The 288,358-nt window shown below is 37.0% G+C and overlaps 1 protein-coding gene across 13 annotated transcripts; it reads left to right on the top strand.

The window, feature by feature from the left end:
• The first annotated feature begins 52,854 nt into the window (after positions 1–52,854).
• On the top strand, positions 52,855–277,938 carry CCDC91 (coiled-coil domain containing 91). Of its 13 annotated transcripts, none has more exons than XM_072954296.1 (13): positions 52,855–53,061; positions 86,808–86,850; positions 89,024–89,102; positions 103,911–104,068; positions 105,759–105,894; positions 106,851–106,955; positions 146,358–146,435; positions 164,670–164,777; positions 201,138–201,230; positions 201,319–201,387; positions 204,225–204,401; positions 224,233–224,346; positions 276,842–277,938. In XM_072954296.1, the coding sequence occupies exons 2-13, from the start codon at positions 86,825–86,827 to the stop codon at positions 276,950–276,952; spliced, it is 1,254 nt and encodes a 417-aa protein (XP_072810397.1). In that variant the 5' UTR covers positions 52,855–53,061; positions 86,808–86,824; the 3' UTR covers positions 276,953–277,938. The 13 variants fall into 13 exon arrangements, with proteins under 13 accessions (XP_072810397.1, XP_072810396.1, XP_072810395.1 ...); XM_072954295.1 differs by having other exon boundaries at positions 105,691–105,894; XM_072954294.1 differs by having other exon boundaries at positions 103,908–104,068; positions 105,691–105,894.
• The last annotated feature ends 10,420 nt before the right edge of the window (positions 277,939–288,358 follow it).

Below are 288,358 nucleotides of genomic sequence, written 5' to 3'. Positions count from 1 at the left end.
TACACATACCCCATACTGCCCTGGGAAGGTTTCAAGAAATTGAGAACTGAATTGGGTGGTTTTTAAAGCGTACAACATATTGATCCCACTTTTTCCGCAAATGTCATAAACAGCCCATATCTTCTGGCCTCTCACCTGGCCTTTTGGAGACCAGGACCATTTCATATTTGTCTTTTTATCCTCAGCATGTGAATAAATGTTTGAGAAATAAATGAATAAAGATGCACTTCTCAACGTATTCTTTATATTTAGAATATGATTACCCACCATGGACCATACCTTTCTAGGGTGAACGTAACACTTCTGAGAAAATACTTCTGAACTATCTTCATGGAAGCTGATTTGTTAGAGAATCAGATACTGTAATTTTCAAATAAAATACATTTCAACTAGGCCGATTTAAACCAGAAGTACCAAAGACACAAAACAATTGCCTGTAATGGTTAGTTCCCTCTCAGATGGGAACGAACTTGGAAGGTAAAGCTTATACTTAAATGAAGGACTATGGAGAAGTTTCAGGGTCTGAAAATAAGTGAGCTGAACAGATTTCCCGTTCCTTCAACTTCTTAAGGCAGGCTACAGCTTTCAGAAAGTGCAAACTCAATACTGGAATTCACTGAGCTGGGTTTTTTTTTTTTTTTTATATCATCCCTATTTACTGTGTGGCATCAACTTCAGAAGCTTTATTAAAACATTTGTGTCAGATGCCTTGATGAGTTAATGCCCAACTGGGTTTTAAAGTCTTAATTCTTCATTCAAATAGTAATTAAATTCCAAAGCTTAACTCAGTTAAAACTTTTTTTTCCTTCCATTGAACAGGTCTCATGCTTGTCAAGGCAGGGGGTTCCTAAACTCTCTAAGCCCTGATTAAAATATTTTTTACAAACACAATACACAGTCACCTGATCTTATGTGGCTTTTTTTTTAATCTTACAGGAAGAATGTAAACTGGTGACAAGAAAACAACTTTTATTTCCTTTTCCACTAATTTATTTAATTCTGCCAGTTAATTTTACTGAAGATTTATTTCATCAAAAAAGCAATTCATACTTACTAGAAAATTTGCAAAATACAGAAAAGTAGAATGTGAAAAATAAGTAAAAAGAATCTATGATCCCTTCACTTAAAGATAACTCCTACTTAAAAGTTGATGTTTTTTGTTTCCATTTAGTCTTTCCTTCATGCATAGTTATTTTTGGTTTGGTTTTTCCATCATTATAACACACCACAGGAAGCACCAGCTTTTGTTTTGTCTTTTGTTTTGTTTTTAAGAAAGGGATACAAGCTAAACAAAATGTTTTAGGCCAGTAGGGCCAACCTAATTTTTTTTTTTAAAAGCAAGATCAACTAAATCAACTTTGGTTGTATTTTCTTTGGCATGATTCTTAATTAGTTTCTTTAGTTTGTTCTGATGTAGGGCTTCAAAGCTGTGTGTTGGAGCAGAAAGAACAGGGAGTTTGCCATCTCACCAACCTAGGTTTGAATTCTAGTTTCACCTCTTAGTAACTATATGTATTAAGTATGTTCAGTTTAACAGATATGTACATGGCCCATTTTTTGGTGTGACAGTTGTTAATCAATCTGAAGCAATGTGTTTGACCTCTGGGAATCCCCGTTCCTTACCTTGTGAAATGATAGTAATGCACCTTTCCTCCCTGGGCTAACGAGAGTACTGGAGGCAACACGTGAAGGATGTGCACCACCAAGTCCAAATTCAGGAAGGGTGACATTTTCGTCACCTAGAAGGAGCTTCATAGATTTTAAACACACTAGCATCAAATTACACAAGCTATTAATGACAGAAATGAAAGTAGTTCATTCAACAGAGGAGTTAATTCACCCTCAAGAAAATGTTTTAAGTCCAACAACAAAAGGACTTCTGAAAGATTTCACACTAGCTGCTCTGGGCTCAGAAGATACGTAGAAGACCAGCAAGTTGAGACAGAAGAAGAGGAAGGAGGGGGTGGGTAGGATGAGAGGAGAAGGGAAAAAGGAAAGACGGAAGGAAGGGAGATAGGAAGAAAGGAAGAAGGAAGGTAGGAAGAAGGAAGGAAGGGAGGAAGGAAGGAAGGAAGGGAGGGAGGGAGAAAGGAGGGGAGGGATAAAGGAAGGAAGGAAAGAGGAGGGAAAAGGAGATAAAAGTGATTTTGTCTCTGACAGAAAGACTAAAGAAGTATGTGCAGGGTGAACTGATTAGAAAAAATACAGGTATCTGTAAATAGCTGAAGGATTCACTATGACCGTCAGACGAGGAGGAAATATCAGAGTAGCTGCGTGACTGGTGGCAGTAAAGAATGAATTGGTTTCACAGCTGGGTGGGGTGATCGCTGTGACTGTATTAAAAAATACAGACTCTTTGGAGCAAAAAGTAGACCAGTAACTGTCCTCTTCTGACAAATCTGAAAAGAGATTGTGTTACCTCAAGTCCATTGGGTTAATTACCTTCTGGGAATAATCTGATCTAAGTGACCGAGTATTATCAAAAACATCCTGGCATTGGCCAAACTGTCACACATAGCATCCTTCATCTCATTCCCCCCCCCCCCCCCCAGAGCACCTCTAAAAGGAAAAGGAGTTAAGGGCAGGTGAGGGAGAAAAGCAGTGCTAGGCCTTCCTCCCACTGAGGTTAACTAGTGATTGTCGTGAAATAAACAACCTCATTGTTAGGCTTGTCTTTCTGGTCTTTTAAATAAACACCAACAGAAAAGTCATACACATTTTATAACAAAATGTATTTATCTGGCAATACTAAGTTGCATTAACTTGGAGCTGTGCTTTCTTCATTGTTTTTAAAAGAGTACTTTTTTTAAATTGAAGTTTAGTCAGTTATAATGTGTCAATTTGTGGTGTACAGCCATAATGTTTCAGTCATATATATACATGTACATTTATTTGTTTTCATATTCTTTTTCATTACAAGTTACTACAAGATAAGAAATATAGTTCTCTGTGCTATACAGAAGAAATCTGTTTTTTATCTTTTTATATATAGTAATTACATTTAAAAGTGTAAGTAAGTGTTAAAATGCACAGTAGTGTATAAATGCTAATGAAGAGATGAAACTATGAACTTGCACTTGAGTTTGGGGGCAGACAGAGGGCTACCGGGATAGACTTAATGGGATTCAGTAACCAGACAGCCAGCTATGTTTCAGCTCTGCTCGGATCCCTCCTCACTAAAGCAATGCTGCTTTTACTATAAAGAAGTGGAAATTCTTCTGATAAGTTTTTCAACATGATTATTGAAATTCATATGTGGTGCTCTTTTCCTAATTCTCTGGCTTATAAGTTTTTTGGTTTTTGTTCTTTTAAGGTTTTATCTTTTTAAAGAGAATTGCCAGGTTGGCGTATTTTCTACCAAATCAAAAGTATAAGCATTTTGGTGGCACGTTGAAATATATTTTATATTCTCTCTCTCCACTGTTGCCCTCTCAGGTAGGTTTGAGTTTGTCTTTCAGGTAAAGAATGGACCAAAATTAGGACTTTTTCCATTCCTTAACAGCTATAGTTTTTACTGCTTTTCATCAATTTTAATTCTTTTTTTCCCCCTGAAATGTGAAAAGCTCCATCTCAGAGAATTTTAGTCTGAGATATCTCTCCCATATATTGTAGATGATTTCTTTTTATGAAATTTGAAAAGCGCTAATCAAAGGCATTGAAAATAAAAAATGTAAAGGTACAAAATAAAGATACAAAATATGTACCTATCTTTAAGGTAAGATTAGATTAGTAAGAAAGTAACATCAAAACAGAAAAGCAATTTCCGCATGAAGCCAAAAAAAGTTTTAAAAATATTTGAAAGCAAAAAAATTCAAGTAGGAATGGAAACAAAAAAATGAAATTGATGCACAAGATGGACTGTGTTTAGGGAATGATAACTTTTAGAAGAAAAAGGGACAAGAAGAGGCAGATAGCCTAACAGCAGTCCTTTGTGATGCCCTATTTCTAAGTGTTTTCTTTAAGAATGAGGTTTTAATTATCAAAAGAATGTTTAAAAGGAATCACTGCATATACAAGTATTACTTAAAACAATCTATTGTGAACACCATGTATCAATCATTTTATACCTTTTAAGTTTAAACTTTGACATCCTCAAAGCAATGAAGAAAAATCAAATTCAAGCCCCAGGGTATAAACACTGACAGGGAAAGGTCAGGTTGACTTTTTTTTTTTTTCCATGTTGATGATGGTGAGAGTGGGTTTAATTCTTTATTGAACAATGTGGACCTTATTTTGATACAGTTTCTCTCCTTAGAAAATTGGATGAAAACGGCCGACTTACAGCAGACAAGAGAATTTCTTGCTGTAAGGAACAAATGTAATGTTTAATCAAATTTTTCATAGCTTGAGAAGTGCCACAGAAATCCACATAGATACGACAGAATGCCAACTGGCTTGGGCACAAAGCTCCCAGCTTTGTTGAAAACATCTAAATGCAGTGAAAATATGACATTTCTTTAAATATCTTCCTCTCTCTTTTTGGGTGTATTGCAAATATTTTGATTATGGGTTCCACACCCCACACACTCTCCCCAATTTACTAATAACATCAACAAATATTATAGTTCTAATTTCCTTGGCTTGCTGTAACTGGCATAACGTGTTTATTCTTCTTCCAAGAAATATTTTATGTCTAACCTTTCTTAATATTCTGATGCATGCTGATAACAAAAGGGTCTCCAATACTTTCTGTGTTTCAGATTAGAAAAGAGAAAAAAAAAAGATATCACACATCATGTACTGTCCAAAATAAACAAAACTGAACTGCTTTCAAGCATCTGGCTTGCTGTAGCTTTCAAAGTGCTGGGACCTTAAAGGAGATTCTTTTAAAAAAGGCCTTTAGCAACGGAGTATACTAAAGGAATAAAGATTAATATTAAACAGAAAAAACTTGTTTGGGCATTTGTTTCTTCATCAGCTATGCTCTGTAATTTCTTCTCTGTTCTTGTTTAAAAACTTGTGAATAGAAAGTTCTTATTTCAAATAATTGCAATGATGTTTCTCCTGGATTAATTAGAATCACCCTTTAGATTAGAAAATGATGATGATACAATATATTGATCTAATATTAGCTTTCAGTGAAAAATAATATATCATTAGTCTTAACTGTTATTTGGCCTGCAGAAGTAATACAGGCATTTTTTTCTCCTTTTTCCCCCCATTTCCAAAATATGTTACAGTTTCAATTATGAATCACTTATCAAATTGTTTCTTCCTTTCATGTAAGGAAAAAAATTGCAACATCCAATTTCCAGACTTAGAGATTTTTCACTTCTAATAGAAATAATTTTGTAGCAAAAAAACTGAAATAATCCAGATCCTAATGCACAGATGAAATTAAAGATATATAAGTGTGTGTCAAGAGATCCCTCAAATGTTTTATTATATTTTTTGAAACTAATCACTAAATAACATAGGACTATCATAGTAATTATGAGTTCTTCAGATTTTAGTTTCTGATTACTCTGGTTTTTTAAGGTTTGCGTGGCTACAATATTGCATTCAATTAAGAAGAAAATTGAAAAGTTTTTATCTTCTGAACATCTTATAGATGAATTACCATCATTAACTAATTATAGAACAATTCTATACTGAATTTTAATGCTCTGAGAAATGCGTTCTTTGATTATAATTTTGTATTATTACATGTAGAAAAAATTTATCTTACTAACTTACAGACAACTTGTTAAGTTTTATGGAGGAATTATCTTTGTGATCACCATAACACCCAAGTGCAGCCGTATACAGAATTGGTGCTCAATAAATATTAGGTCTTTGACAGAATGTGAAGCCAATATCATTTCACATAAAATGATCTCATGCAAGCTTTCCTGTTCACGTCCCAGAAGAAAAGATTTTATTGAATAACTTTGTCTCTGCCTGGCCTTATTTCAGCCATAAACACTTCCTTTGGCAGCCTTCGATGTAGATTTTTCTCCAGCCTCAGTGTTTGTTTGCTAATTAATTCACTGGTGTTTAATGTTTCATTTACTTGTGCCGCTATGCGTTCATTCTCTATTTCCCCGCAAGGGGCCATTATGTGCGTAAGGATGATTATCTGGATCATTTATACCAGTGATCTAAGAACCAATATCTTTTATTTTCTTCTGCTTCACTAGCTCTGGAAAAAAAATTAAAACAAATATTCTCCAAATGTGATAAAGGCAAAAATTACATATCTATACTTCTTTCCCCATAATGTCTGATTTCTTGCAGAGATGACTAAGTGGTTTCAAGAGTACAAAAGCATAAAATGCCTTGTATCACAACATCCGTTTTTTTTTTAAGTTAACACCTGTCATTCTTAAAAACTCTAGAATTCTAAATTCTAAAATGTACCCACATCTAGAATTAAAATTCTGTGGTTATGGAAGAGAAGCCCTGAGTCCCTGATCAGTTTCATTCTGCAGCCCTGTGTCTGTCTCGATGAAACACTGAGCAATGACTGAGCCCAGCAGTTGGAACAACCGCCCTTCTGCTTTGACCACGAAGAGAGTGAGAGGAGCATTCTCATTTTTAAAGACACATGAAAGAACGTATAAAATAAATAAGCTACAAGGATATATTGTACAACACAGGGAATGCAGCCAATATTTTAAAAGAACTATAAATGGAGACTAACCTTTAAAAATTTTGATTCACTATGTTGTACACCTGAACTTACATGATATTGTATATCAACTGTACCTCAATTTGAAAAAAAATGTTTAATTAAAAAAAAAGTATGAAAGAGCTTTTCCACCAATTTCCATTTTTATTTTTACCTCTAGAGGAACTGTTTCCATGGAGACGGCTGGTCACCTCCTGTCTATCAGAGTGAGGCTCAGGGGATTGGCATGTGCAAATTACGCTTACAAAAGACACAAAGGAGTAAAATCTTGTCATCTCATGCTCAACCCTCCCTACTTTCTCAATAGCTACCCCATAAAAACCAGATTTTTAATAATTACACACCCACAGCATGCTGATCTGGTGAAGACCAACACGATGGAAGAAGGCACTCAGATTACGTTCCCATTTCCACTGCCCTCCTGACTCCCTGACTCACTAGTACCTTGCTTATGTCATTAGCTATTTTGGGTATCCCGCTGTTCAAACGAAACTGCTAACCGAGGTATCTGCTGACCACCTACCTCACAGCAGTATTGTGAGGCTCAGCTAGTAAGCTATTGCAAAGCAATCTAAAAACATAAAGTGCTACACAGGCATTAATAGGACTGACTCAGTGAGGACAGGGAGCATACTGTACATTGAATCATCATTGCTTCCTTCTTTCAGTCTTTTGTGGCCATTTCCTGGGGGCAAAAAGTGCTATTCCAGGACGACAAGGTCTGAGCCTGCCCCTGGAAGGTAGCTAAGAAGACTGATTTTAAAGACCATAAAGCCATGAGCCATATTACATTCTTAATTTGGAAAAATCAATTTCTTTTTAATTAACAAAAAAATTTTCAGAGCAGTTTTAAGTGCACAGAAGAACTGATTCAAAATTAGAGAGTTACTACATCCCCCCCAACAGGCACTCGGGCATGTGCACGCGTGCACACATACATATGCACACACACATACATACAGAGCTTTCCCTGTTATTTACATCTTGTGTTGTTGTGGTTCATTTGTTACAGTTAATGAACTAATATTGATACATTATTATTAACTAAAGTCCATAGTTTATATTAGGTTCACACTTTGTGTTGTATTTTTTAAACCTCTATTTTTTTAAATGAGCAAAAGTAGCTGCATTGAAAGCACACACACAATACACGAAGAAACAATGACAAAAAAGACCACAGTCAGTTCTTAGAATGGAGAGTGCTTTACATTATTTACCTACACCGTACAGAATTGAGCATGTTAGAGACGAGGGGTTAGAGGCTGGAATAAGAATGTGTATCAATCTGATTATACAAATAAGAAACAAAAAACATTGATGGAAACTTACAGAGAAAGAATATTCTTTGGGGGTGCCTGGAGGGATGTGAGTTTATTTCAAGCAAATGAGACAAGAGCAGTGGTCCTTAAAACTCTCACCTGCAAGAGGTGGGTAAAAAAACCTAAAATGAAACTGAGGTTGGGAATTGGAAAAAAAACCAGGATCACAGGAAGAAGAAATTTAAAGCAAAGACTACTGTAGGGGGATTTTGAGAAAATTAGTAGCTTTCAAACATAGAAACTTGAAAATGTTTGAACAGTGACTTCATGAAACCAAAGGAAATCTTAAGAAAAGAAATGTTCAACCAGCACGCTGACTTTCTCATTTGGTTACTATTTTTCTTGTACAGAACCAGCTTAAATCTGTCCAGGGAAAAGCCCTTCATTTATTTCCCTCCATATAGTTAGTATCAGCTCATAATTTATTATAACCACTGATGAAATACGGAGCACCATGAATGAGAAAGTGATTTTGTGGGAGTTCTCATTCCTTATCTAAGCCCAAGTAAAGAGCTTGCTTGCTATTAAATAAAGAACACCCTTGAAGGTTATAATAATGAGATCACACAATGGAGAACGAATACAAAATACTGAGACTCACTGAATCTTAAGAAGTCATCCGTTATATGTAGTACTATTTTCTTGTGTATCACTGAAGAAAAGAAAGCTTTCCCAATTATGATTTTAATAAGAATGTTAGTTTGGATGTTTAAATATGAAAAAAAATGTGCCTTAGAGTTGATGAAATACAGCTTATGGAGTAATCTAGAAGAGGAAACACTTGATTCTTTCAGACTCCATGTAGAAATGTATTTAATTGTAGGTAACCTATTAAAGAGATCCTTAAATTGTTTTACATTTAATCCTCCATTATTTTTGGCTATTACATGTTGGTCCATTAAGTATTAGTTAATGGCCAAAAATATTAACCAGGTAGCTCAATTTCAACCTTCTATTTTGAGAGACTCCTTTTATCAGAAAAAAAATTTGTATTTTGTATAATTTGATTTAATTTTGATTTCATTTTCAGGTCACTCAAGCTCACTAAGCCTTAATTTTGTGAACTGTAAAGGGAGTGTCATAATAGCGTTTATTTTAAGGGGTTATTATGAGGGATCATTGTTTGCCATAGAGGAGTCATACTGATCCAGGTTTACCTTCTTTCTCTACCATTTTCTAGCCATATTAACTTGAACAAATTGATTATTCTCCATGCCTCCATTTCTTCTTCATAAATAGGGGTAATGACTCTGGTCTTTCAGGGCCTCACGTGGATTGAACAAGCTAAGTGAAATGTGTCACCTGCCCCGCGCGCTGCCAGCCATGCTCCGCTGATCAACTAAAAACCCAATACTAGTACACAAACGTGGGTGTGTGTGTGTGTGTGTTCAAACACTCCATATGCACTGACTCATCTAATCCTCACAATGATCCTAGGAGGAAGCTACAGTTATTAGCCTCCTTTTACAAACAAGGAAACAGGCACAGAGCAGCCAAGCGTGGGTCACACAGCTTTGGCAGAGCCGAACGTTGAGCCCGGGGAGCACGTCCCCATGCTTGCAGGCTGCTTAAACTACTTCTCCACTTGCCTTGAGACGCGATGCAAGGCAGCCCCATGGGATGGACGCGGCCTTCCGCTAGGCCAAAACATGGTGGGGGGAATAGCAATAACCCGAGTTGTGCTTTGCAGTGGAAGGCCAGGGGACGTGCCGTCAAAGAGGAGGCTTGCTCATGGCTGCAGTGTTTGGCACGCAGCTGGTGTTGAGTCATTGAGGAGTCTCTCTGCACAGCCACATAAGCTGGGGAATAATGTGGAAGGTATTTTACAATCTGTATGAACACGTAAGCCCAGTGTAATAATGAGCAATCCGTCTCTTAAACTAACAACAACAAAAAAAGAAATCGTTCTAAGCAAATCTGAACATTTATGAAGACAAACCATGTTTAGGGATGAAAGGAATGTCATACTTGTACTGGGAAATATTTAATAAAGTCAAATGAAGTTCAAGGGAAAGCAGGCAGATTGACTAAAATGGGTCAGGAAAAGGGAAAGATTTAATGACACAGGGCTCAGAAAATGACAGTCGAGCTGATAGGGATGAAGGCGGTATGAAAACTGTTTGAAAAATAGCTCCTGAACCATCATCTCTCATTGTCTTTGTAAATCGTAGTGCACAGTTTTAAGATTTAATTTTTCTTTGTTTCTTGTGTGTTTATGTGGGTTCCTAAGCAAAACCGTAAACTCTGGTGACGGCTGCAGTGCAGTGAAAAATACACTAAAATTGGGATCGGAACAGAGGCGTCTAAGATCTGGGCTGCCTCTCCCACTGGGTGTCCACAGACAGACCATTTCTTCTGGGGCCAAGTTTCCTCATCTGTGAAATAAAGATAAGAAAATCTACTTAAGATCAGAATGTATGAGGAAGAATTTGATAAAATGTACAGTACAAAAATGTAAGTTCAGAAGGAGTGGAAAACAACAGGAGATCAAAAGGAGAAAAAAAAACCAAACTTGAGATTCAAAAACCTGAGATCAGGACTTTGCCACTGAGTTTTACAACTGACACAGAATAATTCAGTGATGCCTCTTAAACTCTCTGATCTTCAGTTTCCTTTATCTACAGAGTGAGTTAATGGCTCTTAACCATGTCAGTGGACTTCTGTGCAGGACACAGCAGCCCAGCAGGGTATGCGCATCCCCTCCTCTCCCCCATTTTATAGATGAGAAACCTGTGGAACAATGTTTTTCCTGTCATTGTTACAATGATTCTCATAATATCTGTAACACTTCTGGGCGTGAAATAAAAACAAATACTTGTTCGTTGATGAATCGAAGTGCCTTGTCAACTTAATGGAAGAGAACCACATATCACAGAGAGCATCTCTTATCAATTCATGAAGTACATGCTGTAAAATGCCTTCATCGGATGGTTAGACCAGATGGTCTCTCAGTGTTCCTTTCAGTGATGTGGTTCTGGGAAGTCAAGTAGAAACTGAACAAAGAACTTAACTGGCAGAAGCGAAATTACTGCTTTTCTGGAGACAGTGCTATTTGTCTGAAAATTGTAAAATGTAGATGGGAAGGAGGAAATAATAGGTCTGTGATTCACGACACCAAAAGCAAAGAAAAGGTGGGTTTTCTTTGTGGCTATAAAACAAACAAAAAAGTACATAAACCCAGTGGTTAAATGTTAATTTGCTACAGCCGATCATATGTTTATAGCAAGAACTTGATGGAAGCATCAGATTGAAAAAACCAATCTTTCCCATTGCTTCAGATTGAAAAAACCAAATCTTTCCCATTGCTTTGTGCTTATAAAGATACCCAACTGTCTTCAGCAATGCATATTTACATTTCTGCGGGGAATACCCTGACCTTTTTTGCTGTAGTGACCATGAAATAATACTTCCGTGATGGGGAGTATGAAATATTTCAGAACAAAGGAAAATCTTGTGGTTTCTTAGATAAAGAAAAGGCTACCCTATCTTGCATTTCTTTTACTGGCTGCTATGTTTTTGGTTTATCTATTAGCCAGTGTACCCTGAGTGCTTTGTAACTGGCCTTCAGACTTGGTTAACTCTCCACATTTTAAAGTAGAAATTTGAAAATATAAAAGGGGTTAACATGATATCTAATATGTTACAGATTTTAGAGAAACGTTGGCAAACAAATTAATAAGGAATTGATTATTCATCTGAAATAATATCCAGGCACAGGACATGTTTACCCCAATTTTCTTTGTCCAAACACACTTTTCTCCGCGTTGAGCTCATCTTATACTGCAGTTTAAATCAAAGAGGAAAAAAGAACTCACAGAATTCCATAACATTCCATTTTACAAACTGTAATAACCAGGCTGTTCTGTAAAATGTCTGGTCAGGGAAGAGGCTGAAACTACTGCCTAAAATGAGGTCTGAGTTTCTTCTGAGAATTCGAATTGCTTGTGCTCTTCCAAGTCCTAGATGACATAGATAATGGAAAATTAATTTTAATGCTAATGATATGCTTAAATTGGCAGAGATCAGTAGTCATTATGGACTGGTTTTTGTTCATGTCTTAATTTTGCCATTCTTTAAAACCTTTGAGCAGGTTTTAAAACACTCAATACAGCAATTCCCAGACTCCAGTGTTTACCCTCCTCCAAAAATCCATCTCTCATTATTTTACTTTCCTTCCATGTAGAGAAGTTAAGTTACGAGGGCTTTGGAGCAAGACTGTGACTGAACTAAATCCCAAGGTTTTTGCTAAGCTGTGTGACTGGGAGCAGGTTCTCTGACCCCTCTGTAAATAAAGGAGTGAGTGAGGATTAAATGAGATAGTATGTATAACGTGTTCTGCGTAGTATCTGGATCAATTCAGGTCTTCTAATAAGTGTTAGCTTATTATTATTTCATCTGGTAAATGAATATGAATGTGAATATTTGAGTAGCCTTAGTAAACTGTTGGATTTTTAAATTCTTTTATTCTTTTGTGTCTCTGTAGAGTGTGCTTCCAAAACTCAGAGCTGTGTGTTTGGAATTGAGACTCGGAGCAAGTCACTTAATCCTTTCATCCTTTAGTTTTCTCAACTGCCAAGTGAAGATAGAGTCCCAACTTGGGAGCGCTACTATAAACATAAAATGAGTTAATACATTTGAGAGGTGAACGGTGCCTGACATCTCCAGTGAGTTCTCATTAAATGTTAGCTGCTACTATTATTAATTAATTATTATTCTTTTACAAAGGAGGGAATCAAGGTCAAGAGAGGAAGTGAATTCCCTGATTTTCGTTAATGGTTAAGGGGTGAGGTCTACTATTTCTGAGACAGGAAGGGGGCAGGGCAGAGCCATATAAGGAATAAAACCGCAGTTAACACCAGAATGGCGAAAGATTCAACCCCAAGCGGGCCTTGAGGCTCAAGATGGTGGGAGAGTTGGCTTCCAGTAGACCTTGAGCTTCATTAAATGCCCATTGTAATATATTAACATGGTGAATAACACGTCCACAGGCGCCATGGCAGTCCCAAGGCTAGCCACAAAAGGTTGAAGAGTGGGACAAGGCCAACTTCCTGGGAATCCCAGCCCCTTCCCCAGGCTACTTAGACTGGTCCTTCCACTTATTAGCATATGAAGCCACCAAGCCCCAAAACCTGGCAACACAGGTGCCTCATGGCTTCCTCTCTCTCCCTCTCCTCTTTGGAGATGGACTGCACTCTGTCTATGGAGAGTGTACCTACTTTTACTCTAATCTGAGCACCCAACCCTCACACCTCGTGGTCTTTCCTCTTACCTTTTGAAACAACCTACGCTCTATGCAGTATGTATCTCTCTAAATAAATCTGCCTTTATTCAACTGCGGCTCACTCTTGAATTCTTTCCTGCATGAAGCCAAGGACCCACACTTGGTGGGGCACGTCCCAGGACCTCCTCACACTCCCCATCTGTTTTTCCTGCATCATCTCTGATCTTCTGATACCAATTTACTCTTCACTTTGGCTTGGGTTCTCCCACGCTGGACAAGAACTTTGCCTCGTTCATCTGCAGCTTAGCCAGGGAAGATGTGAGCTCTGGGCATTGCTCTTTATTGCTGGTATTGCAGAAAGATGTGACTTTGGACCATGAAAGGGTTAAGTTCTACACTCGATGGTGCGTGAGGTTTCTGCTCAGTTTCTATCTTGGGACTTTTTCTTGCTTAATCATGAAATACTAAAAACAAACAAACAAAGAAACGAAAAACATAGCAGAGCAAGAGATAAAGATGAAGAAAAATCTTTGAGAAGAAATAAAAACTGTTGCTACCCCTCAAAGAATTCATGAGGTGGTTTAGCAGAAGACTTAAGACCTCTCCCAAACCTGCACACAATAAAAGCATTTTCAGTGCAGATGAGCTGCAGAAGGGGCCTGTTTACAGCGTTTCCCCGAGGAATTTCCCCTGCAGGAAGCAAGCAGCAAAGACAAAGGGAGGCAAGCTTGTTTGGGGAATCAGTTTAAACCTCATTTTATTTTTATCTCTTTGCACATCCCAACTCCACCACCCACTGTAGCCCCTACCTGCTCAATCTCTTGTGTCACAATTCCAGGTGCACTCATCAGCATGCACAAAACACATACGAAGGTGGATCTATTTACATATGAAGATGGATAAATCAAATCTGAATATGGATAATGACATGAGCAAGTCATCAGTGTGTGCTTGTAAACAAGCTTTCAGTTAGACCTTGGGAACAAGGAACTTGATAGTCTTTCTACAAACTAGTGGCTTTCTTATTTGAAGTTAGCTTTTTAGTTTTGTTTGAAGGCAATATTCTGAATCTATTTTAAATGTTAGAAATTGGTTGTCTGCTATTAGGAAGTTGGTAGAGCTTAGCTGTTAATGCTTAGATTCCTTTACGCACAACTTCTCCAACTTTTTCACCAAAGTCGACCTAACCACAGCTAAGAGTAAATCCCAAGGGTTAGGAACAGAACCTGACCAGGTCAGCCAGAAGCAGAATTTTTTTTTCCAACTTTTTCACATGTATGGCACGAGGTTAATCACACAGGTCTGATCTTAATCCTTGTGCCACCACTTACGAGCTGGGTGACCGTGAACAAGCAGCCTGTCCTTTCTCTGTTTCAGTGGCTTCAATCTGTTAAGTGGGGACAATAGTAGTACCCTCTTTGCGGGGCTGTGATGAGGTTAGGATGAGTTAATTCAAGTGAAGTACTCACAAGAGGGTCTGGCATACACTGAGCACTCAATAAATGCTAGCTCTGATTATTTTGAAAATAATCACTTGCATTCGAATTTATGATTTACCTTGGTTTATTTAAAATAAAAGCAATGGATCTCTATCTTACCCCCTCACCCCCAAATCATCCAGCAGTTTATCCATTTTTCAAGAAGAATATATTGAGGGCGCATTGAGGATCTCTGTTGTGGTAGACATTATAAGAGCTCCAAAGATAAGTAAAACACACACACACACACAGTTGGCTCTCAGGGAACTTAAAATCTTCTAGAGGAAGTGCATGAAATAGAGACTGGTCCAATAATAAAAATTAGTATTTATTGGCCAAGTACTATGTACCAAGTTTCTGTAAATTAGGAGGCTCCAAACAATCCTGTAAGGTGGGTATTCTTTTTACCATTTTATAGCTGTGGAAACAGAGGCTCAGAGAGGTCAGGTAATATGCCCCAGTCGCATGATTTGCAGGTAATGGAGCAGGGATTTGAACCCATGTCCGTCTGGGTTCACAGCCCAAGACTTCTCTGCTGTGCTTCTGTAATTCCAGCTTGTTGAATCTGTGGTCTTGGTTTGGAAATTGGAAACCCCAGATAAGAACTGGTAACCAAGGATGGGCAGAAACGTCGGAAATTGTGTCAGGATGTTTAGAAAATGAGAGGAAAGCGAGAGCTCAAAGAAAACACAAATAATTGGTTTCACATTGGAAAGCCTCAGTCTGGCCAAGGACAAAGAAGAAAGGTGGATTTCATGTCATGCGCCAGCTCTGCTCAGCGGTGGCTGCTGGGAGCACCAGGTAGGGAAGCGTTGTCGATCACCTGGACTCAATGGGCGAAGACTCTTGTCCAATCAGCAGAGTCTCCTGTGGAAACTGGGGTGGGGAGCAGCAGCGTGGGATCTGCAAGCCCCAGGCTGGGGTAAACAGTGAGCCAGAAAAGCAATTAAAGCAGAAACAGATGAGGATAATTAGAAGGGATAGCTCCAAAGGGTAGAAGGAGGCAGTGAAACTAAAACAGAGGATTGAGCTATTTCTGTCCATCCCTTGATGTCTGGAAAAACAGTCTTTTCGGTTCAGACTATGGTACCACGCCTGGAGGAAGACTGCAACTGTTCTAAGCACCGTCCCCCTAGTTTGGATTCCAGTGGTATCTCCTGGATTCTGCTACCAAATTGCCCTGAACAGGACAAAGGTCTACTGGACATCTCCATTTGGAGGTTCAGCAGATTTCTAACTCTACTTAATCAAAACTGGACTCCTCATCTTCCTTCAAAAAGCCGATTCCTTTCTCAATATTCAACATTAGAGTTTAGCAGTACCAAATCCATCCACTCAACCAAATTAGAAACTAGTCTTATTTTTTTAAATGATAAAATGCTTCCTTTAAGCTTCCTGTTTCTGTTCCTGCACTACTTTGCCTCTATTCAAATTGTCAGATGAGTCAATTCTTTGAATGAAGATATGTCACCACCATTATGGGTGGAGGGGAGCAATATTGGCCCACAGAGGCCCCAGGAAAGCTCTGTTCAAAGCCAAAGTCACAGGATCCCCAGGGTTAGTGTCCCACAGCTTTATAACAATGGAGAAGGAAACACTGGAGAAGTACATCTTTTTGTGAGAGAAAAGAGGGTCAGAAAAATTGGGGACATCTGAAAACTTCCAAAAGGAGGAAAGGCACTAAGAAAATTTTTATGTGTTATTCTACTCAGAGAGGACAGTCGTAAAGAAATAGGATTAGAGCTTTTCAGCAGTGGCTGGGAAAAGATGAAGACTGAAAAAGCAAATTGGATGGTCCACTTTCTTCTTTCATCTCCTCCCTCCACTACTTCTTTGGCCTCTTAGATGTCTGTCTTCATCAGACATGACCGAGAGGTGGTAATTGCATCATTTGATTTTTCACTAAAGCCCCTAAAACTTTGAACTTTTACTGATGGAGCCCCAGAGCTTCAGTGCCGTATTTATGTTATGAAAGCACTAAGCACTGACATCATTTCACATAATTTAGTGTTCTTGGCATACTCAGTTCAGAAGAGACCAAAACCTTGGGTGCGGAAGGTCAGGCCTGAGGTACACAGGCAGGGTTGTCTGTAGGAAATTTCTTCAATGTCCAAGCAGGCATGGATTAAAGATGCGTCAAGTCTCTGAATTGCGTTTGCCTTAAGTTTACTGGAGTTTTTGAAGAATAAATCACGTTCACAGGTCAGAGGGACACCTGCGATGTTAAGTCAATAAATGAGTTGCCCTTTTGAACTACATTGTTTTACTTAATTGTTCCTAACTCTCCATGCTACCTTGGGCAAGTTACGTAACTGCTGCAAACATTAGATTCCTCATCTGTACAGTAAGGGTCGTAATACTGGACCATTTGAAGGTTAAATTAAGCAATCCTGGCACATAGTGCATGCTCAAATAATGTTGGTTTTTCTAATAATAATGATAATTCTACCGATGCACTATTAATTGTGCGACAAATGAATGAGCTCTTGGAAATCTCAACTTCTGCTATTACAGGCAGGGACAGGGAAAGAACATTTGTAAAGTACCCTGAATAGAAAAGGTTTGGATTTCATTTTGTCTTTCTTAGCCACTCCCTTTTCTATTCCTTGTAAACCAACATACTGTAGGAACATAATCTAAAAAATCAAACAGAACTACAGGAATGATGATGGGAAATAGTAATTACCTGCGCTAGCCCCTCTCCAACCCAGGTCCTGCCCCCAGGGGTACCTTTTTAAACACTTCTAGCTGTTTCTTCTGGGATTTCTAGATAACATGCTTTGGGTGATATCTCTTCTTTCTTTCCTTATATTTCAATATTAGAATGTATTCACTGACTTCCCAACATGGGAGATAAGAATGCTGCTGTTTCATTTTGCATACACACGTTTCACCATTTTCCTCCTCTTCTCCTTAGAGACTTACATTATATTTAGTGTCCAGTTTTCCCACTTTGTTCACCACCGAGCCATGTGATTGGTGTGATTACATTTCCTTTATTGTGTGACTTTTTGGTTTTCCTTACAGGGAACATACACCACGTTTGTTTGGATGGGTTTTTTTGTTTCTTTGTTTTCGAGGTAACTGTTACTAACATATACTCAAATTTTCCATCTGATCTAATTATAAAACTGCTGTGAACACAATCTCAGACGTATCGGGTAATTTATCAATCCCATTTATTTATTTATTTATTTATTTTTTGAATCACATCTTTGAGTCACGTCCCTGTCACTCTCTGCTCCAATCTAAATGGGCTGTTTTTTTGGATTTTCGCTGCTCTCTTGAGATTTCTTTAGCCATTATCCTGGAAATTTCTCTCTTCTACTGGAGCTCCTTGTCCTGGATCCCACTTCTTCCCCTCTTTTTTGGTTTACTTCCCTGGTTTAGTGGCACGTAGACCCCAGTAGCTGTCTAAGAAAGATGCAGGTCAGGTGTACTGAGAGCCTGTCTGGCAGAAGCTGCTGGCTTTACCAGTACTCCCATTTCTCTTATCTTGCAGTTACAGAGTTTTTCACTGAGCCCATGGCTACCAGCCCAGATTGAAGACCACGTTTCCCAGCCACTTGAGCAGCTGTGTGAGGTTACTGTGACTAAATCTGGAGCAAAATCACCGAGTGATAATCTTCTGGGGACCTTCTGTGAGAGAGACCTGCAGTGAACCCTGTTTCATTCTTAGAATGTAGATGCCACCTTGGACTATGAGGACCTGAGTCAAGCCTTGGGATGATGGAGCAAGGAGTTGTAACGGACCTGGGTCCTTGAGGGCATCATGGGGCAAAGCCAGCTCTGGACTGCGTAACCCTGTGGTTTCACATAAGAGAGAAATAACATCACTTCTGAGCAATCACCTGATCCTGACTATTAGAGTTTTCATGTGTGAAAATTTCTTTACCTTCAGACTTGAGTGAAAGTTTGGTTGAGTTTAGAATTCCAAGCAGGAAACCATGTCGCCCTCAGAATTTTGAACTCTCTTCCAGCTGCCCTCCAGCTTCCAGTGTTTTTGAAAAATCTGTTGCTATTTTGATTCCTTATACTTTAGAGATGTCCATCTTATTTTTAATGTCTTTCTCTGGAAGCTTTTATGGTCAGCCTGATATTTCATGATGACTTGCTTTGATGTGGATCCCTTTTCATTCATTGTGGAGGCAATCTGAGGGGCCTATTCAAAACAGGAATGTATATAACTCAGTACTGGGAAGCGTCCTTAATTTATTTCCTGGATAATTTCTCCTCCCTTCTGTATCTTCTTCTGGAACTCCTATTACTTGAACTGTTCAGATTGATATTCTAAGTTTGTTCTGTTTTTTTTTTAATATTTTCCATCTCTATCTATATTCTTACATGCAACTCTTCCACTGAAGTTTGATTTCTTCTCTAGTTTTCATTCACAGTACAATTTTTTCTTCTCCTCTAAATGTATTCTTTTAAAATAGCAATCTTATTTCTTGAAGCATATTCATCATTTTTTAAATACATTTTCTTCTCCTCCCTGAATTACCTAAGCTCTCTGAATTTCTTTTTACCTTTGCTTTGTACTCTGTCTCTCACACTAGAATTTTCTTCAAATATATGTTGTATGTGAGCATATGCTTGTATTTAAGAGCGACGTGCTAAAAAGCAGATTGGAAAGTCCGCACGTGTATAGGGTATGGGGAGAGGGGTTTCTCGCAGCTCGCACTGTAGACTTGCATTTACAGCTCCTGTTTTAGGTGTGATGCCTCACTCCTGACCACCACCTGGCCTCCTCTCATCCCGAGTCTCTGTTCAGTTTCTTCAGAGGCTAGACTTCGAGTCTTTGATCAGTCTTGACGGGAGCTAATTACCTGGTTACAAGAAGTTGGAGAGGGGACTAGGGATCTAATTTCTTCCACAGGAATCTCAGCTGATCCTCACCATCTTATTTTTCAAATCTACTCTCCACTCTCTCCTTCTGGGGTCTCTGGCACCCCCAGTTTCTGAGAATTTCCAAGGCTCTGCTGTGAGACTTGGTTGGTTTCTGCTGCCATTCCACCTGCAGATACTTTGGGTTCAGACTTCTCTTCTCAATGACGTCAGTTGTCTCTCATCTACATGGTCTCCATTTTTGAAAAAAAAATTTTTTTTGACGTTCCTTAAGCCATTGATTGGCAGTTTATTGACATCATTTTGCCCCTGCTCTCCTAGAGCTTATGTTCTAGGGGAGGAGACAGATAATAAACAAATAGATAAAGGATGTCTAATGGCAATAAATGTGGTAAAGAAAAATGAATTTGAGAGAGGTAAGAGTGATGGGACTGTTTGTTGGGAGCACGATTTTACATGGCACGTGCAGCAAAGGACTCTCTGGAAAGATAGCATTTGAACAGAAGCCTGAAGAAAGTTAGGGAAGGACATATTTCCGGGGGAAGTGTGCTCCAAGCACAGAGACGTTCAAATGCAGAGAACCTGAACAAGGAGCACGAGCTTGGTCTGTGTAAGAAACAGCAAGGAGGCCAGTGTAGTGGGAAAGGAGGTGATGCCAGAGAACAGAGGTGGTGACCGTATTTGTGTAGGGTCTTTGTAGACTTGGCAAGGACCATAGACATTAAATGAGGTAGGAAGACACTGATGAGTTCTGAGCAGGTAGTGGTAAGATCAGGCATAACTTTATACTGAATGTCATCTCCTCTCCTACTTGCATGATCCTTGTGAGCTTCTTACCCATTTACTGGGTTTTGTGTGAGGTCTGGTTATGGTGTACAAGAGTTCGATCCACATGTTTGACCAGAAGTCCTAGCTTCTTTATTTTAAGAATTTTTTTTTTTTTTAACAATTGGAGTTGCCTCAAGAAGTTGAATGACCTGCCGTGAAGGCCAGAAGCATGCATGGACAAGCACAAACACTCTTAACCAAATGAAATTTTGCTTTCTTTGACTCCCTGTAGATCTTCACAGCTAAAAGGAGCTAATGAGACAAAGTAAATTCTTGGACTGTCCCACCATCTAGTGGTTCTTCTCTGGGGTGAAACCCACCCAAAAAGGGGCATTTGGAAATGTATCCATTTAGCCCAAAGGGGGAACTGGGAAAGTGGAGACTCTATAATTTTCATGCTAACTGAGGGTTCCCACTACCCTCTGCCACTGCAGTACCACTAAGAATTCTACCCAAAATCCAACAGCATGCTCTTTGAGAAACAGCTTTAAATCTCCCCCAAAGAGGGAATCCAGGAACCCTAAGGGATCCCATCACATGAGGATGGGAGTGAGCCTGGGGTGCCTGAATTTGGCTCCAAGCATCCAGCTCCTCAGGTGCATTGATTTACATGTGAAGGCAGCTACAACCCTTGAGGGCTACTAAATTGTTGAATGACCTCTACTTTTGAATTTCACGGTTTTACCCTCTAAGTCAGACTATGCGCTTCTTAAAGGAGAACAAATGGCTCTTGTATTCATCACAGTTGTGGACACATAGTGGTTTCTAAATAAATCCTTGTGGATAAGCCTGGATTCTGATCCTGATTCTGTCATTTGAGGAAGTACTTGTGGAGCATATGTCTCTAACTTTGTCAAGGCAGTTTTCTGTAAATTAGCTTTTTTGATAAAAAGTTAGGATGGTGCATATTACTGTAACTCCCACCTAGTATGAAACTTACCTTCTTCCTTGAAACTCCGTGAGGAATAATTGCCATGTGACTACAAATCACCATAAGAGTGTGAAATATTATGTAAGAAGGAGGGGAGGTAGGTCACCATTACGTAATGCAGTTCTCTCATGACTTGGCTGTAACATGGAGGGCCTTGGAGGTTAGCCATGGAGGGCAGACCGTGTTACCCACGCACATCAACTCTGAAAAATGAATCCTCACCACTTATAATCATAGATACAGCCGCTCCCACAGGAAATACCTAACCTGCAATCAGTCTCCTCCTCGCTGTGGTCTGGCAGGACAGGTGATACCTGTCCTCATGAATTTGTGTGTGGGGAATTCATTTTTACTTCAGAATCAACATCATAAACCTTTATGGACCAGTTGGAAACATGCTGATGGGCTATTATGCTTTTATTTGTTTTTATAACAGCAAAAGACCATCCATGGCCTCTGCTCCTTGTTTATCTGACAGCATTTTCCACGTAAAAATTATTTTCTCTCAAAACACTTTCAGAATTGTATCTTGTTACTCTTCCAAACATCTTGTGAAGAGGTGAGTAAAAATGACTCCTAGGATAAACGGAGATCAAAAAGCCCAGGGTGTTAATTGGGAGCTAGAGATTTCCAAATAGTAACTACTATCTACAAAACAGATAAACAACAAGTGTCTTCTGTACAGCACAGGGAACTATATTCAATATCTTAGTTACCTATAATGAAAAAGAATATGAAAAAGAATATATGTATGTCTCTGTATGACTGAAACATGATGCTGTACACCAGAAACTGACACATTGTAACTGACTGTATTTAATTTAAAAAAAAAAGCCCAGGGTATTAAACAAGATGCTTATCAATAACATGGGAAAGTGAATAATTGAATGGTTAAAAAGCTGGTACTGAATATCAATAAAAATACCGTATTACTTGTGAGATTACAGTGCCATTTTTCGCTATGATATAAATATTTGGTTTGGTTTGTCAACCTAGTTATTCCAAAAGTCCTTTTCAAGGGCCTGCAATGTGGCAGACACTATGGCAAACCAAGATGTGGCTTATGCCAAATTTTAAATCACTTTTGAAGTAACTATTAATTCCTACATTTCATATGTAGAGTATCTGGAAACAGAACTAATTAATACCTCTGTATTTTAAAAAAAGATCTACATTGTATGTATAATTAATAGACTCTGCTTACAGAGGACAACGAAAAGAAGAGGGAAAAAGTGTGAGAAGGAATGAGTTAAAACAGTATATTTTAATAGCATACTAAATACAAAATGGCTTATTACAGTATCAATGTAACGTCCATTTGAACTTTGTTGAATATTTAGAAATTAAGATCAAAATATTTCAGCATAATATTTGCCTAAAATGGAAACAAGAACACTTAAATATACTCCAGATGGATTAAAGATTTAAATGCATATAAGAAATGATAATATTAATAGAAGTAAATTCTTTTATAAGTTTTGAGTCAAGAAAGCTAATCATAAAGGAAAGGATAAATAAAAGGATAAGCATTATAAATTTCTATAATCAAAAGAAAATCTGTGCAGAATAATGGCAAACTGCACACAAGTTTCACTTTGGCATAATGTATGGCAATCATTAATATACCTAAGATATGAGAAGCATTTACAAATTAATAATAAAAAGGTGTACAGCCCAATAGAAAGATGAGCAAAGACTCTAAACAGTTATCTCACCAAAGAAGAAATGTTTATGATCAATAAATGTATAACTAGACATCCTCCCTTATTTGTAATCAAAGAAATGAAAATTTAAATGGCATTTTTCACATACGTATTAGATTTTCAAAGATGAAAAGAACTGAAAATACACAGTGACAATGAAGTTGTGAGAAAATGGACACGCTCATTGGTGGAAACAAATTGATACAGTGCTGTTTCCAGGCAGTAATCGGACAACAGATTTCATATATTCCACATGCATTCCCTTTACCCATTCCCTTATCAAGAATTCTGTTTAAGAACAAACAAGGGCAGTAAGAGACAGATACATCAACATTCAAATCAGTATTATTTACAGTCAATGCCCCCAAGATTAAACAGCGATTCAAACGGTTTTCTACATCTGTATTCATCTTTCCCCAAAACAAATTTCTTTTTTGTTGGACAAAACTCTCCGTATTCTCAAACAATACAAGAACGAAAATGCCTCTAACAGCCCAGTATGCAATAGCCCCGGGGGTAAATCCTACTAACAGGTAGACAGACGCCCTTCTGAAAGGTTTTATGTGTGTATGTATATCATTAACACAAACGACAGCGTATTGAACATTGCTCTGCAGTTTCTTTATTTTTAACTTAAAATATGTTGTAGATATGTTTCTTTGGCTGAATAGCTGAGACTTGGTCATTGGTACCGAAAAATGTTTACGACATAAATTAAACGAGCAAAAAAAGATTCCAAGATGGCATTAGGACAGTGATTCTTGTACAGAGAGGTGAGAATGGTAGGAGAAGGGAGTATGTCATTCACTCTTTACTCCCCTCCCTCAATTTCATTTGCCTTTGCCGGAATCACGTTTGAGTAAGGTGGGGAACCAAGTGTAATTTGAGAAAGATCCCTTGTTGGTTCTAAATCACCAACCACACCACTCCTTTCCTCCCAGACTCTTCCCAAGTCAAGCATCATGGCTGTATTTTTTTTTTTTTCCTTTTAGGAAAATAATATATATGAATATAAGCACAGACAAAATATCCAGAAGAATGTTGACTGCAGTCATCTTCACATGGAAGATAATTAGATGATCTGTTTTCTTTTTTATTTTGGGGGGATTTTTTTGTTGTTGGATTTTTAATTAATTAAAAAATATTATCTTCATTTAAAAAAATTAAGCAAACATGACCCTTGAAGTCCTTAAAAACCACTGCTGGAGAAGTCAGGTGACACAGCCCAATATGTAGCCACAATTAACACAGGCTAAAAAAGTACGTAAGAATGGATATCTTTTGGACTAAGCCATAATTATGTGTTTTAACCCAAGGAGCTAGATAAAGTCAAGCACAAGGCATAAATGATTTGGAGAGATGGTTAAGAGTTTGCAGCTTCAGTAATGATGACGAAGTGTTAAAAATACTCCTAAGTTTCTAAACTTGTAAAGTGTACTGATAACTCTTTTATACAGGGGAGTATCCCCATAAAGTTTGCTGAACAGGAATGTAGAAGAAACACATATGTTTTATATGATGGATGGAAAACTTGAACTTCATTATCTTCAGAAGAGAATGGAGACTATGTATGTAAATGGGTTGAAGAAAGAATTACTGCATGATAAGATTCATAGTAGATTATTAAAAGAAAATGGAGAGTTAGTGAGTATAATGCTAAACACTTTAGTTTGACATTAGAAAGTTCAACCCACATTTCCCTATAAAACAGCTCTGTAATTAGAGACAGAGATCAGAGTTGCATGAATCTGGGTCTGACCAAAAGGGGTTTTTGTTTTGTTTGTTGTAAATTCCAACTAATGGAATACGAATAATGATAGTTTACCATTTATTACTTGTGTTCAGAAATGGAAATCTAAGGATTTAAGTGGAAATATTAATGGAATAGATTTTTATAGCTTTGCTAAGAAGCGTCAGAATAACACGAAGGTGGTGCTGCTTTGCTGCTGGCTTTCCATGCACTTGTTTGTTGACGTCTGACTTGCCGGAGAACAGATTTCGACTATGCTTGTGCCTGAGACTCCTGGGTTCTGGAAATGGTGAAGTCACCCCTCTCCCCAAACAAAAAGAGAAAAGTTATTAGGAACGATATGAATAATTAGTACAGATAAAAAGGAGAAAAATATGGGTTAAAGATGAGGTGTGCAAGGGAGGAGGAGGAAGAAACAGAAAAAAAAAACTATGTAAGAGGGAAAGAGACTTGCCAGGCCTGTGGCTCATGGAAGTTCGTTTATTACTGCTTCCTATTCAGAGAAATATTCTTCTGGCTTGTCACTGTGTTTTTTTCAATCTGACACCACCTAACATCCAAAGAAAAATCTCTTTTTTTTAAGCGGAAATGTCTTTTGCAAAGATCTTAATCTGCACTTTTGATCTTAATCTGCATTTTTGATTGTTATTCTTCACCCTACTCTCATCCAAGGGTTTGTAGAAATCTTCCTGAAAAGCTCTGTTCATCATTACAATTATCTAGCCGTTGGGTTAAGCTCATAATTCTTTGCTCCAATAGTTCCCAGAATTACCACAAGTCATGCTTTTGTTAACGCGCTTCTTTCCTTGTTTCCTTTTCGCATGAACACACAAATGTCTTTCCTATTTAGAAGTTCACCCCATCTAGGCTCCGTTCCCCACAATCTCCACCCCAACTGAAATTATACATTTCTGAATAGGACCTCATGGTCTAGACGCACGCATGGTGTGTTTATTGTCACGTACAGAATCTTATAAAATCAGAGATGTGCATGTAGGTGCAGGCTTGTTAGAGGATTTTGCAAGGTGGATGGTGACTCACTTGTCCGTGTTCTGTTCACTGGGCAGAACGGACTCCACAGGCTGTTAAGGTTGGTTACTATTTTTCAAATATTTCTAGTGGAAGAATTAACAAATGAGAAAGCCAGACCTAATTTCTCTTATTTCATGAGTTAGTAACAACAGGCAAAAGTTTCTCCTTTAAATTAGTTCTGATACTTGCTTTGAGTTAAGAAACCACTTCTTTTGTTTAAAGGAGCTTTGCTTTCAAACTTTTGCTTGATCATGCAGCTCTCTGCTTGTAAGAATCTCAGCTTTCAAGAGATTCAAAGAAAATTGTTGTGTAGTTTTACATACAGTCCAAATGGCACAGGAAAGGTATACCAAACAGCTTCCACAAGCTACTCTCTCTCTAGTCATTTTCTGTATTGATTCACTTGTCATTCATTCAACCGATGTGCATTGAGCACATACTACGCACCAAGCATAGCTTAAAACTCTGAAGTGAAGATGACTAAGACGCCTCTCAGGGAACTTGAGGATTGATGCCCCCTTCCCCCGTGTTATAAACTGCCATATATGGAGAAAAAAAGTCAATGGAGGCAGGTACCTCTGTGATTTGGGTGAGAATGGCTGTTAAAAAAAAAGCGATTGGAGGGTGATGCTCATGGAATTTTCAAACACTGAACAGGAATTTATTAGGTGCACAAGAAGGAAAGAGCATTCCAGGCAAGTGCAGCAGCCTGTCCAAAGACTTGGAGACGTGAAATAGATGGGGCGTGTTTGGGAAACTGCAAGGAGACAGTGAAGTCTGAAGCAGAAGGAGAGGGTAGGGGAAAGCAGGGAGAGAAAATTAACGAGGGGGAAGGAGTCAGATCATGAAGGGTCTTTTATGTTCATTAAGGAAAGGAGCTGATTTAAAAAAAAAAAAGTAGGTGAAGAAAATCATTGAAAGGTGTTAAGCAGAGAAGTGCCATGACTCAGTTTGTACTGTAGGTACCAATGATGGAGAACACAGAGTCAGGAGAGAGGAAGCGTGGGAGAGCCTGCAGGCTAGGAGAGCTGGACAGAGGCTGTTGCAACGGAACAGGCAAGAAATGATGCAAGTTGGAAGTAAGACAGAAACAGTGGGGATGGAGTGGATTCCAGAGATGTCCATCGACTCAACCAGATGTAACGACTAATCAGGTATGTGAGTAACAAAGAGGAAGTGATCCTGAAGTTCCTGATTTGGATACTAAGAGCTAATGAAATGTGGGGGAGCATGCAACTCAGTGGTAGAGTGCGTGCCTAGCATGCACGGGGGTCATGGGTTCAATCCCTAGTACCTCCATTAAAAATAAATAAGTAAATAAATAAATCTAATTACCCACCCAAAAAAAGAAAAAAAGCAAACATAAATGATTGTTTAACAAAAGATCTAATGAAATGAAATGGAGCAGAATTGGAACGAGGATAAAAAGGAATTTAATTTTTGGATCTGTTAAGTTTATGGTGTTTGTGATCTATGCAGTAGAGACATCTGTTATGAGCCAAGAAATATAAATCTGAAGTTCAAAAGGAGGGTCTGTCCTAAAGATAAAAAAATCAAGAGTCAGAAACACCTGAGAGTCCAGGAGTGACTGAGACTTGAGGACAGAATCTTGGAGGAAAGCCAGAGTGTGAAAGGACCGACTGTAGAAAAAAGAAGCCAAAGAAGAGGAAGCTAGAACAAACAGAGGTAGAAGAAGATCCAGTAATTGCCACATAAAGTAAGAAAGGCGAGCATTTCAGATGGAGTTTGGTAAATATTTTGAGTTCTATTAAAAATCTGTTGGAATGAGCATTGGTAAATGCCCAATCAAATTTTGCAGGTATAGGGTCTTTGGAGACAATCACACAAATAATTTTCTGCGTGCAAAGGAGGGAAAAGCCAAATTATGAGGGGTTCAAGAGAGAAAAGGAGGGGAGGGAGTGAGAAGGTCAGAGTGGATGACTCTCCCCAGAAGTCTGATCGTGACTAGAGGTGGCAGAGCGGCTTTCTCTCTCTTCTTCTCTTTTTCTTTCTTTCTCATCTCATCTCTTCTCTTCTCTTTTCTTCTTCTTTGCTCTCTCCCTCACCTCCTGTTTCTTCTTCCCTTTCTCTTTCTGAGACACAAAAGACCTTTAGGCTAAAATAAAGGAAAGAGGTGCTATTCCAAAGAGACGCTCTGACTTTGGAGGTTACTACAGACATCTGCCCTAGGGGACAAGTCTTTCTTCTAAGGTTTTTCTCATCTATAACTGTGTTTCCAGGAGCACAATCTGATCTGTGGTAGATCAACTTCTGTGTTAATAGCTTTTCATTCTGCAAGAAGATTCTGCTGTACTCACACAGAAGAGGACATGGAGTGAAGCCACCAGCTAGAAATTCCAAGAATACTGAAACTGAAAATCACGCAGTAAAATTAGGTCCTTTCAGCCCACGGTGTGAGGGTGTAATGCCTTTCACAGTGTTTTGAATTATTTTCTCTTTATTAAGTCCATTTGATGGATCAAACAAATTTAAAACCCACTCAGGAAGCACTTATTTGGTACAAAGGTGGAAGTGTTATGGGTAATCTTACGACAACTATGTACTAACATACTTGAGTCTCTCTCCTTGCGTTCCTTACAAACGTAAAAAGAAATAAAATGCATAAAGTTCTTTGAATCCATATGGTTCTTATATTTGGGAAACTTAATACCTCTTTCAGATATTACCTTAGTAATCCTCACAGCTTTTTAGGTTATTATTTTTTTTTTCTGAACTCCGTATCATCATCTTGGGTGGAAAGTATGGTTGTGTCCTCATGACAAACTCTGCCTTCTATCCCCGGAAATACGGCTTGTGCAGACAGCTTTGGCTGGCTACCTGGTTTCCGAGTCCTGCTAAAGTGAATTCTTTTGTTAACTGTTTTTCCACTCACCACCTCTATTTTACGGATGAGAAAACTTAAATGTATAGCATCACAGAATTTAAGGGGAGAGAGGAATCTTGAAGATTAGGGCTGTTTGTTGCTAATAACTAAAAACAGAATGACTGGAACTGGTAACAGGAAGGGACTTGAACCCAGTTAGATTCTGTTAGTTATCTCTGGTCTCTGCTTCCTTCTTCCGCATTTCTGTACTGCTCTCCCTCTGTTTCCTTGTCAGTAAGGGAGAGTATGACCCAGATTTATATGCTACGATATTAAATATGCCCAGCAACTGAATCTTTCTGTCCACTGCAGTTCTGTACTCTTGAGGGAGAGATACTGGTTGATGCCACTCATAGTCCAATCAATCAATCAGCTGTGGTCCAGAAATAAGAATCACATGACTTAAAGGAATAGATCCCTGTGGTTTGGGGTGGTGTGGGGGGATAGTTAACAGGATCCTTGTAGGCTAAGCAGACATTCCAAAATGGGTCCCTTAGAAAGGCTACTCTCATTTCGGCCCCCCCCCCACCACTACCATAAACACATCATTTTATACATAAGGAAACATCCCCCCCAAATATTAAATTATTTAGCCAAGGTTATAACATGAGAATTCTACATCTACTGCTATTTTCATGTGTGATTTAGCTTTGTTGACAGTAGACTAACATTCAATAAATTGGACCCAAACTCTTTATATCACTCTGAATCCCATAATTCCCTTTCCCCTACTTTTCTATTTTCTTCCTTCTAGGAAATTAGAGGAAATGCTAAGTAATTTAAAGAGACAATTTTTCAGAAGATCTTACCCTGGTAGTATATTAATCTGTCAATTCTTGTTTATGCTCAACAAGCATGTTTTTATGTATACAAGTGGAGGAAGCTATCCTTAGAACATGAGGACAAAAGAATCAAAACCCAAGACCTATGCTTTCTGCAAATAAGTCTCTTAAATAATTGAGAAAATAATATCTCCATAAATGAACGAAGTAGGGAACAAAAGTCAATGTATAGCAATGTAAGCTGAATTGCACCTAAATTACTGAAGGAACAGGAAATCAGGGCTGCAGGTGGAACCTTCAGAGAGACTTTCTGAAGGCAAATTTTTAACAGAGCTTCAAGGAGATAATGCTAATTACACCTCAGAGGCGGCTAATTTGTGGCTCTCAGACCAAATCAGCTCTACTTCTGTTTTGTTGGGCCAGCATCGTATTTTGAAAAACAACTCAAATTTGAATATTTTTACATGGGACCTGCTCTTCCCGATTTAACCATACTCTGTACCACTCCTTCGTGTTTTGCTCCATCCCTTACTCCAGCGTGAGTCTGCTACCTGCCCAATTCCAGAAGACATCTCAGTTTGCAGGCCCTGGATGTCAATTGTCATGATGGCAGAAGGGGGCATTCATTCAGTCTTGGTAAATCAGAGGCCAAGAGGTGTGAGCCATGAATACATGTGAATGAAACAGGGTTGGAATAGAAGCCAGCCTGTATGAAGCTGAGGGACTCTACGGGTGGAATTATAATAGATTAAAAGGGATAGTTTCAGAAGGACCTGCTGATAGAGGCCCATAAGTGATGAGGTCAGAAATGCTAGATTTTCTCCATTAAGCAGTTGTCCATCATTCTATGTTCTTGTTTGGGAGTGATCTGAGTTATTTGAGAGACAGTACGTGACTTCTCTAGAGTGGCTAAACCCGAACAAAGAGAAAGATATGAGCTCAAAACCTTTTCAATAATCTTGGTAGGAGACGACAGTTTGGATAAAGGTGGTAGTTCTGATGATGGAAAGGCAAAGAAAGAGAAGGTGCAGGTAAGAGGAAAATGGGATTAAATAAGAACAAGGAAGGAAAAAAAAGGGGGGATGAGACTGCTGTTTCCATAGAGAGGAAGAGACTTGGAGAGAAATGGCAGAAGGTAGCCCTCTGTTAGAAAGGTGATGAAATTGGTCAAAGCTGGTTTTCCTGTTAACACGCAGCAGCGACCCGTCGGCTCGTCGGTGTGTTTCCCGCTGACACAGTTACTCAGGGCCAGTCAAGAACAGAACAGGCAGCTGCATGGGGTCTTCTGTGCTTTATTCATTACAGCTTCTTTTATTTGTTGTTTTAATGTATTTAATTTCCTAAATGAATACAGATGTTTTGGATTACAATGCTAATAAGAAAAATCTGAAGAGATGCCCAGCGTCTTTTAAGTCGGGTAGAAGTGGAAACATTTTTCCTTCTGCCCGTTCAAGTTTCAGTTGATCCTCTTTGAAAATGCTGACTTGAAAATGGATGGGTCCCTACTCATTTTCAGTGCAGAGAAAGGGGAACAAATTTTAAGTGACATTTTGAAGAAATCATTATGTCGTCCGCTTTGAGAAGGTTCGAGACCTTGAGAATTTGGAAGTCTCGTGAAGATCGTCACAAAGTTCACTAGCATTCTTTCCTAGGATCTGCATTACTATTTGAAAGCATTAAATGTATAGAGAATGCTTATAGCATGCCAGTATTATTTGGTGTTAGTATTTTGAGGGTGTGTGTGAAAATCTTAGACCTGGCTTTTGCAGATGACTTTTGTGGCGATGTATACCTCATGTGGAACACAGAGAAATCGTTTCCCCAAGAACCCCAAGAAATATGGGATTCATATTTGTGGATGAGACCACTTAGGAAAAAACTCAACAAAGAAAAGAAACATTCCCGCTGGGCTTCATGGTTTATAGGAGTTAAATTTGTCATTGTTAAGATAGAAACAGAAGGCTCACTTCAGGTTGTCCTCTCCAAACCGTGGGCTGCAGTCAAGCTTAACGACATAGCCACAGGTGATGATGTTTGATTTGCTTTGAACTCGTCCTCTAATTGGATCCTTGTCACTACAGAAAGCAGCTGAAATTTAATTAAGGGGCGGGAAACTCCCAAGTCTAATTTAGCCTGGAGCTGCTCTGTGGGTCGCCTCTCAGGACTTTCACAGCTGTTGAGCGAAGGTTTTGGTGCAGATGCTAAATTAAGCCTCCCCTGGCGAGGCAGTCCGCAGTCCCGATGCAGCACAATGGCTTCTTTCTAGGTAGGCTAACTCGCCAACCTACCTGGACACGTTGTGTCCCACTGTCAGACTCCTGCTCGCTATCATGCTGTTGTTAAGGGCACCTTTAAATAAAATTTAATCATGATAGATTTAAGTCCTCCAACGAGGAAAGAGCTTAATCATGATGAAAGTGTGCACTCCAACAAGGAACTCCATTTTCCTTTCTTCTAGTCCCATTGTAAATTTCCTAGTTGCTTTTGACACTAAACACTCCCTCAGATAATCAGCTCATCTGAACCTAGAGGGGAAAGCTGAGACGCAATTAAATGAGAAAATACACATTAAAACAAAATTCACAAAGAGGAAAATCTAAGATATTATCAAAATACTGTTTCAACAAAAACAAATTTCCCAAAGACATTTTTGTAAATTTCTGTAAGATTCGTGCCAAGAGGCTCATGAACTCCACTTCCTCCACTGGCTCCTTGGAGCTGGCCCGATGTCTAACTTAGGAGTGTGTCTTCCCACTACTGTCGATTTCCCCAACCACTGTCCAATGCACAAAGAGGATCATTAACCACCGGTTGGCTTAGATTACACAGAACATACCGGATTTTTAACAATCCAATATACTCACCTGCACAGCAATGTACTGTATAGATATACCTACTGTGCAATGCCTCTAGTAATAAAAGAAAAAAAAGCTCTCATCTTTTCATGATGTGAACAACTTAATTGGCAATGAATAGTTTTTACTCTATCATATGATCTAATGCGTATATGACTATCTGCAAGTTGAACTGAACTAAATTTTTGGAATGGCAAAAGTCCTGAAGGTTCAGTTTGAGATGATAAAGTGATGCAGTGGGCAAAGCCTACCCATCTCAGACTGAGTAATGTTAGGACAACCCTTTGTTTGTTTTTGGAAGCAGGGAAGGTAGTTAGTTTATTAATTTATTCATTTTTTAACGGAGGCACTGGGGATTGAACCCAGGATTTCATGCTAGACATGCGCTCTACCATTAAGCTCTCCCCTCCCCACCAGGATGACCCTTTAGGGTTAAAGCAGATTCTGAGCACTGCTCTCGTTTGTCTGCCTTCTTTAACACATGGGCTTACGAATAGCAAATGAAGCAGGAGATGAATGTGGTATTGTGAATGAAAAGTATTGCCAGGCCTATTAGCAAACAAAGGATGCTGCGGCCATCAAGTCATCAGTCGCTACTGCCACTCCCGACAGCGAGCAGAGGGAATGCAGGATGCAGACAAGGAGGCAGCCTGGCCTCTGCTGCCACCCCAACAGTGCTCCCTGAGGAAACTCAGGATGTGAAAGAACAGGACACTGGCCCTAGGGAGCTAGGTGCATATCAAAGGAATGATTTCAATGAGCCCAGACCTCTACACCTTCCCATACATATAAAAGTACTAAATTCCTTAACTTGAGATGCCTGGTTTTCTTTAATTAACAGCAATCTTTCGACGTTCTGACTACCTGGTCTTTGTTTCCCTCCCTTGCTTTGGCAGAACAGTCTCTTAGCGCGCTCTGAGAGGCTGCCTCCTGGGTTCGAATCCTCAGAAAGTCCACCCCTAACATGCAATGAGCAGTCAGGCTACTGAAAGGCACTTTGGATACCAGTGCTAAGTTCCTTTAACCATTTCATTCGTTGGGAAATATGAGGATGGGGGAGTTGGACTAGGAATCATTTTGACCAGATTGCCTGTGGTGGCTGGAGCTTCACGGCGGGTTGACACGGGTGACTTGTCCTACCCGGTGACGTTCAGCTTTTTTCCCTGGAAATTATATTTGCATATGGAGGAGATACAAGCGGTAAACATCCCCCAAATCATCTCTTCTGACCTTTCCAACACTACTGATATTTCTAATACACTGGAAATTTATTCACTTCAAGTGAATAAACATTGGGATAATTCAGTGACTCTCTCATTCTCCTTCCAAATATGTTGCTTTGAGTAAATACAGCTTACGAATCCCCAAGACATATTGTCACCGTGTTACCGTGTGCTGTAAATGGAACAGACAGTTAAAGGTCAAGTCTTCACCTCAGCCCTGGGTTTCCTTTGCTTTATACATTTAGATCAGATGCTAAACTTGGCTTTAACATATTTTCTTTGTGGTTTAATTTTCCTTTGTGATTATTTCTTTTATTCAATGGGAGTGTAAAAATGGCCCAAAGACTAAAAACAAATTGCAGCTTATTTTTAACATAGGCACTAAGAGGTACTCTGTTAAATTTGCCTACGGGTCAAGATTAAACGTTCAGGATCATTTCGGGTTAAAAATGCAACAGTGAGACATTTACATTTTCTTAACAAAGCATAGGGGACTATATTCACGTGGCATTCTTTCACACCCCCTTGGGCCCAAGTCTTACAACAAACAAGGAATGAGAAAATGTGGGCTCCACAGTGACTCTCAGTGTATCTCTGGTCTGAGCCTCCCTAGAGATGCCCTGAGGCGCCTGCATGCAACACCACCCTGCAGCTCGTAATGACTCCCGGGAGACTGGGAGGGATTTCTGGACATAGAAGACGGAAAGGCAAGCTGAGTCATCAGGGCAGCACCCCAGGACCACCGTGAACTTCATAGCAGTGCTAAGAGTGATGTGTATCCATCTCCTAAGTGTTAAAAGCTGCAAAGAGGTTTTTCATTTCAAACTTACTATCCAGCCTATTAATCTGTGTTTGCTTCTGGCACTTCATTCAGTTTATACCCTGATAGTGAACAGGTCTGTTTTAATGGTATGTGTAATTCTCATTTCTTAAGAAACGTGTTAAAATGTTTGCTTCTTAAACAGGACAAGAGGTTTTTTTGTTTTTGTTTTTGCTTTTGTTTAGACATTCACTTGCCTGTTTGCTTAGTGAGTAGCAGAAATATATTTTTGTATACTTTGGCCTTCATGTGCATAATGCGTTCAGCAAATCCTGAAATGCATCTCTGGCAGAATATCCTTTGATTTTATCCAGGACTTATATATATTTCACACCTGGATAAATTTAGAGTTCTTTTGAACTAAATGAAATCATTGAGAATCTAACAGTTACCGGACAGCTGTTAATAGTTTTAACAACTTCTTACAGTTGCCCAGAGGGAGAAAAATGTGGTCCATTTCAGGTCCTCATGTAAAATAGTGAATTACACTGGGAACAATAGCTTACCTTTAATAAAAGGGAGACCTGTTTATTTTCATAGGACTAGTATTTCAATTAGTTGAAAGATTAAAAATCATCACTTTCTTTGAATTAAAATAAGAATTCCCTAAGAAATAGACACATCGAAAAATGAGAAATGATTTTCTTTCTATTCCTAGTCTCATTATGGATGGAGAACATATTTTGAAATGACACAGAAAAGTGTTTTTCTAATAATGTATATTCTCTGAATAACAAGGTGCTATTTTTCTAAAATGTACTGAAAGTCAATGTTATGTTAAATTAATGGCAAAAATAAACATATACAATTTAAAAGTCTCTATTTTTCTAGGAAGATGTAGGATGCTTAAGAAAAGGAAGATGATAATTAAATGATATTATTCTAAAAATATCAAAATCAGACACTTAAATAGCTGCTTTTTAATTTTAATATTAATGAAACTTCCTAAATTCCTATTTTTCCACCCAAGAAAATAATCCACTAAACCACTTACCTAATTTGTAAAGGTGTGTTTTATTACGTAAACAAATAATTGCAAACAAAACATGGTTGTGCAGAATGTTTGAGACTAAGCATGCTAATTTTAATAAAAATATTTCCCTAGTAAATTCTTAATAGCTAGTTTTTTTTTTTTTTTGTGAAACATGTGTTTCCACTACTTCCAAAGACCTGGTAATCGTTCATGCAAATGAAAAAAAAAAGTGTATGTTTTCCATACATGCCTAAGTTGTTCCACAAACATCTGGTAACGAATCTTTGAAAGCTGCTGGATCCCGAGCCAGCCCAGGTGTTCACTACATCTCCAGAACTCAGCAATTGCCTGCAGTAATTTGTTGCAACTCGTATTGGCATTTTTACGGTTATGATGAGGCAAAGGGTGATGACATCATGTGCTAATGTTACGAAGGTGCTGTGAATTCAGTGTGAAAATTCCATCAATGAGTGATTGTTACCGAAATTGACTACATTGGTGGCCATCACATTTTGCCAACTGAAACATCTGGGCACAAGTTAGTAGTGGCACACCTTGTAAATAACTTAATTGAAATTAATTGCCAGAAGTTTGCAGCTCCCTAGGTAGTTTATAAGTACCATTTCTTATTCTACTGCAATGTTTTGGGCTTAAGAATCTTGTGTTCTCAGATTCTGTTGTAGCAGCTTGTGATGAAAGTGAAAAGTGTAGAAAATATATGAGTAAGACCACATGGAAATAAAAACATTATTTATATATATGGAAGAAAACATTGCTATCTCCTATTTCTACTTTAAAATTAATGTATCTAAAGCAGTTTAACAAAAGAGGATAGTTAAATAATTAGATACGAGTCTCTATTTCTCCCGAAAGAAATATCTAGTATTTTGCCCATGTTGCAAATATCAAATGCTTATTGTATTGATAAAAACATTTGAAATTATTACGGACTATAAAATTGCATATTTGAAGAGACCAAGGGCAGTTCTGTGGAAAAACTAGGAAACTGGATAGGAAATATGGGCCCTATTTTTGCTGGACAGATTTTAAAGCATTTAGAATAAATTTCTAAATTATTCATAGCTTCATGCATCGTAAACAGGGAAAGGTAACCAAAAAATTACAAGGATGCTGTACTCAAGAAAAATTAATTGTTCAATAAATTTTAACGTCAGTTCCTTGCTTCTTCCCTTTTTAACTACCCATACTTTTGAATTTTTGCCTTTTAAGAAAAGTTTTGCAAATGTAAAGATATTTAAAGATATTAAACATTGATAGTTTAAAATTGACATGAAAATCCAATTAATAAATTAAAGTTCCTAATTGCCTTGAAAGTACCACGACTTATTTTTCCATATTGCAGTATAAACCTCCATAATGCCCTCAATATTTCAAAACTTTAATGAAATCTCTATTTTTAAAAATAACGGTGGTTTTGTTCTGTATGTTCAGTGAGAAGTTGCATCCCTGTATCTAGCTTTTTTAAAAGTTTAACACTGGGAAGACGTTTTTCTAACTAGTGTGATTCTTCTTATTATGTTAGGAAATCTGTGCAACTCATATATTCTTTTTTTTTCTTTTTTCTTTTTTTGGTTGACTACTAAGAAGTTTAAAGCTAATTTCTGATTAAATCAATAGTTATCCTGAGTCCCATGCTTTCTGGTTCAACCAAATTGCTTTTTCTACCATTTCTCCTGTTACATTTCTTGGCTTTTGTGCTTTTATACTTGCTTCCATAATCAGTTATATCTATGTTTTCTGTGTCAATTAAAGTAGACAGAATTTAAATTATAAATAGTTTAGAATATCTTAGACTATCAGATGATATTCTTTCATACAAAATGTTTGCGATTCAAAAGTCTGTTTATTCTTCCCAGACCTGTGGGGTATTTCATATCTTATTTTTCTCTCCTTATAGCTCACTATTGCAAAAATAGCACTTTATAACAACAGTGTTCTGCTTTGTTTTTGATAATAGAAGCCCTTATGTTCACAAATACGCTTTTAGTATACCCACACAACCTGGCTAGTACGCTGAAGGATTTGAATTCCTTTCCTGAACAGAAACAAAAGAATGTATCTCTACACTCATTCGTAAAAGTAATCTTGATGCTTTGTCATAAGGGACATATAGGTAGGCAAAATGAATTAAATGCACTATCCAAATGTAAGAGAGAATTCCATTTAAATTTTGCTTTTGTTAGGAACAAGCATGGAAAGTATGGGCAGAGAAGGAACTTTAACTTATGGTTTTAATCTTCAACGTTTGAGTCCCTGTAAATGTCCTTGAGGTTAATATTTTAATAGTATCAGATCAAATTAAATAAAGAATATATGGAAGGAATGGCAGGCAATTAACAGAACCATATGAAATCAATGATAGTTGCTTTTTAATCAGATTTCCACTCAGCTGTTTTTCACTACAAACAAATGTATTTTACAATGAAAATATATTAAATATTTAGAGTTGTAGATAAAGCTATGTGATTTTAGGATATATTTTGTGATTTAAGGAATAAAATAAGCCCTGGTTCTCAAGGATCTTGTTATTAATAACAACAGCTACATTTTTTTAAAGCTATAAAAGAGCCTGAAGTAGAAAAATGAGTCAGGGATTTTGCTAACGAGTTGCAGAATTGAAAGACTATTTGAAAATGTCCTTAGGACACGGTCCTGAGTAATGCGAGAAATAATGAATAGGACACGGTCCTGAGTAATGCGAGAAATAATGAACAAGACGTGATACAAACACTAAAGGAAGGGGCAAGCTAAAACTATCCCTCAAGTGGAAATAAATCGCTAGTTTTTTGGATGAAGAATGTTACCTGCCACATCAGTGAACAAATGGTGTAGCCATCCAGCCATCAGCCTGAGGGGGTTCCGGATGGAGGCGAGCAGGATGCTGGCAGGCACTGCATAGTTGAGGTGCATATCAAAGGAATGATTTCTATGAGCCTAAACTCTTGCATCCTCCCATACACAGAAAAACGCTAAATTCATTAGCTTTAGATGTCTGGTTTTTCTTTAACAGTAATCTTTTGATGTTTCTACTACCTGGTCTTTGTTGCAAAAACTCCTATATGTCCTTACTCCTCCCTTACCTCTTTGGAGCAGTCCCTCAGAGCTATCAGTCAGCAGATAAAAAATCATGTGTGGTACCACTCCGTACTCTTTAGGATGGCTACTATCAAAAACCAGGAAATAAATGTCAGCAAAGGTGTGGAGAAATTGGAACCCTTGTGCATTGGAGAATGTAAAATGGTGCACATTATGAAAAACAATATGGTGCTTCCTCAAAAAATTATAACTAGAATTACCATATGATCCAGCAATTTCACTTCTGGATAAATACCCAAAAGAACAGAAGGAACAACCCAAGTGTCAATGACACATTATATATACAGTGTATATACGCAATAGAGTATTATTTAGCCTTAAAAAAGGAAGGAAATTATGACACATGCTAAAACATACATGAACCTTACGTTATGCTACATGAATAAGCTTGTCACAAAGAAACAAATACTTGATTCCACTTACATGAGTTACCTTAAGTAGTCAAATTCATAGAGATAGAAAGTAAAATGGTGGTTTCTAGGTGCTGGGGGAAGGAAGGAATGGAGATTTACTATTTAACTGGTGCAAGTTTCAGTATTGTAAGACAAAAAGGGTTCCGGAGACAGACGGTGGTGATGGGTGCACAACAGTGTGAATGTACGTTATACCACGGAATATACTTGAAAGTGGTTAAGATGGTGAATTTCATGTGTATTTTACCACAATTAATTAGTTAATTATGTACATAACACAAATAAAGATATACTGAAGGGATTATCTGTGGAAAAGGAGATCAGAGATGTTTAAAATTCTTTCATGCTTTCTGACCCTTGGATAATTATAATCTCATTTCCTGGTGACTTCCTTTTTTTTCCCTTTAGCAGAATACCAGCCAATAGTGTGACCTTTTCCACTGCTGGAAATCTTGGCGCTAAGTGGCTTTTCCACTCCCTTTCTAACAAGTCGGTGAACTCAGAGTGCTTCTAAATTAGGCACCATCCTTCCCCGCAGATGGCTTACATTCCAGGAGGGGCACATAAACAAGAGAGGGGCAGTCACAACACAATGTGGTGGTGCCAGTTTCTGAAAAGTTCACCTGAAGTCCTGATGGTGTTGAATTCCAGAGGGCTTCTTAATAGTACCCTAGCATGTCTAGGTGACTAAGCAGGGTGGTATTAATAGCAGCATAAAACCTTGCTGTTCTAATTTGACAAGACATAATACTGAGAAATATCACGTACAATAGCCCACTGAGATGAAAGGCTTGTTTTTGTTCTAAATAATTATATGGGTATGAGGGCAGGATGGAGAGGACATGATTAGCATGTAGAAAACTTTTTGTGGTTTACTCGGAAAAAAATTTCAAACTATAGGGTCCATAAGTATGGACGAATGCTATACAATAAAGAGGTGTTTCAAAGGTCAAGAGTGAAAGGTGAGATTATAGGATTCAACTAAGTGAGGAAAATTTACAACCAGACTTTCTTTTAGCATCCAAGAAAAGAGTCCACACCACTTAGGTCATTTATTTAACTTGAGCAGGAAGACTCAATGAACTCAAGGCCATTCCAAAACTTCCTATATGATTGATTGAAAAATTAGCCACAAAAGCAGATGCTTTAATTGGAAAATTTTCTTTCATAGCTTGGTCTCTGGGTTTTGTAACTGTTGGCCAAATTTGGGAAAAATATTACAATGTGTTTGGGCCACTGGGATTCCATCATAGTGCTTTCAGTTAATATAAGAAACATGCTTGAAAATATGAACGGAAATTATATTTTTTCTTTTTGATTCTTCAACAAGATTATTATCGATCCTTTTAAATGTTCTTCTATATATTTTTCTATTAGGAAGAAAAAATGAATAGAACGTGGTTCTTGCATGAGTGAAAGGTTGCAATTCTTTAGTTCTCATTAAGCAGAAATTCAACACTTGGTAAAATTAGGGTATCCTTAATTATTTTTAACAACAATAAAGGTTTACGAATCCTCTTCTCCTCAGTGGTGGGAGAACTCCTGCCATTTAACACGATGAGGTAATTCAAGTCTGTTCATCTGAAAACACAATAAACTCCTCCTAGAATTTCACACTTAAAATTTCAAAACATTTCAATAAACAAAAATGTGTTGTTTGAGTGAACTTTTGAGGGTGAGGGTATCAAGAATAATGGGTCGTCCTTATTCATCTGAATTAATTTAGGAAGGAAAAAGGAGAAGTATTTAGCTCCATAGAGGTTTTGACTGTGATTTTTCTACTGAAGAATTTGGGGAGATGTATCAATTTCTTTCCCAAACCTGCTTCTTCTGGGACCTGTATTTCAGTGAATGAGGTCGTCATCCTCCCACATCTGCTCAAAACCTCAAACTCTACTTTGACATCTTTCTCTCTTCACCCTACCCACATCTGCATAGTTTTAACTTTTGCAGAACCTCACGTTTGCCTTCTTTTCAATCTCAAAAGCCATTAAGGTTATTGAAGAAACCTTTTAATTCGGCTCCCTACCTTTGGATTCTTACTTATCCAGTCTACACACATGAAGCTGCCCGATCACCTTCCGTGGTATCTCGCTCTAATGCTGACCTCACGCTCTCACGACTTCCCCATTATCAATTCAGTTTTTGGAGCATGCCTAGTATCAAATACTCTCAAGGACCCATTCACAACGTAGCACTCTAACATTGTTTCCCACTACTACCTTTTACGAGCTCTAAGATCCAAGATCTTCTAACTTTCCATGTACAGGATGTTACTTTTACCTAGGACGTGCTTCCATCACTGTGTCTCAGTGAGTTTTGACTCACCCGTAAGACTCAGCTCAGATTCTGAACCCTTCGCAAAAGCCTTCATTTTTCCATCCTCCAACTTCTCATGGTCCTTTATATGTATCACCTTCCTTGGCATAATTTTGATCATGTGTTTAACTTTTCATTTACACTTTAATTCTTTGATATATTTCAAGCTCCTTTCGAGCAGGATTTACAGGTGCTTTGTCTTGTGATAATCCACACTCCAATTGTTCGATAAATACCCATTTTATCTGACATTTAATCTGTTTGTAAGGTTGAAAACCCTTGAGAATTCAGGGGTGAGATGTACAAAGGAAGGCAATTTACCCATATTTGGATAATGTTATGCCTTTGTAAGTCTAAAGAGGAGAACTGAGCTCAGTAATCCCAAAGCTATTGTCATAAATTTGAAACTGTAACACAGATTTTATGAAAAACTCATAAAAAATTCATTACATGATATCTCATGTGGTGATCAATTGATTTCTCAATATGAAAATTTCCATGTAGAGGGCACAGGTACAACAAATATAAGGAAACAACTTCCATACTCTATTATCTTGTCTGTTGTCTGGTTCTGATGATCTGACCTTGGCTTTCCCTTGGAGACATCCAATGCAGGAAACAGTAGAGCCGACTACTGCACACTGCCCTCTGGTGAGCCACAAAGGTAATCTAGAGGGGAAAATGCATGGTTGAGAATATAACTTACTTTCCATGCCCAGGATGCCCGCTGGTGCCAAAGAATGATGTCACATTTTATGATGTGATCACTTCTTTCAATTGTGTTCTCTTGAGCCTACCAATTCTTTCCATGCAGGTCATCAAACGGCCATCAGCTGGTAAAACTTTCCTCTTCACTTGGCCAAAAATGGATCCAGAATAGTGGTAATAAGTCTTACTAACCCAAGCTTTAAAACAAATATCACTATTACTCCCACCACGTTTCCCTGCATCTTCAAATATCCCCAGAGCGTTGCATGAAAATAGTGGTAAAACATACCCTCTTCAGTTTGCAAAGAAAACAGACTCTTAGTCATGGACATGCTGAATTTCTACTGCATCCACATAAACAAGACGTATTTCATATATAAAAATGTAGAATTTTCTCATCATTAAAGAGAAGGCCAAAGAGCAACTAACCAACCCAATAACATTAGAAGTACTGTTTGACTTGGAAGAACCACAAGTGTATCTGGCTTTTGACCATATTAAAACAGCCATGTTGTAGGGTGATATTATGCACTTATTCATTACCACCTGACCAAATACCGTCCATGACTAAGTCAACAACGAAAAGTTTCAGAATAGAAATGGAACTACTCAAAACTCTTTTTCTAGGAAGGACACGCATAACCCCATGTCCAATGGGGCGTTTCACTGGCTCCTGTCATTGACTTTATTTACTCTTTGTACACAAGGACATTTGTTATTTTCTTATCCTATTCCTACCTTTGGGAAAATACATTTTGTAAGAGCAATACCGATATTGGATGATCTCCAATAAGTGGAAGTTTCCTTCTGAAGAAAAAAAAAAAGATTTGTAGAAACATCGAATAAGTGCCTTCTTGTTTAATGGAGTACTCATCTTGTTTTGAAAAAAAGTCCTCTTTTATCAAACATTTGACTTTATTCAAACTCTGAGCAACTGATCTTGCTTTGGAAGGTTCTAACGTTCTAAAATAGGATTGTAAATTTTCCTTAAGTAGAAGTTGCAAATCCTTTCTTGACTCTCAATCTTTTAATTTTCTGAGGCTGCTTACATGCAAATGCAGTACACTGGTTTTTACTTAAGGTTAATTTATTTCACTTTCAAATAAGAAAACCTCCTGTGGTAGGTATAATACTGGTTTCCAAACTGTCTTCTAAAATGGCTAAAGCATTTTGCATTCCCACCAGCAATGAATGAGAGTTCCTCTTGCTCCATATTCTTGCCAGCATTTGATATTGTCGAGTGTTTTAGATTTTGACTATTTTAATAGGTGTGTAGGGGTATCTCATGTTGTTTTATTTTGCAGTGCCCTAACGCCATATGACATTAACATCTTCTCATGGTCACTTGCCCTTTGTACCTCTTTGGTGAGTGTCATTAAAATTTCTGGCCAATTTTTTAAGTTGAGTTGTTCATTTTATTATTGTTGAGGTTTAAGAGTTCTTTACATATTTTGGGTAACAATCTTCTGTCGTCTTCTTTTTCTCCTGATGTCTTCTGCAGAGCAGAAGTTTTTGATTTTCGTGAAGCCCAAGTATTTCTTTCATGGATCATGCATTTGATGTTATGTCTGAAAGTCATCTAAAAATCATCCCCAAGGTCACCTATGCTATCTTCTAGGAGTTTTAGAATTTTGCATTTTATATTTAGGTCTGTGATCCATTTTGAGTTAATTTTGTGTGAAAGGTGTGAGGTCTGTGTCACAAGTCATTTTTTATGTGTGTGTGACCAGTTGTTCCAGCATCATTTACTGAAAAGACTATCTTTGCTCCATTGTATTGTCTTCGTGCCTGAAAAAAATCAGTCATCTATATTTATGTGTGTCTATTTCTGGGCTCTCTATTGTGTTCCATGCTTCTGTTTGTTTCTTCTTTTCCTAATACTATGCTGTCTTGATTATTGTAGCTTTATAGTTAAGACTTGAAATTGGATCGTGTCAGTCCTCTTGACTTCATTCTTCACCTTCAATACTAGTGTTGGCCATTTTGGGTCTTTCCTTCTCCACATAAACTTTAGAATCATTCTGTAGATACCCACAAAATAACTTGCTGGGATTTTGATTGGCATTGCATTGAATCTATACATCAAGTTGGGAAGAACTGACATCTTGACAATATTGAATCTTTTCATCTTTGACCATGAAATAAATCTCTCTTAATTTATTTAGTTCTTTTGTATCTTTCATCAGAGTTACAGTTTCTTTCTATATATCTTGTGCATATTTTGTTAGAGTCAAACATAAGTATTTCATTTTAGGGGGTGCTAATGTAAATGGCAATGAACTTTTAATCTTAAATTCCACTTGTTCATTGCTGGTAGATGGGAAAGCAACAGATTTTTGTACATTAACCTTTTATTTTGCAATCTTGCTATAATTGCTTACTAGTTCCAGGGGTTTGTCTTATTGCATTAGTTAGGAATTCCAGTTTGATGTTGAAAATCAGTGGTGGGGGGACATCCTTGCCTTGTTTCTGATCTTAGCAGGAAAGCTTTGAATCTTTCTGTATTTAGTAGGATAAGATTTGGGAAAGTGTGGTGAAACATGGATTTTAAAGGAATAAGACTGATGACAGGGAGATCACTTAAGAATTTGTCTAGAAAGTTGGAGAAGTACCTGAATTGGCCAGAAGTATTTGGAGAAAGGAGAAGACAGAAAGTAGAAGACATGGTTGAAATCACTTAGGAATTTGAGGGAGCAGGATCTGGTGAATATGAGCAATGAAGGCAAAAGGAGTTTAGGGAGGCTCTCAGTTTTCTAACTGGGGTGATCAGGTAGCACAATGAAGCCAGACAGAGAAGACAGAAGAAAGAGCAGGTTTGGGGATAGAAAATGATGCATGCCCTTTACGGTATGTTGATACTCTGAGTCTGGGATGTCTTGGGACAGTCAGAAGAAAGTGTCCATCAGGCAGTAAGGTATATGAACGCAAGGCTTGGGGAAGTAGTCTGAACTGAGTATACAGATTCCAATGTTCTTACTTAGTCTGCCATTAACTTTAAATTGTGTAAAAATTTAAATAAAAGAAATGAGTCATTTCAGGACTCTTTTGGGGCCCAAGTTTTACATAGGAGCTAGAGAAAGGGATAGGCTAAAACAAATAGGGCATCTCATTTATTTAGGAAATATTTATTTACTTAAGGTTTCTTATGTGATATATATTGTTTTAGATGTTGCAGGTAGGAAAATGAAACAAACAATCCATGTCTTCAAGGAGTTCACAATATATTGGGCAAAAGGTATAAATGAATTATTCCAATATAGTTTGAGAATGGCCATAACAATGGCATAAACAACATGTAATCAGGCTTCAGAAAATGGGCAACTACTGCAGCCTGGAAATTTCAGAGAAGATTTCCCAGAAGGAAGAGTATGCCTGGAGGAGAAAACAGCACATTCAAATGCACAAAGACGGATTTCAGGCATTGGAGAAACGTGCAAGAGTTTCACTGTGCTATATACAGAGCTGTACCCCCAGGTTCCCCTTCAAGCAGGACTCCCGACTCAGCTGCAGGAAGTACAGCTGGCACTCTGCAGTTGCCAGCTCTTTTGGGATCTGTTCAGGTGCAGAGAGCTGTCTTTCCAAGAGTCATACCCTTCCTGGGGCAATTTGCATCGGGTGAATGAGAGAAGTGTTAACGTAAAGGTCTGGTCATTTTGACTTGGTGCAGGATTCTGAAAGGCATATTTGCTCCAGAGCGTTTTGACGGGTTAGCTGAAGCTCTGTTGTATCTGCATCACAGTTCAACTTCTCCCTCTGCCCAATCCTGCTTCCTTTTCCCGTCCTATTGAGATTTTATCCCTAATAAACAACCCACACCTAAAATTCTATCTCAGCTTCTGCTTCCTGAGAACATAACCTGTGACACATTTGGTTTCCGGGGTGGTCCAAGGGAGTAGGTGCTGAGACAGGATTCTGGCCTGAGTCATTCACGGTCTGCTGGCAATGAAAACCTTATCGTTTGTGGTAAATGGAGCGGAGACAGCCCCCGGCACAAGGTAGTGGCCCACTTGTTAAAAATTTTCACTCTTTGTGAATTGGCCAAGTGAGTCAGCTATTCATGATGTATGGTGAAAAGAGTAGCTATAAAGATAATGGGACTGATGGCTATTTTTAAGCAGCACTGACGCTCTACAAAAGGATAATGAACAACTGAGAGCGAATAACAGGAAAGTAAAAGTCATGTCGGAAGTTGAGGGGGCCTCTTTGGTTGCATCCAAAGAAGCTCCCATTTTCTGCAAGGGGAGACTAGAGGAAGCTGACGACCAAGACTGAGATTTTATGGTCAGAGTGGCTGAATCTTAAAATGGTTAAATGCCAACCCAGACAGATGGTCCATGCTATACAAAGGTGAAATGGTAGGATTGCCATGGCAAAAGGGAGTAAAAGCTTGGGAAGACAGGCATCCTTGAGTGGATATATATACACAAGTATGGCTGGCAGACTGTGAGATGAGCATGTCCCATGGGAAGGCACAGAGCAGTCACAGTTTAGCAAAGCCGTAAGAGATGTGCTGGTGAGAGGAGTGCCAGCATCACTTAACAGGTGATGTTCCTCTTTAGGCCAGAAATGACCATGAGAGGCCGTTATGGATCTCGTGTCATTGATAGCAAAGGAGGTGATAGGACTGTGAAACTCTAGTGGATGCGTGGGGGCACTGAACTGCCAGAAGCCATGGGTTTTCCATTAGTGTAATGGTTGACCAGGTCAGAATGGCAGCCAAGACCCACCAAGTTATGGAAAATTTTAAGGGAATGTGACATCTGTAGGCAAAACAGATGGGCAGCAACAGTGGAACTTCTCAGCATGTCCCAGCAGAAAAGTGCCAGGATGGATAATTGGGAGGCTGAGAGTGGCCACCACAATAAAAGTGCCATGATCCCTTGCTTAATTTACAGATCTGAGCCAGTTTTCAGACCCCAAACCATTCATTGCAGCGGGAGGTCTCCATGAGGATGGACCTGGTTTTGGCCATGGCAAGTATAGGGTTCTCATTCGCATAGTCCTTCTCAAAAGGGACCAAAGACCGTTCACAATTTAAAAATGGTTGTGTACTGAGCCCTAGTTGAATTGAAACCAGGAAACCTAACACATCATCAGGCACCCTCCCTCCCCCCACAGTTAGAGTCAGAATATATGAACGGCAGGTAAAAAATGGAGTTCTGTCCAAGGTTTAGTTTACAATGGGTCCACTGGTTGCAACAGAAACTACATGGCCTTCAGAGCTTAAAATGTTTCTGGCCCTTTACAGAATAAGTTTGCTGACCTCCAGTCTAAAGAATGCCTGGATGGTGGTCCCTAATATCTCCACTTGATTTACTTGTCTGGCTCCTGAAGGAACTGGAATGTGTCCTGGGGGCTGACTACATGTAGACTGTCTCAAGCTCAGTCAAGTCGTATCCCTGATCACAGCTGCTATGCCAGATGTGGTACCTTTGTTAGAGTTAATCCACTTTGTTAGCGTGAATTAACACAGCCTTAGGGACATGGTATATAGCCATTGGTTTGATGAATGCATCCTTTTCCACCCAACTTAGATTACAGTATCAGAAACCATTCAGTGTACATTCACATGAAAAGAATAAATATATATTAACATTGCAGGAGCAGTCGTGAGATATCAGAGTGAAAGAGTTTCTTTTGCAACTGGATGTGAGAGGGATCGACACTTGTTCCCCAGTGTATATGAGTTCCTTCCTCTTTTGTAGTAGAAGCTCTGACTTTCAGCAGACACAAAGCTGAAGCTGAAGTGGGCACTTCCCAGCTTCCCTTGTAGTTCAGCATGGCTGAGTGGCAAAGTTCCGGCCAGTAGGATGTGAAGTGAAGTGATATGTGTCTTCTGTGCCCTGCCCTTAACAAGAAAAGGTGTTTCCTGTACTTCCCCCCGTCCTTGTTCTGCCAGTTTGAATGCAGATGTGATGACAAGTGCTGGAGCATATATCTTAGACCAATTGAAGGAAGCTACTTGTTAAAAACGGGAGGACAGCAAACTGTAAGGAGGCTGGGTTGGGTATCCATGGAGCCCTGGTTGTCTATTGTTACATTTTTAAGTGGAATAGAAATCAGAATTTTCTTTTTAAGTGACTATTATTTTCCAGCATTAGTTAAAGGAGCTGAAACTAGTGTTGCCACTAATGCAGGTGCTTATGGAGGCAATGGAGAGAAGAAGCTGAGTAGGTTTAGCAGAGAACAGATAATGCGTTTGTTCTGGAACATGTTAAGCTGCCTGTGGGACATTTGGGTGCAAATCCAGTGGGAAGCTATAAAGTCTATTTTGAAATCAAGGGAGAACATTGGGCTGGAGAGCTAAAAAAGCTTCCACGGGATCATCAAAGATGCATATGGTGAATGGGATTTGGGTGGGAATGTGGAGCTTATAATGCAGGTTGAGAAGATTTTATACAGAAGCCACCTGTGGATCTCAGACTCATCTGTATTAAGGGGATAAAGTCTGTGGTGAGAAGAAAAAATCAACCACAGAGAATGGCTAGATCTGAGTGAGAAGAGAACAAAGAATGAAAACTCACAGAACAGCTACACTGAAGCAGAGGGTGGAGGAAGAAGGGGACCCTTTGAATTGGATAAAGAATAGTCTGAAAAGTCAGAATCAAGGGAGAGTAATTTGGTTGAGGTTGATGGGGGAGTGAATTTCTATAAAGAGACAGTGACTCATCGTCTCAAATGCTTGTATATTTTAGTGAGAAAATATAACTGGAATGTATATATATATATATACACACACACATATATCTTATATATAATGATTATAAAGCATGCTCATGTCACTACAGACTGTTAACAACAAATCTTTATGCATCTTTATGCTATTATTAAAAAGTTGGAGGAAATGTCTATGCAAGAGGTAATCACATGGTGATCAAGGATTCATAGCAATTTACTAAAAAATAGAGCCTAACACTTTGCATAGTCCTTGTAACAGGACTCATGGTCAATGTCTTACTCAAGAGCCTCATTATCAAATATTTCCATAAGCTCTTAGATTTTGGGTATCTTATAAATCTGATTTCGCTTATCACATAACTTCATTAATCTAAAAGTTAACTTTATTGTCACTTAATCTCTAGGCATTATAATCTAAAGGCATTATTGACACTTGTTAAGTTGTTTGGTAGAAAAATTAGGCAAAATATTATATGATGTTGGGGTTTAAGACACACATGTTAAGCAAAGAGTCTGATAAATGCATTAAAATAACGCAAATATTTATAATATGAAGAATAGGTAAAACAATGCCTAAGCTGTTAGTAAATTCCCTTTTCTTCCCCCCAAAAGCCATGGATTTGTGGCTTATTACCAGAAGCAGATTTAGACACTGCAGGTTTGATACATTTTGCGCCTTTATATCCTTATACTGATGCTTTCAAACTTAGAAAATTGTCATCAAAGACTCAGTGTCTTATTTGTAATTTAAAATTTAAGCCAGATATTCCTGAATGATAATATAACAAATATGCAGGCAGAGTTGTTCTCCAATAGGGGTAACTTTCTTTCAGATGTTTTATTAATTTTCTTTCTATGCTAGGTTAAAGTTTGACACAAAGACACAAAATTATCATTAGAATCATTTAGCACCCAACAGAAGTAAATGGAAGGGCCTCCCACTGTTCATATATAATACTTTGCTTTTCTGGGCAGCTTAAAAGAGTGAGCAAACTCTCAAGAGAACACTGTCTGGGGTTCCACCACGTTCTTTCAAACTCCATTTTTCAAACTTCAGAGTTTTCTCATGATGTGTTAATACTGTGGTGCACCAAGATTTTTGAAAAAGTTTAATTCAAACTCAATCTATCTTAGTTGTAGCAAATCTTGCGTGGCTTTCTGCCCAGCGTATTGCTTGCTCCGTCTGCAAAAGTGGTAGAGTCAGTTCTAAGGAAGTAATAGGATACTTAAATATAGATGCAAAACCTAGCTTGCTTTTCCATTTTTTAATATGCGTCATGGAAAGTAGTGTTAGCAACCACAGATATGACATTTAGTTAAGCATTGGGAATTCTGTGAATAATCTAGGTGTTAGAATTAACCCAGAATATTAAAAAAAAATCCAGAATTTAAAATGGCTTTAGAAAGTTAAATTTGATAGATGCAAGTCAATTCTTTTAGGCTATAATGAGGAGTAAAGGAAAGAGAATGGATGGATGTGGATTTCTCTCCACAGTCCCATTTCTAGGTTATTATTTGGAAATCATAGTTAAAGGCAACTCATCATGTAAGTTAGTTTTTGTTAATTTATTGTAATGATGACATGAATGAAATGAGGGCTTCTCTTGTTTCTCTTTCTGACTTGGGCCTTCTTTTGTGTATCAGGCCCTGAGGTAATAACAGAGACAATTCATTTTTTCAGACATTCATGAGTGATTCTTGCCCAGTTAAAAATCAAGCTAAATGGTGCAAAACAACATGGTGAGCAATGACAATTTACAAAAGACTGAGAAGTTAGGAACCACATAGCTCCTATAGAACAAAGGTTTTATAAATGGGTTACATCCTGCACAGAATTCAAAGGAGACCTGGTTGGAGGATGGGCCTGAAAGGTGCTTGTTTAAAGCTTTCACAGTTTATTCTTTATATCTGTCATATACAACGTTATGAATCAATCTTTGAAATAGTTTTCCATTGGTTTAATGAGAAAGCTGAATATGATATGAATCTGAAAGAACTACTCCCAGGGACAGTAGCTCATTTTCAATCTCTGGCACGAGCGTGGACAGAAGAAGAAGGAAAATAAGGCTCTCTTCCAATTTAAGAAAATGACAATTTACTTTCTGACAGTTAAAATGAAGCTGGGGATACCAAATCTTTCTACAAGTTTGAACACCTGGGACTGAAGGTAACAGAAAACCTAATTCAGACTGGATTAAATAATAAATGGAAGTTGTTTACATAACTGAAAAGCCCCATGGAAGTGAAGGAAGCTTTAGAATTGATCTGATCAAGCCTTCAGCTCCGTTTCCTGGAATTGTATCAGGTTTGTTCTGCAAAATGCATTTGCTTTTATCCTCAGACAGGTTTCCTTCATGGTCACAAGAAGATTGTTGAAAGCAGGAGGAATTACATACTTCTTCATCTCTCTCCTCAGGATGAACGTTCTTCCAACAACCATTGAGTAATTGTCAGGAGCTTTGTGCTGGTTGGATGATTCCTGAAACAATTCATATGGTAACCGTAATGCAATGACTGACTTAGGGTGGGGTTTCCACCCGACACACCCCGAAAATGGCATGGGGGTTGGACTAATTCTGGTTTACACCGATCAGGACTAACCTTGGAAAAGGTTAGGGTCAGTCTCATCCAGTACACCTGAATGCTGCACTATGAGGAAAGAGTGAAATGCATGCTTGGATAATAACCACCACGTCTATCATAGCATACCCTTTTGCTGCCCAGTCACTATAATTAGGAAATACCTTCTTTCTGTCTCTCCAAAGTGTGTTAGCTTCACGTGGAGTTCCTCATGGTCAAGCAGTGACATGTTACCTACTCCCAACAAATGCAAAATGCAATGGAAGAGAGAGGATGAAGTCACTGCAATAAAACCTCCCAATTAAAAAGAAGCTATTTGGAAAATTACAGTGGTCACTGATTTTTGCCGTGTTCTGCCAACAGGAACAGTGAGGACCGGCTGGCTGTGTGTGTGTTTTTAGGCAGGTACTGCTTTGCTGTGTCCTTCATGGTCTCAGATGATCATCGGGGAAGATACTCTTTTTAGGTCACGCTATTTACGAAGCTCATTTCCTTTTCAACTGAGTATAGAAGTCTGAGGATTGTTTTAAGATTAGTCAGGCGGTTATCAGTTCGGCTTGAGGTTTACTTAACAACATACTTTCCCTTTAATATTTTAAACTATTTGTTTCTTGTTATTTCTGTAGGAAAGTAACTATGGCTAGAGATGGTGCCCCAGTCACCCAAGCACGGGGAGCTCTCGCACCACCCGGCTTCCAGCACCTCTGTCCCCGGAAGTTGATTTCGGCCAAGGCCTGCCCAACGCTTCGCCTAATGGATTATTTAATCCAGACTTTGTTCAATGGAAAGATGAGGAAATTAATGTCTAAAATGTTGAAGGATGCCTGTTAGACAATGAACGCTTAAATTCCCAGGTTACCTGTCTGTCTTTCTTACTACATTGTCAGCTCCTTGAAGGCAAAGATCTTGAGTGCATCTTGTCCACTCTTGGAGTGTCTCAAGTTGGTCCAGAAGGCCAAGTACACACTTAATTAAAAACCTGTTAAGTAAATGTTCCACAAATCCCTCCCATGTCAAAAATGGAAAAATCTTTAACAAGTGGCCTGGTGATTGACTGTTTCTCTTCAACAGCTATGGACAGTCTGAAATCCACCCTCTCCCTTCCCCCAAATCTATATAACCATGCTTCTTTTCAAGTAAAACTCAGTTCTGTCATTCTCTTTTTCCTTCAGGAGAAGCGGACTGAAGGCTTGGAAAAAAGGGGGTGGCTTGGCAGCTGAAAACAGACTCTGTACGAACTGCTGTGATCTGGAGTTGAAGACAAGAACAAAGGTAACTCTAGAGCGGAGCTCTTTGGCTGAAGTCACACAGCAGCGGTCTGGGGAGGGCTGGGGTGCGTCCTGGTGCTTCGAGAGTTCCCACAGGCCGAGAGGAGACGGAGCGGTTTTCTAGTCAACCGTTTCTTGAGCACTTACTACATGTCAGGCACTTAATTCAGTTCCAGTTTTTACAGTGAACTCGGCTTGGAGGTGGTGAAGAGATTAAACCAGGCTCTTCTCAGGAACAATCCCAAGTCCCAGAGGGGCGTGCCCTTTTGGGAATGGATTGATTTGCACGCATTAACATGGAAACAGGACGTGTCATTCCTCTTTCAGGGGAAAGAGAAGCTGTAGCCAACAGCAGGTAGCGCCTGAGTCAATGTCTCGCAAAGGACAGCGCTCCGGGGACCACCCCGGCCAGAAGTGGCGGGTCTTGGAAGACGATGGGGCCCTCAGCGCGGGCCTCAGCCTGGGAGCACGTGACGCGCCGGGGGGCGTTGAGTGACACGCTCGGCGCTGGGCGGGCCTTGGCGGAAATCAACTTCCGGGGGCAGAGGTGCTGGAAGCCGGCTGGGGCGAGGGCTGCCCCGGCTCGGGTGACTCGGGCGGCGGTCCCCCCCGGGTCCTGGGGTCGCGCCCCGGGCGCGCGCGTGCGGGGCCGAGTGCTGGGGCGGCTCACCTGGCCGCGCGGGGCGGCGGCGGCGGCGGCGGCGGCGGCGAGCGCGGGGCGCAGGTAAACGGACGCGCGCCTTCGGGCCCGGGTCTGGGGCCGGGGCCGCGCGAGGCCGGCGGCGCGTCCGGAGGCGGCCTGGGCGCGCGGGCCGGGGGCGCAGCGGGCCGCGGCCTCGCGCCAGGGAGGTGGCCGGGCCGGGGCTCAGGGGGCGTGACCCGCCGCGCGCTGGAGCGGAGCCCGGCTCCCCCGGCTGGCGGTGCCGACCGGCGCTTGGAGTCGCCGGCAGGTTTCGGCCCCCGCACGTTCCGGACTCGAAGTGTTTTCGAGAAAGTCTGCGCACAAGTACACGTGATGATTGTGTCACCGCAGCTCCCACCGGACGGTGACGTTGAACCTTGCCGAGTTTTCACCGATCGCGCCTGATTTGTTTCCCCTTCGACTTTGCCAAGTCCACGGGGGTGAAAGCGCCACACCGTCCGTCATTCACATTTCCTTGTCGTTCCTTTGGGCCACATGTCGCAATAAAAGTGGCGTTTCGGGGTGAAGGCAGTAGCCGGTAACTTTCCAAGCGGCGAGGCATCCTTCATCCTCTTCAGTGCGCCTTGTCTCCCCACATTAAGGATGTGTCTTCCATCTGCCGTTGTTGTGCACTGCGGAGGAAAGCTTTGGACCTGAAGCCTATTTTTGGCTTCATTTGAAGGAGTAGCAACTCTATTAAAAGCAGCGTTGAGTTTTTTTTGTTTTTGTTGTTGTTTTTGTTTTTTTGGTAGGGTGGTGTTGCCACTGCCCCTCTCACTTGCTTTCCTGATGAGAGTTGGGGCAGAGCCTGATTTCCTGGAGGGTGAGGTTCTGGTCACAGCTGTAGGTGATCCAGCGGCCCCTGAAGAATTCCTACTCTTTCCCTCCCCCCACCCCCCGAACTGTGCAGATACCGATGCCACCTTACTCTCCAAATACTTATCTGTGCAGTGGTTTGGTGATGGCTTTTGGAAGTAGTTTCGATGTTGCGTGGTACGTAGTGATTGCGGTGGGTTGACGTTTCATCTCGTGATTAGGGTGGACTATCATTTCACCCCACAATTTAAGGCGAAATACCCAGAATGTTTAGTTGGGTGTGGTGACAGGGACTGGCAGTAAATTCTCCTTGTTTTCTGCTACCAGAGAGCTCTACGCTTCATCTCTTTTGCCTTCTGCTGCAATTTCTGTTGCATCAAGGGGACTGACTGTATTGTACCTGTTAGCTTAATGGAGCAGGAAGATGCCAGGGAGAGTGCACCTGTCTAGTACTGGCTAGCCAGTAAATTGTGTGGTAGACAATTGCCCTGGTTACAAAGTTTGGTATCCTCCAGTCTGGCTAGGAGGTTGTTCTGTGAGCTGGGAAATCTTATTATGTACTGGTTTCCTAGCAACAGTACAAGCCAAATGGAATAAACATAAAGAAAACAAAGTGATGAAAGTTACAACTTACCTCTTAACTTTTATTAAATGGAAAAATGTATCTTCTTGGAGTGATCAGCTCAAAACTTCTAAGCGCTTTTTGTTTATTTTAATCATCTTAGTGCTTAATACCAGACAAAAAGAAACTACTGTCATCACAGAGACAGCTTTTTTTTTTAATGGCAGTTAAAAAAAAAAAAAAAGCAAGATGGTTACCAAATAGTTGGCCTGAAGCTTAAATGGACAAATAGGACTTTGCCTAGTAAGAGGCATATTATCTTGTACCCCTGGCTGTAGATGTTAAGATTTGTGAAGTATATATGATTGTTCTGAATAAAGAAAACTATTTGAAGGTTTATTATCTTTCTCCTGATAGCAGAAGTTGGAGTGGGAGTGCATTGGGGTAGGTGAGACCATTTTGACTGATAAATTGGGAAGGAGTGTTTAGGTAAGGTGTTTCCAAATTTTAGCTCATAATCACGGTGCCTCTTTTATCAACCTGTTACTTGTGACTTTTGGTCTTTCTTAAAAGCTCATCAAATTTTGTCATTTTCTGTCTAAACAATGAGAACTTAATAAAAAAAGCACTGCTCTTTAGATTAACGCTTTGTATCAGTGTCTGTTTCTTCTTATTTACTAATGATAAATCCGTTTTTTGATTTGCAACATTTCTAAGGATTTTTCATTTCCTCACTGTTTTTCTCCTACCCCCATACCTAATAAGCTGGGTTTAGCTCATTTAACTTGATGCATATTTTTTAAAAGGGCATGTCCTACGTCTTTTAAAATGTGGGTTTATTTAAAATGAGGTATACTTTACAAGTAAAAAAAAAATATTTTTAGAATCTTGTTCTTTAAACTCTGACAAATGCATAATAGTCATGTAACCACCACCACAATCCAGACAAAGGACATTTCTATCATTCCAAAAAGTTCCCTCATGCCTTTTTGTAGTTAGTTTTCTCCCCTGACCAGTAGATCCTGGCAACCACTCATTTGTTCCCTGTCCCCATAGCCTGTCTCTTCTGGAATGTCATATGAATGGAAACCTACAGCATGTAGAATTTGTTTCTGATTTCTTTCACTGAGTACTTTTGTGATTCATCCATGTTGATGCAAGTATCAGTGCTTTGTTCTTTTTCTTTAATTGCCGAGTACTATTTCATTGTATGACAATATCACAATTTATCTAGTCACCAGTTGATGGACATTGAGGTTGTTTGCAGTTTTTGGCATTTAGGAATGAAGCTGCTATAAACATTCATGTACAGAAAAAATTCTGTAATATAGATCCCTGCACTATACAGAAGAAGATTTCATATATGAGTGACATCATATAGTACTTTTCTTTCTCTTTCTGGCATACTTTACTTCGGATAATGATCTCCAGGTCCATTCATGTTGCTGCAAATGGCATTATTTTATTTTTTTTATGGCTGAGTAGTATTCCATTGTATAAATACATCACCACTTCTTTATCCAGTTAATATTTGCAAATCTCAAACCCCCAATTTATCCCTTCCCACTTCCTTCCCCCCGGGAACCATAAGTTTGTTTACTATGTATGTGAGTCTGTTTCCGTATTTTAAACATTTCTGGACCCATATCCTCTTCCCTGTCCTGTCAAATCCCCAACAAATGGTACAAAGACTGTTCTTAGCTATATACCATAGAATTTTACTTAAAGAATTAGAAATACATTTACTGTGTCTCTGCTGTACACAGAAGTAACGTCCTTTTCCCCTTCTGATCCACACGCTGGCAATAGGATATGCGCTAGAAAATTTGACTCTTAGAGTCAGTGAATAAACGGGTGAGATTATACTTCTTCGTAGCTCTTTTTAAATAGGATGCTTATAATTCAAAGGGTGTCCTAGCGGAAAGACAAGGGCACTGGGCAAGAGGCTAGCAGGGGGTACAGTAATTTTTTAAAATTTTGAAGTGAGAAGAATTCTTTAAATTACTAGGTTTAATAGATGAAGGATCAGCAATACTGTTAGCTAATTTAAAATGCAACATGTTATAATTCTGGTAAAACTGCGTTCCTCAGAAGGGTATGGACCTTTTGGTATGGACATAATCCAGTTGAACACATATAAACCTATAGGCTAACTATATGAATGAAATAACCACTATTTTGCAAAGTATGAAATAACTTTTTCTTGGTGTTCAGAGAAGATTGAACTGATTTCTCCCTTTGCCAGCCTTGCTAACACTGGCCATGTGCATCTCCTACCAAAAGTAGGCCTAGATGATGGAGAGGCCAGCCAAACTGCCTTTTATTTTGTGTTTAATCTTGTGGTGAAAGAGGGTCTACACAGTCTTTTCAAGATGCTTTGCTGGTGTATTACGAGAATTCAGAACTTCTGCAAATGCAGGGAAGACAGAGCTGCAGTGTTCGGCAAGCTCCGTTACTGTATGAGTGTGCTTCGCCGATAGGCACGGGCTTAAGTGAGTATCACTGGCAAGCTACATGATAATACCTTAATAAAAGATAGTGACTAAGGAGAGGTGAGATTAAGTATCATTATTTTAATTATGAACTTAATAAAGATAACTTCAAATGTGGTTATTCCAAAAGGAATACTCACAGTTTGCCCATATTGGGCATGAAAAACTGAAAATAAGCCTCTGAAAGCTGAATGGTATTAAATGGGCCACCCTGAGTCAGAAGACAAGTTGAAATGAATACTTATTTTCTGTTCTGCTGAATGGGGAAAAGCTGTTTATGTAATAGCTGATGATAGTTTTCATGAAGCATTTAGATATTTTAAGTTTTTTCTCTTGTCTGTTATGCAGAGGAGACGTATTTTGTTAATTTCTTTTTAGGATTAGTTTGTGCTTAAAGTGAATAGTGTTTTAAGATGTCACTTGCTCATTTAGTCTATGGGATTTTTCTAGTTGTCCTGTTAAGAACACTCATGGACTTTTTGCTGCAAGAACTTTTTGTAGGAGACTTTATCTTCATTGGCATACTGAGTTGATTTTCCAAAGTTCCAAAATTGGGTGCTATTGGCTTTGCTTTTGTTGTTATCAATGGGAGAAGAAAGGAATGTCACAAAGTTACTGTTGTTGGTGTCACAGTGATGAACATCAAAGGTGACTCCCATGTGATTGATAAGAAGTGCTCTGACCACTCTGTGTCTACTCACATTGCAAAATGTTGTTTTCTTCTGTGATTCCTGCAAAATTTTTTGGAATAGAAAATCATACAAACAAATGAAATAATACATACGTGAAATTTTTGGATTTTTTTTTCTCTCACATAGAAGGGCCATGTATATTATCATCATAGTTACTTTTATCTGAGGAAAATAATTCAGCATTCAGTTCACAGTGGTGAATTAGGAATTGTAAAGCTGGATTCGATTGTTTAATCAGCATGTAAAGTTGACCCTTGAACAATGTGGGATTTCAGGCACCAACCCCTGGCACAGTCGAAAATCTGGATATAACTTTTGACTCCCCCAAAACTCAACTACTAATAGCCTCCTGTATTCTTACAATAAAGTAAGCTAGAGAAAAAGTGTTATTAAGAAAATCATAAGGAAGAGAAAATACATTTCCAGTACTGTATTTATTGATACCATGTTTATGTTGTCTGTTAAACTGAACCGTCAGTCAGAACCTTTATGAATATTGTCTTATGTGATACAAAACACTGTAGATGTTACATGTATTACTAGTAGTAGGCATCAGAAATGAAAAGATAGTGTGAAAGTGAAATGCACAGTTATTTACAGGCGTAATGATTCATGCACTGATAATGAAGAAGGAGCAACAGTGTTACTACTTTATGGTAGCCTAGAGTTTTTGATGTTTGCTTCATGGTAGCCTAGTCTCTACAGGCACAAATGAATTGTTATAAAATTTTTATGGCATACAGCATTATAGTCATATTCATAATAGAGTATTGGAAACATTGTTACACTTAAAAAAAAACACTTGCCTGTGATGATAGGATTCTTCAATTATGAGAGAAGCATACTGTATGGTAACGTAATTCTTTGAAAGTAATGTTTCAAAACAGCAAATTAGCACATTATTTATTTTGTATTAAATATCACTCAGCTTATGTCTATGTAAGGATAGACCATCTGCTTTAAGTCTTGTGCACAATGTTCTACGGGATGAAGACTTTGATGATGATGACACAGAAACATCTCCTGCAGTTCTTGTACAGTTAACTACATTTTCACATGAAGACACACACATACACAGCAGATGAGTATGGTGTGATGATTATTTACTGTGCATTAAGTGGAAGTGAGTCATCATAAAGGTCTTCGTTGACTTCATGTTGAGTAGGCAGAGGAGGAGGAGGACTTGGTCTTGCGGTCTCAGGGGTAGAAGAGGTGGAGGAGGTGGAAGGGGAGGCAGGAGAGGCAGGCACATGTAGTGCAGCTTTATGAAAATCCATACATCATGATTTCTATCTGACTTTTTTTCTCCATTTCTCTAAAAATGTTTCTGTTCGATATCAATTCTTTTCCCACCATTTGCATTAATGGGCTGTATCATAGAAGAGTTTATGTTGTAAAAGAAAGTCAGAAACAGTCTTTGGATAATTGGAACTCTTCTGCCGGATTGTCTAATGTCAGTTTGTTTTCTGACACATCTTTTCCTCACTGTCTGGCACTGGTTTGGAAGCATTCATCTCTATCAAGTCATCTTCTGTTAATTCCTCTCGTGTGATTTCTGTTAGCTCTTGAATCTCTCTAAGATTCATATCTTGAAATTCTTTACCTCCCCCAGCTCCTCCCCACCATATCCTAGGTCTCGTTCATGATTTTCTTGAGCTCTGCTGTAAATCCCGTGAAGTCATGCGTAACACCTGGACACAGTTTTCTACTGCAAACATTTATTGTTTTGGGCTTGCTGGCTTTCATGGCTTTGTCCGTAACAACAGTGGCATCTTCAGTGGTGTAATCCTCCTAGATTTTCAGGATGTTCTCACACCGGAGTTCTCTTCCATAGTGTCGCTAATCCTTTCCATAGAGTACCATGTGTAGTGAGCCCTAAAAGTCCTTATGACCCCCTGATCTAGACTCTTCTTTAGAGATGTTGTGTTAGGGGCAGGTAGAGCACTTTGATGGCATGTGTTCTGGGTGACCCATGGGTATTGCGTAATATCAAAAGAACTTTAAAAGGCAGTCCCTCACTAGAAAGATATTTCTGAGTTTTCAGACAAAGCATCAACGGAACCAGTCCAGAAAAAGGATTCTTGTTGTCCAGGCTTTCTTTTTGTACAACCCAAAGACTGGGAGCTGGTGTTTACTTTTCCCTTCAAGGCTCGGGGCTTAGTAGCTTTATAGAGAAAGACAGTCCTGATCATAAACCCAACTGCACTTGCGCAAAGCAGAGTTAGCCCTCCCCTTCCTGCCTTAAATCCTGGTGCTCCCTTCTCTTCCTTACTAATGAAGTCATCTGTGGCCTCTCTTTCCAGAATAGGGTACTTATGTCTGCATTGGAAACCTGTTCAGGCAGCTGTCCTTCCTCCTCAGTGGCCTTCCTAATGGCACTTGGGCACTAGCCTGCTGCTGCTTGGTGGTCAGAGGTCGCTGCTTCTGCTGTCCTGCCGTTTGTAAGCCCGCTCTCTTTCTAAAATTATCAAACCATCCTTAGCTGGCATTAAATTCTCCAGCTTAGATCTTTCCCCTTTCTTTTGCTCGAAGTTGTCATATAATGACTTCACTTTTTTCTCAAGCCATATGAGAGTCTGTAGGTATGCCCTTCCCATAGAAATCCTGCACCCAGGTTCAGTGGGGGTGCTAGAGGAGTGTAAATTTGTACTAAAAAAGTGAAATTTCAGAGAAACTTTCCTCCAGCCTTTATCATACTTTTACTTTGAAATAACAATAGTACAGACATAATGGATACACCAAATGGATACTCCAGGCGTGTGTGTTAGTAAGGATGTTTGTGATGTTTGTGAGTAAATTACTGGTGATATTTAGGAAATGTGTTTTTTTTTCATTTATTCTTTTTATCTTTTTGTCTGTGTTATATTTTACAAAGTATACTTCAATTTGCTATGAAGAATAAAGTTTCTCCTCTTAACCTGTCATTAAATCTTTGCATGAAATTTACACCCTAAGCATATGCAGTATATTTTTGAGTAATTTCTGTATCTTAGACATTTTGCTTCCTACTCTCATTAACCTTAAGAAACTGGGCATTTCTCATTTCCTGTTCATAATGGATCATTTTACTCAGCAGCTATTTAGAAAACACACAGTGATTTTCCCATAGTGTGAAGAATTTTGATGTACAGATTTTATGCTGTTTGCTTAATTAGAAATTCTCAGTATAGTTTCCTTGTTCATTTTCTGAAATGAGTCTAATCTGATCTTTCTTCAGATCTGTATTCTTTCTGACTAGGCGACAATCCCAGGGCTTTCCGTCCTTGGCATTATTATCCTTTTCATTGTCCTGAAAGTATAGTTTATTAAGATAACTACAGTTGCACCTGGATGGCTCCAGTGCTCCAGTCTTTTTAGGATTCATGCATGTGGTAACAAATACCACCAGTAACATCATTTCCAAAGCATGAAGACTATAGGTATATACAATTTAAAATGGTTTCTTTTGGAAACTCATTTAATTTTCCATTCTTTCTTTATTTCTTCTGGAAATTTTATGTGTTCTTCAGGGTTATGCAAGCTTTGACAAACTGAGTTTTGCCAGCCTATTCAAGGAAAAAGTCAGCACCTTACATAGAGCCAAAGTCGAGGGGAAAAAAAGTCCCCAATTTTTATGGCATTGTATCAGGAAATTGAAAGCATGGTGAAGAGCATGTGTGCAGATATATGTAAATGTATAGTTCTTGCATGCTGCCTGGTTTTCATTGTGTTCTTTTTATGTTTTGTGCAGACAGTATAACATAAGCCATGGCAAAAAAAAAAAATCTGTTTTTCCTACTTACTTAAAGGAATAGGTGAACTTTGAGTGATGCTGAGGGTCAAGATACACTTTCTATTTTCTGTTAATATATCTAGTACCTATCTGATATTTCTATATATAACTGGAATTTTTATGCAGTCTTTGTGTTTTACCCTAGGCAATGCTGTGTGCTATACTGTGTTTGGCTCTGGTTTCATTCGACCTCCTTTTGCTGGAGCTCTTACCTATTTCATGTATGCAACCTAACTCCCGTCTTTTCCTGTCTTCTGAGCAATAGCCTTTCCTCTGTATTTACTCCTTCCTCTTTTGAAACCTACCTCTCTGGTATGCTGTTTCTCCAGGGTACCGCTACATATTTTGATCACTTGAGTCGTCCTTATGTGTTAATGGTATTGCTCCTGGTGGTAGAGAGTTTGGTAATTCCAGGAAGTTTTAACTTATGTGTCATTAATTTTATAATGTTAAGCACTTTAAGTGGGATTTGCTTTATTTTATTCTGAGGAGTTTTTAATCTTAATCTAAGTTCTTACTCTAAGGGGAAAAAGAAAACGTCTTCTTACAACAAGGACGTGGTCTCTTAAAACTGTTCGGTTCTCCTTGGAGAACGTTATTTCTCTTGAAACTCAGGCCAGTGCAGGCATGTTTGCCCGGTTTTTTTTGGTAGCTCCAAATCAGGTATTTTCATGAATTTTCTGCTTGTCCCAGAAGGAGAACCTGAAGCTGAGTCTCTCACCTGGGGAGTGCTTACATGCTCCACTAGTCAGTGACCAGAGTCATTTCATTTGGTGCCCATGTGGTTTCTGCGGGTGGTTTGCTGTTTTAAAAGAAGCGCATTTTTTTTTCCCCCTGGCAATCATGTGTATCCTGTGTAAGTATTTTTCATTACTAATAATTTTGAGAAGAACCAACTCCTGGTCATAATGCAGTTGGCTAAAGTCATGGGGTTTTATCCAGTGTCCTCTCATATGGTTTGTGTCTGGTTTGCCAAAATTCATTAATTTGAGGTTTTCAAAAGGCAGAGTATTAGTTTCCTCTCCTGTTTTTCCACAGTCAGCAACCTGTTTTTGGAAATTATTTCTGTTAATTTGATGTAAATAATAGTCTTTAAGAGAAATTCATGAGACACTTACATTTAATTTCTTCTAGGTCTGTGTGCTGGTTTTACTTCTGTGATAGTCCCGCCCCTCCCTCTTACTCTTTATAGAAATTCCTATTTTTGATTATGACTTGAATTCCAGCTCTCTCATTGCGCTTTGGTTTTCATCATCGTCTTCATTTAGGCTCAGTGGCTAGGTACCTTGTCTTTGACTGAATTTCGGAGTGGTTGGGTTTTGTCATTTTCCGTTTCCCTGTCCAGCAGTGAGGGCGTGCTTCTGTAGGTACACTGCAACCTTTTATTAATGAATTTGGGTTTAAAGAGAAGTTGAACTCTTGAGTTATTTCAGAAGTTGTAACATCGTGCTATTTACATTTCTGGCCACAGTGAAGGTTTTTGTAAAACTGAAGTTTTGTAGGAAAAGCTTGTAGTCTTGGAAGGCATCTTGGAAGCCCAGAATTACAACTTTAAATAGTCTGCATAAATATCCTAGTTAGCAAGTGAATATTATTTATAACTAGAAATTAACTGTGAAGAAAACTTGAAGATGACCTCTCTGAGCTTTCTAGTTTAACAACGGAGGAAACTGAAACCCAGATGGACTAGGTGACCACCTGTGATGACACTGTGATTTAGTGGAAGACAGAGTTAGACTAGAGCCCGGTGCCCTGAGTCTGGCGCTCTTTTTAGTACCTTGGGATCTCTTGCCATCTTGTCTCCAACAAGGTAACGATTTAAAGAGTAAAATGAAATCAGAGCAGTGGTTTTAAAATACCCAAACACATTCTATTTTTGAGTAGATAAAAATGTGAGTGATAAAAAACCTTGCAAATTCATATCACATTTTTCTTCTTGACCTATAGTCTCTGAGGTTATCACTTGGTTATCTGAGGAAGGAAATTATTTGGCCCTTATTTTGTTTAAGCCTAATTTTCATTGTATTAAAAGGAGTTTTTAAAACTTCCCCAAAGGTAGAACATCATGCGAATAAGAACCTTCTGTATTGGCTACTGTTGATTGCATAGTTAACATTATTCCCCTCCTATCTGCCTTTCTAAGAGAACCTGTTTTGCTCAGGCATCTACTCCCCCTTCCCTTGACTCAGAGAAATAGGTCCTCTTTCTTAGTTCCAAGACTGAGTCTGTAAGTCTAAGTGAAACATGGTAATTTCCTTTCTCTGCTAGTGACAGGTTCAAAGATGGACAGATCACAATCTCAAAACTATTTTGATCATTTTATGAGCCTGTGGATGGAGTTATACATGGGGGGTCAGATCCAAGGGGATTACAGAGAAGCTCTAAAGCTCTGACTGGCAGTGCTCAGAGCTTACTCTGCATGTGGACTTCCTGTTATGTGTGATAAGGAGTGTACATTTCCTTTTAGTTTCAGCCAGTTTGCTTTTTAAATTTTCTGTTACTTCCAGATAAATGTATGCTTTCTAATGCATCTCCTAATGCTTTAACTATGAGAAAAGATACAGTAAGAATTAAGTTTTGGCAACTAAATTGATGTGAATTTGAAGAAGAGGGAAGACTTAAGATAGATTTGAAACTAGGAGAATCTCTTAAGAGATTTGTGACTGAGAAGATCATAAAGTTGTAGCTCATGAGCACTGTGATTTACCTTTCATTCTTGCAGCTCCACTGAACTTTTCATTTGTTTAACCGGTGACCTTCGATACCCAGTGGCTTGTGTTCATTGCTTTCCTTCTTTGACCTTTATTATATTATACCTGTTTCTATCCTTGTATGATTTCTAGGGCATCATTTTATCTTTCTCTTGTTTCTTATCTTTGTTGACTTTTTACCAAGGCTCAGCTTTTGCAGCCTTTTCAGTATCTCTTCATTCTTTCCTGAAACGAATCTTTAACAACATGTATTGCTTCCATATTGCATGGTAGTGGTGAGGAAGAAAAGTGGAAAGAGAAGATGGATATCTCAGTGCATCCTATGAAAAAAATCCATTCCACTCCCTGGATAGTTCATGTGTAAAGGATAGTGTCATTTGTGGACTCTATACTTTATTTCCTAAGGTAGGGAAATTGGCCAGTGTATTTTAGAAAGCAATTTTTAAGTTGAAAACAAAGGGACTTCCAAATGTCTCTGCATGACAGAAAATTTTGTTAATCTGTATTGTTTCACCTTCCAAATATTCTGAGTGTTTTTTTGAGTGATTTTTTTTGCTTACTGGTTTTTGGTAGTATTAAAAACTTTGATCAGTATGGCAGTGAAGGCTGCATGGTTTGAATTCTGTATCGCAGTGAGGGGTAAACTGTGTGGTAATTGTAGACTTTGCTATCATGTTCTTTTTAACAGTTAATGCCATTGTCAATTCAGTTTACAGTGTCTGAGCTGGATGAGGTTTGATTCATAACCTAGAACAACTCTTCTCTTAAAGTTCCAAGGTGAGCTTCCTTGTATGTTTGATTATTTAATCGAGATGTTGAAATGTTGTATATCATGGATACAAGAGGCTTTAAAAAATCCTGAGAAAAGAGCTCTGTGGTGAACTATTTTGCTTTACTATTATTACAGAATTTTAACAACGCTTTTCTATGTTGTAATTTTGGGTTTTGTACATGTGGGTTGTGAGAAATAAACTGGAAATCCTGTCTCTGTGGGTTGGAATCTAGTGTAGCTTCAAACAGCAGACAAAATATTTTAGCATGTATGTGCCAGGTAAAATTTTTCAATGGACTTTCCATAGGGTGCAAACTTCTGAAGCCAACGAAAGTAAAGTGATTTTATAGTTGCAGACAGACTCCTGTTGACTTACATTCGGTTTTGTTAACTTATGGGGGAAATCAGTAGCCGATTGAGCAAATAATTAAATATCTTTGTGCATCCTCAGTACAACTTGTTCCTGTTCACTCGTGACAGATTGTTTGGGGAAGAGTTCTGAGATGACATGCCAAGACTCGATATCCAGAAAGTCTAGTGGGTTTTTTCTTTATATTCTAAAAACAACAGGTGTATTTCAAGATCTAGACTACCTTGATTTTTTTAAAGGACTTTGGGAGAATTGAAATGAGTACTTTTAGATTCTTCATTATATCTAAATGAAGATAGGTATGTTTTTTTCTTTCCTTTCTTTCTAATTTATTTGAGAATCTTAGGAAAGGAACATTATAGCACTAAATTTAGAACAGCTAGGTGGATTTATTGTCTTTTAACTTCCATTATTCTTATTTATATGTGTGGCTAGAGCTGTCACATGTAATTTGAGGTCTATGTCTGGTTTTATGTTACGTGAATCTGATCCAAGCTCAGCTATCTTCAATGGTGATTTTCCCAGCTGTAAATTAGGAACTTGGCATTGAAAACCATGTGGTTTTGTGTAAGTAGAATTCAGATTGTGATGTTTTCTGTCACTTCATAATTCTAATTTTAGATTCAGTTTTTAAAGCAGAATAATTCACTCCAGAAAAAAGTCCAAAATCTGTGATCTTCCGTACATTGCCAGGAACATTGACGGTCAAGGGTTTGAATCAAGCTGAATAACCTTTATTAGAAATATGGTGGCACCTTTTACTCACCCACTCATTGAATTCTAACCATGAATTTTCTATCTTTTATGTATAAAAAGACAGAAGACCTTTTGTATTTGCATTCTAAATTTCTTGGAAACACAGAGATATTTATGGAATTTTCCTGCACTGGTAATAAAAAGGGGGCAGAGTAGGGAATAAACCTAGAGCATGAGCCTCTTACCGCTCTTTTGCCTTATTTTAAAAAAAAATTCACTTTTCGAAATATTGGTCTGCATTGCAGAGGGTTTCTTTTGGTTTGAACATTGAAGGTATTGTAAGTCCTTTCCTGTAGCTAGTATCTATTGTGTGATGCCATCTATTAGGTTATAAATGCCTTGAAGGGAGCGATGACTATATGTTCATCTTTGTGTTTGGTTATACTTAGCTCCCTATATAATAAGTTACACAGAGGAAGTATAATGGGTTTGTTGAATTAAATTGGACTGACTTGAATTAGAAGAGAGGAATTAGGCAGATGGAAAAACAGTGCTAACCTGAAGGAAGCTAGGTCTTGTAGTCTCTCAAGATACCTTGTTTTAGTTTAAGTAATCAAGACTGGTGACTTTTTCTAAAAACCCTTATGACTGACTAGTCAGAAATTGTAGCATGTCCTTGTTCCATGCCAACTAGTGACTTACCTTTCAATAAGTTGCTCTATGTAATTGTTCTGGTGGTTAAAAAATACTATTATTTTGTTTCAGGGGATAACTCTTATGAATTAATTTCTAGGCTGATTTCTTTAGTCTCCTCTCCCATCCCATATCCCCATTAAAAAGATCAATGTGTAATTTGCATATATTATGACATGTACAGATCAGAGGTGTCTAGTTTGTTGAGTTCTGACAAATCTGTAATATCTACACTCCATTCAAGATACAAAACATTTTCATTTCCCTAGAAAGTTCTCTAGTCCCACGTGCAGTTTCTCTACAGCGCTCTGTCCCCGTCCCCTGACCCACTCTTCTGCTTTCTATTACATAGATTAATTTTACCTGTTTTTAAACTTCATATAACTGGAATTATACAGTCTGTCCTCTTTCTGACTGGCTTAGTTTGCCCAATGTAATGTTTTTTAAATTTCTTTTTGATTATTATTATGAAGTCTGTTCACTTTGCCATTACAATTGACCGGTTTTACCATTCTAAAGTGCACAATTCATGGCATTAAGTGCAGTCACATTGTTGTGCTAACACCAGCACTACCATGCATCCACAGAGCTCTTTTCATCTTGCAAAACTGAAACTTCATCCTTATTTCTTAATTTAAAAAACATTTTAAGAAAGAACTTATAGTACAAACTCCTTTATCCAACTCAGTTTGGCCTGGTAAATGTTAAGTTTATAAAAAAAAAAGTTTGGCTAGAGTGAGTAGTCATAAAAATGATATGTACGTACCTTAAAACATAATCTATATTTATAGTTCAGTCTTTTGATACTGGGTCACATCTTTTCTATGAGAGTAGGTCTCTCAGTTGGATTTCTTTCTGGACTTAAATCACACTTTTAACCACTATCTTCAATTTCTAGTTTCAGTTTCCTTTCAAGTGTACTGAGATAGTTAAAAACAGTTCTAGTGGTCCTTGTACTAAATGTTTATAAATAGTCTTACCTCTTGACAGTGTTTATTTTTTAAAGCAACTAGCCTTTATCAGTTTGTTTTAAAGTATTCAGCTTATTCATGGAAAGAACTACTTCCAGTGCTCATAGATTTAAAAAAATATTTAATGAAATTACATGATTATATTTACAGTTACAACCGAGATGAAAATGTTCAGTACAAAAACGGTGATTCTTGGTAGTGTACAGGTCAGCTGATGGGAGCAGAAGTTCAGGGTCATGTCCTAGTAACCTTGACACTTCCCTTCACATTGTGAGAATCAAAATAATTGAGAACATTGGTTATTCTCATGATTTACTCATGAATTAGTTAATGAAAGACAAGAGAACTTCTGTAGATAGTAAGTTGATAATTCAAAAGTTTTTAAAAGTTTCATTGCATTACATCTACAAATCGGCTGTCTGCTTTTTTCCTATTGTCATAGTTAGTTTATTCATGCCATAAAATGAAATTGTAGTCCTTGTTTGTGTAATCTGCTTTTGCGCACCAGACATCAAAACTCATTTTATTTTGCTCACAATTCTGTGGGCTAGGAGTTTGGGGAGGGTTTTGCTGGTCTTATGCTGCTGTAGGCAGCTGGTGGCTAAGTGCTGGGGTCATCTGACGGCCTCTTCATCCCTAGTACCAAAGCTACCATTCCTTGAACAGTAGGAGATTCATTGGGTGTTTTTCTTTTCATGTGGTCTCTCCACATGTCTGTTTTGGGTTACCTTACGGCATGGTGGTCTCAGGATAAGAGGAGGGTGGTTTCCCCCAGAACAAGTGTTCCAAAAGACGAGAGGTGGAAGCTGTCAGTTTCGTGAAGCCGAGGCCCAGAAAATGGTACCCTGTCATTTCTGCCCCATACTCCTGGTCACAGCAATCAGTCACAGAGCCCATTCACGTTCAGGGGAGGAGACATAGATTATGCTTCTTGATGGAGGCATACCAAAGAGTTTGTGGCCATTTTTAGTCTGCCACAGGTTTAAATGGTGTATATGATTAATGACATTTTTATTTTAAAAAGCTTGAGAAGATTTCTGGTGGATGTCAACATTGAGGTCTGTAGAAGAAAACATGGGTCTGTATTTGACTGATTTGAATTATAAATGAATATGAAACATCTGGAGAGAGTCAAACTGATGAAAGATTAAGTGCTGGCAGCAACTTCATTATAATAATGACAATTGTAAAGTTCTTATTTATCAGTCTAGCTCCTGTTCCACCATTAGATTGGAATTACAGTGCCTCATAGCGTTAAAAAAATAAATAAATAAAAGAGGGAGAGAGAGAGGAAAATAAACTCAATAATTTTTATAGGTGAATTTAAGTTTTAATCTCTTGGCAGGCTGCCAATCTCATTTGGTGTCCTGGTAACAGACATTTTACACAACAGTGTGAGTTGGTTTTAAGTGGACTAGGTCAGGTCTGAGTTTCATATTTTAGAAGGCAGCATTTTAAAATGAATTTAACATTTATAAGTATTTTTTTTCTTTGTTAGTTAAGCTGGATGTAGTGTCATTTTTGTATGTAACTTGGTAAAATTTATTACCTCTGATTTTAAATATAATGTCTTTTATCATCTGTGATAAAGGATAATCTGTTACGAGCACCATTGTTTGGTGCCACACGTACTGTGATGATCGTTTTTGAGGACCACTGAAGCAAGTGAAGAGTTTCAGAAATGGTCATTAGAAATAATTTATTTCAGTAGGTTTTGCTATGCTTTGCTGTTGGAAGTAGTATCACTGCTATGAAGATGAGCCAACATTAGAGCGTGTGTTGTGCTTTGTTAGATGCTGAGAATACACTGATCAAAGAAATTTGATGTGTATATTCTTACATAATCAATATCAAATTAATATAATTAATACTGGTATTGAATTACTTTTTTGAATAAAGCAAGAATAGAAATGTTCTCCTTTCCTGTGATTATTTGGTATTGGCACTTGTTTTCATGATGGTACCAAGAGCAATTACTTTCAGATTTTAATTCCACTATAATTTTAAGTCATTATTCTCTTTAGGCAAAGAGTGGTTATCTCTAGTGACCTGTAAAACAGTGTTATTGGAAATCGCTCATTAAATTTCTTATGTACTTCATTTTTGTTACATAATTTTAGAAATAATGATTTTTTTTATAGTCATTAACTTTGTTCCTTATTTTATATATAATATGTATTAGAAGGTAGAGGCAATTTTACGTGGAATAATGTTTCTGTTTGGTTTTATGTTACTTTATATGTAATATAGATCCTTTTAATAGCAGTATAAAATTACATTTATAGGTCTAATATTACTGTTGTATTATAATATGATTTTCCTCTCTTCCATTCAGTCTTTTTGGCTTGAATTATTTTATTCCAATAAATTATTTTGTTGTATTCATAAAATTAAAATCATTTTATTCATGTTTTTATTGAAGTATAATTGACTTACAGGTATACAACAATGATCTGATACTTTTATACATTACAAAATGATCACTACGATAAGTCTAGTTACTATCTGTCACCACACAAACTACTACAGTATTATTGACTGTGTTCCCTATATTGTACATTACAGCCTCATGGTATTTTGTAACTGGAAGTTTGTACTTCTTAATCTCACTTACCTATTTCATTCATCCCCTGACTCCCCTCCCCTCTGGCAACTACCATTTTGTTCTCTGTATCTGTGACCCTGTTTCTGTTTTGTTACGCTAGTTCATTTATTTAGTTTTTCACATTTCACACGTAAGTGAATCATATGGTATTTGTCCTTCTCTGTGTTACTTATTTCACTTAACTATATACTCAGTAATCTCTGGGTCTATCCACGTTGTCACGAATGGCTGTTCTTTTTTATGGCTGAGTAACACTCCGCTGACTATCTGTATTACATCTTCTTTATCCTTTCATCTGTTGGCTAAGTTGCTTCCGTGTCTTGGCTATTCCAAATAATGTTGGCAATGAACATGAGTGTGCCACATATATGTGTTTGAATTAGTGTTTTCATTTTCTTCAGAAAAATACCCAGAAGTATCACTGGTAGATCAAATGGTAGCTCTGTTTTTAATTCTTTGAGGAACCTCTGTAACATTTTCCATAGTGGATGCACCAGTTTGCATTCTCACCAACAGTGTACCAGGGTTCCCCTTTTTCCCGCATCTTTGCCAACACTTGTTTTTGTCTTTTTGATAATAGCTATCGTGACAAGTGTGAGGTGATATCTCAATATGGTTTTTTGATCTGTATTTTCCTGAGTCATGATTTTGAGCATCTTTTCATGTGTCTGTTGGCCACTTATATGTCTTCTTAGGAAAAATGTCTGCTTGATTCCTTTGCCCATTTTTAAATCAGAGTGCTTATTTTTTTGATATTGAGGTGTGTGAGTTCTTTTTATATTTTGGATATTAACCTTTACCAGATATATTGTTTGCAAATATCTTCTCCCATTCAGTAGGTTGCCTTTTCATTTTGTTGATAGTTTCCTTCACAGTGCAAAAACTTTTGTTTGATCTAGTCCCATTTGTTTATTTTTACTTTTGTTTCTTGCCTGAGGAGAAAGCATTGCTAAGATTGATGTCAAAGAAGTTATTGCCTATGTTTTCTTTTAGAAGTTTGCGGTTTCAGGTCTTACATTTAGATCTTTAATCTATTTTAAGTTTATTTTTGTAAATGGTATAAGAAAGTGACCTAGTTTGATTCTTTTGCATTTAGCGGTCCAGTTTTTCCAACACCATTTATTGAAGAGGCTGTCTCATTGTATATTTTGACCTCCTTTGTTGTAGATTAGCTGACCATATAAGCATGGATTTATTTCTGGGCTATCTATTCTTTTCTGTTGGTCTATGTGCCTGTTTTTATGCTTGTATCATACTGTCTTGATTACTGTAGCTTTGTAGTATAATTTGAAATCAGGTAGTGTGATACTTTCACCTTTGTTCTTCTTTCTCAAGGTTGATTTGGCTATTCAGGTTTTTTTTGTGTTTCCATACAAATTTTTGAATTTTTTTTCTAGTTCTGTAAAAGATGCTATTGGTATCTTGATAAGGATTGCATTGAATCCATAGATTGCCTTAGGTAGTACAGTCATTTTAACAATATTAATTCTTCCAATCCATGAATATGGTATATCTTTTCCTATGTTTGTGTCGACTTCAGTTTCTTTCAGTGTCTTTTAGTTCTTCTAAGTACAGGTCTTTTACCTCCTTGGTTAGATTTATTCATAGATATTTTATCCTTTTTGATGTAATTTTAAATGGAATTGTTTCTTATTTTCTGTTGCATGATCATTCATTATTAATGCATGCATTATAATGATGCAGCAGATTTCTATATATTATCTTTGTGTGCTGAAACTTTACCAAATTCATTGATGAATTCTAGTAGTTTTTTTGGTGGCATCTTTAGGATTTTCTATGTATAGTGTTATGTCATCTGCAAACAGTGAATTTTCCTTCTTCCTTTCCAATTTGGATTCCTTTTATTTCTTTTTCTTGTCTGAAAAAGACTGTGGCTAAGACTTGCAATTCTGTGTAGAATAAAAGTTAAGAGAGTGGGCCTTCTTGCCTTCTTCCTGATCTTAGAAGACATGCTTTCATCTTTTCCCTGTTTAAGTATGATGTTGGCTGTGGATTTGTCATATATGGCCTCTGTTATTGTTGGGACATGTTGTCTCTATCCCACTTTGTTGAGAGTTTTTATCATAAATGGATGTTAAATTTTGTCAGAAAGGTTTTTTTGTATGTGTGTCTATTGAGACAAGCATATGATTTTTATTCTTCAGTTTGTTGATGTGATCTGTCACATTGATTGATTTCTGGATATTGAAACCTTCTTGATCCCATGGGATAAATCCCACTTGATCATACTGTGTGGTCTCTGTAATATATTGTTGAATTCAGTTTGCTAATATTTTGTTGATGGTTTTTGTATCTATGTTCATCAGTGATATTAGCTTATAGTTTTCTTTTCTTTTTTTTTTTTAGGTCATGTCTTTGTCTAATTTTCATATCAGGGTGATGCTTGTCTTCTAGACTGAGTTCAGAGGCATTCTGACCTCTGCAAATCTTTGGAATAATTTGAGAAGGATAGATATTAACTTAAAAAGTGTTTTATAGAATTCGCCTGTGAAGCAGTCTGATCCTGGGCTTTTTTGGGGGAGAGGATTTTTTTTTTAAATTACGTATCCAATTTCATCACTGGTAATTGATCTGTTCATTTTTTTCTGTTTCTTCCTGATTCAGTCTTGGAGGTTTTACATTTCTAGGAATTTATCCATTTCCTCTTGGTTGTTCGTTTTATTGGTGTATGCTTGTTTGCAGTTATCTCTTATTCTTTGTATTTCTGTGGTCTTGCTTGTAACTGCTTTTCTTTCATTTCTGATTTTATTTATTTGGGTCCTCTTTTTTTTTTTTCTTGATGAGTTTGTCTAAAGGTTATCAATTTTATCTTTTCAAGAACCAGCTCTTAGTTTCATTGTCTTTTTTTTTTAATAGTCTGTATTTCACTTACTTCACCAATAAGATCTCCTTGTGCTACCCTTTTATAGTCAGTCCTACTTCCTTCCCCACCATCACTAATCCCTAGTAACCACTAATTTGTTCTCCATATTTACAATTTCGTCATTCTGAGAGTGTTATGTAAATAGAGTCTCAGGGTATTTGACCTTTTGAGATTGGCTTTTTTATTTCATTCAGTATAATGCCCCTGAGATCCATCCAACTTGTTGCATGTATCAGTAGTTCTTTTCTTTTTAATGATGACTAACATTACAATGGTATAGATGTGGCACAATTTGATTAACTGTTCACTTATTTTAGGACATTTTGGTTGTTTCCATTTTTTGACTATTAAAAACAGGCTATGAACAACCATATACAGATTTTTATGTGGGCATGTTTTCATTTCTTTGGGGAAAATGCCCAAAAGTACAATTGCTAGTTATTTGTAAGTGTATATTTAACATACCATAAAATACCATAACATTATGTTTTGGAAGGAAATTCTGAAATATGCTACAACATGGAGGAACTTTGAGGACATTTTGCTACGTGAAATAAGCCAATCATAGAAAGACAAGTACTGTGTTATTCCACTTATGTGAGGCACTTAGAATAGTCAAAATTATGTAGACAGAAAATAGAGTGATGGTTGTCAGGGACTAGGGGAGAGAAGGGGGAGTTATAGTTATAGTTAATGGGTACAGAGCTTTAGTTTTGCAAGATGAAAAGCTGGATGGTGGTAACTTCACAATAATGTGAATGTACTTAATACCACTGAACTGTACACTTTAACATGTTTAAGATAGTAAATTTTATGTTATATTTATTTTACCACAATAAAAATATGACAATACTGTTAACAACCACATGCCAACTGTTTTTTAAAAACTTAGAAGAAATAGACACATTTCTAGAAAAATATTACTTACAAAAAATGAGGAAGAAATTAAAAGTCTGAATCATCCTATAATTATAAGAAATTGAATCTTCCCACAAAGAAAGCAACAAGCCCAGATGATTTGCTAAGCAAGTTTCTACCAAAATTTTAAGAAATAGTTTATTCCAATCTGATGCAATCTCTATTTTAATTAATAGAAAAAGAAGATGTTGCCCCTCCTAGTTCTAAAAGCCCTGCATAAGCCTGATATCTAAACCAGATGAAGGCATTACAAGAAATGACAATTACAGATGTATTTCAGTCATGAGTGTAGATGTAGAAATCTCAAACAAGTTATTAACAGATTGAAACCAATGTAAAAGAAGAAAAATGCTATTACCTAGTTGGTTTTTTCAGGTATGCAAGAATGGTTTATTATATGATCTACAAATGTAAATGATGACATTAATAGATTAAAGGAGAAAAGTCATATGATAATGTCAATAGGTATGAGGAAAGCATTTGATTGATAATCAATGTAAATTCATGATTAGAATGCTTAATTAGGAAAAAAAGAAAATTCTTTAACCTGTTGGTACTATTAAAATGAAACCCAACAATCATCAGCAGACATCTTTTAAAATGAGGAAATATTAAAAAAATTCTCTTTAAAAACAGAAATGGTATAGGAATGGATGCTATCCCTCATTCTAGTTATTTTATTGCTGCATAACAGATCATTCCAAACTTACTGCCTAAAACAACTTTTTTTTTTTAATGCTTTTGGATTCTGAAGGTCAGGAACTTGGACAGTGCAGAATAGAAAGGTTTGTTCCTGCTCCACTCTTTCTAATGTCCCTGTTGGATGACTTGAACACTGGAATGGCTTGATAGCTAGGGACTAAGTCATCTGGAAGTATCTTCATATATCTGGTGATTTGATTCTGGTTGTTGGCTGGGAACTCAGGTGGTCAGTTAGAGAACTTGCTTGTGGCTTCTCCATGTGGTCTCTCCAAGTGGGCTGGTTTGGTTTTTCTCACAACATGGTAGATAGGTTCCTAGTCCATGCAATACAGGGACAGAAGGCAGAAGTTGCATTTTTATGACCTACCTTGGAGAAGTCACACATGTTAATTCTGTGGTACTGTATTGGTTGTGGAAGTCATAATGATCTGTGCGGTTCAAAGGGAGAAGACAGAGACCTTACATCTCATTAGAGGGAGTATCAGTGTTTCATTTTTGGGAGAATATGTGGATTGGGAGATATTTTTCATACCATCTTTGAAAAATAAAATCACCACATTACCTCTTGTACTTAGCATTGTATCGGAGGATGTAGCCAGTGGTGTGAGATAAGAAAAAGGAATTTGAGAGTAAGAATTAGAAAGGAAGAAATAAAACTTTTGTTATTTGGAGGCAATATGATCATTTACATATAAAATCAAAAGAATATAGATAAATAATTAGATATGAGTTTAGCAAATATGAATGGATGTAAGATTAATATATAGAAGTCAATTCTATTGTTATATAACAGCAACAGACAACTAGAAAATACAATTTAAAAGAAGGTATTTATGTATCATAGAATATCAGTATTTAAGAGTAAATCTATCAGGAGATATGCAAGACTTCAGGGAAAATTATAATACTTAACCATGTCTTGTAAGTAAGATATACCATGTTTATGGACAGGAAGGCTTAGTATCATAAATACTTCATTTCTACTGAAACAATTCTATAGCCAGAAACAGACACACATTTATGGAATTTTCGTATATGATAAAGATGGCGTATCAGATTAGTGAGGAAGGAAGTTACTATTCAAGAAAAGTAACTGGAAAAATTACCCATATTGGCAACAAAAGAAAAAAAAGAAATTGGATCTCTGGTTCTACCATATACAAAAGTTAAATTACAGATAGATAAAGTACTTAAATGACAAATGTGAAATTTTACTTTTTTTCTCAGTTTGACTGCACATATCCATTATATTTCATGCAAATACATATATACAATATACTGCACATTTTTTTTTAGTTTACATGTATGTACTGATCATTGTTTCTAAGAACAGATTAGAGCTTTAGCTTTTTAAACTTACATAGTTATCAAAGAAATAAAGCCAGCCACAAAAAAAGAATCAACAGAATGCGGTAATCCAATCATAAAGGACAGGCAAATGTGCTTACGCATATTCAAAAAATCAGTCATCTGAGTTATAAATAATAACTAGTTCATTTGTGTCCTTTACTTTTAGATTCCACATGTAAGTGATATCAAATGGTATTTTTCCTTCTCTTTCTGGCCCACTTCACTTAGAATGATCTCCAGGTCCATCCGTATTGCTGCAAATGGCATTATTTTATTCCTTTTTATGGCTGAGTAGTATTACATTGTATGAATGTATGTATGTATGTATATATGTGTGTGTATGTATGTTCTTTATCCACTTATCTGTTGATGGACATTTGAGTTGTTTCCATGTCTTGGCTGTTGTAAACAGTGCTGCTTTGAACATTGGGGTGCATGTGTGTTTTTGAATTTTATTTTTCTCCAGGTATATGCCCAGGATTGGGATTGCTGAATTACTTGGTAAGTCTGTTTTTAGTTTTTTACGGAACCTCCGTACTGTCCTCCATAATGGCTGCACCAGTATACACTCCCACTAACAGTGTAGGAGGGTTCCCTTTTCTCCACACCCTCTCCAGCATCATTTGTAGACTTTTTAATGTTGGCCATTCTGACTGGTGCGAGGTGATACCTCATTGTAGTTTTGATCTGCATTTCTCTGACAATTGGCGATGCAGAGCATTTTTCATGTGTCTGTTGGCCATTTGTATGTCTTTATTGGAGAATTGTTTATTTAGATCTTCTGCCCATTTTTGGATTGGGTTGCTTGTTTCTTTGATATTAAGGTGTATGAGCTGTTTGTATATTTTGGAAATTAGTCCTTTGTTGGTTACATTATTTGCAAATATTTTCTCCCATTCTGTAGGTTGTCTTTTTGTTTTGTTGATGATACCCTTAGCTGTGCAAAAAGCTTTTAAGTTTAATTAGATCCTGTTTGTTTATTTTTACTTTTATTTCCATTACTCCAGGAGCTGGTTCAAAAAATATATTATTGTGATTTATGTCTGAGAATATTCTGCCTATATTTTCCTCTAGGAGTTTTGTAGTATCTGGTCTTACATTTAGGTCATTATGCTCAGCATCGCTAATTGTCAGAGAAATGCAGATCAAAACTACAATGAAATATCACCTCGCGTCAGCCATTTTGAATTTATTTTTGTATATGGTGTTAGGGAAATTTTATTTTATTTGGATAAAATACAAATGTTGTATCTTTTTAAACCTAGAGATAGGAAAGAATTTAAGAGATAAGGCTACAAACTGATGAGTTACTGTTAAAGAATAATTGATACAAGTAACATTAAGAATTTTTGTTCATCAAAAGTTGCCTTAAAGAAAGTGAAAAAGAGATTGTAAACTAGATGTTTACAATATACACAGCTGACAGGGATTAGCATGAAGGAAAATTACAAATCAAAAAGCACAAGCAACAGAAAAATAATGAAAAAATAATGAAAGACATAAGTATTTGACAAAAGAGAAACTGTATATGATTAATAATCATAGGAAGAGATATCAACTTTGTTAATGATTGGGGAAATCAAATTAAGTACACAGTGAGACACCATTTAAAACCAAATGTTGGAAAGGGTTAGGATTCACAATACTTTTGTATGTTATTCTCACAGCAATTTGAGCAGCCATTTTGGAAAATAGTTTTTCATGATCCTGTGAAGCTAAACATAGCAAACCTTATAACCCAGTGATTTTCCTTACAGGCATGTACTCAAAAGAAATTCTGTGTGTATACAAAAGTAGACATGTTGGAAAATGTTCATGCAGTTCTGTTTTCAGTAACAAAATATTGTAAGCCATCCAAACGTCTCTTGACAGGAAAGTGTATTATAGAAGTCAAAACGATAAATGGCAGCTAAAATAATATTAGCAACATAATGTTATGTGAAAAAGTTAAGCCCCCCAAACGTATGTCATGGAATACTCTTTAAAAATAGCTAAAATAAAAATAATATGCTTTTTGGTAGTAGATATAGATGAAATGAAACTTTATTAATTTGAAAGCAAAGAAATGATAACAAATAAATTTAGGATTGTGAGTCTGGAGAGGTCCAAGAAGGGGTTATATGTAATTTATTGTTAAGGTCTTTAGTTTTATGCTGGTTGGTAGGTTTTCGTATCCTAATTTTATTTAAGAAAGCAAAATAAACAATTAAAAAAAACAAACCCAGATGTCTTGAGGCAGGAGTATGATCGATAGGGAGGCTATGTAGCAAGAACAAAGTGAGTCAAGGGGAGATGCAGATTAGGTCAGAGAGGTGTTAGGGACCTCTAATTATGTCTAGGAGAAGAGTAAAGAAATTTTCAACAAGAGTTTAAAGCTGTCTTTGATAAAAGTATCTGAACACTGAGACACTGAGTTTATAATTTCCCTCTTATCTACCCAAGAGTTTTATGCTTATTGTATCAGAAGAGCCATGTTCCAGATAAATGAGATTATTAGATATATCTGTCCTACAGACTTCACAGTGAATAGAAAAAAAAATGTAGACAAGAGCATATAACACCATGAAAGATATGAAGTAACATTAAATTTGTGATCTTCTGCACTTTTTAGAGTTGTCAACACTGATTCTACTGTGTTATCTGACACTTTTCCCTGTTGTTCGTTGTATAGAGTGCCCGCTTAATATTGCTCTAATATTGTAGGCTTTTTACAGGGCATATTTTTCCTTCTAATTATTAGTGCCAGTGCATTTCATAACTTTGTATTCGTGTTTCCTTTGCTTACATGATGAAGCTTCAAAGTTCACGTCTCATAGAAGCCTGGATTTGTCACTCTTGTTTGGAAAGATTTGGAGTTGAGATTGACATGATGATAGTTTAGAGTTTAAAACTTACTAGTTTTAGAAAGAGTTACCCAGTGTGATGAATGGATTGGAGAGTGACTGGAAGTAAGTTCTGGTAGTTTTCCAGAAACAGTGATAGATATTTAAATCACAAGCATGGTCACCAGGGGAGAAAGTAAAAGAATGAGGAAAATAAGACAGGATTGAATGATATACCTGGCTGCGGTGCAGAGTGGAGGTTGAAAGGCAACACCTAGTTTTTGCATTCTGGGTAAATTAAAGAATGATAATACTATTAACTGAAAATAACAGATTTAGAATAGAAAGTCCTTTGAGAAGAAGAAGGGAAGTTTATTTTAGCCATAGAATAATATATTTAGAGGATCTTATAATGCAGTAATAACAGTGATTGTACAATATGGATGTGCTACAGATGAGGATGGTAGCAACAGCTAGGTTACAAAGATTCATTGATTCGTGTTAAGAATTTTGACTTCATCCAAAAACTAGATGAGAAGGCATTGAAAGCTGTAAATAAATGAGTATTTAGAAGGATCACTTGGGTGGCAGAGTGGAAAATATAATAGAAAGGAACAAACTGGAAGCAGAGAACTATTAGAAGGCAGATACTATGAACCCAATGAAAGATAAAGGTGGCCTTAACTAGGATGAAAGTCTTGAAAGTATTGGTGATTGAGCAGAGTAGATGCATTCTAGAGGTATTTAGGACATGGGATTTGGTGACTGATTGGATGTATGGAGTGAGAGAAGGAGACAAAGATGACTCCAGGTTTTTGTCTTGGCCAGCTGTGTTGTAGCTGGAAGTACCAATCACTGGGTGAGGAAATCCTGGAGGAAGAGTCCGTTTGAGGCTGATGGGAGAGAACTTGAGTTCCATTTTGACTGCATTGAATGTGAGGTGCCTGTTAGATTGAAAGAGAAACTGTTCAGTGGTCTGGTGGGTTTATGGATCTGAAAGTCAGGAGATAGATCTAAACTAGAGATTTCTTAGCTTGTTTGTAAGTAAATCTAAAGGAATGAATGAGGTAATCTAGAGAGTTTATTTAAAGTGAGATAGGAAGAAGGGCTAGAATGGAGTGCTTAGAACACCAACATTTAGAGGGTAGATAGAAGAAGAACCTGGAAGGGAGATTGGGAAGAAGCAGTCAGAGAAACAGGAAGCAAGAGGGAAGAAGTATGGGTGTTTTGCAAACCACGGATTGAGAGTGTTTTGAGAAGGAAAGACTGGTCAAATGCTGTTAGGCTTCAAATAAGACAAGGAATTGAAAGTGTCTTTTTGCATTTAGTGAAAAGGAGGTAATTGGTTGCAGGCATGGGCTGTAAGAATAGAGCATCTCTGATGTTGAGTTGTGAAAAGGAGAGGGCTGTGGTTTAGAGAAGAATGTGTAGTTGAGGATGGTTTTGCTTTTGTTTTTGTTTTGTTTCATTTTTAAAGATGTAGAACCTAGAGCATATTTCAGTGTTAATAGAAAGGAGCCAAAGATGTGGGGAAAGTTGAATATTTAATTAAGAAAGGGAATAAATAGTTGAGAGAGCCAGGTCTCAGAGCACAGATGGAGGAATTAGCCTTAAGTGGGAGGGATTCCTCTCTCCTTGTGAGCGGGATGAAATGGAATAGTTGGGTACAGATGCTGGTAACTATAGTTTTGGTAGAAAAAAGTTAAGGGCTGTCTCTTAAAATACCTTCCATTTTCTCTGTTCAGGAGGAGGCTGAGTCATGCACTTTGATAACTGAAAGGAGTAGACAGGTTGGATGTTTGAGGAGAGCTGACAATCTGCGAAATAGCTTCCGGAGAATGAAGGAAAGAGGCTTAATTAGAGAAAAAATGAAGACGGGAAACATGAATTTTATAGTGAATTCCTTGACAGTTCTCAGCAGAAGCCAGGCCATTCGATATTGTTGGTGGTTCTTGGGGGGAGCTGTTGCCTTGTAACCATTCCAGATTCTGAAGCTATTGAGAAACAGAACCAAGAGTCGTAGGAATCAGAAAAGTGGGTCTGTTTGTTGTTAAGAGTTTAATGTAAATGCGGCTTGTGCTGAGGCTGAAATGAGGTTTTCTCTCTGGTGAGCTTCTCTCCTGGGAGCTGGACAAGAGGAAGATTATGTTGTTTATTGGCACAGAGTTCCCAGCGGGGAACCCCAGGAGCTTGTGCCATACATGCATGCTGGCCTGTATACATCCCTCTCACGCAATAGAGAATCTATGGTTGTCCTGATCTCATCATTATTCTTCTTATTTTGTCTTCTTAGAAGTAAAGAAGGTAGAGAAAGGGACTACAGTATTTCTTTAATCTCGTTTCCTTCTATCCAGAGAAGGTCTGTGTCCTCTTTTAAAATGTGAGAAAGGTGATGTATATACCCCTTAGCATTCATGGGAGGGTTGAGATATTGCCTGATGGAAGGAGTGTAATTCACAGAGTTGAGAATTTTGAATTGACATATGAAAATATTGTTTGGTTGGGAATATGTGACTGCCCCAGTGAGGTGGTTAACTCTGGAAAATCTGGGCAGAACATTAAGATTATGACAGTGAGATAGAATCAGAAGTCCATCAGCTGAGGGAAAGATTGCTATTAAGGAGTAGGAGGAGGTAGAAGAGTTAGCCAGAGAAGTTGGAAAGTAGATAAGGGTTTGGAGAATCAAAGCGCTTTGCAATTTTTTTTTTCTCATCTGCTGGGACACATACGTTTTTGGAATCAGGGCTGGTAAACACAAAGACTTAATTGATAGCACAGATGAAAATTATATAAAGGAAAATGTTTAGTTAGAATTATTACTTGATGGGATGTTTTATCCTATCTGATCACTTATAAATAGAGTGTTTTTCAGGTAGTAAATATGTATCTCAGTTTTTTTTTTTTTAAGTTGTGATAATGTTTTGCCATTGGTCGTAGTATTTATGGTATGGCAATATTTCTTTAATTTGGTTTCATACAGGACATTTCAAAATTATCATTAGCTGCCATAGTAATTGGATAGAAGAGTGGAGGTTGGCACTGTAATTTCTTTTAAGTTGCAGGCCTTCAAACTTGTGCCTTATTATGGAGTGCTGGCAGCTTGATTTTCTACTGCTCAAACTCCAATGTATTTTACTTGGAGAAATAAGAGGAAAAGGGAAGTTATGTGGGAACTATTTGCAACTCATTTGCTTTCATTCAGTCATTTATTACAAAAGCACTGATTTGAAACTTTTTTGAGCTCCTACTGTGTGCAAGGAACTGCACAGTTCAAGGTGCTTAGGAGTAAACAAAAGGTTAAGAAATGACCCCTACACTAGCTTGGAAGAGCTTATGGAAATTCAGGTAAACAGATAATTTCCTTGAAGAGATAAGCTTGAAACTCTGTTTTTATATGGTTAGACACTTCCCTTTAGTTCCATTTTTAACCTTAACTAAGAAGGGGCGGTATGCGTATGTGTGTGTCTGTCTGTGTTTGTATTTCCTTTGTTGTGTTTCTTCTTAACAGTTTATTTTCCTTTGGGCCGTCTGAAAAAAAATCATTTGTCTGTTGCTTCTAGGAAGCATGGCATGGAACAGTATTAAGTGGAAAAATATTGTGATGAGGATGTTGGTCAGCCAGTAGTTTTCCAGATGGGAGAGAGATTGAACTGAACGCTGAGTGGACAGTGTTAACTGGTAGGGCACTTTGAGATGATTGAATAATCTGGGTAATCTCCAGAGATCATATTTTCTGAAGTTAGTTACTTAGGTTGTCTTTTTCTCTATTTGGTGTTTTTTGCATTTGGTTTTGTTTTGAGCAGCTTTGGTGTATGAGATGCATTTTTACCCTTTGCATAAGTACTTGTGATACGGGAAAATGTTATAACGGAGACTAACATGAAACATTTTAACTTATTCACTGGTTAAATGATAATTTAATATATTTTAAGCATACTTTTATAGTTAGTTTTGGGGAAAAAAACTTGCCTTGAGTTTTTTTTTTTTTCCCCACAGTAGTATTTTGATGGAAATAATAGGTACTTGGATCATTGTGCCATGATTTTTTTTATGGTATTATTTAAAAAAATCAGTTATGTGTGCCCACAGTTTAAAGTTACGACACATAGCCATCTCCCAATGTCCTCTCTTCTTTTCCAGCCTCTCCGTTTCTTGCTATCTAGAAGCAAGATGTTAGCTGATTCTTTTAGTGTTGACCTGTGTATCTCTAAATAACATGTTTTTTATTGCTACTTCTTGATTTTACTACTTGATTATTGCTACTACTTGATTTGATAGATCCAGGCAGCCTGACTCCACAGTCCCTTTTTTTAACCTTTATACTATTTTGTCTCTTACCAAAATCAGGAGCAAATTGGAAATTCTTTGCCTGTGGGTAGTGTTTGTCAAAGCCGTGTTCCCTGAGTCAGCTGTTTCTTTGTGGAACATCTGATGAAGTTCATTCTTCATGGGTTGATTAGATTCAACAGAGAAGGATCTTGGACTCTGCTGTGCAGAGGCTGAAGCCCAGCTGCTGGTAGCTTGGTTGCCGGGTGGTGAATGAAGCCTGGGGATGGGTCTCAAAATCTAATACAACTTCGACTTAGTCCACCTGTCTCTGGTCTTCCAGTCCAGAGATTCTTACCCTAAGGAATAAGCCGTCAGTCTTCTGTGTTGAAGAATTGTAAACTGCCCAGTTGTACAGATTCTGGGAGGGGGTATGGGCTTTATCTGTGACCCTTATTTTGAGTCTCATCTTTACCGACTTTCAGTGCTGCCCACTCTTGAGTCTTGTGGTTTCTGTGATGTAAACATGATTGATTCTCGTTTTCCCCACTGGTAGTGTCAAGTTCATCTTCCTTGTACTTGCTTTCAATTTTTTTTTTTTTTTTGCAGTTTTCTCATTTTACATTCTCTTTGACTCTGTGTTTACGTGGGAGCAATCAAATCTTTGCTTGATATCTTTTAGGAAAAGATTTTGAAAAAGACTTGAATAAAATGCATGTTTTAAATGTTCCACTTAAAGTCTCTGCTAGGTCTGTTGAAATAGATCTCAGATGTCTCCTTTTACCTGAAGCATTTCATGGTGGCCCAGCTAGACTTATCACTGTCTGAAAACCTTTTTCTCCCACCTTGGATGCTTTTTCCTTCTTTCTTAAGGCCCTTTTATATCTTGTATTAGTTATATCTGCATGTTTTTCTTACACTCTGCCCTCCCCTCCACACCAGACCATAACTCCTTGAGGACCTTGAGTGATCTCTTCCACAGAGTTGTTCAATAAAAATGTTACATTAAGTGTTGTGTGTATGTGTTTTTCTTGTGAAATAGCCACAAGATATTAAATACTGGGGATAGTGAAGGAGGGAATTAAAATAATAATTCAACAAAAGGGATTAAATTCAGATATAAAGAAGTCTGAGAGTCGTTAAACCTAGGTATTATGAAATCATTCAGCATAGATACCTTACCATAACAAAGTAAGCAGCTCTTCTGCCATGACACAAAAGAATGAACCACGTGATCTGTCAATTTGTTGGCCAGGCTCCTGATTCTGTAAGTTAGGTGATAGATATAGTTGGTGTTGCTCTGTTCTGTTTGTAGTTTAATGGGATATAATGTTAGGTGCTAGGAATGGTCTAAAAGGTTTATAAATGCACTTTAGATAAAACTGTTTTAAATGTATCTGACTAGCTGAATCCGTAAAAAAGCCCACACTTGTAATCTTTTATTTTAAAAACGAATTTTTAGTTTTTGGATTTTATAAAATGCTGTTAATTTTTCTTCTTCCTGCTCTTCAAAATGTTCAAAAGGAAACAGAAACTATTGCAGAATTTGCAATGAAATTATTCAGAGAAAAGTTATTGCTTTAAAATGACAATGTTTACTTCTCTGCGTTTTTAAAAAACTCAGGACATATTTGTATTTTAAGATAAATTAATATTTCTTTGAAAACAGAGGAAGACTCTCATCTGCATTTTAATATGCAATAATGGCTGGGGTATAGAAGAACATCAGTGGTCACTCATAATGTTCCTTTACAGAGCTAAATCATCGCTGAGGGAACTGATGGTATTCGGTTCATTACCACAGGCAACAAGCTGAAATGATTGTTAGAAATAGGTATTTATTTTTGTTTTCAAATTGTCTGGCACCTTGCAAATAATTTATTGGGGTTTGACTTACGGAAACACATAGAAGCATTACTCTAAAAATTCCGTTCTTTTGAAACCATATTATTTGGGTACAGTGTTTATAGATGCTAAAAATATCTTTTGTCTCCTGAGATTCGTGGGACACATGTGAAAAAGACAAACTTGGTGTTTATAGTTTGACTTGGTTAATTCTTCGTATCCATATCACTCATTTCATAATTTCTTCATGAAAAATATAATCACATACAGATTTCTGTTTGCTTGCAACACAAAATTAATGTGAATTCCATTTCAAACTAACCACCGTCAGAATTTTCTGGAAGTCTGGTTTATATTTTTAAGTGCTGTATGTAGATCACTTGCCTAGCTTTGATTTTTGGAGAAATACATCTTTTAAAAATTTTTCAACAGATTGTTAAATTGTGGATAATGATGACAATACTGGTGTCATATTCTGGTTAATTTAATGTCGTCCCTTTTCATAATGTATTTCTGTCTACATATATTCCTTTTAGTGTCATTACCTACTAAGTTTCTGTGAAGATAAAGTTTCTTTGCCAATTAAAACAAAACAGTCCTCGAGGTAGTTTTTGTTGTTTATTCTTCTATATTTTTGAGTTATATTTTTGAAGACATTAGTATTAATTTGACAAGGCAAACAATGGCTGTAGATGACTACTGCTTTACCATTCAAAGCAAAACACCTTAGAAAAATACCTTTAGAATTACTGCTTAGCATATGGTTTAATTTGCTTAGCTGTTTTTTTTTAAGAAGTTGGAGAAGATTATTTTTCTACAATCAAAGTCCATCTTGTATTACTGAGTCAAGGAAACTGTAATTAATATTTAAATATGATCACTTTTGAAAGATAGAAAAGGAAACCAGTTATTGACCAGAGTATCACTTCCAGCTACTGATTCACAGTTTATTGTGAATTTATTTTTTATTTTGATATCTATCACCTGTTACTTGTTTTACCTTTCCAAGTGTTTTAGTTACTTTGTGGTTTGTTAGATAAAAGCGTCTTCTTTTTATTCTTCTTATCCTTTGATTGTTATGATACGTGTCTTGGACAAAATAAAGGATGTATCATCCTGGTGACTGTCTCTCTCACATGGTTTGTAAGGGTAAAGAAGAAAGGAATTGTGGGTGTTCGCTTGTGTTTTTCTCTTCCCTGGCCTCCCATGAATACATGACTTGATTTATCTTGATCAGCCTAGTAACTTGCTCCACATTTTTCCAAAAGTGCAAAGCAGTTTCAGCTAAAAATACACATATCAAAATGCTCCAGAAGTTGTGGCCACAGCTCAAAAATGCTGATCAATTTTGAAAATCTAAATCAACCTCGGCCATGAAACTGAGGGAAGAACCTTTGTGGTGGGGGACAGATTTCCAAAAATTCACCACAGTTCTGTTCTTAGCTGGAGTCTGTGCTGCTGTTGCCAGACAACTGAGGAATAGATGCAAAAAGCAGGAAGCATTATTGAATTGAGCCCTAGTGCCAATTTGGGAAAAGCAAATTAAAATGTAAAAGAATATTTTTCCACTCCTGGCGTCTCAACATAAAATGGCAAAATACATGGTTGCTGAAAAAGTCACAAAAATTGTTAATTTTACCAGCATGGCTAATTTTGTCCCCCAAACTTAGTCTTTTTGTGTTAAAAAAATGCATACGCGTATAGTTAAAATAAGTTTTTTTTTTTAACAAAAGTGAAATTGTTCTAATTTACAAATCAAAATGTATATACATTTAAGTCAGAGAAGTGTTTTGACATAAATAACTGTGTGGGGTGTGGGCTTATTTCAATGTCTTCTGATATTTTTCAGGTGCCCTTGAAGAATGGATGATGATGATTTTGGTGGTTTTGAGGTGTGTGCTATTATTTACCTTATTTTGCTTATGTAATTGTTTTATCTCTGTGGGATTATAATGGAGTATATACTAAATGTATTATTTATCATTGGCGTTCATGATCTTTTCTTGATCCTTTTGAATGTAACTCTGGAATAAAAAAACCGAAATCAACAAAAATTAAAACATACCCTCTCTGAAAGTTAAAACTACTTTATTGCTATTGAACATTTGGTTGTGCCCACAGAACTTGGTTTAACCCAAGTGCTACTAGTGGAAGCACTGAAGAAGAGGCTTTAGGAATTGTCAGCAGATGATTTTGCTGGGATGTGCATGTCTGTTTGGAAATACTTGTGAGATGAGGGATGAATATTGAAGATCTGTCACATATTTTCATGTTTACACCTGTAATGAGTTGATTTAGTATATTAACTACATCTAGCCTTTGGGTGGCTTATAGAGCTAATTAGTATGTTGTGTTGTTAGATTATTCTCTCAGGTTTTAGTTGGATGCTTTTGTAAGTGGAAATTGTTAGCTTGAAGAAGCACTGTCTTTTCCTTAATCCTTGTCAGTGTGTGTTCATTTTATTGAAATATTTTGTAACCCAGTTATTTTTATGGAGCCAGTGTAGTCTTGCAGGAAAATCTCTGGATTAGGAGTCGGTCATACTTGCCTGAGCTCAAGTCCTGGAACTGCCATCAAGTGAGCTCTGTGATTTTTTTCTTTTCTTTTTTTTCAAAGGAAGATTTACATCTAGTTTGTAATTTGGTAAAAAGGAGATTGTTACAAAGGGGGACTATAATCATGACATTAATAGGGTAAAAAAGTATATTCAGTGTTCTGAATGTCATGAAAGAATGATGGGGGCTTCTTTTAGTTTAGAATTATTTTTTTCATTTGTTGACCTTTAATATCTGTTAATATGGAGATATTTAGAATGTGAACTTACCTGTTTTCTACGTTTCACTTAAAACTTTTTAATTTAGCATATTTGTATTGTGTTCTGCATTTGCTTCAATATTTTGGGTTTTGTTGGATGACTGAATCTTATGTTACTGATATAAGTAACATTTAAAATTTTGTTAGAATTCCTTTCATTTAGAGGAAAATAATGTATTTCAGATATCATCTTAGTGGATTGTTTAGAAGTTGTCAGTTATTTGAAAATTAAAACTCAGTGTAGTCTCCTTTATTTCAACCATGCTTGACTTATTATAGCAGAGAAAGAAGTAGAGTAGGTAGTGTTACTTAGAGCAGCAATTATACTTCGGTGCATAGTCAATGGATCTATTCCTTTTAATATTATGTAGTTACAGTGTCAACCAACCATTCCAACTTAATTATGGTTGTTAGGTTTCTTTCTTTCCACATCCTGTTGTAGAAATATGGAAGGTCTCTGTCCTTGGTTATAGAAACCATGTTTATTTTTCATAGTTTGTAGAGAGTGGCTGTTATACCCTGTGTCACTTAGTTCCTGGGGCAGATTGCCCCTGTTGCCTTCTCCTGGCTGGCAACTCAATGCAGAATGCAAACTGAAACTCTGGCTCTATTTTTCAGTAATAATTTTGCTGTGACCTGGACACTTAAGAGACAGAAAACTCTGCACTCATGCTTATAAACTCAACACAGTAATTGACTGTCTTGTAGTTTTCAAACTGTTTAATAGGAGGGCTTGTTAATTTTAAGTGTCAGCTTTAGGAATTCTCTGACTGTTGAATGCAAGCAAGTCCAGCTTGTAGATTATTTAAGAACATGGATGAATCCTGTTTCTTTAGATCTCTTTTTAGGTCTTCTGATAGTTAATGAAAAAAGATTGAGTCTCAAGATTTTTGGACTTTTGAAGAAAAATGATAAATGTAGTAAAATAAGTGCAGTTACTTTAGAGTACTTAGAAATAAAGTTCACAAATGAAAATGTAATTGAAGATATATAAAATAAAAATATCGTTAACAGGAGATATATTGGAGTAGGAGGAAAACTTTTACTTAAAGACAATAGAGCACACGTACTGGGGGTAGTGACTGGTAGCGGGGGGGCGGCTGAAGACTGAAAAGCAATTGAGTTTTCGCAGGAAATTTGAAAACGTGTGGGGTATTACAGAGAATATGCTTATAGAACTGGGAAACTTCATTGCTTTAAAGCATTTCTGCTTTTCAGATTTTCTAAAATAATTTTGCGTTTGTTTTACAGGCAGCAGAGATTTTTGATGGTGGAAACGGTGAAACCCAAACTACATCTCCGGCTATTCCTTGGGCTGCTTTTCCTACAGGTACTGCTACAGAGTAACTAGGAATCTTTTTGTTTTTTCCTTATTTAACATTTTTAAACTTTTCTTTGAAAACCCGTTTCTACGTTTGCGCTTTGCCATCTTTGATCTGAAAATTGGAATGACCCAGTTTTAACCTCGTTTTTTTAATAACAAATTATGAATTGCATAACAATTTCTGCAGTGGTGGCTTGAGGCATGATTCCAAAAATGATATCATGAACAATAAATGAAGTTAAAGTACAATTTACATTTCCGAGTTTGTCTTAGTTTTAGGAAGCTGAGCTGCCAAGTAATTTTTTTAGAGTGTCCAGTTCATTAATTTAAGACTCCTTCTTCTTAATATTCTAAAAATGGTTTGTCATGTCCACCAATATTTAAATTTAGAAGTATTTTGCAGGAAAATTATTCCAAAGTATTAAGAATTAAGCCATCTAGGAAATTAAATAGAAAAGTACATTCCATTATTGAGAGATATTTTGTGGAAGACCTAATATTCAATATTAGTATAATTAATGTCTAAATAATATTTTGAATTCCCTAGACTTTTTGTTCTGCAAATCATTATACAGTCAGCAGTAGAAGATGAAAATATCATTCTTAACAGCTCTGCCTCATCTTGGATTGTTGGAATTTTTCATCCTACAAATATTTTTCCAGTGCTCATTATGCATTAAGCACCATGGGGGTATGTCCTTTACTTCAAGGGAAGACACAGCAGGCACATACATATGTGTAATATGAAGCAGATTTGTGATTTGGGAAGAATGATGATTTCATCAGCCATTCATTTAGCAAATGTTATTTCATGCCTGGTCTGAGTCAAGTATGATCCTTGAAGCTGGGTACATATCGTTGATCTAGGCTTTAAAGGATGCATGTAATTTCATTGGGCAGAAATGGGAGAACAGGGGAAGATTTTGAAGGTAGAAAAATGCATAGAATAGAGATGCAAATGTGGGAAAGACGATGGAATAGCTAGGATGCTCATCCTTGTTGAAGGGCTTTATCCATGCTGCTTCTTTGCCTAGAATTTCTCACCTTGCTTCCCACTGCCACTTTCTCCTCCTCCCTCACCATACTAACTCCTGTTTGTTTCATGTGCTGTTTCTTTTATTAATATTTCTTTTTCTGGGAAGCCTTTCCAGAGAACCCTCCCATATCTACCTGCATGTATTTCCTAACTTTCATGATGGACTCTAAGTTTTGTAAGGTTAGGCACTATGTCTTTTTGTCCTATTGTTGTGACTTAAGTGCTGAACACTTACATTGCCCCTCAGTAAATTTTTTTAGAAGGAATAATTTAAAAAAAATGAATGTATGAATAAGTGACTGAATAAATGACTAGGCTAGGGTGACAATGGGCGTCAATAGGAAGCATTGAGATAATGATACATATGTGCTGGTTTAGAATTTTCAGCGTGCTGTCATGTGTTTGTTTATTATAAAGTACGTAGGGCACCTACAGTATTCCTATTGTACAGTTGATGAAATGATGGTTTATAAAAGTTTTGGAGTTTGATACACACGAATATGCTTAGGAATGAAATCTAGACTTTTAAATTCTATCTTTTTTTTTTCCCCAGTGATTTTTTTGAGACTCTGAAAGCCGATTTTATTTTTATTTATTTATTTATTTTTAAGTTAAAAAATTTTTTAATTGAAGTGTAGTTGATTTACAGTGCTAGTTTCAGGTGTACAGCAAAGCAATTCAGTTGTACATATATATACATATATATATTTTCTTTTCAGATTCTTTTCTTTTTTGTATATATATATGTATTTATTGAATATAGTCAGTTTACAGTGTTGTGTCAATTTCTGGTGTACAGCACAATGCTTCAGTCACACATGCACATACATGTATTCATTTTCACCATAAGTTACTACAACTTATTGAATATAGTTCCCTGTGCTATGTAGTATGAACTTATTACTTACCTATTTTATATATATTAGTTAGTATCTTTTAATCTCGAACTCCCAATTTATCCCTTCCTACCTCCTTCTCCCCCTGGTAACCATAAGTTTGTTTTCTATGTCTGTGAGTCTGTTTCTGTTTTATAAAGAAGTTTGTTTGTCTTCTTTTTTTTTTTTTTTAAAGATTCCACATACATGTGATATCATTTGGTATTTTTCTTCTCTTTCTGGCTTACTTCACTTAGAATTACATTCTCCAGGTCCATCCATGTTGCTGCAAATTACATTATTTTATTCTTTTATATGGCTGAGTAGTACTCCATTGTATAAATGTACCAGCTTCTTTATCCAGTCATCTGTCGATGGAATTTTAGGTTGTATCCATATCTTGGCTATCGTAAATAGTGCTGCTGTGACCATTGGGGTCCATGTATCTTTTTGAATTAAGGTTCGCTCTGGATATGTGCCCAGGAGTGGGATTGCTGGATCATATGGTAAGTCTATTCCTAGTCTTTTGAGGAATCTCCATACTGTTTTCCATAGTGGCTGCACCAAACTGCATTCCCACCAGCAGTGTAGGAGGGTTCCCTTTTCTCCACAGTCTCTCCAGCATTTATCATTTGTGGACTTTTTAATGATGGCCATTCTGACTGGTGTGAGGTAGTACTGCATTGTAATTTTGATTTACATTTCTCTGATAATTAGTGATATTGAGCATTTTTTCATGTGCCTATTGGCCATTTGTATGTCTTCATTGGAAAATTGCTTGTTTAGGTCTTCTGCCCATTTTTAGATTGCGGTTTGTTTTTTTTTATTATTAAGTTGTATGAGCTGTTTTTTTAGTAATTGCTTTTTGTAAAAAGCATCAGCAGGACTGTCTGACTGAGTGGATGTGAGGGGGAAGGAGGGATCAAAATTGATTTTTAAGGTTTCAAGCCTTGTTTCTGAAAGAATGATATTACCATGAACAGAGATAGAGAATTTAAAAGAGTTGATTTGGAACAGTATAAGGCCTTAATGAATTTGAGGTAGACATGTGTATTTAAAGTACCTTGAGTTCAGGAGAAAGATTGGCTTGAGTTCTTGATTTGGGAGTTTTTGCATTGGTATGACAGTTGAAGTTGTAAGGAGATCACTGGGGGAAACAGCATGTAGAGAGAATAGGGTTAAGTAGAGAAATCTGGACGTCTGTGTTCAGAGAACAGAAGGAAAAAAAGAGACAGGAGATAAGGAGAGTGTGGGCTAGTGTAACACAGCAGGAGGAGAACATTTCAAAGTTGTTCTGGTCACAGGTGTCAGAGGCTGTAGAGGCCAATGAGATGTGAGACTGAGAAAACCCGCAGATGGTCCTAAGTGTCTTTTAAGGAAATGGTTTCAGCAGAGTGGAAGTTGAAGCTAGATTCTACTTCACTTTGTGTGAAAGCAGGAAGAGTGTGTGTTTTTCTGTAGTTCCTTAGGCAGTGTATTAAAGAATTGTGTATTGTGGGCAGTTTATCTATTTCCTGTCTCCAAGAATGAATCTATCTATCTATTTATCTATCTATCTATCTATCTATCTATCTATCTATCTATCTATCTATCTATCTATAGATCACATCTTCAAAGCCTAATGGATTAAAGAACAAGCTTTCTAGTACACACACACACACACACACACACACACACACACACACACACACAGCCTCCTCCTCACTCCTGTGAAGAAAGAAAAAAATCAGATTTGAAGAAAGCACTCTTTGGATTTCCTTACTGACTTGCAGGTCCAGCCAAGCATGAAGGTTAAAGGCATGGTAGGTATATGCTTAGCCAAGGCAGTCCTCCTCCTTCGTAGAAGATAGTTTGTCTTCCTCTGGCGAAGTCCGCCTCTGATTCCGGTATCTGGAAATTGTTTTGACACGAGTGACATGAACAACCTGATTGACTTACTAATTTAATCATTTCCACACTAAAGTCCAAAGAAGATAGGAACCTTTAAGAGATCTAACGCACATTCTTTTCAGTAGATCAATCTTCTCCTTTTGTCTGTCTTTCTACCTACACTCTAGCTGTCTGTAATCTTTATGAAAAATATTTTTAAAAGAGATGACTATTAACCAAATTCAACCACAGCTTAAAATCCAAGAAGATTATTCAGAAACATTTGGTTTAAGTTTTTAAAGTGCTTGGGGGAGAATAGAAATTTTCATTCTTGGGGTTAGGATAAATGATTTTGTTCAGTTAAGAGCGTAATAGACTTAGTGATTATCCTGCTTCAGGGCTGGCGGTTAGTGGGAGGAGGATTTCATAATAGCAACCAGGACAATTAATCTGTCTCTTAGAATGTCCGTTTATAGCCTTCAGTACTGCTAACGAATCTAGGTACCGTGGGGTGTGCATTTCACTGTAACATTAGCATCATTTACCCTAGTGGGACCTTTTAAAATCGCTGGTTTATATGAAATACTGACAATGAAATTAAAAAATTGCCAGTCAGAATAAATGTGCATGTTGGTTCTTTACACAAATTATTATTTCTAGGCCCATCTCTCATTAATGTGTGGCATCTAACTTATAAAATGTGTCTCTACGTTTCCATTATCATAGGAGTTGGAGAATGGAAGTGAGAGAAGAATAAATGTAAAATTATCAGTCTCTGTTTTTCCCTCTTGTGTTTACTCTCAATAAAAGTGTGATGATTATTACTTCATTTCAGTGACAGCAACTCAATAAGAAGAATTGCCTTCAAGCATTTTCCTTGCCCTTCCAGAGCCGTTACTCTAGCTTGACTCCACAGCTGTTCTGTTGGCAGCCTGTGTGCTAGTCAGACTGTGATGTACATTGTGTTCCCAGGTGATGTGTGTCGCTGTCTGCTTCCCATTGTTCCTGGTTGTAATACCTTCCCTCATCTCCTGTCTGCTTACTTGATTCTTATTTTTCTTTCAAGAAAAAGTGTAGAGTCTTTACCAAATTTGTTGCATATCTCATAATTGCTTCTTGTTTCGAGATACTGTATCATTTTTTCTGCACCATTTGCTTGGCATTTAGCTTATGCCAATTTGTATCTTTTAAAATTGTGATAAAATACTTATAAAATTTACCATATTAATCAGTTTATGTGTACAGTTTAATATTTTTAAGTATATTCATTGTTATGCAGCCAATCTCTAGAACTTTTTCATTTGTCAAACTGAAACTCTACAGCCATTTAACAATAACTACCCAACTTCTGCTCTCCCCAACTTCCCCTCCCCCTTACTCTCCTTCCCCCCAGCCCCTGGCGGCTACTCTTCTACTTTCTACTTCTATGAACTTGACTACTCTGGACATCTCATATAAATGGAATCATCCAGTATTTGTCTTTTTGTGACTGGTTTATTTCACTTAGCATGATATCCTCAAGGTTCCTCCATGTTGTAGCATGTGTCAGAATTTCCTTCCTTTCTAAGCCTGAATAATCCGCAGTATGTATAGACCACATTTTATTTCTCCATTCATTCATCGACGGGCACCTGGGCTGCTTCCTTTGGTGATAATAAATGTAAATAGTGCTGCTATGCACACTGGTGTACTAATTTGTATTTTGAAAAATACTGTTTTATCCGTATGACTCCCATCTCTGCGTGTCTATCTTAGTCCAAGCCTTGGAAGGCAGAGGCCATGTTTTAAACTTTTTTGAATCATGAATACCTAGTATAGCATTGTACCTTGTTAATAAACAGTGCTCAGTGATTGTTTCTTGATAATTAGTAGAGCAGATTTACATTCAAGTAACTCTTTTTGATTATTTTAATTCCTAGTGGGGGTGGTTAGTCTTTCAATCACAGGTTAGAGGAAGGCAAACCTAAACTTTCCTTAAAAATTATAGTAACTTGGAAATCTTAGATAATTACTCAAAGATGGCTAAGAAGCTATTTCAAATGACCTGGGGATAAAGATTAGAAGGAGTAGTCACAGATTCTCAGAAGGAGGGAACAGTTATTTTGCTGGTTTTTTTCTAATTTTTTCCCCTGATCCTACAGTGTATCAGCAGATAACAGTAAAGGACAGCAGAGGTTAAATTAAATTTCAGTTCAAAATATTGGAATTCTAGAGGCAATAGTAGTATTAAGTTCTGTTACCTCTTTTTGTAAAAAAAATTTTTTTCTGAACATTTTCCCAAAGAAAAATCATTTCACATTTTCCGTAACATAGAATATCAGGAAGTTTTTGAATTGGCTTCTCATAGAACTGTATTTTTTAGAAAAAAACTTCTTTTGGCTAAATAATCTCATTTTCTCAGAATCATTCTCAATTAACTATCCTTTAAACTTTTTAAAAGACTGGTAATACTTTGCTTCTTAGAAAACTAACGTCTATCTTCTGATATACACGTGTATGTGTACATTCAAATGCGAATGTGTATATGTAGAGATACATAGATAGATAGATATTCTGATTTTCTTCCTTTTTCCTTCCTTTTACCTTCTAATGCAAGTTGTCTTCCCTACCATACCCTTTTGAAGGAAGTACTCTATCTTTACTTGACTTTTCAAACTCCAAGAACATTTGACTATTAGTTTTAGTTTGGCTTTAGTATATTTTTGGTTATGTTTTCTAACTGCAGCAGACCCAAAGTTTCAGAATCTGTGATATTTATGTAAATTAATTATTTAGCTTGTTTATTTCTTCATTCATTCACTAATTCACTCATTCATCACATGTTTGAAAATATGTATCAGACACTAAGTGCCATGTGCTGTGTCACATTCAGTGATACTTTATATGCCACGTTCAGTGATACTTTCTAAAATTGTCATCTCAAATGACAAGATGTTTCATGAAATGTAATATTAATACTGCCATGCACTTTTATCAGTAACTTTAGCCTCAAATCTTTGATAGAGGTTATGTGAAATGTTAATTAGGTCAGAAAGCATTGTCATATTGCCATTGTGTACAATGTGGGTGGTGCTCTTTTAGAGGAAAATGTTCACTTTTTACTTTTAACTGTATAAATATAAATTGTCTAGAAGGCGAGGTGGGAGGCAAAAACTTTGAATACTGTCCTTTCCAATATGTTTTTAAGTTCCTTGCAGCACTACACAGACCACATTAGAATGCATTGACCATCAAAGGGAAAAACAAGTGGTCCAGATAGATACTTTAATCCAAATTAGCTCCTTCAAAACAGCTTATATAGAGGGCAAACTAAACTGTCTTTCACAAGCTGACCCTTTAGAAGGAATAATGGGAATTGGACCAGCAGATGTTGAACCAAATAACTTAGATGTGGTTCACTTTGCATCTGGAGCTATTTGCATACAAAGCCAACAGGAAAGTTCAAACATTTTTCTCAAGACATTGGCAGAGAGAAACCTGGAAGACAGATGCCTTTTTGATTTCATGGTTCAATTTTTCCATTCTCCATTCTCCTGGCCAGGAAAACCTAGGACAACAAATCGGTCATTTGATTAATATCCCATTACTCTCCTTGCTAACCCTGTTTTTCCAGTAGAATCTGTGTTACACATCTATACGAGCTCAGAACCTGAGTCCACACATTTTTGTTTGAGAAAAAATTTGATATTTTTCTTCAGTTTAGTCTGTGGTTTACACGTAGTGATAGTAAACATTAACTGAATTCATTGGTCTGACCTATATTTGAGGTAAAATTTGAAGGTGTTTTATTACATAGTCACATACTGCATTATAATAGGCAGTGTACGTAATGTTTGAAAACGTTTTGTCCCTTCTACTTTGTATCCACATTGGACTTTTTTTTGCCTGGACATGAGTTTCCATTATAGTGTAATAATTTTGTAATATCTTTACACTCGGTATTTGAATGAAATATTGCTAGGTAGCTTCTTTTTGTTACTTCTTTTATATGTGTGTATATATATATTAGTGTGTATATATATATTATATATATATAATATATCTATATTTTTTAATCTCCTAGATTTTTAACTCACGTTTATTTTTTCTGGAGCCAGTTTTTATACATAATAACTAAGATGGCAGCTTTTATAAAGCTGTGAGATATTACTGTACCTGGAAGTATTAGTCTTTATGTGGATTTTCAGTAATTTATGGCAATTCCTACCTTCATTAATGCATATAATAGGCAATATATTAGTGATTTTTGTTAAGACTTTGAAGATTAGGTTTGTAATGTCGTTTAGAGTCAAATATCTCTGACTGTAGAATGAAGAGTTCTGACTTCACCTTCAGCTGTGTAACTTCTCTGAAACTTAATTATTTAATTTATAAATTGAAAGACTAGACAATATCTAAGTATTCTTCCAGGTTTTGAGTTCCAAATTTATTTTTAATTTCTTTTTCTGATTCCAGTGTCTGTAACATGAGTAGCTCCCACTAGGTGAATCAGGGTACCTGGTTCTAACTGCATGGTCCAGCTGATGCTGATCTAATAAATTACATTTAATCTAAAAACATAGCTGTAAACATGGAAGACCATTGTTAATGTGAAGAACTATAATATTGAAGAGAAACTTGGTCCTTTTCTGTGTGTTTTACTTATTACCAATTACTGCTTAAACTGGTTTTTCTGGTGTTTTATGATACAATCTTAATCTCTTTTATCTGATTCTGAACTTGTTCATTAAAAAGACAGTGGTTTGATTTTTGGAATATTAGAGAATACATGTGAAAAAACAATTTTAAACTAGAGTTTTGTAGAGATTTTCTCATACTGAAGGCTTGGCAATGAGTCTTTTTTTCTATAAGACGAAGGTAGTGCTCTGACTCTGTCATCCCAGTGCTGAGTTAGCCAGAAAACAGTAACAAAAACAAAAGCCTTGGGCTCTGTCTGGCTCAGTGACAGTAGGAGTTATTGTCTAGTGTTCTTAAACCAATATATAAATTTCTAAATTGCTCTCCTGGCTTATGTTCCTTTGGATTCAGAAAATACACTTCTGATTGTTTTTGACAGGCAGGCAGACATACACATATGCAGTACAAAAGCCATGAAAGAAAAGGGAAATAATATTACAGGTGTGCAGTGAGAATATCTTTCTCATCCTAGTCCTCTAGTCCCACTCCCCTGATGCAACGTGTTTACGTTTTCTTTTGGAACCCTCCAGGTATCTTCCAGGCATATAAACAATGTGAATGCGGCCTCCTCCTCTTACACAGATGACAGCGTACTGGACATACGTACTAACACCTCTTGCTTCTCCCCACAACAGGAGATGTTGCTGCAGGGGCACGTCTAGATCTCCCAGAGTCCTTGCAGTGATTGCATAGTACTCTTTGCATGGATGTACCTTTAATCGTGTAACCAGTGATTTTATGCCCAGTTTTTGCTGTTACAGCAGCCCTGCAGTGAATTTTCAGTGAAGCTACTTTAATTTAGGTGATAATTTATATTGCTCCTGTGACTTAATAGAAAGGTTAGTTAAAATGAACAAACAGTTCATTTTTGAATTTTGCTAATATAAACTTAGGGCACATGTGTTCTCTAACTCTATATGATGTCAAATTTTATATTTTCAGGGTCACACATAAGAACATGTTGGTGACATTGAAGGTGATGGTAATTTTATGAGTACATTGAAAATAAAATCTTTGTGGGCGAATGCTCTTTAGTTGTCACACTGTATTTTTTTTTAACGTGTTAAGTAATGTTTATTGCACCGTTGTTTATAACAGCTCAAACTAGAACCAACCCAAATGTCAACCAAAAGTAGAAAGTTTAACATTTGGGAGATATATTTATATAATAGAACATTATATATACTTGGAACGTTAACAAACTACAGCTACACATAACAACATAAGAGAATCTCATAAACATGTATACTGTCCTCACAGGATCTTTAAGAATCAGTAAGAGGTCTCAATTGACAAACTGTTCTGTTATCCAGACCTCAATGCTAGAATCTGAAGCCTGGAGTGTTACCTCCCTTTGGACTCCTGGAACTCTTGTTCTTCATGAGGGCTCCTTGATTTGGACAGAGAGCTAGGTTTAGGACTGGTCCAGAGTGAGCCCCATGTCTGAATCTGCCAAAGGGCAGAAGTCGTCATCCTGCTCACTGAGGATGGCATGGGGTGGGGCGCGGGGAGTAGACTTCAGATAAGGGAACTGTGGATGAATGGGTGCAGTAAGAGACCAGGAAAAATCTCGGACTTGAATTCTGTGGTATAGAGGTCAGCGGACAAGGCCAGGCCTGAAGCTAACGGGACTGCGTACGTCTCTCTCCTCCTTTACCCCCGAGATTCTTGTTTCGGGCTTTAGGCCTAGTTGTAGCTGGAAACAATACATTCTTTCACTGTGGGAGTGCTCAGGTGGCCATTCTGAGGGTTGAGGCAGCCCAGGAACATGACACTGACAGTACAATAGGACCAGCATAATCAAAGGCTGTGACTGGTCTGCCCTGCTCACACTTGACGTCTCTGGACTGGTGTCTCCATGAACACTGTTCCTAATGTGTGCACTTTGTGTTCACTCAGGTTGAGTTTTGAAGCCCTTCTTCCCTTTTTTTTTAAGGTTTGGTATTTGATCTTCTCTAATAAAGTCTCCAGATCTCTGTGCTGTTATCTTCCATAGACACAACATTTCTGGGGTGTCCTATTTGGAGAGTGCCATCATTTCTTGAGATTCTCGAATCTTCTGATCCTTCTCTGTTCCTGTTGCCTCCTTGTGGTTCCCTGATGCACAGCCCATCCGTCAGCAAACATGCAAGCTCTAAGTTTAACTAAACTGGGGAATCTTCTCACTTCCCTCTACTTCCCTAGTGACTACCCCAGTCAAAACCACCATCATGTCTTTTCTAGATGACTTCAGCAGTTTTTCCCCACTCTTGCTCCCTTACCCCTTTTCTCTAAGTGGTACCCAGAGGACTGGGCCACAGGGAGTACTTAGTGAGTGTTGGCTGCTTGTGGAATTTGACTTGAAAGTTAGAAGTGTTTGGGGTTTTTTCATTTTTGTGGATTCTTGAATATCAAAGTATAAAATATATTATTTGACTATAGCTTTGGAGATTGTAATTTTGACCTATTATGATATTCTCCTGAATATTTTGTTTTAACCTCCACATTGGGTAGTAAAGGTTATGCCTGTTACTAGGATATTCTCTTGAATATGTCACATAAACTCATTGCAGTTAAAAAACCCTCCATGAGGTTCCTTAAAAAACTGAAAATAGACTTACAATGTGATCCAGCAACCCCACTCCTGGGCACATACCTGGAGAAAAATAAAATTCAAAACACACATGCACCCCAGTGTTCATAGCAGCACTGTTTACAACAGCTAAGACATGGAAACAGATCAGATGTCCATCAACAGATGACTGGATAAAGAAGTTGTGGTATATTTATACAACAGGATACTACTCAGCCATAAAAAAGGAATAAAATAATGCCGTATGCAGCAACATGGATGGACCTGGAAATCATCATTCTGAGTGAAGTGGGCCGGAAAGAGAAAGAAAAATACCGTATGCTATCACTTATATGTGGAATCTAAAACAAAAGGACACAAATAAACTACTTTTATTTCTAACTTAGATGATTGATTTCTTGAATATGTGTAAACACATCTGACTGTCCTTTATGATTGGATTACCACATTCTGTTGATTCTTATTTTGTGGTTGGCTTTATTCCTTTGATAACTATGTAAGTTTAAAAAGCTAAAGCTCTAATCTATTCTTAGAAACAGTGATCAGTACATATATGTAAACTAAAAAAAATGCAGTATATTATATATACGTATTTACATGAAATATAATGTGTATGTGCAATCAAACTGTAATAATTCTATGTAATAAAACTAAAAAAGGGAAAAGTTAACTAATGTTTTATTTAATTTTCTTAGAAATTCAGGATTTTGATTAATTAGATCTACTTTTTTTTTCTTAAGCTACTTTGACATCTGCATTTTCTTTGTCCTATTTTAGTTTATGAGCTAGAAATTTAATTCTATTTTTAATTGATTGAAATATTAAGGCTCTAGATTTTTTTCTAAATACTGTTTCAAATGTATCCCACAGATATATACAATTTTAATTATTATTATTTCTTAGAAATTCTGAAACATCTTGACAGTGGGAAATTAAAATTTTATTGTGGTTGTGTGGGTAATGGAGTAGGTGAAATATTCCTGGAAAAGCTTGTTTCAAATATTGACAAATGATCATTTCAGTGACAACTTTCATTTTCTGAATGTTTGCCAGGTACCTCTCTGGTACAGCTAAGTGGTATATATACATTATCTAATTTAAACTGTATAGCATTGTTTTGAGGTACACAGTTATTTCCCCATTTTGAGAAAAGGAAACTGTGGCTCAGAGGGATTTGTGAAATTTGCCCAAGGCTGCATAACAAGTAAGTTGTTATTGTTCAAATTTGGATCCGTTCCTGATTCCACAGCTATGGCTTTTACTTGGGCAGGAGTATTGTGATGTCACAGAAGTATTGGACCATATGGCATAATCAGGGAACAGTACGAAGCACAGTGTGACTGGAGTGAAGCTGGAACTTGGTGGTGTCATTTCTGGCTTGGGCAGATAGTTCATTGAGATACTGTTAACTAAGATGGAAAACATGAAGCAAAGCAGGTTTATGTAAGAGGATGGGTGAGTTTGATGTACCAACTAGATGGCTAAATGGAACTGTCTGATAGTTAGGTGAGTGTATGGATCTGGAGGTCTGCAGAAGGATTTGTGCTAGAGATATGAATTTAGGTGATAATTTAAATAATGGATTCTGATAGTGGTAAGAATAATGTGAACATTGAGAAGGTCAGAGGATATAGGAAATAATGAAATTAAGATTCAATGGAGAAGAGTCTAAAAAGGAAACCAGAGAAAGTTAAAAAAAAACAATGTCAGGAGGAAGCTAGGATATGGTGGTTCACAGGTGCCAAGGAAAAGGGAGAGTCATTAGTATGTGCTCTGAAGAACTAAAGAAAGATAAAATAGGAAGGGTTCATTTGATTTAATAGCCGAAAGGAAAATGAATATCATAAATGATGGATCTAGTGGAGTGATGTATTTATCCCTTTTCTTTCCTTTCTCCCTCTTTCCCTTACTTTTACTTCACCCTCTTCCCCGTCTTCTTTCCCTAATATACATAACACTTCATGTTACAGAATGAGAGTTGAAGTCATGACAACATGACATCTTGTCTTAGATTATGGCTATGAGTATGAATGACATAAAGAGATGTGAAAATGTTCAAGTATTGGATCAGAATGACTTTTTAAAAGAATTTCTTGAACTCAGAATCATAGTTACACATACCCTTTTTGCCCAGAAATAAATATACTTGTCCAATAACTTTTAACAGTCTTTGAAATAGTAATGAAAATAATTTTAGTGCAGTTCTAAAAGCTTTATGTATTTTAGTCAATTAAAACCTCATCAGAATAAAAAAAGAATAAAAAACTCATCAGCAGTTCTATGCCAGTTTTACGGATGAGGAAACCGAGTGAAGTTCAGTAAATTTGCCAGTTGTTGTATACTTGCTTTAGCAATGTGATCTCAGAGTGTACCCTCTTAATCACAAGGCTGTTTTCCTTTTTAATATGCTGTAGTACTTATTTTCATTTCTTTAACAATTAATTAGTAATATTTATGTTATAATTGTAATTCAGAATTAGCAGCTAGAATATTTTGACATTTTAGGGAAATCTGTTAGCATATAGAAGAGTGAAGATTAGAAAAATAATTCCTGAAAAAGATATATCAAGTACAAACGTGAGTTGAAATTCCAGTTCTCTATATTTTAGTTAGAATAGTGAAATGCTTGTGAGAGAAACTAGAATACCTTATCCAGTATGGCACGTAGTGTTTGAAAAACACAATATTGCTACACAATAAAAGTGTATAAAAGATAATTAAATGATCCCATAGGGTACCAATTAAAAATGGATGCGTTTTTTAAGTTTTTAATACCTAATGACGTTATAAATGTCTTTCTTCAGGGAAAAATGCAATTTCCATTGTGAGCTGCCTTCCAGAATTTATGGTAGAGCTTCGCTGACGTTGCCACTGATGCCAAAGTGGAATAAAGGTCTTTACAATTTAGAAAGTCAAAATGTATAAATGAATTACTGTTAAAAATGATTTAGTTACTCTTCTTAGACTTCAAAACACATAGTACAAATAAATATTTGTATGTTCTTTTAGAAAGAACATTTGAAAATAAAGTTATATCAATATAATATTTATTTTGCCCTCATCAGTATTTTTGTCTTATTTCATGCTTGGAATTGGCTTGTTTCCCATGACCTTTGTATTTGAACCCTAATCACAATCTAATAATGTTTTGTTGTAAGACTAATTACAGAGTTGTATTTCAACATTGCTTTTCTGTAGAAACAACTCAGCGAACTAAAATTGATTTTAATATGAAAGATCTGTTGTTGTAAAAGAAGTTAACACAGAGACAGCGGGTTAGTTCTATTAAAGGAATTGTTCTTCCCCTTGGCTCCCTCTACTGTGATAAATAAAAAGAATGATTTGACTTGCTTCCTGGGTCATACGGGCATTGAGTACGTGGATGCCTGTCCTCACGGCTGTCCCCTCCGTGTGCAGTGCCTGTCACTCGTAGGCATGCTAGCGTTTTTTCTTAACCAACTGAATAGATAAATAATATATTTGAATAATTTCTCTGAGTTGAAAATGTGTTCGTATGTAAGACTAAGGCATTATTAAATTGTTTTTGTTTGCCTGGGTCTCACATGGAAATGTCATGTTAAATTTAAAAACGCTAGTTTTAGATTTCAGGTAACAGTTCTTGAAAAATAGTCATAGAATCCTCAGTTTCTGCCTCACCGCTTTTACGTTCCTTACCCTTTTTTCCTTTCCCTCCCTCCCTCTGCTCTCTTTCTTCCCTTCAACCTGTTCTTTATTTTCTCTTTAATAATCCTTTTATTTTTGCCTTGTTTGTTTTCCTTTAGTAGCTGGAGTCCATCTTTCTCCAGCTTCTCCTGAAATTGTACTGGACCATGACCACAGTTCTCCTTCTGTCGGCTGCCTCTCTTCTGAGCCCATCATTTCCTCACCAGAGAATACACATGCAGACAACAGCATTGTCGGTCAGACGGTTCCTAAAGCACAGGTAAAGACAAGCATATTTTTATGGGAAGTTTATCTACTTAAAAAAGTGCATACTGCTTTAAATGAAGCTTTTCTGATCTTCCTTCCTTCCTTCCTTCTCTCCCTCCCTCTTTCTCTCTCTTTCTTTCTTTCTTTCTTTCTTTCTTTCTTTCTTTCTTTCTTTCTTTCTTTCTTTCTTTCTTTCTTTCTTTCTTTCTTTCTTTCTTTCTTTCTCTTTCTTTCTTCCTTCCTCCCTTCCTTCCCTTCCTCCCTTCCTTCTTTCTTCTCTTTCTCTCTTTCTCTCTCCCTTTCTTTCTTTCTTTCTCTTTCTTTCTTCCTTCCTCCCTTCCTCCCTTCCTTCCCTTCCTCCCTTCCTTCTTTCTTCTCTTTCTCTCTTTCTCTCTCCCTTTCTTTCTTTCTTTCTTTCTTTCTCCCCCCTCTCTCTCTCTCCCTTCCTTCCTTTCCTTCCTTCTCCTTCCTTCCTTCCTCCCTTCCTCCCTTCCTTCCCTTCCTCCCTTCCTTCTTTCTTTCTCTTTCTTTCTTTCTCTTTCTTTCTTTCTTTCTTTCTTTCTTTCTTTCTTTCTTTCTTTCCTTTCTTTCTTTCTTTCTTTCTTTCTTTCTTTCTTTCTTTCTTTCTTTCTTTCTTTCTTTTTCTTTCTTTCTTTCTTTCCTTCCTTCCTTCCTTCCTTCCTTCCTTCCTTCCTTCCTTCCTTCCTTCTTTCTCCCTCTCTCTCTCTCTTCCTTCCTTCCTTCTCCTTCCTTCCTTCCTTCCTTCCTTCCTTCCTTCCTTCCTTCCTTCCTTCCTTCCTTCCCTCCTTCCTTTTTTACTGTAGATAGATACTCTAACTTTGAGGTTAATATCTAGAATTTAAAAACCTGAATAGTATGTTTGCTTTGTGGCACAGTTGCAAGGTTTTTAAGGAGACTTAAGTTACCAAAATACTGTTTGGACATCTTGTTCATTAAAATTGACTTAGTTTTGCATTACACATCATGAACTTCAAAAGGGAAAATGATTACAAGAAACGATTTCTCTTTTCAGGGAAACTTACTGTATGTTTTCAGGTATTAGAGTGTTCATTTCACTTTTAGAGTAGAAACAAAAACATACCATAGGGTTTATTCATTCAAATGTTTATTAGTCCGGGCTTCGTGCCAGACGCTGGAGTTAGTCCAGATTTCCAAAGTCCTCTATACAATCTCAAGTCACCTGTTATCTTTACTAGAAAGTGATGATCAATTAGAGGTTATTGGTAAACTTCAAATTCTGATTTACAATTTAAAATATAAACAAATTCTGAATGTATGAGCACATTCAAGAACTGGTGGGTATGAGATGTGTTTACACTTAATTATACACTCTCAAGCATAAAAGAAGTTTTAAGGTTTTTAGTGCTTTGCTTACAAAATAGTAAATGCTTTAAACTCTAAAACTTAGAGAAAATTTTGTTTCCTATTACGAAGATCAGGTTGTTATAACAGTTTGAGGTCTTCTGTTGATTTACTTAAAGGGTGAAATAATTTCGGAACCTTTGCTACAACTTAATTTCCAAATGTGGTTTCTGGTGCCCTTCGGATGTTTTCTTTCTGGGTACAGTGTAAACTTTCCCCTCTTGTGTATTTTTTGTTTTTAATGTGGTTTAGATTCAGCAATCAACACACACTCATCTGGATATCTCACTTTTTCCATTGGGTTTAACTGATGAGAAAAGTAATGGAACAATTGCTCCTGTGGGTGATTCTGAGGATCCTGGAGCAAACGTATCAAACATACAGCTTCAGCAGAAAATTGCAAGTCTGGAGATGAAACTCAAAGTTTCTGAAGAAGAAAAACAGAGAATTAAAAAGGTATACTTACATTTGCTTAAAAAAGAAATGTTTGACTTGCGTATACTGGAAATATGATATAATCCCAACCTCTGATTAAAAACTCATCAGTGGAAAAGTACTAAATAGTCCTGGGCTGTAGGTTTAAATCAGTCATATGAGTTTACCTCTTAGAATATGGTCTTTGATAAGAAATTTCTAGTCTTTTTTTTTTATTGAGTTATAATCATTTTACAATGTTGTGTCAAATAGAAATTTCTAGTCTTAAACATATACTTTGGATTTTTTTTCTCTAATGAATACTTTCCTTCTCGTTTATTTTTACTTACTTCGAAAGCAGGTAGTATTGTATTTCTTATGTAGATTAGAAGGTTTGTGGCATTCATTTGTCCCTGTGGGAAGTCGGGCATCGCGGGATATTTGGCCAGAGTACTTAGATGTTCAGCTGTTGTAGTGAATAATTTATGTGTATTCTCATTTCTCTTCCCTTCAAATGTATTTATAGAAAGACCTTAGCAGATTTATAGAAAGTATATGTAGAAGTGAGTGTTGTTTACAATTAGTTTAGATGCTTTTATTTATTTATTAGCATGAATAATTTCTGTGTTTCCTCAATCTTTGATATTGGTCTGGGAATGGGAGTGAAGCTTACATTCTATAATATTGTTGAACATTAAAAACCATGCTTCCTACAGGGGGAGGGTATAGCTCCAGTGGTAGAGCGCTTGCCTAGCATGCATGAGGTCCTGGGTTCAATCCCCAGCAGCTCCTCTAGAAATGAATGAACCTAATTACCTCCCCTCCCCCACCAAAAAAGTTTAATAATATAATAATAAATAAATAAAATATTAAAAAAACCCCATGCTTCCTGTAGATTCTTTCCTTACCAAATATTTTCTAGTGCGTTCATTGAAAAAAAGTGAGTATATTTTATGCCTTTAAATATTACAAAATTTATGCTTGGGTTTTTCTTTCAGGATGTGGAATCATTGATGGAAAAACATAGTGTCTTAGAAAAAGATTTCCTTAAAGAAAAAGAGCAAGAGGCCATTTCTTTTCAAGATAGATACAAAGAACTTCAGGTAAACACAGTGGATTAAAAATTTAATATGTAGGCCTTTTGATGGAGTATGTATTATAGTTTCAAAAAGTACTCAGTAAATACTTAATGAAGGATCAGATACTTGTTTAAATATGTAAAATATTGGCTCACATAGATGACAATGATAAATGCCATTTTGAAAAGTATGAATCTGTGAGAAACTATGAAGGTTAGTTGTTTGAGACTCAATCCTGGTGAAAATTATTCTGATTCTGATGGATAAAATCTGGAGATTGGGCATTCTAATTCTTACTGTGATTATATTTGAAAAGAATTTAGAATCATACAAACCCCAAACTGAGATATTTAATCTTTTTCATAAATTGTTTGTAATCAACATTTCCTCTTCTTCTCCTCACATTTCTTTAATAAACTTGTTTCTTCTTCAGCCTTTCATCATCCCAGTAAGTGGCATTTCTCTCTCTCCAACTGCTAAAGCTAAAATCCACATTTATTCTTTTTCGTACTCACCCCATGTTTGTTCCTTTAGCAAAACCTGTTGGCTGTACCTTCAAAATATTCAAGTTTCGACTGTTTATCATTCTGGTCAGTGCTATCCACCTGCCCTAGGCCATTCTCTCTCACTTGGAATACTGAAGAATCTTCTATTCTAACTAATCTTTTTACTTCTGTCATTGCCCACTTACAGACCATTCTCCACATGGCAGCCCCTGTGATCTGTTTAACATTTAAAGCTGCTCATGTCATTTCTCTGCTCTGAAACCTTCAGTGGCTTCTCATCTCACCCAAACTAAAAGTCAAGTAAGTCCTTAAAATGGTTTGCAAGGCCCTGTATTTTCCTGTATCCCTTCTCCCTGTCTTTTCTCCAGCTCCTTCTCCTCAGTCATTTTGGTTTACCCCTGTTTCTGGAACACTCTTCCCTCAATTTTCTGCATGGTTTAGTTTTTTTGTATCATCCAGGTCTCTGTGCAAGTGAGACCTTTCCAGACAGTGCTGACATTCCCTACCCGCCTTCCCGGGCTCTGCTTCATTTCTCTCTGTAGCACTTTTACATCTGACGACCTGTGTGTTTCCTTGTTTACTTACCTAGATCATTTTAACAGTCTCCTAAGTGGTCTTTCTAGCTTCCGCCCTTGCTCTTTTCCCTTAACGACTCTTTATTTCAGCAGATGGAGTAGTGTTTTTAAACATGTAAATCAAATCACTTTCCAACCTCAATTATCATTCTCCTTCCAGTGTAAATCTTCGGTCTTCTCCAACTTTTCCAGTTCACCCAGAGCTATTTACTCACACTGCACTTAATAATTAAGTCCAGGGGAATGTGTGAGTCTGTGTTGGGGAGGATGTTCCTTGACTGTGGGAGTGGTGAGTGGAGGGGTTTGTGATTCGTTCAGTTTCTCTAGCTGGAATGCTCTTCTCACAGATATTCTACATGGCTTTGTTTAAAAAAATGCAAAACTTGAAAATAAGGAAAAGGATGAGCAGTGTGTTCTTCCAGTGTCCAGTGGAGACATTATTTACTAGACCTACTCAAGGATTATTTAGGAGAATGGAGTACTTTGACTTACCATTTATGACTGATTAGAAGTCTCAGTTGTATTGACATTACATGTTAATTAATAAGTTTTTTTTTTTTTTTTTTAGAGTTAGAACTTCAGAGAATACTGTTTATTGCCCTATAGGACATTCATCAATTTTGTCTCTAACCTAGAATTCTTTCTTAGTCTTACACTCCATTATTAAATTTTTAAAAAATTTTATTTACTTTTTATTTTTTAATTGAAGTATAGTCAGTTTAGAATATTGTGTTAGTTTCTGGTGTATAGCATAGTAATTCAGTTATACATGTATGTATATATATTCTTTTTCAAGATGGGTTATTACAAGATATTGAATATAGTTCCTTGTGCTATTTAGCATGACTTTGTTGTTTATCTATTCTATATACAGTAGTTAGTATCTGCAAATCCCGAACTCCCAATTTATCCCTCCCCACCCCCTCCCCACCCCCGTAACTATAAGTCTGTTTCCTATGTCTGGAGCACACTGCTATTTAAATTTTCTACACATATACCTATTCAGATGCTCTTTGAACCAGTCTTAACATCTGATTCATTCAGTGTTAACATAAATGATTCATTTGTTAATAAAGAGTAGCATAGATTTTTGGCATGGGTTTATTTATATTTATACGGGTTCCATTTTAACTTTTTAAAAATTGCACTTTTTTAACAACTCTCACTGAACCCTCACTTCCGTTAGAAACTTACTCAAATGCTGGCTTCCTGTGGACACTTTCTTTGACTGTGCTGCAGAAGGTAAGAACCTGTGTCTATGCTTAGCATTCCCAAGACCCCTTTCTTTGCCTTTTTCCTCTCTCCTCATAGCACCTTTTATTTTGTTTTGATTTATGTTTTGTTTTGCTCCCACCAGTGTGAGCTCCATGTGGTTTGGAACTTTCCTTCCCAGTACCTAGAGCAGTACTCGCCATGTAACGTGGGCTCACTTAATACTCTTGAGCTGAATGGATGAATTCACTGATATAGCGTACCCTGCTGCCCAAGGGCTAATCACACCATGTACAGCCACGTTTATAGTCTCCGCTTGGAATCATGGTGCTTATTAGAAGGTGCAGTGCTGAATACTGGAACTTCGTGTTTTCTTCTCTCTATATTGAGTGACTTATTCTGGGCCAGTTAGTGAGACAGATACCTTTGCAAATTCAGTTTCTCAGTCCATTAACGGGAACATTAACATACCTGAGAGACCGTCTATCACCTGACATACGACACTCTGAGCTTCCTACAGTGAAACCCAATATAAATGCCTGGTGGCATTGTCGTTGTGGTCTCACTGCTTTTACTATTCATAGTGATAATCTAAGAGTAGCAACTTGAGTCTTTGAAACTAATATTCAGTTTAAAAGTATCTTCCTCTTACTAAGAAGCAGTACTTTCCAGGGAAATAGTTTTTAGGTGATTTTACTTCAGTACCAAGAAGGACCTCTCTGCTTTCTATACTCTGTGAAAAAAAGAGTAAACTAACCTAAGGCGTATTTTATTACCTTAGCTAAGTAAGTGATAGAAAAGTGTACTCGGAGGTCTCATAGTCAAACTGAACTCACAGGCTGGCACGCCGTTTAGTTTATCTGTCAGTGCTGGGCGGGGGTGGAAGCCTGGGCTCAGTGCTTGGCTGTTGCTCATAGAGTGGAGGTGGGATCACATTTTTTCCCGTGGGCTCTGGCTCTCCTAGGGCATCTAAGATGTAAAAGTTACCCGTTCTCTGGGTTGCCCCTTTTGTGGTCCTTCGGCTGGCGAGGGATAGCTTTTCCAGTGGCTGTTTTCATTTGTGCCCTTTGGCACTTCCTGGTTGCTGGCCAGAACAGTACCCACACTGGGATGTATGAGGCTGAAAGAACACTCAGAATTTACCACTGTGTCCTCGAGTCCCCAGGTGGTCTGTTTACTCATCACCTTCTGCAGTCTTACTACATTTGTTTTTAAATAGCGTCCAGGCCTTTTAGCTGTACTTATTGAGAGAAATAGAAGTGCATCACTTCGTCTTAGCTTGGAGGTGAAGGAAAAAGAAACAGTTTAAATTTTAAATATTCTTTATTGTCGCTACAGCAGAATGATTTCAGTCTTAAAATACACGCATTTAAAGCAAATATTTTGATTAATTTTTTAAGGAAAACAGTTTAAGTAACCAACTCATAGAGTCATTAAAGGTAGAGGAGGCACAAATGAAAGTATGGATAACTCAAACTGTGAGATAATCTGTACATCTCTGTGTCTGCTTTATGCTTACCAAGTTTGTGCATATATGATATATGTGTTAGACTTTCTGGAAGTGTATTTTTAATAAATACTTATTTATTAATAAGTATTACAAAATATATTTTTAATTACTATAATTTAATTTACAATATTGTAAAAAGTACAATATTGTATATTATCAATATATATAAATATATATTTTCATTTCTGTAAAGAAATCTACCTCCAGTTTTGTAACGAAATCTACCTGAAATTTTGTAGTGAAATTTACCTCCACTAAGGCCAATATTGGGTGTGCCTTTGTGAAGATTTTAGTCTGACCAGAGAAAGAGTAATTAATAAGTGGAATGTTTGTAAAACCTTGAAACGAACCTTTTTTATTTTTTTAAACATTAACTATTACAGAGAATTCTAACAGTGTTATTTTATGTGATATGGTCTGATTACCAGGATAGGTGGAGGGGTGTGAATGTGCCCGTAACAAATGCCATGAACTCTGCGGTACAATGGGGGTGTGCACGACCCCTCCTTTCCTGCTCTGTCCAGGGTGTGTAGCCTCAGCAGAGGAAGAAAAGTGAGTCATGCTGCGTCTGTCAGAGGCCGCTATTTAAAGGACTCCTCATGAAACATGACTAGAGAACTTAGTACAGCTTGTGTTCCAATCTCTCTTGTCTTCTTTCTCTGACTCCCAGAGCAGGTCCACTCCCACCTGTGACAAGCACCCAAGAAACTGGCAGCTTATCAGATCGCACCTCGCATAATACAGAAAAAGAAAACAATGTTCAGACCTATTTTGCTACCACATTTTAAAGAATGTAATGAATAGATGCAGTTGATCATTAAATTATCATCTCTGGTAGTTGTGAGTGGCTGTGGATAACTTTGGGAATTGTCTGTATAAGCTTTTTAAAGCCTGGGTCCAGTCTTCTATATGCCATTTCTGCTGCTGATTTCACAGGTTATAGCACTGCAGTATGGATAGATATTATTCTCAATATTTTTGTGTACTTAAAACATTTAAAAATTTTTTTTATGTATTTTTACTGAGGTGTATAGTCAGTTTACAATGTTTTGTCAGTTTCTGGTGCACAGCACAGTGCTTCAGTCATACATGAACACACATACATTCATTTTCATATTCTTTTTCACCATAAGTTACTACCAGATAACCGTCTTGACTGTTCATGGTTTATCTTTACTTGCTTGTATTTTCACATCCATAGAAATACTGTGGCATCTGTTTTTGCCATAGGTACTGAATTTGAGTTTTTGGTTCTACTTTTTTAGGCACTCTGTAAGTTTTTGTGAGGGAGTTTTGTGAGATCTGAAAACTGTACTGTCACTACAACACTCCCAGTGTTCTTTCACGGGTAACGATTATTAAATGGAATTACCTGATATCAAGGTTTAAACGTATGCTTTTCCTGAGGATACTTACCTGTTTCTGGAATTAGTAGTAGATTGCAGGGAGTTACAGATCTCATTCTTGCTTAATAAAAGTTGAGGGAAAAGGCCAGGTTTTATTCATTTTTGTATACGATCGTTTGGTACTTGTAGGTGTCCGTGAGAATTGTTGAAGACAAAAATGTCCAGAGAATTAAAAAAAAAAAAAGAGACTTGGGAAAACTACTGCTTTATTCTTTGTTTTCATCTTCAATTTTGTAGAAAGTCAATTACATTACATTTTCCTGATGGTCACTGAATTTTGTATGCTTCATTTCATTTTTTTTTAAGGGAAGGTAAAAAACTTTTAAACAACTAATTTGAAGAGGAGGGTATTTATAAGCGTATCTAAATGACTACTACTCATTTGGTTGTTTTTTTGTTTGTTTTTGTCTTACAATATATAACTTTTATTTGTACCTTTTTACCTATATGTGTAGATGCAGGTCACCAACACCATGATTGATGTTCCTAATAAGGACCTTAAGTCATTCCCTTTCCTCCACAAAATATTATCTTGAGAATACACACTAAGTTTTATGCTATTTCTTTTCATTTACTATCTTTATTCCCTAATTTAGCTGTTAGCCACCTTTCCTTAACTTAGGTGTGACAACTTTTTCTTTTAAATGAGGATCATTTTTAGAAAATAAAAATGATACACATTTTTCAAATGAAAACAGCTTAAACTGTTGTTTATAAAAACATTAGCTTGTTGGGTTCAGATTAAACAGTAACAAAGTTATAAACATTTTAAGAAAGCACCTCCAATTTTATCATCCAAATAGGCAGTTTTTAGAAAAAAACAAAAAACAATTTTTAGTACTTTTCTACCAGTAGGAAAAATGTATACTTTAAAAATTGGATTATTTGTCCCTGAATAAACGGTACTAATAAGAAAACTGACCTTTTATTTTCAAAAAAAAAAAAAAAAAAGCCAAGATTGGGGACATTTTTGAGAACTGACAATAGAGGTGTAGTTTATTAAAATTTCATGCAGGCTCATATGCTGAAGGTATTATGTGATTTTTCTCATTTCTGTCCTAATAATTTAGAAAATCAAGATGTTCTTTCATTTATTGGAACTAAATTGAATAATTTTGAAGTCATTAGAAGAATACCATCTTCAGTTCTGTAGGCTAATTGACCATTGTGAAAATGTTTTTCCTCTCTTACACAATAATAGAAATTTAAAGCATTAGCTAGTACCTTCACAAATCTAAGATGACATGGATATTTTAGGACACACCATCAATTTGATAACTGATATTGAGGGGACAGAAAAGGTAGCATTTCCAAATTTTAGAAATCTTAAAGTGGGATGAAAAAATGCATCTTCAGTTTGATTTAATATGTAAAATGAGTTTTCGTGTTCCAAATATGTTTCAGCGTATTTAGAATTTGTAAATAGTTTAGTTAGAAATGTAAAATGTTTAAAAACCAAAAAAACAAGTAAACTGTTTTGACTAGATAAAAATGAAACTTAAAATATTTCAGTAAATAGAAAATAAAGGTTTTTTAACCTATTTTTAAATTTAAAAATAGTTTCTCAGGATTATACTGTATAGCACAGGGAAATATACACAAGATCTTATGGTAGCTCACAGAGAAAAAATGTGACAATGAATATATATACGTTCATGTATAACTGAAAAATTGTGCTTTACACTGGAATTTGACACAACATTGTAAAATGATTATAAATCAATAAAAACTGTTAAAAGAAGTTAATCAATTTAAATGAATTACTTTCATTAAAGAGATTTTCTCCAACAAAAATTAATACCAAAAATTAGATTAAGAGTCTGCCATAAATTTTGGTACCTAAATTCTCATAATATGATTATTCATAAAATTTCTTTGACAAGCATGTATTAATTCTATATATTCATTTGGTCTTAAAAGGTTTACTCATTTTTAACTATGAGTGATTCAAGGCTGGATGCTATTTCATAGCCATAATTTCTTTTGAAGTTACATAGTACATGACCCCTTTTGATCCGCGCTAACATAGAGATTTATGTGGACATGTTTCAGAGATGTTGTAGAATTGTCATTATGAAACTTATTCTGTGGCATTGAGTCTGGTCTTTAACTTGGCTTTCAAATTTAAATAACTTTTAAAGTTGTATTTTCAGAATCACATAATTTGGTAAAGTATAATTTTAATGTTTATTTACAGTTATCCCATTTACTATTGGGATGTTTGTAAGTGCATTTGTTACTTTAGGAGCACGTGTTTTACCTTCTTTACTAGAGTATAAATCACCCGAGGAGATTTCTTACAGGGCACACAGATTTTTTTTTTGTACCCGGCAGATGTTTTGAGCAGTGCTTAGTGATAGATTTCTGTGTGTGTGTGTGTGTGTGCATAATGCTGTTGCCAAAAAATAGGAAAACATGGACTTATAATGTGACTAGGTCTCACTCTCATCCAGTGGTGAGGCAAACCTATTATTTTTGAATACTCTAGTTTACAGTCTCGAGGGATGTATTTACCCTATTTCCCTACTTATCTGAGGTCAAATTCTGACCTCAGCCATTCTAGAACAAAGCCGCAGACCTCACCAGTAAATGAAAAGACTGGTTTGAAGCAAATTCTTCAAAAATCCATGTAGTTTATTTGGTAGGTAAGTCATGGAGCCTTTTTGTCCCTCAGCCAGGCAGTTAAGTATAAAGTAATAGAAAAAAGAATCCTTTATCAGAGCAGCCAGAAATCAGTGTTAAGGAGAGGACACAACACACCCAAAGCTTCAAAACCTGAGAAATTTTGGGACAGGGTTAGGTGGCTCCCAGGTCATTCTCGCCCCTTGGCAAATGAAGACATAGGTAGAAGGCAGCCTTCTATAAGCTATAACCTGGGAGAGCTCTCACCAGAAACCAACCAAACTGGCACCTTGGTCTTGGACATCTAGCCTTCAGAACTGTGAGAAAATAAATTTGTGCTGTTTAAGCAACCCAGTCCGTGATATTTTGTCATGGCAGCCTGAGCAGATTAAGACGGAGTATAGGTGTTTTATATTTAAGGCTGTAATGTACTTCATGTCCATCTGCATGCTAAAATTTAGGTGGATTCAATTTTTTAAAAGATAAAAGTACAGTACTTTTTATTTCATATTAAAAAGCTACTTAATGAATGTATGGCTTTTGAAAGAGATTTATGTGTTAAAAGTATTAAGAGATGTGTATTTTCTTTCAAGCTAATATATATACTATCCTTGTATCCTGTTAAATATCATAAGAAAATACTTGGTTTCAGCTGTAGATACGAGTAGAGAGCATTTTAATAATGAAAAAGAGATATGAATATGCTGCCTACTCCATTTGCTTCTAAGATCACAGGCTAACTGCCAGGGAGTTTCACAAATTATGGCAGTGCCTGAAATCACACAGCAGCACGAAACCTGCAGAATCTGAAAAAGGCAGCCTTCATGGCAAACACTAACCTGCTCTTTACTGCACAGGAATTTATGCATGTGGCAGCCGCTCAGGTCCTGCTTTTGCTTTAAGGCTTCACCAAGGACCTCACACATTTGAAAAATCATTGACCCCCTCTTGTGCTTTCAGTTTCATGAGACTTTTCTCCTATCATTTCAAACTTGGTTGCCACTTGATTTTTGAAGTCTTTTCCATTTTGTTAGAGTTTCTTTTTCCCAAATAATATTCTTCCTGAACAGTTTCTTTTTTTTTTTAATATGTGCACATTTTATATGTGTCTAGATATACTTTCTCTGCCTTCCTTATTTCTTCTGTCCTATGAATTTTCTTTTATTCTTTTTTTCTTTAAACAAAATTTTTCTAGTAACATAATCTAGTAAAAAAAAGTCTAGTATAGAAATCTGTAACTCTCTGAAAGTTGCTTATAATTTCGCACCTTCCAGGTAACATTGTGAAGACAGATACTATCAATTCGTCCTCTGGAATTTTGTACAAATTTACACTTTCACCAAGAAATAAATGAGAGTGCCTGTTTTTTGCATCCTTGCCTACACTGTGTATTACCAGCCTTTTTAATATTTGCTAATTAGAGAAGTAAAACATATCTCTGGCTCTTTTAATTTTTTTCCTATTTGTATGTATTTTTTTTATGCTATTGATCATTTTCACTTAATTCCTAAATTTTGTGTATTTCTCCTTTGTCCATTAAAAATTTCTGTTCATTTTATTTTTAATGATTTATGGGGGCCTTTATATACACGGGTTATTTACACTTTGCCATGTAGTATAAGGACTATTTTCTGGTTTATCTTTTATGATAATAGTATCTTCTACTACAGCAAATGTAAAAAAACAGTTTAGTATGTTATGGATGGATTTTGGATTAGAAAATATTGAGCCTTGTTTTATTTCAGTCATTTTATAATTTCATTTTATATTTAAGAATTGATCCATCTGGACTTCCTGTTGATAAAATGGGATCGGGCCTAATTATCACTTTCTCCAAATGTCTAGCTTGTTGCTCTGACAGTAGTTATGGAACAATTCCTCTCTCCCCTCCTTACTTGGAATGCACCTTTGCCATATACTAAATTCCATATACACTTAGATATATTCTAGACTTTTTTTTTCATTCTGTTGATCTGTGTCTGTTGATTCCTGTAGCAGGGCCATTTACATTGTTATAATTACTATCATTTAATTGTATGTTTAGATACTTAATAGGGCTGTCCTTCTTTTCCTTAGCTAATCTTGCCTATTAATCTTCCAATTAAAATTTTAAAATCATTAAACAAGTTAAATGTAGAAAGAAAACCCTGTTGGGATTTTGATAGAAATTTTGGTAGTTTTAGATTTGTATATGAAAAGTCAACATTTTCCCCTGTATTTAATCTTTCTATTTAGTGGATATGTTTCTCCATTTATTCTATCCTCTTTAAATATTCCTCAATTGGGTTTTGTAGTTTTTTTTTTTCTTACAGCTCCTGAACATTTGTTAACTTTTTTCTAAAAATTTTAAGAGTTTTTACTTCATGTATAGTAATATACTTGTTTAAAATTTAAAAGCAGATTTCCTATAATCTCACTCTGACTTTCAGTCTTAAGGGTTAGAAGCTCCTTAGCACCTAAAATGCTATCAATTTTGTGCCTGAATTCAGTGCAACAAACTAGGATAACAGGATAATATACTTTCCTAGAAACTATTTCACATGATGAAGGCAGAGACATGCAATTTCACTGGGGGAATGAATGAAAAGAAATGTAAGCAGTTGCCATATAGTCTGATGAGGTTGATGGTGGAGATAGTATACAAGGTCAGGAAGCTCATAAAGGAGGGGAAGTTATTAGAATTTAGACTCAGAAGGTGAACAGGTCTTTGTCAGATCATCAAGTGGGGAAGGGAGGTCTTGTAGAGGAAGAGACATGTGCAGAGTCCCTCAGTTATGAAACTGTATGACCTCTTTGAAAAATTGCTAGTACTGGAGTTTGAGTAGTGAGGGTGTCTGGTTTGGTATGTTAGTTTGGTTGTGAGGGAGAGGCGTGTTAGTAGCAGAATCTGGAAAGTTTTCTGGACGCTGTCAAAAGATTTTTAGTAGTTGACTAATACTGAACATTTCAGGAAGATGTTTCTTGCAGTTGATAGGTACGAGTTGGAGAGAGGGGAGATGGATTTAGGGAGACCTCTTTAGAGCCTGACGCATTAGCCCAAGAGAAATGTAATGGGGATCTTCATGAAGTGGAGAAATACAAGTAAAGCTAGAGAGGAGGGGGAGGTATTGAAAGATACTTAGGCAGAAAAATTTAGAGAACGTAACTGCTGGAAGTGAGGAAGAGGAAGAAGCCTAGCATGGCTTGGCTTTCAAGTTTTCAAAATTATTTAGGCTCTGTAAACTTCCCTTGTGAGACTTTTAAAAAGACATATTGTTTATAAACTATTGATGGTTTCATTTACCCTATAGCAAATCAGTAACAACAATGTGATACGAGATTCCTGGGGTAAGGGCCTCTCAGAGGGGACATGTATTCTCTACTTGCATTTAGTCACTAAATGCGCCTGCTTTTCTTCCTCAGGCTCTTTCAGATGCTAAGCGCTTTTGCTCCTCCATAATGCCATTGTGTTAGCCTAGGGAGCAACATCTTTCACTCATATTATTATCTGTGATTTTGTTCTGCTCCGATCCAACATCCATGCTGACCCGGAATAATTCTCAGGGTCTGGTCATTGTATCCTTTGTTCTACGTCTTCAAGTGGTTCTCTGTTTTCCTTCATATTAAGGCCAACCTTTCAAAACTTCAAAAAGTCTCATTTTTCTTACTTGTAAAATAGAAGTAATGATAATACTTCCTCTCTGGGTTATTGTGAGGATTAAGCGTGTTCCTGTTCTGAGGTGTTTAAGAACGACTGGCACACAGAGTACTGTATAATGTTAGCTCATGTGATTTTCATTACTTGTTTAGTAACTTTCCATCTAGACTTATGTAAGAACAATGAGATTTGAGATGAAATCGGTCTTTCTTTGGTATTATGTTCTGTGTTTAGTACCGAATAGAGTAATATTAAGTACCTAATGTGTAGTCATTTTCTATATGAATGAATGAATGAATGTCATTTGGAAGCAGATTATGAAGCATTCAAAAACTTTAAAGAGCAGAGGTAGAGATGCACTCTGTTAAAATGTAATAAATGAAAGAGTCAATGTTCATAGTATCCTGCCTTGCTCAGAGAAGGACCAGTTGCACTTAGCCGCTTCTGTTGTAAGACAGCAGCTCTGAAATACGGTTTATTATTTGAAGAAAGATGTTAGATAAATAGGGGGTAAAACAGTGGTGGATTATGTGCAAACAGAAAAGGAGAAGAGTGGCAACCTTGGGTTATTAACCACAATTAATAGGTGTTGTAACATGTAATATGTAAGAAGAAGTTGATCTACTGTAGAGTTTGAATGTCCTTTTTCTCCTGAAATGGGTGAGAAATAAGTTTGTTCACATGTGAATTCATCCAAGAAATATTTATGAGAAGCCTTCCTTGTGCCAGATACTGTTTGGGATGTTTGATGTATCAGTGGAAACCAACAACAGCGGCAAATTGCTGCTCACAGAGCTTACATTTTAGTGATGACAGAGAGTATTTAATAAGTGTAAAGTAAGTTTATTTTAAAATAGAAAGTGATTAAATGATGAAAAAAAATGAGAGCAGGATGAGGGGGACTCCCGGGGGGAGGGAAGAGTGGGTAGCATTTTTAAATGCAGTGATCAAGATTTCATTTAAAAGTTGACTTTTGAGCAGAGACTTGAAGATGATGAGGAGGAGGAGATTTTAGGCCTAGAGAACAGCCAAATAAAAATGCTCTGAAGTCAAAACCTATGAGACCAGTGTGGCTGGAGCAGAATGAATGGGGAGGGAATGTAGGAAGTGATGTCACCTGACAGTGGAGGTGGGGCAGGGGTGGGGCGGGCTTAATGAGTAACTTCTATTTAAGAAAAATTGTTTTATTTTTATAAATTGTTCAATGTTGCATTTAAAAAATGTATAGATATCACCAAATTGTGTTTAAAGAGGATGCCCCAGTAAGAAGTATTGTAAGAAATAAGAGCTCATTTTTATGTTCTACAAGATAGGGTGCCTGTTGTTCGTAGCACGTATATTCTTCTTTGCAGAGGAAGCCGGCTCAGCAGTAGCAATGTTCTCTGTTCCTTCACGGATGACTCAGACATGGCTCAGCACACTCTTTGTCTCAGCTCTTTTGTCTAAAATATTTTTGTGGCATTCCATATTTTTCCCTCGCAATGGATCTCATTTTTCTCTCTGTGCCATTAGGGACATGACGCTTACAGTCTGCTTAGAATTAAACCACAGGTCCATCTTTATTCCTTTATTCCTTGTGAGTTGTGGCTGTGACTTGAAGTAGGATTACTTTTCCAGCAAGATTAAACCCGATGGACCATTTGAGATATTCCTTCTACATCTTTTATAGACTTTTAGCAGATTTAGTATTTTAATGATTCTTAAAGTCATTTTAAAGACAATTTTAAATCTCCACTCTATTTACAGAAAATTTCACAGCTAATTATTTTTAAAGTAATAAGAGCTGATAAATGAAACAGATTTTGTTGTACACAGAATTCAAAGGATGTCCTTGTATCACATAACATTGATAATATAGAGGCACTCTGCTAATTTGAATCCTGTAATTTACTTCCAAATCTCTGTACCTTTCAAAGTCATCACAGATTTAATTGATGTTTGTATTGCTATCAACCCTTCAAAGAACACAGAAGAAACGAATCTTGCAGATATTTCTACCTGCCTTACATTGTTATCTAGGGAAGGACAGCAGGACTACATTTCAGCTCAGATTTCCATCATGGGCATTTGTAGCTTTGGTGGTTGTTTGTTTTCTGACGGCACACAAATGACTGTAGTTTTACGTTTACCTATTTGCAACTCATTTCTTTCCACAAAAGTTTTGGGTGTCTTGTTTGATTTTTAAACATCGAAGTAGAAAACTGTAAATTAAGTAAAAAACCAGGATCAGGGAATAAATGGATAGAATGAAACATTAAGGCCAAGAGAAAATTGGGACATATATAATTATTTCTAAACATTTCTTAAAATTGAGCTACAGGTTTTATTCTGATTACTAATTTTATTAAAGAGAAAGGACAACATTGTATTTTTTTAAGAACAACTTACTAGTCAATTAAGTGGAAGTTGCATAGAAGTTGAGTAGAATCTGTAGTGATGAGGCCTTAGAATGTGGATGAAGGAGTTGTGCTTAAAAGCAGTGTAACTGTAGAAAGTAAAAAGTATAGTGAGAGGATAAAACTTGTCCCTCTGCCCACACTGATGTTCTGTTGTTCATTTTCTGGAAGAGGCATCACCTTTGTCCTATCTTAATAACTAACAAGAATTATTATTACTATTTTCTATGAAGGTTTTCGATGTGAAGTAAACAGGTCATTTATTAAAATCTCCCTTTTTGTTTATTAATGAGGTCGTGGAATTTCATATGTGAATACCATAAGAAAATATATTCTTAAATTTCTTTTTTTAGGCAACTTGGCTAATGGACAATTTTATTGGAAACAGAAACTTAAAATAGGAAATTGTCTTTCAGTTGGTAGCTTAAAAGTAGAGGCAAATGATAAGCTTTAGACAATGGAAAAGAAAAGAGAAATGATGGTGTTTGGTGGAAAAAAAAACTGTAATCCGTTTACTTTCCACTAAGCTCATAAACTTGGTCTTTTCAAAAATAAAGATGCATTTTTCATACCTGGACTCTACATATGGTATTGAATGGAAAATAAAGAAGTCTTCCTGAAAAAATACTGAAGAAAGCAAGTTAAAATGTGAATCAGTCCCTGTTATGCAAATAATGATTCAGTTCAGTCTTGGACTTCAGGGGCCAATAATTTTTATGAAAGTATTACTAAAGCAAGGTGTTTGGGTTGGATTTTAAAATCTATGTCCTTTGGTTGACTTTCTTTCTTTCTTTCTTTTTTTTCTTCATTTTAGAGTGCTTGTTTATAGTATTGTGGAATTTATTTCATTCCCTCTAAATTTTTCCTTTTTCATTCCTGGCACAAATGTGGACGTAGAGGATCTAAAACCTAAAGATATAATCCATAAGCGAAACTGTTTTTCCATATGCTGTAAACCCCGTTGAATATACCTAAGTGCATTATCTTTTATTTTACATCATTGAGTCCACATATGCTTGGAACATTTTTTAATTGTGTAAGAGCTGAATCAATAATTAGTGAGCAAATAACAGTTACAGATTGTGGATATAGGTAGTGTAATTATTAGACATTTTTAAGAACATTTTTCCTAATATTAAGTCAGTTGCTTAAAACAAGTTGATAGCCTGTCTTGTTGGGCACACCACTAGGCGTTGCAACTAGATTGGTAAATAAGACAGCCAAGGACATTGCTCTTGTGGGGCTTCTTAAAGTCTAACGAGTTATAGATATTTAGCTACTACCACTTCTTACGCTTCAAAGTTTTCTCCCCTTAAAAAAAGAAAACAACTTAGTCATGGGAGAAAGTCTTGGGAAGAGAGTGTTAGTCATCACCAGTGAGGATCGTAAAACTGACTTTAGCCTTTTCTTTCTGATTATGTTTTTAATTTCAGCAAAAAAAGTTCATCTTCACAGATTAGAATTTATTTTTGTGTTTTCAACTAAGTATCCAAGTCACAGGCATCTGTCAAAGCTGTGATCTGGTGGTTTTTAAACGTATTTAAAAAAAAATCAGGAAGAGGCAGAGGGCGTCGTTCGTTGATTTCTCCTTATGCTGATTTCCACCTTGGTCGTATAAAAACTGATGAACTGCAAGGTAAATACGACTTCCTGACCTCAGAGGCATGTTTAAATCCTATCTGAACTCCATGCTTGTGGTTTTTGAATTGTCAGTAATCTCCAGGATGAATACTGTGGACTGGTTATTTGCAGCCAACAGTGTCCTCCTGACAGAGGTTCATGTGAGGGAAAAAAAGTCAAACTGGGCTGAAATTACAGGACAAAAGAGAAGCAGAAGCATTGTAGTCTATGAAAATGGTGTTGCTGTTGCAGTTTTTGCCATAAGCCCTTTTGGAAAATCACTTTTAAAATACTGTGGAAATGCCACAAATCTTGAAAAAAAACTTTTTTTCCTCTTGTTTTGAAGCCTAGGCTTTGGGGATGATACTCATAACAAGTTAGTCTATTTTTGGAAAGATTACTCTGTATGCCACAGTTCTGTACCCTGAGCTCGGAGACAGTTCGCTGTTTTTGTGCAATTGTATTTGCCCTGATGCACTTATTTAATAAATTTAAGAGAGGTAAAAATAGAACCACATGTTCATTCTACTAAATCAGAAGTTAAACATTTTATTTTTCATTAATGTAATGGCTTCAAGATCACTGTTGGACACTGTGCCCTTTGAAGTGTGCCTTTTTGGGAACACACTTTTTAAGACTTGGAAAGAAATGAATTCTTACCAACTAAGCCCCTGTTTTGTCCTAGGAATGGGTTTTGAAGGATATAAAAATGAGTAAGAAATGGTGCCTATTCTTAAAATCTGATATTGGAGATAATATGTATAAGACAAGCCAATATGTGATAAATTTATAACATAGAAGTAGAATTTAGTAGTTATTTTAGATGGGGTTGCATTTTAAGTCCCAGATCTTCCTTAAAGAAATTGTTTATTTCTTTCGTAGTTAGAAAACAATGTAAATGGAATGTTTCATTAAAATTTGTACAAATTTATATCCTTCATTCGGAAAGACTCAGGATGGTTAATTATACTTATTAGGAAATTACAAACACCAGATGTAAACTTAAACTGTAGAGACACTGTAAGTAAAATATTACTGACAGAAGTACAGTCGCACTAGATGGAATGTACCCCCTCAGTGACGACACAAGAGTAAATAAAAATGCAAAATTGTAAGATTGTGATATATTATCATGAGTTAAGATATATTTTACATCTGTTGGAGCATTTTAAGAGTGGCTTTTCTAGTTTTTATGAAGTTTATATTTTAAGGACATAATTGAAAACCTGGGAGGGGATTCAGGAAAGGGCTACCTAAATAATTAAAGGGAAAATATGACCTAAAATCATGGTGAACTTTATCTTGAATCTTTCAGAATCTTTCTTTTTAATAATGATGATTTAGAAATACTGCCTTTGTATACCTGTGTATTACTTTTCAAAGAAATAGATTAACAAGTGAGGGGAAAAAAATCCTTGTTTGGACAATTTGTCTTGATATTTATTTGGAAAATGTGTTCTTTCGTTTGTGATAGTTAATGAAGATTAGAAGTGTTAATGTTTGATTAGCATGTGATAGACTGACCCAGATTGATGTCTGTTTCTTCCCTCTGAGTTTTCTAGTCTGTAGCTCTCCTAGTGAATTGGGAGGAGGTAGAGGAATGGGTAAGCGTCTTTATACTTAATTGTTAGTGATGTGAGCCTTGCCTGTTCTTTCTCTGGTTAGCTCTGATTTCATTGGCTGATGATGGCTCCTACTAATTTCTTGGTCCCCACGTAGATTATGCATGATTTCCCTGGGGCAGCGCTGAGATTTTGCTGAGAACTTCTTCAGTTTGGTTACCTGTTAGCTATGCTGGTGGTCTAGGGTGCGTCTCCTCTCTAGGTGTTCTGACTACTGTCTTAGGTCAGCACCTGTCAAAACAAGTCAAGAGAATCAGGAACCAGGAACACTTCCTAAGATGATATGAGAGGCTGACTCCATTTTTCCCCTAAACCAGTTACACAGCTGCCATCGTAAGTCCTGTTGACATGGGTTCTTTTTAGTGGGGAGGGTCTCATGCCTTCAGATATCTTCAGATTAAAAATGTGCACCAGTCATTTAATTCACACATGCTCACCGACTCCAAAGCACACCAGAGGACACGTGTCAGGCACTCCCAGCCAGTCCCTCCCTGTTCTGGGCTGGGTGCCATTGACAGGGCGAAGGTGAATCTGCATGTTTTGCAGCTTAGTAAACATGGGGAAAGACCAAGATGTCAGTTACCTTTCTTCAGATAATGCTTCCTGTCAGTCTTTGTCTTGCTGGCCATTCTTCCCCCAACTTGAATTCAGACGTGAATGACTACATTGCTCTGGGAGGGGAGGGAAAAGCTTTTCTCTGGGAACAGTGTCCTTTCCATGAGACTGAAGACTCCCATTCCTTCCTTATTCCTTTCTTTAGTAGACTGGCAATGATGGTGGTGGCGGCATAGGTATTTGGCAGTGGTAAGGGCCAGTTCTGCTACCGTTTAGTTAACTCTGGGAGTGAGAAGGCACATTGTTACCTCTTGACTTTAGTTTTGGAGCTTAACTGCAATTCTGAAATACCAGAAAAAAGTCCTTTTCGACATCCTTCCACAAGCGTTGTTTCTTTCTATTCCTTGTGTATGTGTGTGTGTGTGGTGGAGGGAGGCAGGAGTGTGTGTGTGTTGGCATGGCTGCTGTGTTGTTTCTTTTCATGTTGCTCATGTTTGGGTGACTTTGTCCAGAAATTGTATTGCTGTGGCATACAGCTTTGTAGGTAGCATCGTGCTGCTTTTCCCGCTTTAGGTGAGATCAGCTTCCTTTCCTCTGTGAAGTAAGGCCTGAGGTCTGTTCACATTTCTGTCTCATGGGGCAATAGTTTAAGTCTAGGAGTGTTGAGTTAAGAAGTATTTAGATTTGTTAGCATACCTGGGCTCTGACTGCTTCATAGATTTTGTTGAATATTTTCTGTCAGGGTGCAGTGTATCTATTTTTCTTTTCTCTGCATTTAATACCTTTGAGCTTTTAATCTCTTCCTCATCATGGCAGGTAGTTCTGAAGACTTCATTTCCATCTACCTCATCCAGCAGCTATGGCTTCTCCATTCAGAAGAGGAAAAAGGAATAGTGACTACTGGGAAAAGTCTCTCTGAGATATTGGAGAACTAGAGGCAGAGAATCCTGCACTAAGCCCCTTTCCTCTCCCCAGGCCCTACCCACCCCTTCTGTGGCCTTGGTGATGCTGGGTTTGGTTTAGGAATTAGGAGACTCCGGTGCTGATAAACATTCTATTAGATGGAAGCTCATGAACTGTTAATGTAAATTCTTCTGAGATGGTTGATACAAGCCTTGAAAATAAGAGGGTTTTAGCCAGGTGTTTCCTTAGATCTGCAGGACCCCATGTGCCTTAGCATGGAACCAAAGAGTTAGGGGAAACAATATGGTGTTTAACTGGTCCTCCTCAGCAGAATGGCCACCTCATTTTAAGTAAGTTATCTTTTCTTGAATTATTGGATCAGGAAATTAAAAGGGGTCTCCTCTCCTGGCCAATCCGTAAATCTACCAGAAACACTGCAGGTAGCCCCTCGGTTTGCTTCTCTTGAGGATATTGGTGGGAGCGAATTCTCCAGAATTACCTGGCGAGGCTTAGGTGAATAAGGGTGGCAGCAGAGCCATGATATGCCTCTCTGTGTCCCCCCAGAATTTCTGTTCTGCTAATTTTCTACACTAAGTTACCCTATTTGAAAACAAATCTCATTAGATATTGGAACAGGAAGATAATGTGCTATACTTTATTCTGCCGTCTTGAAGCACGTTACTTACTTGATTTTACGTGTATGTATCAATTTGGTATCACTGAGTAACAAGTTATTCAGACCTGGTAGATTAAAACAGTAGTCATCTATTATTGTTCATGGCGTAGGGATCAGCTGGTTCTGCTGATCTAGGCCAGAGTCAGCTGATTTCAGCTGAGCTCGCTCCTCACAAATGTGCAGTCGGTTGATTGGTAAGCCCGGGGCAGCACATCTGCATTGGCCTCGTTTATGTGTGTGGTGGTTGGCCGGCTGTTGGCCATGGTGACAGGGTAAATAGGCCACATGTCTCTCATTATCTAAGAGGCCAGTTCGAATGTCTTCATGTGGTGGCTGAGAAGGGTTCCAAAAACATCAGGAAGGCAAGCTCCAGGATGCAAGCACTTTTTGAGCTTCTGCTTGCGTCGTGTTTGCTGACAACCCATTGTCCCCAGTCGATCTCATGACCATGTCCAGAGCCAGCACGGGCAAGCATTACCAAGTAGCATGGATTCTGGGAGATACAAGCAGTTTGAGACCATGACTGCAAAAAGCACACGATTTAAAGTGTTTATATTGTCAGACCTGCTTTCCTTTTATTGTTTCTTTTCTTTAATGTTTGAAAAAGACCTCCCTTTGGTGATTTCTTTTAAGCTGAGTTTTTTCAGTTCAGGAGACTACCCCAGCTTCTTTGTCCTCTCTCCCCCCAACCCCCTTCCCGGAATTCTTATTCTGATACAGTTAATTCTAGTTGTTTACATAGTTAAGTTCAATAAAATCACTGCAAACACTGAGTTTGCAAAGTGAACCATTGCTCTTAAGGGAAATACAAGGTTGGGTTCCTGAGATCCTCTGATCACAGTGTTTGCATCAGCTGATCAGTATATAACCTTCTTTTATGTGTCTTTCTGTTAAAAATCACCATATTTAATATATATTGTTGATTCATTAACATTGACCTTAGGGCCAACAGCACTGTAACTCATGCTTGAACAAAGCTTGTCTAACACAAGTATTGTCTCTGTAAGTCACACCACAGCCTACTTGCACTTAGAAACACGAGACAGCACTTTAGCACTGTGCTTGGGGACCATTTTAAGTGATGAACAACAATAAGCACAAAAAATGCAAAAATCGTGACAGTCAGAAGACTGGAAGAGACACTTGTTTATGGCAGGAGAGCTGAAATGAGGAGGTGGAGAGACTCGTGCTGTTTGACCTCGCCTAGGAATGTGTGCGTTGGGCCGCTCCGATTTGTCACCACTCGGTGGATGGGTGCAGATGACTCTCCCTGGAGGTGCTTGGACTATTGATTTCGGGGTTACAGATAAATTTTAGTTAGTAGGCAAGTTCGCATATATGGAATCTGCGAAGATGGTGATCAACTCTTTTGAGGAATAAATGGCTCTATTGATGTCTTGATTTTTTTGCTTTTCACTTTTAACTCCATCTTTCTGTATTTCTGGAGACCTTCTTCGGGGAATCTCATATTTCTTTTTTTTGTGTGTTTTTTGCATTTTAAAATGTATTCTTCATTGTCTCTGCTGCAGATTTTAATTTATTAGGCATTGAGGTCATTTTTGCACAGACTTCCCTTATGTCAGAGTATATTACTTTTATGACTGTGTAGTTTTGTTTCACATGTATATTTGATCTCTTTTAATGCAAATATGATATATAAATTTTCCAAAATGTTTTCCTGGTTTTTTGAGTGACATTTCTGTAGAAAATCTTTCTGTATGATTACTCAGTTATCACCACTGTGAAAATACACTTGACGGTGTACTTTGGTTTGCCCCAGGCTTGTTTTAAGATGGACATCTGTGCTTGTCCTTTATTTGGAGTCGAAATGACTTCTGGTAAAATTTGTGTTTGTGTGTGTGTGTGTGTGTGTGTGTATGTTTTTCCATCTTAAAAACTCAGTTGGGGGTGGGGTGTTTACTAGTCTTGTTTTCTCAGAACTCTAATAGCCCAAGGACTGTGAGGTGCTGAAGGCAGTGGGGATGCTTTCTCCTGTACAGAACAGTTGCTTTTCCGCGTTTAGTGCTGGAGTCCTTTTCTTGGCATATTTCTGCTGTTCTTTACCTAGCTTGATTGCCTCAAGCAGTTTAAGAGAATGGATTTTGAAGATGAAAACAGGTTTTGCTTAAAGTAGTTTTTCAAAAGCACCTTAAATATGAGTTCATCATTTCTTTTCACTATTAATGCTAATGCTTCCTTTTCTCGAAGATCAGTTGGCTTAATATCATCTGTTTTTATGTCTTCCCTATCCCTGCACGCAGTATTTTCTTTCTTTTACTCCTTCTGGTCTGCTGAAGGCTTAGAAACTAGATAATTAGCCTTGGTGAAATGATTTGAAGATGGTTTAGTGGCTTCTGTATTAGGCTTTGGAGACATTCTTCTTTATGTAAAACACATAAATTCAGGAGCACAAATTTTTGTCACCTGTTTTTGCTCTCTAGCATGATTTTATTTTATTTTAGTTTTTACTTTAAAAGTGTTTTTCTGATTTGCTCAATAAGGTAAGGAAATCCAGTGGAGTGGCATCACGTATATACATTTAGCTTATTAGGAAATTTAACTTTATGTACTGGCAAAAGCAAAAACATTTGGGCTTCAAAGCAAGCAGGCAGACATAATAGCAACCCTTCTCTTCAAATAGACAAACAAAACCGACTTCTGCCTTAGGATGTGAAATGGTGGGTATGGCTGTGCTGTGCCCTCAGTCAGGCTGTTCCCAGTGTCTCTCTTACGTAGCATTTCACTATGATACGTGTAATTCTAATGTTTTAAATCCACCCTCCCAACAAGACCCCTTCGCCAGAGAGAGAGATTTATTCAGTCGTAGAGAAACGGTGTTAGATAAAGGGAGAAGATACGGTATGTTGGCCTTCTGTGTGTCCCTTTCCGAGGAACCGTCAGGAGTAAATTTGATGGTACACGATTTTCTCCATGTGTTCTGACTACAACCCAGCTTCCATCTGAGGACCCTCTTCAATATCTGATGGTCTCCTGTCCACCAGACACTGTACTAATAATCGCTTGACATACTTTCTTTCACCTAATTTTCACTGCAGGACAGTGTGACTGGCATCATTAATCCCATTTTACAGTTGAAGAACGTGACAGAGATAGTAAATTGCTTGTCGTAGCTTCACATAAGCTAGTAAATTACATCCCCTAGGTTTAAAATTGGGCTGACCTGACCATGTGTGCTCTTTTTACTGCATTGGTGTTGGAGGTGAAATTTTACTGTAGTTATTTTTTCAGAGGAGGTATCAAATTATTAGCTACTGTTTTGTCCAGGGTTTAATTTTGAAAGTGTTTTATTTAAGTACTTTCACCATCTTGAATAGGCCTCTCTAACATATAGCAAACATTGCTCTAACTCCCCTTTTTCCTTTTTGCTTTTGTATTTAGAGATTATACTAAGTATCTGTTACCATTTGTTTGGTGGAGGGGCAGCTTTGTGAGCACCAGTTCTTATCCTGACATGGAAACTCAGTTGCTGTTATGGTCTGTAGAGTTAGGACTGTATGTCCCTACAAGAAAGTCAAGAGAAAAATACCACATTTTTTTACCTTCATCTCATATATAGCAGAGAGATTTGACATGGATTTTAATTTTCTCAGAAATGATTATTGGTTTACTATCAGAGAGTAATGTTTGAGCGACGTTAGTGGTAGATTAAAAAACAAATAGCAGTTCCTTTGCTTTTTTCTTGCCCCCCACCCCCTTTCCCAAAGAAACACAAATATATCATTTTATCTAATTTCTTAGTAATAAACGGAAAAAAATAAACAGGCAACTCCTAGTCACTAGGGCCCTAATTCGGAAGAATGGGATACTCCCAGAATGGAATTGGTTGGAATATTTTATTCTTGTCTAGCCTGGTTAGCTGTGAGCAGAAAATAATTAGTAAATGATGGCAGGGCAGGAAGAGAATCTGATTCATAGATACACTAATCAGAGTAATAATCATTGGAAAATTGGGACATAGCCGTATTATATTGCTAAATGTGATTCTTGAAAGTGTTCCTTAAGTCCTTTTGGAACCAACAAGATTTATACTGTATATTATTACACATACTGGCTGTTGTAGCACTGGTTACAATGTGGTGACTTTTGTAGTTGTGGTTACATTATCTCTTAGAGAAAACTTGTAAAGGGCTTAATAATTCAACTTCAAAATTGTGTCTTAGGCCAACATTTGGCAGGGCTACGCGTAGTCCATTGGTGACTAATTTGTTTTCTAAAGCCTGAAGAGCTCTGTTCAAATCGTAATGAATTGTTATTTCTAGCTCGCATGATGTTTTTTATTCCTAGAAAATGAAGAAGCATTTTGGAAATGATTACAAACATCAAAGTAGACAGGAGAACAGGAAGGTCTGTTACTGCTTATGCTTTTTGTGGCCACGTTGTTGAATCAACTTAAAGAAGAAGATGAAAAATAGTCTTTTCCAGAAGGCCCTGTGTGAAAAGTTTTTCTGAACTCAAATTTGATAACTATTCTAACTTTGAACGTTTGTATGGATCACTTCCATGTAATTTTCCATCTTTAAAGAGTTGCTATTAACTGAAGAAGATATTTTCCATTTTTCAATGTATTTATTCAAATCAATTCCTTCTGTAAGATCTTTGTTTTAATAGTGCTGTGTGTTTTGTCTGGATGATATGCAAAATACTTTCCCAGTGCCATTTTTGGTTCAAGTTACTGAGTGTTTATTAAAGCCTCAGTATCAGGTAGCTTTTCCAGGCCAGTTGTCACCAATTTGAAATGGTTAATTTTACTATACAGTTCTTTCAATTTATAGCATAATTTTGAAGGTAATCACTGTTACTTGGAGATAAGTGTCTTTCAGGCCAAGAGTTATAAAATTATCTATAATACTTCCAACAAACAACAACATGAATTTGATGTTTTCCTTTCTAATTTTTTGAATGTGGTCAAATTCATAGTACTAGTATGCTATTATCCATCTGATACATAACTTAAACATTCCCCAGGTTCTTATAAATTCTTTAGAAATGTAACTCCATAATATTCTATCCTTAGAATGAATCATAAATTTTCAAAATCATCTGCTTGTTGTATATATAGTTATTATTTTTTAATTTTTAAACTCTTCTAAAATCATATTGTCCCCAAATAACTTTACATAGAAAAACCTATCTTGAATTGTGATTTTCTTTTTAGTGAAAATTATTAGGAGAGGGATTACTGGATCAGAGGATGAAAATATAAACATGAAATTAATTTCATTTCATGAAAGTTTGGACTACATTATGGTGTCAGTGCTTGCCTCCTTCTTGCCTTACTGATCAACCTAAATTACATTTTAAGAGGATTTTGTTAATTTGAAGCTCATAAAATAGTATCACCCTTCAATTTGAATTTTTAAAAATTATGCATTGTGTTGGACTTAAAAATATTTCCTTCAGGTACTTTTTTGTTTGTTTTTGGTAATTACCTATTTCCAAGTTTTGAACATTTTCCCTTTATGATTGTAATATTTCTTATAAGCTTCTACAGATACTTTTTATGTTATGTGTATTAGCAGTTTTTTTATGTGTGAATATTTTTCCTAGACTTAATCACTCAAGTGAATAGTTAATAGTGAACACCAACTCAGACAAAGTCCTGAATTTATAGAGTCCACCTTTTAGTGGGGCTATTGACGTGGAACAAACAGTTAAATTTGTAGTTTGTCACGCCATGATAAGCACTATGGGAAAAAATGCAGAATAAAGGAGCTGGAAAATGATAGGATATGATGGAGTGGTGTAGTAGAAAGCCTCTCTGACAAGAGAACTTTTGGAAAGAAAGATATTAGGTCGAATGGATCTTTGTGGGGAGGCGCTGTAAGCAGTGGGTCAGGCGGTAAAGAAGTAAGGCTGTATTTGACTTGTTTTTTAGAAAGAGCAAGGAGGTGGGTTTCTGGGAAGGATAATCATAGCAAGTAAGATTAGAGAGAGACCGTGATGTATAAAGCCTTGTAGGCTGAGGTATGGATTTTAGATTTTACTCTGATTGACTTTGGAAACTATTTTGAGCAAAAAAGTGATTGGCGCTCCCTGACTTACCATCCAGGTGAAGGAAGTAGGGGCTAGCCCTATTCCAGGGAAAGGAAGATGGCTTGGGGGTGTGAGGTGGCTAGATTCTGGTCTATTTCTGAGGCAGAGCTGACAAGGACTTCTCAGAGACTAACATGAAACATGAAGCAAAGAGAGTCCTTAGGATTTTTGATCTGAGAAGCTTAAACAGTTCCCATGTACTGTCCAGGGAATCTCAGGGAAGAAACTATTTGAGGAGGAGAAGGAACCACTTCAGCTCGGGAAAGGCTGCACTTGAGATGGCTTTTAGTCCTTCAGGTGGATGTGTTTGATAGGTCCGAGAGCCTGGAGCCCTCGAGGCGTGAGGCTGGAGCGTTTAGACATGCAATGAGATGAGAATACCTTCAGAGTAAAGGCCTGAGCTCAGAAAGGCTGTATTCAACTACAGAACTGAGCCCTACTGCAGAGGTTGGACTCTTACCTCTGCTGTTTAGTGTGACTTTGGGTGTGTTGCCTACTCCTAAAGAAGTGTCATTTCCTCATCTACAAAAAGAGGATAATCGTAATACTTACCTATTAGAATTATTGTGAGGATTCAATCATTGTGCTAATATACATTCTCCTTAGAGCTATATTTGGCACATAGAAAGTGTTATAGCAGCGGTTCTTAAACGTCTTGATGTTTAGGGCCATTTTATACTCGTATTAATTATTGTGGATCCCAAAGGGGTTTTGATTATGTGGGTTATAGTTATTGATATTTACCATATCAAAATATAGACTAAAAATAAAGATATTTCTCATTTAATAAATATTAATAAACCTATTACATGTTAAAATAAAAAATTTTAATGAAAATCTAGCTATATTTTCCAAAATAAAAACAAATTTAGTGAGAAGAATAGCATCGTTCTATATTTTTGCAGATCTCTCCACACTCTGGCCTCATGGAAGGCAGCTGGGTTCTTATATCTCCTTGCTTATTTAGTTTTTGGTGCTATCGCAGGTCCTTCCACCTCTGGGAAAATCCACTGTATATTTATGAGTGAATGAGAGTGAAAAAGACAAATAACATCTTAGAATTTTTATGAAAATAGTTGTGAGTTTATGAACTTTCAGAAAGGGTTGAAGGGACAGTCAGTGAATTAGATTTGTGTTGCTGTTGTAACACCCTGCATTCCTTGGCTTGTGGCCCCTTCCATCTTCAGAGCCAGAAATGGCTGATCGCGGCTTTGTCTGATCACATCGCTCTGACAGAACTCTCCCACACGCAGGGACTCTTGTGATGACATTGGACCCATCAGGATAATCTCCCTTTTTAAAAAACCAGCTGATTAGCAGCGTTAATTCCATTTGCTACCTTCATTCCCCTTTGCCATGTAACCTGATATATTTGTAGGTCCCAGGAGTGAGGATGTGTCTGTCTTTGAGAGGCCCTTATTCTGCCTGTTACACTTAGGGTGCCTTGACCACACTTTGAAAACTGCAGGTGTAAGCAGACTTTTTTGTTGTTATTTCCATCATCCTCTTTATCATTACTTCTGAAATTTGAGGCACTCTAATAGTTAGAGAGAAGATGAAGGGGAACTAATAAAAGAGGTTTGAGAGTAGGTGGCCGGTGAGTAGGAGGCGAAGTGAGAGTTGGCTGTCCAGGCCGAGAGAAGGCAGAGTTCCAAAGAGGAGAGACGGGTCAGGTGTGCAAATGCTGCCGGAAGGCTGCCTGTAATGAAGACTGGGGATGACTGCTGTCCAGACGTAGTCGGCGGAAGAATGTCCCCGCCCCAGCGTCCACACCCTCATCCCCGGCACCTGTACATATTTGACCTTACGTGGCAAAAGGGACTGTACAGAGAAGATTAAGGTTCTGGACTTTGAGGTCCAGAGGTGATCCTCTGTTATCTTGGTGGGTCCAGCCTGATCACATAGTCCTGAAAAGTAGAGAACCCTTCCTGGCTGTGGTGTGTGAGTGCATGTGTGTGTGTGTGTGTGTGTGTGTGCTTGAGAGAGAAGCATGGGAAGAATCTGACACCCTGTTGTTGGTTCTGAGACGCAGGAACTGTTTGCAAGTAACTGAATTCTGCCAACAGCGAGGGAAAGGCTCCCTCCTGGACCCTCCAGAAAGGAATGCGGTCCTGTCAGCACCTTGATTTTAACCTGGTGAGACCTGTGTTGATTTGTGTCTTACAGAGCCATAAGATAATAACGTTATGTTGCTTTAAGCCATTCAGTTTGTAGTACTTTGTGTGCAGCAGCCATGTGTTGTGTTGCCCAGCAGTTTTGGCATAGAGGTGGGAATGAAGGCCTGTTCAAGAGAGGAGGGGAAAAGGAGGGGAGGCATGAGCAGAGACAGTTCTTGAGTGGATGTGAGGCATGCGAAGGTTTTTTTTTTCAGTGGAAAATATTATATATGTGTTTGTATTATTATAGGATTGATTCAGTTGAATGGGAAAATTGGCGATCAAGAGAGAGAGATGCCAGGGGAGATTGAAGTCCCTGAATAGATGATGCAGTGCAGGGTCTACCAGATGAGCAAGAAGTGCCCTGTGGAGGGGAGTTGTTGTCTTCAGTTCTTTCACAGTAGCAGCAGGGAAGACTGCACATCTGGGTGCAGGTGCAGACAGCCAGGGGATGTGGCAGGAGAAGCACATGCAAAGTCTTTTCTGTTACTTTCCGTTTACTGAGAATGGAGCAGGCGGGTTGAGGAGATACTGTGGAGGTTTGAGAGTAAAGAAAAAGTGTGAAGTAACTGGCGTAGGTTTGTGGACAGACAGGATCACTAATACTACATGTCTGAATTTGATACTTACTTGTCTTTTAATTTAGTGTAGCTGGATATCCTTAGATACTCTGTTTAGAAGCCTGGTCCTGAAAATTTCAGGTATTAGAGAGTAGAAAATGCATGTTTCCTGCAGTCGGTTGGGAGTGATATTGAGAGAAGAGGATACATGCACACAGACACGCATCACGTATGATGCGTGTCTGTGTATGTATGTATATGTAAAACATGTACATTGATATCCCCTCTATTAATACCCCTATCAATTTCTCATATGTAAGATATAACACGCATATGACACACACACATATGTTTGTGGGTGCTTATACCGATACACACATATATGTATGTGTACATATACATATATCCATATGCGGGGGTGGAAAAGGGAGAGATTTGAAGGAAAAGGATGGAGGCAGTGAGTAGCTGAGTCACACATACTCAACTTTTTCTTCCCAACTCGCAAGAGAGAATTTTCAAATTCTAGCATCCTTTGCAATCTGATAGACTGAGAACCTCCCAAGTCATCTAGAGCTGGTTCCTTCTTGCTTAACATGTCCTCTTTCAACTTATCTCCTTTCCTCTTGCATTTTACCATGAGCAGCAAGGAGAAACCAGGCCACATCTTTAATACTTTGCTTAGAAAAGTCTGTAGCTAAGCATGAAAGTTCATCTCTTACAAGTTCGACTTTATACCCAAGCATAGAACATCATCTGGCCAAGTTTCTACCATTTCATAACAAAGATCACCTGTCTTTTAGTTTCTGGTAACATGTTCCTCATATCCTTCTGAGACTTCACCGGAAACACCTTTCACATTCGTATTTCACCGGTGTTCTGTTCATGACAATATATCTGTTCTCTCAGATGATGGCTTTCTCCGCTCTGCGCTTCCTATCCCCTGTGCCTTTACTGGAATCAGCTGTAATATCCGTATTTCTAGCAGTCATTTATTCAAAGCAGTCTAGGCTTTTTCTGTCTTGCTCCTCAAACTTCTTCCAGCCTCTACCTTCTATCCAGTTCCCAAGCTACTTCCACATTTTCAGGCATTTGTTCCGTAGCATCCTGTCCTCGTCACCAACACCTGTATTCATTTCCTAAAGCTGCTATAACAAAGCTCCACAAACCTGGTGGCTTTAAAGAAATCCATAAATTTCTGCCATTTTAAGTTATAGACATCAGAAGCTTTAGGCCTTCCTGGTCTAAGGGGAGACTCTTCCCTTGCCTTTTCTGCTTCTTCTGGCATCTGATGTTCCCTGGCTTGTGGCAGCATAAGTCCATCTGCTTCCGTCTTCACATGGCCTTCACCCCTCTATCTCTGTCCCAAATCTCACTGTCTTTTCTCATAAGGAAACTAATCTCAGGGCTCAGAGCCCATGGTAAATGTGAGATAATCCAGTCTTGGGATACCAGAGACCCTACTTCCAAACACAACCACGTTCACGGATACCAGATACTAGGACCCGAACGTGTCTTTTCTTGGTGGGGGCTGTTGGATGTGTGCTCACAATCAATCCACTACAAGCGCCAAAGGTGAATCTCAGTGTGTTTAAAATGTGAAGGCAAATCCTAACTGTGGACAGAAACACTCAGAATATGAACACAAATGACCAGAACACTGAAAAGCAGTTTTTATGATTAAGCCATTTTTCTTTTCTCGATCAAAATATTAAATATTTTAAGAAGCTGTGTTGTTAGAAAGTCCCTTACAGTTACCAGAATTAAAATACAGCCAAACTTTGGGGAGTAGGCTTAAAACGGAAAAAGTCGTAAGAAGTTAGAAGAACTTTGAAGAGGTTCGCATCCTTGTTGAATGGGATAATGTTTGCAGATGTATGCATAAGGCAGAAGTCTTTAACAGTAGCTGTGGCAAACTGTCTGCTCTTTCCTCTTTTTCTTCCTCCTCCCCTCTCTCCATCTTTTTCTTCTTTTTTCCCCCCTCCTTTTCTCCTTTCCATTCCTTTCTCTTTTTCTCTACTTGGCTTGAGTTAGATTTGAGCATCTGCTTCTCAAGGCACTTTGCTTTGAAGGCTTTAACAAAGTTGAAGATAAATAGTAATTTCTTTTAACTCTGGCACAGAGTAGAGTTTCTGCCTTCCCTATTGGAGCAAATAATAAGGTGACATTGAAGTAGCCGTCGGACCAGGGCCAATCCAATCAACAAATTAGCCAGGAATTCAGCCAGGGTTATGCAAGAGGCCATATTCTTAGGCTTTGCAGGATTTGGCCTTTATTCTTTAACAGATTGTAGTTGGTAGAGGAGATGTGCTAATGGAGCAACGATAGTGACAACAACAATGTAATAAACACGTCATCTTCTCTTAGGAATTTCACATGAGTAGTTGTTTTCATCTGCAGAACAATAAATTAGTTGTGACCCACTTATTCATTTCTCATTTGCTAACTACTGATTCCTTACAGTTTGGTTGAGACATAAATGAGACGTTGTCATGTCTGGATTTTGTAACGTAGCGTATAGAGAAATCAATTACTTCTGTACCGGTGTGAACACATTGTGGGGTTCTTTGAAGGCTTCCATCATTGTATCTGTTGGAAAACCTCCAGGAGTTTGTCTTATTGTCTTGTTTTTGACTGAGAGGAGGCCACAAAGCTGACGGTTTTAAATTCTGTATGCTGTTGAATTCTGTGCAGTGTGTTAAGGCAGCCATTAATGGGATAGGGCCAGAGATGAAAATTAATCCTTTGAGAAATTCTGGAAATCTTAAGCTAAAGGGACATACTTATTAAGGGTGTCTGTTTCAGCACTGGGTATAGTTTATTATGGCACAAACGCTTTATTTCCATATGTACTATTACTTTGTGCCTTTAAGCTGATTCTTTTATGCTTGTATTATTTCTTTTTCCTCCCATTTTATATTTGGCTAAATATTTGGACTAGTCTGTGAGACTGACTTGGTAAGATTTTGAAGGGTCCCGTCATGTGTTGTTGTCACTGATTGTTTAGGCAAACTAAGAGAAGAGACAGAACGAGGAGGTAGAGGTTAAACATTTGCTCAGTGGGAAAGACTTGCTGTTCCACGTGCTGTGTCGAGTCAGTGAAACGTGCCTGCTGTTAGAAACCAACCAGGCTTGTTGCAGCTGTCAAACGTGGCGTCGGTGAGAGATGGAGAGGTGGTGTTCTGCTGTTTTTATTCTGTTTTGACAAAGTAGGTGCCTATGGGATAATCTCATCTTCTTTGCGTTTCTCTGACATTTACAATTAGGCCACGTCAGTGTGTCGTATTCTTCAGATTTCGGTAGGAGGAGGTGTACCATTTCTTAGTTAGAACCTTTCAGGGCGGCGGTTAGCTGTTATCCCACTGTCTTTGTTTTGATTTCTCGCCCTGCAGATTTCCTCTCGGAGTGTCTGCAGGTGTTTATGGCTGCCTCATCCAATACAGCTGATTAGTTGTTTTGAAAGGGGTGCAATCTTGTGGCTTCAGAAAAAGTGCTCATGAAGCCTGTGCTAGAAAAACCTTCTCAATCAGACTGTATTAGCTAATTATGTTCTGCTAATTATGTTCAGTCTAATTGTAGACTTGCTTTTGGCCAAAGAATTTGGAAAGTGAGAAGGATTTCTAATAGCTAGAATAGAATGGTTGCCTGGCCTTCGGCGTTTCCTTCCTTCCTTTCTTCCTCCCTCCCTCTCTTTTTTCTTCCGTTTGTTCCTTTCTACCCACCTCCCTTCTCTCATTTTTAAGTACTGTAGCAATTCATTCCAGATACATCAATCGAATGTTGACTTTTAACCATCTTTATGGGAAAGGATTCTGTTACTATTCATGGATTAATTTATTAGAGGTGATTAATGTGAGTTCTACTTGATTTGGCAGAGACCAACAATAAGATAATGTGTATTGAGAAATGTTTATCAGTTTTTCCCATAAGCTTGGACTGAAAATTTTCTTTTTATAAATTGTGATTCAAATATCTGAATTGAGTTTTTTTTATTAACATAGTAATCAAAATAAAAAGTTTTCAAAAAATTGCTAATTTATAATTTTTATGTGAAGCATCTATATTTGTTAATTATGCTGTTCATATTTACATATCTATTCAACAAAAATTTTTCAATGCCAGTTGTGTACAGGTATATTAAAAATATTAGACCTACATGTATTTAATAATTTCAGCAAGGGGTTGGTATTGGAGTAATTATGGGTAGTAGACAATTGATTGGAATATGCTTCTGGTTAGCTTCGAAAAGCACCTTAGTGTACATCATTTTTGGCAGACCAGAACTGCTGGTTGACAGGAATGAATTGATGAATAACTATTTCAAGTTTTACCACAGGTGACCAGTTTGTGTCTTATTTTCATCAGAAGGAGGGACTTATGATATATTAGTTTATATATTACTGAGTTTTATATAGAAAATAAATCTGTTGAGAAGTTTGGAATATACTCAAATAATTCTCTTTGACGTGGTATTTTTCAGTAAATATTGGGCTGGCTATCAGGAGCTGTGATTTAGTCTTCACCCTGCTCTTACTGATTACTCAATGGTCTTAAATAATTTTCTTGGCCTCTCTAGGCCCCAGTCTCTTCACGTGTAAAATGAATATATTGAAATAGCTTACTTTTAAAGTCTCTTCTTGTTTAAAAATCTGCAGTTTTATTTAAGGTGAGGGCATTTTCCCGAATCTTCCCTTTCTAGTGATGGTTTGGGGTTTGACATTTTGAAAGAAAGCTATCATTGTGGTCAAATTTGGTTTTGACTACTTTGAAGATAGGTTGTAAATTTTTGGCTTGATATTCTTGAAATAAGAATTTCAGGCCATGTGTAACGATTTGGTTATTCTTGTGTTTTTCTTTTGGTAACTGGGCAGCCTGGTCTGATACAATGTGGTTGTATGATTACTGTCAGTAACTTTGAAATAAGAAAGGAAGTTGATTGATCTAGCTAGTTTTAGCATACGCTGTCATGGAATAGTATTAAGAAAGTTGGAAGTGTATTTTAGAAATGATTTAATCCAACTCCCTCATTTAACAGATAAAGAAACATGCCCCAAATGTTAATTTATATGCTAGGCCTGTATCAGAAGAAGAGCATTTAAAATGATCTCATTCATTTATTCAACAAAGATGTCTATGAACCTGTTAAGTACCCTCCTTTTTGAAGACCAGGTTTTAAATACATTTTAAACATTCTTTTTTTTTAAAAAACATTTTTAATTGAGTTATAGTCATTTTACAATATTGTCATTTTAAACATTCTTAATGGAATGTTAAGTAACTCTCTGATGAAGAATGAAACACCATTCTCACTTCCCAATTATAGGCTTTCAAATCCTATCCATTCTGTCTCTTCTTTATTTGATTCTTATTTATTGAGCAGCATTGTATACAAGGCACCATTTGACATACATATATTCAATGGCAGGTACAATTTCATCTTTCCAAATTGTAAATACAATGACTCTGCTTTTTGATTTGCCCAAGATAGTCCATATTTATATCTATTATTCTAGTGTAATTATTAGTAGTAACCCCTTTCACTCTCAAAAGTGACCCAGTTGTGTAGTTAATCTAATATATAAAGTAAAGAAAATTAGATCCATGACAGACTTAAAAAACATACTTTATGCCAAAATAATGTAATATAATTAAGATGCTCAAAGAAAGAAAATGTAAATCCAAGATTTATATACAGCTAACTGCTTTTCAATTTTAAAGGTGTGAATGGTTCTCATCATTCAAAAGCTTAGAGAATGTTATCCTTGTGGTTCTTTTGTTAAGGAATTTTTGAGACACCTCAGTGAATTCCAAGAAATAAAATAGTAAAATCAGCATTCTCTAATCAAAATGAAACAAAATTAGAAATGAATAACACAATAAAAGAAAAATAACTTTGAGCTTAGAAATTAAATTGATACAAACATACTATTTCTTTCTTGCACAAATTTTTTATATTAGGATAGAATTCACATTAACATTAAATTTACCATTTAAACCATTTTAAAGGGTAGAGTTCAGTGTTTTTTTTTTTTTAAGTATATTCACAATTTTGTGATACTATCACTAGTATCTAATGCCAGACATTTTTATCACCTCAAGAAGCAGCCCTGTATATGTTAAGCAGTTACCCCAATTCCCCTGTCCCCTGGCACCTGGCAATTGCTAACCTACTTCCTGTCTCTGGATTTAACTATTTTGCACATTTCATATAAAGTGAACTCTTGCAACATGTGGCCTTTTGCGTCTAGCCACGTCCACTTAGCATAATGTTCTCCAGGTTCTCCCAGGTTGTAGCATGTATCATTTCATTCCTTGTGTGGATAAATAATATTCCCTTGTATGGATAATACTTCATTTTGTTTAGTCATTTATTTGTTGATGAACATTCACGTTGTTTCTGCTTTTTTCTCCTATTCTTAATAATGCTGATATGGACACTCATGTACAAGTTTTTGTGTGAATGCCTGTTTTTAGTGTCCTTGGGTATATAACTAGGAGTGAAATTTCTGGGACATTTGGTAACTCTATGTTTAATTTTTTGAGGAATGGCCAAATTGTTTTATATAATGGAAACACTGTTTTACATTTCAACCAGAAAGGTGTGAGGGAGCAGGGTGTGAGGGTTTCAGTGGTGTCACCACTTAATTCCAGTGTTTTGTATTGTAGCCATCCTGTTGGATGTCAGTGGTTTTGACTTGAATTTCCATAGTGGCTAATAATATTGAACATTTGTATCTTTGGAAAAATATCTACACAAGTCTTTTGCCCATTTTAAAAAAAGTGGTTATCTTTTTGATGCTGAATTAGGAGAGTTATTTATGTATTCTGAATACTTTGTACTTGTGTGGTGTTTGACAGGGTTTTGATTAGTGTAAAACTGGCCTCAGAGAATGAGTTAGAACATGTTCCCTCATCTTCTGTTTAGGAAAAGTATGAAAAAGATTGGTGTTAATTCTTTAAACATTTGTTCGAAATCTCCAGTGAAAGTCATTTTGGAAGGAGGGATTATCTTAGTACAAAGTTTTTGATTACTGATTCAATCTCTTTACTTGTTATCAGTCTGTTAGATTTTCTGTTTCTTCTTGAGTCAGTTTTGGTAGTTTGCATATTTTTAGGAATCGGTCCATGACAACATTGTTATCTAATTTTTGGCACACTATTGTTTATGATATTTCTGTATACTCCTTTTTGTTTCTTCAAGTTCAGTAGTAAGTCCTTTCCTTTATTACTTATTTTAATAATTTGAGCTATCGCCATTTTTTTTCTTCATCACTCTAGCTAAGATTTGTCAATATTGTTGAATTTTTAAAAATCCAACTTTGGTCAAGTTGATTTTCTCTATTTTTCTGTTCTCTTTTTATTTTCTTTCCAATATTTTTATTTCCCTCATTATGCTTGCTTTGGGTTTAGTTTTCTTTTTCTAGTTTCTTATGGTGAAAGGGTAAGTTATTGACTTGAGATTTTTCTTCTTTCTTTAATACAGATGTTTAATTTCCCCTGTGATTTCTTCTTTGACTCACTCCTTATTTAGGTGTGTGCTGTTTAATTTCCACACATTTGTGAACTTTCTTAGTTTCTCACTATTAATTATTTCGAGTTTCATTTCCCCTTGCGGTCAAAGAACATACCTTATATTATTTCAATATTTAAAATTTTTTTGGCCTATCATGTAGTCTATCCTGGGGAATGTTCCCTGGCCTCTTGAGAAGAATGTATATTCTGCTGTTGGAGTATTCTAGAGCTGTTTGTTTCTTCTAGTTGGTTTATATGTTGTTTAGTCTTCTACTGTTTTGCTGATGTTTTGTCTTACAATAATGAATGTGTTTTGTTCTTTATTGAAAAGTAGCAGTAACAACTGTGATACTAGTGGCAGCAGTAATTGTACTTTATTTTTGTCTTAATTAACAAAATTATTTCATACACGTTATCACTTTGAAGTTACCATATACAGGTAATCTTCTGTGTTACTAGACTGGAAGTGACTATTATACTTTCATCATCCTTTTATCCCCAGAGCCGAGTGGAGTCTGGTGTATAGTAATTGTTTAATTAAATATAACGCTTAAAAAGAAAATTTGGTATAAAATGATGGCATCTGGGAAAAGTTTTAGATGATTAGTAACTGTAAATTTCATGGTACTCAGAGAGTCTACGTTTTCTACCTTGAATTATGATGAATAATATCGAATACCTCTATATAATTTAACATTTTTTTTCTGAAGTATATATTGAATATAATTAATATTTTAGTTCTGGTATGTAAATGATGATAGAAGCTCATGATGTCAGTAGTGAGGATTTCAGCATAATCCAGCAAACATTTGTCAACAGTTGCTATGTTCTAAGGGGCTGTGAAGAGCACTGAATTGCTGTGAGAAGATACAGCTATTGAGAAACTATTTATTTTCAATTATAATAAAACATAATGTCATAGAACATTTTGAACATTTGCAGATTATCCATTAGAAAAGATCTTTTATATGTGTTACTTAATAAAACATTATACTCCATATGCACCTTTAATAGCATGCAAACACTTTTTAATGATTCATGTCCTTATTCAGGACCATGGTCATTGAGTGATCAGATTTTATAATTGAAATTGTGCCTATTTACCCTCAATTTGTAATTAATGAGGTAAAAGTAGAATATATTCTCAGTTTTACTTAATGGATCTTGGTTAATTTGCTTTGCTTTAGACTAATTAACTCTAAAAAACTTTTTAAACTTTTTGTTTCTCAGTTCCTATTCTAACCTGGAGGAGATTAGTTAGTAATATTGTCAAGAGAGAAAAAGAAAAGTAAATTAATATTTAATAAATTAAGTCTGAAAAATGCTGGTTTCAGTAAAGCTCACCTTTTTTTCTTTTTACTTCTGGGTTTGTAGGAAGTTTAATGTTTAATATATGTTGTTAACTTCTGCAGTTTGATCATGTAGCCTACTTTATATGAGTTTGTCATTAAATCACTGATGCCTAGGAGGCGTATATGAATCCCAAGAACTGCCTAAGATATGGCTCTGTGATGTGAAAAGAAAATGCCAGAATACCTGTTTCTGTTTATTTTTATCTTGAAAAGTAAGAAAACCAAAACTTTGTTAATATTTAAATTGATGCTTTTGCCCTCCTAGAGCCTTTTATGAAATCATCACATCCCCTTGGTGAGGTAACCTGACCTGAATGGCAGTTCCATAATGATGAGTTGGTAGTGGTGCCTACATTTGTTTGCTTGCTTTTAGTATAACAATGTATTAAATGTGTGCATGTAACAGTATGCTAAATGGATGAGCTTGCTTAACTGGGTAGTTGGATTTTGCTGCTATGTCGTCTAGTTTTTATTAAAACAACTCTCACAGAAATGGGAAAATGACTTTTAAAAAGATTGCTGCCATGAGCCATAGATTGATAATCATATCAACAAAAATCAGGCTTTATTACAAATGCCCCTGTTGGTTCTTTATGTTTAGGTTATTTTGAGAAATTGATTTCACTACAATAAGATACACAAAGGGACATAGAGAAAGAGGAATTAGATGTTGATAATGAAATGGAACCTGTTGGATCAGTAAGGTATAACAAATGAGGGGAGCTGATATAAGAGATGTTCATATGAGAAGATGGTAGCAGTAAATTGACAAGGACTACTGGTGTTATCATTTGCCCTAAATATAGTTAATTTTCTCTCAAAGTCCACTGAGGTGGTGGTGGTGCAGTCATTTGCAGCCCTTGGCAGGGGTGGTGGTGCTGTATGCAGCACGTGGCTTTAATTGTCATCTTGGGCATTAATATCCAGCAAGCAAATAGGGGAAGAAATGCAAGGTGGGAGGTTTAATGCTTGAAATGGTGTATGTCACTTCCGCCAACCTGACATCCCTAAAATAAACCTGACTTGGTTGAAATGTATTATCTTATTTATGTATTGCTAGATTCTATTTGCTATTATTTTGTTTAGAATTTTAGTTTCTATTTTCATAAAAGAGATTGGTTCATTATTTTTTTTCTAAATATCTTTGCTGATTTTAGTATAAAGGATATGCTGTCTACGTGGTGAAGTATTCTATCTTTTTCTGTATGCTGGAAGGTTTTGTGTAAGATTTCTGTTAAATGTTTATTAAAATTTACCTGTCAAGTCATCTGAGCTTGGTCAGCCCCACAGTCCGTGGTCAGAAGATTTATTGTTTGTTATTTTTAAAATTAATACAGGTTTGTTTTTTTTTAACACTGATTTATTATTTCATCTTTCACTTTTGCTTTTTCCTAGAAGTATTTGCATTTCATCTAAAATTTCATCTTTATTGATACAATATTTAGTAATATATTATTATTAGAAATATTTGTAGGTTATGTAATATCCTGAATTCACGGATAATGTTGGAAATTTGCGGTTTTTATTTTTCTTCAAAACTTTGTTATCATCTTACTACATTTCATTTTTTCCTTCTTTCTTCGGATCATCTTTTGTTACATGTCTTTGATCTTTTTACTCTATTCCATGTCTTTTTAAAGGTTTTTTTTTTCTTTTTTTTTCTATTTTCCATCATATTCCTCTTTTTACTGCTGTCTATTCCCCGCCTCCCAGTCATTTTAGTTCTCTTATCCTGCTTTCTGCTGTTTCACCTACTGTTTACCTCCTCTACTGAGTTATTAATAGTGCATTTTTCTCAGCTGTAGACTTCCTGTTTTATGAATTCCAGCTCTCTGATGAAAACCTCTATCCTATTGACTTTTTCCATTTCTTCTCTATTTTCTTGAATTATAAGTCATACATATTTTAAACCCTTCAATAAGTAATACATGAATCACCTGTGGGTCTATTTCTTTTGTCTTTTCTGCTTTATATTTCTTTAATCTCATCTTTTCTCATCTCTGATGATTTTGTATTGAAAGCTGAACACTGTACTTGAAAAACTGGAAAAGCTCTGTAGGATGTGAACATTTCCCAAAGAGGGTTCGGACTCTCCTTTCCTAGGAAGGTAGAGTGGGGATTGATCACCTTAATTCAGTGGTTCTCAAACTTTTTTATGTATTAAACAATTGGTATATGTGTATTACTGGAGAAGTAATGAAGAAAGAAGAGAGAGACCCTAGCTTGTTGAAGTAACACAGAGCTTTCTGCGTCTAGATCCACGTCCAGAATTGCCAAATGCCCCAACAGAGAACACCATTTCCTAATGTTACCTTCCCCCCTGCATGGTTTTCCTTTTGCAATTATTGTTTCCCTTTGATTTCTCATCACCAGAGACCTCCAGAATGCTTTTAAACAGAACTTTTTTTTTTCCAAAAACAGCTTTTCTCTTTGTTTTCAGCTATAGCACTGGTGTGCCACAAACCCCTCAATCACTCATGGCTGTGAAAGTCAATGGTTTTACTATTTTGTAAACAAAAGAACAAATCATGGCTTAGTTTCTTATTTTCTTTCAGGAAAAACATAAACAGGAACTGGAAGACATGAGGAAAGCTGGTCATGAAGCCCTCAGCATCATTGTGGATGAATATAAGGTACAGGTTTGAGGTGCTGTTTTCTTTATTCTTTCCACTTTGGCAAACTTTAGTAAAAAAGATTACACACATGGACAAATTACAGAATTATAGTGTAGTCTTCTTTAGGTATAGACTTCCTTTCGGTTGACCAGTAGGTGTTCATTGAAAGCATACTCTGTGGACTACAAAGATAATGCTCGAAGTTGCTTTGCGTTTGAGAACTTACAGAGTATTTGAAAGCACAAGATTTGGCAGTTAAAGTTTGAAAACAAAATACTGTATAATAAATTGTTAGATTAGCATTTTTGTTTTTACTGTGGTTCCACCTTTTATAGAAAAAGGCATGATACAAATCAGCAAAATATTGTCATATCTATTTTTCTTAAACAAATTAAACAGGTTTGGGTACATTTAAGTAGTAACAGAAATTACAGTGAATATTGATCAGTGATACACCCAGAATTATTCTTTGATTCTGTGCCGATATAAGAGTAATCATTTAAGGAAAATTGAGAGGTTAATGACAAAATTTTTTCCCCTTAATTTCATGTTAGATCATTTTTCTCCACCCAGTAACTGAGGAATACATTCTTGTTGAAATGTAATTCACACAGGTCTGCTCAGAGTGTGTGTACAGTTTGTACAGTTGTGTGTGCATCCTTCTGGAGCTTATCCTTCTGGAGCTTTTCCTTCATATTTTTGCGTATGTGTGTGTGTATATATATTCATATCATGCTATATAATTTTGATATGCTTTTGGAAAAATGTTATCCTTAGCAATCTATTCTTTGATTTCATGCTGTATTTACTTGTCAATATATATTTTCCTGTTAGTATATTCAAACATCCTTTTTTTGTCTTTGTTCTATGGTATTTCACAGCATGTGGGTGTGGATATACACACACGCCATAATTAGTTTAACTATACTGTGTAAGTAGGCATTTAAAGTTTTTTTTATTGTTAATTATTACAGTAAATTTTTAAAAAAAGTCTTTTCTACCATATTTGGAATGTAGTAATTCTTTATGATTCAATTTCATCCCTAGACATGATAGAAGTTACCATCATTTTAATTAGCTGATAATTTAATGTTAAAAAGCTTCCTGTAACAAGAAGTTATTTGGATAAGAGTAGAAAAAGAGGTAGATCCAGAATTAATTTACGTGAAAAGCACTTAAAAAAAAATCCAAAGTATTAAAAAGTCTAGTAGATATGTCTTGGGACATGAAAGGTCATTTTTGTGACCATGCCCAACATAGAAATTGGTGCTATTATTGAGAAGATTAATTTTTAAAAGTCTCGTTTTTACAGGTGTGATTATTGGCTCCTTTTTTTTATGTTGTGACTTTTTAGTTTTACTAATATTAACCAGCTTTACGGTTATTGAGTTGGGGAAAGTATAGGATCTATCTTGAACCATCTTCTTTCTTTCCCCAAAGCTAAGGGGGAGGAATTGAAATAGTGCAGTTTACATAATTCTCTTGGTGTATTAAGTAATATATACTTAGATGGATTTATATTTTACTTATTTTTATTTATGAATTCTAAATTATATGTCTTGAAAGTACTTGTTACATTATATGTCTTTTTATAAAAAGCTCAGTATTTGATATTTTAAATCTTTCTTTGGTTCTAGCTTCACATATTTCCTTTGCTGAAAATAGTCTTATTGTATATTACTTTCAACACTAGTAACTAATAAGCTTAAAAGTGTATATGAGAAATTTGCAAATATATTTTGCAAATTGTATTTGAAGAAATTTGGTTTCACCTCTTCTTGGTCTAGTACCATCATTTGACACTCGTTTAGAAAGAGGATTTAAAAGTTTGAGGCATTAGGTAGTATGATTTGCTTAAAAGGATGAGGCATCAAATCAAGTATTCTACAAAGTTATGTTTAATTTATCATATTTGTATGCAAAATACATAAATTTTCTTAGAGTAGGGAGCTTTGGTGTAAATACTTTGCATATAGCTTACCATATAGATTTGCTGATGAACTTCATATTTTGCACAAAGGTATTGCAGTACTCTGAGGAGGAATACATCTGACATTTTATTTATCACGTAAAATTTTACTACCAATGTGTCTAAGAACATACAGAGGATCAACTTCACAGTAATATGGAAAAAATAATTTAGATAAGAAAAATAGGCAATGTTTTCTTGGTAGGTTAGATGTCTTTATAATGTAAATATTGGTGACTTATGGCCCATGGAGCAATAAGAAAAAATTTTTTTCCATTCTAAATTCATGCATAAGAAGTTCATGTGATAATTATCTTATTTTGCTTCTCTTGTTTTAGACAGTAACTTAGTTTTCATTAATATCTTTAAAATACATCTTTAAGGTTTTTAAACATTGTGATGATGGTTCGCTAATCACTAAGTAACTCAGAAACAGCTAGACTGTGTGGTACTGCACTTGTCTTTGTAGGAGTTTTTTAAAAATTTTTAAATTAATATAATCTCTTACTGATTCTTCAGATTTTTAATTTTTTTCATGGGTTACTTTGGCAGTTTCATCTTTCTAGGGATTTGCCTCTTTCATCTGAGTGATCTAGTTTTGGGGGATATAGTTGTTCATAGTATTCCTTTTAATTCTTTTTCTTTTTGAAGGTAGGAACTGCTCTCTCCTCTTTCGTTCTTGATTTTATACTTTGAGTCTTTTCCCTTTTTTAGTTGGTCAGTCTATTGAAACATTTGCTCATTTTCTCTCATTTTTCTATTCTCTAATTTATCAGTTTTTACTCTACCATTATTTTGCCTGACCTTTTGTTTGCTTTTTGCCTTAATTTGTTATTTCTCTAGGTTTTTTAAGACAGATAATTAGGTTATTGATTTTATGTCTTTTTTCTTTTTTAATATAGGCATTTTTACTTAATCAGTTTCCCTCTGTATCCTAGCTTATTTCATCCCATAAGTTTTATGGTGTGTTTTTATTTTCATTCATATGAAGGTATTTTATAATCTTTATTGTGATTTCTTCTGTATCCTATTGGTTCTTTAGAAGTATGTTAATTTCTGCATATATGTGAATTTACCAGATTTCTGGCTGTTATTAATTTCTAATTTAGTTCCACTGTAGTCAGAGAACTTCTTGTTTTGGTGATTTTGATTGCGGTGGAGTGTTCTATAGATGTCTATAGGTATATCTACTTAAAAGACATCTCTCTGTGGTAGGGGTTTCTCTGAGCCCTAATATCACTGTTCCAGAATCACTTTCTCACCTTTTTTTAAAATCCTTATTAAAATAGCATTACTCCATTACACATGTCCTTCCTTTAAAAAATGATTATTTGGGAATCAGTGAATATCCAGGAGTCATGACACTCTTTATTCTCATTGTATTGACTATGTACTGTGTATTCTCATAAGTATTGACAAGACTTAAAGATTTGTTTCCGTCTTGTCTTGTAAGAGTGTCTCAACCCTTGAATTTCTGCTGATTACTTTTTTTTGTTTTCCTGATTGCTTTTTATAATGCTTTTCTAAAATGTGGAATTGTTCTTTTACATGGGTAAATTCTGATAATTGTACTTATTATGAATTTTAGAATATGTTTTTTTCCAGCAAATTAACATGGCTTCAAATATTAATTTAAACCTTAATAATCTAAGTGCGAGTCTTTACTTTGGTAATCAGAATAAAAAAAAAACTTAATAAAGTTCTAATACCTTTTGGCTAGCATATCTTGTATCCCTAAAATCGTTCAAATGAAATAGTACATTTTAAAGTTCTTGAATGATGAGATCAATAGTTTCTGAGATAGAGATAATCTATGTTATGATTTTAACTCTTCACAAATAATTGAAAATTCTGATTCACATTGAATTAGTCTGTATTTAAGGGAGTAGCTGATCTCATCAAATTGGAATTCATTTCTTTTAGTAATTCTTTATTCATACAACTTCAGATCATCCACTGCAAGAACTGGGCAAAGAAAGTTTGCAACCCAGCCTCATATTTAAGTAACTTGAAAATCAGAAGTTATTTTGTACTATTAGTATGTATTATGTACTAATAATCTTATCTTTTGCTACCTTGAATAATGATGGATGATAATTTATATGTCTTTATTCTATTAATTCCTGAAGGAATGCTTCATCTGTTGAAAAATTTCTACTTTGAAATTGCTAAATATTTTTATTAGTAGACCTGATTGATTATTTTAGAGTCAGCCAGAGCTGGGTCTAAGCCCCAGCTCTCATACTTACTAGCGGTGTGACCTAGGGCAGTTTCTTATATATGAACTTTAGTTTCCTCGTGAGTAAATGAGGGAATGAACCATAGAACTTATTCATAGGAGTATCGTGAGGATCCAGTGAGATAACAAATATTGCACTGCTATCAGTGATGCTGTTAAATAAATTTTAGCTGTTTAGTTATCATTATTACACTTAACTTCCAGCATGGCAATTTCAACGCCTCGTATTATCTTACGGCTGATTATTAATTAGCATACTTCTCAAAATTACACAATGTGGATTCTTGTTTCAGTCTTTTTAGAAAAATCTACTTAAGAGAAAGAGATGAAGAGCCCTTCATATTCCTAGGCTTCTGTTGAAAAGCCAGCTTTCTTTTGTTCATTTAGAAAGTAAATAGCTTGCTCCAGATTGACGAGAAGGACATGTGAAATTCTGTGCTACATATGCCAACTCTTCCCATAATATTTACTTGATTTTGTTTATTTTTTTCTTTTATGTCATGATTTTAAAAATCTTTTATCCTGATAATTAACAACAGTAACATAAATGTAGGAAGGCTTTCCTTGGAAGGCTTTCCATAGGAGCACGCCACAGCTAACATTGTTTACTGCAAGCAGCATGAGAATTTTCCTTTACTTGTGTAATTGGGCTTTTGACTTGAAATTGTCGTTCTCCAGGATGTAGACTCAGGCTTCACAGGCTTCACAGCTCTTTATGGCTGTCGTTTCCTCTATCACAGATTACTGTCCTTTCTTGTTTAAGATATGAGTAGTTGTGTCAGTGCGCTGCTCTTTTGTTTATGACGCTCTGAACAGTTATCAGTGATCAGGGTACCTTAATCCCTCAGTTCGCATCTTTTGCACATGTAATAAATGTCTTGTGGTTACTTTAAAGAAATTCATATGTTAAGGCAGGTTTCTTCTCTGTAAGTCCTAAATCAGTTTATGTAGGTGGGATTTGGGATCTGTATTTTCTTTAAATTTCTAGAAGCCACTGTTTTACCCCAAGGGGGTTGATCATTGTCTTATCCCTTCATATATACTTGCCTGTCAAAATATTCATCTGTTTCAGTCTGTTGCCATTTCCCCCCCATTTGTATCATCTGACATTGAACGCATCGAGATTGTGTGTGTGTACACGTTTATCACTGAAATTACTGGGAAATTTTTCCATATGAGAAAGATGAGAGATGCTCTAACAGAATTTAAATGACTAGGATGGACTGCTTTCTCTTTTTTGAAGTTACAAAAGGAGAAAAAATGTTAGCTATAACTTAGAAACTAGAATTTATCCTAAATTAACATTTTTTTAAAAACTAATGTCTTGTTTTCCTTGATGTGGGATAAGTGATCAGTGTAAGAAAAAATGTTTTATAGTTGAGTATTGGCATAGTAGGGACTGGTATAGAGGACTGTCAAAGCGTATTATACATGGAAAAAATACAGACACATTTGTGAAAATAAATATAATTCTGTAACTCAGGGGATATGCTGTCTTGTCTCTTAAAGAGAAAGGATCCCCTGTCTTCATTTCTTGCGCATAAGTGTTTGCTTCTTGTTTTTCTTTTCAGAAGTCTCTCTGTATACATCTGTCCAGTTAGAATTCTATATATAAGCATTTTAGATGTTGACATATTCTTAAAAGGAATTTTCTTTTTATCCTAAATAGCTTTTTAGAAGAATTTTCCAGAGGAAGTACTAGTTGACTCAGTGTATTAAAGTTCAAAGCTGGAACTTTTTCTAACATGCTCTAACATTGAGTGGAAAGTACTCAAGAAATTAAGTTCAACATGTTGTTTTTATTTTATCTTACTTTGAGTCCAGTTCATGAAAACTTTCAGTTTGACACAAATAAGATAGTGGTTAATGTTTTTGTTTTGCTACTGCATACGTCATCTTTTTCAAGGCCGTGACAAAAGACTCCCAACCCCATTGATTTATTGATTTACTGATTTATTTATTTATTTAGTTAGTTAGTTAGTTAGTTACTTAGTTATTGTGGTATTTGCTTTAAGATAGATCAGTTAGAGAAAGAGCTTTTTCCTTTTTGAAACTCTTGTGTACAGAATTTTTTATTTCGTCCTGAAGTTACAGGTTATTTTCTTGGTTCTGGCTCAACTTATTTATTTTTCAGATTAAATTACATTCTGTTGTTTTTGTTTGTTGTTTAAACTTAAGGGATTTAGACATTTTTCAAATCACAGCAGATAGGAGAAGTATTGAAACATTGACTTTGACATCGTTGACAGATTAGCAAAAATGGTGCTTAGAAAATTAGCCTGAAAAAAGCAAGAAGAAAATGCATTTTGGTTTGATATTTGTATGCAAACACCAGATAAATTGTAACTATAATGGTTTAATGTGTATTATATGTTTCTTGGCCCTCCTGTGGGTGCCCGATCTACTTTCTGCTTTTTTTTTCTTTCTTTCTTTTGTGACATGAAAATTAGTTCCTGGTCATCACGTTCAGCTTGAAACCAGAAGAGTTTCATGTCCTCTTCTCAAACTCTAGATCTTTCTTTTCTCACCCTGATGTTTTGTGTGCATCCTTTTGGCCAAAACTCATTCTTACTTATGTGTATCTACACGTCTCAAGATATTTCCACCAAACTAGACATACAGACACACACCTACTTTGCTTTCACTGTCCTTGTTTCTGAAGCCTGCCTGAACTGATGATCTTAAATTCCGTGTATTCCAACCCAGATGCCAAAAGCCAGTGAATGCTCGACACATGAACAGCATTTATAAATACGTGACTGTTTTAAAGGGAAAGCACGGAATGGGCAGAATCTTTTCTAAAGTCTTAGAACATTTTACAAAGAGAGTTTTCTGATTAATTTTTTTCTTGTTATGTTTAAGTAGCAGAGTAATTGGATCAGGTACACTAGAGTTTTAACTTTTTAGGCACACACATTTTCTGCTACTCATCGTGAAAAATAATGCAAAATTGCTACATAAACTTAAGTTGTTCTGAAATTATCCCGATTAAAATTCTTGATCTGTTCAGTTCCCACGCCGACCAACCTTGATTTTATAGGGAGACTTGGTCACTGTGTGTTTCTGAGAAGGTTAAGTATGCCTTATGTCCCTTTTGGTAAGGACTGCTTTGAATTTTAGCAGTGCAACATATGTCAAATGCCAGCTTGGAATGTCACATGCCTGCTGTATTCCATTTTTTCAAAAGCGTCCACTTGCTAGTGTTTCATTCGAACTCTTGAGTTGTTTGTACTGTTTTACAAGGGAGAACGTAATACATTTTGGAAACCAATTTTTCCCAGGGTGTAGAATTGCTTTTATCGTATAAAGTTCTGCTCCAAGGAGTGGGGAACGACTTTGTTTTCTCTTCTTTTGATGTTTTTCCCTTGATTAGAGATTGCTAACTTTTTGTGCAAAGTGGATGGAGATACGTGAGATCTGTCACATGTCTGTTTTTTGAATTCCACCATTTTGTTAACTCAAAGATATGAAATGAAGTTATAGTTTTAGTTATTTGATGGAACGAGGATTCTCATAAATTCCAGCTTTTATCATATGATCAGATTTTTCCTGGACAAAGAAAGCTGTTTGCTGCTGCCAGTAGCGTTTGGACTAACAGCCTGCTAGATACCAGCGATTGGCTTGAAACTAACAACTTGGCTTGTCCATGCTTATCCCTCCCACCAAGCCTAACCTCAGCAGAGGACTGAGAAAGGTTTGGTAGTTGAGAGTAGTTCTTAAGTGCCTCTAAATTTCCTGGGCTAAGCCAGAATTTTGCATGCAAGGCTATTCTTGTGGTTTTCCAGCTGGGCCAAAACAAAAAGGCATTGGAAACCTTGCAAGAAAACTTATTCTAATATAGATTTAAGGCTTGCCTTTTTATTGTGGCTGGAGCATCAGCCTGACAGTCAGAGGACTGAAGGGGAAGACTTCATTCCGTATTGAGGATGTACATTTCAAACTTTTGCTGCAGAGCAGACCTTGAAAAATACCTCCGAAGATTAAAAATGAAATAAATGAATGGGGTTTATTTAGTTGCTTCTTAAGACATGTAAGACCTGCCTTTCCCCATTAGTTGTTTTTGGCTCACCTTCCAAAATGCACTTTAAATACTATGAGTTCTGTTTTATGTCACGTCAGGTTAGTATTTTTGACTAATGTTGATCAGACTTGAAACTTTTATCAATACCATCAGCCCTGTCCCACCCAGATACTGTTGACAGATACAGATTTCTGCTTATTATCATAAAAAGTCAGGCTCCTCTGTCATAAGTATCTTCCATCCATAGTAATGTTCTCTCTCCACATTGACCTGAATGAGGCTAGACTTGTTTTGTTCTGATGGGGTTGAAAGTTTTTTTCAAACCTTCCTTTGATCTAAGGTTTTTGAGCAGATTTCTACATCCAGTAATAATGCTGGGAGAGTGATTACATAGTAATATCTGTAAAGAATATCTTTCTGTAACTATTCTAGTCATTGTGATCTATCACTTAATGTGGTTCTTAATGTTCCATTATTCTAATGCTTTAAATTATCAGCAAGGTCTGTCTGATTCAGGCATTCTCAATTTTAGGTAGTGCTGAAAACTGTTACATAGTAGTTAGACTTCAGAAAAAAATAATGGATGTGTGTGTTACAGATTTATTTTTATTCAATTTTTTTATTGGCTATTGATAGTCCAGTTAGTGAAAGGCTGTATACTGTATTTCAGAGGCAGAAATAATAAACTGATAAAAGTTATTTTTATACTCATTTACTTTTCTAAATCCAAATGAAGATATGTATGCAAGAAAATACTTTAAATTTTTTAAATTTTTTGGCTGTTTGAAAAGTTATAAAAGAGGAATTGTCGTCTTTAATGTGAACTACAGAACAGACTCTGAGAAAGGAAAGGAGATACAAGAACCAGTGACATTTGGGAGAATGTCATTTTAATTTATCGTCGACATTTCTTTTTTATTTATTTATTTATTTATTTATTTATTTATTTATTTTTGCATTTTTTATTGATTCATAATCATTTTACAGTGTTGTGTCAAATTCCAGTGTTCAGCACAATTTTTCAGTCATTCATGGACATATACACACTCATTGTCACATTTTTTTCTCTGTGATTTATCATAACATTTTGTGTATATTTCCCTGTGCTATACAGTGTAATCTTGTTTGTCTATTCTACAATTTTGAAATCCCAGTCTATCCCTTCCCACCCTCTACCCCCCCCCCCCCGGTAACCACAAGTCTGTATGACATTTCTAATTAGTGTGTGATCCAGTATCAAAATAGAAGGTTGCTTTTGATTATATCCATTAAGTTCCAGTTATTCAGCTATGTGAGAATATAAATTTTATACCAAGGACAAATTATTAGGGAATAGAATGATTTGCCCTATTATTTTCAAAATACCTCATTTTTTGATATGCATGCAATACAAGATCAAAAGATACGGAAATGTGCATAGTAAAACTCAAATTTGGTTGCCATTGCCTGGGCCTCAGTCTCTGTCTGCTGCTCAGGCATTCGCGTTCCCAGGTGGGATTCTTTGCTTAAAACTGCCATGCTTCTGATTTGCAGTGCATTGGTTGTCAGGTTGTTTTCTAGCAGCGCAAAAGGAATTCCATTTGAGGAATCATCCATGTACCGTCTGATTTAGTTCATATAGTTAGAAGCACCAAGTTCAGAGGTCATCCTCTTTTGGTATTTTAGCAGGATATTCAGGTAGCCAATTTTTTTGGTAATTAATCCATTCTAGCAACCTAATGTGGGTACCAGCAAGCACTGCTTTGTGTCATCTTACACAGCGAGATATCTATACCTGTTAGTATATTAACAGTTCCTCTGAGCCACTTTGATGACTTTGTCGCTTCCCCTGAGGCTTCTCCTTATCCCCGCAGAGTCCAGCTAGAGCTCAGCACGGCGGGACCTCCGGCACCTGCTCCAGTGCTGGGGGTGGCACTTCTGATTGTCTGGTGTCCAGACCAATGGATTTTAAATAATTTCCATGTCTCTGCGAACATTACCACCTCTGTAGTAATATATGGTTAACTTCTAACTGGAAAAGAAGCCAGTTGAAGTATTTTAAATTGTCATCTAAGTTCACAGTATTCTCTTTGTGTTCAAAAAGAGAACATAAAGCAAAGTTTAATCTTTGTCACTGTGTCTTCCAGTAAAATTGAGTTAAATGAAACCTCTAACTTCTCTCAATGTTGATGGCTTTTCAATGTGAGTAAAAGTTATTTTCTAATCTTTGAGATCTGTATTTGATGAATGGCTCTCTCTCAATTTGGAGGAAAATTCTTTATTTTAATGGCCTTAAATCTAGTACCTTAAAAAATAATATTAATCCTAACTCGAATCCACATGGCATGAATTTCATTTATCATGAAAATGAGGAATTTAGTTCCCAAAAGTCAGCAAATGATTAGAACAACTCTATTTTGAAATTTAATCATTATACAGAATTAAGTTAATGGTCATAATTTTGCAGAATTCCTTTATTACTGGCAGAGAATAAGCTCTTATTATTCTCCCCACTTCTTAGATAAGGAACCTGAGACATGGAGAAACACACACAGCTCCTTGATCAAACACATTCAAGCAGAGAAGCTGTAAATAAAAGCCGGGTCATTCAGAGCTTGACACAGGACTCTCCACAATTTATGCTGCCACCTTGAAACTTAAATGCATGTATATTTAAGCCAATTATTTCTGAGACTTAGATGGGTTTCTTTATTCCTGTGGTTTGTGATATTTCGGAAGATGAGATGCATAGACCTTTAGTGTTTAAAAACTATGTGCTTCATTTAATCCCACGAAAGATTCGGAGGAGATTGTTTTAGTTAGAATTATTTTTTTTCCCTTTCACTCCTTCCTTCCTTTCTTTCTTCTTTATTCTTTGAACTGAAACTGTAGCTCTTACTCAAGTCACAAGGAACAATATTGTGGCATCTGAGGGAGAGGCATATCCAGATGGCAGCCTTTCAGAAGTTTAAAGGATCTGGAAGGCAGGCATGCAGCGTCTCTCTGCTGTACTTAATTTTAGAAACTTCTTAATTTTAATGTGTTGTCCATGGCACAAAAGAAATTTTCACTGGGAGACTTTTGTGGTGCTTGAGGTAACAACTCTTATGTTACTAGAATCCCTTAACAACAAGGCCAACAGGAATGATTCGCTCTGTCCTGAAGATTTTCTTTGGCTTTCACAGCTTCCAAAGCACTTTATAGCATGGCTAGACTGTATTGAATTTCCATGTTTAGATCTACACCCATAATTTAACATTTTTCTTTTTGAATTGTATAGTACCAGTGCACTGTAATTCAAATGCGTAGAAAAACCTACGATCACTGCAATTCCAAATGCTCGAGATCTGTAACCAGGTACATTTTTTTTCGGCAGCCTCACCATGATCTTGATTCTACCTACCTCTTATTTTTAAGCTAAGGAAAAGGAAGGGAGAAATCTTTTGTTTTCTGATCCATTTACTCGTAATTTTAGGTAATAGTTTTTGTCCTGCTTTCTGAAAAGAAATACGACCAAATCCATCAGTATCTCTGCTCAGATGTCTGGCGTTTACTCTTGAGAAACATGTACCTTCATTCTCCCCAAGGGTTGAACTTAAAGGTTCTGAATGTTGCCCGACTTCTGCCTGCCTGGGGAGCAGGAGACCCTGAACCTAACCTTGAATTTGGATCCAGTTTTGAGTAAGTGGAAGCCTTAAGTTTAGACAGAAGTTTCTCTCTAGAGAACTATCCTCTCTGGTCCTCTGTACGCTGTGCTTTGAAGTCATTTCTTTGTGATAGATTTTAGTCACATGAGTTCTTTTGGTATTCCAACAAAATTTTCTAAAATGTCTGCGTACTGTTTTCAGAGACAGCCTAATGTTTCTCTTCTAATGAGACCATGAAAAACACTCAACTAGTTCTTATTAGGATTAACTCCTTCCTTACAAGAGAGGATAATTGCATTCCTTTTAATTCTACTGAATTAAAAAAAAAAGTCCATACACAGTGCATTAATTGTAAGTGTTTAACTTATTTGTATATGGCTAGTCTGCAAAAATCAGTGCTACACGTTTTCATTCCCACAAATTATCTGTTGATGGAGAAAGTTTGGTAGCATTTGAGTGCTTTTGGTACTTTGCAATGTTGTTTGAAGGTATTAAAAATAGATTACAGAAAGTTTCTTGTTTGAAGCTTTAGGGGTTTCTCATGACAATTAGAATAAAATTAAAATGCCTTTCCCTGCTTCTGCCTGGTTCTGGTCATCTCCCTGCTTTTGTGATCTCTGATTCACCTTTTAGGCATAGAGCTCAGTAAGACCTCAGGCCCTATGGCAAGAAGTTTGACCTATTTGAAGATAAGAAAGAAGCCTAGTGCAGCTGTAGCGTCTGATGAAATTTTCTGGTTCATATGATCTACACTGGCCTCTTTTCCCTCCTTCTAGAACTCATCAGCCTTATTCCCATGCTAAGATTTTGCACTTTTTCCTTTGATGGAAAAGTTCTTCCCTCAGACTTTATGTGTATATATGACTGAGAGTTTGTTGTTGTTTTTTTTCACTTGTGAATTCTCAATTCTATTTGTAAAGAATTCTCAATCCTATTTATGTGTCTGTTTATCTGTGTGAACCTTTAATAACTTTTTTTATATTTGGGTTATTATGTTGAACTGTATCCTAAGAGAAACCAGCTTCATCTCACCAAGCCACTGTTAATGACTATGTGTATTATTTGCACAGGGAGACCTGAAACTGGATGTTACCAGTGAGCTAGGTATGGAACCGGTTTTATCAAACTGGGGTTTGAAAGAGGCTTTTTGTATTCTTGTTTCTGCATAACTGGTTTAGTTTTTTTGCCAAACTGATAGCAAGAGTCACCAACTACCAAAGTAAAACTTGATGTACTGATTCCATACACAGAACATTCAGTTTTTAACCACTTCTCTTTAGCAAAATTGAATACTTACTTATTTTCTGTTCAGATTAAAAAAAAATCAGATATCCTAAAAAAAATACAAAGCTTTTGATTTTCTTGTCTGAAAAATTTCTCCTCTATTATTCTTTTCCTCTTTATCCCTTTTTACTTTCTTTGCAGCATGCAGCACCGTCAGAAACGGTTTGTTTATTGTCTTCCTTCCAGTCTCGCTCTCCCGCTTTCCTCCCCCGCCAATACTGTAAATCCAGGAGAGTCAGGCTCATGTCTGTCTTGTTCAGTCTGCATTCCCAGCGCCTAGGACAGTGTATGAAATATAGTATGCATCCAATAAATGGTAGCTGAACGGATGAAGAATGAATAAATAATTAAGTGCTATAAAAGTAGAATAAGTGCTTAGTTCATGAAGTGAAATTTGCTTTACCAGGTTAGAACAACTAAGACGAACAGGACCCAGGTGGACGGATCTGAATTCAGTTTTGTTCCACTTAGTCTTTTCAGAGGAATTGGGGCACATTTCTTAACCTCCGTGTCTGTTTCTTTACCTGTAAAGCAGGTATGGAGAGCTTTTGGGAAAAGATACACAAACGATGCAATAAAATGACTGAGATTCATCATTTTCTCAAGTGTTTCTCGGTTAAGCAGGCTCTCCTTTTGAGCAACAAACTTGCTTATAATATATTGGAAACTTTAGGGTGTATTACAAGACATACTAGCGACAGTTTAAGAGGCTTACAAATTTGAAGTAATATTTTGTTCAAAAATAGCACTTATACCAGATAAAACATAAAAGTACCCCTGCAGAGTCTACCTTAATTATTTTGCTAATACCTTTTAGTGTTGCTCATTTTCTTTTTCGTTAAAAATTGGAAAAGATCTGAAATAAAGTTTTTTTTTCTCTGTGATTTATCATAACATTTTGTGTATATTTCCCTGTGCTATACAGTGTAATCTTGTTTGTCTATTCTACAATTTTGAAATCCCAGTCTATCCCTTCCCACCCTCTACCCCCCTGGTAACCAGAAGTCTGTACTGAAATAAAGTTTTGAAAAGCAAACCGTGATGTTTTTCCAAGAAAGTTGAAATTGTGCTTGATTTCAGATGACCCTTTACAACAATTAGTTTGTATGACTGCAGTCAGACAGCTAAACTAAGAATATAATTACAGACTTAATTAACTTAATGTTTTAATAATTTCTCTATGATTAGGCAAGTAATAAGGCTTGGACATACTGAAATCATGACTCATTTCTTCGGTTCATTTCACATATATTTATCAAATGTCTTCTGTGTATCAGGTACTGTTGTAGGTACAGTGGCTACATCCGTGAATTAGACAAAGATTCGTCGTCTCCGAGGGCTTAATTTTCAGTGGGGCTGTTTATTATTTGTGTTGCCTTTAGCTTGCTCCATAGTTTTATGCTTTCCTTCATTTATAAAGTATGACTTAGAGGATTGACTTTTAAAATGATTTTAGTTACTAATGCCTAAAATTAGCTATGAAGTCTTCTTTTAAAATTATATACTAAATATCAACATGATACCAATGTTTTAGAGACCATCTGCTTCTGTAGACACATGTGTCCTGCAAATCTGGACAAGTTGTTTACTTTGATGAGGCTGGAAGCAGATCTGTAAGGACTGGGCTATTTCAAAGGAGAAGAAAAATCCTGTGGATTTGGTGGGACAGTGGCAGTCGTCTCCTTTCGCTGCACTTCTCTGCTCATTCCAACTCCAGCGTACATTCAGTTCCGTTGAAAATAATCCATCTACTCTTCATGGGAATTGGTTGGGGTTGGGTGGTTTTTGACTTGATACCTTATTTTCTGTTTGTCTAATCATTATAAAATTTATAATACACCTTTTTTTTCAAGGAGTTTATAGTCCTTCACATACTCTTTATTTTATTTACTCAAAATTTGTCCTTGTGGAGTAGAAAGAATGAACATTTCTAGTCTAAAATAATAACTTAAAATTTTGAAATTCTGATGAGGTTACATGTTCTTGGCAACAAATTTGGCAACTGAAGTTGGTAGGTATGATTTGAAGCTTAGTGAACTTTCCAGTGAATATTGGTACCATCTATACTATAATTTTAAAAAATATTAGTCTTAATACAAGGATCATCACTCGCCAGACAGCTATTGCATGTATCTGTCACATATAAGGAGCCCTGTGAGAAGCTGTGTGTGATATATAAAGATGAGTAAGACATCGTTCGTGTACTGAAGAAATCTGCGATTTTGTTCACACCTTTAAAATTACTCCTGAAGAAGTGTTAGTAAATAGTTTTCTTCAAGCTCAGTTGAGTTATCCCCTGGGACGATGTGGAAAATCTCTGATAGGACTGAGGCTAAGACCTAAACGTGCTGAAAATTAATAGAACATTCCCTGCCTTTGGTAGCATTTTTTTTCACTGTGGAATGTTAGTGCACATCTTTGTTTTTCTGTCACTGCATACCGTGAGAGTCTTAATGCTTTGTCCTGAGAATAGTTAAAAATAGCTTATAAAAGAAATAATTCTTGTATGTGTCTTTTTGTAGTGTTGCTTAAGCCCAAAGGAAGGCTTCTTTGTGTCACTGATATCTGTAGGGACAATTATAGAGGGAAAAAAAGTGCAGGGAAAGGTGTTCATTTTTATAAGTACAACACACAAGAAATTGAAAGGCAACTACTATAGTACATTACATAGGAAAATAAGTATCCAGTTATATAATGATACAAGCCATGAAAGCATGTAGCTGTATTTCTAAGTATGTTCATAATGATTAATATTCTAGTTCTAGGGATATTTTTTGGAAGTTACGTCCTTTGTTTGGACTGTGGCACGAACAGTTCCACTGTTGAGTATTATAGCCCAGTTTTTTAAACAATCTTGTTATGGCATACAAGGTCTTTTAATATCTTGCACCTGCCTGCTTTTCTGCCTTCCTGCCTTGCTATTGGCCTCCACTCTTAACTCCAGCAGCTCTTATCTGTGAATAGGAATGAGCCTTCCAGGCAGGCTTCGGGCATCTTTTCTGTCTCTGATACATCCCTTGCACACCTATGTTGTGTGATTATCTAGAGAATGTTTCTCTTCAACATAGACTGAATTCATTAAGGACAGACTTTTTTTTTTAATCTTAATGTTTTCATTACCTACCTTCATGTCCCTTTTGTAGGTGGGTACATATAAATAACTGAAGAAGGCTACGATGAGAAGTTCGAACTATACTGAAAACTGGTTGTCTTTGCTTAGTATTTCTCCATTTTTCATAACCACAGCTTTGGCCCTTACATGACTCATTATCCTATGTGCTCGTCTCCTTGAAGTTTAGAAGAAAATGAGTATATATCATACAAATCAATCACTAGAGGGAAAAAAAACACTTTTCAATTGTGTTTCTTAATTATGGGGGAAAATACTATTTTATTTCATTAACTTACTTGTCCTGCCAAAGGATATAGTTTACGAAAACATCACAATTGGGTATTCAAACTGAGATTATTTGGAATCTTGGCAAATAGGGAAGTGAAAACATGAAACAAAACAATTCTGCCGTAACCCAAGTCCCCAGAAAGAATGGCACTTTCCTGTCTACAGAAGATGCCATGAATCTGCCCAAGAGAATTTTCTATAGCTCTGCATCCTTTAAGTTTTCTGAAGTCTGACAAATAGTGTATTATATTTTGTCGAAGGTAAATTAGAGCTTTATCTAATCACAATTTAAGAGGTTAAATTTTAGTGTCTTTCACAAGTTACCATTATGGATCTTTAGAGGACGTGTAATGTATAAATGGAGGGCCAAAGCTGTTCTGTTTAGCAGTCCTTTATGTTTTAGTTAAACCTCAGTCAGAGCTTTATTTTCTTTTACTAATTTTCAAGTAATTCTGCAGCTTCAAAGTGACGGCCATTGAATTATAGGCGTCGTAGCATCATCAGACATTTCAACATTTGCAAAAGAAAATTAATTATCTAAAGATTTGGGACTTACCCAGAAGTGTTAGAAATACTTTGGCCTTAGTTTTTTTAAAACACATGCATATTTATTTAGCCTCTTACTGCATGTTGTTCCTAACCAAGTAAATCTATTTTCAAAACAGAGATTATTTAAGAGATTTGGCTTATTTTTCTTTTCTTGGTGAATGTGCCAAAGGTCTGTTTTCTATAAGACATGTGTCTGTTTCAACTTACTGTTTTGATTATGAGTAGTTTATTATCCAGATAGACCTTCAAAATAGAATGTTTGCTGAAGAGTTCTTATGTATATGGTGAAGTGCATATTTTAGAATGATTTGGGATTTATAAATAGCATGTAAGATGCTATTAGAAATATGTTAACTATAACATATAATGCCTTTAATAAAAGGGAAAGGAGAAGAGATGATAATATTCCGAGCATCTCCAATAAGGAAGTGAGTGGGTGGAACGTCTTCAAATGCTGATCTGGCTTCCCTTAAAACAGTGTTAACATCTTTATATTAGCTGGCTGAGGTTCCAGCACTTACACTGCCCACTGGAGTTTGTCTAGCCTCCCAAGTTTTATTACATTTCGTGAATGCTGCCTTGAGCTTCTGACTTCCACACTTGGACTTCTACCTTTTCACGTTAGGGGCGTGAACTTCCTGGGGGGCAGCTCTTTTATGTTAGAAATTGCTCAGAGTTTCCATCTGCTTTTACTTGACTTGTGGTCTTGAAGATCATGCTTGGCCCATGGGATATTACAGTGTGCCGAGAGGATGTGGAGTTTTGTCAGCCAGTGAAATATGTCTGGTTTCTTTCTTTTTTTTTTTTTTTTTTCAGCAGCTTTCATATGCTCCTCGTCCTGTGTGGTCTTCACTAAACTGAATTTATATTTAACAGAACTGCTCACCCTCTTTATCATCTTCTATGACTTGGCCTATTTTAGGAGAAGGTGTGTGGAAGGAACATCTGAGCCAAAAAAACTGTCATCTTGGCAACAGGAAAACCTAAAACCGAAAGCTTTAAGTTGTGTTATATATGAATGTGCTTTATATTCACAAATGTGTATTTCGTAATGCAGAAGGGTATCATATTTCAGATATGTACAACCTTCAACAAAATTCTCGTGCCAACAGTAGACTCCCAAGCTTTGTCTGTGATCCAAATGACTTTTTTGCTTGTTTTTAGGCACTACTGCAGTCTTCAGTTAAGCAACAAGTAGAAGCAATTGAAAAACAGTACATTTCTGCAATTGAGAAACAAGCACACAAGTGTGAGGAGCTGTTAAATACTCAGGTAATAAAATCACACATCCATTGTATATTTATACTTTTCTTCTGACTCTCTTCCCCTGAGGGCTCTGTAACTGTTTGCTCAGTTTCATGCCATTTACTTTCCATGGTGTATTTTGGAGAAAAAAAATATGCTTATGTAAACTCAGTGTTAAAATTTGGGAATTTTACGATAGACTAAAAATAGGACTGAAGGCCTAAAATATGTGGCTCTCCCCCAGATTAATGATAATTCTTATGCTAATTTCTGGCTTATCATATTATTCACCAAATAGCAGAAGCAGAAGACGTGGCTATAAATGTACTATGGCGTGTGGAATGGTTTTGAATGATTTTAGTGATGTAAGATTTATAAATACTATTTGAACTTGAAGCCCTTATGTCTGAGTTACCTTTCATTGCTTATAGGAATTGGTTTCTATTTTATTTTTTTTCTGGTGTTTTTTCCCCTATTTTTTGATTTAATGTTTTTAGAAGGCATTGCAGACATGATTAGCTGATTTACATTAATCAGTTGAAAAGTATATATATATGTGTGTCATAGTATAAATAGTTTGTGCTGAAAGTTCCCAACAACACCTCTGAATAGCATAAAACTTGGTAGGTAAAAATAAAATCAGCTAGATAAAGGACCTATTTTTTATCACTGGAAGAAAATATACCAATAGGAAAAAATAAGGTCTAGGATTGAAACGAAGATTTATAAACATGCCACTCCATCCCCAAGATTGGGGTTAGTTCTGTTATTTTCAGTATATTTTAAGTAGATGGCTTACAAGAGGAAATATATAGGGAATTTTATAAATTCGATGTAACAATTATACTCCTTTGGGTGGAGAAATACCAGGTCGTCAGTAGTATGAAGTATGTGACTTTGTAAATGGATAGAAGACTCACAGAGAAGAATTAAGGTCCATAACGCTGTGGAACAGCGTGAGGCATGTATTGGCCAGGACAAGCCATGTTATGCCCTAAACCCTCTGGCTTCAGACGGCACAGATGTATATCCTACTAATTCTGCATATATATTGAGGGTTGTTTGGGATTCAGTCTCATGTTATCCTCATCCTAGAAACTAGCCTGAGTGTAGTTCCTGTGTGGAACATTTCCTGTTATCTTGCACTGTGCAAGCAAGCTCACTCAGATTCCCTGCCAGTCAGTCAGCTCAGTCTCCTGGACTGGAAGTGACACTTACATATTGACAGCGCCCCACTCACTCATAATGGGGGCAGGTGGTGAGGTCCTTCTAGGAACCTGGAAGGGAGAGGGCAGGAAATATTTGATAAACAGCACTAATACACTAAGTCTGCGCTTTTGGTCACCAAATATTCCCAGTCTCCATCTCTCAGGCAGATTTGCTTATCTGTTCCTATGGGAGAAAATCGGAAAGTTCTACCTGGCTATGGCCTCAGGCTCAGAAGTCCAGGGTCTCTGGGTGACAGGTGGGGAATGATGTGCTGCCGTCTCTCCATGACCAGGTCCGGATGCATATCCTTTCTGACCTAAGGAACTAGAAATGGAAGTACTTGTCGTTTACCCCAGCATATGTGGGGTATCGTGGTGGGATGAAGGTAGGCGTGTACTGTACGTACTTTCCGAAGCATAGATGGGGAGCCAGACAGACAGCTGTCACGAGTATGTGGCAATTCTAAAATCTCAGTGAACAGATCCAATAAGAATCTCTGCTCTGGGGGTAGGACTGCTCTTTGATTTACCATCATTCCGTTTTCTGGGTTTAGGGACAGGGTCTCTAGTCCACTGTTCTTTATGATCTTGTAGATTTAATTATTTTTTGCAGTATCTTTGTTGGCTGTATCTAATGTGAGTATTAGAGATATACCATTTGTCAACCTGCTTCCTATTTATAATGATTTGGAAGTGGTGAGTGATTTTAGGGCAGCAGATGGGCAGCGTTCAGGGTAATAATTCTTTTGGCTTATCTCCTTGGTTACAGTCCGCTCCATTCATCAAATGCAAACCCACAGTTATTTGCAAGACCGTCTGGATTTCACATGTTTATATGCTTTTCACTCTCACGCTTTCCTGTCTGTCTGTCTTTTTCTAATTAAAGATAATGTCGTTTATCAAGCCTGAAGAAGTCTCAGTGATCTCTTTTCCCCAAACCTTTTGGTCCAAAAGAAAGCATATACAGAACAGTCACAGCCTTACTGGCTCTTTGCTTACAGACACTTTAATATATTGTATCTTCAACAGTGGGTGTGAGCAACATGCACTTGGTTTAACACTTGCTACAAGGCTTAATTTGGTTGATCTTCGTTGCTCAAAGACCTTTTCGATTATTTCTTTTGTAAGTTGAAGTTGGGGAGGTGGTTGTCCCTGCAGGTCCCCAGATTCTAATCTTTTTCTATTATCTACAATTCGGTGTCTGTGATTTGTCTTTTTCTTGTGAATTCAGTACTGACTGTTTCCTTACTATGCCTTGTCAAAGCTAGCCAATATCAGAGCTAATAAATGAATTCAGCAATGTTGCAGGTTAAAAGATTAACACACAAAAATCAGGTGTGTTTCTATACACCTGCAATGAACAATCAAAAAGTAAATTAAGAAAGTGATTCAATTTATAATAGCAACTTAAAAATAAAATACCTAGGAATAAATTTAACCAAGGAGGTGAAAGACTTGTGTATCAAAAAGTATAAAACATTGCTGAAAGAAATTAAAAGTAACCTAAATAAAGGGAAAGACATCCCATGTTCATCAATTGGGAAGTATTTGGTAAAGATCTCTCAGGACTACAGCGGGACATTTGGAGGATCACAAGCCATCCAGTATGATAAAATACTATTTAAAAAACTGAACAGTAAACGGGCATATAAATATTAGGTAAAAACATGTAAAGTGTAGAAATGGTATCCTGCACATGGTTTTCAAATCGTATTTCTTGAGATGTCATTTGAAATAACTAAACTTAATTTAACAAAAATAATAGCTGAATGGTTTCTTAAGAATAATTTAGTTCAGCTTTTTTTTTTTTAATGTGGATCTGTGTGTTTCTTTTTCTCTTTCTCTCTCTCTCTTTTTTTTTTTTTCCATATTAAAAATTGAAGGGGAAAGCAAGTTAACCCTAATGCAGAGAAGTTACAAGCGTGTGCTCCGGAGTCAGACTGCCTGAATCATCCCTGGCTTTGTCACTTCCCTGTGTTAGTGTGCGATGTCCCTTCACCTCTCTGGGCCTTATTTTTCTCATCTATAGAACGTATACACAAGTAATTCCTACTTCATAGGCTCGTCATGGCTATTATTTGACATGAGATTTGCATAGTGCTTAGACTAGAACTTGGCCCATCCTGGTGTTTCGTTGATATTGGCTACATTATTACTGTCTTTGTTATTCTTGGCCAGGATCAATTGTCCGGCCACTCTCAGAATCAGGTCTAGAAATCATCGTTTTTTAATTTCCAGTCTATAGAAGAAAGACTACTTTTGTAGTTTATACTTTGTCTTGTGTCTAAAGAAAGTCATCAACCTTGAAATTTTTAAACATTTACCCTGCGGCCACTTGTAATACATGAATGCTGGGTCCACCTTTTGTTCCTCCCTCTGTCTTCCTTATTTCATGAGGGCCTTTGGTATGGCTGGCACTCTGCTGGATTATATGATGTAACAGTGAGCAACACAGTCCTTCTAGTACGTAGCGGAGACAGATGATACAGTTACAAAATAGTGTGGTAAGTTATGTGAGAATACATTAAAGGAGTATATAACGTATAGCTCCTTCATGGTGGGTGAGGAAAGACTTACTGGCTGATGATGAGTTCTCTGAGGGCTCATAGATTTAAGTGAGGTCAGAACTGAGAAGTCAGCATGAGGGAGGTATATGGAGGAGCACATTCAGAATCCTTTAGATGAGAGAGTGTCAGTGTTTGGCAGGGAGGGAGGCTGTTTGAGACTGCCAAAAAGAAGATAGCTTTATGACAAAGAAAGGATCATAAAGGACCTTGCCTGCCATTTTGACAGGAAATTGGGTGCTATTAAAAGACATTAACTAGAGAAGTGATATTTGTCCAGATTTGTTGTTACTGTTTGCTTTCTTATGACTGAGATTTTTTCTTTTTATTATTGAAGTATAGTTACAATGTTGTGTTCGTTTCTGGTGTACAACATACTGACTCGGTTACACAAATTATATTCTTTTTCATATTCTTTATCATTATAGGTTATTACAAGATAGTGAGTATAGTTCCCTGTGCTAAACCGTAGGACCTTGTTGTTGATGTATTTTCTATATAGCAGTGTGTATGTGTTAATCCCAAGGTCTTTATTTATCCCTCCCTGCCCATCTTTCCCCTTTTTTTAACGATAAGTTTGTTTTCTATGTCTGTGAGTCTGTTTCTGTTTCGCAAATAAGTTTCTTTGTATCATTCTTTGAGATTCCACATATAAGTGATATCATGTGATATCTTTGACTTACTTCACTTAGTATGATAATCTCTAGCTCCATCCATGCTGCTGCAAATGGCATTTTTCATTCTTTTTTTGGCTGAGTAATATTCCATTGTATGTATATATACCACAACTTCTTTATCTAGTCATGTGTTGATAGACATTTAATTTGCTTCCATGTCTTGGCTGTTGTAAATAGTGCTGCTGTAAACATTCGGGTGCATGTATCTTTTCAAATGAGAATTTTTCTCTGGATATATCCAGGAGTGGGATTGCTGGATCATATGGTAAATCTATTTCCAGTTTTTTAAGGAATCCTATGATTGAGTTTCAAGAGCTCTTTATATATTCTGAATATAAATCTTTCCTCAGATATGAGATGTTCAGATACTTTATCATGATCTATGGCATGTCTTTTCTTCTAATGTATTTCTGGGAGCAGAAGTTTTAAATTATATGAAATCCAGTTTATCAGTTCTTTCCTATGGAGCATTCTTTTGATGTCGTATCTAAGAAGTCTTAGCCTAACTCAAAGAAAAAAAGATTTCCTTTTGTGTTTAATTTTAAAAGTTTTAGTTCATAATTTCAGGTTTACAGATGATCCAAATTATTCATTTGATTTTTGTATCGGGTTCTAGATATGGATTAAAATTTTCCCTTTTTTGCATATGGATATCCTAGCATTACAGTCTTCATTGCTGAAAAGACTATTCTTTCACTCATGAATTTCCTTTATACCTTCATCAAAAATCGATCTTACAAGTGTGGGTTTACTACTTGACTCTCTACCAGTTCCATTTATCTGTCTATCTCAACTCCAGTACTATACTGTTTATTTACAGCATATATTTAATAAATCTTGAAGTCAGGTAGTGTAAGTCCTCCTCTATTGTTATATTCAAAGGTGTTTTGATTATTCTAGGTCATTTGCATTTTCACATAAATTTTATAATCAGCCTGTCAGTTTCTACAACAGAGCATACCAGGATGTTTTGAACTATGTTTACTCACTAAGTTCTTGACACCAAATGTGTGGGTTTCAACACCAAGGAATTTTCCAGTTTTCTGTGGACAACAATGAATGTCTTATAAGTCAGTTTAATTCTGACACTACCCAAAGTTAGTGCAGAGCCCATAGGTAAGGGGTCCTTCCACAAGACTACCCTGCTTCAAGTGTAAGTCCCAAGTTCTGGGCCTCCTGTATTTCTGACCAACTGGTGATACATCAAGTGTTCCCACAGACCCCTCCTGGGGCTTGACAATTTGCTGGAATGACTCACAGAACTCAGGAATATGCTTTACTTACTATTACTGATTTATTATAAAGCTTGCAACTCAGGAACAGCCAAGTGGAAGAGATGCACAGGGTAAGAGAAGGGTAAGAAGGGGTACCGTGGAGCTTCCATACCCTCTCTGGGTGTGCCATCCTCCCAGCACCTTGATGTGTTAACCTGGAAGCTCTTCAAGTCCTGTACTTCAGGGCTTTTATGGAGGCGCCATTACAGAGGCACGATTGATTAAATCATCGGCCATTGTTGATTCGCTCTATCTCAGCACCTCTCTCTTACCTAGAGGTTGGGGAAGAGGATGAGACTGAATGTTCCAACTGTACAGTCACATGGTTGGTTCCTCTAACAGTCAGCCCTCACCCTGAAGCTTGCTGGGGACCCACCAAGAATCTCCACATTAGCATAAACTCCTGTATGGTTGAAAGGGTCTTGTTATGAATAACAAAAGATACTCTTTTCACTCCTGTTACTCTGGAAATTCCAAGGATGTTAGAAGCTCTGTGCTAGGAACTGGGGATGAAAATGTAATGTATATGTCTTATTACATCACAGACGTTGATTGGGATGGTGTTGAATCTATTTAAGTGCAGTTGACCACTTTGTAATATCAAATCTTCTTACCTAAAAACATGGTTTATTGTTCCACTTAGTTGGGTCTTTTAAAATGTCTCAGCAAAGTTTAAATTTTTTCACTGTTCAGGTCTAGCACTTCTTTTTTTTTTTTTTTTTTTTTGGTCAAATTTATCCCAATATATTTCATATTTTTAAATGCTAGTTTGACTTTTATGGATTTTTTAAAAAAATTTTAATTACCCAGTGCCTGTTGCTAGTATATAGAAATACAAATGGTTTCGTAGAGGAGGAAAAAATTATTTTTCCTGCTGCCAGCCTGGGTTCTCTGGCTGGGGCCTTTAAATTGAACTGACAAAAAGCAGACTAACCAGAGAAAACCATATAGATCTATTTAATATAATTTGACATGACATGGGAGCTTTCATAGGGAAATAAAGACCCAAAGAAATAGTTAAATCTGAGTGTTTTTATACCAAGATTGATGAAGTAAAGTCATAGAGAAATGTGATTGGAAAAAAGAGTATAAGCTAAGGGTAGTAAACTGGGGGGAGCTTAGCAAGACCTGTTTATTTGAAAGAAACAATCCCCTTTAAAATAGCACCCAAAGTAGTAAAATACCTAGGAGTAAATCTAACCAAGGAGGTGAAAGAATTATACACAGAAAACTACAAACCACTGATGAAGGAAATTAAAGAAGACTTTAAAAAATGGAAAGCTATCCCATGCTCTTGGATTGAAAGAATCAATATTGTTAAAATTGTCACACTGCCCAAGGCAATCTACAGATTTAATGCAATCTCTATCAAATTACCCAGGACATATTTCACAGAACTAGAACAAATCATCATAACATTTATATGGAACCATCAAAGACCTAGAATTGCCAAAGCATTACTGAAGTAAAAGAAAGAGGCTGGAGTCTCCCAGACTTCAGACAATGCTATAGAGCAACAGTCATCAAGACAGCATGGTATTGACATATGGACCAATGGAATAGAATAGAGAGCCCAGAAATGAACCCACAAACTTTTGGTCAACTCATCTTCGACAAAGGAGGCAAGAATATACAATGGAATAAAGACAGTCTCTTCAGCAAATGGTGTTGGGAAAACTGGACAGCAGCATGTAAAGCAGTGAAGTCAGAACACTCCGTTACACCATACACAAAAATAAACTCAAAATGGATCAAAGACTTAAACATAAGACAAGACACAGTAAACCTCCTAGAAGAAAATACAGGCAAAACATTATCTGACATACATCTCAAAAATGCTCTCCTAGGGCAGTCTACCCAAGCAATAGAAATAAAAGCAAGAATAAACAAATGGGACCTAATTAAACTTACAAACTTCTGCACAGCAAAGGAAACCATAAGTAAAACAAAATGACAACCTATGGAATGGGAGAAAATTTTTGCAAATGAAACCGACAAAGGCTTGATCTCCAGAATATTATAAGCAGCTCATACGACTTGATAAGAAAAAACAAACAACCCAATCCAAAGATGGGCAAAAGACCTAAACAAGCAGTTCTCCAAGGAAGACATACAAATGATCAATAGGCACATGAAAAAATGCTCAGTATCACTAATTATCAGAGAAATGCAAATCAAAACTACGATGAGGTATCACCTCACACCAATCAGAATGGCCATCATTCAAAAGTCCACAAATGACAAATGCTGGAGAGGCTGTGGAGAAAAGGGAACCCTCCTACACTGCTGGTGGGAATGTAGTTTGGTGCAGCCACTGTGGAAAACAGTATGGAGATCCCTCAAAAGGCTAGGAATAGACTTACACTATGACTCAGGAATCCTGCTCCTGGGCATATATCCAGAAGACTTCAAAAGACACTTGCACCCCAGTGTTCAGAGCAGCACTGTTTACAATAGCCAAGACATGGAAGCAGCCTAAATGTCCATCAACAGATCACTGGATAAAGAAGTGGTGGTATATTTATACAACGGAATACTAATCAGCCATAAAAACCGACAACATAACGCCATTTGCAGCAACATGGATACTCCTGGAGAATGTCATTCTAAGTGAAGTAAGCCAGAAAGAGAAAGAAAAATACCATATGAGATTGCTCATATGTAGAATCTAAAAAAAACAAAAACAAACAAACAAAACATAAATACAAAACAAAAACAGACTCATAGACAGAATACAAACTTGTGGTTGCCAAGGGGGCGGGGGGTTGGAAGGGATAGATGGGATTTCAAAATGTAGAATAGATAAACAAGATTATACTGTCAGCACAGGGAAATATACACAAGATCTTATGGTAGCTCACAGAGAAAAAAATATGACATTGAATATATATATTTTCCTGTGTAATTGAAAAATTGTACTCTACACTGTAATTTGACACAACATTGTAAAATGATTATAAATCAATACAAAATGTTAAAAAAAAAAAAAGACCTGTTTATTGGGACGCCTCTTGGCATCGCTCTGTCTTCAGAGGGATAAGGACGTTCCTTTCTTCAGGTGTGGAAAGGGTGCTTCTGCTAAGAGGGCCTTAGGATCTGCTTCAGGCAGAAAGGAAGAGGTCAGAGAGTCCTTCCCACACCTTCCTTTTCTCAAATGCCTTTAGGTTAAAATATTCAGTATGTCAAGGTGTCATATTTTGGGATAGTGTGTTCTGAATCCCACCAGTTTCATTACTTCAGATCTTTTTAGTTGGGTGGGGAGAGAGTTACAGATAAAGCTAAGATTCAACCCTGTGGTATTTTCCTTCCTCCTCCTTCCCTAAAGGACCAACATTACACAGACTGTGCCATGTTTTTGCTCTTACCTCCACGTAGCCAGATTGTTTAGTATTTAGTTCTAGTTTGTTCTTAAGCTCCCCAAAATGTTATTGTTGTTATTTATATTTCTTATTATGGTGTATTCACATATGGACGAATTTTTTTGTTTCCTTTCACTTCTTGCCTTCTCTCCTTCCTCATGTGTTCGATTTATTTCTTATACTGTAGTCTTTATTAATTATATAATGTAAACTTTTTAATATTTGTTTTTTCTGATAACTTTTGTTACACCATAATTTATGAATTTCATTTCAGTGCGATATAAAATTCTGTAACAGTTGTTTTCCTTGAAGGTATCATTTCGTTGTCTTTAAATCTCTATTGTTGTTTATGAGATGTCTAATGTTCATTCAGTTATTGATATTTTATGGATAAGCTATTTTTTCTCATTGGCTGTTTTCAGTAGTTTATCTTTTTGATCTTATATAATTTTACTTTGATAAGCTTGTAATTTATTTTTGAATTTATTTTTTATGCACCCTATGCAGGCATGGCAGTTATAGCTAACTGCCCACTGAAATTTGTTCTTCCTCTTACTTAGTTTAGTAGAGTTGTCGCTGGCTGGCTGCTGCTCCCCCAGAGAGCCTTTTCCCTTGCTTTGATGGGGTTGCTGCAGTTTGTAAAAGCCTTTTTTTGCTTATATCTTCCTTTGAAATATCTGTCAAATGAAACAGTTGATATGAAGTAATTTTTTTAATTCACCAGTTTAATTTATATTATGATTTCCCTAGACAGTAAACAAAGTTCGAGTAGCTTAGTTTTCATCAGTGATTTGTGAGCGAAAGTTGTGTGCGTCACTTCCTGGCCAAGATGGTTAAGAAGCAGGTGGGCTCTGTCTGCCACCTCTTTCTTCTTTTCCTTGTAAGAGGAAAGTTAAGATCTTTGTCACTGACAGCAACACAGGTATGGGGAGACTGAATTACCAGCCGGAGGGCATCTATCATTCAGGAATGCTTCCATGAAGGAAACAGAGAACTGGTGTTGTCACTGAAATTTTTGGAATTACTTGTTGATAGTAACTAACATTACCTTACTACATCAAGAGTCATTTCAAAGAAAAAAGAAAGTTTCTGCTGTATAGCACAGGGAATTATGTTCAGTATCTTGTAATAACCTTTAATAAATAAGAAAATGAAAACAAATACATACATATATGTATATGCATGACTGGGGCATTGGGCTGTATACCAGAAATTGACATATAATAACTGACGGTACTTCAATTAAAAAAAAGAAAGAAGAGGAATGGAGAAGCAAAAAAAAAAAAGGTTTCATTATCTTTCAAAAACTTTTATATTGTTAGATATATTCTTTTAGAACCCAAATTGTATCACAGAAGTGTATGCATCTATGCATCTAGAAACCTATTGCAAAGTTTAGACAATTAAGAAATCTTATCGTGAAAATAAGCATAAACAAGAAGTCAGACAGTTTGGCTCCAACCAAGTGAAAACTCCTTGTTTTGTCTGTGTACAGGGCAGGGTGGAAGGTGAGAGTTCATTTTAGTTGAAAAGTGGGCAAGATTTAAATATTAATGTATGCAGGTATCCAAAATGTAATTGAAAAGGAAAAAAAGTACCCAACACTTAAAGAATTGGTGTAATTTTAAAAAATTTACCTTGAAGTAGGAAACATTTAAAGTGGAAGAAGATTCTATCCAGGTTTAATTAAGATTAAGGGATGGGTGGCGTGTGCCCAGTCTCCTGCACATCCTGCATATCACGTGGTTCTCTCCTGTATGGCACCGGGATTTGATCTTACTTGGCTTTTTATCTGAGTGTCATCTCCAGATCACGGGGACGTTTTAGAATGTTCCCTGCTTTCACTAAGGGGAACACTGGTAGTGATAGGTTGTTACAAGACACCCACTCTTGTTCTGCTTGGGCAGAGCAGAAAAATATTGTGGTCTTGGCACCTTAAGCATAGAAAAAAGAAACAGAAAAATATGTGGAGAAAAGAACTAAGGGTAAGAACATAGAAATAAAGCAAGTGGCATTTTGTTAAATCACACACTAGGGAGATACAGTCCATGTGTGAGTCCCTTAGAAACAAAGGGAAAACCATCTCCCCGTATTTAAAACAGTGATGCTTTAGAACTGAAAATGCAATCTTTTTGGTGGACGGGGGAGTGTGATTTTTCTTACTGATCAGTTATTGTGGAAAACAATTAAATGGAGATAACCCAGGGGTTTCAAGTCACTAGTTTCAAGTCACTAGCTAGCATTTTGATGATATTACGGGCCAAGATACTCATTTTTTTAATAGTCTACTTTAATGTTCGTCTAATCATTTTTCCCCAGTTTTCTTTAAGGCTCGTCTCTTGACATCCAGTTTAGGAGTGAGCTTAATACGTTAATTATTTGTAGAGTAGATTTAAAAACGAATATTCTAAAACAAATTTTATTGTTAATGAGGATATATCCATGAAATCATAAGATATGCAGAGTGTGATATTGTGTGTGATATTGTGATTTGCACATAATCTTTAGGAATGAGTATATTACATTAAGAAAACCATAAAAAATATTTAAGGGTTTTTTTTCCAGTATAGAAAAATTATTTTGAGTTGAAGTTTGTCTCTTTATCTGAAAAAATTGTGCTAAGAGCTATGTTTAATATATAGTGGTTATGATCAGTATGGGAAATATGATTCAGAAAAACAAGATTAAAGTGGAAAAAAAGTGTTGAAATTACTTTATGAAGAGTTTGGCATATTTTATAAAATATAAGTCTATTTTCATTCCTGACATTCAATACAAAAGCTATCTGAATATAACTGTCAGGGTACTTTCTGAATATTCAATACTGATCAATGATTTACTTTGTTTTTATTGGAAGGTCATTTGTGCGATAATTTGCCCTGAAGCCGGAATGGCCCTTCTGACTTCGTATTATATTTGGGTGAGAAGTCAGCCCCTTGGGAGCGCTCCCCATCCTGCCCCTGCTTGGGGCTCCCCAAAATCTCATACAGGGAAAAAAGATACTAGTCTTTACCTGTAATAAACTTCTTATGGGCCTTGTGTCTTTCCAGCCCTGTTTCTTGCGGGAAGGGCTGTGCCCTTGTCACTGTAATTGTTGCAGCTGCACTAGCTGGGGACGTGTGGGTAGGAGCTATTTTGGGAACTACTTTTCTTTTACCAGCTTTTTTACTACCCAGAAGCTTCTTGTGTGTGATCGCGGTTATAGATGAGTATGTGTGTGTTTATGTATAATCTTAAGGAAAAAGATTTTTCTGACACTTGTTAAAATGGCAAGGAAGACCTTGTTCAAGACTGTGCGACAGGTGTCGAGACTGTTGCTCTAGAGGAAACAGGAGGGGCTCAGCTCTGAACGCAGCAAGAGCAAGTGGGGATTTATAGCCAGGGAAGCAGGTGAGGGGGACTGGTGGATGGAAAATTACTCCTGAGACGTCAAGGGGAGAGGGGATCCTTGCCAAACTAATGCAGCAGAATTCTTGTTGAGGGCAGGCCATGGGGTTCAGAGATCGAGGATGGGGGTGAGGAACTTGATTACATATGGAGAGTGATCAGTTATCAGGAGTGTGGAATGAAGAATCTGATTGGATATCAAGGGTTGGGAGAGTCTTGCTAAACTGACTTAGCAGGATTCTTGCCAGTACTGGGCTCAGCGGGCCTGGCCAGGATGGAGGCCAAGGCTGAGGCCTAGCAGAGAAGAGGGCTTTGAGGACCCTGATACCAGTTTGCTCAAGAGGTGTCTTATCAGTGCTCTTCAGTACTCAGACACGTCCACCTGAGTCAATGGCTGTGTACATACTAATTATGTAAATGTTATGTATATGAGTGATTACAGACGTGGAAACTGGCCTTCTCCTCCGTTTAGTTATCTTGCTTTGGTGGCCTCTGTGGTTGGCGTCTTGGCCTGTGCTGTTACCTGTATTTCTTAGTTCCTCTTCCCATATTCACTAACATTTGCTGTCTGTCTTGATCGATCCCTTGAACCATGGCAGTAGGAACCTATATCACCTTCTAGATGTTGGGCCTGGAATTTAGAATATCTACTTTCACATAATTCTTTACATTTAAAGTGGGTGGTTATTGGCCTTTTTCCCCTTTATTTTTCATTTGAAAAGGCTATAATTAGCATACCATGAAATTCATCCATTTGAAAGTACAGTCCTGTGAGTTTTGCCAAACACTCATATAAGGAACCACAATTAAAATATAGAAGAATTACATCACCCCGAAATATTTTTCTGTGCTGTTTGCAGCCAGTATTATTTCCCCATTCCTGATATTTGGCAACCACTGAATCTGTTTTATGTCCCTATAGTTTTGCCTTTTCTATAATATCATATAAATGGAACCAAATAGTATGTTGCTTTTGAGTCTGATTTCTTTCACTTATTATAATACATTTCAGATGCATCCATGTTGTACCTTTACCATTAGTTTGTTCCTTCAATTACTAAGTAATATTCCATTATGTAGATGGACCACAATTTGTTTATCCATTTACCAGTTGATGAAAAGTTGGGTTGTTTTCAATTCATGGTGGTTATGAATAAAGCTGCTATAAAATATTCACATGCAATTTTGGAGTAAACGTATGTTTTCATTTTCAGACTTTTTATCTGAGATGTTAGGTAAACGTATGTTTTACTTGCTATCAGCTGTCAAACATTTTCAAAGCGGTTGTACCATTTGTATGCCCACCAGCAACATATGAGTGTTCTAGTTTTTCCTCATTTGTTCATTTTCTTATTCTTAATTGTCTTGTTTTGCTCTGAAGATATTTTAAATTCAAGTCTCTTAGCACATACATCATTTGCAAATATCTTCTCCCAGTCTGTAGCTTGACTTTATAGTCTCTTAATGGTGTCTCTGGAAGAACAGAAGTTCCTAATACTGATGCAGTTCAGTTTACCGGTTTTCTTTCCCTTGGTGTCATACGGGAGAACTTCTTAGTTAGCCCAAGTCAAAAAGATACTTTCCCCTGGAAGTTTTGGGTTTTCCATTTGAGTTGTTTTTGTGTATGGCATGAGGTACAGATCAAAGTTTGGTTTTGTTTTGTTTTTGCATATAGGTATCCAGGTTTTCCAGCACCATTTATGAAAATCTTTTTCTCCATTGAATTGCCTTTAACATTTTTTTTTGAAAATCAATTGATCATGTATGTGTGGGTACTGTTTTGGAGCCTCTCCTCTATTTTATTGCTCTGTTATGCCAGTGTCAGCATAGTCTGGACTACTGTAGCTTTATAGTAAATCTTGAATTTGATAGTGTGATTTCTCCAAGTTTTTTCTTTCATACCTTTTTTGACTCTTGTAATTCTTCTCCTCTTTAGTATAAACCTTAGAATCAGCTTGCTGACTTCTACAACGAATCTTGATGTGTTTTGAATCAGTGAATTTATTGGTTTATTGAATCTTCTGATTGATGAAAAATGATATATGCCTTTATTTGTGGCCTCTTAGATTTCCTTTATCAGTGACTGGTAGTTTTCAGTGTATAGATCTTATATGTCTTTTGACTTATAGCTACACACACACACACACACAAACTGAGTCATTAGATTGTACACCTGAAACCAATGTTACATTTCAGTTTCAGTTGTATCCCGATTGAAAAAAAGGTGCAGAAGATAACAGGCAGTTCAACAGAGTCCAACAGTCAGATATGAAAACAAGGTCATTAAATAATTACAGTATCTACTGAGGACTGATCATGTTCTAGGTATTTGTCAGAATGCTTCATATGCATTATCTTATTTATCCTTTCCTCTATTCACTTTTCATTTGTCAGCTATTCTGTAAGAACAATAAACCCATTTGCAGGCTTATATCAAGCCTTGAAATAGGTCCTCGAAATATAACAAAAAGGTCCATGTCCCCCCCCAGCCGACAGCCTAGTGTGGAAAGTCAAACTAGTACCAGACAATTACAATAAAATAAGAGAAACTGGTAAGAAAGGAGTAAGCACAGGATGCTGTGGGAGTCTTCCAAGGACCATCTGATCTCACTGTCTACATTTGTGTAGGAACAGCATCAGTCCAGCCAACGAGTAAAACTACCCTGGCAGTAAATACAGATAACCTTATTTTCTCTCACATTATAAGAATTTCATATCAGATTGAACTTGAAAGTAAAATTCATTCATTTACTATTTACAAGACACTCATAAAACAAAACGGCATGGGATAAATGTGAACAAGGGACTGCTGCTTTTTCAGTCCAATTCTCATGAAAAGTGATCAGCAAAGTGTCTACTTTTGTCCAAGTGGAATTTTGGACAAAATTTATTAAAAGGCATTTTATAAGTTCATTTTGATTTATGTAAGTTAATCAGTGATAGAGGGATTAAAAAACAGGAATTATTTAATAATGACAACAAATAGTACCATCAATATTTACTCTGTGTCTTCCAGACCATGTGCTATTTTATTTACTTCTTTATAAAAACACTGAGATTTAGCGGTGGTAATCAGTGAGTCAGCATGATATCACACAAAATTTGGGTTTGATTCTAGATCGAATTTAAAGCAAAACATGTCAGAAAGAGAAGAATTTAATAAAAACTCAGTTGGAGTTAATTCAATATACAAATGTATATATGACAGATAATGTTGGCAAAAGTAAAAAGTAAGTTTATAATTTACTGTGAATGGGGTTCTGAAGAAAGAGAGATAAAAAATATTCAGTAGTCACATTTACATAGTATGGACTTTCAGTTCTGTTACAAAGAAACTTTATCATTTCCCCAGCATCATTCACAATCACACTTTTTGTAACATTGTTTATATCCATGAAATACTGGTGTTCCACTGAATATAATTTTTGGGATTCTGAAATCAAGGTATAATGTATTTTAAATTAATCATTTACAAAAAAAAGAATACATGATAATGAAGCTTCTCTTTGTCAGATGTCTAGAGGGCATTTGTTAAAATTAAATGATATGAAATCTAAATAAATAATTTAAATTAGAAATACAGAGAATGAATTGAATGAGACTCTTTCTCATTATAATATAAAATATATGTTAAAATTCTTTAGTAAATTTGAATTTTTAAAGTTCTCCATGTAAACTTAGTAACAATTATTTATTGTCTATAACTGTTCATACTTATATTACTTGCTTTACAGCCAGGGCACTCTATCCTCACAATGCTCTTCTGAGATAGGCTCAATGTCTTATGTGTTATAGATGAGAAAACTACCACTTAGGGAGGATAAGTGCTCTGTCCAAGATCACACAACTGTAGAAGGGCTCATATCTGTGATTTCAACTGTTGCATTCCTTATTTTATATTGCATTCTTTGCATTGCATGCACTTAAAAGCACAGCAAGACAAAACAAAACAAAAAAAAACGGTGCCTTTTTGATCACACTTTTCAGCATCTCTACTGCAACTTTCCCATCTCGTTAAATTGTAGGTTTAATTCACAACTACCTAAAATCCTGAATACTGACTAGTGCAGTCTGTAACTTCATATTTATTTGCCTCCCTTTGAGATTGCCATGACTTTTTAAGGAAGCTTATGTTCTTGGTCATGCTATTCTATACATACTGTGTGCTATTTGTCTGTGGGAGTTTTGTTTAGCTATTTATATATAGTCCCTGAATGTGCTGAAAAGTCTGCATTTGCATCTGTCACTGTTGTCACCTTTATTATTTTAGGAGATGACAAATGCTTACTGTAAATCATATGATTATTTAGGAAGGTATTGACGAATTCTGGTTGTCGCCTTTACTGTGTCTAACCAAAAGTACTGTAATGACATCGAAATAGTCAGTTTAGTTTTCTTATAAACTCAGACGTCATTTAGTTATATTAATTCATCAATTTTTTGCTAATTACTCTTTCATATTGCTGTTTTTATGGATAAAAGGGTAGGAATCAAGTTTCGAATTTTGCAAGGATTAATTAATGACAGATACTACTATTTTTTACTTAATTTCATATATAATAGTTATAAAACAATAACAACACTAATTTTATTGCTTTCATGAGAGTTATGGTGTTATTATTCTAGTCTATTCTTAGCATACCATCAGGATCATTTGAGTCTCATTCTCATAAAAAGTGTGCCTTGAGACCATTTATCTGCCAGGAAAAACACATCTTATTACCTCCTAATTATTGTCCCAAATGTATATAGTGATATGTTGGCAGATTGTGGCTAGCCATAAAATTGTTTTTCTCTCTTCCCACATACTGCACTTTTCTTTATTCTTCGCATATAGTAAATTTAAGAGTGAACAGAGGAGTGATGGTTTAAATTGAAATCTACTACACAGAACATGAGAAGCTTGCTTCCTCTCTCCTGACTGTGTTGTTTGAGAGAACGGGCAGATCACCATCCTCATTTAAAATCCTGTAAGTCATGTCTCGTTGAGAAGAAAGCCGTGGAAAGAGTAATCCAACTCATCGCCTGGGAGAAATTGGTAATGACCATAAGGAGAAATTAGAACTTCTTAATTCCTGTTTAATTTTTCCTCCTCCAATTCCTGTTGTATTTTTTTCCTTTCACTGTTCTCCCTCAGTACAAAGAGCACTTTGACAGAGCATATTGTTAAAGGAGAACAGAAACCCTGGAGCTGTGGAAAGGTTACTGCTGTGCACCAGCCTGCTGGTAATGTGTGCATAATTGCCTGTCCAGGTGACATGTGATCAAGGAACTTACAGACGAAAGCAGTGAAATACTGCCTGTGATCTTCTGAGGCAGTTTAAAAGAGCTAAATACCCTAGGCTACAAATGCAGAAGTTTTCTTAACTTTCACAAGAAAGACTATTTCACAAGCTGGTGATTGTCATGATGTTTCCTAGAATGATTCCAAAATGAATTGTGAAAGAATGGTAACTTCTGGAACCAAGGCTGGTTTCCTAAGAACATACTGTCAGGCTAAACTTATCCTTTTGGAGGGCAGATTTGCTTGGCTAGTCGGGAAAATGGGGCAGGACAGATGATCTCAACTTTAATAAATGAAGTCTCTCACTAGACCACTGTGAACAAAAGCATGAAACGTACGAGGGCAAGGGCACTAGATAAATAATTGGCTAAGTGGCCACACAAAATATGTAAACATATGTCCGCTTAAAGGGATGGTCTGACGTGGATGCTGCAGAGTTCTGTCTTCTTTCTTATTCTGTTTAATGTTATCAATGATTTGAATAAAAATATTGAAAGCATTTTTTCACATTTGTATATAATTGAAGTTGTATTTAAAGTATTTTAAAAGGCTGGAGTCGTGGGGCTATATCCAAAGTTGAAATTCAAAAGGAGTGGTGTTGGAATAAACCTGCCTAAGGAGGCAAAAGATCCATGCTCCAAAAACTGTAAGATGCTGATGAAAGAAACTGAAGACAGCACAAACAGACGGAAAGATATCCCATGTTCCTGGACTGAAAGAATCAATACTGTTAAAATGACCATACTACCCAAGGCAATCTGCAGGTTCAGTGCAATCCCTGTCAGTTACCAGTGGCATTTTTCACAGAACTGGAAGGGAAAATTTTTTAGTTTGTATGGAAACACAAAAGACCTGAAATAGCGAAACAATCTTGAGAAAGAACAGAGCTGGGGGAATCCCACTCCTTGACTTCAGGCTTTACTACAAAGTTACCATAATCAAAACAGTATGGTACTGGCACAACAATAGACACATGGATCAATGGAACAAGATAAAAAGCTCAGAAATAAGCCCACACGTTTATGGCCAGTTAATCTACAACAAAGGAGGCAAGAACATACAACAAAGAAAAGACAGTCTCTTCAATAAGTGTGCTGGGAAAACTGGACAGCTACCTGTAAAAGAATGAAATTAGAACATTCTCTAACACCATGTACAAAACTAAACTCAAAATGAATTAAAGACCTAAATGTAAGACCAGATACTCTAAAACTCCTAGAGGAAAACATAGGCAGAACACTCTTCGACATAAATGGCAGCAGTATTTTTTTGGCCCCCGTCACCTAAAGTGATGGAAAAAGACATAAACAAAAGGGACCTAATTAAACTTAAGAGGAGCACATGAAAAGGTGTTCAACATCACTAATTATTAGAGAAAGGCAAATGAAAACTACAGTGAGGTATCAGCTCACACTGGTCAGAATGGCCATCATTAATAAGTCTACAAATAATAAATGCCGGAGAGAGTGTGGAGAAAGGGGACCCTCCTACCCTGTTGGTGGAAACATATATTGGTGCAGCCACTATGACGAACAGTATGGAAGTTCCTTTAAAAACTAAAAATAGACTTACCATCCTGCTCCTGGGCATATATCCAGAAAAGATGAAAATTCTAAGTTGAAAAGATACATGCACCCCTATGTTCATAGCAGCACTATAAACTATGTATATTGTATATAGCCAAGACATGGAAGCAACCTAAATGTCCATTGACAGATGAATGGATAAAGGAGATATGATGTGTGTGTGTGTGTGTGTGTGTGTGTGTGTGTATACACACACACAGTGGAATATTACTCAGCCATAAACGAATACAATAATGCCACTTGCAGCAACATGGATGGACCTAGAGATTATCATACTAAGTGAAGTAAGTCAGACAGAGAAAGATTGTTATCATATGATGTCAGTTATATGTGGAACCTAAAAAAATTATACAAGGGAACTTATTTATTAAACAAAAACCGACTCACACACGTAGAGAACAAACTTATGGTTACCAAAGGGGAAGGGAGGGGAGGGATACATTAAGAATTTGGGATTAACAGATACACACTACTATATGTGAAATAAATAAACAACAGGGACCTACTATATAGCACAAGGAGCTATCTTGTAATAAGCTATAATGGAAAAGCATCTGAAAAAGAATATATTATGTGTGTATATGTGTGTGTATGTATGTATGTGTGTGTATATATATATAACTGAATCACTTTGCTGTGCACCTGAAACATTTAAAACCAACTATACTTCAATTAAAAAAAAAAGGAATAGTGTTTTGTACTTAAAACTTCAGCATTAGTAGAGGATGAGGAGCCAAACTCAGCCATACAACATGCATTTAACATTTAGGGCTTTTATTTAATATTAAGTTTTAAAGGTAGGTTTAAAAACTAATGTCATTTTAGTCTGATGTAATTGACATTAACTTTCAAAAAAATGAGAAAAGGATGTCCCACTCTTTATAAACTTACATCACAGAATTCCCTTTAATACAGAGTATCATACTTCTAAAAGGTTATGTTAAAATTGGAAGACGTTTAACGGACAGTGGATACAGGGTTTAAGGGACATAAAGATTTATAGTAAAAACAGTTGAAGGTACCTGAAATAAGTTGCCTGTTTGTAAGGTTGTTATATGAAAAAAGATTAGACTTATTTTGGATCATTATGGACTAGGATCAATGTGTTGAAACTAGAAGGAAGTACTTTAACTCAACGTGAAAATACAAAGTGTGGTATTAGGGTTCACGTAACTGTAATGCACTGATGTGAAGTCAGCTCTAGGAGACCATTTTGACTTACACAAATAGCTATTTCATATGGTTCAACCTAGTATAAAGTGGTCATGAGTAAGTAGTGTTCCCTTAAGGCAGCAAATTTCCTTTCTCTGGAGTAACCTTGTCATAACATGGACAGTCATTTAATGGATAGTTTGTGCAGGGTTTCCAGCATTGGATGAGTTGTCAGATTAAGTGGCCTTTAAGTTCATTTCTGATCCAAAGATTTTGTGATTCTAGGAATTGGCTTTGATTTTGTATTTACTGTGTCTGCTGAATGGATATCCAGATAGCGCTATGACTAAGGTTGACATTATCTTTGTTGACTTAAGACATCCTCAGTTTTCTAGATACATAAATATCTCTTGCTAAATTTAAGGACGTGATAAAAGAATATTTTATGTAGTGGTAGGCTGTTTAATCTTTAATGTGAAAATTTTTAGAACCATTTTGTGCATTGACAACTTAAAAAAATTTTTATTTCTGTAAACTAGTATCTTGGATATTTTCCTTCAGAAAGACTATATTTTCTTTAAAATATCCACTATGGATAAAATTAATTCTTTGGTTAGTAATAATTTTTTTGTGAAATTTTTTATTAGCTTGTAGAAAATAAAGTATTGAAAGTAGATAGCAGAAATAATAGTAAATAACTGGTTATTGTAGAAAAGTTATCCTGAAAACCAGCTTCTAATCCACTAAATGTCTTTGCTCAGAGATTTAAAAAATAATGTATGTTCTGTTTTAAATAATAGTTTTGATGAAAAACGAAGATGAGAAAAATCTTTATATTCCACGGCTTCTCTGTCATGTAAGCAATTTAATAATTCAGATTGGAAAGCTGATGATTATTTTTGGTACCTTATGATTAAAACTCATGAATCAGAAGTTTGAGATTAGATGAAATATAGTTTTATTACCTGGGCACTCAAAGCATTGGCCACAAAGGTCCATCGGAATCAAGCTTGGAAATACAACCTGCATTTAAATTCTCAATTGAACTATTTTCAAGGTGTGTTTCAAGAAATGGTGACCCATTAGGGTATGTATCTCAAAAAATTTGTTCGTGGATAACTATGATCATGTCTTGCCTATTGTAAAGCTTGTAACACTTTGATGAGTATGAGTGGCAGTTAACAAGGAAGGAAATAGGTGAAGTGACAACTGAGGTTCAGCTTATAGAATTATCAGATGTACCAAAAGTAGCACATCCAAAAAAATCATGTACAGTTACATTAGTCACATTATACAATATGTGCCTGCTCTACGCATTTTACTGTATTAACTAATTAAATATTTATATTTCATTTTATATTAAAATGAATGGAACAAATACAGTAGACTGCCTAGAACAGAGCTGCAGGAAGAGTTTACAGTAATTCTGTCAGCTCTTCTCAGAGTAGCAGGACCTGGAGTAAATGGAAGGTTCCAGAGTGCCAGCAGCTTCCAGCTGTTCCAGAGAAGCTTCTGTTTACCCCTCTGTGCTCTCCTGTCAAAGCCGATGAGTCACTGCCAGGAATTCACCTGTATGATTTAAAGCTCGCTGCAGCAAGCGGTAATGCACACCAGGGGGACTATGAATTCCTCTAAAAGGGACAGTCGGGGTGAATAATGATAGGACTTGGGGGGGGGTAGGATTAGTCACAGAACGGCCTTGCAAGAGATTTGCCACAATTTGTAAAAAAACAACTGCTGTAACTACCTGTGACCTCTGGAATACATGAATCTGTCTAGAGTTACTGTTCGATTAGTTTTTCTGTGGTCTTGTCTTGGAATATATGAGTCTGAGTGAAGTGTTGGTAACAGATTTGAGCTGAGATACTCTATTATCACACCGTGGCTAGGCCTGGCACAGTTTATTGATTTTGTGACTTAAGTGTGTTGTGCAAAATGCGGTTTTTGTTTCCATTCACAGTTCACCCTCTTGGGCTAGCCGTCAGTAATACTGTTCTTCACTTTATCAGTGTCGTTGTAACCTTTCTCTTTTTTAACGTCAGGTGAGGAAAGTTCATCATACTTACCTCAGTTCTTGGCATATTATCCTGCTGTGTTTTACAAGGCCCTTCTGAGTGTGCATGTGCGAAAGTGTATGTGTGCATACAGATACGAAATTTGTGTCCTTTTTCCCTACTCCTAATGTCTTCCCTCTCATTGGGGAGCCGTTTTAGTATATGTCCTTATTTGAACATGTTCTTGCAATCTGTGTTATCATTTTGTGTGCATGTATTTTTATTTTACAAAGATGGTATTGTGTATGGAACTCATTCTGTTTCCTACTTTTGACTGTTCTTCTAAGAGAAATCCACTAAACATTAAACGCTTTTAAAATCTAAAACTGCTGCTGTGTGTACAAACAATTCCAGTGTTTTGATATCCATCTGTTACTATGTGTAAATTGAATTCATTTTTTTTTTGAATTACAGAATCCATGGTGTGAATCCACCATTTTTCTCTATCTGCCCACCCACGGTGGACATCTAGGTTTCTCTTAACTGTTCACCAACCCAGAAACTTTTATGTGCCCTTATAGTTTAGTGCAAGGAAAAAAAAAAAACCACGTCTGTTCATCCATGTATCAATTGTTTATCATCATCTCCATCCAAGAGTGTAACTGCTGTATGATAGTCTATGCATATACTTAATTTAATGAACTCCTGCCAATTTGTTCTCCAAAATGGTGATGACAAGGCCACTTAGTCCTACCAGCAATGCACATTCCTACATCCTTATTTCCCCCAAAGACCTAGCATTACCCAGCTTCTAATTTTTACTTTTTTTCACAAGTGACACATCATTCTTAACTTGTATTTCTTAGCGTAAGTTTGTTAACTTTGGGGATTAACTTTTCAATAAGTTGCCTATTCATTTATACACTTTTTCTTTTCCCAGTTCAGGTTGATCTGTTTTTCTTGTCAGTTTGCACGGGTTCTTTGTAAACTGAAATATTGTTCCCTGAAGGGTTTTAGATAATACAAATTTCTTTCATCTGTAAATGGAATATAAGTTTTGTTCTCAGTGTCCATTACTTAAAAAAAAAATCTCTAATTTTTTACGTAATCCAATTAATCATTTTTGCCTTGTGGTTTGTGCTAAATTTCTTTAAGCATTTCTTTACTGTCCTTACAGCCAAAGGCTTACTTGTACATGTTTTTCTGATTAACTTTGTTTTACTTTTCACATTGTGCTATTTTTATCCCTGTAGGGCCTTACTTGGTTTATAATGTTAGATGCAGATCCAGGATCCATTTTCATGTTTCTCCCTAAAATGAGCCCCTTTTCCCAGCAGCATATACTTGAAGAGTCTGGCTCCTGGTTAAAAAACCTATGTAAAACTCCCCTGCTGTTTCTAGATGTGGCACACAGCCAGAGCATTCAGGTGCTCAGACCCCAGGCTGGCCGTGCTTGTGACATAGTTGGCTCTTACCTTGGGTACCTTTGTTTCTAGGTCTCTTCATCTGAAGCGCTGGATGGAAATCTTCCCCGGGCGCTTCTGCCGAGGCCTCCTTATTGGGCGGAGGAGGGAGGCACTCTTCCTCACCCTGACTCGGTGTTCAGGGGAGCAGGGAGGAGTCAGAGGGTTTGAGCGCAGTAAATGATGAAAGGCTTCTTTGTTGCTTTCATTCTGGCTCGTCCTTGCTCAGTCCGCAGCTCCCACACCTGAGAGCGTGCTCTCTGCAGCTCAGCCGAGCCGAAGACGCTAAGGCTGTGGATTTCAGGATAGCGTTCTTGGACTAGCCGTTTCAGTGTCAGCGTCCCCTGGGAACGGTTAGAAATGCAGGTCCTGTAGCACAGCTGCAGAGACTGAATCGGATGCTCTCGGGCTGATCATTCGCTTAACAAATCCTCCAGGTGGTTACGATACCTTGTGCAAAAGTTTGAGAACCACTGAACCCTTTATACGTTGTTTTGCGGTGCTGCGTTTTCATTTAAGTTCCCATGTGTACATGGGCGTGACTCTGAGCTTTCTGTTCTGTTGCATTAATCTGTTTGCTTTTCTACCAATACCATACTATTTTTATTCCTATGTTTTATTACATTGTGGTGTGTCTTAATATGTGGTATGGCAAATCTCTGCTCTATCTTCTTGATGGTTTTTTTTATTTTAACTCTTTGAATATTTCACTCCTGTCTTTTTTAGCTTGCATGGTTTCCGAAGAGAAGTCTACTGTTATTCTTAGCCTTTTACTCTTGTAAATAAAATGTTTTTCTGGTTTCTTTTAAGATTTTCTTTTTTTCTTTGTTTTTCTGCTGTTTGAATATGATTTAAGTAGGTGGAAGATTTGGAGGGGTTTTTTTGCTTGGTTTTTTTTTGTTTTGTTTTTTGGTATTTTTTCTGGCTTAGTGTTCTCTGTGCTTCCTGGGGCTGTTTGGTGTTTGTTATTAATTTTAGAAAACTCTTAGCCAGTATTATTTCAGATATTTCATCTGCTTAATTCTGTTTTTTTTTCTTTTGGTATTCCAGTTATACGTATGTTATTCCTTTGTAAATCATCTCATAGATCTTGACTGTGTTTTTGTTTTGTTTTCCTTTTTCTTGTCTCCTTTTTACACTTACGTCTAGGAAGTTTTTATTGGCCTTTGCTCATGATTCGTGCTTGTGGTTCTCTCCTTGGTTGGGTTAACTCTACTGATGAACCCATCAAAGGCACTCTTTCTGTTTTAACATCTAGTATTTCCTTTTGTTTCTATCTTAGCGTTCTCATCTGTACACTGTCTACCTTTTCTTGCATGTTATCTTTTTCCATTAGAGTCCTCAACATATTAATCATTTTTATTTTAAATTTTCAATCTGATAATCAGAAATCTCTGTCATATCCGAAACTAGTTCTGATGCTTTTTTTGGTTCCTTCACACTTTTTATTTTCAGCCTTTTAGCATGCCTATAATTTTTTGTTAAAAGATGCTTTTGTAACTGTGTGTGATGACCAGTCTTAACTAGATTTATTGTAGTGATCACTTCTCAACATATACAAATATCAGATCATTACTTTGTATACCTGAAACTAATATAATGTTCTATGTCAATTATACCTCACTTAAAAAACAAAGATGAACATGTTTTTTCAAAATTGAGGGAAGTAGACTTTTAGTGGAAGGCTTTGTTAATTTAGCTAGGTGTGAGTAGCTGCGTTTAATGTTTTCTATTGCTGTAAGTTGCCAGAGGGCTCAGATTTCTGAAAGGTTCTTGCTGTCGTCTCCCCTCTTGTCTTTGGCTTCCCTAAGGCCTCCTCCTTAGAAGAGTCTGCTTTTTACAGCTCTTTCAGCTGTTATGCACTGTTACTATACTAGGACCCTGTTGGTTTGGTGATATAAGGATTTGGGGAAGGGAATTATTCTGTAATCTTATGATTAAATCTTCCTCTTGTAGTGGACCTGTGACCTTCACGAGTGTTTGTTGGTTTTTACCCCCTCCTTTATGGAGGGCTAGAGGGAGCTGGAGTCTTGGTAATGCATTTTGCCCAGGTGGAATGTTTTGTAAGGTTTTGATAAAGTCTTTTCACCTGAAGAATAGACCTTTGTTATGGAGAACGCTCTAGGCATAATTCGCAGTGGTTACTTTTTCTACTCCCCTTGCCAGAACTATGAGGGGAAATTTCTTGGCTCTTCATACTGAGATCCTGATGGGATTTCTTGGGGGAAGAACCCATGAGAGTATATGGAACCCCCTAAGCCATCAGCCCTCAAGAGTGCTCACCCTCATCCTCATCCTCACTCAGCCTCTAGTTGTTCCTCACATTTACTATTAAAGTGCCTACTAGTTTATATCTGCAGCAGCTTCTGCTCTAAGCATGAAGATCTTGGCTGAGACTCATTGGATTTGCCTAGTTGTAAATTTTCTGGTGGCCATCTGCTCTGTCACAGTTCTCTGATGGAGCTAAGGCATGTCATCAATAGTTATTTTGTTCAGCTTTTTCTTGTTTTAAGAATCAAGGTGTATTTCCAAGCTCTTTGCATGTCAAAGCTGAAACCAAGAGTGTGAATATATGTTTTTACTATCTGCTCTAACACTTTTGTTTTAGCCATCAAACTTTTTCTTAAATTAAACTCTTATTGAAGCATTTTCTTACAAGTAAGACCAATAAAGGCATAGTGACTCCAGTTGAAGAGGGGATGGGGATGTCTAGTACTCTGTTGGACATAATTTGGAAACTATTAGTCCCTCCGATAATCTGATCAGAACCAGGGCTGAACCCTTCTGAATATTCTGTTATTTTTTTTCTCAAGCATTCTGTCTTTAATTGATACAAATACTTAATACTGTATTTTTCATTACATAATGTACTCACTCACGATCATTCAGTGTTTACTGTGTGTCCTCATATACTTCACAGGTATATAGTTTATTTGAGGGGGAAATAATGCATATTATATTTTAAATATATATTTTATATGACTATAGGAAATAAAATGTTCTGCTTAGAAAATTTTTCCCTTCTCATTTAGGAAGTATGTTTTTCTTGCATACAGAGGAGAAAGAGTCATTGTCTATTTCTACATTCTTTCTCTAGATGGATGGGTAATCTTTTAGGAAAATATGCCAAAGGTGTTTGATGTAATTACTTTATTTCCTATCTAACAGATATTAAAAATGTGATAATCTTTCCCAAGATGTTATTCACCAGATCTACATTTCATGATAATTACAAGGTTCATGTAAGAAAATTGCCAGACCTTTCTTAAGTCTTCCAGTGACTTCAGAGTCTTAAAACTTTCAGCTAAATTTTGAGGAGTGGGGCTGGGAGTCTGATATATAATTCTTTTTATTGACTTTCCAATTTCTGTCATGTTATATATGCTTCTGACCTGTTTTTCAACTGAACCAGTAATTTAGTCCATTACTGGTCTGTGTAAATCTTAGCCACAGCTATTTCCCAAGGTGGTTTTGGGTCTAACGAGTGGTTGGTGTTGATGTCCAGCAGGAAATCTTGCAAACCAGATGATTGGTGTGGTTCAAACTGTAACCTTGTTAAAGCGTTGGTCAGGTTGCACTTAGAGTTATTTAATTAGTTTCCCAATAATATTTGTGTACAATTTTTAGGTGACCACTGCTTTTTTTGCTTCCATCACAGTACAGGAGAAGACAGTTGCTTCCTGTTATCAGAGTGAGATATTAATCCAGTGCTCTTTTTTCTTTAAGTCATCTTTAGGCGGTCATTTTGATAACTTCTTTTGAATACTAGTATCTAAAATGGTGTTATAAACTTAAATTGAAAGCGTTCAGTATATTAGGCACCGTACTGGAAAGGTTTTTAAAAACATAAGAGCATTCTCTGTGTTCAAGAAACGAATAGCCTTATTATGGGGACAGCTATAAATTGAATCACAATAAAGTATAATAAACCATACACTAGTGATAGGAACAAAATACTCTGGTATTATAGATAATCCTAGAAGAGAGAGGAAGGGTATTTTAAGTATACAGAAATGATATGAGTTAAAAATTAATTTAAAATACATGTATATTTTAGTCTTAGTTTATTGGAGTGTAATTCACATGTAATAAGATCCATACATTTCAGGTATACCATTCTTTGAATTTTGCCAAACCTATACAGTTTCACAACTATCACCTAAATCAAGATTAAAACATTTTTTATCACCCCCTAAAAGTCCCTCATGTCCCTGTGTAGTAATCAGTGTATATGTGCTTTTTTAAGAGACACCAGGTAGAAGTTTTGAGTGGACATTTTTTATCTTCTCTGATATTTATTAATTTCATCCTAGATGGTCTGTTTTACCCGGGGTTGTTTTCCTAGCTTTCCAAGTTTGGATTATTTAGGTGTGTGTCTTAGCAAGTTAATTTACAAAAGACTGTTACAAAAGTTAATTGTTTAATAATTTACAGACATGTATTATTATTCTTATCATCATCATCATTTTAACAGGGAGGACAGTTTAATGTTACCAGGAGTCAAAGAAATGCAAACCACAATGCCACGTTCTCCCTGTCAAACTGGTGAAAGTTTGTGTAACTGATAACCCTTAGCCCTGTCATGATTAGAGCGTAAAAGGAGACAGACTTCGGGGGATTCCACATGAATACCCACCTTGATCCAGGGCTTCTATTTCTGATTGTCTAAGCTAAGGAACGGTCTCCAAAGACGCAGAAATACTGATGCACAAAAATGTTCATCGCAAGGCAATTGAAAAATGAATAGGAGCACTATGTTCAATATCTTGTAATAACTTGGAAAAAATATGAAAATGAATACATGTATGTATATGCATGACTGGGACGTTGTGCTGTCCACCAAGACATGTATTATTTTAAAGCTGATTTTACAATACTTGTTTCTTTTAGTTAGGGGAAGGGATGGGATTAAAAACCACAATGTTAAATACACAGATGTGTTTTGTGATTTTATGAAGGCCAAGGCATGACAAAAGAACAAATTGGTGGTTTTGAAAAGAAAAGAAGAGGGATGGAAGGGGAACAGTGGGAGGAAGTAATTAAAAGGAGTGTTTCAATACACACTCTTAAGGCAGTTAATGAAAGCAATACTCTGAATAGGTGAGATTCACCCTATTTTGTCTGTATCATTCTCTGCACCTGCTTGCACAATTTGCAAAAGCAGGTGCAGTCAGTGCCCTAAAGAAGCTCATAGTCTGGACTTGGGAATCTGATTTCTGTCATTATATTTATTTACATAAAACACTATTAGAAAAGTAGGCACTAATTAAATTTGCTATAAAGAAACTGTGTATCTATGGGAAAGACACATAAGAAGTTGTATGCAGATTCAGTTGAAATTGTATATGGAAAATGTTATTAGAATTCACTATTTAAAGGATAATGAATTCTGTTTAGGATGAATACTCCCATCAGTGAATTCCTCTGTAATGATGTACCTACTCACATGTTATGCTGAAACTATTTCATACCTGCCTTTTTACTCTGTAAAAGAGAAAAGTGCAGCCTGTGCCACGTGTGTCCTGTAGTTGACTACGACAAGTAAGTCAGTCTAATACAGTGTAAAATTATATTCAGAATTTTTTTAATCCGAAGTATTATATTTAAAAATTTCTCTTAATTATTGATTCCTAATTATTATGTATTTGGCAAATTTTCATAAATGGTTTCATGTATGCTTGAAAAGAATGTATGTTCTCTACTATTGGTATAGTGTTACGTTTATCACCACTAATGAAGCTTGTTGGTTACGTTTAAATTTTATGTTACTGTACCAATCTTCCGCTACTTGATTTACTGATTATTGAAAGAAATGTGTCAAAATCTCCTAGTCTAATAATGAGACTGTCAGTTTTTCTTTTCAGGTCTGTCAGTTTTTGCTTTATATGTTAGGAGGCTGTGTCATTCTATGCATACAAATTTAAATTTTTTATCTTCCTGGTATCATTTTGCAGTGATGTCTTTATTCTAGGAATGCCCTTTACCTAAAGTCTGTTGTTGAATAGTTTTATTAATATGACTAAGTTTTATCTTAGTTAGAATTCGCCTAAAGCTGTTTACCACTGATTAATTATCAGTCTTCTTTGGTTTAGGTATATCTCTTATAAGCATCATATGGCTGGATTTTTATTATTAATTTGACCTGACAATCTTTTTTTCTTAAACAGACTTTCATTCTTAGAGCAGTTTTAGATTCATAGTAAAACTGGGCAGAAAGTACAGAGAGTTCCTATGTAGCCACTGCCAACACACAAAATCTTCTCTGCCATCAACATCTCACACCAGAGTGGTACCATATTAATACATCATTATCATCAAAAGTCTATAATTCACATTAGATTTACTCTTGGTATTGTACATTCTGTAGATTTAAACCAGTGTCTCATGACTTGTATCCAACATTGTAGTATCATTTAGAATAGTTTTATTGTTTTAAAAATTCTGTGTTCCTCCTATTCACCCCTCCTTCTATCCTAGCCCCTGGCAACCACTAATGTTTTCTTGTCTCCATAGTTTTGCCTTTTCAGAATGTCATACAGTTGCAATCATACTGAATGTAACCTTTTCAGATTGACTTCTTACAATTAGTTACATGAAGTTAAGTTTCTTCCATGTCTTTTCATGGCTTGAAAGGCATTTCCTTCTAGCACTGAATAATACTCTATTGTCTGAATGTACCACAGTTTATTTATACATTCACGTACTGAAAGACATCTTGTTTGTTTCCAAGTTTTGGCAGTTATGAATAAAGCTGCTGTAAATACCTGTGTGCAGATTTTTGTGTAAACATAAGTTTTCAACACATTTGGGTAAATACCAAGAAACAAAACTGCTGGATCAAATGATAAGGGTATATTTAGCTTTATGAAAAACTGCCAAACTGTCTTCTGAAGTGACGATACCATTTTGCATTCCCGCTGGCAGTGACTGAGAGTCCCTGTTCCTCCGCATCCTCGCCAGAATTTGGTGGTGTCAGTATTTTGGATTTTGACCGTCCTAATAAGTGTGTATTGATATCTTGTTTTAATTTGTAATTTCCTGATGGCATATGATGTTGAACGTCTTTTCATATGCTGATTTGTCATCTGTATATCTTCTTTGGCAAGTTGTCTGTTTTGGTGTTTTGCCTATTTTTCAGTTGTCTTGTTCATTTTCTTATTTAGTTTTAAGAGATCTTTGTATATTTTGATTAACGACCTTTTATGGAATATGTCTTTTCAGACATGTTCTACCAATCTGTAGCTTCTCTTCTCATTTTCTAGACATTGCCTTTTTCAGACTGAAGTTTTCAATTTTAGTAATGTCCAACTTACATATTATTTCTTTCATGTATTGTGCTTGTGGTGTTATATCCGAAAAGTCATTACCCAAAGCCATCTAGGTTTCTTCCTATGTCATCTTGTAGGAGTTTTATAAGTTTTGCATTTTACATTTAGGTTTCTGATTTATTTTGAGTTAAATTTTGTGAAGGGGATAAGCTCTGTGTCTAGATTCATATTTTTGCATGTGAATGTCTAATCATTCTAACATTTCTTGAAAAGACTGTCTTTGTAACATTGTATTGCCTTTGTCCCTTTGTCAAGATCAGTTAACTGTATTTTTCCGGATCTATTTCTGGACTCTGTTATGTTTCCTTGACCTCTTTGTCTATTTTTAATTACCAACACCGTGCTTTCTTGATTACTGTAGCTTGATAGTAAGTCTTAAAGTCTGACAGTGCCTGCCAGTCTTCCAACTTTGTGTTACTTCACTATTATATTGGCTATTCTGGGTTTTTTGTCTTTTCATGTAACCTTTAGAATGAGTGTCAATATCCATAAAATACTTCGCTGGGATTTTGACTGAGATTGCTTTATGTTTATAGATCAAGTTGGGAAGACCTGACATCTTGACAACATTGGGTCTTCCCATCCAAAAACCTGGAATGTATTTCCATTTATTCAATTGTGTGATATCTTTCATCAGAGTTTTGTAGTTTTTCTCATATAAATCTTGTGCATATTTTGTTAAATTTATGCGTAAGGTTTTCATTTTGGGGTGTAGTTGTATTGTGATTTTAATTTCATAGTTGCTACTGTATAAGAAAGGGATTGACTTTTGTATATTAATCTTGTATCTTGTAACCTTGTTATAATTGCTAATTCTAGGAATTTTTTGTCAGTTCCTCTTTTTTCTACAAAAATGGTTATGTCATCTGTGAACAAAGACAGCTCGATTTCGTCTTCCTTTTTATTTCCTTTTCATCCTATTGCATTAGCTAGGACTTTCAGTACAATGTTGAGAAGCATTGATAAGAGGACACCTCCTTGCCTTGTTCCTGATCTTAGCCAGAAAACTTCATGTTTCTCACTGTGAGTTTGTTGTTAGCTGTAGATTTTTTGTAGCTATTCTTTTTCAAGTTGAGCAAGTTTTTCTCTCTTCCTCGTTGCAGAGAATATCATAAATGGCTTTTGAATTTTGTCAAATGGTTTCCCTGCATCTGTTGATATGATTATGTAATTTTTCTTTTTTAATCTGTTGATGCGGTTGATTGCATTGATTTTTTAATGTTGAACCAGCTATATATACCTGAGATAAATTCCACTTGGTCATGGTGTATATTTCTTTGTATACATTTTTGATTCAATTTGTTAATATTTTGTTGAGGAGTTTTGCATGTATTTTCATGATAAATTCATGGTTTTCTTCTAATGTCTTTGTCTGGTTTTGGTATTAGGATGACCTCATAGAGTAAGTTAGGAAGTATTCTCTCTTCTTGTTCCTATTTTCTGAAAGAATTTGTAGAGAATTGGTGTAATTTCTTTCTCAAATGTTTGTTCGAATTCACTGTTGAACCAGTCAGGGCTTGCTGCTTTCTAGTTTAGGTTATTAATTATTAATTCTATTTCTTTAATAGATATAGGATTATTCAGATTGTCTATTTGAGTCTTGGCAGATTTTGTCTTTCAAAAAATTCATCCATTTCAACTAGGTAATTAAAAATCTGAACATATAGTTACTCTTAGTAATGCTGTATTATTCTTTTCATATCTTTAGGATCTGTACTGATATTCCCTCTTTCATTTCTAGGATCAGTAAATTGTGTCTTCTCTCTTTTTCTTAGTTAACCTGGGTAGAGGCTTATGTATTATAGAAATCTTTTCAGGGAACCAGCTTTTTGTTTGTTTACTTACTCCATTGATTTCTGGAAAAAAAATTCTTCTCTGTCTGAAGCTAATATGATTAGTACTGACATGGTGTGTTTTTCTTCCCTTTTAAAAAAGTTTTTAACATAAATTTTTTTGGCAGGGGTAATTAGGTGTATGTATTACTATTTTTTAAATGGAGGTACTGGGGATTGAACCTAGGACCTTGTGCATGCTAAGCACGTACCCTACTGCTGAGCTGTACCCTCCCAACAATTATGTTTTTTTTTAAACACCATTGTTACTTAAAAAAAAATAAATCTGAGTGAGTTAGAAGATAGGACAAGATCCCACTAGAATGTCCCTGTGCATGGGTTCCCTGTGCAGTAGCAGGACTGAATCCTTGATTAGCTGCCCTTGCAGTCTACGGTTCTGTTCTCTCAGGTCGTCTCCTTCACCAACTTGTCCTACTGTTTTTTTGTAATTTGACATTTTCTTTCTGGAGTACAGTTTGAAGGTATGCATTGAAATATAAAACATGCTCAATCTTCAACCCGCTAATACTTCTAGGAGTTTTTCATAAGTCTGTGATTCACAAGTTCACAAAGACGCATGCATAAAAACCAAGATGTTTTAAAAATGAGATATTGCAAACAACATAAATGTGTGTAGTTAGGGCAGTGATAAAATGTAAATTTAATTTAATGAAACAAAATACAGCACAATTGTATTGACATAGAAATAAGTCTACCTTTTTTGAGTGCAAAAGTTTACAGAACAGTATTTATAAACATATTATGTAAAATGTTTTTGTGTACAGAGAGCTGTCCAAAAGGATGTTTGCCTGAATGCTATCAGTGATTTTCTTTAGATAATGGAACTCTGGATGATTCTCACTTCTTTACATTTTTCAAAGTGAGCATATGTGTCTTACAAAAACAGTACATTTTACTGAACTTCGTATAGTTCTTGATTAACAATTTGTGGATTATTCACTTTACAAATGAACTGTTGAAGACTTAAACTTTTCTCACACCATTCAGCATCTTTCTGAATCATCTCTCCTAATACCGATGTTTATTCAGGAAATTATCTTATTTTAATATTAATCTGAAAAGAACAAGATCAGAAGCAATGATTAGTCAAAATCTTTTAAAGCCAAATGGAAGTGAGGTGTTACCTGACATCCTACTTGGATTATGTACTTTTTAGTTCCTAGGTAATAACTTGGTAATAATGGGGCTGCTCTCAGCTGTTAGGTAATTCCTACTGCTGGAAATGAGCATGCAGGTATGGTTCTTGCTGAAGCTCTTCATTCGAGACCTGGCAACTTATGTAGCCTTCCTGGGTCTCGGATCACTCATCTGAAAATGAGGAAGAAATTGCCTGATTTAGCGGTTTGTTTGTGAGTATTTAGTGTGGTATAACTACATGTAAAGCACTTTTAACAGCATCTGAAACTTTAAATAAAAGTGCTCAAAAGACAATTATTATCTATGAGTACAAGAAAAGTCAGTTACCTTGTATTTTCTCAAGTAGATCAGTGATTTTATTAGGGTATATCTTATGTAGGATGCTCCTTCCAAATGATAATTTTGGATTTATTTTAGCTCCAGCTCAAAGATAGTCTTCTGTTACAGTGTACTGTCAGAATTAAGAAGTGAAATTTAGGAATGAATTTTCTAAACATGGTACTGTGATTTTAGCTAATGTATCCTCTTTGACGAATGCTTTTTGGAACAATGGAGAAACGTAGCTTGCTTATAATTAATACTTACTTATTTCCATGAAAGTCTGGCTTATTAACATAACAGTTAACATAACAATTTTCAAATTATTGGTGACTCTGAAAAGTTTATTCTCAGTTAGTTCCAACAATTTTAATCTGTTCTATTTTTGTTATATTTCCCCCACCTCAAAGTCTAGATTGAATATTTTCAGTCTCATGAAGATTTATTTATAATATTTAAGTTTAATTATTTGCCTGGTAAAACACATTTCATCATGTGTTTTATAAGTAGGACTAGTATTGATTCTGATTTTATGAAATTCTGTGTGCATCTGGACTTACAAAATACACAATTAAAGGCTCAGTTACTATTATTTATTATATGCTAAGTCTACTGATTTATTACTCAAATGCTTTTCACAAACTCATATGGTACCAGTAATTTCTCATAATTGTGTCATGATTTGTGTCACAGTTTGGGTTTTTTTTTGAAGAAAAACTGTATCTTTCTTTTATTTTTTCTTATTTTCTTGAAAAAGAATGATAAAAAGTAACATTAATATTAAAAATAGGAAAGATAGATTATCTCAACTTTCTGACTGTTTGGTCACTTGCTCTCAGTGTAGACTGCCTGCCTAAAAAAGTTTGAAATCAGAGCAACTTGAATGACATAGATCTGTTTTTAAATATTGGGTATCAGAATAAGTTCATATTTAAAGAAGGCTTCTATGTAAATGCAGTCTGAATCTGAGAAAATATCTTATTTGCCTTTAGAAAATATGAAATCTGAGTAGGAATGTATATCTACATAATATATATGTATATATATAATATATATGTATGTATATCTCTTTTGGTTTTGTTTCCCCTAAGAGCACTGTTCAGAACAAGTATCTGGCTTATCTATTGAAGATATTGAGTCTACACATAGCACATTTTCTTAAGAAAACTTTGTTCAAACTCTTAAGTGCCTAGTCCATGATAACTGGCTCATGGTTCTGTGTGCTTTTTCATTAGCACATTGGAATAAAAATAAATACAAGAACTCTGTATTCTTTAATATCAGCTATCACATAATATTCCTTTGATTGTTTGCATATTCACTATTTTGAACCTACAGGAAAATCTTGGGATGAGAACAATATTCTTTCAATTTCTATAACGGTACTTTACTAGAAACACAAATAATCTATTAGGATAATTGATCATCAAGCAAACATCAGTTATCATCTAATTGCTCTCTTGCTGCAAGCTAATATTAATCATTTCAGTGAGTCATTTTTCCGTTTAATTATGGGAAAGATATTTTATTTCATTATTTTCTGATTCACTTTCATATTTGGAATAGTTTTGAAGTTAGATCTTATGTCGTGTACTTCACTGAGTTTGGGGCAAAAGGAAAATATGTCTTTGCTGATGGAAGAAAGGTGAATTCAGTGTTTCGTGGCTCCTAAGCCTTCATTTTAGCAAAGTTTCCGTTGTTTCCTCTACTAACGACTTCAAATGAATTCCACCAGCCGTTCTACGTGTTGATAGACTGCTGATCTCAGTGCCATAATCATAATCCAGTTATCTTTCCTTGTAGCATCAGCGGCTGCTTGAAATGCTTGATACAGAGAAGGAACTGTTAAAAGGAAAAATAAAGGAAGCTTTGATTCAGCAATCTCAAGAGCAGAAGGTAGTACTTTAAGTTTGATCGAGTGTGGGAAGAATGTTCTGTTACCTCAGATAATACATTTAATATCTAACTGTCTTATCATTTACAGGAAATATTGGAAAAATGTTTGGAGGAAGAAAGACAAAGAAATAAAGAGGCATTAGTATCTGCTGCAAAGGTATTTCTATCTGAAAAGTTTATCCTGTAGTTTAATTGCAGTAGTTTTTATTAGTTCTGTTTTTGTTGTGTTTACCCCCACCTCAAAGCCTAAGTTGAATGCTGTTGATCTCATATAAGAATTGCTTTTTATCATTTTTGTGTCTAATTATTCTTTTCTTCTTCTACTGTTCATATTCTTGTTAAATTTACATTATACAAGATCATGATGATGTTGAAATGCTTTACGTTTAGATTATTAATCACTTTTTAAAAGAATGTATGTATATATATATATATATATAGAGAGAGAGAGAGAGAGGCTAATATCCACTTCGTAGGTACCATGCAAGCAATGAGTATGTACGTGTGTGTACATACACATATTTATGATTTTTAAAGCCAACTTTGACATAGTTCATCTGGGTAGTATATTCATAGATTTTAAATGTACATATACTAATAAATACATATGTTGACCTGAAATAAATAAACTATCTGATAGTTGTCCAGCAAAGGTGGGTTTACTCAGGATCAGCAGAGAACTGCATTTCGGGGTGTGCAGCCGTGGTGAGCCGCATACAAGTTCCCACGTGGCAAGGAGAGCACTTTCACAGAGAGAAAAGGAAGTTGGGGCTGTTACAGTAAACAAGGAGTCTCTGGCTCTTCTCTGTCCTAGTCCCGCCAGGACATAAGAGGGGTCTGTCATCTTCCGTTGGCCTCCACTGTCTTCGCAGGGCATGGGAGTTCCCCCTAACTGTGTCTCCTGACAGTGTTTAAATTTTAATTATTTTACTTATTTAATTGAAGTTTCTGTTTATTTTCCGCTTTGATCAAGCTCTTTCTCTGAAATCACTGCTGATCAAGAGTCAGGTTTTCCAGTTTCAGCACTTTTTGTCCCTCAGTGACAGGAAGGACCCTTCCTGGGTGTAATGTGGACTGGAAACCTATTGCAGTGACATTCAAGTAATGAAGAAAGGTAGGAAGGAGACCTCCCAGGCACCTTTTATCTAAAGTTCATGTGTTATCAAGATTGGAGATTGTCTGAAGTGTTATGTCATCATCAAAGGTTTGGTGACACACTTTCAACAGGCCTGGTCTAGGTTTCTTGGGGAAGCTGTCTCATCAAATGTCATTGCTTTATTTCTGGGAAATCTTTCCTTTCATGTCACCGGGTGATACGGAGGTTCAGTTAGGGCTTGGTTCTTCCTTTAGGTGTGTCACATGAATCCAAGAATCTATTCCTTGGAGTTTGGCAGCACATGGATTGGTTATCAGTACCTGATAGGGGCCTCTCCAGTGAGGCTGAAGAGAGTTCTTTCAGAACTGTCTTTTCCAGTAGACAAAATCTGCAGGTTGCAAGGTGCGATGCTTAAGGTCGTCGTCTCCCAAGGGTGTACTGTGAAAAGATGCTCTGCTGAGCCATGGTTAATGGAAGCAATTAGGCCTTTGCAATATTGGAATGTCTCTCCTTTTATCAGTTGGGAGTCAAAATTGACAGGAGCCAAGTGCATTGGGTGTCCCGTGACTATCTCAGAGGGTGAAAATGTATGAGTTCCCTCCTAAAGAGGTGGATCTGGGATTTAGAAGGATCAGCAGCCATGCTTTTGGACAAGGTATTTGGAGGGCCTCTACAAATTTTGCCAAATGAGTCTTAATGCTATTAGTGCATTCAGCTAAAATAGAGGATTGAGGGTGTTAAGTGCAGGGAAAATGTAAAACCAACCAAACGGCACACACTTGTTGAAGCACCTCACCACTAACATGGATTCCTAGGTCACTGTGAAGTTTGAGAAGACTTTTTCAGGTAGGGCTAGTCTTTTCCAAAAGGACTTTAGCCACAGAAGAAAGCATAACCTGTCTGCAAGGGAAGGCTCCTTTCCCTCCAGTGTGAAAACTACAAACCATGACTAAAGCATGGTTATACCCATGAAACAGACGGAGTTGTATGAAAGCCATTTACAAATGTGACCTTTTTTTGTTATGATATAATGAAATGTGTCAACATCTGGTGGAGTTGCATAACTCACTGAATCAGTGTTTTCCATATAAAAAAATGTTTTAAAAATTAGATAGAGGGTTCATTCAAAGGGCAAGAGAGGATTATAATGTAAGGCAGTATAAAAAATCCATTGGCATGATTTGATTTTCCTTATTGCAACTTACCTTTAAGAACTAGCTCTTGTTAAGTTTTGGTATGGAGTCAAAAAGAATATCTACAGTGATCTCAGCTGGCTTTTCTCTCTATATCTTTGTGAGACTGGGTTTGTTTTTTTTAATATGCTTTGATCAAAAAAATATCATTACAAACTTAATACAAAAGGTAGGTCTGAGAATCTAGGCTCTTGTATTAAGTCACACAGTAAGGAGGTTTACATTCTTCTCATTCTTTAATTTTGGAAAATACAATTATTTTTCATAAAATACAGTATGTGTTACTATACTGTGCATTTAATGGTATGAACTCTAAATGAATTAATAAGTAAATATTCTTATTTTCTCTTGGTTTGAATTTCTAGTATCTAAAACCTTAACATGTATAACCCAAGTAAGCTAAAGCTCTTACAAGGCATCTATAATTTTGAAGAATATAAAGAGATCCTAAGGCCAAACAGTTTGAAAACCGCTACTTAAAGCTAAGCCTTGGTTTCTTTGAAGTTTAGAAATGCCACAGAAATAAGTTGGTTATTTGCACAAAAACAAATAGTTGATTTATTTTACAGCAATTACAACATCAGAAAGAAACCTATAGAATCAAAATTTTGTGTTTTTTAGGTTAATTCAAGCCTGTCTTATTTAAGGAATATTGTGTAGTCACTTTTTCAAACATTTTTGTTTTGGTCATTATTTATTTTGAAGCTTGAGAAAGAAGCAATGACGGAAGCAGTTTTAAAAGCCATAGAAGAGGAAAGAAAACATTTGGAAAAAGCTCACGCTGAAGAAAGGGAGTTATGGAAGACTGAGCACGCGAAGGATCAAGAGAAAGTATCTCAGGAGATTCAAAAAGCTATACAGGAGCAAAGAAAAATTAGTCAGGTTAGTAAAATTCGCTCTTTGTAAATATTTTTTTCTTATTCTCAAAATAAAGTATCTCTGCTACTATTTTCTTTTACTTGAAATCACCTTATTGGACATAATTGTCTTACCTTTGATTTTAATATTTTAACTGAATAATTTTCAATTTATTTGTGCTTTTACTTTTTAACACCCATCACCTTACCTTTTTACTCTATTTGCAAAGAAGTCAGAATCCAAATTTATGTTCAGTCCTTGCAGCTACATTAAGGCTCCTGTTTAATATGTTTGCTTTTTCTTTTTCACAAACACACACATACATATACAATCAAAGAAAAAAATATATGTGTATGGAAAACAGTTTAATTGATTAATTTATGTCTAATTTGTATATTTATGTACCTGTGGTTGGTAGCAGTAACAGAACCTGACAAATAACCCCTGTAGTCTTATAAGATACATACGTATCAACGCATGTGGCCTGTCTATGAAATAACTTGATCACTTACCTGAACTATTAAAAACTACATTAATTTCATTTTCCATAATTGAATTTGCATGGTTCTATTTTACTTGTGTTTGGTCTTTTCTTTATATAGACAATGAGATATCTGAATAAATCAAGTAAATCTTTTTTCCAACAAGTATAAAGAGCAAAAAAAAAATTATGGAAATCTTTATTTTACAGATCAAAACATTACATATACGTCCATTGTTCATTCAACCTTGCATTATAAATGTAGCTGAAAAGACTAACTTTTGAGAACAAACAACCTAGAAGATTTACTTATGAGCCATTAGCTAATCTTAATGAAGCCTAGGATACTGAGTCTTTCTAATATCCAGGATCAATGTTATACGCTTTTAAAAGATGTCACCTAAGTTTATTCTCAAGAACACACAGTTACTCATTTATTTTTAAAATTATGCAGATCTGTAATGACATCTGTGGTAAGATAACTGTTTAACAGTAGTGTGGTAATAGATCTTATTTTTTTTCCTTGCTTTTTTCCATTTAAGTAATGATTACTTTCTAATTCTTTCTGTAACCTATGTTAGTATCAACAAATATATATATATTGTATGTCTGTTTAATTGTCTCTCAGTTCATTTGGTTGGAATTCCATGCCAGTAAGGTCATTTGGGAGAGTTTACTTAAAACTTTTTTTGTGACCACAGACCATTCCTTTAAGCTAACACAGATGTGGGTTATTAGTCACCATGAAATTGGGAAAGAGGGCAGGAATAAATCAGCACATACTCATCACCCAAACAACAACAACAAAAATGTATCTTAAACAGCATCCTCTCTGTCAGTTTGTCAGGAGCATTCTTGTCCACACGAAATACTATAGTATATAATATACTTTGATATTTGTTCTCTGTTGGCTCAGAGACTGTGACGATAACCCAGTCTTGTTGTGAATAAATACTTTGTGTTTATTTTCTTACAAGTGGTTGTATATTTTTCTAGAGAGAGAGAGAAGTGTGTATGTGTTTAATTGCCTTGTAGCTGACAGTTGAATAGAGAAGATCTGTAGGAGAGAGAACAGTGTTGCCAAGTAACGCTCAGATTTTCAAATGTGAGTTGGTGCTATCAGATGTATGCCAGGTCCTCCTTAAAGAGCTCACTGCTTTTATTCTCACATGGTTGTAGTAAAACCTAAAATCAAACAGCTGTCATTCTACAAGCCCCTTAAAACTTCTTAGTTCTATTCTAGAAAATTGACAAATTACTTTTCTTTGGAGCCAGATAAAGCTTATATATCTTTCATATCTTTTATTTATTTAAGCCAGCAGGATAAGCAAATAAATTGCCATGGTCAAACTTAGTCTTTGGTGTTTTACATTAATAATTGAAAGGACTTCCCATTATATTCCAGGGATTATACTTATTTCTGGGGGTACAGTAGTGAAAAAGAATTTTTTCCCTGCCTTCTTGTGAAGAAAACTGACAGGGAGCTATTAAAGGTATAAGAACGTGAAGTAATGATCAGTGTCACGAAGGAAAATGAAGCTGTGTAAGAGGCTAGAGAGGGAGGGAACCAATGTATAAATCAGGCAGTCAGGTGAGGACTCTCTAAGGAGGTAGCATCTGAGCTGAGGCCTGCTTTGAAGTGAGGCATTTACTTTGTGAGTGGCTGGGGGAAGAGTGCTTTAGGCATGAGAAATGGCAAGTGCAAAGGCTCTGAGGCAGGAAGATGTTTGGTATAACTAAAACTGTGTGGCACCGTTATGGATATAGACAGACACGCAGACCAATGGAATAGGACAGAATACAAAGGCACAGATTTTCCTGTAATTTACTAATCTATAAAGATGAAGTTACAAATTAGATAGGATAAATTACCTTAGCATTTCAGGGTTTTTAATCTGGGTTCAATGGAAGGGGGCCCTAGACAGTCTATGAATTTACTGAAGTTATGCAAAATTTGTGTATATGTGCAGATTTTTCTGCAGAGATTTTCTGCAGAATCTTTTATTAGATTTTCAAAAGTATCTTAGTGATTAACCCAGAATAGATTAAAAATACGATCATCCCTCAGTATCTGTGGGGGATTGATTCTCAGACCCACTGTTAATTCCAAAATCTGCCAAGTCTCAAGTCCTAAAGTCGGCCCTCCATATGGCAGTTCTGCACCTGCGAATTCAACCAACCATGGATCGTGTAGTACTGTATGTATTTATTGAAAAAAAAATGTTTAAGTAGACCCATACCTGTGTTATTCAGGGGTCAATTGTAATTGCTATTGGCTGCCCATTTCTTTCTGGACTTTGTATACCAAATGAATTTCAGATAGATTAAGTCTATACATTTAATATATTATAAAGTATCAAATATTGATACTCTTTGAAAGGGAGGGTCCAAGCAGAACTTGTGGAATGGCAAGACTAAGGACCTTGGCAAATTAGCTTCTCCAGAAAGGCAGTGAGAAAACTAGCAAAAATGGACAAAATCAGTTTTTTTTTTAGAACTCTGGAAATTAACCAGTAGCTTCAACAACCCAAGGACTATTTATTCAAGAAAAAAAGTTAAATCTCTGTCTATAAGTACAGCAAGCTTTGTAGAGTTTTAGCTTGCCTTATTCCCATACCCTACTGTCCAACTCCATGGTAGCTTTAAAAACTAGTACAGCATCACAATCACAGCAGCTGTGAAAATCAGCAATGGAGAAGCCACTGAAGGGGCAGACCAGGTTCAGAGCTCCAGACAAACTGTCTCCAGAGAATTGTTACTGTTTGGCCCGACTGGCAGTTCCCTAGAAAGTTTGCATTCACAAGGCTTGTTGCTGTTTGACCTGACTCAGTGTTTGCTCAGCAGGAAAAGCTCTACACCCACAATGTTTGTCAGAAACAATAAGTGGCAACTGTTTAACTTTTCAGCTGCCTGGGACAAAAATACCACTCGGGGCAAACAAGAGGCCAGCCAAAAAACTTAAAATTGAGAATTCTGGGAAATGTGGTTGCCATAGATAACTTTGAAAAGCTCTTTCTCTTAAAAATGTTCTTGGAATACTTGAAGGTCACACACATACGTAAGGTATATGTGCCCAGGAAAGACCTAAGAAGGTCCTAATCTCTTACCGCTGGCTGACTGACTCTATGCAAGCAGGAAGTGGAGGCTGAGGTAGAGTTGTAAACTGTGTGTTGAGGGTGTGCCCAACAGATAGAGGTTGACAAATAATGAAAAACTTATAAGTTCAAGTTATTTAAGAAATAACTAATTTGTCTGATCATAGCTGACCACTGAGCTAACCCAGCAGAGACTTAAATGGCTACATATGACAAAGAATATAGACTTTACAGAATTAGTACAGAAAAGTTGTAGAATGAAAGTTCCTAAAGAAACAAATAGCAGCAACAGTTATTCCTGGGGGGATGAAGGAAAGCTAATTTCCAGAGTTGCTGTATTATATTATTTCAGATGTCTAGTTTTTGGCGACAACACACAATTATGAGATATGCAGAGAAACAGTAAGGCATGCTTATAAACAGGAAAAATAGTCAGTAGAAACTACAATGATGTTGGACTTAATAGACAAAGATTTTAATCTGCTATTATAAATAGTGCAAAGAACGAAAGGGGACTATTTCTGAAAATTTATAAGCCCTCATCATATATATTACAGGTATGTGTGCTCTTCAAAAACCAACACTAGAATTTTTTGAAAAACTGCTCTATTAAATTTTCAAAGTGCACCCTCTTTGCTATAAAAACAAGGTTGCATGTACATGAATGAGTACTTCCCTTCCTACCGTACAGTGAAAATGTAATATATGTGTGTACAAATATATATATATTACATATAGTTTACATTTTGTGTATGTTGTACATTTTCACTGTATTCTCTAAGTGTCTTAGTATCACTTCTTTATTTTCCATTTATTTTTCTCTGTTATGTGTATGGATAATTTCTTCTATTGTATCTTCTAATCCACTAATTCTCTAATTTGCTTTTAAAAACCCATCTATTACATTCCGAGTTACACCTCTTTTATTTTTTATTTTTCTAGAATATTTATTCATTCATTTATGTCATTCAGATGTGTCATTTTGTTTATTTCTGCTTAATCTCAGAATCAGGAGATACCCTCAAGACAAATCAAATTTGAGTGGCTGGGCTAACGTGTCTGTCTTCTTCCAGATCATGAAACACTATTTTTAGTATCTAACAAGATCTTTGATGCTTGTAAGATATTTTGGTTATTTTCTTCTATTTGGATCGGCTTCTTTAGTTTTCTAAAGCAAGAGTCTTGGTGTTAATTACATGTACACCAGTATTAGGAGTCCCATTGTTATCATATTATGAGGCAGAATTTGGAATCCCTTATTTATCATAACACAAAGGAGAAAGAGATACAAAATGAAATGGAAAGATGGTGTTTTGAATTACTTGTTAGTTTAAAACTTTAATGGCAGTATTTCTTGGTGAAAAGTGCACATGGCTTGGGCTTCAACTTTGGAAAGGCAGTGCTAAGTTAAGGACTTGCCTGAGCATGTCTAAAGGAAATTGCTGTATGTGACCATAGTCTTGAAAACCCTCTCTAATAGCTAGCTTTTTTTAGGTTTTGTTCTTATTCTTGGATCCGTGAGAGCCGTGAGAGCTGGAACTTAGTATGCCTTTCACATACCAAATTCTTTTGGGATCAGTACTGCTGGTAGAGCCTTATCTGACTCCATGCAGATTTGTCAGCGTAACGTAGCCAAAAGTCCATGCCCACCAGACCTGACGTCTTTCACCACTAATACAGGCTGCCCGTCTCCTCCTCCCTTCAACGTGCCCCAGCTTTCCTGCTTGTGACCTAATGTGCCTAAAGTATGGTCGAGGCATCTGGTCACGTCAGTGTGTGAAGGTTAGTCAAGCTCGTTCTTACTTCATTCCTTTACTGAAGGCTTTTGCTAATAATGTTCAAAAGAAAAAAAGAACTGATCCTGAAGCACAAAATTGTATTAATCTGTCATCTTTAAGAGATTCTTCTTCCTCACACTTGGAGAAAATGATCCTAAATCTTAGTGTCAATAATTTTCTACCTGATATAATCTCCATATGGGTTTTCAGGAAAAAAAAATATTATAAGAGATAAATAGGTGAGAAGTTAGGTAGACTAACTGTCAGGAAAGAGTGTGCTTGTTACAGAATAAACCACAATGTGTATATATAATCTTGGATTTGGTCTGTGTTACAGTGTTTTCTAGAGGGACACATTTGATAGGAAAACTTCTGGAAAGGATTCGCCTTTCTAGATGTATTGAGAGCATCCAGATTCATGGAAAGAGGTCAAAATATCAACATTAATAGGTATCTGGAAGAATCTGATTCCTGCCTATATCTCTTTGAGAGGTTCAAGACGTCAGTGGAGGAAGTAACTGCAGATGTGGGGGGAAAGCAAGAGAAGTCAAATTAGAAGTGGAGCCTAAAGATGTGACTCTATTGCTGCAGGCTTATGGTAAACCTTAGGTGAGTAGGGACTTTTCTTCTCATGGATGAGCAAAGAAAGTGGTTTCTTGAGATGGAATCGAGTCCTGGTGAAGATACTGTGAAGACTGTTGAAATGACAACAAAGGAGTTAGAATATTCACAGAAATTGAGCTGGCTGAAGCAGTGGCAGGGTTTGAGAGGACTGACTCCAGTTTTGAAAGAAGTTCTGCTGCATGTAGAACACTGTCAAACAGCACTGCGTGCTCCAGAGATTGTTGGTGAAAAGAAGAGTCAGTCAGTGCCGCAAACTTCGTTGTCTTACTTTAAGAAATTGCCTCGGCCGCCGCAGCCTTCAGCAGCCACCACCCTCATCAGTCAGCAGCCATCAACACTGAGGCCAGAGCCACCACCAGCAGAAAGATTACAGCTCTCCGAAAACTCAGATAATGGTTAGCATTTTTTAGCAGTAAAGTATTTTAAATTAAGGCATGTACATTTTTAGACAGCTTAATAGATTATAGCATAGTGTAATCATAACTTTTATGTGCCTTGGGAAACCAAAAAATGTCTGTGACTCGCTTTATTGCAATATTTTCTTTATGCCGTGGTCTGGAACCAAAGCCACGATACCCCCAAGGTATGCCTGTATGTGAAATTCTGGAGAAGGCAAAGCTACTTTGAGAGGAAAGAAATCAGCAGTTGACGGGGAGGAGATGGGGGCACTTTTTGAAGGTAATAGAAATGTTTTAATCATAATTGTGGTGGTAATTGCATTTGACGGAATATATCAAAGTATGTATTTTACATTGATGAATGTTACTATATGCAAATAATATTTTCATAAAGCTGACTTTCTAAAACAAATGATTATAAGAATAAATTATTGGATAGACAGTGACTTCAGAGGGTGACTTCATTTACTATGGTGAGGAAGGATTAAGTTTTATGGGGATAAAAATTCCAGTTTGCGCATACTAAATTTGAGGTGCCGATTCATAACCCTAGAGGAAATGTTGAGTAGGCAGTTAGAAACATGGCTCTGGGGTTCAGGTGACTTGTCAGGGCTGGAGACCAAAATTTGGGATTGACAAGCATATAGATGATATTTAAAACTGAGTAAATAAAAAGAAAATTGTTCTGGACGACACTCTGCATGACTTTCTTTTATGGAATGTGGCCATTTTCTAACTAGAAGGAGACGATGTCTACTTCAGATTAGCTTGTACTAGTGGAGACGGCCTCACACTTCTGATTGTTGCGTTTCAGATGAAATTGGGAAGGAATTAAAGTTACTGATGCTTTCTGCATCACAATCCTGTATCACCCAGCGCTGAGTGGCCAGCGCCTCGTCTTTCTGGGATGCTCAGAGCCACCAGCACAACAGCGGGTCCTGCCGCCTCCTGCCCAGCTCCTGTCTGGTCTCAGGTCCCAGCACTCATTCTGTCCGCCAGTTCCTTGGCACCTGGTTGGGATCCGTCCACGGAGCCTGAAGCCCTCCTGTCCGGGGAACAGACTGCTCGAGCACTGCCTGGACGGCCGACTTTCTAAAGCCTGGAAGCTGTTTTATTAATTCTAAAATGTAGATCGCTTCACAGCACTCAAATGTTTCCTTAATTAACAGAATTCTCAGAATAGGGCTTGTAATTAGCCGTACTTAACATCTGTGATCACTAAGTCACACTGGAGATGAGGGGAGGACAGCGTGTGGCAATGAAAGCACAATCAGTGTAAACTGAACCACAGCTACTCCTGAGAAATGCAAGGGACAAGTCAGCTGCTGCTCCCAGTTGACTTCTAGCTTTTCTCTGCATTTGTACTGACTTTAACTGAGGTGAGAAACATTCAACTGTGACAGAAAACACTGCCTGATGATTGTGGCACATACTTCTGCAGCATTCTTTGAGAGATGATTTTGTTTGGCCTTGGGCATAAATTAAGACCAAGTCATAGTGGTGATTTTAGGCCTGTACTTTTTTTTCTGATCTATTAAGAAGAAAGTTTATGACTCTGGCTTATTTGATTTTCATATTAAATTAATTCTGTGCCCCTTAAAAATCTTTGTTAAAGAAAGCACATTTGTTATTGACACCGAGGGAGCAAAGAGAAGAGCGTCATTAATTTTGCTGGCCTAGCAAAGTCCTGTAAAAAGACTCCAGTCCGTACAGACACTTAAGCTATGTCTGACGTTGGAAGCGCTTCATAACAGTTTATAACCACAGCCGCTGTAATTTGGGGTTATGTTTTCCCCCAAAGCCACAGACATTACAATCAGTGGTTAAATTTTCTTTAAAAAATTTAGCATTGCCACCTGACTTTTCTTTTAAAAAAGGAAATAACATTTCTATTTTAGCTTAGCAGGCCAGATAGTTTTACAGCGCTGAAATAGTTTTTCTGTCTTGACGTACTTCGTTTTGATTCATTAGTTTGTCTTAACATTTTTTACTTCCAGAGTTTTGGTACTAACCTACTTAATAAGTATGGGTAAAATCTTAATTAGATTTTAATTGTTTTTAATTTTAACTTAATCTGGGGACAAGTGAACACCACCACATCAACTTACCTTTTCATCTGTCAAGATTTTTCCTCCTATTACATTCCCTATTTCATTCAGTGATATAACCATCTACCAAGTTACCCAGTCCAGAGGGTGAATTCCTCCTACACTCGTTCTCTTTCATCCCCATTTTCATACTTTTTAATCATTAAAAGCTTTCCCATTTTACCTGTTAAATAATCCTTAAGCATATGTACTTCCTTCCTACCTGCTGTCATTGACTTATTTAGGGTCCTCTTTGCTTATGTTGACCTCTTACGTAGACGTCTTCGCTTCCAGTTTGTATCCTTTGTCTCCTTTGTCTCCCACTTTAACTTCTTCAGTGCCTCCCCATAGCTTCTGGGGTTATATTAAGGCTACTTAGTATGACCTATAAACCTTTCAGAGCATGAAATATAAATCTTTCAGTGACCTGGTCTCTGCATCTCCGGCTCATCCTCTCCGACTCTGCTTCACGTTTCGTGCTTTTAGTACCAAACTGTTGGTGCACGCACCACGCTATGTATGGTGTTGAGCCTCTAGTCCTACTGTGCCTTCAGCCCAGAGTGTCGCTGTTTTCCTAACTTTCAAAACCCTCTCTTTCTTAATAATTTAGCTTTTTTTTAATTCAGAAAACTTATTTTTCTACTTCTCAGATGAAGTCTAGTGTTCTTTCTTCTTCATTGGCATTTAGTATAGAATTCTACCACTGCCCAGCTGTATTATATTAAAATACCTTCTCCACTAGATTACAAGCACTTTGAAAGTAGAAACCAAGTCTTTAACAAGCCACAGGAGATTATAAAGTGATGCCGGACCACCACTGTTTTAAGGAGACACATTAATTTTTTTTAAATGGACTTGATCTCCAACAACACAATTCAGCTCTCTTAAAAGTTTTGGTTGGTTTTAAATGAAACATATTACCAAAAGCAGCATCACCAAAATTAGTGCTTTGGGCATTTCATGATTCCTTTGTAAAAAGTGTTCATTAGATAGTCTGTTGGGTGACAAACTTAGATGATTCTTACCATTATTGTTATTCAGTGAAATACTTAGAAAGTAATCTGGGAGAAACAAGGACAATTAAATTCAGCTTCAGAAAAGTGTTTGCTTTCGAACATTACAAGGTTTGTTGTAAGGTAATGAGTGGCTGCATGAGTACAGGTAGACTTTTTAGGGGAAACAATGTATTATACACTGATATCTGTGTCACAAGTTTCAGTATCAGCTGTTTTCCAACAGGACTGCAGACTTTTAATGAATCCTTTGTGCAACGATATCATTATTCCTGTCCGCAATGAAGTATCATGTGACAGGAGAAAAAAAATGTTGAATGTGTAACAAATGTATTGGAATCTATAGCATTTAAAGACTAAATAATATTTTATAGAACTGGTTTAAAGGGACAAAATCTTTAATTTGTACATCTCTTCTGTGAGTCAGGAGTAAGACAAAAGACTATGGAAAAAAAAGTATAAATGTTTAAAAGAACCAGAGATAATTTATAGAAGCGAGATAGATAATATTAGAATTTAAAGCTTAATGAATGGAATCTCTTACTGTACTCATTACAACATAGCTTATATAGGACTAGCTTTACACCAAAAGTAACCATAAATGTGCTACAAAATATATAAAATAATTTACTGAAGGCCTTGTCACTGTAGAGCAACTAATGCAGATGGGATTGGAGGAGCTACAAGTCTTGAGAAAATGGAAACACTCAAGATGAACTTTACATTCAGGCTTTAAAAGCATTTTCTTTTTTGCAGCATGCAGAATTAGGGCTCAAGCAGAAAACATATGTCCTACAGCGCTGATGAGGCAGAAGGCAAAGTTCAGGCCTGCCAAGGGGCATATTTTCAGAACAAACTCTTAGAATAACAAAAATCAGTTTTCAGATTACCCCCAAGTCACTGGCCAAATTCTCAATTGCATATGCAGAGAGCAGGACTCTTAAAATCCAGCAACAGCGAAAAAGAAGAGCTGAGAGGCTAAAGAGCTGACCAGATTCTTTCAGGAACTTAGGTCCTGTGAAGGTAGAAGAGCTTTAATAAATCAAAGGCTTTCATTTGAGAAAGCCTGAAGGGCCTTCCTCCTTAGACTAAAGGCCACAACCTAGGAATTAGGGCAGTTTACAAAAGAACATGTAAAAGGCTCCAGTAAGCATATGAAAAATGGGCTCAGTATCACTATTCATCCAGGAAATGTGAATTAAAATCACAGTAAGTTACCAGTATACCCCTGCCCTGCGTATGGATATGATTAAAGAGACTTGACAGTACCTACTGTTGACAATGATGTGGACCAACTGGACCTCTCATACATTCTTGCTGGGTGTAAATTTGTCTACTCACTTTTTAGAAGTGTGTGGCAGTTTTTACTAAGTAGCTCAACACATATATACCCTGATACTCACTATTTCCTTATTATGTATACACCCAACAGAAATTAGTGCTCATCCCACTAAAAGATGTTTAAAGGACTGATAGATCTTGCTTTCTTCATAATAATCCCAAATGGAAACTTTCCAAATTATCTGTTATTGGTAAAATGGATGAATAAATTGTGATATATTATTTTCAACATTACACCAAAAAAAAAAAAAAAAAAAGACTAATGATGCACTCCACAGTATGGATGAATCTCAAAAATATTATGTTGAACAAAAGTTGTCACAAAAATATAAATACTACATGATTCATATTTTATGACCTTTAGGAACAAGAAAAAATAATCTATGGTGATAGAAATCACAATAGTGATTGTCTGTGATGGGGAGAAGCACGTGAGAACTTTCTGTAGCATGTAAATGTTCCTTTTCTTCATCTGGGTCGTGAGTAAATGGGTGTATTCACATGTAAAAACCCACTGGTTAATGTTTGTGCATTTCACTGTGTGTGACATTTAAAAAGCTAAGTACAAAGGAAAAAATAATGCAGTCCTCATTAAAGTAGGCATTTACTTAAAAAGTTGTGAGAAGCATCTAAAGTATTACTTCAGAGGAAAATCATAGCATCATATACTTAAATTAGAAAATAGAAAAGACTGGAAAATAACGGACTAACAGTTTATTAAGGAAGATAGATAAGAAAGAATAGAATAATCCAAAGAAAATAGAAGTAAAGAAAAAAGATGATAACAGAAATTCATGACACAGATGGAAAAGCTTAGAAATACTGAATTGTCACTTAAGACAGAAAAGTCACAAGTCTTTGACAAGGTTAATGAAGAAAGAGGGATGTTACTAATGAACATTAGCAAAGGAATGAATAAATTGATCTAATGTAGATGCTATACAAATTTTAAATATGATACAGCAATATAATGAATACCAATCAATTGTAAAGACAAAAATCAATTGTAAAGACAGAACTGACACATGAAGAATTAGAAATGCTAAATAGTTCTGTAGCTGTAGTTTAAAAATACTCATTTATCTCTTAAAAAAACATGTAAATACCCCCCCCCCCAGAAGATGGAGTACAATTTCCCTCCTCTTCAGTGGCTTAACTTAGTTGTTCATATCTAATTAATAGATTATAGAAAGGGAAAAAAGGTTAACTTTAGGTACCAGTTTAACCAAATGATCAAAGTTAAATATTGCCAGTGATAAATAATGTTTAATGCCATGTACCCCCTGATATGATACAGTGAGAAGCATGCTTCACCTCTATGGTATTCTTCCCCAAAATTGATAACCTCAGTCTAGTCATAAGAAAAAGAGATGAATCCAAATTTCTTCAAAATACCTGAAAAGTACTCTTTAACAGTGTCAAAGGAATAACAAGGAAAGACTGAGAAACTGTCACAGATTGGAAGAGACTAATGACCTGTGACATCTGAATGTCACATTTTACCCTGGTTTAACCCAAAACAGAAGAATGGCATTATTGGAAAAACTGATGAAATATAAATAAAATCTGTGATCTATTTAATATTTTATATGATATTAGTTTCTTAGCTTGATAAATGTGCCATAATTATGTAAGATGTTAATACTAGAAGCTAGATTATGGGCATATGTGGACCCTTTGCAAGTTTTCAAGTAAATCTAAAATTATTTCAAAATAAAATGTTTAATGTATTTTGTTCTAACATGTATCTAGTTAAAAAGAGCATTTTAATCTTCTCCCTTCTAAAACCCCACTGAAACAGAAACTCTGAAATGGAGCCCTAAATTAGGAATGGAGATGACTGAGAAGACCAGTGTACACTGTAGAAGTTCTAAAAGGCTTACTAGTTACAACTAGTAAGATGTCTCTTTAGAAGGAAAATGAAGATGAAGCTTCAAATAGAAGAATGTTTGAAAGTCTGTTTACTGAACAGTTGGATCCCCACTCATCCTCTGCCAGTCCTGACAGAAAACTGGGGTTAGTTCTCTGGGAACAAAGAAAATGGAGGGTCTCTGGACCAGGGACCACCAAGCACAGTTGAGGGTATAGATGCTATAATGAAATGGGGTTGGGAGGACAGCAAGGTGAAAAGTTTATGCTGCTTATTAAGAACCTGGGCCATTTTTCCCATCACAGCTCTCAGAATGCTGGCAACCAGACAGGAAATTGGAAGATTCTTTTCTGAGGAATCTCGACAGCCCAAGATAAAAAACCTAAATATATTGGTATCAGAAATTACCCCAGAGAAACAACCCAGCCAAATTTCTCTGCTGTTTAGATCATAGTCCATAAACCACAACTGCAGGCACAGAGGTGTTACTCAGCATTTAACTGCTCTGGTCTTTAAACATGAGCAGATGGTCAAGTCTGAGCAGATAGCTTCTCATGAAAAGCAGGGAATAAAAACAGATTCTATGGAGATATGAAAAGTTAAAAAATAACCCCGTCATCAGTTTCCTCAGAGGTAAGAGAAGATGTTGCATCTATGAAACAGGAATAGGATGTTTTTTAAAAGTCAAACAAAAAGATTAGAAATTAAAAATACAGTAGAAAGTTAAAAACAGCAACAACAGGAGTCAGAAGACAAAGTGGCAGAAGTCTTCCAGAGAAAAGCCTATAAAAAACTACAAAGAAGTGGCAAATAGGAATGAAAAGACCAGAAAATTAGGCAGTGAGTTCAGGAGGTTTATTAGCTAAATCATTGGATTTTGAGAAGTAAAAAACAGAAAATAGAATGCAGGAAATAATACTGTAGTAGTAGAAGTAGAAGTAGTAATAGTGGTAGAAGCAGTAGCAGTGGAAGTAGTGGTGGTGGTGGTGGTAGAGGTAGTGGTGGTAGTAGTAGTAGTAGTAGTAGTAGTAGTAGTAGAACTAGTTGGTGGTGGTAGTAGACGTAGTAGTAGTAGAACTGCTAGTAGTAAAAGTGGTGGTGGTGGTGGTAGAGGTAGTAGTAGAAGTAGTAGTAGTAGAAGCAGTGGTAGTAGTAGAAGTAGAAGTAGTATAACTAGTAGTAGTAGAAGTAGTAGTAATGGTGGTGGTGGTAGAGGTAGTGGTGGTATTAGAAGTAGAAGCAGTAATATAACTAGTAGTAGTAGAACTAGTAGTAGAAGTAGTGGTGGTGGTAGAGGTAGTGGTAGTAGTAGTAGTAGTAGTTGTAGTAGTAGTAGAGGTGGTGGTGGTGGTAGTAGTAAAGTAGTAATAGTATAACTAGTAGAAGTAGAAGCAGTAGTAGTAGTAGAAATACTAGTAGAAGTAGTAGTAGAACTGCTAGTAGTAGAAGTAGTAGTGGTGGTGGTAGAGGTAGTGATAGAAGTAGTAGTAGAACTGCTAGTAGAAGTAGTAATAGTATAACTAACAGTAGTAGAAGCAGTAGTAGTAGTAGGGCTACTAGTAGAAGTAGTAGTAGTAGAACTACTACTAGTAGTAGTGGTAGTGGTAGTAGAACTAGTAGTAGAACTACTAGTAGAACTACTAGTAGTAGAAGTGGTAGTAGAGGTAGTGGTATTTGTAGTAGAGGTGGTGGTGGTAGTCGTGGTAGTAGAAGTAGTAGTAGTAGTAGAAGTAGTAATAGTAGTAGTAGTATAACTAGTAGTTGAAGTAGAAGTAGTAGGAGGAGGAGGAGGGGTGGGGGGGGGTGGCAGTTGTAGTAGAAAAAAAAAAATCTTCCATAATATGTGAGTTTCTAGTTAGGCCTATACCTAAGTCTGTCATGAATTTTTTAGAAACGGGTTAAAGAAAATGCATAAAAGTTCTCAAAGACGGAGAAAATTTATACAAATGATAAGAATCGGAATGTGATCAGACTTCTCAATAACCTTTAAAACTGTACAAATTTCCAACCTAGAAATCCACACTTAGCCAATCTATAAGTGTGAGAGTAGAATAAAAACATTTTCAGACAAAGGCGATGCCAAAACTTTTACTTCCCTTGTGCCTTTTCTCAAGAATCTTCTGGAGGAGGTGTTCTCTCAAAACGAAGGAATAAACCAAGAAAGAAAAATCCAGTAGTTCCTGGAGAGCTGAAGGCACAGTTCAAGAGGGATGTAGTGAATCCCCGGGAAAATGACTGAGGGAAGTCCCAGCATAGATAGCTGTGTAACAGACCTAGAGGGCAGCCAGTCCAGGCTGGAGATGCGTCCAGCAGATACGTCTCCAAGAAGATAAACACCATAGAATGCGTGGTATCTTTGAACATTCTGGGAATATCTTTCAACAATTAGATGAGAATTTTGGAATTAATGTACATATTTGCCCAGGCCAGTATACTGTGACTGCATTGTATCATTCCTGAGCTCATGGTTTAAGGGACTGTACATGCATTCACTTTACTTTGCAATTCTGTCCGGCTGTTACGTGAAAAATCTTGAGCTGGTCCGCTGGAGATTGGGAGATCACGAGTAGGGGAAGCAAGCCTTCCTGTAGTAGGCCATTCTGGTAAGAGGGGCCACATCAGATCCAGCAGTTGATGGCAGGTACAGGGGACAGCCCAGCCAAGACCAAAAGAACTGTCCAGCTGAGCCCCGCTCAGACTGCCGCTTTGCAGAATCATGACCTAAGTCAGGGACTGGCAGACTTTTTCTATGAAAGGCCAGAAAGTAAATATTTCAGGCATTTATAGATCAAGAGGCTTAATTGAGAATATTTTGTAGGTGCTTACATAATAAGAGAAAAAGCAAATCTTCAAAAATTTTTAATTGATGAAATTCAAAATACAGTAATAACTTTTATGGTGTAGATCTCCTAGCAAATGGAATCCTCTTTGGGGAGGATAACATTTTGTTTCATTGTGATTCACTTAGGTAACCGTATCAAAAATGGTTGCAAAGACTCATTTATTAATGTTAATATGTAATGAGGTTCTACACATTTCATCTTTAAGAATGTCTTTCCTACAGTTAGATGCTGGCAAATATTGATATCAGTCAATATCAGCATATGATTTCAACTGTGCATATTCACTTGAGAAACAGAATTAGGTTCTTCTATTAGTATTTTCCATTTAGCATGTCATTACAGTGCAGATTAATTACTTCCAATTGAAAGTTAGATGAACGCTCCTCAGTTGCACAGTAAATGAATTTTGAAATACGGAAAGTTCATTTGCACTTGGATTCATGTATGAAAAGCACTGAAGGAACTGTAGCCTGAGCTCATAGATTTGTGTAGAACAGGGGTCTCACCATTTTTAACACGGGAAGTGCATAAAGCAGCTTGACTTGACACTCTGACACTCATTTTCTAAGGTGCATTTCCACAACCGTGGGCAACTTTTAAAATAATACATAATTAGATAATATGCATACATCATATATAAAAACAAAGATTAAGTAAAGCACACAGTTGCCCTAGAAAATCTTTGGTACTGTGGTTTACAGCCCACAGACCAGAAGTGAGCTGATTGCTGAGACTTGTTTCCCGTAAATAATTTAGCTGTGTTTGTCATCTTTAACTAAAGTGCACTGATAAAGAAAAACCAGAGACCATTTACAAGTTCATGATCCTGTTTTTTCACTGAAGTGTGTGGAGGATTTAATGGATACTAAAGCATAACTATACTTATATCCAATGAGGAGAAATTTTCAAATCTCGTACACAGTATTGTATAAGCTTTTGGCCCTAAATGACATTTATCATGACCTGTTTCATTGTAACAGGGTAGAAACTGATTCCAGGCATTCCTTTTTTAAAAATTAGTATATAGAACTTTTTCTTCCACACTTAAAAACTAGTTATATAATCATCTGGATATGATTTCTTGCAAATATTTTATTTTTAGATAAAATATTTATGGTGAGAAGTGTAACATTTATTTGAACAAATTATGACATATATGCAAATGTTTTTCACTCTCAGCTATTTATTTGAGAGATTGCTTCTCACCTGGAGGCGATTTAGTGCGTAGATGCCAAGTACGCTGCTTATGACAGGACTCCCAGCCCCACCCCAGCAAGGAACTGTCAGCAGTGCCAAGACTGAGAAAACTTGCCTTGGAGGATATACCATGTTCCAGTGGTTTGGCCATTACTAAAATATTCTGGAAAATACTCTTCCAGAATTGCCTATTTGAATATACTCATGGGTGGCAAATCTTCATTCCTTGTGAGGTATATTTTATTTTAGACTAATTCTCATGACTCACAGGGACAGTGTAATTCACTCATGGAATTCAGTGAAACGTGCAGGTAGATATTCGCAGACACTTGAATATATGCACACAAAATTCATTAATCATTTCCTACTAATTCAGAATTTGATCTGGTAAGAAAATGGAAAGTTTAAGCTTTACTTTTGCATCGTATTCAAAGATATTTATTTACTGACAACTAATATTTAAGGATGGATTTCACAACTTTGACTGTCACCTAACTCCCAATTTGGGAGGAAAGAATCAATGGAAAGTTCCTTTGATTCTTTTTTTTTTTTTTTTTGATTTTTTTTTTGATTCTTTTTTTTTTTTTTTTGATTCTTTGTCAGCTCAAAATTTAGGAAAGGAGGATCCTCAGAAATGTGGACAGAGCAGACAATTTACAGCCTCAGCCCCCTCCCCCCACTCAAAATGTTAACTGAAGAACATATTGGCTAATTCTTCATGTTTTTTCTGGATATATCCCTTTTATTTAAATTGATGCTTTTGCCTTCGACCAAACAGATCTGGTCAAATTTACTATGACCCTTACTAGATAGAAATTCTGATTGATACTTAATATGGTATGGGTTTACCTTTTATATTCAAATAATCCAGGTCTACCGTAGTTTTAAAACTATAAAACCCTTGAAAACCAAGAATTTTTATAACTCAGCTGTTGACAAAACCTATCCTCAACTGATGTGAAGCTATTTATGCTTTTAATTTACCCACATAGTGTAAATTATTTGTACCCTTCACTACAGAACAGTATGTTTTACTTCAGAGGGCTTAGTAATACATGCATTATTTGTTGCCTTTCTAACATCTGAAAGTTTTCAAGTTTCAAATTAATGTGAAACCAATAGGATTATAATACTGTAGATGCTCTTATTTTACCAGTTTTTAAAAATGTTTTTGTTGAAGTATAGTCAGTTTACAATGATGTGTCAATTTCTGGTGTATAGCACGTGCTTCAGTCATATAGGAACGTACATATATTTGTTTTCCCATTCTTTTTCTCTGTAAGTTATGACAAGATATTAAATAAAATTCCCCATGCTATACAATATAAACTTGTTGCTTATCAGATTTTGTGAGAATCCGCCTGTATTTTGAAGTGAGAGACACTGCCAGATTGCAGTGGGTGTTCTGTGCGATGCAGTGGGTCTGTAGATGTAATTCTTGGTGGATTTGTGGGAGAGGGTGAGCTGTGAGTCGCACCAATCTGCCATCTTGTCTCAATAAATAATAGCAATTGTCAAAGTCACCATTATAGGGATTTTCAGATATTTTACTTTTATATATTAGGGAAGGGATCTAAAAAATGAGTATACCAGTGTTAAAGTGGGAAGAGAACATGATCAAGTAAATGATAAGAGAGGATGTGTATATTGCTAATATTTCTATGAAAAATGCTGTATGTCGTTTAGTAATCTTTTAAAATGCAAAATAAAGTTAGATATCATTCTCCCTTAAATCAGCAAGGATTTTAAAAAATGATGAGTCTAAACGTAATCAAAGGTGCAAGAAAACAGCTATTCTCATGGACTGCTTATGGGAAAAAATTATACAAAATGTCAAAAGCTATAAGAGAGCTCAAAAATTATGTCCATCGGCCAGAATGATTCTACCTCTTGAATTGAAAGTAAGTAAATATCTAACGTGCACCACAAAGATACATACATGGCTGCTCATCACTGCTTTGTTAAAAACAACTGAAATATCCATGAATAAAGGTTGATAAAATAAATTATTATAATCCTAGTAATCGAATATAAATCATAAAAGAATATATAGCTGCTTTAAAATATTCCAAATATAGTTTAAGTGAGAAATGCCAGAGTTACAAAACAATGTGTACAGCGTGAGCCCCACCCTCTTTATACTCAGTTGTGGAGGGTGTGTGTCTTGTTCTGTGTTCATATTTTGCTGTATTTACCACTTTCTTCAGTAAATATATTCATAGTAGAAAATTTTTAATGTTGTTTTACATTTTCTAAACAAAAACATGCATACACTACAGAGTGAAGAGTCCTCATGAATAACAAAATGAAGGAAACCTTCCTGAGGAATTTCAAGTCATTTTCTAATTGATTATGTGTCCAAAAAAAGGATGGTACCTGTGTACACAAAGGGAAGTTAGAGGCGTTTGTAGCATTCATCCAATCCATAAGGCACTATGTTAGCAGAAAATAGGCCTGGTTTTTGAGAAGCATTACCTTTCTTTTTCAGAATTTTAGCCTGCTTTCTCTTTGTCTGAAATTTTGAAATATCTTAGGATTCCCAATTGCTGTTTCAGTAAATTGGGGAAACCGCTTTTCTCCCTGATTTCTCATTTCAGATATTAGCGCACACGGTGGAATTTTTGCCTCTCATTCCTGGTGTCCAGCTCTCAACATCTTAACCTGGCAGGAGGACCAAACTAGCTCTAAATCTTGCCACCCAGACCACACTTGATTATTGTCTGATGGGAAATTAAACGTGAATAAAACAGCCTAGAGCATTAGGGTGTTCTTGGAAGAATAAACACAAGCTGGAAGTCTTATGTGGATAGTGCAAAGTACAGGAAGGCAATCAATCATGTAAACATCAAATGAAAGGGTGGTAAGGAAGTCATTGGAGTCTGTCAGGCGCTCCCTGCAATAAATGGCTTATTCCATTTCTTTCCCTTTCACTCACTTTAGAAAAGTGAATTCTGTGGAATCTCTAACAGAACCTACAACGTTTTTGTAAGTTCTTATTCCTGTTTAAAGATGTGCTTTGAGCAGAATGAGCGCCACCCATTGAAGGGGGTTTTTAGTTTATAGAAAATGGACACAAAAAGGTCACAGTGCACACCTCCCTGACTCTTGTTTCATCCTCTCACAAACAGGAAACTGTTAAGGCAGCAATAATAGAAGAGCAGAAGCGTAGTGAAAAGGCTGTGGAAGAGGCAGTGAAGAGAACAAGAGATGAATTGATAGAGTATGTAAAGGAGCAGAAAAGGGTAAGTGTTCACTGGAGGGTTTTAATTTGTGCTTCCATAAACTGGAACATTCGCTTCCATCCTGTGACATGAAATTTTAAAGTACTAGAATGTCCTTTGTCATCTAGTTTAGGAATTTTTATCTGATCATTTTTCTGATATAATTATATATTCTAATAGTTATGTCTATAAACATAAATTCCATCTGTGAACAAAAAAAGTACACTGAATAATTTCTTGCTAGACTCCTAAAAAGGACCTATAGCATTTCCAATGTAACTTTACACCTATGAAGAAAGTAGACAGTTGTATATTTTTAGTGTTTTTGCCCTAAGTTTGTTATTTCTTACAATACTTGTTGAAATTTTTATGCAATCTTTTGGCCTTCTGACTGTGTTAACAGCAGGGTGGTTCTAATAGACTTGATTCCAGTTATCAAATAAAGGCTCTTCTGCCATAGTTCCATTTCAAAAACAGGATTCAGATTATGCTTATCAAAATTCAGAGTACATGTTGAAGCTTTACAAAATAAATGACATTTCAGTACAATATGGTTTTACTGTGAGTCTGAGCAGTGGCTGAAAATAATGGGTCAAACTTAATTTGTAGTCTTTTCAACAGATCTTTATTCTTCTTAAGTAGTGACCAAGATGAGAAACACCTAAGATGAGATGTTTAATGGTAATCTCTGTAATAAGCATATTGCATTACAGTCTATTATGTAATGAATTATATGGTAAATTTTCTCACATGAAATATTTTATATCTTATTTATATGTTTAGTATAACATGTTCTGTATTACAAAGTAATATATTTAAGGACTGTATGTTATACAGTATATAATATTAGGTGTAAATATATAATATACATATAAATAGATTTTGTGATGTTTATCACATGGTACCTAACATAATAAAAATATAAATAAAACATAGTACGTATGAGGATATTTGATACATAACATCTAAACTTAATTAATTGTGGTCAAAATGCAAATAAAAGATCATTCTGCACTTTACAGTGAAGTAGAAAGCTAGGAGTGTAGTAAAAACTCTGACATTTTAGTTCCAGACTCTTGATCTGAGGTCAAGCTTGGCAGGATACAAAGAAAATTCTCACCCCTCAGAAGCTACCATTAGGTTTCAACACAGGTGGTTGTCAGCAGAGTAAAAAAATCGCTAAGTAGGCTTTGCAGATAAATTAATCACTCACAGAAACATTTTATGTGGGATTTAATCTCTGTGCACGTTATCTCAAAGCGTTTTTTATTTATTTATTTGTTTGTTTATTTTTTATTGAAATATAGTCCGTTTACAATGTTATGTCAATTTCTGTGTACAGCACATTGCTTGTCATACATGAATATATATATATTAATTTTCATACTCTCTTTTACCGTAAGCTACTACAATAAGGTTCCCTGTGCTACGCAGTATAAACTTGTTTATCTACTTTATATATACCAGTCAATATCTGCAAATCGCGAACTCCCTAAAGCAGTTTCTCCCAAATTCCCAATAGGTCCCTAACCTTTTGAAGAGAAAATTCTGAGCCGAAAAATAGTCAATTGACTTTTCAGAAAGTGATATACTCCCAGAAAATTCCGATTTCCATATGTATTCCCCAGGGAGTTTTGTGTTAAATAACCCGGTTCAGAAGTAGTCATGCAACAAAGGAATTATAGATGCTTTCCATGTGCAGACAGAAATTGTGATAGAGAACACACTTGAAATAAATTCAAGAAGTCTTGTGGCTGTCTCCTTTTTTTAATCATCTTTTTTCAATACTATATAGCCAGTTCTTATTCGAGCACTTCATTTAGACAAGAAATTATATTACACAGCAAACCTATTCATAAGATTATTTTAGATTAATATTTCTTTGATCACAATGGAATATTTTTCTTTGAAAAAAACTTAAAAATCATATATTACTTTTTCTTCAAAAGAAATTTGTGGCTGCCATATGAAATGTTTAATATGAGAGCAAGAAGTGCCTTTATAGGAGTTATCTGGTCCCTTTTTAAGGTAAATTAACCCTTGAAGAGAACTGACAATGAACTCTGCCATGTAGTCTGTGTTCTTGCAAATCATATTAAAGGATTTGTATTCATTTGTGTTAGGTAAACCAGTTGTCTCCTGTAGAAATGTTCATTAAATGGCAACAACAAAATCATGATAATATTAGATTCTGTTTGCACCTAAGTTCCACCTCCATGCTTGTTCCTTTAGATGTTAAGAACAATCAGTTTAATACTTACCTTACAGAACTGCTGTGAGTTAATACATGTAACAAAATAGAACAGCTGGAGTCTGGATTCAGTAAATACATGCTGTTACGAAGATCATTCTCACTGCGTTATTAAAGAAAAACGAAAATGCCTAGTAGCATTATTTTTGCTAATGAGAAGTGTGCTTTTCAGATTAACATTTGGCATTCTGTTTCCTCTCACGTTTACGATGTCACTCTTGCTGCTAGATTTCACTCTTGCTGCTAGATTCACAAAAGATGAAAATGATTTAATCGGTACATTAGTAGGAAGTGTATTACTTCCATTTATGAATTTGGGACTTTTTAAATAACGCATAGTGTGGAATACTTCTAATGTTTGAATGTTTCTATCTCTGTAAACAGAAACACTATAGTAAAGGAAAGTGGATAAAATATCTGTAATGGAAGCACCAACTAATTACAGGGTTTTTTTAAATATATAACTTTTTAAAAATTACTGTGCTCTTCTTTCCAAAAGTGTGTTTCAATGTCGCAAGTTAATTTTTATGAATATTTTTGGGCTTGGAAACTTTTCAGATACAAAAAAAAAGGCATCTCATAGCTTCTAAAGGAATGTTTAGATGAAACAAAAGTTTTTTAGAGAATTCATAATCTTTTTGTCTCTTTCCAAAAGACTAAATTAGGGCAACTCATCTCTCCTTCTTCCTTTGTAAGATGGATTTCTGTTTGCATCAGGGAAGAACACTTTTCCAGAACAAAAATTTTCCTTTCTCCTCTCCAGCTTTTTTTAACTAGAGAGTCAACTTGAGATTTTCAACATTAGACACCTCAAAAGCCCGATAGACCTTGGTTCCAACTGGGCTTACATTCCAGTCTGTGAAGTAATCGTCCCCTCTTGAAGTTTTCCAAAGTCTTTGGAAGAAGAAGTCTAATGTTGTGTTAGTTCCTGTCTTTATATGTCTTTTGTCCTAAACAACCTTTCCTTTGATATCATCTTACCCTTTACAAATTCAGGGTGAAATGAGGACTCCTTTTCTCTACATCTTTTCCTTCAGTCTTCTACTTTTAAAAGACAGAAACACTCAAATTAAAAATCTGAAATGCTTAACTTTTCAAGTAGCTTACGATTTAACCAACAATATTAAATGTCTTTGAATTACAAATCACCATAGAGGATAAGCTTGCCTTTTCTGGGCATCTACAATCAACAAGTTTTAATCAGTGATCCAATCCTTTTGAATATTACAAGTATACTCAGAAGTAGAATTAGAATTATACGAGGATTCAAATTAGAGTCATTCTGAGAAAATATTTTACTTTTAAATGTCATTTACCATTTTTGTATCAGATCAATAGTGATGCCACTGAACTTTATAAATGTATTCATCTGGTCTAAATTTCTTAGACAGGACAAAGGGGCTACTTATCCATGTACTAATTATGTGAATCATAATTTAAACTAAAATTGCATACTAAATTATTTACTATTGGATACACAGTACTTGTACTGTTAGTCCAAGTCATCATAATAACCAAAAATTAGTGTGTAATCAAAAATATCTAAACAAGGAGAGCTCTTTAAATGATCAACCAGAAAAATAATTCAAATTAATATCTGTTCCAGTGATAAAAGTACTTTCTTATAAGTATTTTAAATGATAGTTTTAAAAAATCTTCTGTAAAATGTACCTTGTTAAGCCCAGAAAACAAAATTATTACATTGAATTCACAAATTTAGTGTGAAATTTCAATTGAAATTGAAATTGCAATCTTAGTTCTCATAAATTTTCAGATTAGTTGATAGAAATTGTCCAACTTTTTAATAAATTTAGAAATTACCACTATAACTTGTATAATAGAAAAACAAAGGTAAGCAGAAAAAACCTAAAAAGACTTTAAAATATACTCAGTTTGTCTGAGAATCACCAGGTATCTGCAGGTATAATGATTTACATTTGATAGCCATACTATATTAAAATTAAACTTTTGGTTTCAAACTCTTTCAAATCATTGCAAATTCTAGATTAAAGGGTTGCAAACTATAGCCCATGTGTCAAATTTGACTTGCTGCCTTTTTTTGTAAATAAAGTTTTATTGAAACACATAGCCACATCCATTCATTTCCGTATTACTCTTTGACTGGTTTCATGCTGTAACAGCAGAGTTGAGTAGTTCAGAGAAACCATGAGGCCCACATGACCTAAATTATTTACCATCTGGCCTTTGCAAAAGAATGTTTGTCAACCCCTAGGCTATCAAAATAATCTCAGTGAGAAAATGTCTTCTTGTCAGCCCTTTAAAATATTTTTTCATTATGCCTCATTGTAACTAGAAAATTGAAATTCCTAAGGTGCTATTCTGAAAAAGATTTCTCTCTGGATATTAATTGCCAGATAAGGCATTATAATTTTTTAGATCTGGCCATTAGTGACATGAACTTTATTTTAGACTAAAGGAACTGTAGAAAAATGAGATGGGAAAGACCACATCCCTTGACACTTCCCTAGGGAGGAAGAATTTGTGGTTGAAAATGACCTATGGCCCTTGGATTAGAATGAAGTGTTCCAACCCATCCCACAAGCTAAGACTGTTACACATGAGCTCGCTGTGAGGGAGGAAGTGTGAATAACACTCAGCAAGCAACAACTGCTCACAGCCCAGCAGTGATTCCTAAAAAATAAAATCTCATCCAAATGTAATAAAAGATTATTTTTTTTTCCTCTTAAGAACCAGAATTATGGCCTGTGTTTTCTAAATCACCTCCAGGAAAATAATCTTCACTTGAGAGGATCCTTTTAATTTAGATATTTCCAGAAGAGTAAGGAGCAATTATCTTTACTTCAAAGTTTTTGTGGTCAAGGCATTGTTAGAATTTCTTAATTATAAAAGAACTCATTTAATCCAGTTTTTCTACACTATTCTTGAGTGTTTGCATCTCAAACTAGTTAATAAAAGGCAATATTTGACTAAAATGAACTCTCTTTAGTTTCTGATCAGTTTTAAAGTTACTTGAATTAAATATGATTTCAAGACGAGTTATTTAATATCTTGTGGTGCCTTACTTTTCTCCCCTTAATAATTTGAGTGTTGGACCAGCTGGGCTCTAATGTCTCTTACAGTTCTCAAATCTGTTAAGACTATGAGTAACATTTTCCTTGACAACTGACGAATCTCTCGAGGGGTTTTTAATTCTTAGTATAAGTCAGTTGCATCATAGTAGCTATTTTGTGCACTATTTATACATTAGTGTAGAGAAGTGACACTTGTCTGGCATTCCCCAGCCCCCTGCCCCATTGTCATACTAATCAATTGGCCTTGCTTTCACTGGTCCTGGGGCAGGCTGTATCTGGCTGCTTATGCAAGCAGCAGCTCGGTAGCAATTTAACATCTGCCCTTGTCACTTTTGATTTGGGTCTCAGAAAATGCCTTTATCTGACGAAGGCATATTAAAATGAGTAATATACCCTCACACTCAGTTGTTATCCCGGCTTTCCGTTGTACCTCATTTTCTGATGCCAAAGGGAATTTAAAAGTTTATATAGCTAGAGTCTAAAGAGGTACCTGATATGTTTCTATCTTATACTCTTCTTTGAAAGCTTATTTCATACAGTATACTTTAAAAATCAAATTTATTGCTGCTCTTTACTTTATATTTTAACAATCTTTCAATCCTCTTTCTTATTTTGCTGGATTCCCTTGCAAAAGAATAACCTTGAAAGAACTTAGTGATACGTGAACAGTCATGGACTTTGGTAGGCAGATCTGTCGATCATTTCCATTTCAACAGCGGGGTAATTGAGAAGATACTATAGACATAGCTTAATGATTAGATTAAGTTCCATTATTCCTGTTTCAGGGAATAAAACAATTGTACTCACATCAAATTAAAATGAAAATTTACGCATGTACTTAAGAACTAGTTTGGTACAGCAACTAATGTATGCTTCGTTAACTGTTCTTTGGAATAGCATTTTTGTTTAAAGCAAAGCAAAGTTTCTAAATCAAAGAACGAAAAATATAAATACTTTAGTTGGGGCCAATTAGTACCTAAAATTGTTCATCTCTGTTTTTTTGAAATAACTTTGTGAAATAATATTTATGTAAATAATTACCCAGTCACTTCAAGAAGTCATTATAGTGACAGTTAACTTTATTCTTCATAGAAAAGTTTTAGCTTTTTCTTAAATATTTAGATGACTTCTCCATTAGTGCACTATAGTAAAGTTCTTAAAATTTAGATGGTAATAAGAATTGATTCAAATCAACGACAGATCAACAAAGTCAGTGTCATCTTGGAGTCATAGGCCATGGCAGTTAGGAGCTGACACACCTGATGGGCACATCACAGAAGGCCTACAGTTAGATACAGCTTCTTGAGATGGGCCAAACCAAAGGAAGTTTTTATTCAATAGCTAGATATCTCATAATGCACACGGTGAGCAGCTAGTCGAGGAGGAAACGCAGAAATCAGACCTAGAGGAAGTGGTAGCGATCACAGGCCCCCGAATTGAAATGATGATGACAACGACAGTGGAAGTTCACACTTACACAGCAGTTACTGTGTTTCTGGCACTCGTCTAAGCATATTATTATTGAAGTGTGTATGTGTATGTATTCATTACTCACAATAATATTATTAGGCACCAAATTGCAAAGTTAGAAAGTGACAGTCTGGCTCTGGAATCTGAGTGGTCAGCTGTTAGGCAAACCGCTTCCGTGGGCAAGATGCAGCAATAAAGAATAGGGACCAAAGTGCACGAATGGGTCAGAGATGAAAGTTCCAGGTTAAAAGCCAAGACAAAGAGGCTAACAGAGCCCCAATTTTATGTTGTGTCAGCTGTACAGCTCTGTGCAGTACCGGTCAGGTCAAGGCAGCTGTGGAGGACCAGGACTGCCATGTCTTTAAACAGCTAAGTCTTGTTTCGGAAGGAAAGTACAAGAGCATATTCCCTTAACTAATTATGTAAGGTCAGAGTAATGGCTTGAAGCAGCGTAGACACTGTAACATATGGCAGTGCTCAAATAACGAGCAGAAACATTATGCTGATGATAATTGACAGTGGAATTCCAGAAAGTCACTTAGGACTCTGGTGGCCAGAGTGAGCCTTTTTATTTCAGTCAAATGGAAACTGAAATGTGGATGAGGCTATGTAGTAAAAAAGAGGATGGACAGTCATCTGTGAGACACCAAAGGACTTGGTCTCTTACAGAAAGAAGCAAAGTAATTTATAAAGATTTTATTAAAGAGTCTATTTCTAGATATTTTGATACACTTTTTGGTTGCAGTTCTTGAATGTCTTGGTTCGTGGAGCTGAGATTATTGGGGGCAGTGGAGATGGAGGTTTTTTAGATGTTGGCTTGCCCTTTAGCCAACCTGAGGAGTTAAAAAGCATACATGGATATATGTGGACCTTCATTTATTCATGAACTATTTATTAACAGCCACAGTTGCCTTTACCGTGCTGCTATTAAACTGGTTAGAAAGAAATGAATCATGAAGTGGTATTCCAAATTGCAGCATCCTGATCTAGCCATATCTTTATACAGCGTGCCTGTGTGGATGCCCCGTCATGTTCCATTCTAAGCTGGGTACTGACAAGTGTCAGTATAAAAGTTTTTTCCATTCTATAAAGAAGTGTCAGGCATCTTTAATAGTCTGACCACTGTGCCCAGGACACAAGGATAAATGAGATAATCAAGAAAGAGAGTTTATACCCTAATGTCCATAATAGCAATATCTATTTGTCCAGCAACTAAAATAGATAAAGATTTTTACATATATTATTTGACTCTTACAATCACCTACATGATTATTATTCTGATTTGACAAACCAGAAAGTCAAAGATGATAGGCCTGTTGACTTTTCCAAGGTTACATCTAATAAACAGCATAACTGAAACTTGAGTTTTCCTTTTCTTGAGCCTGTGTTCTTTCGTCTACATCACGCCACTTGGCCTTGTCAACTTCATGTACGCTAGCAGTTTCTTTGACTATGTAGGGTGAAGCCAGTATCTGGAGATGATTGTCAAAGACCATAGGAGTTGGAATCAGTGAAGAACCCTAACACCAACGGCTAAGAGACCTAGAAGTGCGTGAAATACTTAAGTGATACAGAGAAGGACTGATTACAGAAACGGGAACCTGCAGGTTACCACTTTCTCTTTCTCTTGCGATGCTTTAGTGTCCAGTTTTGAGTTCCATGCTTGGAAAAGATGTTGATATTTTCATGGAAATCCAAGTTTTCAGAGTAAACTGTTGAAGATAAAAAAACTAAGAAAAGGCTTTAGAAGATCTAAGTTTGTTCAACTATAGAAACAGTTACCATTGAAATTCAGCATACATTGAAACCCCCAAAATATTATCTTAATATAGCCTGAATGCTAAAGAAATAGCTAGAGACTTTCAACTTAAGTGGAACCTAAGTGAAATATTCTATATCAGAAAAAGATACAAAACAACAGCTACTTACTGAGTGCCAAGTTTGTCCAAGATCACCTGGTGACTGCTTTATTTATATTATTTCACTGATCCTCAAAACTAGTCCAAAATAATATCTGTACTTTACACTCAAGGAAAACTGAGTCAGTGATTTGCAATAACTGCCCAACATCAGCAAAAGAGAGAGTCACAGTTTTAACTTCGCTCTACATGACTGCAAACCATATAGGGAAATTCCTCAGTAACTCTTAGAATGTGGTTGTATAATTTACTTTACACATTATTTTTCATATGGTATATTTAGGATTGTCAGTTTCTCCACTAACAAGCTTTTAATAAACCTTTCTACTTTTATAGGCTCCATCTAGATAAGTTAGATACATTTTGCAGGTGTGTAAGTAAATTAGATTCACCCAGATAAATTAGGAACAGGAGTAGAAAGTCAAAGATAGCATTTGTGCACACACACACACACACACACCTCACTTGGGAAGTTGCTTGAATTATGTGTCACATACAATTTATGAATTATTTTTAAATAGGTTTTTCACCTACTGTGAACTTTGGAGTATGCAAGCAGCAAAGACTATTGGTTTAGGTATTTTATGTATCATTTCATTCCTGCGTGGGTTTAAGGTTTTGATTTATATAAAAAGCAGGCCTGGAGTTTTCCAGATTGCCATGACCATATATAGGTAGTGGTATAAGACTGGCAGAGTCTTAAATAAGGTTCCTATAAAATGTGCAACATCAATTTGGCTCTGAAGCTAAAGCCACCACAAGTGTAGCAACAACAAGTGAACAATAGTTTTGCTTTTTATTTAAACCAAGTCTGGCTCTTCTGGTCTACGTAGTAGTGTCTGTGGCTTTTGTCCAATCCAGCCCATTAACACCAGTGTTTAAAGCTAAACCCTTCGCCTGTTATTTTTAGTTCCCGTAAAGTCCTCACAGGTACATCCTTGGAATTCATGTGCATTTCTAGGGACGTATTCTGGCTAATGCCAAACTCTGGTAAAATTATACTTCTTCTAGGAATTAAAAAAACTAAGCAGAACTAATGTGTCAGAGTTATTTCAGTCCTTTCAAATATATTCAAGTATACAAGTAATTATTATAAACAAGTTTTTTAATGTAACAAGTTTAAAAAACTGAGTCATGTTCCCAACATACTCTGTTTGAAAACTACTGACTTTGTTAAATTTCGAAGTTAATATTGGCGTGGAGAATATTTTATTTTTTAAAAAAACCTTGATTTTATACTGTTTTAGCCTGGAGCTAAGCAGTGTAGACCTGGTTTCTCCTCCAGTGTGACACTTCTCTTTGGTGGCTCTCAGTTTTCAATTCTATCTCGTGAGACAGAAGAAATTATCGTCGTTTACAAGAAAGACACAACGCCTGAACAATAACAATTCAGGCTTTGCATCAATAGCTATTGTAAAACATTTAAAAATATACTAACTTCCTCCTTTGTACTTTAAAACAACAGGACTGCAAAAGTTATACCTATAAGGTTATGGGTTTATCCTATAACTTTAGTTAATATTTTTAAACTCTACTGGGTATTTATGAATATATTTTAGTTCCCATTCTTTGATTTATTTTTCAAATATATAAATAGTTAAGAGAGGAGCTATTTTTCATGTGCCGCTTTTTAAGTTCTCCTAAAATGACTATTTTCTTATTTTCTTCCACTATCAAAATCTCCAACTTCCAGTAGAAAGGCGATGATATTTTACTAAAAGCTTTTTAAGTTCTCCTAAAATGACTATTTTCTTATTTTCTTCCACTATCAAAATCTCCAACTTCCAGTAGAAAGGCAATGATATTTTACTAAAAGACACTTGGTTTCTCAGATTTTAATCTATTTGATTTATTGTATAGTTGTTCTCCATCATATGTATCTCCTCAGCCATCAATTCTTTCCTTTGAAAAAATAGCAAAAATAACAATTTGGTTTGTAACTAATAGTGCCTTGGAAACAGCATGAAAAAATCATTTTCTAAGAGATGCGGTATTTTTCTTCTCATATGAAAACAGAGAAAACCTCCTTGACATTCTGTTCCTTGCTGATTCACATGCACTGACGTGACCTCTCTGTGCTCCTGTCTTGCTCTGGAAGCTTTGTGCTCATTCTTTAAAGGGAGGCCAATTATTTAATATATGTGAAGTCCAGTCTAGAAAAAAAGGGAAAAGATATATCATTTATTATCATCACATTATTTTTGAATGAAATCCATTAGATTATGTTTGAATCACATGTCTGACTAAATTGTCTAGTTTTGTTATTTTTTTTAACCAGGAATACTAAATAGATCGTGAAGCAACACTAATTTTACTAGCTCTTCTTCTCCTTCTCTGAAATTGATGTACCAATATGCATCTCTTCTTCTTTTTCTTTCTAAAGATATTTACTATTCTGTATTATTTTCCTAGTAATTTTTCACTCATTCCTTCCTCGTTGATTGAGTCAGAGACTCCATGCATGAGACTCGATAATCCTTAGTTTTATACATAAAGCTCCAACATTCACTTCTGTTTTTCCACCTAAGAACTAATTTTTATCATTGGAATTGAGAATCAGAGAATTTGTATCAGAGAATTTGAGACTGACTTAACATTAAGATCCTATAAATATTTGACAGGTTGTTGGTCTATTTGAATGCTAGACTAATTTTAAACTGAGTTTAAACTGCCTGAGTAAAACTGCCAAATGTTAAACAACGGAAGTTGTCTATGATTGGTTAAGCAGAAAAGTTTACTTATTAAGAGGTTATTCTGATGAGAGAAACAGTTTTTGAAGCTCAGCTCCCAGAAGGAAGGCCTAAAACTGTGACACAGAGGAGCCAGCCTAATGAGACCCGCTGCTCCTGCCCTCTCCCCACCAGGCGCTAAAGGAGACACGGGCAGCTCTTACATTGATTGTCACGTGATGTATCTCCCACCGTGCTGCACTCACATTAGACTCATAGGTGCGTTTTATCAACTTGTTTTTTTTTTTTTACAAAGAATCTTGAGTAAGTTGCTACTCCAGGTCCTAGAGACATATGTCATCAATGTAGGTGTCCTGTGTGATGGTGAGACAGTCATGGTCTTAATGAAATAAGTATATTGTGGTTCAGAGCCAAATAATTTATATAGCCCCAAGATAAAATGGTTTACTGCTCTCCTTGTCATATGAAAATAGCTATTATAGGTGTTCTCTGTCTACTGGGACAGAGGGGGACAAGCATTTGCTGCATGGATAGTCATATGCGTGATGCTAAGAGTTCTGGTAAAGACTGCACGTTGCAGCAGAAGCTGCATTGAAATGATTGTCTGATAAATCCTTTAGTAATCTTTTCTCCTTCTTCAATTGCAAGTGTATACTTTATGCATGTTTAGGGCCCAGCTGGCTAGATAGGAGGCAGATGCAGATTGAAAGTCCGTTCATCATTCGAGTCCCACAAGCATCCTTTCTGACCGCTAGTCCACAGTGGTGTTCTAGGTCTTGGGATGCAGTGTTAGTTCAGAACTGTCAGACAACAGTTCCCCAAAAACCTGGTATTTCCCTTTCTCCAGTGCAGGAACCATTATGGGGAAGTCCAGGCTGACAGTTTACAGTTTCCACCTATGATGTCCTTGCAGTATATGTCTTCAAGGACTTGCATTCTCTCCTTCACTCAAAAAACTCTGGGTCTGCGAATTAGGACTAGAAATTGGAAAAGACATTACAAACATTTATTGCAGGGCTCAAGTCAGACCTCTGTTCACTAAACCTGGATATCTTAATTTTATTAAATTGGAATTTTTGGGATGCCTGTTCAGTCCATATAAATCAAGTAGTCAAAGCTAGTGGTCACTGCAGGTCAGAACATTGTGATTACAAGTCTAGCAATCACAGTAACCACTTCCTCCAGCCCCTTACACTGAAGTGCGTCTACCTGAGGGCTGCCACCTCCACGTCCCATTGTCTGCACTGAGAGCAGTGGAGCCCATGAGCACTCCTGGCCTGTAGAGGACAGGCGATGCTCTTCACTCATGCTGGCTGTTCCCTCCCGGGGAACAATGTTAGGGAGTGGCTCACAGCTGTGATTCTTGCCTTGAACTGAGAATTGTGACCATTGTTAGGATTATGAGCATTTTGTTATCTTTTTTAAAGCTGTACCATGAAATTAGGAGCAACTAATTTTGTGTTTGAATTCTTTATATTCTTCATACTGTTGCTCAGTGTTAGAAGCCACTGGGTCTCCTAAAGTCTTGCCTTCATTGGTCACTTTATTTTAAGTGACTGTAGATAATAATTTGTTACTTTCCTACCGTGGGCCATAGGTTGCCAGATTTTACTCTTTTTTCCCCCAGAAAATCAGATGGATTTTTAGAGCCATCAGCCCTTACAGAGTCAGATAACCATTTATAGATCTGATTTTCCGGATGATTTATGGCCTTCAACCCCTTTTAGCAGCCATTTATAATCAACCAAGGTTTTTAAATGGCTTTGAAGCAGAAGCAGCTGCCTCTGGCTAGTTAAGCAGCAGGAAAGTTTATTAAAAAGAAATTTAGTAGTTGACCAACTTGCTGAGAGCTGGAGAACCAGGGTCAAGGTAAAATTCCAGAAACAATACCCAAAACTACACCAGAAAAGGTAAGTCCTCTTTGCTGCAACATTCCAGGCAAGCCCTGTGAGAAGCCACTGCCTAGTTCAGTCATCGCGATGCCCAGCGTCTGAATGCTGCTCAGCCTTGAGCAAGATGGGTGTTACACAGAGCCTCCGTCCTCTGATTGCTCACTCCTGAATCAGCCTTTCACAGTCGACTCTGATTAGCAGAGCCTTGGGATTAGAGCAGGCTAGATAACTGAGTTTTCTGGGTTTTCTAGCCTAGAGGAGTCATACCTCATAAGGCTAGAAATTCATCAAACATAGAAAGGGTATCAAAAACCAAGAGAACATTACAAATGGCCACTACATACTTTGGGAATTTTTTCCAAGTTGCTATGGTTACAGCAGAAATATTTTTCTAGCTTTTTAGTCTCTTGGCTAATTCTAAAACTGATCCTTTGAAGTCAGACTAGGTGGGTTTCATTCTTATTAAAAACAGGGCGTTAGCAATTGCCGGGCGCATCGGATGTCTTGTAGCAGGTCTGTCACTTGGCCACCACGACTTCATTCTTTTTCAGTCTGAGGTTTCTGCCATTATGTCTAAATTATGTGATACTGTTCGAAGGATGTGCAGTCTATTAGATGAGATTTTTGTTTCCATGTACTTATGCTAAAAATAGATCATTTTAGAAGGTACGTATAAATAGACTTTTTTTAGGTTTTAAGTTTTTGTGATTAAACTTGTCCTTGAGTCCAGCAGTAACTTAGGCACACTTTTATATACCGTAGTTATATTACTTGTTTTCATAGAATGATGGCCACAAAGTTTACTACAAGAAAGGGAGCCAGACTGACTAGTCATCCTACTGAATTCACGTGGATGAAGTTTCAGGTGCTTCTCTGTCCTTGGTGTCACCTTTGTTCTCCGTATTGACTTCACACTCTGACAAGTGGGGCTGTTTCGTCTACTCTCCTCCCCATTTCCATGCAGTCAAACCTGTCATCTGTGGCCTCTGCGATTTTTTTTTTCAACTCTTAAGTATACAGCTGAAGGAAATGATGAGAAACTAGACAGCAAAGTACTCTTTATCCAGTTAAGTCACACACATTCCGAGCCTGAACCGGGAGTGGCTTCAGTTCTATCCTATGTAATAAGTATATAGATTTTGTTGTGTCTGTGTTCACTGGTCCTTGTCCCTTCTGTACTTCGTTAGGGTTGCTACAGAAGATTATCTTCAAACCCTGGCTGCCAATCAGAACATTATTATACTAGTAAGTTGCAAAGTTAGATCTCTCCAGTCCATCTCCAGCGTTTCCAGATGTTTTTCCCCCAAAGTAGATGACTTTATGAACATTTGACTTGAAGTGCAATATTTTAGGATTGGAATTGATTCATTAAATAATCCCACTATTCTTTTCACCATATTTTTTCATATTTTGCTTTCTTGCATGTAGAATGTGATTATTACCTTGTACTAGGAACATATTAATCATAGTTTCTTTGCCATTTTACAAGAATTTTAATGTCTGCTTTTTATTCATCTGTGGGGACATTTGGCATATGAAATAACTTTGTTGCTTAAATTTTCCTTTATAGTTTAGAGTGCTTATTCATTTAAGATTTGGTGTGACTATGATATATTCAACACTTTGCTTTTGTCCTCAATATTTATTCCATTCCTGTGGTTCACATTTTCCTTTTCTTATGTATCATGTGTTGAAAATGAAAATATCTTGTCTCGGGTGGAGCTAAGCCACCGAACTAAATAAACATGCTCTCATTCTGTTCTTAGTTGATCTTAGTGGTTAAATTACTAAAAACCCTGTTAATAAAAAAAAGAGTTTCACATCTACCTTTTTTTATTACATACTTTCTTAGTTAATAGAAATCCATTCCTTTCACCTCCGTCAACAAAATGCAACTTGTTTACTTGTAATTCTTTTTTTCCATTTTTTAATTGAAGCATAATCAGTTTGCAGTGTTGTGTCAATTTCTAGTGTGCAGCCGAATGCCTCAGGCATACATACGTACATTCCTTTTCACATTCTTTTTCATTGTAGGTTACTACAAGGTATTGAGTATAGTTCCCTGTGCGGTACAGTATAAACTTGTTACTTATTTTATATATAGTAGGTTTTATATTTAAGATTTCCACATCAATAGTCAAGAGATTAATGAAAGTAGCATAGACATTCGACAAAGTCCTGAATTTAGTGAAAGAAATCAGACCACTTGAACAGAGTTTCCAGAACTCAGAAGGAGTCTGTGATGGGCCATCCAAGGCATGTTCTTCTCATGTCAGTGGTAGAAGTGCAAGAGGGAAACCCGAGACACACGAAGACTGCAAGTTTCTGATTTTGTCATATCTCTGACCTCTTGCTGGCCTAAGCAGGTCATGTGGCCAAGCCTGAAGTCAAAAGGTAGTGAAGTACATTTCACCCACCACGAGGTCAAGCATGTTGCTCAAATTCAGCATTGATGGAGTGGAAAAATCTACTTCTCCCATGGAGGTGGGGAGAAAGAATGGAATATTTGCCAAATAATATTCTAGTCTACCACGCCACCCCAGCTAGGTTAGCTACCCTCTTTCCTACTAACCTTACTTCATCATTTCACTACCCTGTTTTGTTTTCTTCTTAGCGCACGTTATCTGAAACTGTGGTTATAGTTTATATTATTCATTCAATCAAGAAATATTATCCAGTATTAATGTGTGCCAGGCAGTACTCCAAATACTAGGGATATGTCAGTAAGTAACACATATAAAATAAAAGTGTTAATTGTTTGTCTCGTCTACTAAAGTGCAAGCTCTGAGAAAAGACCTTGTCTATTTTGTGTTCTCAGTGTCTAGAATAAGCCTGGAACTTAGCAGATGTTCAATAAAATTTTGCTTCATGAATGAAGCAATAATCTAACTCCCTTTGCTCAGATTCCATGTGCATTAGGCAGCCTTCTGATTGTGATTTCTTTACAGCATGGTGAGGGGAGTGGTTATAGTCAGCCCTGTGAATTTAAGATACTTCAAGTCTTCTCTTAGGAAAAAGATGTAGGCTTAGTATTTTGACAAATCCAGGGTTTGTACCTCAACAAATGAAAACCAGTCCTTGAATGTAGCAGGTTCACCAAAGTAAAACCACCTTTAGAAACTTCTTAAGGGATAGATACCATTAGTTAAGTGTACATTTAATTCCCTTCCAAACAGAAACAGCATTAAAGATAATGCAAAGACTTTTTTACGTGGAATATATTACACCCAGTGTCTCATGAGAGTTCTGCGCTGTAGGTACTTTATCTTTTTCGCTTCAAGGTTCCTACCAAAAATAATCTTTATGATAAAGTATTTGTCCTTTTTTGTTAGATCCATACGTAGTAAGCACACAGGGTGTGGTGAAGAGCTAAATTAATTAATAGGTAAAATTACCAAGTTTTGAGTCATGAAAATCCATGCTGCTCACTTACTTTGAGCTTTTATTTATTTATTTTTTGTTGAGTTATAGTCAGTTTACAATGTTGTGTCGATTTCTGGTGCACAGCACAGTTTTCCAGTTATATATGAATATACATATATTCATTTTCATATTCTTTTTCACCATAAGCTACTGCAAGATATTGAATATATTTAAAGTTCTGTTTCAAAAACTTTATCTCAGAGTATGTATATCCTGTACCACACCAAGCAAAGACTTCACAAAAGAGTGGCAGAATAGAATTGTTTTTTTTTTGTTTTGTTTTGTTTTTTACATTTTTTATTGATTCATAATCATTTTACAGTGTTGTGTCAAATTCCAGTGTTCAGCACAAAGAATAGAATTGTTTATCAAAATCTGAACTGCATTGTCAACAGTCAACACTGGGATGTTCCCAGCCCCCATCTCTGAAGCTGTAGTTGCTTTATTTGTACACTCAACCTGTTAGTGTCTCATAGTACAGGGTCTGGCCAATCTCACGTTCAGATAAAACCAGTCACAGCAATTCTCATATGTACTTTAGGTTTGTAAAACTTTTTCAAGCACTAGGTTATAAAAAAAAATATTAAATGCCCGTGATACAATCATTCAAGAGCTACCACCATATGCTGAAGGATGTACTGTTATTTAATTACAGTGGCTCGTAATAAAATTTAAGTGATTGTGAATGATTTTATAGAGTGGATGATATAGCAGTGTTGAAAAATAAGAAGCAGGGTTTTGTACAGTTGTATACCAAGAGAATCTTAAGTCTGTACCGTAAACAAGATAGACATGATCCCTACCCTTCCGGGGTTTATAGTCTAGTGAGGATGTTGGGGGAAAAACCAAACAAAACAGAACAGGAACTTCCCGCTCCTGTGATGGTGCTGTGAGAGAAGTGGGACAGGGCGCTGTAGGAGCCCATGAAGCAGGGGCTTCATGAAATCCTGGTGGATCAGGGCGCCCTCCCAGTGATGTCCAAGCTAAAACTTGAGGAGTTATTTCTCCCTGCCTATACCCAGTGCACAGGGAAGTCTGTCTCTAGACCGCGTCTAGATTCTCGATCGCTGTCGCCGCTTTCCATAGCGCTTGTACCTTTCTCCTGGGCTCCTGCAGAGCCTCCTCGCTGGTAGCTTCGCTTCCCATCTCTCATTCCAAAGTCTATTAACACCATAAGTGAAGTCTTTTTTGAAACGTAAGTCATCTTATGTCACTTCTCTGCATAAACTCTTGAAATAGTTCCATCTCACTCAGTAAAAGGCAGAGTCATTGCAGTGTCCTATAGCATCCCATATGGTCCAGCCTCCTGGTCCTTCTCTTACCTCCTGAAGACGCCAAACAGAATAGTAATATACAACTTTTTCACAGGTTTTTAGTGTCCTCTGATACCCAATTCAGTGTTTTCAAAATTTTACTGAACCTGTGGATGAAACTGAAAAAAAATGAGTGTCTTGATATAACAATTACAGTTCACTCTGCAGTTTCAGATTTGACCTAATACCATTGTGAGGGATCTTTTTCAGCTGTGACAGCCATTAAAACCAAGTGCTGAAACAGACCACAGAGAGAGCCAAAGTGCTGTATCACAATGTACTGAACAAAGATTTTCAAATATAATGAAGCATTGTTCAGTTGCATTAGTCTCACTTTTAAAAAAGTACATGCTCCATAATATGCACAACACTAGCAGAAAATACCAATATGTATTGATGAACTAACAAGCGTTTCTTAGGGGTAACATGTTTCTCGTTTTGTCCAGTGGTTTTCTCCACACTCTTGTCTAGAAAAAGACTCTGGTAAAAATTTTGTTAAAGAAACAGTGTGCAAGAGGAGCACTTTCATACACTTATTGATAAGGTTTCACTGTCTTCTTGAAGATTTTATAACTGTGTATTCTGTTCTCCCGTTTCTCCTGATTGGAAGATGTGTTTGAAAGGAAAAAATCAAGATGAAAAGATATGCAAAATAGTTGTCATGGTTGATTTGTACCAAAGTTATTTTAATACTAGACTCAAAGTTATTTTAAAATAATACTTCACTCCCTAAGACCTTTGATATATAACAGAATTGGGTTTGTCTCATGTGTTTTGTTTTACTGTTACAATGTTGATGGGGGAGCCATAAACTTAGGGAAGGGTAGAGCGTCAGTAAGACTTAAAGCATTTCAGAGAATGGAGAGATTGCCTGCGGAGTGGTCAAGGGTCAAATAAGTTTTTAAATTGAGATATAGTTGATGTATAGTATTATGTAAATTTCACGTGTACAGTTTAGTGATTCACAATTTTAAAGGTTATAGTCCATTTATAGTTATTATAAAATGTTGGCCATAGTATCTGTGTTTACAATATATCCTTGTTGCTTGTTTATTTTAGATATAGTAGTTTGTAGCTCTTAATCCCCTACTTCTATATTGTCCCTCCCCCTTCCCTCTCCCCAGAGGTCATCACTAGTTTGTTCTCCGTATCTGTGAGTCTGTTTCTTCTTTCTTATTTTCATTAGTTTGTTGTATGTTTTAGGTTCCATATATAGGTAATATCATAAGTATTTGTCTTTCGCTGTCTGACTTATTTCACCTAGCATATTACCCTCTAAGTCCATCCATGCTGTTGCAAATGAAGTAACTTTTAAAGCAACAATGATAGTAAAATCATTTACTTTTCCAGAAAACAGAATTGAGATGAAATTCATGAGTAAATTCATCAATAAGTCAAATATCATATTTATGTGATACAGAAGTAATATAAAATTTGACCTCATTTTCAAGGGCTTATGGGATGATCTGTCTAAATATATATTTCAAAATTAGTGCATTGCATGAGGGAGGACATGATTATTGTCATACATAATTATAAATTACAAATGCTTGTCATTACTCTGAGCATTCAGAAATGGGAACATCAAGAAAGATTGAAACAGAGCAGGAAAGACTATGTAGAGACCACAGTTTTTCATCCAGCGTTGAAGCACTGCGGCAAACAGTGCTAACTGCCTCCATGACACAGTCTCCCTTCTGCCTGTGACAGAACCCCAGGGTTACTGAAGTTAGCCCTTCAGTAGCTTATTACAAATGCACAACCCCTCAAACTCCCCTGCAGGCCCTGAGTAACCATGTGACCTGGTTCTAGCCACTGCGGTGACAAAGGGGGACTGTTGAGTGAGGCTTCCAAGAAAGCTGCTGTTTTCCTGGTAGAAAGGGACAGAGTCCTTTGGCACGTGTGTTTTGCCTGCCTTCCCTCTTTCGCATCTGGAGCACAGGCTAATGCCTGAAGGTGCAACAGCCACCTTATAACAAAAGGAAAAAAATACGTGCTGAAGATGCCCACGTGGGAAAGTAGGCTGGTTCCTGGACCGCTTGCCAGCGCTGCACGGCTTACCCCCAGAGGCCATGGCATTAAATAATGAACTCTTATTTAAGCCACTGTTGGTCAGATTTCAGTTCCACACAGCTGAATACACTTCAGACTGATGAGAGTGGTGGGGATCGGAATAGGTTAAAGAGTGAAGGAAAAAAAGCGTCAGGTCACAAGTGACATTAACAGCATGAACACACAGTCTGGAATCAGGAATGGGTGTTCCTTGTCTGAGAACAGTGTACAGACTGAAGGCCCCAGCGGGAAGTTGGTGTTGACTCAACTACTTTTAAATATATAAATTGCCCTAAATATTCTAGGGGAGGATTTTTAATTATTTTCTTTGCCATCGTCTATGAATTATCAGAAAGAATGTGGCATTCTTCTGTCCATTTTTCTTAAATGAAGGCAGAATCAAATGTAGGTCTCTCCACGTAGGAGTATTCAGTAGTCCACTGGGTCAATGGTAGACTTCTTTGGGCTTTACACATTTTTTAAAAGACCTTAAAATACCATCACGGATAAGCTGTTTCAGTAATTTTGCCTGTGGCTTTCCAATAAGTTTCCAGCACAGAAATGCTATATTCAGACAAGAATTAGTTACCTGAACGAGATGTAGTTTGTCAGCAGCGTTATGACAGAGGGCCAGTCTGTGTAAAGCATTGGCACCCAGCATTATTTCAAAGGAAACATATTTTTTAAACATTTTTTATTGAGTTATAGTCATTTTACAATGTTGTGTCAATTTCCTGTGTAGAGCACAATTTTTCAGTTATACATGAACATACATATATTCATTGTCACATTTTTTTCCACTGTGAGCTACCACAAGATCCTGTATATATTTCCCTGTGCTACACAGTATAATCTTGTATATCTGTTCTACATATGCCTGTCAGTATCTACAAATTTCGAACTCCCAGTCTGTCCCTTCCCACCCCTCTCCCCCTTGGCAACCACAAGTTTATATCAAAGAAATCATAATTTTTAAAATATGCCATCTTCAGGGAAATATATACAAGATCTTGTAGCTCACAGAGAAAAAAATGTGACAAGTGGATATATATACGTTTATGTATAACTGAAAAATTGTGCTCTTCACTGGAATTTGACACAACATTGTAAAATGATTGTAACTCAATAAAAATATTAAAAAATATATAAACCCTATGAATTTTTTAAGGGTAAAAGAAAGTGAAATTTCTTTGTTAACGAAAAAAAAATAAAGTATGCTATCTTCTCTTGTTTTCTTAGCTACAGTATAATAATCCCTGATTTAAACTAAGGAAAAATAAAATTCTCAAAAGTAGTAAAATATATAAGGAAGTGAGTATAGCTTAATTGTGTTTGAACTAAAAAATTTCGTTTCTTTAGAAGGAGAAAAGCTTAAAGTCATGTAGTTTAATAAAAATAGTTAGCATTCAGTTTGTCTCTGGTGAGAAAGAGCTGGCAGAGTTTCATTTGGGGACAGTGGGAATCCCTGAGATACCTTATTCTTCTGGGGCGGGCCAGGAGGGGAAGGTGAAAGAGTTAATGGGTCCAGCCACACACTGACCGACATTTACTCTGCTTTCGTGGTTGAAATTAGCGTACTGTAAATCTCATAGCACATTTTGAACCAGGCTATCGATTGCAAAATTAGATTATGGTTTTAAAAGTACCTGCTGAAATAATTGATGACACTTGAACTCTTGTTATGAATAAGGTTATCACCATAAGGAATGTTGTTGAAAATGTCACTTTAATAATTAAAAAGATCGTTGACTGGCGAGTGATGTATTCAGTACAGGGTAATCCATAATATGATGAAATCCCTTGCAGCCAGGGTCCTTACACTTCTCATGAAATGCAGGATTGCCAGCTGGTGGATCGAAAAAGAAGGGTGTGCAGCTAGGAAGAAAGAATAATCAAAAGACCACCCTGAATCAATTGCTTCCTTACCATAAAATATTTCCTAGGAAAAAGGATAAATTATATAATCACTAAATATTTCCATGCCTTCTGTAAGATTTTTTTTTTCTAGGAACATTTTGAACCAAATTATTGAACTATATGCAGTGAAATGCTATGTCACTTAAAAGGTTCTTACACATATCTTTCACTCACATACAGGTAACAGACTTAAGTGAAGTTCCACAGAAGAACGTCTTCTTTGTGGCCATAACTTAATCTGTAGAGATCCTTCCCCAGTTGCCATCTATGTTTTAGAAACTTGCTACAGAATGGCAGAAGGGTAACGATGCTATAGGACAACCTAAACTAGAGGCATTGTAACTGGTAAAAGCCGCTTCAGTGATACTAAAAATAAGGACCGTTACCCATTGCAGCATCTGCTAACAGGCTTCTTTTCTCTTTATACTTTTTAGCAAAAATCTGATGTTTGGCATAATTATTCAGCAGGATTCAGAGTCTTTGACCTTCTTAATTATGTGTTTAGTTTTTCCAAATTTCCCTGCTCAAAGAACTGTTACTGTATGCCTTTAGAATCGTCTAATCTGGGATGTGGGAGCACGAATGGAGCACTGAATTTTATATACCAGGCTATGGGAAAGAACAAATTTTTGTACCCTGCACTGAAATGCCATCTTATCGGCTTCTTTGTATTGCAACCCAGCTGACAGAGGCATAATATTCCATGGCCTTGAAAGAGTTATTTTGGGAATCGAATGCTAAGTAACTCAAGAGAATTGCCATTCTGTCTCCTCTCCCCTCCCCCAGTGAAAAATGAAGTGGATCAAAGCGTCTGTGAAGCAGAACCCAAAGTGATTATTCATTTCTTTCCTTGTTTAAGAGACATACAGTTACACCACTGCTGCACTCCTGGCTGCAACCCTGATGCCAGGACTTGCAGATTCAGACTTACCACACAGAGTCTGACCCACAGCTGTACCCAGAGAGCAGCCACATCCAAGACACGGAAGGAAAGCCAAAAATAATGAAAGCCTCTGTATCTGAAAAGATTCTTATTTAAGATCTCAGGTGAGCCTATAGAATTGTGGGCCCAGGCAATCAGACATCAATCAGACGTGCAGTTTCTTTTCATTTGCCTTGTATTTCTTGAAGTCCTACCAAGAGCGCTCCAGCGGAGAGCAAACAGAGATGACTGCTTAAACAGCACCTCTGCTCCGCAGGGATGTTTTCATTTAGGTCAACAGTCTTCAATTCCGATGTAGATTTCACTGTGTGTAGATATGTACTAGGGCGAAAACCAAAATGCAAATCAATGATTAAATATACTTCTGAAAGCAAAGAGAAGCCATTAAATCGTACTGGCACTTGATTTAATCAAATATTAATTAGATTATGTGTTTGGTGCTGGTGTGAGCTATAGCTCCTGTGTATCTGTAGGGTTCTCTGGTGACAAGCGAGACACCTGAATCAGGCTAACTTTAAGATAAGGAATTTTGTTAAAAGGATATCCAAGGCTTGCAGAAGTGTTGGGAGGCTGTACGTTGGACTTGGAAGTGGGTAAAAGAAGCAAGTCGTCTTTGGAAGTTCAGAGGCAGCAGCATTAACAATAGTATCGCTATGAAAAAAAAAAAAACCAAACTGGGCAGAGTACTGTTGCAAGGAGTGGACAAAACTAACCATAGTCTGTCTTTTTATTTCTCCAGGGAGGGAGCATCTGATTGGATTAGTTTGGGTTACATGCCTGCCTTTTGGCTAGGGGAGAGCAGGGCTCCTAACTCAGTCCATCAGACAGTATGCAGTGGGGAAGAGTGAGTACCCAAATGAAATTCAGGTAGCCATCAAAAAGGAGAAACAGATGCCGAAAGCCAAAAAGCAGTGGGTATTCAATACAGCTACCATTTGTTCAGTGTGCGTGGTTTATCAGTCACTGTATTTCGCCTTGTAACAGGCCTTGTAGTCAGTTACTGTTTTACAGGTAAGAAAACTTGAGCTTTGAGAAAGGTTAGGCATCTCGCCTGAGGTGACACCACTAGAAGGTGGAGCGCTGGTACCCTCGACGGCTAGACTCCGCGCTCCCTCTGGGCAGATTTATGCATTACTGATGGTGAGAGTATTTACTGAGCCTGTCTCTCAGGGGAAAAAGACAAAAAGATTTTTAGCAAAAAAATATATTAAATGTACCAGTAGTCCTGTACAATCAAGAACTTTATTAGAATTAAACTTTGGGAATAAATGTCATGTAAATATACAATGCAAACATTTGCAATTTTTTTCTTCTCTGATGCAGATTCAAGGTTTAGCTTCTTAATATAGTGAAGAGTCTGAATTTATCAGTGAATAACAGCCTTGAGCCTGCAGATCAAGCTTTATAAATAGGCTTGGTTTGTAGGGAAGAGATGGAGAGTGAAAATCCCAGTGTTCTCCAATTAGACAGGGACAGCCATCTGGGCCAGAAAAAAAAAAAATTGCATAAAATGGAATGAACTGCTAGGCCCATGTTTACTGGTAACTTTCTTTTTGACCTTTGTAAAGTCCCTTTTTTGCGCTGACCTCAGTTTCACCCTCTGAAATGAGAGATGCTAATAACCCCCTAATTCCAGGAATGAAGTGAGATGATGACTGTAATATACTTGGTGACCTCTTAACCAGGGCTTTCCAGCACTGGCACAGTTGACACTGTGGTCCTGGTAGTAATTGTTGGTGGGGGTGCGCGGCCCTCGGGTGTTGAGCAGCACCCCTGGCCTCTCCCTGGGGCACACCGTAGCACCCCCTCCCTGGCTGTGGCCGTCAGAACAACCGCCTCCAAAAGCACTACCCACCTTCGCAACGACATTCTTCTGTTTACTAAAATAAGTATGCCCAGTCATAAAGATATTTTTTCCAAAGGACTCTTCAAAATTGTTTTGAATGTTTTTCAGTTGTCTTTCTACCCTCCCGTCACTTTTTGACTTTATCTTTGGGGGCAAAAAAAAAAAAAAAGTGCCTACCGATGCCCAGGGTGTTCTTCCTGGTCTCCTGCAGCTGCAGGATGTAATGTCTCCGTGCCATTTCCAAATCTAACAATGGGGTAATACTGGCGCAGCCTTACTGGTCTGTCTTAAGTCAGATACCCTCCGAAAAGCAGCTCTGAGATGGAGATTTGTATGCAGGAAGTTTATTAGAGAATTCCCTTAGGATCAAGTCCTATGTGGGGAGAAGGAAGTAGAATTGGGCAAAGGGAGGAGTTGCAGTATGGCTGCCTGAGGGCTTTAGCGAATCCCATAGCGCCCTGGCACTGGGCTGGCCCTTTAGAGTTCACTCACTTTGGGGCAAGGGGGCTGGGCCTTTTTACCCCTGGAAGGATCAGTCACTGAATGTGGGACGCTCTCAGGGAGAGGGCGTGACCGTGGCCGAAGGAGCGGTTCCCGGAGAGGGGTTCAGCAGAGCGCCACCGGCTGTCAAGACTCTCAGCAACTAAGGGGATTAGTAAATTAGCCCTGACGGTGGGCCCTGGGTGGTGTGCTGCGCACAGCCCATCCCCTCCGCTGCTCAGATCCACGTCCTTTTTGTAAGTTCTTCTAACAGTTCCTCCAGGATTCTGTTTGCTCTTCTGGTTTTCTTTTGTGGGGAAACTTAACAAAGGAAAGTTAGTGGGATGAGCTACTCCTCCTGCTTTACCTGGCCTCAAGGCTGCAAGTAATTCTCATCGCCCTCCTCCACTCCTTGTTCCAGATTCCCCTGCCCTTGGCTGACCCTGCTGTTCCAGGGGCTTACGATGCGATAGCCCAGATCCACGTTCCTAAGACATCTAAGGCTCTGTTGCCACGCGTCTCTCAGGCTGTGGCCGCTGAGCGTGTCTGTTTACAGTCAGAACAAGGCAAGACAGTTCCAAGAGCTGCCCTGCTGGACCACGTGGGTGTCAGACACAGCTTTGCCGTACCCCGTTGTGTAGCAGCCCCGTCTCCTCTGGTGGACCAGGACCCACTACCCTTGCCTTCTTCCCTTGCCTGCAGTTCTTAGTGTGAGGAGCCCGAAGTGACCAGGGGACAATCACAGCTTAAAGTTTAAGGGTGGGATGGCAGTGTTCCAGGAATCAGGACCTCCAAAGCTCAGAGTTTGCTGGAGCGGGAAGCACAAAGCCTCCAAGTCAGTTATTAAGAATGATGATAATTAGGGCCACTCTTACTTCCACCTCTTGGTTCCTAGACCTGTGAATTCTATTTCTTGGGAACACAGCTCCTTACAATGGTTGTTGATTTAGGGTGTATTCTGTTTCCTAGAGAATGGATTATGGGATCATCTCCAAGGTGGATTCTCACCTGTCTTCAATTCTTTCTTTTTTTTTTTTCCTTGTTTAAATCAGAACTTTATTTATTTGTTTTTTTTAAACATTTTTTAAATTGAGTTATAGTCATTTTACAATGTTGCATCAAACTCCAGTGTAGAGCACAATTTTGCAGTTATACATAAACATACATACATTCATTGTCACATTCTCTTTTGCTGTGAGCCACCACAAGATCCTGTATATATTTCCCTGTGCTACACAGTACAGTCTTCTTTACCTATTCTACATTTTGAAATCCCCGTCTGTCCCTTCCCACCCCCTATCCCCCTAGAAACCACAAGTTTGTATTCTATGTCTATGAGTCTGTTTCTGTTTTGTATTTATGTTTTTTTTTTTAAGATTCAGCATATGAGTGATCTCACATGGTATTTTTCTTTCTCTTTCTGGCTTACATCACTTAGAACAACATTCTCCAGGGACATCCATGTTGCTGCAAATGGCATGTTGTCCGTTTTTATGGCTGAATAGTATTCCATTGTATAAATATACCATCACTTCTTTATCCAGTCATCTGTTGATGGACATTTAGGCTGTTTCCAGGTCTTGGCTATTGTAAATAATGTTGCTATGAACATTGGGGTGCAGGTGTCATTTTGAAGTAGGGTTCCTTCTGGATATATGCCCAGGAGTGGGATTCCTGGGTCATAGGGTAAGTCTATTCCTAGTCTTTTGAGGAATCTCCATACTGTTTTCCATAGTGGATGCACCAAACTGCATTCCCACCAGCAGTGTAGGAGGGTTCCCTTTTCTCCACAGCCTCTCCAGCATTTGTCATTTGTGGATTTTTGAATGATGGCCATTCTGATTGGTGTGAGGTGAGACCTCATTGTAGTTTTGATTTGCATTTCACTGATAATTAGTGATATTGAGCATTTTTTATGTACCTATTGATCATTTGTATGTCTTCCTTGGAGAATTGCTTGTTTAGGTCTTTTGCCCATTTTTGGATTGGGTTGTTTGTTTTTTCTTATCAAGTCATATGAGCTGCTTATAATATTCTGTAGATCAAGCCTTTATGTGTTTCATTTGCAAAACTTTTCTCCCATTCCACAGGTTGTCGTTTTGTTTTGCTTGTGGTTTCCTTTGCTGTGCAGAAGCTTGTAAGTTTAATTAGGTCCCATTTGTTTATTGTTGCTTTTATTTCTATTGCTAGGGTAGACTGCCCTAGGGGAACATTTTTGAGATGTATGTCAGATAATGTTTTGCCTATATTTTCTTCTAGGAGGTTTACTGTGTCTTGTCTTACGTTTAAGTCTTTGATCCATTTTGAGTTTATTTCTGTGTATGGTGTAAGGGAGTGCTCTAGCTTCACTGATTTGCATGCTGCTGTCCAGTTTTCCCAACACCATTTGCTGAACAGACTGTCTTTATTCCATTGTATATTCTTGCCTCCTTTGTCGAAGATTAGTTGACCAAAAGTTTGTGGGTTCATGTCTGGGCTCTCTATTCTGTTCCATTGGTCCATATATCTGTTTTTGTACCAATACCATGCTGTCTTGATGCCTGTAGCTCTGTAGTATTGTCTGAAGTCTAGGAGAGTTATTCCTCCAGCCTCTTTCTTTCTCTTCAGTAATGCTTTGGCAATTCTAGGTCTTTTGTGGTTCCATATAAATGTTATGATGACTTATTCTAGTTCTGTGAAATATGTCCTGGGTAATTTGATAGGGACTGCATTCAATCTGTAGATTGCCTTGGACAGTGTGACCGTTTTAACAACGTTGATTCTTCCAATCCAGGAGCATGGGATACCTTTCCATTTTTTAAAGCCTTCTTTAATTTCCTTCATCAATGGTTTATAGTTTTCTGTATATAATTCTTTCACCTCCTTGGTTAGATACTTTGGGTGCTATTTTGAAGAGGATTGTTTCTTTACTTTCTTTTTCTGTTGATTAATCATTAATGTAAAGAAATGCAACTGATTTTTGAACGTTATACTTGTAACCTACTACCTTGCTGAATTCTTCAATTATTTCTACTATTTTTAGGGTTTTCTATATATAGTATCATGTCATCTGCATATAGTGACACTTTTACCTCTTCTTTTCCAATTTGTATCCCTTTTATTTCTCTCTCTTGCCTGATTGCTGTGGCTTGGGCTCCAAGACTATGTTGAATAGGAGTGGTGATAGTGGGCAGCCTTGTCTTGTCTCAGATTTTAGTGGGAAGCTTTTGAGTTTTTCACCATTGAGTACTATGCTGGCTGTAGGCTTGTCTTACATAGCTTTTATTATGTTGAGATATGTTCCCTCTATACCCACTTTGGTGAGAGTTTTTATCATAAGTGGGTGTTGAATTTTATCAAAAGCTTTTTTCTGCATCTGTTGAGATGATCATGTGGCTTTTATCCTTTCTCTTGTTGATGTGATGTATTACATTGATTGATTTGTGTATGTTGAACCAGCCTTGTGTCCCTGGGATGAACCCCACTTGGTCATGATGTATAATTTTTTTTATGTGCTGTTGGATTCTGTTTGCTAGTATTTTGGTGAGGATTTTTGTATCTATGTTCATCAGTGATACTGGTCTGTAATTCTCTTTTTTGGTGGTGTCTTTGTCTGTATTTTGTATCAGGGTGATGGTAGCTTCATAGAATGAGTTTTGGAGTATTCCTTCTTTTTAAATCTTCTGGAATAGTTTGAGAAGGACTGGTGTGAGTTCTTCTTTGTATGTTTGGTTGAATTCCCCAGTGAAGCCATCCGGTCCTGGACTTTTATTTGTAGGCAGGTTTTTTATTGCTAATTCGATTTCATTTCTAGTGATTGTCCTTCAGTGCTTTCATTCCATCACTACTTCTGTGATGGGATTTCTACTGTCTGCTGTAGGTGGTGGCATTTCTACTTCATTTTAGGTGGACCATTGCTTTCTGTATGCTTCCAAGAGCCATCATAGCAATGTCTTAGCATCATCTCTTGCTAAGTAGTCTTGCTAGAGTATTAAATCCTGTGAGAGAATGCTCCCATATCAATAAACTCTCCCTTATCCAAACTTAAATTCTGTTTCTTTTTGATCTAGCACTCCCTCGTACATACTCTCCTGCCTCCTGCTGGTACGTGTTGACCAGATCCTACAGTTCCCTCTGAGATATAGTCCCTTTCTTAACAGGCACAGCACGTCCCTGGCTGGATTATGATGTAACTAGACCCATGGCAGTGCTCTGGGGGCCAGGTCTTGATGACAAGAGGTATAAATCTTAGTGGGTGGGGGTAGTGGAGGTGCGTGTGCCATCTTACAAGACTGGAGACTATGTCTTGTTTTTAAGCAGCAAGAGAGTGATAGTCCGTAGGTAGAAGTGTAACATATATCACAGTTTAATAGAGTTTGTTCTGGATGATGGCATGAGTGGTTTAACGTTCTTTCATACCATTTTATTTTATTAAATTCCCTTTAAAAATAAGTCTTCATAGATAATCATGTAATTAAGCATACATGATATTTAAAGAGGTATTTATAGGCTGTATACTGTATAAAAAAGATAACTAACTAGGTACTATCCAAATGAAAATACTTGGATTACTTTTCAAACTGATAATTATGGGGACAAGAAAGGGAGGGAAAAAAAGGAAGGCTCTGAAACACCCAGTTACAGAATTTCTGTTTCTTATAAGCAGATACTTATATCGTATTGTCTTGTTTCAGGGCTACCACTAGTCCAGATGTTTAGTGAAAGAGTATTGTTTTCCCTCAGTTGTAAAATCCGTACGTCTTGATCAGAGAGCTCGTCTATTTTGAGGCTGGTAATAGTTTTGCAAACTCAGCAATGCATCAGTACTCACACTCACACTCTTCTTCCCTGAGAGTAGAGTTACGCCAGCAGAGAGGGGATGAAAGGGACTGTAGCCACCAAAGGTTGAATCTTGAAATCTGGAAGGGAGGAAAAGTTGGGTTTTAGATAAGAGATGGAAATAAATGATTCCCATGAAAGCCTCTGATGCTCCTTAACTAACTTGCTAATCGTTTTCACATAATTAGACTTTGAAAACTAATTGGATAATAACTTGTTTCGTAAATTCACTTATCATGTATTCACTGAACTTCTGTTATGTACATAATCCGTAAGATAACACAAAGAAATGTGAGATGATTATTTTTTCCCTAGAGGAACACAACACCCAGACGGCCTCTCTTGTGAAGTCAACTTTAGGACATGGGCTGGGGCGAAAGACTTACTATGTCTAAAGCAGAGTTCTTGATTTCCACCACCCATCCTTTGCCAGGTTTTCTCCTTCAGAAGTCTTTCTTATCTCAGTAAATGGCACAGTCTGTCAAACCAGGATCCCAGAAGTCATCTTTCTATAATTCACAGTCTTCCAACAAGTCTGACAAATATAGAGAAGTCATTATTCAAAGTAACACAGAATTCATCAGCTTTTCACCATCTCTCCATTGCATCCTCTCTCGTCCAAGTTAACACCATCTTCCAGCAGGTCCAGTATGCCTTCAGAATATCTTCTGAACGTACCACCATCTACACTACCACGTTATAAGACCAAGCCACCATCATCTTCACCAAGATGACTAGCTTCTACTTGCCTCCCTCTCACTACAGTGTATTTCCCACACAGCACCCCGTGATCTGTCTTCCCAAAGTATAAATCTAATCATCACATTACTGTGCTTGAAATCTTCCAAAGGTTTCCTAACTGTTACTTCTTCAGACAGGCCATTCCTTAGCCATCTGAGCTACCATCACCCCACGCTTTCCTCCCCGCTCCTGCAGTGCTCTACCAGCAGCACCTTATTTATTCCCTAGTATTTATCAGTAGCTGAAATGATTTTATTTACTGTTTTAAATGATGCTGTCTGTTTCTCCCCCCAAGAAGAATGGTGTGCTTTAAAAGAAGAGAAAAAGCCCACAGGTAACATTGCAATACATACCCCAGTGCCAGCTATTTTGTAGGCATTCAGTAAGTATTTGCTGAATAAATAAGAGTGGAGGTCATAGCAAGGACTGAGCCTGGAGTGATTCCGCTTACTGGAGCAGGTGTTCTGTTCAGTAAGGGTCTGAGGAAAAGCTGTCCTTATTTTGTTCACTTTGTTATTCAGGGACCCCCTGCACTGTGTCTGCATCTCATATATCAATTTTATGTTGAAAGGAAAAAAAAAGGTTACTCTGGTCCCTTGCTGTCCTCGTTTGCTGCTATCAGGCTTCTGTCTCCACCATAACCATGAGCATTACTTGTCACTGGCAGATGAAATGACTTTCAGCCATGAGAAAACAATAAAAGGTTCTTAGTTCAAGGGTAGTCTAAGATTTTTCATGGTGTTTTCAATGAAAAACTCTTTTCATTTTATGGAAACGGCTCTGAATGTCATTAAAAGCACACGTGTTTGTGACTAGATGGATTTGGGCACTTAACATCTTGTGTTAATCTTGCTTTTAAATCCCACTGCCAGCCGCTTCGGCCCGGTTGGACCACCCATATCTGGGTTTCTCTGGTGCAGTCTTTTATGAATAGGGCCTTTTTTCCCAGTGGATTTTCTTACCTTATCTACAAATGTCTGTTTTCTACTTGCAAAGGGACAAGATACCACACCGAACACCTAGCTTATGCTCCTTCATCAATTTGAATCTCTTGTCAGAATTTTTTTTCCTTTTACTAATATAAGAAAATTCCTTAAATCAGTAGAAGGAATATTCTTCAGAATCTGATTTAAGAGGGGAAGAGGTGCAACCAGGTTAGAAGCAGAAGGGAGATGGATGTGTTCCCTTAGAGAACTCAGAATTAATACCACTTCCCACCCCAGTTTCCTCCATTTCCTTTTCCAACGCTGTTGACTCTGTCCAGTGAGAGGTATTTACTGAGGCCAGCAAGCTGTCCAGCATGATAAAAGATAGTGTAGGATAGAGCAGGGGCTTGCCAAACATGACTGATGGGCCAAATTCAGCTTGCTGCCTAAGTTTTAACAATGTCTTGTTGGAACACAGCTGCACTCATTTATTTGCATAGTATCTATGGCTGCTCGCGTGCTGCAAGAGCAGAGCTGAGTAACTGCGACCAAGATGCCATGGCCCAAAAAGCCTAAAATATTTACTCTCTGGACGTTTACAAAAAAGTTTGCCAACCCCTAGAATAAAAAGCATTGACCCCATTCATGGAGTTATGAATTAATTGGATTGGTGGTTACTGCATAGAGTAATGGGAGAATCAATAAATGACAAATTGTATGATACTGAAGAGAATGGGTGCCACAGAATGGTCCTTGGTTGGGAGCTAAATCTCACTGACAGAGATGAGATGGGATGAGTTAAGCATGTGGAAGTACAGAAAGCTCCCTCATTCTGTGCTTTTCTTTGTCAAGTCCAGATATGCTATACAGTTAAAAGATATTCAAAACATTGCTGTCAGAGCTTTTCCCAGATGTACGCTCCATAATTCCCCCGGAGAGATGCACTGGAGAAACAGGACAGATTCTTAAGACTGCGACATTGTTCAGAACCATGTCTGGCATGGCATGGATCCTCAGCTGTGCTCGAGTAAGTGAACAAGCACACAAACCATAAAGGAAGGAAAATTCTGTGCAAGCAGCAGCTGGTAGTGTTGATATTCGGAATGTGCCTCCTTAGAATGGTGTTTCTCAGCAGGAAAGATCCTAGTTCTTTACAAATCAAATGGCAGTAGGCATGCAAACGCCTTAAGTCAGAGCCTGACACATGGCGCAGGTGCTCGGTAAGTCTTTATTGGTGTTACTTAGAGGAAATGGCATGTTTTCTTCCAGACCTGGTACTAATTATACTGATACACATGAAAGTAAGGAAAGCACATACGTTAACCCTTGACTGCATCACCTTCTCAATGAACTGTTAAGACATTTGTACGCAGGAATACAAAACAGAGTGATTCACAAAAATGTAATGCTAGCTGTTGTTTTATCAGTGTAAAAATCTTCTTTTTGGACTGGGTTGGGCTGATTATCAGTAATAACCCATTAATATCTTTTAAATATTAAGAGAAATTAACTACAGTATATGAAGCTGTGTCTTCAGCTGCTTCCCTTTATAAAAGCCTTTTAGTTTAACATAAATTCTAAGAATACCACTCAGTGAGTTTTCACAGAGGAAGCACACCTGTGCAGCCAGCACCTACAGTCAAGCAGAAAGTTGCCAGCATTCCCAGACACCCTCACCTCCACGCTCCTTCCAGTCACTACTGCTCCCCAAAGGAAACCGCCTGCCGTAGGAACGTACATTGTAAAGACCAAGAGAGGAGATGTCAGGCCTTCTTGTAGGTCCACAGGCTCCTTAGGCCTCTGAGAACAATCTAGCATTTTCTAGATATTTCTAGAGAACAGTCTTCTGACACTGAAGTGTCTCATGCTAAACGTGTCACAGTGCTTTTTACATCATCAGTAATGTGCTCTGCCGTGTTTAATATGAAAGCCTTCAGCGACAGACGGTTATTTTCCTCTTCTTAAAATAGAGAATGAGGCCGGGTATAGCTAAATGAAAAAAGTTCATGATTCAAAACGACACCACCACCAACAGTAATCAGTCTGTTGTGGTCTCACTAGAATGCCCGTCAGTCAGTCATGCAGACATCACTCGACATGTGGATGATGAATTTGAGTGAACCTTTGTTCTGCTATTATCCCCATGTGTTCAGGTAATTTTATTTTTGTATTTTTCACTAATGCCAGAGATAGAATTCATGTCTCCCCTTCCTCCTCCTCTGCTTCCAAGGCCATGCCGATCTACACCGACAATCAATTATGTGCTCTGAGTAATGCATGGATATCCAGGAAAATGCTTTGAAAGATACCAAACTTCCTATTTCTTCGAGTTATTCTGCCTTCCTGAGTTTTCTTTGTTCTACTTCATGTTACGTGTCTTTAAATTACTTAAACAAACAAACACAAACAGGGGGTTATTACAGCTCTTGTTCCCAGATGTTTGGCTTGGCATCTGGTGCGAGGCTTCCCTGGCAGGCTGGAGCCCCGGGGGCTCGGGCTGAGGACCAGGACGCGGTGTGCAAGCATGACGTCAACTCAGGGGGCGCGTTTCTGTTTTCCCAGGGGCCTCATTAGCAAGAGTCGAGCCCTGACTCTTACCGCCAAGGCATTTTCACAGATTAGCTGTTCTGTTTTGTGGAGGACAGTACCATCTTATTTGTGTCCATCTTTAAACAACCTCTTCTCTTTCCATTGCCCTTTAAGCTACGAAAGAAAGCTTAGTAGTCAGTCATCCCATTTCAAATTGCTCAATTTGTCAAATGTCCCATGGCACATATTCACCCAACAGAATTTGATTTTTTTTTTGATATTTTCAAAATTAGGAACTACCTAAATGTCCATCCAGAGAGGACTGATTTAATGAATTATGTTAAATGGACTACTGTGTGTATTAAAAAGAATATTGATCTACATTTGTTGATATGGTTGCAAAACCTCCTCAATCAGATGATCCTGTAAATTTAAATACATTTTTCTGTATACCTCTGTGTGTGTGGTATTGCAAAATATATTTAAACAAATAAAAGACGAGAAGTGACCGGTGATCTTCTCTGGGGGGTGAGCTGGGAGAGCTGTTGCTTCCTGCTCCATACTCCTTTGTTTAAATATATGATATATTGATTTTGTCCTAGTTTTAAAATGAGAAAAACCAGTTTAAATAGACTGTTGTGTTGTTTTGTGACTATTTTTTGTATGTCCACTATTTCAGCCCTTTTTCTTTGAATTTTAAAAGTATATTCAGAACCCCCCCAGAGCTCCGGCTGGAACAGCATGCGGGTCTGACTTGAGCGCACTGGACGGGACTGGGCCAGAGTTTAGTTTCCCCTTTGAGCCCTGCTGTGCTTAGAGGGAAGTGCTGACCAGTGAAGTCGGTGCCAAAAGTGACAGTGGTGGCAGGGTCAGGGAGAGTTCTTCAGCTCAGTTTCCTACTCATTCATCTAAGTCTGTCCTGTGGCTTTAATAGGATTAAAGAAACACTGAGGCTTCGGGCAGCATGAGCCCGCAGGGGTAGGAATGGGACTTACGCGAAGCCAGTCGGGCGAGCAGAGAGCACGCACCTGGGTCCCTCCTCGTTTCCCACTTGCCGGGGATGGCGCTCCAAGACGGTGGGGACAGACACGCGTGCGTAGGCAAGGGTGTATTTTTCAGGCAGACATGGTGTGATGTGTCTCTAAGGAAGTTGTTCTACCCTTTTAAGAAGAAAAGCAAGTCCAGTTGCAAGCGGTTTGTTGAAAGTAGAACTCACAGGGAAAATCATTTGTCTCTCATTATTTGCCTAATCTTCCATATTTGTTATTTCTAAATCTTGCTTTTTCTTAACGTTTTGAGTCCCATAAGATTGAAGTTATTCTTCCTGACAACAACTCAGGGACCTAGTCTAGCTCTCGTAATTGAGGTGAATTTTGACATTCCAGCAGTCGTCTGAACTGGAGATGGGATTAACACCCTCAAGAAATTGAGAATGCTGACAGATGGTATCCAGTTAGGACCTGTGGTGGGTTGCATTCTCCCAGGATGGCCGCAGCAGCCCTCCCAGTCCAGCGTTTCCTTGTTCCTCCCCATCAGAAAGCAGAGCCTCCTCCTCCTCCCCTGAGCCCGGGGCTGAGCTTTGTGAACGTCTCAGCAAATAGAACGTGATGGATGTGACACTGCGTGACTTCGAGTCTGGATCATAAAAGGCAGTAAAGCTTCCGTCAGATTTGGGGATGAATGAGTCCCCAGGGGATGCTAGCTCCTAGGCTTCAAGTCTTCCAACTGAGGTCCCGGACTTCAGTGAGCAAAGATAAGCTGCCCCAGCTGCACCATATTCAGATTCCTAACCCACAGAACTTACACGCATAATGGTGTAAATGGTGGTTTCACACCACTGAGTTTTGGGGTAATTTGTTTTGCAGCCAGAGTACCTGGTACAGGGCCACTTCTGCACTCAGAGATGAGTAAGGAAGTATCTGAAGACAAGGGCAAAATTTTTTTGAGAGATAATTTTATATCTCTATAGTGTGGCCTGGACTCAAATAGTAATTTTTAAAAAACACATACAGCTGATACTTTATTTGACATGCACAGAGAATAGCGACCAGAGGACTGGTTATTAAAATTTGCTGAAGCAAGCAGAGCTAATGCATCTGGAGCCCACTGAAAGGAATCTTCGTTTGGTCTAGTGAAGCATTCCTGGAGATTCCAGGCTATTTTAGGACTTAGAAGAATACCATCTAGTCTCATAGAGCATTCCAGAATATTGTCTTTTCAGAGAGATCTCAATATGTCATTAATTCTTCTCGTTTTTAGAAACGCAAAATTGGCATAAAGAAACTAGGTTGAACACTCATGGCATTAATAGATGTCACAAAGTTTAGAAAATGATTGATTCCCATTAACAACTTTCAGGGATAGGAATTAAACTTGACAGTTTCTTCATTTTGTCGTCTTGCTGTAAATCTCAAAATGTATATAATTTTATAGATTATTGTTACTAATTCTTTTATTCCCCCATTCATCTTGATTCTATCAATGTAGCATACAAATAAAGGCAATCAATTATCCATTATTTAGAATGCAAACCTCAATTCCATGTGATACTCTATTTTATTAAGAGATTATGTAAATTTAAGGAATATCATCACTGCTGTACTCAGTATTTTATAAAATAATTTGCAGCTTCTTTTAATCATTTTAAATCCTTTGTACATCTTTTTGAAGGCAAAAATACTGTTTGACACTTGAACATTTTGAAAATGAATTATGGTATTTTTTTCTAAGTACAGTTGCCAAAATAAATTAATAATTATCTCTTCTCTTTTTGCTCTTTATTCAATAAATTCAGCATTTAGTCAGCCCCTATGACGTACCAGGTACGACTTTAGGACTTGGCGATACAGAAGGAAATACACCAGAATTCCTGTTTTCTAGGGCTTTCTAGGGAGCTTACATTTTAGTTGCGCATGGAAGTGACAGTAAACGAATGTATGATATTTGGGGGTGACAAATGCCATGAGGAAGGATCAGGGTGTCAAGTTAGTGATGCAGACAAAGAATAGGATGCTGTTTTAAAGTGAGTGAGTGACAAAGCAAGATGGCATTTAATAAGAGACTTGAACGTGGAGAGTGATCCAGTCCATCTGGAGGAAGGATGTTGCAGACGCAAACACCAGATGCAGCGGCTGATGGAGAAGGGTGCTTGGTTGTGTCTGAGAAAGGGTGAGGAAGGCAGGATGGCTGGAGCAAAGCGAGCAAAAGGAAGACTGCTGGAAAGTGAAGTTTAACAAGTTGGCCCAAAAGGAATGTGAAAAAGTCATTTCCATGGAAGCGTATCTCTGTCAAACGCTATCCGTCTAGTAAATGTGGACTTACAAGTGAGCAGTCCTTAATTAATGTAATATCTGATAATCTCCCATTGAAGGGACTTCAGAAATTATCATTTAATCTCTAAAAGAGATCAATGGATTTATGGCCATAGCAATTATTTTTAATAATGTATATATTTCAGAGAAGTAAAATAGGGCAATAGTATTGTGTTTTAAACCTAAGATATATTCCTGGGATAAAAATGGTAGGGAACACTGGATGAATGTGAAAGTTTAAAGTAAGCAGACAAACAATGGAAAATTTCCAGATTTTAAAGAAGAGAATATTTATATATTTTTAAATGAGCTTTTCATTATAGTGAAATTCTATTTTAAAATATTTTCATTGAGTCTCTTTCCCATATTTTGAGAACTGTGGAATTGCACCTGGCTTATTCACACTCAAAATCAGGCACCTGCAATTTCTTAATTAGGAGCAAGTTTCCAAAACCAATAGTCCTTATTTGTACATTAAATTTGTTCATTTCATTTTCTATCAGATTTCTTTCTGTCAAAATATATACTATGTTTTAAATGTTTTCTTCCAGACTAATTTTTGTGGTTTTGTCCATTAATTAAGTAATTTATGATTAAGTCAATTTTGCAATAAGTCACACTTAAAATGCTTGCCACTGATAACTGTCATTTTGATATTTTGATTATCTGATACATTTTTCCCTTTTTTGCATTATCAAAGTTTATTTTGAGATGTATATAATTAAAAGTTATGTGGCTCCCTTTGTAAGAACTCAGAAATATGGAAAATATCGCCACTGAAATGATCCTTAATATTTATCGTTCCCCCCTCCCCCTTACCTTTTTTGAATTAAATACCCGAGTAATGAGAACCAGACTTTAAAATGCTGTTTTGCCGTGATTTTTTTTTCAAACTTTATTTGAAAGGTGTTTCCTTAGCTTTCCCAGCAGCTCCACTATTTGGTTTGGACAACAGAAGTGCTTTGTAGTTTTCATCACATATGGATATTTTGTAGTAATTTTCTAATCAAGTGTTTTTGTTCATTTTTCCTGTACTTTCTGATATCTTAGGATCTGAACAGCCTTTCACACTATTATTCATTCTTCCTACACAATTTACTAAAGTTGATTCAAAAAGATAACCCCCCCCCAAGTACTGTTTTAATTAAATCTTCCTCTTCTGTCATAAAGCTCTGCACATTAATTCAGCGGCCAGTGTGAGTGTAGACTCTGGAGCCAAGAACTTAACATGTCTTAAATATGATTTTACTGCCTGTTCTCAGATAGAGAACGTTTTGATATTTTAATTTCCTCATCTGTAAAAATTGACGTAAATGATCATATTTGTTAGTGCTTACTTTCCATTCTACTTTTGAGACTTCCTTTGAAAATACGGAGTTAACCTGATGAAATGGAGGAAGGGATGCTGAGGTCCTAAAATCCACTTGCACAACTTTTTGTTTCAACAAGAGTTCCAATACAGGGAACCTTGTGGAGTGATCATCAGATAGTGGGATGAAGTCCCTCAAGACAAGGAAATGCCAGCTTTCTTCGCTTTCTGGGACTTCATTCCACTTTTGATGGTTGTGCCACGTGGTCCCTGATTCAAATTGAGCTGTACCCTACAGGATAGATGTGGAAACTATTCCTGATGCTCCCCAAAGAGCTCATTCTTCTCCTGCTGACCTTAACTGAGCAAGACTCAAAACAGGTCTTTTCTTAACAGACTCCTTAAAAAATGAAGGCTCAATTGGTAATTTTTGAAGTAATCTATGAACTAGTGAACTTTCGGTGATTCCAGTTAATGCTGCATTTGAGAAAGACTGCTTCTGCAGAGATCTCTAAGATCTGCATTAATATGCTGGTCTTCCTCTCTAAACATTATCCCCACCTGTTCCAGTTTCTCCCTCAGCTAGCAACATAGGCCAGGCTGGATAATTAATTCATTTTTATGTAAAGTTCTCCTATCACCAAAAAGATGAAATTTTTTTTGGTAAAGTCTGTACTTTTACATATATTCAACATAAATTTAAAAATATACTTCAGTATTTTCTTTGAATAAATGGAGAGATGTAAAATGAGACCTCCATACAGCTTTAAAAGAAAAGACTTTATTTTTTTAGAGTAGTAGTAGGTTTACAACAAAACTGAGAGGAAGGTACAGAGATTTACCGTGTACTCCCTCCCACCACAGAGTCTTCCCTGTTACCAACATCCCCCACCAGACTGGTACATTTGTTACAATTGGAGAACGCACTTTGAGATACCATAATCACCCAAAGTTTACAGTTTACACTAGGATTTATTCTTTATGTTGTACATTCTGTGGGTTTAGACAAATACATAAAACGTGTATCCACATTCTCTTGATACTGTTTTTCACAGGACAAAAATTGTTAATTTTAATGGATTCCAGCTTTTCAGTAACTTCATGGATTGTATTTTTGGTACTGTATTCAAAATGTCATCACCATACCCAAGGTCTTTTAGGTTTTCTCCAATGTTGTTGTCTAGGAGTTTCATAGTTTTGCATTATACCTTTAGGTCTGTGATCCATTTTGAGTTAATTTTTGTGAAGGGAGTAAAGTCTGTCTATAGATTTTTTTTTTTTTGGCCTGTGGATGTCCAGTTGTTCTGGTGGTTCTTTTCTTGTCTTACTGCATTAGCACGGACTTCTAGTATGATGTTGAAAGGAGTGGTTAAGAGGGGACATCCTTGCTTTGTACCTGATCTTAGTGGGAAAGGTTTGAGTTTATCATCTTTAATATCATGTTTGAAGCTTTTTGTAGATAGTCTTTATTAAGCTGAGAACATTCTCCTTCCTAGTCTGCTGAGAGTTTTTATCATAAGTGGGTGTTGGATTTTATCAAATAATTTTCTGCATCTAATGATATAATCATGTGATTTTTTTTTTCTTATTTAACTTGTTGATGTGATGATTACATAATTCATTTTTAAATATTGAACCAGACTTGCATACTTGGAATAAGTCCCACTTGATCATTGTATATAATTCTTTTTATACTTTTTGGGGCTTCATTTGCTAATATTTTGTTAAGGACTTTTTCATCTATATTCATGAGAGATGTCTTTAGTTTTCTCTTAATGTCTTTGTTTTCACAGAAAAGTAGGTAGGACCTCCAGCTGTTCAGAGTATATGATTAGAGTTTTAGTTTGGCATACTTACATTTCACAGATTTTTAATATATATGTTTATATTCAATGTCACTATCTTGGTATTTCCTGAAGACTTTAAACTCCATATTGTCTTTTATTTAGAGAAATCTGGATATACATCAGCAAAACTGTCATTATTTTTCATCCAAGCATAGTGATACCTATATAGTAAATGAAGTGGTAAGTCATCTGGATAGGTCAGACCCATGGAATTTCTATATGATAATAGTCTGCATTTGATTTACCACACACCATTTAGATTACCTGATCCTTCCATTCCTTTGCATAATGTCATTTGCTTACATTAAGACAAGAAGAAAAAAGACTTTCAATGTATTGGCTGGATTTGTTCACATTAAAACGCAAGAAGAAAAAGTTTCAGTGCATTGGCTGCATTGCCTCAATTAAATGGGTCCTCAGACAGTACACTGTAGCAGAGAAAGAGCAGATGTCTTCAAACTGTATCACTTTATATATACATATGTTTCAGGAGCATCTCAATTGCAGTGTGCACTTATGGATAACTTTTTTTTAAGAAAGTTTTCCTCCCACCTTCATTAATCTTGCTTCCCAGCTCCAGTGCATTTGCAATGATGCTTGGTAAAGACGGGTTACATAAAGCAGTTTAAGTTAATTTTTCAGATTTTCATATGAACCTTTCTCACCTGTAGATATTAATATAAATATCAGTGAGAAATGAGAATTTTAAATGGGAATTTGTGTTAACTGAGATGGCTATTTCTGCAGGAACACTAGCTTACAACCACTTGCTTACTCTGGATATATAAAAAGCAAATCCAGAAAATCACTGTTACTTAGTTGACAAGAAAAGTGAATGATTGAAAGAGAAACAGAAGTCCTATAATAGATTTTATACCAGCGTCACAGATGTCTCTGGCTATGGACCATCAATTTATGAGGTTTCTGCCCAAAATGCCACCAGTACTGCTTCGCAGACTCCCTACAGATTTTAAAAGAAAGGGACAAGAAGTGTTCGTATTTCTTGCTTTTGTTTGTTTAGCATCATGGGATTGTCCCATTTTACGGAAAAGCCCGCTAACTGACACTGCAGCACGGCATAGGCACGCTTTCCATCTTAGTGAGAGGAGCACATGATTTAGGAGTGCGGGTTTCTGAATCAGATCTCCTGGGTTAAAACTGAGCTTTGCTGTTTATTTGATGTGTACTCTTGGGCAGGTACTTTCACTTCTCCGGGCCACATTTTGTTCGTCTATAAAGTGGGAATTAAAAATAGTCCCTACTTCACATAGGAGTGTTAGGAGAATTAAATGAGTTAGCACGCGTAAAGTGCTTACAACATTACCTGGCGTATAAAAAGAGTACTTGCAGTGTTAGCTGTTGATCCTGTTACTGTGTTGTTGAGATGGCTTTCCCTAACTCGTGGTTGAGGTCAGAGTGTCTTTGGTTCTACTCACTGTGTCTTCAAGTAGGTGTTAAATACCTTTTTGTTTCAGGAGTGGTTTGTGACAACTTAAAATATGTGAACTATTAAAAACCACGGTGAATAGAAAATAAGCATCAAATAATGAGTGTGAAACTGATGGAAAGTCAATATAAACATATGTATATATATAAATACATCTGCATGCCATGATGTCTGCTCATCAAAGTTAATCTGCAGAATTGCTTGGAATTTCCTGGGGCCAAAACTACTCTCATATTTTATCTGTAATATTCATAATTTTAAATTGATTAGGAACTTTATGTTTCTTTCCAAACATTGTCAGTTAACTTGATTGGTTAGGCAAAATTTCACTGCTTTAGTTTCAAATTCATCCCCTTTATATATTTTTTAACATTTTTAGGTTTTTTTTTTTTCACTCTCTAGTTTGTGAATGAAATACTCTGTTTAACAGAGAACAGAAGAAAAAAAAAAGAGTGAGGCACTTGCCAGTGTAGCTTGCGTACATAGATGTTCAAGTGGTCGGCATCACCTGGTCATTTTGATTATTTTATTTTTTATCATTCATATACTTTTAAGTTATTGCAGGAGATTATATTCCGTTAGTTGCTTTTCAGCCCCTCCATTCACATTTCCACCTTGGTGGAAATTTCAGCCTCATTCACAGCATTTTGAGCTCATCCTTAGGTTCTTAAGCTTATATTCTAAGAAGTAAATTTTTGTTCTGTTATAGTAGTAGACACACACACAGCGTGACGACGGTACGTTTATCAGTGGGATTTATAGAAATAACAGTGGCATACCGAGTCCGCCAAGTCCAAAAGTAAGCAGCTGAAAGCTGAGGAAAGTTAACCAAGCCATAAACCTCCGAGATCCTTCTGTCTTTGGACTTGTTGTACCTTCAGCCCTGGCCCGCGTCATTAAGGCCACAGAATGGCAGGTGGAGCTCCGATGAACACATTTGTGGTGGAGGAGAAAGGACAAAGGCACGAACCAGGAAGAGAAAAGAACTCAGGACAGGGGTCTGCCCCACTTCTAAGGAGCTCTCTGGGAGATCCTCCCCGATGCCGTCCTCTCACTTCGCGCGGCTGCCCCTGGCAGGGAGGGGGTCTTGGGGACGATACCTGGAGCGTGTTTACATTGTTCTTGGAACTCAGCTGGAATGTTATTGGTGAGAAGGAAGAGGAGTGGACATTGGAGGAAGAACTCTCAAGCTTTGCCGTAACCCCCGACTTCTCATGTCTTCTGCTTGGTAGGTGTCCAGGGAGCATTTTTCTCAGCATCTTCTCTTTGAGGAGCTGCTTTTGCCATTTTTAGGCAACCATATCCAAATTTAGCTTTCTTAATTGAAAGCAAACCTCCTTTACTTGTTCACAAGGAGAAAGGTTAGGGTTTTCTTACATTCTCAATCCAGCTGGGGTTTTAAGAGGATTGGCGAAGTGTTTCCCACTTGGTTCCCTCGGTAGGATAAATCTGTTTTAAAATGTGTCAGACAGATGGTATTATGTTTTTTTCAAGGCTTCAGTGATCAAGTACACACTGTAAGATCCTGAATGATGAGGAAAAACAGCCCTATTTATTTAAAACGAGAGGAAAAAAGTCTGTTCTCACTACCTTCCATTTGATTTAAGGGTGCTGTGTTCCACTGGTCCAGTTTTGGGCACTGAGGCCTTTCTGATGGGAATGAGGTTTGCATCCCAGCTGTGGAGCAGCTCTCACCCTTGTGTCCTCAGCCTCTTCCGTCTTCGCTGAAACGTGAAGGTCAGCAAGCGAAGACTGTCCAATCCTCACAGGGACCCCAGGGTGAGGGCCACCCCACACGCTGCTTTAATGAACGCTCCCCCTTTCTTTCCTTATGGACATAGAAAGAAGCAGTCTGTTGTTTTTATATACAGCCACTGAGGTCTACAGATTCTTTCAGGCACATGTGATGTGTTTAATATGCCGGCTTTTCTTTAACTGCTTGTGTTGCATTTTCAGGGAACCATTTCTATGTTAATATAACAGACACCTTCGTGAACCTACTGCTTAGGAAGAGAAGATAACTACACGTTTTAATGACTGTATCTACAGGGCTTTTGGCATCTGGAAAGGTTTCTGCACTAGCGTATGCAGTGCAAGAAACCTCTACGTATTTATAGCAAAACAGACATTATGCCAAGGCTCCCAGCCTTCACTGAAGTTCTTAGCTGAGAAGGCACTGTAGTGTTGTGCTTTACAAAATACCCTGGTGTCATAAACCCCTGGATTTGAGTCCTGGCCCTGCTGCTTGGGCACAAGTCATAACATCTCTAAGCCTCAGTGGCTTCATTCATAGAATTTCAAGAAAATAAAAATGAGATGACACACAGCAGATGCCGTCCAGTGATACCCTGCACCTGCGTGATTCCTCCCCTTGAGTCCGGGCTGACTGAGTGAGGATGGCTCATAGTGAGATCGTGGCTTCTGTCCTGGGCGCTGTCGCGCTCGCTCTCATGCTCTCTGGGGTTTCCTGTGTTGGGAGAAGTCAGCTGTCGTGTTATCGGGCAGCCTTGGGGAGAGGCTCACATGGGCTCTGTCGGGAGTTGATGCTTGAGACCTGTCAGTGGCCCCTGAGTGAGCTTTTTGGGAGCAGATCATTCCCCAGCTGAGCTGTGAGTTGACTACAGCCCAGCCAGCAACGTGATTGCAGCCCCTCAGTGGAGACTGTGAGTGTGAGGCACTCAGTTAAGCAGCACTTTCCTGACCCACGAAAACTGGGAGATGATAAATATTTGTTGATTTTTGTTTTAAAGCAGTAGGTTTGGGTGACTGGTTACACAATGATGGGTAACTAATACAACACATAAGGCGGTTCACCTGTGCTGAGCAGGTAGCAACAGTAACACTATTCTCAAAACAAGAAAAGATCAGACTGGGTCCAGCATGACAGGATTATTCATTTTGCACTGGAAATCAGTTTCAATCAATTTCAATGTACGTGTGCAGAGAGCTCAAGAAGAAGCCTGTGGACGGTTCTTTGCCTGCTTTTGTAGATTGAAACATAAAAGGCAAAATAAATTAGTCATTTGAGTTTTAAGATAGCACAGGAAGACAAGAACCCACGAGGTCTTACAGTTCTTTCTCCTATTTGAAAATAAGGTGAAATTTAAATGGCTGAAAGTCAGCACACAGAGGAGACACAGTAGTTGGCAGATATCATTCTTTAGGTTGGTAGAGAAGAATTGCTAAAATCTTTAAAAGTTGAATTGATGAAAATACAAGCGTTGGTGTTTGTTGTGCTTGAACAGTCTTGTTACTTAACAATATGGGCTTGGGATCTTTATGTTTATTTAGTTTACAAAAGGCCATCTTACAGATTGCAGTATTTGTACTAACAAAGATCTTGAAAAAAATAACGTAGAAAAAAGTTGTTCACGGTTTGAGAGCATGTAACAAATTGTGCATGAGCGTCTTACGTTGAGCATGTAACAAATGTGAAAACTTTACATGGAATGTCATATTAACATCAGTCAGTCTGTCTTGCCAGAATCTATCCATATTGTATTTGAGATAAATTCTTTCCTTTGAATGCTTGAAAGTAGGATATGGAACTTACTAATAGGTGAATATAACTTTCTGGCTCAGAGCCCTAAGACAGGACTTCCACACAACTATGACCATACTACGCAATTCTAATTACCTCTACTTTTGTTCTAAAATTTCCCTAAATCTGTGGCTTCTTTTTTTTTAATGTTTTGGAAATTGTCTGAATTAGGAGTAGAGCAGTTGTTATCAGAATTCTTTTCAAATTCATTAAACTTCACATGTGGAGGCTTGTACAAGAAAGTCTCGTGGCTGCTATCAGGGAGGGAAAAGTGAAACACTCACTCAGCACCACCGCATCCTTTTCTGGACAACTGCTGTTGCTTAACGTACAAGATCGAATAAGGTCGCATTCCAAGGCGGTGTGCCTGCACATTCAAGTCTGGAACACATACTGGTTTATTCCGCCCAGGTGACTTGGTGAAGCGCAGAAGTGAGTATTCCCATTGGCCAGTGGTTTCTGTGGCAGTTTGGAATAAAAAGGCGCAACGGCCCAAATATGGAGGACTTCTTTTAGATGATTCAAAAACGGAGAACGTACTTACCCTAAGACATCTTAAAACAAAAACAAAACAGCGAAAATCACAGTTCTTTAGTTGTGGCCACTAGGGTTTAAGACTCTGTGTGGCCGTTTTTCATTTGCTCTAATGGAGCGTCTGTAATTCATCTCATGCCTGTGAGAAAATTACACAACTGCTTTATATGGTGACTCTTTAAACTATATAAATAGTCAAACTTTTTTAAATTGAAACGTATTCAATCCTTGAAACGTATTCAAAGGAAAGGAGATGTGAACTCTTAACTGAGAATCTTCATGGGACCTGGATGATGGCCTGTGACTGTTTTGGTCATGAGCTCAGGCCTGCATTTTCAGAAGTTCAGTGTTGAGGCAGCTGGCACTGCGTTAGTTCAAATCACTGTCCTGATCACATTGAATCTTTTAGAGTCAGAATCATTGTAAACATACATTTTTGTATCCTTGTTATCTTGACGTTGGTTCAGAGGCTCTTCCAACGTGAGTTTACAACAGTGACATTTGAGAAGTTCTATATAAAAGAAACCTTTTTTAATCCTGTGTTTCCCAAATTCCCTCCAGTTCATCATGGCACCATCATTCTAAGAATCACCTTTCTCTCCTTTCATCCACACATCTAATCCATCAAGTTGGTCCTATCTCAAAATATATTCCAAATATAAGCTGCTATTATGCGTCTGCTGCCAACAGTCTGAGTAACTGTATATTTTTCCCAGGCCAGTAGCCTCCTAACTGGGTTTTCTTCTTCCACTCTTGCCCCCGCTACAGTCTCTCGTCCCCAGCAACGAGTGTGATGTCTTTCAAAGACAGAGGATGTTCACATTCTTGCTCAGAACTCTGCCTTCCCGTGACCTGTCGTGTCCTGCCTGCTGTGGCCACTGTCTGCTTCCCAGATCCTCTCTCCTTCCAGTCTCCTCCTTGATCTTTTGGCTCCTATCTTAATTGTATTTATTGCTAGTCCTCGTTCAAGGACACATTGAATTCTCATAACAACCCACATTTTGGACTTTTCTTTCGTGGTTTCATCTGCCTTGGAACTTTATTTCCTGACATTTTCGCATGGTGCCTTTCCTCCCTCACTTCTTTTAAATCTCTTAATTACTACCTTTGCCAAGTGTTTTTTTCTAATCATCCCGCCCAAAAGGTCTCCCCTCTGTCTCTATTAAATCCTTTGCCCTACTTCATTATTTTTTATAGCACTGATCCATCTCCACCTAAAGAATGTTAATTTGTCTCCTCAAACTGAAATACAAGTTATATAAGAGAAGACAATTGTCTTACTCACCACTGTTTTACTCTAGCGCCTGAAACAGTGCCTGGCACGTAGTAGGTACTAAATAAATATTGAATCAACGAGTGAATGAAAGAATGCATGACTACTCCTGAGCAGACTCCCTCCACTAAATTCAAGCCTCCTTTCTCCGTGTCTCTAAACAGTCCGTCTTTCTTCCTGCTAATCTGCTTTCCTGGAATTTCTTTCCACATCTCGCTCCTCTAAGAAAACACTTTTGATACTCTGTTCAAGTCCTTTTCAAATCCTATGAAACCACTGTGGAGGTTTCTCTGCCACCACCCCCCACAGTGATCTCTCCCCCATTCTTACCTTCCACTGGACTGTCTTTACGATACATGTCATCACCTAATGGTTCTTTAATTATTGTGTGTGTGTCCCTTCCAAAAATTTATAAACTTCATAATTTTGGGGGCTCAGAGCAATACTGCACAAATAATGGGCGGTCTTAACTTTTTTTTATTGATGAGCTGATTGACCAATTAATTAATGGATTGGCTCAATCTCAAACATGTAAATGACTGTAATAAAAACTGAAGAGCAATTTTATTTCTTATTAGAAGGTAAACATGTCCTTCTTGCCCAATGTGGTGATGATAACTGGAAAATCTGCCTGAGAAATTACAGTTCTGGGTCATCATCCTTGACCTTTCTTCAGCGCCCATGAAAGAGCTTGTTATTGAATGTGAAGACAGAATGCATCGCTCATATCACTAAACTTACAACATATGTTTATAAGTAATTTTTTATCAGTGAATTTGCTGGATATCACTTTTTAAGCATAAGTTTTAAACTATGCAGAAGGGCAGGTTGGAAAAAGTAACACTGATAAAGGTAAACTTAACATTTTCACACCTTCTGGTATATCTTTTTGGTGAAAACCCAGTAGTTAGTGAAACCACAATTAGTACTGTGTATTTTATCCTTAACACATATATTTATTTATTGTATAATTAAAATATATAATTAATAGATAAATAATTATATATTTTATATACATATACTTATATTCAAAAACAATGTATGAGATCTTCTGGGATATAAATAGTGTTCTTAACAGTCCCATTAAAATAAGCCATATTTTTTTTTGTAACTGCATTTGAATTTTGCTTTTGAGACCAGTATAAGTTCCCCATCCATCATACTGTATTTTGGTGACTAGGAAATTAAAGCTGAGGTCTAGAGATGTTTTCTTTTTCTTTTTCTGTTGCTATGGCGTGAAACGCTAATGGAAAGGTAAATCTAATACAGGGGATTATTGGAAATTCCCATGTTCTTTTTACCCCTTATGCTTAATATTAACGTCTAACAGGTAACATGTATGCTTCCAAGTGGTTTTCAGCAGTGTGCTGGCCAACTGCAGAGATGACAAAGATGGGGAAAAGCAGGAGTTGAACACTTTAAGGAGCAACAAGGTGACTGATACTCTGTGAGGAAGAAGATAAAGTGTGTTTCAGAAGCCTCAGAATTTCCAGGGTTTTTTCAGGTATCTCAAAGAGCTGAAAAGCAGCTGAAGCAACAGTAAATAGAAGGTAAAACAAAGCAGTTTGAGCTACACTGTTGTGAAGCGTGTCCAAAAATGTTCACCACCCCTACTCTGGACATAATATTGTCAGCATGAAGTCACTTTGAGATGACTGCCCCAAACACAGAACTAAACCCCACTCTTCAAGGGGGCAAAAAGAACTATTTTGCCAAAATTTTTCTTGCCTCAATAAAGGATAATAAGGTCACGCCTAATAAAACAGAAACTGTTGAAATTCAGGAATTTGCCAAGAACATCAGTTTGATGTACTTGTTTCAGGGAGAGGAATTCTCTCTGAGCTATAAGAGAAAGGACTCAAGTGTTCCCCTCACAGGTGTGACCTCCTGTACCTGCCCAGCAAGGACCCGCCCGACTGGAAGCTTAGATCTGTGATGGCCCAGTTTATCTTCTCCCTCACTGAGTATCAGTCACCTTGTTGCTCCTTAAAGTGTTCAACTCCTGCTTATTTAATGGAGTCTTGCCTTCAGACAGTTCAGAGAGAGGCACAGGGAAAGATGTGACGTGAGCCTTGCAGCTCCCTAAACCCAAACCAGTATGTCCACCATCTTCTGGTCACTAGTTCCAGGGTGACTTTTAACATGAGCAAGAGAAGGGAAGTGCTTGGTATTTTTTTAAATAAAAATCTCTCAATGTCTTTATCCTTGTACATATCCTTGCTTTTTTAAAAATTATAGAATAGAATATTCATTTTGATGCATAAATCCAGATGACTTGCTTTGCAAGTCTCAGGTTGAATGCTAGTTCTGAATTATGAGTTTGGGTTATATGCCCTCAGAAGGAGAAGTTTCTCCTCTAACATCTGTGAGTTCTAAGATATTAAATCAATTTTGTTTTTAGAGGAACCCCTGATTGTTCTGGGGGTGGAGCTTCCAAAAGACTTTGAATTATTGAAACTAACATATACAATATATGTACGTAAGTTATGAACCGTAATGGTAAAACAAACACACATGAAGCCACCTCCAAAATGAATGTACCTGTTTCATCCTGACTCCACATTCCAAATACAACTATTCTCAGTTTTGACTGCATAATTTCCTTGCCTTAAAAAAGAAATATTTTATTGCCAATTGATGTCACTCAGAATAATATACTTTTTAATTTTGCTTGGTTTTTGCACTGTATGAAAAAAAGGGCATCGGACTCTAGTCTGATTGCTTCCATTTTAAATTCAGTTTTATTACAAGTGTTTACTAATTTGTATTCTGAAGTGTTTGGTGGTATGGTTTTGGTAATATGGCAGGTAATTTATGATACATTAAATTTTATCCTGAAGTTGTAATTAAGACAGCATTATATTTGCATAGGGACAGGTGAATTGTCTATGGGAACAGAATACAGAATCCAAAGACAGAATCCTGCATATGTGGAAACCTGATTTATAATAGAAGTAGCGTTGCAGATGACATTTTTTGGCTCAAGCAATTTCTACAAGATGTGCTAGCCTACATATACAGAGGAGTATGTGGATAAGTGTTCATGACAGCATTGATTATAATAGCAAAAATTAGGAACAGTCCACATGTCTATCAATCGATTAATCTTCAAATAAATAATAAAAGAACCATTGTACATATTCAGTTATAAATAAAGAATGGAAAACTATGTAACTATTTAAAAAAAAAGAAAACAAGGAAAACTGGTCCTCTCATACACTATAAACGAGACTTACAAACCCTCAGTCTGGAAAGCAAACTGGTAGTATCTATCACAATTTAAAATATGTAAATTCTAACAAACAACCCAATTTAAAAAATGAGCAGAAGACCTGAATAGACATTCTTCTAAAGAGGAAATGCAGATGGACAACAGGCACATGGAAAGATGCTCAGCATCATCAGGGAAATGCAAATCACAACGACAGTGAGATATCACCTCACACTGGTCAGAGTGGCCATCATCAAAAAGAACACAAATAACAAATGTTGGTGAGAATGTGGAGAAAAGGGAGCTCTTGTACACTGTTGGTGGGAATGTAAATTGGTGCAGCCACTGTGGAAAACAGTATGGGAGTTTTCTCAAAAAACTAAAAGTAGAACTACCGTATTACCCAGCAATTCCACTCCTGGGTGTAAATCTGAAAGAAACAAAAAACACTAATTTGAAAAGATACATGCACCCCAATGTTCAATGCAGCATCAAATTTACAATTGCCAAGATATGGAAGCAAACAAGTGTCCATCAACAGATGAATGGATAAAGAAGATGTATGTGTGTGTACACACACACACATACACACACACACACACACACAGGAATACTACTTAGCCATAAAATGATAAGATTTTGCTATTTGCAGCAACACAGATGGACTTGAAGGACATTATGCCAAGTATGAAATAAGTCAGACAGAGAAAGACAAATATTGTGTCATATCACTTGCATGTGGAATCTAAAATACAACAAACTAGTGAATAAAACAATAAAGAAGCAAACGCATGGATTAGAGAACAAACTAGTGGTTACCAATGGAGAAAGAGAAGGGGGAAGGGGCAATATAAGGGTATTAGGGGGAAAAAAGGTTATTATGAGATTATGTGAAATCATCTGTGTGAAACTTTTGAAAATTGTAAAACATTATAGAATTTAAGGAAACTTTCATTCAATAAAAAAAATAAAAACAAAATAAATAGAAAAGTAAAGAGCAGTAGACAAGAGTGGATGAAGAGGGTGACTTGAGGCTGGCTTTCCCCGTCAATAATGTTGCGGACTGCTCCTTGGATTCCAAAATGGCACAGCCAGTAGAGAAGAATTTCAAATACTTTGGCATCTAAGAGAGAAGTGTGCGTCTAATAAGGCCATTAGCTATAATATTTTATGTCAATTACACAGAAGTATCAAAAACCAATACATTAAAACAATCCTAATTTTTTAAAAAATCTAACTCAGCAGGAAGACAAAGTCAAATTCAAGTTTCAACAATATCAACTATTTCTTAAAATACACCTTTCCCAAAACGTTCTCTAATTTCAGGAGATTGTCTATACCTTCACGTATCCTTCGTCCTCATTAAATCTTATGCGTGGTGACACGGTGCTGTTGTTCTGTGCTATGTTTCTTCTTTTGGTTTTTGCATCTTTTGTATTTTTATAATATTTGTAGTTGCTTGGTCTGTATAGTCATTAAGAACTGGTGTTTTTATACTATTTTATATCTTCTAAAATCCCTCTAATTAAATTTATGGTATTTCTCCAATCACTGAACCTACCAACATCAGTGATAAAATTGTAATGATTATCAACTCATCTTAGAAAATAGGTCAGAAATAATAACGATACTGTCTCTGAGTTTGAAGCCCTATTTGACTTTCTTAAAACATCGTCTGAAAAGGTTTCTCTAGAGGGCTTCAGTGACATCATTTTCTTTATCCCTCAAATAAGTACATTCTTTTTCTCTTTCTCTCTCTCTCTCTTTAAAAAATCAACAGCTTGATCAAGTCATCCGCCAGAGGAGCCTGTCCAGCTTGGAACTGTTCCTCTCCTGTGCACAGAAACAGTTAAGTGCCCTGATAGCCACTGAACCAGCCGACTTGGAGTGAGGGGAGCATGGCAAGCTAGCCACGCCGGCAACGGTAAATCCCGAGACCCCTGAAACACACGCTGTGAATTGTAAAGATGCTTTTGTTTTCTTTCCAAACCTTGGAAAATTGATTTCCACTCGAACGATAAACCAAAACAATATTTAGAAAAACTACAAGAGGTTTAATTTATTTTCTTTTGTTTTTCTCCTTCTCCTTTCCCTTTACTATCATTTTATTACTAGTAGTAATAGCAACAACAGAAAGTAAGGCGGGACCCTGAAACCACTGAAAATTGCCACATTACCAGAAGTTAAAAGTACCGTTATGGCCTCTGGTGGCCTGTTACATTGTATTTGGCAAAAGTAGTGAGTATCTATACGTGTTGTTTCACAGTGACTCTTGATAAGATTCTAGAATGTAATCATACATTCATTTGATTTTGAGGGTAGAAACAGCATGGTTTTCAACATCACCTATTTATGTAACTTAAATATAAAACACTGATACGACAGCAAATCATTCTGATATTACGAGACCTCTCTTCTGCAGTGGGCTCTATGTATTTTCATTGATAATAATTAAAAACACTAAAGATTATTTAATTAATTCAACTTTGATCTGATGTATCACTGAAAGGCATAGATGTGTGTTATATGCTTACTTCCTATTTCTGCTCTTCAAGTCACTATGAATCAATAATATCATTTTTCTTATGAATCATACCATGAACTTAATCTCTAAAAAGAGAGTCTAATATACCTGTTTGTAGGAATTCAGGTTCAAATATGAGAGATGGGAAATCCTTCCCCAGTATTTCAGAATGTACTTAATTCATGAGCGGTATGCTTCAATGTAAAATCATAAGGTTTTTTTTTTTTTAAGATCAAAACTAAAATACTGTCATTAAAAATGTATGCAAATGTCTTGTTTTCTGAAATGCTCCTAGTTTCATGGGCTTTGTACTTTTCTGGGATTTCTCACATAATAAAAAGCTTCAAAAGTGATTTGGTTATTATTCTTTAATCCCTTTTTAAAAATTATTCTTTAAATTTTTTCCTTACTCAAACTTCTGTAGCCATAGATGATGTTTTTAATATATACCTCCCCCTAAATACTTACAATATTTACCAAGAATCTTTAAATGATAATAACTACTTAGATTTATTTATCTTGCGAATTTAAATAAAGGGAGAAAGGGCTTTTAATTCAGGAACAACAACATAATGTTATGGTCATATTTAAAATCAGTCGACTCTTTGTCATCAAATTTTAAATAACAGGATATTTTACAAGTAATTCTGATACTATTTAGATGAAAATGAAACATACCAGGTCACCGGAACTAAGATCCAGACATAATGATGGTATCAAGAGAATGTCATAGTCTAAACCTCTCTTTCACAGAATGATACCTTCTGCTTTCATTTGAGGTTCCAACTTTGCTACTGACATAGAATAATTGTCTGAAGTAATGTGTAACAAATTGATACTGATCAGTCTGTGAATATTTGCAGAACACCCACCATGCACAATAATAAATTTCTTGGATTGCTACGATACTTTTTCCGCACAGAGCTGTCCTTAAAGATAGCTGAGATTAATCATCTGGACATAGAGGATTATTTGATACATTAATCCTTCCAAACTAAGTTAACTAATAATCTGCTTCAGTGATGTTTCGAGTTACAGATTTCTATATTAAGAACTGTATGCTGCTTTTGTCCTGGTTGTCACAAGGACATAGACCATCTCAGGTGGCATTCACTAAGGGAATTAGATGAATAAGAATTGTGCTCTGACCAAAGGTAAGAGATTTTCCCTGAAATGTGAGCCCAAAGTCTCAAAGTTGTCAAATGTTTTGTATCTAAAACTTTCCCGGCCTTATTGTGTTATTTCCTTAACTCTTTTTATCTAGCGTTTTCTATCTTGATGTTTCGGTGAACAAGGCCCCATGTTTGAAAGACTGAGGGTAAGAGGTAATTAGATTTTTTTTGAATGACTGAGCCACTATCAAACTGCGACTCCGCTGTTAGCGGCATACTGGAAGGTTCATCATTAGAAGAGTTCTTTCCTCCCCAGAAACTGAGAATCTGCTTTGTGCCAAGTATTCTCACATGGTATCTCAAGAACCCTGTGAAGTTAAAATAACCCCGTGAAGGAGATGATGGCTCTTCGTTCATTAGTGGAGACGATTAGATGTTCACCTGCCCGTGATGACCAGGTGGAGCTGAGATTCCAGCCCAGAGCTTCCACCGGGCAGCTTTACTCTTTCTAATACCCTGGAGATAACTAATATTCTCTCCATAATAAATTATCTGGAAGCTTTTATCCCATGTAGTCTTTTCACATTATTTGAATCTTTTAAGAAAGAACCTTCAATCCCTCTTGTAAGCCTAGTTGGAATGCTAGCCCTGCCTCATTCTAGCTTGTGGGACACGTTGCCCAACCAATTTGAGTCTGCTTTCTCGTGTGTGAGGTGGAAATAGTGATTTTTAGAGGCTTTTTGTGAAAATTAAATTAAACTTGTAAATTGCCCCATTAAGGTAAGACCCTGCTGATGTGGCCACCGGTTCACAGTAAGCCCCCTTTCCCTAGAACTGCCCACAAAAAACATCTGCCCCTCTGACGCTGACTGATGGATGGATCCACAGGTGAAGGCCGACTGGGCCCCCTGTGAAGAGTCGTGTGCTGAGACACTTCCACTGCTTACCCTCGGGTGATGGACATGAACTCTACTTCTGAGGTCAGAAGTCGCCTGGTCGCTGCCATTCCTGAATCTTGGATTCTGAGCTACCCAAATATTCTTCCAATATGCCAACACCACTTACTTTTTTCCCTGAAGCTAGCCAGAGCCAGTTTCTATTACATGCAACCAAGAAAGTATTAACCAAGGCAGCCCAGCCCAGAGCCCAGCACATAATCCCTGGATACTCGGCACTTGTAAAAATTCTTCATTTCCTCCACCATGCTAATCCTCATCCAAAATGGGAACACTCTTTGATTTATTTTAAGGAATGTTAAAAATATAACTGAACCAAAGCCCCTATTGTCTAACACAGCCAAGTAAATCACAGATACCTAAAACTATGAACAAACAGTGCCCTATTTAGAAGTTCTCTGTCAGTCAGAATCTGGGGTAGAGGTTTAAACTCAGCTTTGCTAAATGCTGATTCATGGTGCAACTCAAAGGAGACTTACTCAGTGATTGCTTTGAAATCAAAACCAGAACAATGTCCCTCTGGTTGGTGTTATTCGGCACTGAGTCAGGTACCCATAATTACAACTTTTTTTTTCTGACCAGTTAAATTGAACGGAGTCAAGAAATGCTATCTCTACTTTCAAGAACAATAGAAAACAAAAGAATTATTCATTCACTGAATTTAAAAAGAGTATTTGCCTAATAAATCCTGAGTAAGGAGAAAAAGCCATATGTAAAAACCTGGAAAACATTGATGAAACTCCAAGAATGAAAGAGTTGTTGGATCAAAGCGCTTAGCCCCTACGCTTCTGTTTACAGACCAGTAAGCAACCCTACTGTGTCTCCCAAGGCTGTGAACGCGGAGCAGAAAGCCAGTATGTTCTGAATCCACAAGCCACTTACTTGTAGGCATTACCACCAGCATCATAGTAAGTGGGCAGAAACGATATATGAAAACTCATAGCTGGGACTGCCAGCACTCTTTTTAAGCCAGGCAAAACTAAAACTATTCCCTTTATTTAATTGAAAAATAAACCCATTTTCATATACCCAATCTGCCATAATGCAGGGGCTACTTGGGCATCAGTCACTGGTACATATTAACAGAAGGGGAAAAGCTGGTGAAACTTTCTTTGCTCTCATCTAATTTTCTGTTTTCTTTTTCCCAGAAGCATCCATTCTTAACAAGTTTGATCCCCTTTAAATTCTACCTCCTCCCACCCTGAGCATTGCAGAATGGACTTTTCCTAGGGAGTGCATACAGAATTAAATAATGTTTTGTGTTAATTGCCATTTATAATTAATAACTTGTGTTCTTGTTTGTATAGATGTGTAGATCTCCTCCTGAAGGCATTTCCTAGTGCCCAGCTTGTGTGTGGACTTAGTATATATAAGTTCATAAATAATTGAATTAATCAATCAGTTATTCCACTTGTAATATAAGTCAATATAAGAAGTCAACTAGTCATGAGCTAATAGATCCTGACTACTAATTTAAAAGATTAGCTAAAATTGCTGTGTTTCTAAATGCAGTCCTATGGGAAAATGAAAGAACTCTCATAAAACTGTAACCAGCCTCCTGAAAACTCTAAAATGAATCTGCATTTCCGGGTGCTACTAGAATGGCTAAATCATAGCAAGTAAGAATGCTGCTAAATTGATACGCTACCCAAATGTACAAGATCCCCTAAGAGTGTAAGTCCGGAAGGACATATGGAAAATTCGATGCGAAATAATTTCTTACAGTGCCAAGAGATACCTGGGCGTATGAGTTAAGAAACAGCCTTCTGGTGAGTGGGATGTAGGGTAGATGTTAGACTCACTGGTTCTGGCCTATCAGGTTTCAGTTACAACAAGAGGAAGAAAGGAAGTTTGGAGGAGATTGTATGCATAGGGTTTTGTAATCAAGAATAGGAGATTCAGAGGGCCCAGTAGGAGTGGTGGGTGAGGATCGAGAGGGACTGGGGCTGGGTCAGACCAGGGAATATTCAGAGCAATGTGGTGTGAGAGGCCTGGTGATAAAGGATCCCAAAGAATATCTGATAGTCTTTTGAAATCCAACTCTGACGCCCTATTGTGACCAAACTGGCCTTGTATTTTTGAGAAGTACACAGAAATCAAATTCATTCAAAAAGGTAGGAAAACTTGACTCAGTCCTGGCCAACATTCAGTTCTCAGAAGTCTGGGAGCCGACTTACAAAGAAATAACTGAAGCCACAGAATGTACAAATAACTGACTTCAACACAGCTCAGATACCAAAGCAGATTATAGAAGAATTTTTGTGGCAAGATATATATGTAATGAGTTTTGAGTTTTTGCTCTTCTGTGTAGGTAGTCTTTTCTGGAAATGTTAGAACCACTGGACACTGGGGCAACACCACCTTTTATGAAACATACTTCTGTAACTTTTTAAATCTTTCCTTTTGCCTGCCTTCCATAACTACCAAAAATGTAAATATTTAATATAGTTTAACAATTAAATAGTGATTCAATTAGTAAAATTTTAGTTATTGTCTCAGTGACTGATTCTTTAGAATTCATTCTCCCTTACAATTTTACAGGCAAACCATATGTTTCTATGGCCATATGTTTTAGATTGCTAAAAATAAGAACACACTTTTTCTTATAAGTTTTTCTTTTCTTTTTTTCCTCATAAAGCAAGGAAAAGACTTTTACACTTTGTATCAAATCAAAACTGACATGTTGGCAGCAGTTACATAAAGTCACATAAACCCAGTGAAATAACTGGGTAGAAATAATCGAGTCAGATTGATTTTAGAGAATCTTGGTCTGTAGGTTCCAAGTAATCAAGATAACCAGCTACAGTTATTGATGTGTAAGACATGCTCTCTTTTATATGAATTTAAATTCTTTCAAAGCATCAGAGTGATTCTACCTAATATAAACCCGTGGTCCTGCTGGCTGTTCCCCACATGAAAAATTCTAGTGCTTAGAAATATGTTTTATCTCTGTTCCTTAGAATTTGAAATGCATTTTCTCTATTACACATATTAAGTAATCCTGGGAAGGATGCAAATTCTATATAACCCCATAACACAATGCTATATAGACCTTCAACGTAAATGTCACAAGGCGGGTGCCCTTATTTTTTTTTTAATTCTCCTTCTCTGTGATCCCTTCTGATTACACAGCTTTATGTAGTCTCCACGTGCTAAAGACCAACTTGAAGTCCAGAGTCCTATATTCAGCTGCCTACTTAATATTTCCACTGAGATGTGATACTTAACATTATCAAATACAGCCCTCTTCATCACCGCCCCACCTCTGCAAACCAAAAGGCTCTTGTCTGTCTTTTCTAATATTTCCCATCTCAGTGAATGTATCAGCCGTCGCCTTTTCTCTTTTTCCTCTCCCTCACTCCCTACTTCAAATTCAATCCTATCAGCTTTACTCCAAGACTCACCCTTAATCCGTCTACTTTCTTCCATTCTCTCCACTACCTCCCTAACCAAAGCCCTAGTCGTCTCTTGCCTAGACTTCTGAAAGTCTGCCAAGGGAGCCCGGGTGTCCATTCTTGCTCCCAAATAACCAATTTTCCCCATTACAGCTAATTACCTCCTAAAACCTCAATTTATTGAACCAACGAACATCTCTATGGGAAAATGCATTCAAATCACTTTGGATGCTGGGAACACATACAGTGTAGTACGAACAGATTCAAGTTGTTGGTGGTTTCGGTCTTTGGGGCAAGAACACTGACAGGGTCAAGTGCAGATGGTAAAAGTATAACTGGATTGAAGAAAAGGAGAAAGTTGTCAGAATGGCCGAGACCCCCGAGTCTGCAGTGCACATGTATATGCCCTTTTGGGATCCAGCTGGCTCCTCTTCATCCTTTACTTCTATGTGGCTTCACCTTTGACCTGCCTGCTTCTCTGCTATTACGTATTTTTCTAACGAGTGGTTCTCCTTGAAGGTTTACAGTGGAACAGAATTCAACGTTATAAATATCCACAAGCTCTTAGATGACCCTTTCAGGAATTTTATTCATGGTAGTGGGAAAAGGGAAAGTTAAAAAAGTACTTTTTTCCCCTAGCCCTTTTGCTAACAACATTTTCATCCAGAATTATGTACACTGCAAAAGAACATGCAGCTTCAGGCAATTCTGGGAATTTTCTGACTGAGCTGGAGAGGAGAGTGAATAGAACCAAGGTGCATGGTAATGGAGGAACAGCCCTCACTTGGGGCATGAAGGACTGACAGCTTCTCAGCCTTCATTAGCCATCTGCTAGGGAGGAAGAGACGGGCTTCTCAGCCCTCGTGAGACGCTCATTCTCTCTTCTCCTTGCCACGGGGCACCACCAATCCTACCATTACGGTGAACACTGACAAATAACAAGGTAGGGAGCTTAAATAAGATGGGGGTGGGGTTGTAAGAAAGGGGAAATAGCAAAATCCCAGAAATCCCAAACAGAACACCCTGCCCTTTTCTGAATAGCTGTTCAAATTATTATGTATTCAATTGACTAACAGAAATACTCGCGAGGTGGACTGTGTCAGGTAGCCCTTGAGCAGTCCAGCTCACTTCAGCAGGCTGAGCTCGCTGTCAGGTGGCCATGCTTCTTTCCTCCATGAGACAGAGAACGTGGGGCCATGTAAGACCACGAGGTTGGAGTGATTCCATGAAGTCATTCATGTCCGAACAAGGAGTGGGAATAAAGGTGCGAGGTGACCTTCAGTCTTACACTTTGTGCTGTACGTCTTTTTACATATTCTTTCTCTTAAAGAATGAGAGAAAATAAGAGGAAGCCTGTGTCTTAATATGTCAATGAGAAAAAATATGTATCATTGGATACCTTTACTGTCAATTATTTAGTGATGCTTCAGGTAGAACTTTCAGAGGTGAGGGAAGCTCTCTGTACATGCGTTGTGTATTATGGTAACCACTATCGATGTGGCTATTGAACACTTGAAGTGTGGTTAGTGTGACTGAGAAAACTAAACTTTATTTTATTTCATTTTAATTAATTTAAATCTATTTGGCCACATGTGACCAGTAGCTACCATATTGGAGATTATGAATCTAGAATTTCCTTGCCAGGGACGAAGCAGTGACCAGGTTATTACCTCTGACCTTTAAAACACTCAAATTCTTCCCTCCATCTTTCTTAAGATTGGTGTGGGGAGTGAGCACGTCATGAGTACAAATGCGTGTGAAGCTCTTTAAGGAAATGTATGTACCAGCAGGAGGCCGAGAAGGCAAAGCTGTTGATGTATTACTTAATTTCATCATGACTAAAAAGTAAAAGAGACCTAATGAGTTAGAATAACCCTCTGACTAATGTAAGACTCCTGGAGCTGAAAGCATTTCTAGTTTGGTACCTGCAAAGAGAAGTGACTTCTCTGATCTTTGGCCAAAATTGTCCTAAAAGTCAGGAACTCATCTCCTAAAGTTGAGAAAATACTAAACACTCAGTCTTGGTTTGCTTCAGAGAGTGACCCAGAGACTCAATATAACTTTAATTTTTAAAAATTAAGCAGAAGCTGAGTAACTTTATTATTCAGTTAATTCAGAATAGTTTAAATTATTCATTATTCAGAATTGAACAAAAAGGATTCAGTCTTCCAAAATGGATTTTTGATTAATAAAAAGTAATGTCTAATTAGTGATGAGTCTTTGAAAATATTTTATTTACACTTCTTCCCCAAATAATTGTGTTTTTTGAAAAGTAGCTCTTCCTTAAAAAAAAAATGGTATTGAAGAGGGAGGGGCGCCAAGACGGCAGAGTAGCAGGAAGCTGTTACCTCAGCCCCTCCCTTGAAGACACCAAGAGATGCAACTACACACCCACCCATTCACTTAGAACACCTGCTGAACTTCGGCAGAGCACATCTTACTTCGAAAGACGAGAAGAGTCCTCACAAAATCTGGTAGGAGAAAAGTAAAAAGGGAAGCAAAAGGAAATCAATGTGGGACCTGTCCCGCAGGGAGGGAGCAGCAAAGGAGGAGAAGCTAGGACACTGGGTCTCCGGCAGATAGGTCAGTGGGGGTGGAGGAGGAACCTCCGAGGCTCAGAGGAGTAAAGAGCAGCCACTTGGCCCAAAGAATTGAGAGAAACTGGCACCAAGGGTCCCCGAGATCCCCAGCCCTAGATGCAAACCCGCAGGGGCGGGGGACTGGCTGCTGGAACCAGGGAGAGGGCGGGGGCCGACTGCTCAGAGGCAGCCTGGGAGCTGTGGCTCAGAGTGTATACAGAACAGAACAGCCTGGGTCCCCCATGACAAAAGCCACACTGCTAGTGCGCCCTGCGGGGAGAGACACAAGGCAGCTTGGCCGCAGCCACTTGTCTCTGCAGGCCTGTGGCACCAGTGCTGGCATGTCCTAGTGAAGAGAGAGGCGGGGCTCAGTCACAGCCACCATACGTACTGGTGCATGGCTCCCAGGCAGAGGTGGGGTTGAAACCTGAACCCATACCCAGGAGCCCCACAGCCTCACAGGCAGGACTGAGATTCGTTTACAGCCCCAGGCAGAGGGGAAGGATTTGCTAGGTGGGGTCTCTGTGGACCCACAACTGTAGGATGAGCAAGCAAGGAGCAGAGTTCTGGCGCGCAGAGGACCTGGGTACCATATAGGAACAGGGGGCTGGGGAAGGCACTGACCCAGGAGTGCAGCACGGATCCTGGTGTGTGATGGCACTGCTGCCACTGCGGGTCCCAGCGCCTGGCGGCAGCAGATCTGCACTGGTGACTCCACAGGTACAGAACCTGGGGGCACCAGAGCAGCGTGCTGACATCCCCGCAGCTCAGAAACGGGTCCGGAAGCCTCTAGTCCAACCAAAGGGGAGCAGAACTGGCCCCTGTCAAGGCTGTGACAACAACAGGACAGAAAGGAGACCCTGCTCAACAACCATGGCAGGCTCTGATCACAACACTGACCACACCCCCAATCAAAGTGACAACAGCCATCACGTAGGGAAGAAAGATGGGGCAACCATCCATACTAAGAACAGATCTCACAGCAAAATTACTAAATGTGCGGTCTGCACAGGAACACTTCCACTTAAAAACGAAAGCCCTCCAAGACCACAGTAGATAACCGATACTGCTTAATCCACAGAACCAGAAAGATGGAAGTAAAACGATGAAGCAGAGGAGCCACTCCCAGTTAAAAAAACCAGAGAAGTCCCCTGAAAGAATGACCAATGAAACAGACCCTGACAGGCTACTAGATCACGACAATCTTACGATTACCGGAGGACGGTGGGGTGGGAAGGGATAAATTTGGGAGTTTGAGATTTGCAAATATTAACTACTACATATAAAAATAGATAAAAACTAATTTCTTCTGTATAGCACAGGAAACTATATTCATTATCTTGTAATAACCTTTAATGAACAAGAGTATGAAAATGAATATGTGTATGTATATGCATGACTGGGACAGTACGCTGCACACCAGATACTGACACATTGTAACTGACTGTACTTCAATTAAAAAATAAGTTTTGTGCTCCAATTATGTGCTACACACATACAGCGAGTTAATGCTTTTAACTGTTCTTTTTAAGAAGAGGAAACTAAGGCTGAGTGAGGGTCGGCAACTCCCCAGCGATCACTGCTTTATCAGCACCACTTTCTAAGGTGTGAAGCCGGATTCCAACCCAGGTCTACCTGATTCCAAAGTCCATGCTTTTCAGAAGGCAAAACACTTCCCTTTGCCAGTTACATGCACCTATGTATTTCACTCAGCCACTCCGTCTGCTTGGATTCCCTTTTGTGATCTGTCACCCACCGAAGGATGCTGACCGTCTTTCTCAGTACAAACCCCCGGCTCAGCTCCTTGGCAACCAGACTGTGCCGAGTGGGGGCACCACCAAACCCGCACCAAACCCTGCAGCTGGCGGGAGTGTCGGGGCTCCTCCTGGTGGGGCAGAGCTATGGGAAAATCACTTCCCTTCCAAGCCAAACTCCATTGAATTGCTATTGTTTACCTGGTGGGAAAAGATTTATGTTCCACAGCTCAAGCAAGTCAGTGCTGCTTAATACTGTGATTTCACTTGGAGCTAGGTCATCTAAGTGACAAGAAAACCTGGGTGGACTCTAAATTCAAGAAATTGACTACTACACCATTAGCTAATATAATGTAACAATAAAGATTCTCCCAGAAGACTAATGTCCCAACCATCAGTCCAAATCAATAACCTGATGGTGCGATGAGCATTATAACCTTACATTTTTCAGAGAAGGAAACAGAAATGGCTGAATAAAGTAAATTCTGTTCTAAATCTGAGTCCTAGAGCACAACACAAAGCAACAGTCACTTGCTCCTTTCCTCCAATTTTACCTATTATGTGAAACTGATACAGCTCACCAGTGATATTAACAGCAGAAATTACATCACATATTAAGTAACTTGGAAACACATGGTAGAGTATTGTTTCCACTGCAAAACTTAACTGAGAGAAGCTTTGTATTCTTCCCTTTCATAATTCATCACAATTTATGCAGGATGGAGCCAGGATGTCTGGGTTCAAGTCTCATGTCCATCACTTACCAGCTTAATATTTAACCTCCCCCGTGCCTCAGTTTTTAGAGTTTTAGAAAGATAATAGAACTCATTTCATAAGATTGTTAGAAGGTCAATACATGTAAAGCCATGAAAATAACGCCTGGCCTATAGTTCAGACATTGTTATGTATTCATAAAGTAAAAAAAAAAAAAAACTGCTTGCATTATCTTTAAAAATGTTTCACTATCATTATTTTTG

Source organism: Vicugna pacos, chromosome 34 (genome assembly GCF_048564905.1).
Source record: "Vicugna pacos chromosome 34, VicPac4, whole genome shotgun sequence".
In the NCBI taxonomy this organism is placed as follows: domain Eukaryota; kingdom Metazoa; phylum Chordata; class Mammalia; order Artiodactyla; family Camelidae; genus Vicugna; species Vicugna pacos.
Note: the sequence above shows the minus strand (reverse complement) of the source record. Positions and strands in the feature narration are given on the sequence as shown.

Bases quoted from the DNA above. Each gene is read 5' to 3' on its own strand.
- CCDC91 (XM_072954292.1), top strand. From the start codon at position 101,603: ATGGCTAAATGGAACTGTCTGATAGTTAG. The intron at 201,231-201,318 runs GTAGTACTTTAA...TATCATTTACAG, and splicing joins AGCAATCTCAAGAGCAGAAG to GAAATATTGGAAAAATGTTT. The intron at 201,388-204,224 runs GTATTTCTATCT...TTTATTTTGAAG, and splicing joins CATTAGTATCTGCTGCAAAG to CTTGAGAAAGAAGCAATGAC.